Consider the following 283,758-nt stretch of genomic DNA (forward strand, 5'->3'; position numbering starts at 1 on the left):
GACATGCTTGAAACCCAGCAAAGTCATAAATCACCTATGGCTGTTCACTGAAATTGCAAGCACAACTCAGTAAGTTATTCTATACATTTTGATTCTTTAACTCAGCTATCCAATGTGCCCAAAGGTACCTGACCTCTAAAGTTGCCTGAAAATATAGAGCTGTCTTTCCGAATAGATTTTTTTTTTCTGAAATAGCTCAGTGGCTATTAGTTTTGATATAGGCAGTGAAGAAAAATAACATTGTGCTGTTAAATCCTGCTATCCTAGCATAACCTAGTCTGGGGCTAAAGATATAGTAACATGTTAAATACTTAAAGGAAACAGCCTTAGCATAGTAAGGATGCCAGCAAAAGATGTACTCCTGGGCATCTGCATTCTGTATGTCTGTGTAAGTAGGCATTCCTTACCTTAGAACACTAGTCAAACACAGTGAAAAACTGATAGCTTTAAATAAAGTTTGTGTACAATTTACTTTATAAATATTTTATGAGAAGTCATGATGTCGGGACCTAGTAGTATTGATAAGGTAAAACGCCTGACATTTTGCTCAACCAGGTTTATAAGAGAAACAATAAAATGAGAGTCAAAAGCTTCCTGGAAGATAATTTTATCTAATGTGTTATAATAACCTTTCCATTTCTTCTGATAATATTTGGATATGATGAATGTAGAGAATGATCTATGTGACCCTTAGCACAAAAGGATATAACTCATAAACAGCAACATTTAAATAGGATAAGAGGAAAAGATGCATCAGAAACATTCCGTACAGACATTCATGCTCAAGAAAATCTGAACAACATGTGTAGAGTGAAAATTGTTTATTATGTCAAGCTGTGTCATCAAAGCAATAAAATTGGAATTAAGGTATGAAAGAGCATTTGACCCTCAGTTGCCTGCTAGGTAGAGATGTTGTTTCTATATTCTCTCTCTCAATCTATCTCTCTCTCTCTCTCTCTCTCTCTCTCTCTCTCTCTCTCTCTCTCTCTCTCTCTCTCTCTGCTGTAACTTGTTAAGGATATGGTAAAATAACAGCATATCTCCAACAGGTTATTCAGGACAGTGATTCTCAATGGAAGGAGGCCACACCCTGTTATACTTTCACCAATTAGAATCTTTCTTCCTAAGGCATCCTCTCAGCTCAGAAAAATGTTGATGGCCTCTGTAATCAAGATAGGGCTGTAAGTAGAACATTGGTGATTAGAAAAACAGACAATGTATCATCAGTGTCCCTCTCCAACTCTTCTGCTCCCTGAAAAAATGAAAAATTAAAACCACAGGGCATTTTGTTAAAAGCCCTCAAACTTCATGATAAATAATCTGTATGCTATGTTAATTTAAAAATATTACTCATTTAAATGCATCCAAGCAAAATCAATAACAGAATAATTTATTAATCATGGACAAATGCTTTCATTTTTAGAGAAGCGAAGAAGAAATTATACCTAGCTTTTATCTTGGGTGCTCACTAACTTTAGATAATGAACCTGGAATAGTGAAATAAAATGATTATAATATGGTAGATTATGCAAAGCCAAGCTGCTTACTAGTTTGATTAGTAAATATATATATTCTTCTATCTTCCTTTCCCCCAATCCACCTTTCCTACCCATGCCTCTTTTATTACCTCATTCTACCATTCTCTTATTAAAGACACTCTCTTATCTGCAATTGAAAAAAATGTACCACTTACTCATCATTAGAACTGATAATAGTTTCTCTAGACGTACAACAAAGCTGACCCCAAATAAAACTCATCAAATATTAGCACTGGATCATTGTGGTAATATGAAGCTTCTTCATTCTTTTATTCATGAGTAAAGATTAAAGATCTGAGAGGAGAATAACACAGACTACAACACATAGAAAATAAAAGTGTTGGATTTTCAATGTACACATATCTTCCTCAATGACTACTTGGAAAGAAGTAATCATTCAACGAAATGCATTGATTACTACTTATCTGGCTTTCTTCTTTTTTTTTTCACATAAGGAAGCATTTATTGGAGGTTTAACACGAATCATACAAATAAAAATGTGTATAAACACAAATCCACATTGAGTCATAACACAGATAGCAAAGGACAAAGTGAAAACAAAGAAACTAATTGGCAGCTATATACAGTTGGAGACAATAGTGTCATGCACACTAGAAAGTCTTTTACAAAATAATCATCTTAGGTCAACAGAAGATCAAGCAGTCTTCAATGTCATCCTGTAAGATGGTTTCTTTACACCTCCTGCTTTCTCCCAGGTCCTCCTCAGTAGGGCTGGTAATTGTTCTGGTGATTGCCACCCCCTTGGGATGCCTTGCCATAAGTGCTCTGTTTACCGCTGTAGTCTGCATATCCCTGTCCATATCTATAGTTCCCATAGTTATACCCAGTATAATCATATCCACTTTAGCCACTATAGTTTTGATCACCACCATAGGCACTATTATAATTTCCATATCCTTGATCATAATAGTTATTAAATCCTTGGTTCCAGTTGGCCCTGACCTCTTCCACGCCCCCTAGCTCCACCTCATCCACCAGCTACTCCATCCACCTCGTCAACCTTTTTGTTGTTGCTGCTGCTGCCTGTACACCTCTTTGGGCTGTGCAACTTTGATTTCGCACTTTCCAAACCCTATTTGATGGTATCTGCTTTCTAACAATTTCTTTACTGGTTCTTCATCTGTGTATGTGATAAAACAGAATCCTCTTCTTCCATTTGTTTTTGTATCCATGGGAAGCTCAATGTTCTCTCTCTCTCCAAAGGCTTCAAAGTATTCTTTAATTTGTTCTTCTGAAGTATCTGGACTCCGTCCACCCACAAAAACCTTTTTAGGGGGTTCTTTTCCCTTTAAAGCTTTGGCCCTTTTGCGGTCTATCAATTTGCCATCCAGTTTGTGTTCTTTCAGTTCCAAAACCTTATCCACACTAGCAGCATCTTTGAAAAGCACAAATCCAAATTCTCTTGATCTTCCAGTGACTGGATCTGTTTTAATTGTGCAGTCTACAACTTCCCCAAATCGAGACAAATACTGTCAGCTCTTTCTTGCCTGTATCCCAGCTCAAGCCTCCAATAAACATTTTGCTGTCATCCTGCTGGTTCTTGCTCGCGTTGATCTGGGATCCCTCTGCGAACTCCTCTATGTTGCTGTACTTGTTCATGTCCTCCATGGTGACAGAGCCGTGGGCAGCGGGTGCTGGCGCAGCCCGGGTCCTGGCGCAGCCCGGGTCCTGGCGCAGCCCGGGTCCTGGCGCAGCCCGGGTCCTGGCGCAGCCCGGGTCCTGGCGCAGCCCGGGTCCTGGCGGCGGCGGCAGAGGCGTTGGCAGCGGAGGTGGCGGAGCATTGTGTGGACCTGGATTTAAAATGGCGGCGGAAGAGAAGAGATTCTGGCTTTCTTCCTGGCACTGGGTTATCACTTCTGTCTTTTCCTATATTTAAGACAGTGTTTTTTCAATGTTTAGAACTATAGATAAGACTATATTCTCAATAAGTGTAATCACATCAAAACTTCCATGGTCATATATTAAATATTCTATGAAAAATGTCTAGCCCTGTCTCTAATTTGGCTATGTGTGGTTCAGGGTAATGTACTGGATGTGGTTAGCATCTGTAAAGAGGAACACCTTTGTTTTTCATGAATTACTTTTTCTACTTTCTTCTGAAAAACTTAATAATCAAATTACAGATAATAATTGCTCTTGCCACTTAGTTCATTATGAAGGTTTTAGAGTAGAAAAAAAAGTGGCTTAACATTAGCTGTAGTCAGTATTTGTCTTTTCTTTTTTAATGTATGTATGTATTTATTTATTTATTCTTTGTGACTTTCACATTGTGCATCTTGATCGCATTTATCTCTCTGTCCCACCACATCTGCCCTCTGCCCTTGCAACTTCTCTCGCAAAATAAAATAAAATAAAATTTAAGAGAGAAAAATCCCATCATGGAAGCTGTTGTGTGACACAGTGAGTCACACAGTATACCTTTAGTCGATATATCTTTGGTTTCTGCTACACCGTGGATACTGGGCCCTCACTGGGACTCCCTTTGCCTATGCTGTTGTTTTCCTGTGTCCTGGTGATCCTGCAGCTTTGGATGTGCAGGATCTGCCCCTTTACATGTTCCAGCCAATCGTAGATGGGGTGGATGTTGGGGTGGGGCAACTCCTAGTTCTGGGCCTGGATAGGTGTAGGGTTAGTCAGGCGGCCAGCTTTCCCCCAACCTCACCACCAGGGGAAGCTCTCCAGCACTGCCCTGGTTAGTTCCCCCTATGCAGCAAGGAGCAAGGTGTGCGGCTGGTTCTCCCTGCTTTCCTGCCCTAAGGGCCAGCTCACTCACACCTACACCTCCAGGGCCACCTCTACTGTGTTGCCCATACTCGCGTTCTTGGGGTCTGCTCACTGGTGCGTCTATCTACAGGGTCAGCTCTCCTGTGCTGCCCAGGCAAGGTGCTGGACCAACTTTCCTGAGTACTGCAGCTGGTAAGGGGGAGGGTCAGCTCCTCTGTCTGCTGCAGGTATTCAGAGGAAAGGAGAGGGAGAAATCCCTCGCCCATACTACCACAAGAAAGACGAGTCATGGGGCCAGTTCTCCCATGCTCACATCCTCAGGGCCCATTCTCTCAAGTGCTGCAGCTGGTGAGGGGGTGAGTCAGCTCCCCTGCTTGCCACAGGTGGAAGCGGTGAGGGGGAGAAGGGATCTTTCCCTCATCCCCGCCACCACATGTCAGATGAGAGGGGGTAGGACCCACTCTCCTACTCTTGTGCCCTCACGGCCAGCTCACCTAAACCCCTGAGAAGAGTCAGCTCTGTAGTGTAGGACCCGGTCTCCTAGAGCCTGCAGCCAGTTAGGGGTAGGTAGAACCAGTTCTTCCGAGTGTTGCAGCCAGTGAGAGGCGGGGCCAACTTTGTACAGACCTATCCTCTCTGCCTTTGGTGGTGTCAGGAGCTGTGGATATCAACACAGACCGGCCGCAGCAGCCCCACAGACCGAGACATGGACCTTGGCAGCAGCCAAGGACGAATAATCACCATGGCCTCTAGTGACAATCAAGCCACCTACCTCAGTCTGCTCCTCACCACTCACCTCTTCAGATCCTCCTCTGTCCACAGGACATGAACTATTTTCTCTCCCATACCACACCATGCATTTGCTCACCATAATGTTACCAATCACCTGGCACCACAAGACACCAGGAGGGCCGTTTCTCCTCAGCCACCATGCACGTGCATGGGGGCCTCCTTGTCTCTAGTCAGTATTTTCAAAGAGTAGGTTTATATAGCTTTCTATTAAGTCTTTGCTCCCCTTTGAAAACGGCTATTCACTAGCTATGTGAAACATGGAGCTAAAAAATTTCATGAGAACTTTTTGTTTTATTTTTTATTTTATTTTTATTTTACAAGAGGATGTAATTAAGTTAAAGGGAAATTTGTTAACCTGCATTTCTGTTAGAACTTTATCAATTTACAATGGGCTCTATGTTTTGAAGCAATCCTTAAAGTTTCTTTGCTTAAAGTCACTGGATTCTTTTCAAATGAATTTGGCAATGAGATAATGAGGGCAGAAGCGCTATCCTTGAGGAGGTTCACTAACAATTGACAAGGGTTAATTACCATATTTCTAGACTACAGGATCACAATCAATAGTAAGAGATTGCATATTTATCACTGGCTTGAGGATAAAAAGGCACAGGTTAAATGAACAGAGGTTGGTGACGGGGAAGGGCTGATGAATGAGGATGTTCTCCCCACATTCCAATTAGCCCCACCCTGATAGGAACCAGCATGTCAAAATCAGGTTAGGACAGGTAGTTAAAAGATAACAACCACACAATGGACTCTAATTTTCTCTTTTCTGTATTAACTAGATCAGAATCTGTAGTGAGATACTAGTTTCTGTGTTTTAAGAAAACTTTGCAGAACCTCTTTACCAAGGTTTGGATCTCATCTTTCTACATTCATTTACAGGAAAAATTTGCACCTTCTAGTCAGAATATTTTAAAATACACAGATGCTGCAAATAAAATCTCTCATGTCTGTCCAGCAGAAACATAAGGCCAGTGAAATACTCTAATTTGTCAATACACATGTAAATGTAGCTGAGGAAAAATTTGGCAGAGAAGCAAACATATCCTCACGTTAAAAAAAAAAAATACAACACAGTGAAACATGAACACAATCAAGTGAGCCAAATCAGAAGCCATCTACAGATGAGGAGGGTGTGGTGGTGACTATGCCTGCATAGTAACTGCTCAGGTGATATTCTAAACTGTTAGGAAAAAAAAAAAAAAACACATACAAAGCTTTTAGATGATAAGCTATGTACGAAAATCCCATTAACTTACCCAATACTTATTAAGCACTTATCATATTTTATGAATTAAGATAAATACCAGGTTATAAAGATGAGACTATGTGTAGCCCTTGCTTCTAAGTGGCTGACAGCCATTTCTTTACTCCATAAGTTTAAATAACTATAGATTGTGTTGTTCGTTGAAAATCAATAGAACATCCTTCATCTCTGTTTTGCTATGCTCTTCACTTTACATCATCATGAAAGAATAAAATCCATGCATTTCTCTTAAAAGTGTCTCATTGACCCATCTTTTCAGTCCTCAAATGTTATTGAAGGCCTGTCTATGCCGTATTCTGTACCAGGAACTAGAGTCAAAGCAAAGAAAAGTCAATTTAGATTTTTCTTAGAACTTTAATACTTATTCACTCCACCAAATATAGGCTCCCAAAATCTCCCATCTGTCCAAATCACTCTGTTTTCCCTGCTGTTGAAGTTGGACCTGCTTATCTCAAGACTATGTAAATTCTACTCATCTCCAAAAACTTTATTTGGCTTTGAGTCTATTTCTTTACTTATCTAATATGACACATTATGTACATTAATGTGTCTGTAAAATATGTCTCCCCTCTTGAGTGACACACATATATGTACACATATTCAAACCAAAGTGATAGTAAAGATATTCACACTGAGAAAATCTGAGATGTTTGAATTGCTGTGATAAGTCATTCACATATCACACACACACACACACACACACACACACACACACACACACACGGGAACTGTGTGTATAAACACGTGCTGTTAATGTTTTGATACTTAACTGCACTGTGTAGGGCTCCCAGTATGATACTTGCTCCTTCTGTTTAGAAGACCTTGGCACAGACCTTTGACTGCTGGACATACTTATTTCATAACAGGAGTTTTCCCTTCATCCTGTTGTGTTCTGTTTACTATGCCCTAAACTGAGCAGAAGACATTCACCTTCAAGACTGCTAGATGCATCCAGTTCAAATCTACGCTGCCAGCCTCTGTTGTAATGAGGCTAAACTCACAGCAAGGAGACTTTCTAGGACTTCTGACAAATTCACATTTTCAGAATTTGTTTCATTCCAAGTCTTCTTTGAAGACTTTCCTCTGTTCATGTCCTAGGCATTGTGCTACTTCATCCTAGTTATCATGTTATGGTTTTGTTTTTCTTACTTCTTTCATTTTGAAATTATAAGATAATTATATCACCTCTTCTTCCTCCCCCAAACCCAGTCCTTTATACCCTTACTTTCTCTCTTTCAAATTCATGGCACATTTTTTCATTATTTGTTATTACATGCCTGTACATCTTTGTATATACTGCATGTGTACTTTAAAATATAACCTGTTTATATTGTTCCTTTATATAAGCTTAGGAGTCACACTGAATCTCTCTACTTTGTAGTTGAGGAAATTTGAACACAGAGAGGCTGAATCTTTGATCATGGTCAGGGATCCAAATCCAAACACTAAGACTGGAGTGGTGGGCAAGATTATCTAGGGCTGCAGCAGCAGATAAGGCAAATTTAGAAGGAATGGACAGTAGAAAAGATTAAGACTGGAGCAGTAGGAGAGGTTACATAAACCTGGAGCAGTGAATCAGAAATAAACCCCAACCAAAAGATATCTGTTACCAATCATCACAATGACTGAAAGGCTGCCATCTTTAAGTCATTCTTGGTGATCCTAAACCTATCTTTTATGACTCAGTTTTTTTTTTTCCATTTCAGAATCTTATATTTATATATCCCTATGAGGAGTAGTATGTTATATTTGCCAATTATATGTTATTGAACAATCAGAAATATCTCCAGAGAGACAGTTCCTTGTGAAAACTCTGTCTTGCATTTCATTTAATCAAATTTTACAGAGCATTAATTGTAAAATGCAGCATTTGTTTTGTGTAGCATTAAAATGTCAATCAAACATAGCCACTACACTGATATTTTTTAATTGTGTTTCCTTAAAGTTGTACCTCCATTAAAAAGATATGAAATGTGTTTCCTGTATTTAAAAAGTAGACCTTTTGAACATAATAAAGTAATATATGGGGAACTTACACCAGCACTAAAGACAATATTTACCTGCTTTATCTTTTATCAAAAATTATTAAAAATTTCTTGGTGATTTAACCCCCAATTGTTTGATAAAATTATAATGTAAATATCCATATTATTATAAATTGGCTGAGCTTCAACCCTTATGTGTAAGGAAGCATAGTTGCCACAGTTAGCATAGATTACAAAAAATGCTAATTTCATATATCCTATTATTACTTGAACTTCTACAATGTAAAGGCAAAAGAGAGACAGAATAGCCTGTGCTTCTTGAAACTTTAATTCATGGAAGTAGAGAACTGTATTTGAGTTTAAATGAAAACTTGAATCACATCTGCATCCCTTCTCATAAAGAGCTGCTGAGAGCCTTCTCTATTCAGCCCATATGTAACTTCCATTGTTGTTCTTCTTCCCACAAAAGGCGCCTCATTGCCAATGTAACTGAGAGCATTGTCCAAGTCCCCTCACTTTCTAAGAAAGATTTCACCACCACTTCGTTAATAGAAAACAGCTATCTTTCTTTAAATAGCATCTACTATCCTTAATAATTATGCAAATGTTAAAGCATATCAAAGTAGAAATAATTTTGAACTCAACTGGAGTTGAATTGGGATTGACTCTTTGAGATGACCTTTGGTCATAAATTAAAAGAAATAAATGAAGCCGTCTAAATGTATAGAATTTAATCAGTAGTCAGTATGGGTTTCTCATGAAATCATAATTTGTAAAATGGAAATTGTGTTTATTTCTTTAAGTAGTCCCTTAAAGCGATGGATTGGAGTGTTAGCAGAGACTAGGAATCATAGGTTGTGATGTAAAAGAAAAGAAATCTGCTTCAGTCCTATAGAGTAAGTAGCAGCAACATTCCCAAGTGGGACAAAAGCTACTTTTCAAAGAATAGCATCTATTTCAAAGAGGCCCTGGGTAGTGACTGGCTTGTAAGACTTGTGCATTTTCTACTTCCCTTTTCATCTTCCCGTGATGCTCTTTACATTTCCTTCCTAAACTAGCCTCCAAGTCTACTATACTATACTATACTAATAGAGTTGTTGCTCTATTAGTCGTCAGCTACAAGATCTTCCAATTATTTGTAATCTCAATTCTTACATAAAATCAGTTATATAAAAGATAAATAATAATGATTTCTAAATATTTATTACAACTTTAGAAAAATATCATATGGTTTTCTTACATTGTCAACAACAGGAATTTGCCTTCTTGTACTTACCACAGCAGTGTTTGAATCACTGCTTTGTAGAACTCTGGACAAGTTTTACTACCAGTTTAAAATAAATTGAAATGATAAATGGTTTCTATCTGCTTGATGGTCCCTGGGTTAGTTTTTTAAGCTACTATTTTGACTCTTCTCAGAAATAAGTTTTTTTAGATGAGTTATACATGCTCTGATAAAAATTTCTTTGAGCTGCATATGAGTTAAGGATCCCAAGTCCTCCACTTCTCTCCATCAAAATGTATCGGAAAATAGTTTCTCTCATTTGAATACTTGTTATTACTTCTTGCTTTGGTTTTTGAGTGCTTCATACACATTTTTAAATGAATAGTCACATTTAAATTTCCACATTTGATATACTATTTCTATACTCCATGGTTTTCTATGTAAAATATGGGTGAGAGATGAGACTAATCTTTTTATTATTGATAAATGTTTGCAACTAATGATATCACAGCATGTCAAATAAATCATAAATTTTAAATTATTTGGGCTTTACATTTATTTATTTATTTGTTTGTTTGTTTGTTTACTGTGTGTTTGTATATGTGTGCATGCCACAGTGTGGATATAGAGGTCAGAAGACAATTTATGATAGGTAGTTCTACCCTTCCACCATCTAGGTTCTGAAGATCAAACTGTGGTTGTCAAGCTAGGCAGGAAATACATTTAGCCACCAAGGATCTTAGTGGTACAGAGGAGTTTTAATTAGTGGGAATTTAGTTACAGGAAATTTTGTAAAGAAGCTACACTTGCACTTTTGTTTCAGTTTTGGCATTCCAAAACATAAGAGTTTATTTAATGAATAATTGTAATAAAAAAAAGCCTTAATAAGAGCACAAAACACCCTAAATTTATTTTTCTATTAATCAAATTTATTTGGGGGAATTGCTACAATTATTTCTGTGTGACTAACTTTCTCAATGCATCGTGTCCACTTTCAGGAAAAATAGTGTAGATATTCTCTGTACTAGTTTCTTCCAAGAATCTCTCAGGGGGAAGCTGTGTTTTCCATACATCTGCTCTCCTTTCTCCATCTTGATATTCTCAGTATTAAAATGCTAATGTGTCATAAAATATATAATAAACCATTGTCAGAGGCAAGCCAGTTGTTTCTATGCCTGAAGTGATTACAGTTCAATTAGTTTGAAATTAATGCCTAATTACATTAACAGATCTTATTAAACACACTTATCATAACACCTTCTGGTTCAATGAATTGCTATAAAACAGAATCTTTATTTTAAGACAGTTCCACCCAGAGAAGCCAACAATACCTCATTTCAATGGCATATTATACTTTTTTAAAAACAACAAATACATTTAATGTGGTCTGATATCCAATTACACAATTCTGTTGTAAGCCTGAGTTACGTGTGTGCTCGTCTTACACACCATCTACACACCTGCTCCCAAAACTGTACTTCAGATAGAAAAGTTAACAACCCTATAGAGGAATTACAGAACAAAAACTTTAGAACCCTTTGCCTTGGTTCAATCATCAGCTTAACAAGAGGCTGTCAGCTTCCTATTGTCCATGTTAGGTGGCTTGTTGGTTTCTCCTCAAGCAACTGTGTTAGCTAAAACCAGATCCTTTCATATGTAATAACACTTTCCCCTAAGAAATAACAATTTTCAACCTAACACTCCTCAGAACCCACATGTCCTCACAGTATGAAGATTTCAGACTCAATTTAAGACTAAAATTGATGTTTTTATAATTACAAAATTAGCAACTTTCAGCCATAATAAAGAATTTCACAAAACATGTCAGGCATTTTATTGGGGATTAAAGACCTAAAATGGGTAAATGTTGTTTCTGACAAGAAATAGCTTACAAAGAAAATAGCAGGGGAGGAAAACGACAACTAACAGTGATTTGCTACTCTGGCCGTAGTAAAGACGCATGTGACGTGGCTGGAAGGATGGAAGGAGAGACTCAAAGGAATTTTAAGTCTGATTTCACTTTCTTCTGACTCTGCTTACCTTTTAAATATGTGACATTTAATCTTAGTATTTTAAAACTGATTTTTTTTTTTTTGGTGTGGTTGCTGCATGGCATTTCATCAGGCTATTGAATCCATTATATACAACATATTGATCTTCAGTATTCCCCTATCTAATAAATTCATCATTACATTAAAGGAGAAGATAAAAATTGATTTATAACTGTTCTTTGGGGTATTTTAATATACGTATTGACGAGTTTGAGGGCATTTTGCTCCCTGCTGTTCATCTATCAATAGTATTTTTTAGGTCCACAAATTTAAATCAGTCTGCAAATCATATGACTTAATCTTCTGGAATTCACACATACATGTATTTAACTGTATCTGTCCCAGAATAGAGATGCTTGAGTCCAAATGAAGCAGGGCACTGGAATAAAAATAGAAGTTGAACAGACTCTGATAATATTGTTTCTATTAAGTGTGCAATAAAACAACTCATATATAACCCCTTATTTAACCTGACTTCTTATCTCACTAGATTCAACTATTTCTAGCTACTAGGCATTCATTTTTGTAATATACAAATAAAAATATTGCAATAAAACTGTTATGAAATTGCAAAAACTAATATTGAGTTTTGTAATATATATATACCATTTAACAATATTCCCAAAGTTTGAAAATTGTCCAAGAGCTCACAATAGCTTAAGTAAGATTTTAAAATCTACTTTGTGAAATTTCATAGTAGCATGTTTCCTAATCCAGAATATAACATTTTCACTATTTCACACTATCTATTGCATATGTAGACACACAGTCATGCTTATACATTTACTATATGAAACATATATGAAGAATGACTAATTATCATTATAATTAATCATAAAACATGTAATAAAAATATTGGCTTAGAATTGACACTTGGCTCTGCCAGTTGCTGTGTGACGTTGAGCAAATGGTGTCAATATTCTGAGCCCCTTCTCCCTTCTGTAAAGTAGTAACATGTGGACAAAGTACATGCACAGCTAAAGAGTTGCTATTCTCAATTTTACTTTCAGAAATCCTTTTTAGGTATTGATATTGTTTCTATTTTAGATAATGCTAGGTGACCTCAGATTTCAGGTTTAAGATTTGGTAGATTTATTTTTCCATTCATTTAAAACAGCTAATTAATTTAACAACATTATTCCCCTTTTAAATCACAGCAATTTCTTAAAGATAGCTATTAGGTTAGTCCTAGATTACAGGGTACTCTGTGAAGCAGTTGGCATTGAAAAGTTGTAATTATCTCCTTAACCTCAGGCTCAACTAAAGACTGCCTTGCAACAAGATTGCCTGAAGTCAGATATTTGAGATGTGGAGTTTTAAAGTAACAGCAGACACAAATGAGTATGCATGGTCTGGGATATCTTGGAATTAATGTCTGGTAAATAATCCACACATACAAGGAAAAACGTATCAGGAAGCAAAGCAAGTCTGATCTCAAAAGAGGAAGATCTACAGCAAAGATTTAAGACCTCTAGTGGAGGACCTAAAGTGGCTACTGTAGTCTAGTATTCAAATGATGAAATCCAGTTAGAACAGCATCCAGAGAGTCCAATGTTATTTCAGTCTGTATATTTATAGAGGCTACTTCGTTTCCCATCAAAAGAAAATTGATTTGTTTCTGGAAGAAAAAAAAAGCCTCATTTAAACATGTTGCAAATGTTTCCTAAAGGTCAATGGCCTTCCTCAAATGATTCTAAAGTATGATAAAAACAGGATAATGGGAAGAAAACCTTGGGCAGTTTACTCCTACACTGCAGCCATCACAGGGCTACTTTATAATGGCTGTGCTTTTATATTGAGGAAATTGATAAGATGTATAACTTTACCAGAAAACAAATCTCTTAAGACAATCAATGACAAATTCTGTAAAATGAAAAGCATAGTAAATTAAGTTGTAACTTTATAATCTAATTTTAATAAAGTATTTGACATCATAGAACAGAAGATTGTCAAGCAGGAAATGAATCAGTAGAGAAATGAACACATAAATACAAAGAAGTAAAGAAAATTTAAAATAAATAGAACAAAAATTAAAATTAGAAATATCAAGAGTGGTACAAGAAAACTCACAGAATTAACTAACCTGTGCTCATACTGGTTCACAGAGACTGAACCGAGTCCTCTTGTAGGACCCCTAACAGTGGAAAAAGGGGCTGTCTCCAGCTCTTTTAGAGCTGCCTTTGGGACCCTACTTCTCATACTGGGTTGCCTTTCCCAGCTTAATATATGGGGGAAAGGGTGCTTTGTATTACTGCAACTTGATATGTCATGTTTTGTTGATACACATGGGAGACCAGAAGTGGAGGAGTAGATTGGGATGGGGAGGGACCGAGAGGAAAGGAGGAAGGGGAAATTGTGGCCTGGATGTAAATTAAGTAAATAAATAAAGTTATTAAAAATAATAATAAAAGAAATACCAAGTGTGCATAAAGTCGGAGTCCAGAAATGAACAATAAAAAAAGGATATTTTAAGTGATATTGGGCTGAAAATATATTCTCCATGATAAATAGGAATCTAACCATCAGCACTAAACCTACAAAGAAAGACACCAAAAAATACTTCTATAATCAAGTAGGAAAGCTGAAAAAAATCCGTCTAGGAGAATATGTTAAGCACTTGCTGAAAAGCAGCAGAGAGAACAGAAAGCAAGGGGTCAGAAACATGTTTCCTTCAAAGGAGTGGCGATGACCAAAGCCGACAACTCACGCAACCTGAAGAAGCTGGAGGGAATTGAAATGACAGCTTCAAAGTACTGAAGGAAAAAAAAGCTGTGACTCTGAACTTCTATAACCACTGAAAATCTCCTTTAAATCATGGTTAAATTGAGAAAATTTGCAATAAACCTCTGAGTAGAAGCCTTTAAGATCAACTGTGCCAAAGGATATAACAGAATACTTCAGAAAATAGAAGTGTAATCATACAAAAGTATGGACAAGGGTAGGAATGTGAGAATGAAAAGACTCTACATGCCTATGGACTCTTCTGATTAAAAATGTTCTGTGGAATTTTGAGTGCATGTATGGCTGTGTATGCATGTGTGCATATCTATTTGCGTAAGTGTATTATATATATATATATATGTATGCCTCTACATACATAAGATTAAAAAGTTCCAATAACAGTGCAAAACTCATAGTTTAGACACATAGACCTAATTTGTCTAAATGTATTATATTGTCCAGGAAATGGTAAAAAACATTAATAAATTCTACTGATACCTAGACATATCACTAAATTAATAATAAATACATGTATAAAATTCAAATCCAATGGAAGAATTAATACACAAAATTATGTTTATTTCAAAAATATGAAGGAAAAATAATAAAATCAAATGGTATATGTGTGTGCATATATATACATATATGTGCTTATTTATGTTCAGACAGATACCTTTTGTAAAGAAGTGACTGATGTTATTGTAGAGACTGATAGGCCCCAAGACTTGCAATCAAGAAGCTGGGGATGAGATAGAACAACAATCTGGTTCCAGTCTGCAAGCTGAAGACTATGGAGACAGAAAGAACTGATGGCTTTAGTTCTGATCTGTGATGGTTAACATTGCTTGTCAACTGGTCTGGTGTGAGAAATGCCTAGTGCATAACTACTATGCACTTCTGATACTATGTCGATGTTCCCAGAGACAGTGACACATGGGTCAGAACTGAGTGGGAAAGATTCACTCTGAATATGCATAATGCTGTCTCATAAATAGTCTGGAGACACAGACACAAAGAATAGCAGAAGAAAGGGAAGTCTTCCATGCTAGCACATGGAGTTTTCTTGACAAGAAGAGGGTTTTTTCTGTTGTTATTGTTGTTGTTGTTGAAACATCTCCAGGAAACATCAAACTCAGATTCTCAGCATTTGAATACAAATTTACATTCATCTCTCTTGTCTTTAAGGGCTTCAGCCTAAAACAAGGGCAACGTCATCTTTTGCTTTTGTTATGATGCATTCATCCCTTTAGATTGAGTAACTGCTGCTTTCCCCAGATCTCTGGCTAGCAGCCATTGTTGAACATCCCAGTCTCTGGCCATATGACCCAACCTAATAAATCACCTCTTATAATTGCACACAATTGCTTTTTTAAAAACATATGAAAAGTAAATGGGATTAATTTTATGAAAGTCATTATGGTTTTTTTCCATCCTTTAATGGAGGAGGAAGAGCCTTCTGGATGTAACACTTAACCTTTGTTGTTAACTTGATCACACATATTTAGAATCAACTAAGATGCAAGCTTCTAGGCACACCTATTAGGGATGTTCTTAATTAGGTTAATTGAAGTAGGAACACTTACCTTAAATATGTAAGGTACAATTCACTTTCCAGTGGTGGCCTACATATAAGGACATCCAAGAGATAAGCTTCTATTTTTACGGGCTCATCTTCACCCATCTGGAGAATTTATCTTCCTTGGCCTATATTTGCTTCACCAGCATCAGAATCCTACTTCTTCAGTCTTCTAACAAAGATAGAATGCCAGTGGCTCTCCAAGAATCCACCAGGTCTTACACACAAGACTGAGGGTAGTGCTAAGGCATACAGTCCCATAGATAGAGCCCTTGCTAGTTCTAAGACTCTCCAGTGTGCAGATAGCTACTGGACTACCCATGTAAGCCAATCTACTAAATCCCATTTGATATATCTTCATTTTGGTGGCTCTGTTCCTCTAGAAAACTGATTGTTACACTGGGTTAAATGACTGAAACACCAGAAATAATACTCTCAGAAATGAATCCAGAATATAGTTTCATCATATAATAGGGCATTACATATGTCAGAAATTTAACACATGAATTATTAGAATGATATTAAATTGAATTTAAGGATATGATAAAGTTAAATTTGTATGGTAATTTTGAAAATTAGTGAAGAAAAATCTTACAAATTAAAAGTATAGACAAATACCAACTCTACTGTTAAGTCTTAACACAAACCTTACTATTAAAAAATAAAATCAAACAAGTGGAAAATGTTACGTTTTTGAAACACAGTCATAACTAAAATTGAACATTGACAGTGACAATGATGCAATACGTAACGCATATCTTCACTACTTAGAATTTTCAATAATATGCTATTTGATGGGCCAAAAATCCCATTCTATGTATTTAAGTTGATACATAAAATACATGATAAATTTTGCACTGTTGCTAGAACTATGCAGGAATAAACCAAATTTAGATTTTTATTAGTATACCTCTGACCACTCATAAACTTGAGGAATAAAAAAAGAATGGAAATTAGTAAATATTTTGAACATAAAATATGAAGACTGTGATAAACATGTACTAAAAGATATTATATAACCTGACATGTAATTACTAGAAGAAAAATTGGATGTTTGAGTATTATTAGCTTATACCAAGAACTGATAAATGGGTAACAGAAGCACATATATTGTTATCAAATTCTATTGATTCTTAAATACATTTCTGCCATTTATAATAACATAAAGAAATCTTAATCCATTATGCTGGCTTAAGTAAAACAAAAAACAAATATCACATACTCTCACTTATGTAAGAACTCTATAAAAAGTGTAAATAAGAATCATAGCCTAGTGTGTAGGAAAAGAAATGGAAACTGTGTATAAAAGTCAAAGTGACAAAAATTGCAGATCAAGAGATTAACTTCTGGTATTTTATTATACCACACAGAGTCTGTATAGCTAATGTAAACTTCAAATGGTTTTAAAAGGTGAGGTTTTAGTTAATTTACCTAATTTTTAATAGAGGAAATCATATGCAACTGTGTTCTTTAGTCTATACTAATAAAATGATGGGTCTCTAAAATGATGGCAGGATAGGGGAAACAAGGGAATCCATGGTTGAGAAGGAGCCAATGATCCCAGCAGTGTGCTTTGTCACCTCTCCTTCATGAGCAGATGCCATGGGCATTGCTTTGGGGTGAAAGCATAATGTACACAAATGCATTTTAACTGTTTTCTCTGATTTAAAAATAAAGTTCCTACAAAATTATACAATTTATGTCTGCAAAGTTTAAAATGTACAGAAACTAGAGTTTTTATTAAATTTCAACTCTCAAAGTTTCAAAGTATTTGTTAAACTAAATGATTCCATAATTTAAAGCTTCTTTGAGAACAAACAGATGCATAGGAAACCAAGCACTGATGACCATTGACATTTTGTATGTTCAACATCCCACTGGATGTTCTAGAAATGTAATAAAGCAGTAAAAAATATTTGGTCGATCACTTACAGTGTTTTGTGATCTGCGTGTATACAATTATGTGATTTGCAAACAACGAAAAAAATTTTAGGGGATATTCCACTGACTTCTAAACACATGTGAGGATTATTTCTAATCCCATTGATTTCAAAGGCCTTCAGTAGAAATACACAGAAAACAGTTTTGCACTTCCGGATGGTAGGTATGGCACAATTGAGGAAAAAGTTCTGAAAGTTAGAGACACCAAGCAGATATTGCAGTGGTGCAAATAAGCAGCAGACTGACTGCTATTGTTAGGTGCCACATACAGCCAGTGCTTGTAGTAAAGAAGGCAGAAATGATTTTAATGAAAGCAAGATAAGAGAGATTCTACCCAGTAGCTTTTCTTTTTATATATAGTAGAAATACTTTATTCAAAGGGAAAGAATAGGCTAGACTAAACTGTGAGAAGGCAGAATGTCACTTGAGTGAAGATATTCAAGGACCAGCCTATAAGTTTTTTAAAACAAGGATTATAGTAATAATACGCACTGCATATTGCTATAGGATGTATGTATGTATGTACATGTGGGTGGGTGGGTGGATGGATGGATGGATGGATGGACAGACAGATGGGTAGTATCTTAGATTTCTGTTGCTTGATAAATACACCATGACAGAATTAATTTGGGGAAGAAAGGGTTTATTTCTTAATCACCAAACTATGTATCAAAACAAAAAAAAGCCTAGAAAAAGAAGGCCAAGAAAACAGGAATAGTTGATAATTATAGTCTTCCATCACTTGTGCACAGGTCTATAAAAAGTAACATAACAGAAAAAAAATGCAAAACACCTATGAGTCTCAGACACAGAAACCCAGGTTGGCTGCATCAAAAAAAACCATAATTATTATTATTATTATTATTTGGAGAGATGCCTCATTGTTTATGAACACTGTTCTACCTTTCAGGACATTGAGGATTTGAATCTCAGTTGCTGGGGATGCTGTGAATGTGTTGCTCTGATAGATTGATAAATAAAACACTGATTGGCCAGTAGCCAGGAAGGAAGTATAGTACAGGCAGAACAAGCAGAGAGGAGAACTCTGGGAAGAGGAAGGCTGAGTTAGGATTCCCCAGCCAGACATAGAGGAAGCAAGATGTAAAAGTACCAGTAAGCCACAAGCCATGTGGCAACTTATAGATGAATAGAAATGGGTTGATTTAAGATATAAGAACTAGATAGCAAGAAGCCTGCCATGGCCATACAGTTTATGAGTAATATAAGTCTCTGTGTGTTTACTTGGGTCTGAGTGGCAACGGCCCAAGCAGGATTGGAGAAAACTCCAACTACACCCAGTATCCATGTCAGCTGACCCACAGATCCCTCAACTCACAGAACCCAAAAACTCCCGCTGGCCTCCATTGGTACCAACACACAAATGTGAACATTTAATCACACTGGCACACATACACATAAATGCATAAATATCAAAAAGCAAAATTTGATCAGAAGACACAATAGCAACTCTGGCTCTCCTTTGATGGATTTTTCATTTCCTGAGTTTGGCCTTCTGAATACTTTGAAATTAAAATCCTAGGACTGACATATTACCTTTTAATTTTTCTTTATTCACCAAAACTGATTATATTTTAAAAACAGAATCAGTAAACAGTTTAGCTCATATTTGTCACATTATTCATTTATTCCAACTTCACTCTAAGGATTCACACTGCCAGCATTGAATTATAATCTGCAAATTTTAAGTCTTTGTAGGTGCATGTCCTCTGTTGCAAAAAAAGAATCAAATACTTCCTTTGGGGAATACAAGGTGAATGTAAAAACAACCATGGATTAGCTGTTCTGTTTTCCTTCTAACATTTTTTCCTCTGCCAAACCAATTAAGTAAACAAGCTGTAGCTTCAATTCTGAAACTAAAAAGAAAAAAGGCATTCACAGTCGCCCAAGTGTGTTTTTCTCCTATATACATAGGAGATGCTCCAAGGATTTAATTAGAACAAGACTTCAACATTTGTGCCATAAATAGGATAGATTAGTTAATGTCTGAATGCTTGATCTAAACACGGGAGCAAACTCGGGGATGGAGCAAGACATCATGAATCCTGTGCAGCATTGATGAGACAGAGATTGTCCTAGGAATTCTATAATATTCACTTAGCTGGCAGCTCCTGGACTCATCAGGCCAACATGCTGTCACTGCTGTTAGAATGTTGAAGTGCCTCAGAAAAATACTATGAAAATGGACTGATGTGCTAAAGAATAACAGAATTAATAGCAGCTTATACTAGTAAGTGTACAGTTCACTATAAGAACCCATGAATATGGGCATCATGCTTCAAGGTACATGCTGCTGGCAACTCGAAACAGCTGTTTTCACTTTAGTGTCCACTGAAGCTTCAAAGCAAGCTGACACAAGTCCCAAAAGGGGATTTGATGGACAATTTTGGAAAATTATGTACAATGGGATATTTATTATCCAATAGTCATGCAGGTGGTCACAGTTAAACTAAATGGATGACAGAAGAGAACTATTTTATTCATAAGTCATAAACATGAGAAAGGGACTGGGGTAATTGACTAAAGGTATAAAGAAAGGTGGAGGTGGGAGACAGTAATCAGAATAATTGTATACTTATGAAATTATCAAAGAAAAGACTTAATAGATGACAAAAGAATAAGGGCAGAGATCAACTGACAAAGAAAATGTTAGACTAAAACTTGGTGGGCATGCTATGCAAAAGGGAAATATCTTCATAGGTTCTCTCCTCATACAAAGTCATAAAATAGAACAATATTTATTCTCTAGGAAATATAAACTCCTTCATAATGTTCTTACAGCATTACAATTATTTCAGCTCGAACAAATCCTCTTTCTCATAGAATGTTTTCATGAGTCTTTCAAACACTAGAAGTACATGAGAGAACTCTCTCTAAAGTGTAGGTTTTAGGCAGGCTCATTAAGAGATCTAAATGCTTAATGTCTTTAATATGTGTTTCCACAGTATTCTCCATTTCTCCTCCATACTGCTGTATTAAATCCATTTGTCTTTTTATTCCCAGATCTTATAAACTCTATGAAATGGAATATCTGGTTTTGATGTTCATTATGATGCCCCCAGGCCTTGGTGAACACCAAGAAGTCCATAAGCATATGGAAAGTAAAGATCGATAAACTCAAAGAGATGGTATACACAACAGTGAAGTTCTAACTCAGGAGAGCTTTAGAATATTGATAGCATTGAAAAGAAGCCTATCAAAGCACCAGAAACCAGGGAGGAATAGCATATGTAAATTAAGCATACAATAAAACATGGGAACCATGTCGTTACCTTGTGCTATAGGGCCTGGCAGACCTGTATGGGATCGGATGCCAGTTATATTTAAGGGATGCTTTCTATTCCTGATTATATCTTATAACTAAATAAATAACAAAATTAATTCTGATTCATCAGGGACAAATTCTGCAGTCTTAATATGTAAGAGCACTCTTTCAGCACACTGAGAGTTAGTAACTATGCTGAGAAGTTCTGAAAAATCCATTAATACCATAAGAATAGCATACAGTTGTGATTTTTTAAACGAATTATAAGGACTTTGAACCACTTTACTTAAATTTTCTTTCTACTTGATAAATAACAGTAACCACAAATAAACCCACAAGCAGGATGAAAAATGGGCCAGTTATCTTGTTCTGATTATTATAATATACTTAGTGAAGTCATTTATTCTGAGGGGAAAAAAAAGTTACAAAACAGAAACACAAACCTAAGGAGAAAGATGGAGATGGCAGAGAAAACAGCTGAGATAGAAAAGAAGTAGAGTGAAATAAACAAAAGGCAGAAGTGAAAAAATTGACAAAGAGAGGAACAGAAGCTGCTGAAAATTCAGTAAGTTAAATAAGAATAAAAACTAACTATTGACGCAGAGAAGTGGAGTTGGAACTATAGTTGTCAAGAATTGGAGAGACAGTAAAAAGCAAAGAGTGCGGTCGAGGCAAGTTAATGCATGCATCACTGGAGTCTCCAACTGAGGGAATGAAAAGAACGCAAGACAAAAACTGAATTACTTAAATATAAATATGTCACCGCAGAAAAAATGCTTCACTAAGTCAATCTACTGGAAAATTACCATGCAAACTAAGGATAGTCACCCGAACTAGGAAACGTTAACCTATACCCTCATCAAGTGAACATATTTTAACAAAGCACAGACAGCTAGACAAATCTAGAAAAAAGCAGACTTCAAACATTTTAGCAAATAATACTGATGTTTAAAACATAATGAAAAAAAAAAAAAAAAAAAAAGTCCAAAACACAGTTTGCTATTCATGGAAGTTTACCCACTGGTTAATCTGCAATGATTCTAAAAATGCTTTCTGCATAAACTTCCATGAATATCGATTGACATAATTACTGGAAAAACTATGAAAATAAAGTAGCGGTGAATTGGAATCAGCTCATTGTATAAGTTAGATTAAATGAACGCAGGACATAAAGTGGTTTGGGTCACATAATTCCTGTTTTTGTTGCTTTTTCTTTCCTCTCCCATCTTTCAGTTATCATCTGGCAAAAGTTTTACTTTCGCTGAACTAAAATCATGTAAAACACTCATATTTATTTTTCATCCTAAGATTTACTGCATAACTCACAGCATTAATTGGAATTTTTTATAATCCATTAATTATCATTAAGGGTTTTTTAACAGCAAAAAAAATAATAATCTTCTAGTGAGTATTACAGCCTTCAAGTTCATCTGGGGATGTTGTTCTTTTAAATTTTACTTATATTTTCTTAATACAGTAGTCTCTAGACACAACCACCACCTCCATGCTATTATTACTATGCCTTACCTTATACTCTATTCCCAATCTTGACGACTCTGTTCATTCCAGGTATTTTCTTCTGGCTTTGTCCTGCTCCTACATTAGTATGTAAATGTTGTTCTTATGTGTGTCTAATACACCGCTAAATATTTATTGTTTATTTTCAATACATTTACATTTTAATCTTATCACTTCAGTTGTCTGTACACTCCAGATTTCTGTCAAAATTACTGGTCTGTTTTGTCCTCTTTAGCAGCAACTGGCAGCTTTCCTCAAGAACTCCAACTCTTTTTTTCATCTGAATTGCACAGATCAGTCTCTGCATTTTATAATTCTGAATGAAGATATAGTTACTACATTCCATACACCACATTTGTAAATTTAACTGTCTAAATCTTGTTATTTAGGTTGTAAAATGATGTCAGCTTTCTCCAGAGCTGATCTGCCTTTTGTTTTTTATAAACCTTTATAAACGCAGGATTACCTTTATATGGACTCAGAATTTGAGATATTCCAAAGCTGACCCATATCAAGTTCACAAGCACCCTCGGGTTACAGTATTCAGGATCCTCAAATCTGTAGATATTTTTTATTCGTCAGAGCCCATCTCACTTTAATAACGATCCCACATCAATTTAGAGCAGAATTAGTTTCTTTTCTGACTCATTTTGAAGGTAATCATTATGAGACACAATATAACTGCAAAGGTGAAGAAATTTCAAGCTGCAGGGGAGGCAACAAAATATTAACATACTGTGCTATGTTGTTAAAAGGGCCAATTTTGATGGTTGGTGAAAGTTAAAAGCAGGACAAGGATATTAACTGGGACTCAAAACCAGAAAAGGTGAAATTCCACTGTATTCTTTTATTTAAAGAATTTCTTCTATTATTTTACATACCAACCACAAAGGCCAGTCTCATCCATCCTCCTGCTCCCTCCAAGCACCACCCCAACGCACTCCCATCCCTTCCTCCAAAAGGGTAAGACGTCTCCCACAGGGAGTTCCAAAAGCCTGGTACATTCAGTTGAGGCAAGATCAAGCCCCTCCCTCCCTGAATCAAGGGGGAGCAAGGCTTCTGACCATAGGTAATGGGCTCTCAGAAAGCTAGCTCATGCACCAGGGATAGATCCTGAACCCAATACCAGGGCCCCCTTAAACAGACCAAGTTACACAACTATCTCCCATATACAGTGGGTGTAGTCCAGTCCCACGCAAGATCCACAGCTATTGGTCTGAAGTTAGTGAGTTCCTACAAGCTTGGTTCAGATGTCTCTGTCTACTTCCCCATCATGCTCTTGATCCCTCTTGCTCATATAATCCCTGTTCTCTCTCTTTGACTGAACTCCTGGAGCTCAGCCTGATGTTTGGCTATGGATCTCTGCATCTGCTTCCATCAGTTACTGGATGAAGGTTTTATGATGACAGGGTATTCACCAATCTGATTAGCAGGGTAGGCCAGTCAGGATCCCTCTCCACTATTGCTATTAGTCTAATCTGCGGTTGTCCTTGTGAATTCCTGGGAATTTCCCTAGCATCAGTTTTCTTCCTAACACCATAATATCTCCCTCTATGAAGACATCTCTTTCATTGCTCTCCCATTCCATCCCTCCCCTAGGTCTGTAGATGTAATTCTGAATGGTTTTATTAAATAAGAAACACAGAGCCAAATGCAGAGTTAAAAGCCCAAGTGGTCAGCACAGCAGCCAAGAGCTAAGACCAAGACCGCCTTCCATTCAAAATTACATCTACACAGGTCAACCCTCTGTAGCAACGCCCTCGTTACTTACTACCTGTTCTCCATGTCTGAGTAAGGAGCTGAGGATTAAAAAGAGAGACAAGACAGTAGCTCATTCGTCTCAGTGGAATGCCCTTTATTGAAGGAGGGAGGAGGCCTTAAATACAGACTTACAGCATAGTGAGAGAACCTGGGAGGGCAAAAGTTCGCCACAGATGTTTTACATTCTAGCATTACACCAATATGCAGGATACGCAAACAAGGAACCTTTGGTGAGCTGTTTAGTAAGAATGAAACCAGCAGGAAATTAGCATAGGGAGGACATCTGATCAAGGTCAGCAAGCAAGCCAACAGCTCCCCAAAAATGGGGATCAGGGCCCAACAAACCATGCAGTTCTCTCATGTTTTCATCTCCCATCCCCTTTCCTCTATTGTCCCACTCATTCCCAATTTACTCATTGACATGTCCTCTGTTTCCCCTCTCCAAGGTGATCCATGAATTCCTCTGCGTGTACTCCTTGTTTCCTGGCTTTTCTGGAGCTATGGGTTGTAGTGCGATTATCCTTTGCTTTACTTCTAGTATCCACTTATGAGTGAGTACATAACGTGTTTGTCTTTCTGAGTCTGGATTACCTCACTCAGGATGATATTTTCTAGTTCTATTCATTTGTCTGCAAATTTATGATGTCATTGTTTTTTGCTGCTGAGTAGTACTCCATCTTGTATAGATACCACATTTTCTTTATCCATTCTTCAGTTGAGTGACATCTAGGTTGTTTCTAGGTTCTGGCTATTACAAATAATGCTGCTATGAACATAGTTGAGCAAGTGCCTTGTGGCATGATTGAGCATTCCATGGGTATATGCCCAAGAGTGTTATCACTGTGTATTGAGGTAGATTGATTTCTAATTTTCTGAGAAGCTGCCATACTGATTCCCAAAGTGGCTGTACAAGTTTGCACTCCCAACAACAGTGAAGGAATGTTCCCCTTGCTCCAAATCCTCTCCAACATAATCAATGTTTTTTTTATCTTTGCCACTCTGACAGGTGTAAGGATTATTTTGATTCGCATTTCCCTGAGGACTAAGGATGTTGAGCAATTCCTTAAATGTCTTTTAGCCATTTGAGAGTCTTCTGTTGAGAATTCTCTGTTTATATCTGTAGCCCATTTTTTAATTGGATTGTTTGGTATTTTGATGTCTAGTTTCTTGACTTCTTTATATATTTGGGGGATCAGTCCTCTGTCAGATGTGAGGTTGGTGAAGATCTTGTCCCATTCTGTAGGCTGTTGTTTTGTCTTATTTACCATGTCCATTGCCTTATAGAAACTTCTCAGTTTCAGGAGGTCCCATTTATTAGTTGTCATTCTCAATGTCTATGCTACTGGTGTTATATTTAGGAAGTGGTCTCCTGAGCCAATGTATTCTAGGCTACTTCCCACTTTCTCTTCTATCAGGTTCAAGGTAATTGGATTAATGTTGAATTCTTTGATCCACTTGGACTTGAGTTTTGTGCATGGCAACAGATATGAATCTATTTGTAATCTTCTACATTTTGATATCCAGTTATGCCAGCACCATTTGTTGAAGATGCTTTCTTTTTTCCTTTGTACAGTTTTGGCTTCTTTGTTAAAAATCAGATGTTCATAGGTGTGCAGAATAATATAAGCATCTTTAATTCGATTCCATTGGTCCATATGTCAGTTTTTATGCCAATACCAGGCTGTTTTTATTACTATAGCTCTATGGTAGAGTTTGAAATTAGGGATGGTGATGCCTCTGGAAGTTGCTTTATTGTACAGGATTGTTTTAGCTATCCTGGACTTTTTGTTTTTCTATATGAAGTTGAATATTGTTCTTTTGAGGTCTGGGAAGAATGATGTTGGGATTTTGATGGGGATTGCAATTTAAGCTTTAGTAATATTTCTTTTACATATGTGGATGCACTTGTATTTGGGGCATAAATGTTCAGGATTGGGACTTCATCCTGATGAATTTTTCATGTGGTGAATATTTAATGTTCTTACTGATCTCTTTTGATTAATTTTAGTTTGAAGTCTATTTTGTTAGATATGAGGGTATCTACCCAACCTTGCTTGTTAAGTCCATTTGACTCTCAATCCTTTATTCTGAGATAGTGTCTGTCTTTGAAGTTGAGGTGTGTTTCTTGTATGCAGTAGAAGCATGGATCCTATTTTTCTATCCATTCTGTTAGTGTTTTTCTTTTCATAGGCAAATTGATTTTATTGATATTAAAGGATATTAATGACCAATGATTTTTAATACCTGTTCTTTTTTGGTGGTAGTGTGTGTTTCCCCTTCTTTGGAATTGGTTGGCGTGGGAGTATCTGTTGCCTGAATTTTTGTGGGTGCATTTAACTTCCTTAGGTTGGATTTTTTCTTCTAGTTCTTTCTGTAGAGCTGGATTTGTGAATAGGTATTGTTTAAATCTGGTTTTGGCATGGAATATATTGTTTATTCAGTCTATGATGATTGAGAATTTTACGGGGTATAGTAGTTTGGGATAGCATTCATGGTCTCTTAGTTTCTTCATAATGTCTGTCCAGGACTGGCTTTCAGAGTCTCCACTGAGAAGTCAGGTGTTACACTGATGGGTCTGCCTTTATATGTTACTTTGTCTTTTTCCTTTGCAGCTCTTAATATTCTTTCTTTATTCTGTATGTTTTGTGGTTTGATTATTATCTGGCAAGGGGACTATTTTTGGAATCTAGTCTAATTGGTGTTCTTTACACTTCTTGTGTATTCATAGGCATTTCCTATTTAGGTTGGAAAAGTTTTCTTCTATGATTTTGTCGAGTATATTTTCTGTCACTTTGAGCTGACATTCTTCTTCTTTTTTATCTCCTATTATTCTTAGGTTTGGTCTTTTCATAGTGTCCTATATTTCTGGGATATTTTGTGTTATGGCTTTGTTGACTTTAATGTTTTCCTTGACTGACAAATCTAATTCTTCTATTGTATCTATAATGCCAAAGATTCTCTCTTCCATTTCTTGCATTCTGTTGGTTATGCTTGCATCTGCAGTTCCTGTTCATTTACTCAGATTTATTATTTCCATCATTCTCTTGCTTTGTATCTTCCTATTGCTTTGTATTTCAATTTTCAAGTCTTGAACTGTTTCCTTCACCTGTTTTATTGCTTTTTCTTGGTTTCCTTGACTTTATTTAAGGGATTTATTGATTCCTTCCCATTTTTCATTTGTCTTTTCCTTGATTTCTTTTAAAGAATTTTGCATTTCTTCTTTAAATGTATCTATCATCTTCATAAAGTCATTTTTAAGGTTGCTTTCTTCTGCTTCTTCTGCATTGGGATGTTCAGGTCTTGCTGTAGTAGAACCACTAGTTTCAGGTGGAGCCATGTTGCTCTTTATATTGTTGAATATATTATTGCACTGGAGTCTACATATCTCTTCCACCAAATGGTGTAAACAGTATCTGTGTCTCAGGGAGCATCTGTTGGTCCAGTTGTCACTCTTGGCCCAATCTGAGTGACAGAATCTGTGTATAAGGCAGCAGCTGTGGTCTCTGGAGAAGGGTGGGTTTGAGGGATAGAGAGGGGCTTGTAGATTACAGAATCCAATTGAAGTGGTAGTTGTCAGGCCTGCCTACAGGACACTTGCCTGCTGGCCAGCAAACTGGGGCTGCAATGAGTAGATGTATGCAGGCATAGGTTGTGCCCCTGTGATAAGGCCTAAAGACTAGGGTGATGGGGTCTTTTTAAAAGAAAACTATTTGGGAAGAAAAGTATTGAGCAGCCTTACCCAGAAGATGTGAACACTCTGAGTTACAGTGAAAATTGGCCTGGCTAGATATGCCCATTTGTTCAAGAGTGGCATGAATGTTGTAGGGGGTAATCATCCATTATCTAGATGGATTTAAAGTCTGATCCACAGAGAAAATATACTTATGGGTGTTAACTGTGCTAAAAATCCAAGATTGAACAAGTCATGTGCCCGAGGGGTGGACCTACTACTTTGTTCTGATAAATGGACATGATATCAAACTGCCTCCTACATTCGTATCTTTATATACACACACTAGGGCATCGCCCAACCCTCAGCACAGATCCATCTTTTGGGGATAGATGATACAACCAGTCAATATACAAAGAAAAGAGATTGTGGATTGCATAGGTCTCTACAGAATATCTATATTGTATTCCTCTTCCCAAAGCTCAGAGATCATTGCAGAAGAGAGGGCAGAAATAGTCTAAGAGTCAGAGGGAGTTCATCTGCAGCAAAACAGTATTTATGCAATATAATAGTGCCTGCACACACATGAAGTCACAGAGGGTAAGCTTTCTTTAGGCATGTGGTCACCAAAGAGTTTCCCACACACCAGTGGATGGACCTACATCTATGCAAATACAGGAAGAATTAAGTGGACTTAGTGTTTGTTTGTTTATTTTTATGTTTTTGTTTTTTAAGAGAAGGAGAAGTCACATGAAGTTTGAAAAGAAAAATGATGGAGGTATTTAGAAGAATTAGAGAAGAGGAAATGGGGATTATGCCTGATGAAAACACATTATGTGCATGTGTACATTTCTTTTATTATTGATTAAATTTTTCCCTCCTCTCCTCCTGTTTCCTTCCCCTGCCTTCTCTATCTCCATTCCCACCATCCATTCCTCCTCTGTTCCTGTTCACAAAGAGACAGGCCTCCCATGAGTGTCAACAAAAGCATGGCATATCAAGTTCAGATAGAACTAAGATCCTGCCTTTGTATTAAGGCTGGTCAAGGCAATGTAGTATGGGGAACATGTTCCCAAAAGCCAGCTTAAAAGCCAGGAACAGGATTCACTGCTAGGAGTCCCACAAGTAGACCAAGCAACACAATTGTCACCCACAGGTAGAGGGCCTTGGTCAGTCCCATGCAAGTTCATTAGCTGTCCATCCAGAGTATGTGAGCTTCTATGAGCCCAGGTAAGCTGTCTCTGTGGGCTTCCTTGTGATGACCTTGATACCCCCTAGCTCATACAATCTTTCCTTTCTCTCTTCAACGGGGTTCCTGGAGCTCAGTCCAGTGCTTAGCTGTGGATCTCGGCATCTTCTGCCATCAGTTACTAGATGAAGACTCTCTGATGTCAATTAAGGTAGTCACCAATCTGATTACAGGAGAAGGCCAGTTCAGGAACCCTCTCCACTACTGCTAAGAGTCTTAGCTGGGGTCATATTTGTTGATTTCTGGGAGGTTCCCTGGCACCAGGTTTCTCCCTAACCCTGAAATGCTGCTGCCATCAAGACATCTCTTTTATTACTCTCCTGCTTTGTCCTGTCCCCAACCTATCCAACCAAACATGTTCCCATATACCCTCCCATTACCCACTCCAGTTTATCCTGGCAATCTCTTCTATTGACACTTCCCAGAGAAATGTATATGTCCCTCTTTGGGCTTTCCTTGTTACCTAGCCTCTTTGGGGCTGTGTATTGTAGCCTGGTTATCTTTTTCTTTACAGTTAATATACACTTATAAGTGAGTACATACCATGTTTGTCTTTCTGGGTCTGGATTATCTATACTTTTTTTAAAAGGCTGAAGAATGTATTCATAGTCACAAATATCACTAATAAACCCAAAAGTCAATTATGGAAAAATATTTATAATTCTCCCACATGAATAAAAACTCTTTTAGACAGAGTAAATTGTAAAAAAAAAAATGAGTAAAATATAAAATCTGGACAAGGTTTATGAAAAGGAAGTGCAAAGAAGTTTTTATATATTTGGACTCATTAAAATCACTTAAATGGATAAAAAAGAATGGAGCCTATATTAGGTGTCAATTCATAGAACCACACTGTTAAATGCTGAGGACATTGTACACTTAATTTTGAAAGCTATATTTCTGATTGTAATACATAATGGTGCAATTTATGAAGGAAAATTTGATAATTATCAGAAAGACAGTTATGATTCAACCATCTAAGATAAATATATCATTTCTAACATATACTTGCATTGGCAGAATGGTACACACATATACAAGCTTATTCACTGCAGTCTGTTGTAAAATAACAAAAGTTGCCATTTATTATCTCAAAGTGCGCATTAATAGGAGGCAAATAATTATGAGATCTGAGGTCATTGTTTCTACTTTTGTAGATAAATCCTGAGCTTAGCAATTCTTATTTTAATATATATTAATATTATAAAGTTATAATCACTAAAAATGCACACTAAATCACTAAAAATTATAAACAGCATAAATTAACAAAAATCTTACCCCAAAAGCATTTGAATACTCTTGATACTAAGGAAAATATAATAAATATGTTATTTTTCTAAAATAATTAAATTGTTTTCTTGGTTTTAGTATAATAACTTTACTACTAAGAGAAAACTTTGTCACTAAATAAAGACACTTCACACATCTGGTTTCCATATATTTGTCATTTAGTGGGGATGCTGCAGGCAGGTGCTGCTTCTGTATAATACACTCTCATGACTAACATACTGCTTTCCTGAAAAGGAGAGTGAGTGTCATATACAAAGAAAAACATCAACTACAAAACACACAGAGATGAAAATCCCCCAACTAATTGCACATGAATTAATGGAGAGCAAGTTTTACTCTCGTTATCTATTTCCTTTGTGTACAGTTATGAAAGTCATACTAGTTATGATTACTAAGCCCCATTCAATGATGTGCCAGTTCTGTCACTAGGCACTTCATTGGCCAAAGTTTATTGAAGTCTCACAAAACCTTGTGGTACCTCAGCCTCACTTTAAAGACAATGGATTCAGATCTTAAGAAATGACTAGTAATCACCCATGTCTAGATAGTTGGTAACTCTACAACTGCAACTGAACTATGGGTTGTCTGTAGCTGAAATTTTCCTGTGTCCACTGGGCTCTTGCAGCCACTCAGACCCAAGTAAACATACAGAGACTTATATTACTTATAAACTGTATGGCCATGGCAGGTTTCTTGCTATCTAGTTCTTATATCTTAAATTAACCCATTTCTATTCATCTATAAGTTGCCACATGGCTTGTGGCTTACCAGTACTTTTACATCTTGCTTCCTCTGTGTCTTGCTGGTGACTCCTGACTTAGCCTTCCTGTTCCCAGAATTCTCTTCTCTGATTGTCCCAACCATACTATACTTCCTGCCTGGCTACTGGCCAATCAGATTTTTATTTGTCAACCAAATCAGAGCAACACATTCACAACATACAGAACGATATCCACAGCAGTGGTTACAGTCTAAATTCTACAACCATTACTACAGCCTATCAAGTGGTGTCTCATGTCTTTACAGCAAGCATTTTATTCATGAGCCATTGCCTTAGTCCCTAGAAAGCATGGTGACATTAAGGTGTATATTACCTTTTTTTATTTTTAGGGGGAGGTATTGCTTGTATTGTTTCTATATCCCACTCAAACATATTAGTTGGATGAAAGTCTCTGTGATGCCTAAGTAATAAAAACAAATGGCATCTGTAAGTTGTCAACCAACAGAACAAAAGTTGCTCATGAATTGATAACTTTAATTAACTAGGTTCTATTCAAAGGGATGAAGATAAATCAGGTCCTTATCTCTCATATACCACTGCATGCATCTTCCTACAAGAAAAAGGACATTTCCTTGCACCTGATCTTTCTTGCTTTGGCAGAACTAGTAAGCAAAATTACTTATTGAGCAATATTCCCAAGTAGTAGTTATTTTATTTTATTAAGTTATTTTTGTCTCAACTGTTAGTATAGCTAGCTAATTTAAATATACTCTAAATTGTGACTATCTGGTGAAAGAAGTTTCATAAAATATTAATGAAGGGCTTGTGAAAATAACTCAACAGGTAAGGGCATTGAAAAATTCACTTCTAGCCACAGGACCTCAGTGATGGAAGCAGAGAATAAGCTCCAACACATTGTACTCTGACTTCCACTTGTATATTTTAATGTGAACAGAGAGAGAGAGAGAGAGAGAGAGAGAGAGAGAGAGAGAGAGAGAGAGATGGAGGGAGAGAGAGAGAAATAGAGAGTTTAGATAATAAAAAGTATCTATTATATATAATGTCTTCTTTGCCTTTGCTTTTATTCTCCTCTATTTTAGTTTTGGTTGTGAGCCTAGCCTTTAAAGGCTGAGTCATCCCTCCAGCACATTCTCCTTTATTTTAAATCCTATAGCAGATGCAGTAAGTTGCATTTTTAGTTATTTTGCTGAAGTGACATTGATTTTAGGAAAGATTTCAGTAAATATCTGTCATGGATCTTTATTTTTCCCATGAATATTTTATATAGCATTTCTCTGCCAATATTATATAAGGTTATGGGTTAACTATGTTACTAAGAGCTGACTAAATTCATTTTGGTATAGCCTAAAAAATAAATAAAATCATAATTTTGTAGATAACCATAAAATACCCCTATGATGCACAAGCATGTATTGAGTTCAGGTATACGAATGTACCCAGATGGAAGTTAAAGCGGTGAGGATATATTTGTGTGGTATTAAATTTTTCACACCACCTCTAAACTCCTGTGTGTCATTAAGAACAAACAGGAGTAGGAACAGAAGGTTCATGTTCATGTAACACAGCTATCATGAGATTAAAAATCTATACTTTCATTTTCCAGTGGTTGTCAACCTTCCTAAATGCTGAGACCCTGTAATATCATCCTCATGTTGTGGTGACCCCTAACCATAAAATTATTTTGTTGTTAATTCATAACTGATTTTTCTACTTATGAATTGTATCTGATACACAAGATATTTTGTATGCAACCCCAATGGCAGTAACAATATATAGGTTGAGAACTGCTTGGCAAAGCAGGACAGAGTTAAGTTTCATCACAAATGCAGCTATCTGCAGTGAAGAGGGACAGGACAGGACTTTGAGGATTCTCATTACAGGAACATCACATGGGTCCTTACAAAACTCACAGCAGATATTACATTCATTCAAATGTTCTGTTTAAAATGGTTGGTTTAAAGGAAAATAATGTTTAGTATTTTCATTTAAATTACTTGATAAAGGTATATATTTATATGTAATTAGACTACAAGTTGTGTCAGAAACCCCAGAGAAAAGAATTTTGTAAGAAGCAGATCTACACTCAGTCCATCTTGGACAAAAAGTGTTATGACAATTACACTTTGTAAGCTTGATATGATGAAGCTGAACTGTACATAACCAATCAAGTTATACAAGAAGCATACAAGTGTCTACTGTGTGGTGAGTGGAGACAGAGAGTGGCAATCAAAGCTACGGAGTTTTGATGATTAGTCTTAATTAAGATATATACCATCTTCTGATTCCTTAAGTTTTAGAAATTCACTGCGAAGCTTAGCTCGGCTGTGCTAATTAGCAATGACTTGGAATTCAGAAAAACAGGCTGTTAGAATATATTGAATGATCAGGTTGTGGGGGGAGGGGAGAGTACAGGAAGAGACTACTAGAAATGTGGAGGGGGTCCAGGAAAAACTTGACACAAGTGTGTCTCTGAGGGATCTACAAGGATGATCCCAGCAAAGACTCCTAGAAATTAGTAGATCCATAGCCTAAACTGTCCATCTCCAGTGACCAGATAGGTGCCTAGTCCAATTGTCATCAGGGAGACTTCACCCAACGAGTGATGGAAACAGATGCAGACCGACAGCCAAACATTAATTGGAGTTCAGGAAATTCTGCAGAAGATGGGGAGAAAGGATTGTAGGAGCCAGTGGAGCCAATGACACCAAAAGAAAACTCACAGAACCCACTAACTGGGGCTCATAGAGGCTCACAGAGTCTGAACCGACAACCAGGGAGCCTGCATGGGACTGACCTAGACACTGCATATATGTAACAGTTGTGTAACTTGGTCCTGTTATGCAATGGGGACAGGCTGTCTCTGACTCCTTTACTGTCTTTTGGGACCCTGCTCACCATACTGGATCACCTTGCCTAGTCTTAATACACAGGGAGGTGCTTAGTCTTACTGCAATTTGATATGCCATGTTTTGTTGATACTCATGGGAGACCTGCCTTTTCCTAAACAAAAATGGAGGTGGAGTGGATTGGGAGGTGAGTACAGAGGGGTGTTGGGGAGAGGGACTAGGAGGAGGGAACAGAGGGAGAATTGCCACAGAGATGTACAATTTTATATATATAAATATATATATATATAATTGTACACAATACACAATATATAGTATATATAATATATATGAGTGTGTTAAAAATGACTTCACAGGAGGACCTAGGGTAGAGATGGCTTCTGATATAAGACTCTAAATAAGTGGTTCTCAACCTTCTTAGTGCTGTGACCTTTTAGTACAGTTTCTCATTTTGTGGTGACCCCCAACCATAAAATTATTTCAGTGCTACTTTATTATATTATGTTACTATTATGAATTGTAATGTATGTATCTGATATGCAGGAGATCTGATATGTAATCCCAAAAAGCTGATCTAAATCATAATAGCTTGATCTTTCATCTATGCAAAGTTCTGAAAACACCCTGATCCCTGGGAGGCCTAAGAACACTAAGAACCAGCAATAGCTTTATGTTCTGTTGCTGTTCTGCTCTTTGGGGTAGAAATCACTTTAATTGGAAGTTCTCTCTTAGATTAGGCTAAGTGGTGGCTGAGGTTTCCTTCCATTGTGTCAATCTTCCTCTATGAAATGATCCAGATTAAGTCTAATACACTCCCCCATACCTGTTTATATTTGTTTCTTTTCCAGAAATTTCATTGTTGCTTCTGTTGGTCCTGGATAACCAGTTGTATTACAGACCCTACCCTGGTCAGTCTCCTGGCAGAAATCCAGTCGCTGTAAAATTTAGACTCTAGTGCCTCCAGGTGCAGCCCACACAATCTGTCAAGGAGAAGTTGTTTCCTCCTGATTTCTTCCTGTGCATGATTCAGTTGCTACTTAACTTTGGATTACCATTTTGGCAGTGACTGAGTGTTTTGGACTGATTTTAACTTTTAATCAATTAAAACACTTATTTTTCCTAATAAGGAATTATTATTGACCCAGGCTTCTCTATGTCTTTTCAAATCATCAATTTGCTTTAAGTTTAAGCTTAGGGCTGGAGAGACAGCTCAGTGGTTAAGAACACTGACTGTTCTTTCAGGGGACCTAGGTTCAATTCCCAGCACCCACAGGATTCAATTCCCAGCTCACAAATGTCTGTAACTCCCAGATCCAGCTCCCTCACACAGACAGACATACAGGCAAACCATCAATAAAATAAAAATAATTTTAAAAAAGCTTAGGCTTAAATTTTTGTACTTATTAAAAGTGGCACAGGAAACCTAGGTACATTGTCTCTGCTATACCAGCTGAAACCTGTCAAATGTTGAAATTAGAAATTTTGATGAAGTTCATTCTGTACTATTAAACACTAACTTGTCCTAAACAATGTATGTGAGTCAAGCATCACTTTCATTATGCAGTCAAATCTTTGCTGATATTATCCACAAACATATCAACCAGAATTTCCAAAAGAAATGTTTTTTTTATTTTTAAAATGTTGTAGAATGCAGCTTTCCATTTTAATGTTAATATTGCACTTTAAATATATACAAACACATTAACTACTTACAATAAAAACAAGTATTCCATTAATTACAGAGTTATTTTACATGAGTTAGCATTCCAATAACATTGCAAAGCTTTTTGAGATTTCAGAAAAAGTCAGTTGTACCAGCCATCATGTGCCTGTGCAAGTGAATTCCCAAAAAATCAGACTGTCTTGTTAAAAATGAGCTCTGTGATTATATGGTCTCTTCTGGTCTCCTTAGTCATCTTTCCTCCCAAATGCTTCCCTTTTATCAAACTTTGTATTTTTAATTTATCATACTTATGATTTTAAGGTAAACTTTCCCATCCTTAATCTAAATAACAGTATTATGTAATCACGTTTGGGAAAGATTTCCAGGAGTGAACCCTGCCCCACTACAAACAAAACAAAACAAAAAACCCTTTCTTTTAGTCTTATGGATTTGAAAAGATTAATGGTCCACTTCTTGCAGCAATTACATGGAGATATTTGGCAAAACAAAGGCTTTTAAAAGGATCAAATTAAGATTTTCTTTGCTCTGAATTCCACAAACTCCCCTTTTTCCATTTATCCAAAACAAATCACCTCTATTACAGCAATGGCTGCTTTGAAAACAGGACAGCATGGCTGAGGAATGGGTGAAAGGGTAGAAAGGCTATTTCAGGTCTGTCTCTCAAGTTACTATTGCCTCTTGAAACACAGTTTATGGACTTTTCCATATTGAATTATATTATGATCAATAACTTAATTTAGCATTCATCCCTCGAACATTTGATCAGTATAAATTATCATATATGATAGTCATGGACTAACAGTACCACAGGAGGTAAATATTCACAAGTGTCTACAGAGGATTTGAAATTAATCAAGGTGGTCACATAGGCATTACCATTTTTGCAGTCTTGTTCAGGGCATGTGTTGCAAATTTGCAAATATGTAAACAAGGACACCTTTATTTGTGGTGAGACTAATGAATGTTTCATGCATTTTTGGGAGGAATAAGTTCCAAAGACAGAACATGCACTCTGATTTTAATGTTTGCATACAGAACACACTAGTAATTATTTAAGGTTTTATTTTAATTAATGAGAAGTAAAAAGACAAGCCTGAAATGAGTGAGGCTGACAATACTACTGAAATTAACAGTAGTGCAACCACCAAAAATGTTTTTGAAAATCTCAGTGAGTACTGTTTTTATTTTAAAATTATCTTTATAGAAATATTTTAACTAAATAAAAGTTTTATGACAACTAATTTCTATTAGTTGTCACAATTAATTACTTTTCTAGTTATAGATATGAAAGATAGAAACAGTTCAAAAATAGAAAAAGTAAATTGCTAAAACATTCATTTCTAATATGTGTCTGTGAATTTCTATATCTGGTACTACAGAATTCACAGACATTGTATCTATTTGACATCTTGCCTTAGAGACAATGGATAATGGCATTAGACTAGGAGATTCTAATTCCCCGTGTTGGCTCCATTTCTATGTTAGGTGTGTCAATTCATTTATTCAACAGAAACCTTCTGCCACATACAATGAACATCATCAGGTAAAGTGATAGTTTAAAACAAAATAAGGAAGTAGACAACGATCTTGATAAAATAAAATATACACATTCCAGTCATTTAACCACTCTATTCAAGTCATTTAATTGTTAGTCTCATGACTATCTAAATTTAAAACAAACTATACTGGATTACAATCATTCTAATATTCTGTCAAAGATTTCTGGGTCTTTATCAATAAACCATGTGCATTCCAGTCATGCTTCCACAGAGTTAGAAGTATGGTTTGTCCTTCTTACTTACTAAAATTTGCTTTCTTTGAAGACAAGGTAATATTGCATGCTGTATATTCCCAAACCAACTTCAGTCTAAGCATGTGTTAGGTAGAGTAAAATTATTTATTAAGTTAAAGGAAAATATTTCCTATAAGATAATTTTATGATAATATTCTCTAAAGTTCTGGAAGTCAGATTATAGTTGAGGATCCTTGTAGCACTATATGACTTCAGTGTTGCAAAAATGTTTTCGACATTTTACAAAATTAATCATATTTCTGCTTCATGAAGTCAAGGGGAAAATGTAGTTATAATTTCTGTATGTCAGGTATATAACTCTTACTAAACTCAGTGGCCACACAACATACAGAAGAAGGCATAAAACTATGAAGAGCTGAGGAAAAGAGTCCCAGCAATAAAAGACAGGGAACTGAGCAGAGGTGGGGGTGAGCGGTGGAGGGTGGGAGTTTCTACTGGGCAAAGAACTGCCCTTGCCTCGACTGCTGATAGTATGAATGCTGTTCTTTCTGGATGACTGGAATACAAGAAAAAGCAACTACTGAACTCTGCCAAGTCAGGGTAAGATAGTCTTTCAAAGTTCCTGCTTTTGAAAGTGGTCTGTCAGATTCTCTATGCCCGTAGCCAATTTGAATGCACCAGTGATGCTGAGAAACTTTAGGTGACTGCCTAGGCTGCCAGCTGTCTCTGTGTATTCTCACAAGACTCCCAAAATTTGCTTGCATTCATTTCCTATTTTCTCAGGTATTATTATATTCCTTCTCAGGTCTTTGAAGGGATTGAAGACTAACAGTTACAGTTACAATCTTCTCATATCTTAGCAAGAACATAGTAAGTATTAGATTTAGGTTCTTCAGGATAGTACAACTTTTGGAATGATCTCAGTAACATGCCATTTACTTATGCTCTAGACTTCTCCGGATTTTAGTATATATCTCTTGTTTGATGTTGCTTTTGTTGGTTGTAGTTCCATTTGTTTATGTCATGACCCTTTATTTCTCCTTTATAATTATTCCTATGTATATAGTTTTGTGTTAAGTTAGAAGTTTCTTCCTTAGACAAAAGGGAAAGATGCAGGGCTGGTTGTCTGGGCCTCCCTCTGAAGCATCGCCCCTAGTAAGGCAGCAGGTAGCTGCTAGGTACCTACCCTAATGGGGGTGCTTCAGTGTGAGGCATAGACAAACCATCCCTACATTTCCCCTAAGAGATAGCATATATGTGTGTCCCAGGTCTTAAGGGGTCCCCATCTGGCCACACCCCAGGGGAGCAGGTACCTAGCAACTACCTGCTGCCTTACTAGGGTTGGTGCTTCAGGGTAAGGCACAGATAACCACTCCTACAGGGTTCAGTTAAAATAACTAAAATTCATTGTATAAACTGTCAATAGATTTTAAAAAATTTAAAAGGGAAGAAGTCTGAAAGAAAAATCCTCCTTTATTTCAGGAGTGAGTTACAAGCAGGCATTGCATTAGGTAACAAAAAATGAAAAGGAGGAGTATGAAATGGACATTAAAATTTCCTATTCTAGAATACATTTAGTCATCTGTGTTCACAATGTCTACTCAAACTTCATTCAAATACTCATAAAAACAGAAGACAGAATGATATCTTAAATAGTATCAGTTACTAAGACCAATATATATCAACAGAAAATGAATGGAAACTGGTATGTTTCCAAGGTTTCAGTTATGTTGTATCTTACTTTTGCTTCTCAAAATAGATCCTATGTACAGTAACAGTATAGACTTCAAGATTGAGGGGTGAAAATACTGTTAAGTCTACCATCTACATACACCTATAACAGAGAAGCAATCTCCAAAAGGAACTTAAGGAAATACTAACAAATAATTTTGAAGGTTCTTGGTCCCATTGTATTTAACAATGTTATAAATAAACCAATGTATGCAACATTTGCCTAAGCTTCATATGTACATTGTTGTGTGCCATTGGGACTCAGTGTATCTACTATACCTACTTCTATCACCAAAGGCTCCCCCAGCAAAGACAGAAAGTAGATAAATTGTTTCTTGACTCTACTATGCTTAACATAGGTCTGTGCTGATGTTCATATTATTATCTTATATATAAAATCTCTTATGCTGAGAACCTTTGTGGCATTTCTACCAAAATTTTCCTGGAAATAATCATAGATCTCTATGCAAATTTGGAGGGGAATTTATAGGAAATAACTTGCTACTATCACAATATCTCCTTTATGCAAGAAACTGCCTGTTTATTTCATTTGCTATTTCATTTAGCTAACTAAATTTGCTGACTACCACTAGGTATTCTGAGTTACAAAAGCTCAGATGCTTTAAAGCTGCTTCTTTCAAATGGTCTACCAGTACTCTGCCTCTGTGGGTCAAGGCCTTTCTGTAGACTCTGTACTCTTGGGGTATTGAAATTCTCACAGAAATCAGAGTATTTTTCATGGGAGTTACTCTAATGGGAACAATTCATTCCCATTTGTTGATCCTCTTCTGAAGTTTTATGGCCACTATAAATGTATGATTTTGCTGGTTGATATTTTTATTTCCATCTGCAAATAAGAACAGGGGAATAGGTTATTTATGCCTCAGATAAAATCACAAAACCATTTCTGAAAAACAGTCAGCATGCTGCTTGCTCTTTACTTCTCTTGTGAGTGTAGTCTAGTGTTCTTCACTTAAAAATTTAATTCTCTACCTTTCTGTTGGGATATTGGGTTTCAGAGGTAGCCACACCTGCTCTAACATAAAGATTATTCTGCCTCCACTCCATGACTGCTTGAATTATAAGCATGAGCTACCATGCCTTTCTATGGCCTTCTTTCTCTTTAAAACTGTATTTAAAAAGCAATTTATTGACAACCTGCTAAAATTCTGGTTTGGTTTTAATCATAATATTAATATGTTACTTAATAGGCTCAACATGAAATTTACAGGAAATGAATAATAAAACTTGTGTCCGTGTCAATGGCCTGAGGAAGTTTGTGGTACAAAGAAATATGGAATGAAATCAAATATTTTTTTTCACTGTAAAAATTTAGATCCTTATGAGATGTCTAAATTTAAAGATACAATAGATATATGATCTGAATTTATGATATACTCAGAGGTAAGAATACAAATTAGGGAGTAAACCAAGTGTGGATGCCTTTGAGAGCCACAGGACTGGATGAACCTGTTTATAGAGGGAATATAGAAAGGAACCTACTGAAGTTTTCTTCCCAAGACACATCAACATTCAGAACTTAGAAACGAACAAACCTGAGGAAAAGGATGGGCAGCACACTCTGACGAGAGGAGTAGCTGGTAAATACCTGTCTCCTGATACTGAGAGTAGACATGGGATGAGGACAGGATTGACAATGTTCAAGAATGATTGAAGTTTGTTAAAGTGAAATGGAAAATGGGGATATGATGACAGCAAAGCCAGTTCTCTCCCTACCCATTCCTGTTGGTCTGTCTGTCTTTTTCTTTTAATTTTTTTTCTTTTATGGTCTGAACTATTTTTTAACTTTTATTACTTCTTTTAATGCAATATATTTTATCATGTTTTCCCTTCTCCCAACTCCTCCCAGATCATCCCCACCTTGCTATCCACTCATAGCTATGTGCTCTCTCTCAAAAAAACATAAAAATACAAAACAATTCAGCAAAAAAATGAATAAGACAAAACTAACAAAATGAAACAAAAAGATACACACACACACACACACACACACACACACACACACACACACCAAACAAACAAATACCAACAACAGAAACATGAAGTTCCTGTTGTGTTGGTCAACTACTCCTGGGTTTACAGCATATCCTGAAATGTTTTCTTATGGACTCAGAGACACCATAGTGGAAAAAACTGATGTTCTCTTTGCCGGCTAGTAGCAATAGCAAATAGATTCTTGTTTAGGGGAGGGATTCTGTGTTCTCCCTCTCAGAGCTGAGACCCCCATCTGGCTTGATCTTTGTAGACTCTGTGTGCTGTCACAGTCTCTAAGAGTTCATGTGAAAATCAGTCCTGTTGTGTCTGGAAGACACTGTTTCCTTGGATTCATCCATTTCCTCTGGCTCTTAAAATCTTTCTTCCTCCTCATCAGCATTACTCCCCAATCCCTGAGGGACAAAGTTTGATAGCAATATCCCATTTAGGGCTAAGTGTTCCAAAGTCTCTCGTTCTCTGCACAGTGTCCAGTTGTGGGTCTCTAGGTTTATTTCCATCTACTACAAAAAGAAGTTTCCTTATTAAGACTTGACAGGAAATGACACTAAAAAACATACTGGAAATTAATGAAAATAGGAGAGAATTAAGAGAAATAAAACTGAGTGGGCTACAGTAGCACAAGCATGTCATTCCAGAATTTGGGAAGTAGTGCTAGGAGTATAAGGAATTCAGGGTCATCTTTGACTACATATTGAATTCAAGACCAACCTGGGTTATAAGAAATTCTGCCTCAAAAAGAAAAGAAAAAGAATAGATCGTTTCCAACTTGTAAATGGTCAGGTTGTTTTAGAGATGATATGGGCTGATAGCCTAAGCCTTTAGATTAAAAAATGGAAAATTGGTTAATGACATAAAAAGCTTCTCTGAGTTATATAATGGTCTTCTCAAAGTAGAATATGTTTAAGTTTTATAACATAACACATAAAAATATTTAAAACATCTTCATATATTATCACTTTCTGTACCACATTCGTAAATCTTTGTAGCCAGCAAAACAGTAAATTATTTCTTGTTAGCATTTGCCAATTTCTATGATATTAATGTTCACACTGTTGTAAATTTCTACATACCAATATAAGTAGCAATATATTGAGTGATATTTTTATGGTATAGATATAATAAGGGAAATAATGTAATATGCAATAAAATGTCTATCAGAAGTGATGTCAGTTATAAGCGATGCCTTTTAAACTTTACTTTTGCTCTTAACACCTTGATGTGTGGGTTAATATAAGAGCATAATTAATCGCATTTTAAATATATTCTGGGTTTAATAATCAGGTCATAAAATTCCTGAAATACAGCTTTTTGTAAAACAGTATAAGTAGCTCATTTACATTATTGTGCAAGGGGATACAGCGTGTAGTATTTCACATGCAGTGTTAAGAATATTTGCTATCAAATTTAATGCAATAGAAAGCATTGCGTGCTTCACAGTTGACAATAAAGATGGAGGAATTAAGCCCAGGAAAATATAGTTCATTTTAGTCACTTTGTTTGGTCATTTACTATTTTAACAAGACAGGAGAATTCAGAATCATGATTTGATGACAATTGGAAAAGGCTATGTTGGAACAAGCCACACGTGGTTGGAACAAGCCACATGTGGTTGGAACCGAGTATGTTTTAAAAATCCCTTCCAGCTTAGTTATTCTGTGACTCTCTATGTCTACACCAACTGCTAGGACTATGAAAATATAGGATCTACACAGCTGACACTCCATTAGAGAGATTCCAAGGACAAATGGTGATCCAAACAGTAAATTTTAGTAAAGAACATGCTGATCTCAGCTTCATTAGTTGTTTTGCAAGATGCATAATTTTCTGATAATGTGGTGCAATTTCTTAAAAATATAAAAACATGGGGCTGGTGAGGTGGCTCAGTGGTTAAGAGCACTGGCTGCTCTTCCAGAGGTCCTGAGTTCAATTCCCAGCAACCATATGGTGGATCACAACCATCTATAATGAGATCTGGTGCCCCTTCTGGCCTGCAGGCAAACATGCAGACAGAACACTGTATACATAATAAATAAATAAATCTTTTTTTTAAAAGGAAGCACATGAAAGATAAGTTGACACCCCTGGTTTGCAAGTGCTAATCTACATGAAAAGCACATATGTCAAACATGATAGAAATTGTTTTATGTGAGGCTAATGAAAACACTTATTCTTGGAAAGCACGGAGACTGTGATGATATTTATGGTCTATTCAAATCCTAACAGACACAGTTAAAAGGGAGATAGTGAGAGATGGAATTACTTTCCAATAAGAAGATAACCTGGCTGAAATTGGAATTTTGCTAAATCCTCAGTAAAAATGAAACCAAACTTTAGAATCAGAAGATATTTCTACACCTGTGATAGTAGCAGAGTAGTTGTTTTCATTGTAGCTCCCAAAGTGGCTTGATGAGTAAGAGCCAAAATGTCTTTTTGATTGGGAGGCCAAGTGATAAATTGCTCTGCCAGTAAGTTCTCCCTCTCCAAACCCGTAAAAAACCCTTCTCTGCACTCTCAGTGACAGCTGGTTGACAAGTCTAGATAATCAAACTAGTATTCCTTGCATTGGATGTTCAGAGTGCTGTGCAAAGTGCTGAAGTAACTTGAGAGTGTTCTTTGCAATGGAACACTATGATGTGGCCAACTACAAAATACAGCTGTGGGACTCAGACATGGTTCTCTTTTTATTTCTTATAATTAAGGAGTATTTCTTATAATTATGAATGAATAGTAATCTTGAAGATATAGAGTTACAAAAACATTTTTCATAATTAATCTAAATATTGAAAAACTTTATTCACTGTATCTGTTTTCATAGTCGGCTTTGACCCAAACAAAGAAAGGACAGCATAGTAAATAATGTTCTTGGTAAAACATTATTTCTGGTTAAGAGGTCATCAATAAGTTAGCACCATTCTGTTTTGACTAACACAGACATCCAGTGTAATGTCCTAACACAGAGGAGCTCAAGCTCTAACTAGAAGCACAAAATCAAAAGCAGATTAAACTGATTTTTGCAATTATTAATTCATCATCAAAGTATCCACATTCTGGGAAGTTTTTTATATAATTACCTTTAATGTGATACACTTAATTATAAAACATTTTGCTGTTACAAATGCCTTCAATATGCTATGCATAGAGTCATGTTTCCTATATACAATGTACATGTACAAAATAGAGAGCATGACAAATTCTCATGCATACTCTAGGCAATTATTCTGTGTTACCCACAGTCTATTCTACAGTATCTCTTTACTTGGTAGTAGATTTCAATAGATTAGTTCTCTTCAGAAGTCAGGGAGGTTCAATGGCCACATCAGATTCCTTTACAGAACGTCAGTACATATGAATATTCAATGGGCACAAAAAAGCTCAAAGTTAACGGCCCTTCAATGAGATAATTTCAAGGGTGAGAAAAGAATTATGGGGAAAATGACACACATTTTATTGGAAGGAAGTTGCTGGTAAGAGATGGAATTAGCAGAAAAGCTTTCTGAACTGTGCTTCCTTGTGTTGGAGCAGAGCAATCAACTGAAGTAAAGGCTGCTATCAGCAGTGTGAAGCTACAGTACAGGAAAACAAAATAAAGAGTTGCTGTTGAGAAGAATCTCAAATGGCTGAGAGACATTTAAGGAATTGCTCAACATCCTTAGTCATCAGGGAAATGCAAATCAAAACAACTCTGAGATACCATCTTACACCTGTCAGAATGGCTAAGATCAAAAACTCTGAAGACAGCATATGTTGGAGAGGATGTGGAGCAAGGGGAACACTTCTACACTGTTGGTGGGAATGCAAACTTGAACAGCCACTCTGGAGATCAGTATGGCAGTTTCTCACAAAACTGAGAATAAGTCTTCCTCAAGATTCAGCTATACCACTCTTAGGCATATACCCAAGGAATGCTCAGTCCTTACCACAAGGACACATGTTCAACTATGTTCATATCAGCATTATTAGTAATTACCAGAACCTGGAAAAAAACCTAGATGCCTATCAATTGAAGAATGGATAAAAAATAAAATGTGCCATATATACACGATGGAATACTACTCAGCAGTAAAAAAACAATGATATAATGAAATTTTCAGGCAAATGGATGGAACTAGAAAATATCATCCTGAGTGAAGTAACCAATACTCAGAAGGACAAACATAGTATGTACTCACTCATAATTGGATACAAGTTGTGAGGAAAGGGATGGCCAGACTCCAACCCACAGCTCCAGAGAGGATAGCTAACAGGGAAAAACTCTAGGAAGGATGGCCCAGTGAATGAGATCTACATGAGTTGCCTGGGAGTTGGGGGATGGCTGAGGGTGAGGAGTAGGGGATGAGAACATAGGGAAATGGGAGGGTCAAGCTGAAACAGGGACAGAGTGGGAGGACAGGGAAGGAGATACCATGGTAGATGGGAATACCATGGGAAGAGGAAGAGGCAGGGTAACAAAGAGGCTCTCAGGAATCCACAAGGATGACCCCACCTTGGAATGCTGGCAGTGGCCTAGAGGGTGCCTGGACTAGTCTACTCTGGTGACCAGTCTAGTGAATACCCTAACCATCATCACAGAGCCTTTGTCTAGTGACTGATGGAAGCAGGTGCAGAGATCCATGGCCAGGCACCAGGCTGAGCTCCAGAATCCAATTGATGAGAGAGTTGAGGGATTCTGCAGGTGGAAGACATCAAGATCATGATGGGAAGATGTGTAGAGATGACCAGCCACACTAGTGGAGGCCCATGAACTGTAGACTAGTGGCTGTGATGCCCCCAGGGGACTGGACTAGGATATTGAAGGCAGTTGTTTGGCTTGAACTGTTTGTGGGGCACCCCAGCAGGGGGATCAGGATCTGTCCCTGGAACATAGGCAGGCTTTTGGGAGAGGGGTGACTGTAGTGTGATGCCTTGAGCAGCCTTGGTGGCAGTGGGGAAGGGATTGGACCTGCCTACGCTCAGTGTGCCAGGCTCTGCTGACTCCCCATGGGAGATCTTAACTTGGAGTATGTGGGGATGTGGGGTGGCTAGGGAGGGAATACTGGAGGGTGGGATGAGGGAGGAGGGGGGGATCTGTGGGTGGGATGTAGAATGAGTAAAATATTTCTTAATAAAGAAAAATGAAAAAAGATGAAATATTTAAAATGTAAGAGTTATTAAAATCCAAGTTATGTTCTTCTAAATCACTAAATTGTGCATAATTGTTAATATCAAGTATTTCATTGTGCCTGTTAATAAGCAAAAGATTATTTAATATGAACTGCATTCAGGGTTTTAAAAAATGTCCAAAAATAGTGACTATGATACAGAAAATGAAGTCAAAATACCTTATCATATATGTCTTTTTTCAATAATTATTTATTTAAATTTATACATGTGCATTGTGTGAAGGTGTCAGGTCCCTGAAACTGGAGTTACAGACAGTCATGTGCTGTCATGTGGGTGCTGGGAATTGAACCCCGGTCCTCTGGAAGAGCAGTCAGTGCCCTTCACCACTGAGCCATCTCTCCAGCCCCCATATATGTCTTTGAAAGTATCATATAATAACTCCATACCATCTAACTACAAATTTTCATGTGTAAAGATTTTCATGAAGATATAAATATGTGTACCAACAAATTAATATATAATTATTTCCCTAATATTGACAAGAAAATAAAGATATTTTGTAACATCAGTAGTAGACAAAGGGATATTAAATAAGTAATATTAATTCCACAAAATTAGTCACTCTGAAATGTAAAAAACATTTACATAATACTATATAGGAAGGTATGCTTTTTCACAGAAAACTTCTAACACCAAAAGTTTTGTGTCTAAGGTGATTTAGGTATGTTTTGGATACATATACTTCATACTATTTATATTTTTCACTCATATATAAATTATTCAGAAAAAACATATGTTATATTCACAAATAAAGAGAGAAAGTGGAGGGGGGAAGTACTACAAAATGACGTGTTTTGGGAGATATTTATTTCTGACATTTGTTCTTTTTATGCCTTCTCTCTGGAATATTTCATATTGTATGGGCTTATTTATTATTGTCTTTTAGTAATAATTATATAATTTATTAAAATTGACACTAACAGAAACAGGAAAGGTATTTATTGGGATATATTGGTGTTTGATTGAGCTTCTAAAGGATCCTGGAATGAACCCAAGATATATTCTGGTTCTGGAATGAATATCTTATTCTAACTTGAGGAATCTTTAGAGTCAGGTCTAAGTATTTTCAAGGCTATAAATGATGTGTTTTACGCACAGTAGAACAGCTCATTAAATAAAGTAGGTACTTCTTTGATAGATTCCTTAGAAGAGGTAGCCTCTCAATCATGGCAATGTTTTAAACTCCACAGTGAGGGAATTTGGTCTTCAGTAACATACAGAGAAGTTCACAAATGAGTATGTGAATTGAAGTAGCCAATGGATCTGGGGAGTCTTCAGTAGGTGCTCATCTACATATTTGGGTTATAACCTGCCTTCCCTAGCATAGCAGCATTTTCTGGTTGGAATTCATAGTTAGACCATAAGCTTCTAATTATTTAGTCAAGAGAACAGTGACTATAGAGTCTAAGATTTGATCCAGTATTTTTGTCCTCAGGCTAAGTATATACCTGGTCTTAAATGTGTTCCTTCAACTTTGTGACTGTCTCTTGTCTTTGACATTTCCTGGCCAAACTGATACCAAAGAAAGAACTAAGGAGGATTATGCACGGAAGGACAGATTTCTCCCTGAGTCACTGTCAACTTAAGATTCCATCTTTCTGAAAGATGCAGACTGGTTTAGTGGACAAAGCCACTAAAATCAGAGATCAGGCGTTGTGGAATATTATTTTAAAGTGTGTTGCATTTTTTTCTACTGCTTTTGTTAACAATGCAAAGATTGTTACATTTATTTGATTAAATAAAATTAACCTGCAAGGAGGAGGCTGAATAAGTAAATAGCTGACAGGAAGTGGTAGGGAGGAACCACTGGTAGCTAGGATTCTCAAGTGGGGGCTGAGCAGAAGGACTGGGAAGATGCCAATAAAGGGAGAAGGTTAGCTACTTGCTATTCAGCCTCTCTGAGCAAGCAGAATTCCACCTCAGCCTTTAAATTGTGAGTTCTTTAGAGGAATTGAGATTTAGATAAAGCTTTCCTTAATAGCTTTGAAAGAGTCAGTGCCAGAGGGAAAGGAATCCCTCTGGGCTTTGGCCTCTGCAGTTGAACTGCTGCTGGTAGCTGCAAGTTGCAGTCAGTTGCAGTCACTGATTGGGATAACAGTTGCTTAAAGGGAAGCCACTGTAAGTAATAATAATAAAAAAAAAGAAAGGAAACAAACAAACAAACAACAACAAAAAAAAAACCAGTCAACATTCAGAAGACTGTTCTCTCTGTCAGTGGCTACAGCATGGTCTAAACATGCAGCTCAGTTAAAAAGGATGCTAGCCTTACAGCAGGGAAGCGTTGCTCCATCTCTGCCTTGCTTATAGCACAGGGCCTGTGGTCTTTGTGCTAGGGAGGTAGACTCAGGAAACCAGGAGTATGTAAAGTGTGCTGGTTTGAATAGGACCCCCGCTCCAGGCTCATAGCATTCAGTGCTTGGTCACCAGGGAGGTGGACTATTAGGAGGTGTGAATTGTTAGAGGAAGTGCATCACTGGATGTGGGCTTTGAGGTTACAGAAAGGCCCCAAGCCAGGCCCAGTGTCTCCTTTCTTTCTGCTGTAGTGGGTCCACTGGGAGAACTGTTAGCTCCTTCTCCAGCACCATGTCTGCCTGTGTGCCACCATGCTTCCTGCCGTAACAATAATGGATGAAGCCTGTAAGCCAGTCCCACAGTCCCAATTAAATGTTTTCCTTTATCAGCATTGCTGTGGTCTTGGTGCCTCTTCACAGAAATAGAAACCCTAACTAAGATATAAATAAAGCTAATCCTCAGCTGTGTCAATATATAATTACAGTATATAATTGATATAGTCCATAAATGTGTACTATTTTGTTTCATCCTAGCTAAAAATGATTCCCTCTTGCAAAAAAGATGTTTCTGTATTATAGATACACTAAATTTTTGTCATTACAATCCTTTCAAGTAATGGAAATAATGTCTAAATAGAGCTTTATGGTATGATTAAGGTTTAGAAACAGTGAACTGAATATGACATTGTTTAAAAAAAAAAACTATTCAGACCAGTTTAAAACATATTTTGTTGAATGTGGCTAATTTTTATATTCATAATATATTTTATAACTTTATTATTTAATTTGCAATCCAACTGTCATAACACAAAACTAACTATGGGAAAATCCTTATTAGCAAGCTAATATAATTATTTTGACATTTGATGAGGCTGTAAAATGTTTGAATATCATATCACACAAGGGATTACAGGTGTGTGCCACCCTGCCTGGATTGTTTACAAATCTTCAGTTGGTGAAAATAAATGGTCAAGTAAGCCTATCCACAAGAACACTAAAATTAAAAAATATATTTGAGCACCCAAATTCAGTAAAGGTTTTTTTTTTTTTTAATGTAAGTAAATAATATTGGAGAGAAGGAGGGAGAATAAGAGAAAAGGGGGGGGTGTTTAACATTTTTCTTTTACAAACAGTTCAGTGTCACTTTTATCTAAAATAAATAAGGGGTGCAACATAGAACATTTCGCTTTGATAGAATTAAGATCCTAAAAAAAAGAAGAAGAAAAATATGCAAAGGGTTTTCACCAGAGTGAAGAAGTTGGATTGATGAATTACATTCATAGTGAATCTCTTTAGTTAGGATTCTGAGGCATGAATCCTGATGTAAGAACTCTAAACTGCAGAGAAAACAGAGAAATTGCTTCTCTGATATATATAACTTCCTGAGTTTCAGTGGTGATGCTCATCTCTGTGGACTACATCATCTACATCAACATCATCTTCCCAACAAATAAAAAAATTCCTCCAGGGAAGTTCAGCAACCACTCAAGAGAATAAGAAAGATGTGGAGTCAAGTCATGTGGCCTCTCTGAAAACTATGTAGCAAAAAAAATGAGAAATAGATGCCTCAACTCTAAATGTTTCCTCTGTTGCTCCATGCACCAAACCATTTCCTCTCAGGTTGTGAGGGCTTGACCGATTCTTCTTCACAACACTGAAACCAATTGAGGAAACACTGATTCTATTTCAAGCCTGGATGGGCGTGGACTGATGGCTGGTTTGATGAAAGAGGTCATATGATGACTCTTTATAAGAAAACATTTGACAAGCTGTCAAAACTCTTTCGGAAAAAGAAGTGGTGGATAGAATTGCTCTGAGGAATATGTGTCAATTCAGTTATCTAATTCCTACATCATATTTTGATGCCAGTTGAGTGATCTCTGTGGATCTTATGCTAGAAATTAGGTTAAAGGGAGACAGATTGATTATGAAGCATTCAGTTAATGAAATAGTAGTGACATTCATGCCAGAATTTTTAAATGTTTTATTATTTGAGAATTTAATGCAGTGCATTTTTATCTCATTCCCCCAACTCCTCCCTTTAACTCCTTCCAGAATGTTAAAATAACTAAGCTTTTTTTTTTTTTTTTAAATCAAGACTTGCACAGATTATTGATGATACACAAGTACAAATAGCTTGGCCAAATAACTCAGTGTAAACACTGTATTTCAAAGGTTTATATGAAAATGTTAAAAGAATCTGAAGGTAAAAGATGTCAAGAAATAGCCAAGAAAGGATAATTCCTGGAAAGCAAACAAAGCCCTATAATTTGTCATCTGAGTAGTGAGACAAAGAAACTGTCCTGTTGAGGACACGCTGATTATAACATGCCTTTTTGAAAAGCTCAGTTTTTATGCATTATATTTTTGTTGATATTTTTAATAATTTACTATTCCATGGAGAATACTATTCAAATAATTTAGCTGTGGCATTCTAGGCCATCTGCAATCTTGACCTTGTGTGCCTCTCTGCTGTTACTATTTTGAGAGTCCTCAACTTCACTGGGGTTTCAGCACCAGAGCAGTTAGCCACCATGCTCTAACATAAATTAAGGGAGGTAAACGGGTGTGCTCACACTGTGTCTTGAATGGAACACTGCGTTACCCAGCTGACAGCCAATGTGTACTTAACTTACCCACAACCAGGGCATATTTCATGTAACAAATTACACTTTCAAGTACCTTGTGGACTTTTTTCTGACTATTGTCAGTCTGTGCCTTCCTGACCATCACTCTAACATGTGTTCTCCCAGCATCCCAGAAGAGATATGGTATGAGGAAGTTAAACTGTATCCACCATAGCTGCCAGTGCAAGATACAAATAATATAATTTATTACTACTACACTTCAGTCACAGGGGACCACATCCTGACCTCTAAATCTACCACTCAGGAGCCTTCATGGTAACACTCTGTGCCTGACTTCTCTTCCTCCCATACCTGCCCAAACTCTGCCTAATTTGTAAGGCTTGGCTCCCATATTCATGGCTCATTTCTTGCCAAAAAAACTCCTAGTTACTTCATAATTGTGCTTTCATGTGTACTTTGAATCTATAATTGACCCATCACATCCTGCTTGATCATATGTACTTGCATCAATTATCTATGTCCTAGAATACAGACAATATGTTAGTCTTTTTAATTCCAGTTATTTATAAAAAGGCTTGTGTAATTTTAATAAATGAATTGTAATCAAATTAGGAAGTCATGGATACTATGTCATTTGATATGTATTACTAAAAAGGCTTTAGAAGATCATTCTATCTTACTAGTTGGGAAAACATACCTTATGATTTTCAGCCATATATCTGCTCTGCTATTTTAGCAAGTAATGAACTATTTTCCTATAGCAGAAATATATTTCTAAAAATTTTCTACTCCTGCTGTATATTTATCTTCTTATAGTTAGCTACAACATTATGTATTTATTCCTTATAACATTGCACATTGTTTTCTCATTGGGATTATAACAGTATCTGACTAAACTCTGAATGTTGAAAATTACAGTTGGAAACATGAGATATTGAAATAGCCAACATATTTTTTCAGGTGTTGCACCAAAATGAAAAATATTTCTTTGCTGTTCAATAACTATAGGGTGTTCCACAATAACCTTCCAAATTTCCCTGTGTAGTTTAAAGGAAAAAATATCCTTGTGTTTGCTGATTTAAAAGAAAAGTATTATGTTGGAGTTATAGTTCAACATGAGCTCAGGTCTCTCCAGAGCCTCTCAGCAGTTAACATCTTCTAACCAAGTCTTTTAATGTTAATATTTAATGCAGATGCTGCCTTAAATGACCAATATAAGAAATTCTTCTGCCAGAAAACTGTGCCTGCACCCTGCTTGGGAAATCCCACAATAGTGAGCTGTTTGTTTTTAGATTTTAATACCTATAGGCATCCAGGCAAAAGTTACTGAGCACTGAAACTCCTCTGTGAGAAACAGAAATAACAGAAGCTGAGGTACAGGGGATCCTGCAGCTTCCGCTTCATTATTATCCCTTTCCTCATTCCATTGTTCATTACTTCTCTGTTTTAATGTGACTGGGCCTTTGATCATTCAATCCCCAACATTTGATTCATTAGTGCTTTAAACAACCCACCTCCTCCGGCTGTCTTGACGTCTTCATCTCACCTAGTGGATGATTATTTACATGAAATCTCTAGACTTCCTGCTGTGCTCTGTCTCTGATCTGTCTACCTGGCCTGGGCATGTGGTTTTTGAATCCCCCATTCCTTATTATAGATCTTCAGGAGATTCCTCTACCCACACCTGAAAAGGAAATCAAAAATAGTATTTTTCACCTTTGCCACTTTTCTCTAAAACCAGTTGCTACCCAACTTTTTTAAGCAGTCTATTTAGTCTGTCTTTCTGTCTTCTTTCTTTCTTTACTTCTCTTTCTTTTTTTACTCTAGAGAATGGATAATGGAGAAGAATGGCATGTTGGTATTCCAAGGCAGAATATATCACCATAACTGGAGGACCCCCAAGATGAATGTTTATCTCTCATGGTTCTGGAGGGTAGAAGTATCAAGCCCAAGTGCTGACGTATTTGGCTCAATCCAGAGACATGAAGGAGACACTATGTACTGGCTTCTGTCCTAGTGCCTGTAGTTTTTCACTCTAGACACCTTACTGCGCCTGCCACTATCATTCCAGGGTGTTTCCCTGAGTGTCTCTGTTTTCATGGCTCTTCTCTTTTCTCATAAAAGTAGCAGTTACGTTATGTTAAGGGTCCTCTTGGTGCTTCAAAGTGTTCTGTGGAAAATGAGTATGTCTGTGAATTACTGGTGGAAAAGTGAATTCTATGTGAGTCTTTGAAGAACAGTTAGGCAGCTATTGGAGAGTGAAACATCTGAATTCTTTATAGAAGACCGTGTTTTAAGAATTTTTTTTTAATTAAGGAGCCAACAGATGAGGATTTAGAGATAAGTTGGAACACTGTTAATGTAAAGGAAAGAAGAAAAGAGAAGGGGGAGAAGGAGGAGGAGAAGAAAAAGAAAACAAGCTGAATACCACCTTAAATAGAGGGATGACAAGATTCAATTGATATTGATAGAATTTATTTGACATGCTATTGGTTAAGTCCATTTTCTTTTGTTTAAACAAAATCTTGGATAAAGAATCAAGATTTATTTATTCTTTAGGGCTTCACGATGACCATGGTGCTAGGTTTTACTAAGGTCTGTTGAGGGTTTCTTTAAGTATGGAAGAGACCACATGGTATGATTCAGGGATTAAAAGTTGCCCTTTTCACCCAGGCAGGAGGATCAGGATCTGTCCCTGGTCTATGGACAGGCTTCTAGAATCCGGTGCCTGTAGTGTGGCACCTTGCACAGCCTTGGTGCAGTGGGAAGGGGCTTGGACCTACCTAGGCTCAGTGTGTTGGGCTCTGCTGACTCCCCATGGGAGATCTTGATTTTGGGGGGTATGGGGTGGCTTGGAAGGGAGGGGAGATGGGAGGAGGGAGGAGGAGGGATCTGTGGGTGGTATGTAGAGTGAGTAGAAAATTTCTTAATAAAGAAAAATGATTTGATACTGCCTTCCAAAAAAAAAAAAGGGTTGCCCTTTTGTAGTGACTGGCTCTCCTGAAACTAATTCAGTCCATGAGGCCAGCAGTAAGGGTTTTGGAGTGATTTCTGAATGACTTAGTCAACTCCTACTAGAATTCAACTTTTGAAAGAAGTGCCTCTTCTTAACACCACCACATCAAAGGCCAACACACCAGCACAGGAACCTTGAGGGGACAAGCCACATTCATATCACTGTGGCTAGGCATTAACTTTAAAGAGGAACATCTAAAACAGATATGGAATTCTCTATGGGCTGCCAGTGTCAGACACTGGGACTGCCATTTCCATTTTGTCTGTCCTGTTGTCTTGGGCCTTGCTTTTCTTTCTACTGAGATATAAAGCCCTATTACTGCTGTATTTATCTTTAAGTCTAGACTAAAGGTAACAACCTTAGACAATAAAGGCAGGAGAGATGTCTTCATTGAGCCAGTCATCTAGGCACATGTATATAAACAAAGAGCAATCAAGAATTGTTCAAAAAGAGAGGAAAATTAGGAGATTTTTGTTGTTCTTCTTAGATCAGTATTGTGGTCATCTTACTAGTCGTATATGCTCATGATTTTGGCTAATATCTCTATCCAAATGCACTTACAAACTTAGGACAAATTCATATGAAAATAGGGAAAATTGGATAGTATTTTCAAATATGAATCCAGTTTTACACAGATACACACATAATTTTTTAAGCTTTTGGGAATAAAGGGTCACTTAAGAGAATAAATTTATGTTTCCTTAAATATATTTAATTGCTCAGTACTGAATATTTCTGTTCTGTTTTTGTTTTTTCCCTTCTCCAAGAGCACTAATTTTCTACATTTAGTTGGCTATTAAATTACTATGTACAGTTAAAAAAAGTTTATATTTGTAAAAAAATCATGTATTTGAATTGTCTTTTTTATTTACAAAATAAAATATTACCAAAACACATTAAAATCAAACAAAATAAGCTTCCTTACTTGTTAAGTAAATCATCACTAAAATGAGTAAATGTTTTGCTAGAATTTTTCAGTAAACTGGTATTATTTTGACTACATATATGGACTGAGTTTTGCATTGTTCAAGGTAAAGAGTTCTACACATAAAAATAGTCATAACTATGACAAATTATTGATAAAAATTACTAGCACAGTCAGTTGTGTAGAGATGAAATTAACTGAATTAAGGGTGACATGATAGTCTACAGTACTGAACTAATTCATGTAACACTAACTGAACTGGGGACCAAACCAAAAGATCCCATTTCAATCAGAAAATTTGCAAGACTTTAAGGTAAGTGAAGCACATAGCAATCCCCAAATGAATTTCTCACCCAATTCACAAACTAAGATGCCAACAATAAGGGTTAAAACAAATGAATAAGAAAGTGAAATAAAAAGAGGACATTACTACTTCTAAGGTATGGAGAAGATTTTATTGTACATATAAGGAAGAAAATATATTGTAGATGTTGATAAGTATCTTGAATCCCTGCTTACGGGTTTCTCCTCTGATACAATAAGCCAAATCTGTCTGAATTACTAAGACCAGGTTTAATCGGAGTGAAGCACTTCTGGGTGATCGCAGGGGTAGGAAGGAAGAGAAATTACATGGCAAGGTCTGTGGACCTGAGCTTAAATAACTTGTAGGCACAGTCTTGAGCAGCTCCAGAGGAGGAGCATCCTGGGGAGGAGCAGCTGCTTGGTAGGCTTTCTGAGGGGGGGGGGGCAGGGAGACTGAGGAAGAGATTCCAATGGAACAGATAAAAGACAGAGTTCAGGCTGAACATGGCTGACAGACTAAATTGAACTGTGAGAGGAGAAAGGGAGAGGGAGAGCAAAAGAGGAGCTGCTGACCAAGAGAGGCAGGCCAGGCAAAAATGGCTGAGTTACATAGGAATCAGGCTTGTGGCAGGGAAGCAGAAGCCCAGCTGCTGGGAGGAAGAAGTTTAATGCAGGTGTCAGGGTGAGAAGTGCTGGAAGAAGCCACAGGTACTGAGCAAGACTTACTTGCCCTGTGTTTGAGAACTACATCCCAGCCTTATGTTGATAACAGGAGAAGTAATCTCTTCTATAACTACTTCCTGATGAAATGAGGCAACAGTTGCCTGGGCTCAGGAAGGCTGTAATGATATTCAAAGGACTAGAAGAGAGAGGAATAAAGGCTGTTTGGCTTGACTCCCTGATTCTGTGGGACCACCTTGGGCTAGGGAAATGAAGGCCACATTGAAGTAGTCTGGAATGCTGGATTACCTGGGACTACTTGCTTTGGAGTCCTCTAGGATAGAGATTCTGAAGGAATACCTGGGTCTGGTGCATGGTAGGCAGCATTGGAGCAGTCTGCAGTTGACTTGAAACCTGCTGGGACAAATAGGCTAGGAGATAAGGTAAGTTAAGGAGTTTAGGGGAAAATTTTTATCTTGGGTATACATTTGAAGCTTTTAGGTTATGGTCCTGGTAGTTTTGGTAGAGCCCTAAGACCAGGCAGAGAGAGGAGAGACAGAGAGACAGAGAGACAGAGAGACAGAGACAGAGAGAGAGACAGAGAGAGAGATCTGATCCCCAGGAACAGGAAGATAGAGAAATTTAGAATTATTGGATGTGTGAGAAGTGAATCCAAGTTGAGTCTATGAAGCTTACATGAATTCTTTTATGTTCACAAAAAGATAAAAGTTTTAGATACATTAGCATTACTACTGTTTGTAATCTGTATTGAAAACCACACTGCAGAAATAGCAGTAGACTCGTGTCTTTTTGTCATAAGAAAAATTCATAGCAAATCTTGGGGACCCCAAAAAGGATTTTGAGTAAAACACATTAATATTTTTACTCTGTCCAGAAGGTTGGACATCTAGGTTGGGCAGAGATGTCTTCAGCACAGTGAGCGCCACCTTTTGTCTACACCTTGTAGACAACAAAAGGAAATTTAAATTTTTGTGTTTGTGACTATGATACTAGCTACAGTGCTTTACCATGGCTAGATTAATACCTTAATAGAACACCACTGATTAATGTTAAAACTCTGAACTTTCAAAGTCTTCGTATAAGAATAGCTAGAGAGGGGAAGAAGTCTGAAACATTTCCAATTTTTCACATTCTTTAAATCACTTTCTTATACTTTTATGATTTGAATTTATATACCTTAAATCACTTTCTTAGACCCTCACAACTTACATAAACTTCAAACCTTTTCTTTCTTTCTAATCATTTACCACAAGACAGAGATGCTTGATTGCTGAGAAAAGTCATTGTAGAACAAGTTCCTTTAAATAAAGGAGTAGGAAAAAGTTACTTTGAAACCTCTTTTTCGAGTTTATCTTTATCAGCCTGAAATCTCTCAGCCAGGTAAACTGTGTCTGCCTTTCTCAGCAGGAATCCTGGCCACTCTAGAAACAAAAAAACTAAGAAGGCATGGGCAGTTTTGAGTAAGATGTTTATGTTTGTTGCTGTTAAACAGACAAAGGTACAGTTAGCCTGGCCATCCAAGCCATCAGAGATCTGAGAAGGATAAATTATAGGAAGAAATATATTCCAAATACCTATGTATCAATTCAAATGACATAGATGTACTGCCACCTGGGGAGTTAACCAAGGCTCCCATAGTCTTGATGGCTTCATTGAAGTCAGAGGTAGTCAGTCAGTGTTTAGCTGTCACACAGGAAAGCATTGGCCTTCACCTGCCATAGCTAGAAAGTCTCAGATATTTTCCTGTGGATAAGGAATTTAGGAAAATTGACCTGCATTGGCCAGGCAAAATAGGGCAAATAACCCCAAAGTGTCCACATTTGGGTTGGACCTTTGTGTAAAGCAAGTTATGAGACAGTTTTTCCCAGTGGTTAGTGTTACCACAATCCAAGTGGAGTTGTCTGTGCCCCATTATCTTCTTTGGAGACCTTAGGGTCACCTCTAGGATCTGGCATTTCTGTGTATCACAGGAAACTTTCTCCTTCAATGCCATATCAATTAACTATACATGATTTAAACAAACTTTACTTGTTTTTAGTTATTTGCTTTAGGCTTAACTGTCTAGCATATACTAAAGGCTCAGTAGAGCTTGCCATTGTAAATGAATTACATTTGAACTTTGCATATCTACAAGCATGGATCTAAGAACATTAAGGAATTTGATCCTTTATGAGGTAGCAGACCATTAACTTACATGTCTTAATTATCTTTAACAATTTATTACAAGTTAGTAGCTTTTATAAAATTAAGATGTTATTGCCTTATCTGTTAAATTTGAATGTTAAAATTTTGAGTTGAAGATTTAATTGAAGATCTTTTAGCATCAAAATGATACTTTAAACCATAAATACAGTCCATGAAGAGACTGGGAAATTTTTCCTTATATAGTATACCATTATAGAATATCACAAAAACAAAGTTTTATCCAAATACCTAAACCTTAACAAAGTGAGCAAAGACAAAGAGGCTAGATATCTGTCTTTAAGTCAGTTACTGTTAACTTGAGTACATCCTAGGAATTTATAAAATTTATTTATCAAATATATATTATTTATCAAACACATGTTGTTTCTTATCTAAAATTTCAAGAAGCCTGGTATTGAACACAGTTGGTAAAGACATAAGTAGTCAACAAACATCTTTAAGTCAGCTGTTGTTTATTTAAGTAGACCTTTATAATCTTAAACCTTGAATATATTTAATCATAAAAATGCATTCCAATCCAAGATATTTTGGCAACCTGTTTTTGCTATCTCCTTAATCTAGAAAGGAGATTCAGTGATAAGCAGAGGGCTCAGAGGTAGGAAGTTTTATAAGTGTTTCTCTGGTTGCTTTGTATCAGGTGGTCATCTTAACCATGATGGTGGTAAAGTCACATGGCATGTACACCTTAACCTTAGTAAAGATGGCTGTCAGTCATACAGTTACTTCCATCCTAATGAGGTCATCAGCCAAGATGGAAGCAAGTCACACAGTGGCTGTTTTAAAACATCTGTTTTCCTAGTAGTTCTATTTTTTAAAAAGAGTTGAGTCTTAATTACATGTATCCTAAACAAGAGTAGAATCACATATAATATGCTGTAGCGAGTTAAGATTACCTATGTAATCCTCCCCTTCCTCTGGATCCACTCCATATTTTAATTAGTTCTTTTTTTCCCTGTATGTTATCCTAGAATGTACAGCTTTGTCCTGGGGATACTTTTCTCTTATTCCCTGATCTCTTTACCCTATATTGGAGGAAGAACGGGAATCAAGATCAGAAGAGACAATAAAAAGGGTTGCAGAAGAGAAATTATTAAACACAAAGCCTGGTGGGGCTAAGGGAAAAGTATGGAGTCAGGCATTGGATCTAAAGGATAAAATATTAAAGAACTGGAATATGGTTGATGTAAAAAATTAGTATTTTCTTCTCACAATTGTTAACAAGAACAGCAAGGGCAGATTGGTGACTACTTAGATAAAATTTTGGAAAATGTTATGGAAAGAATCAGGAAAGTTGGAACTTTACTTTGGAGAGTATTGGTATTAAGTTTTCTTTGAAGATCTGGTAGAATTCTGCACTGAAACCATCTGATCCTGGGCTTTTTTTGGTTGGGGGACTTTTAATGGCTGATTCTATTTACTTTGGAATTACCTTGTCCAGCCTCACCCCATCTGACTAACTCTCATTCAGTCCTTCAAGCCTCTCAGGGGATTGGCTCATGTCATATGCCTATTTCTTTGTTAACAATTGTTTCCCATTTGTAACAAGTAAATTGTATATATTTGTGTGCATATTCATTGTCTTTATTTCATAATATAATGAATGCTACATGATGTTTAGAGCCTTTATTTGTTGTTGACAGCTCACAGGCAATGCCAAACAGTGCCAAGCAGAAAGCAGATGCTTGAGAATTTGGATTTATGAGTTAATAAATATAGAAACTCATAATTGAACTATGTTTTTACTTATACTTTTATAAATTCTTTCCCATTATAATGATAACATCATCTGTATAGAATTATATTGTATGCAACTGTCATGAATATGTTTGCTTTCTTTTAGCTTTAAAAGTCTGTGAACCTCTTGAAGGCAGAGTCTTGTGTTACTCCTCTTTGAAACTACAGAGCACTTAGCGGATAACTTTGTCAGTGGGTGAACACTTTTAATAGTGTCCCAGAAATATTTATCATTGTGATCAAAGGGAAATTTTACATTTGATATGTTATTAAATATGAAAAATATGCCTTAAATTCAGAGAGATAAGAGGTTTGGTCATTTGCTCAGGGAATAGAATTATGCTATAAATTTGTAATTTAGGAACGTGCCATCTTAACTTGTGATTTCCATTGTCTATTCTAACTACTCCTTGGGTTAGAAACATAGCTTGTCCACACAAGCAAATTCAAGGCCCTGAAACATTTCTGACATGTTCATTCAAGAAAGGGTAATTGACTTCATAACTCTATATTTTTCAACTTAGATTATGGTTGTGTGTCTGAAAAATGATGTAATTTTTCTCTATATATGAAAATGTAAATATCAAAGATTTATCCCCAATAAATATGAACTTAAGTGAAAATTCATTTCTTTTATATAAGATTTTCACTTAAGAAGATGTTGTATACTGAATCAAATTAGAATAAATACTTAATGTCTAAAACATAAGCTTTTTAAAAATAAGAATATAAGACTTTGATGGGGAAAGTTAATTTTCTATTATTTTTTCACTTTTTTGCATTCAAAGGCATTTGCTTCTCATGTCTTAAAGGAGGATGATATGGGACAACCAACTTGCCCAGTTTCCTTGGTACTGAGAGTTTCCTAGATTTTCACTGCTAAAACTAGGCAGTTTAGGAGGTTATTGCCTCTCTTCCTGTCGACTTAAATAATATACTTGTTGGAAAAGTTTCTCAGATATTATAAGAAGGCACCTCTAAGGTAATTAAAGAACAGAAATTCAAGTTAGGAAGCTAACTCATTTTTGCTTGAAAAGTTGACATTTTTATGTTTTATTTTCACTCTGGATGATGATGATTATGTAATTATAATAGTTGTAAGGGCACATGCCACTTACAGACACATAAAAACAACTCTCCCGTGAGGTTTCTCTGTAACTCAAAATACAATCCAGCACAGCCGCAAAGAGGGAGGGAGAAAGGAGTAGAGCAGGATGATCACCGGAAGGCTTCCTCAGAGAAACGTGGTCTAAGCTTTTAAGGGAGAGATCAGGGAATAAAAAGGAGTTTACTCAAGTAAGTCTAATCTGCTGCTAAACCTTTTGAGAACTATACATGCATTAATAATAGGAAGTTAATTTCTGTACCTTTCTCTTTTTATATCTTCCTAGTGTTTTTAACGTGTCATTATACAAAGACCCTTTTTAACCTTAACAATGCTTTTCGCCTTAAACTGTTTTCCTGAGAATTATAAACCTATTCCAGCTTCTTGTATGCAGTCACTGCCATGACCACTGTTTTCTTTCCAGTTTCCAATGTATCACACCTCTCTGTGTTAAACTTTTAAAATAGCCTATAGCAGGAAAGGGAAGCAAGCCTGGTGTTGCTAAACAAGCACTTACCACTGAGCTAAATCCTCAAATTATTAAGTTCACTCCATCTTGTTCTTTTATTTCTTTCATCTATCTTGTTATTATTAATTGTTACTATTCTCATAATCTTTTCTATCTTCACTTGTATAGCATGAAGTGCTAAACAGTCTTATTAATAAAAAACCCAGAGCCAGATATTGGGGTGAAAGCTGAGAGATCAGAGGAATAAAACAAGCCAGCCTCATGTTCTTAACGCTAGGAAATCCTCAGTCCAAGAGAGAGCTACTTCCTGTGTATGCATGCCTATATAGCTTTCTGTGCCCTGCCATCTTACTTCCTCTCTCTGCCCAGCTCCATCACTTGTTCTCTTATGCAGCTCTATCATTTCCTGTCTGTCTGTACAGACCTACAGACCTCTAAAGTTAACTAATGCTGGGAATAAAAGCATGTGCCACCATGCCTGGCTCTCTTGCCAGTGTGGTCTTGAACTCATAGAGATTCGAATGAATCTCTGTCTCCTGAATGCTAGCATTAAAGGCATGTGCTACCACTGCCTGACCTCTATGTTTAGTATAGTGGCTGGCTTTTTCCTCTGATCTCCAGGCCAACTTTATTTGTTGGAGCACAAATGAAATATCACCACACACGTGGACATCTTTTTTTTCCATTTTCCTTCTCTGAGTTGTTGAAGGTGTACATTATTTTGTCTGTTATCCACTGACTCATCTTACACCTCTAAACTGAGGAGGTCTTGTGGTACATATTGTTGTCACACTATTTCTCCAGGTAAAATTCCATAAATAACTTAATTTTATAGATACATATTGTTTTGTAACTCCACAAGCTCAGTCACTAATTTTATAGTAGTCTTAACTTACATTTCTTAACATATTTACCAATACCCATTTTCTCATCCATTTATGATTCCTGCCCTGACATTCAGAACACAAACTGCTTCCTGAACTAAATCATTAAGGAGATGTGATGGATGCTCTCTAAGTCATCTTTAAGAATACAACAAACCGAGCCAGGTGTGGTGGTGCACACCTTTAATCTCAGCACTGGGGGAGGAGGGGCAGGCAGATGTCTGAATTCAAGGTTAGCCTGGTCTACAGAAACATTTCTGGGACAGCCTGAGGAAAGGCTCTCTTACTCAACAAACCAACAAAACAAACAAACAAATAAAAAAACAAAAACAAAAACCCTGTCAGGCCTAAAAGGAGTTTCTGTATCACTCTTCCTATCCGTGCAGAAGAGAGGACTGCAAGAGCTAGAGGTGGATGACTCCAAAGAAATGGTGTCTTCCAGACACAACAGGCCTAATGGACCTCACAGAGACTGAGAGCAGCCACAAGAACTGAACAGGTTCCAACCAGATAAAATCTCAGCATGGAGAAGAGGAAATGGACACAAAGTCCCACCCCTAACCAAGAAGCTATTTGTGATTTACAACTATTGGGAAAGGGAGAAACCAGTTTTCTTCAAAGGAATGGCACTGGGTATTTAATGGCAGCTCAAGTATACACAGGAGTCGCTGGCAAAGACAAAATGGATTCTATGGGTTTTGGTGGGTTTATGTTTTTTGCTTGTTTGTTTGTTTTATTTTTATTTATTTATTTGGTTTTTTGAGACAGGGTTTCTCTGTGTAGCTTTGCGCTTTTCCTGGAACTTGATTGGTAGCCCAGGCTGGCCTCGAACTTACAGAGATCCGCCTGACTCTGCCTCGCCAGTGCTGGGATTACAGGCGTGCGCCACCACCGCCCGGCTGTTTGTTTTATTTTTATGTGAGAGGAAAAGTACGAAATTGAGTGGGCAACGAGGGGTGGCTCTTGGAGGAAAAATTATATCTTGTATGAAAATTTAAAAAATGTCAATATTTAAAGTATACCTGTCCCTGCTCATCTAGAAGAGCTGCTTTTGGCAGGATGTCAGACTCCAGATCATCTCTCAGCACTTTAAGGATATTAATTATTTTATGACTTTTCTTGCTACTTGAGTTCTTTTTTTTTTTTTGTAAAGAATCCATTCTTTTGTCTGTAGATATTCCATTTTTTTCAAGGCCCACAATGGGGGAAAGATGCTTCTTAAGTTTCTATGTTAACTCATCTTTGTCACAATTCTCATTTAATCTGCTATTATGCTGTATGCTGCTGTCACAGTGCTTTTTGGATGAGACTGATGCTTAAAGGTTTGGACTTTGAAAAGGCAGAACATGCTCTCCAGTGTGGGTAAACCTCATCTGACCAGCCAAAGAGAACAAAGATTGACTTTAAAACCTCAACCTTTCCCTGGGTCTATAGCCTGCCAACCTATCTCCTCCCTGGGTCTATAGCCTGCCAAACTATCTCCTCCCTGGGTCTATAGCCTGCCGACCTATCTCCTCCCTGGGTCTATAGCCTGCCGACCTATCTCCTCCCTGGGTCTATAGCCTGCCGACCTATCCTGCAAGATCTGGACTTAGTAAAGCTCCACAGTTATGAGTGACTCCCTTAAAATGAACTTCTCCCCTCCTCACTTACCATATCCTCTCCTGTTTTATCCCTTCCCCTCTCCTTCTCTCTGCGCTGTCCCCTCTTCCTAATCCTCTCTCCTGCTTCTTCCATCTTCCTTCCTCCTCTCCCTTCCTCTCATCTCCGGTCCCATCCTACTCTCTTTTCTCCCATCTCTTCTTCTATTCCTCTCCTCACCACATATAGTATGTAGTGCACAGCACATTGTATGTAGTCAGGTCCATCTCTTGAGGATTTCTGAGTGATAAACTGTCATAATTAAACTGTAAGAGTTTATTCCTGAACTTCCATTGCTTTTCTGCATACTTGCATGCCTATACATACAGCTACAGGAATCATTTCAATGTTTATATTTTTATCTTAATGCTCACATGAAAACAACTCACACATACAAATAGTTTAAGATTGGACCTAAAACTCATATGTGACAAATATAGTTTTAAACTATCTTGAGAATTTCTGTTTCTGATCAAAGATGTGGGTCTGTGTTATGTCACTGGAAGCCTTTTTCAATCCCTTTATCATCAAAGGTTAGAATAACTGTCTTTATTATAAGTCTATGTTTCAACTACTCCAGAATGTGAAAAGCTTTTGTCTCTACCTAGGAATTAAAACTCAGCACTGTGGATAAACAGCACCAACTTGTGTTCTTAGTTACTATTTCTCTATTTGAAATTTTGAAATACTAAAATTTTATTGATTTGTCATAATGTGTGTGTGTGTGTGTGTGTGTGTGTATGTGTGTGTGTGTGTGTGTGTGTGTGTGTGTGTGTGATTTTAGTTACAATTTATTCATTGTATCTAAGCATTTTGTAGAATAGATATTTGGGCCTGATTTTACTTTTATCATATCTGTTTTAGTAGTTTGTTTGCTTTCTATATCATCCACTATTTAAGAACTCTCTTTGAATTGTTTGATGCCAAATAACAACACTATAAAATAAGCATAGGAGTTTTCATTGAAGTTACAAAAGATCCAGTCTTTCAGTTAGATATTGATAAATAAAAAATACTATAGTGATATTTTATTTGTACTGAAATGTGATTTTATTTGTATATTAATAAAGTTGCCTTGGGGTCAGAGCAAGCCATAGCAGAAGCCGGGCAGTGGTGGCACATGCCTTTAATCCCAGCACTTAGGAGGCAGAGCTAGGCAGGATCTCTGTGTGTTCAAGGACACAGCCTGCATGGCAACACATTCCTTTAATCTCAGTACCAACTATAGAAGACCTGGAGGTCTGTACAGACAGGCAGTGACAAGGAGGTCATGTGGTTGGGTTTACAACCAGTGAGAAAGCAGAACAGAAAGTCTATAAAAAAGAAAAAATGCACAGAAGTAGGTCTCTTGCGGTGAGGAAAGACAGAGCAGCAGTGAAGGGTAAGGTTTTCAGCTCTCAGTTATTGCTCTGACCTTTTGGCTTTTAACTCTGCAATTGGCTCTGGGTTTATTATTTAACAAGATGGTTACATCTACAAAATACCATTCTCTCTGAAATAACAGGAAACAGAGGACCCCACTGCATTTATATCAAAACTCTTCTATTGAGGAAGCTAACCTATGGTTTCCAGAATGCAGTGAAAAGTTCTTTTTTGTGCCAGTCTATGTGGATTTTGAGAATAATGACTTAATTTTTCTCAGCATCAAGAATTAAAAGTTAGTTCCTAAGTAATTATTAAGTATTGTTAAGGAAAACAGTAAATTCAATCACAACATCAAATCTAAGTAGGAAGTATGGCCATTGTTATATTTTTACAGGGATTCATTTGTGCTGTAATTTACCTGGCAGACATTTTCATATGTGCAGGTCTGTTTATAAAAACACTTTGGAGATCAGACTGAGGTAGTTGATGCAAATAGAAAATGAAGATACTTGAGATTCCATTTTCATTTAAATATAACTTCATTTTTTTAAGACTACTAATTTTACATTCACTGAGATCTTGGTCTTCTCACCATTGATTTTTCTGTCTTCCCAGTCTGAGATCCTGGTTTCCAATAGCAAAGGGGGAGCCTCTCTGCTTTCAGTGATGTTCCTCTTGCTATCTACATTACACCTTAGCTTCTTTTGAATGTCTCTGAAGGCAGAAAGCTTCAAGCAACATGATATACAGAGCAGAGTGTGCTTCTTTCATTATTTCATAAAGTGTTAATTTCAGTATATTGAAGTGCTTTCAACTTTATTCCAGAGGAAAAATATGCTAATACATTACAGACATTTAATTAAATCACTTTTCATTTCTTGGTGATCCTATGCCCTATTTAACTACTAGTACAAAGACAACAAATTCACCAACAAATTGAAATGAATAAAAAAATCAAATTTCTGAACATAAACACCAAAAGTGTTAGATGACACTGTCAAAGAGTTTATCAAAACTAATAATATTAGATTTTTCCATTAGCTAAGACAACTATTGTAATTTTAATCAAAATGTATTCTTGTACAAAGTTATACACTGAAAAACAATGACTAGACTTGGTTGTAAAGAGCTCTCCAGACTTAGATTTTGTGAATTCAGATCTCAGCTCTGCTATTTGTCATCTGAGTCTAATTTGTTCCAAATCTCATGACTACACTGCACCTCAGTTTAGTCTTCTACAAATGAGAATAGGAAAATACTATCTTTAATGGTTGTGATGAATGTTAACTGGGTTAGTATTTCTATTTATAACAACACCTGGAGTGTACAAGGAATCTTTGCTCTAATAATGTAATATTATATCATGCCTAGATTAATACAAATTTTTAATTTTGTGATTTCTGACACATTTTTGGATGTTGGATTTCTCTTAACAGCAACAAATGGAAGTCCGTATGACCCACAGAACAAATAAAAGGCATACATATCAAATTTGTTAAGAACTCAGAATTAACTGCTTGTTGGTGGCACACAGCTTTGATTCCAACACTCAGGAGGCAGAAGCAGGTAGATCTCTGTGTGTTTGAGGCCAGCCTGATCTGCAGAATGAATTCCAGGACAGCCAGGGCTGTTACACAGAGAAACCCTGTCGGAAAAAAACAAAGCAATAATAACAAAAAAAAAAAAAAAAATGAACTCAGCATTAAAAGCATAGCTAGCTGTTCATATAGCACAATGACATTCAAAATGGCCTGAAAAAAAGAATGCACTAAAACTAACTAGATAAAACCAAAGAAGAAAAAATGAAGCTACTTACTTATATTCACTAAATTGTCAAATCTATAATAAACACAAATAATTATTTAGTTTTTAAGGTCAGAATATTTACATGAAATGTCTTATTGTTAATAAGCCTGTGCCAAATTAACTTTGCATATCATTTCCAGTAAAACAAAAGAACTATATTTATTTCAAAAATATTTTTCTTGGTTTATGTCTGTGAATGTAATTTTTTTGTTTTATCTCTTCCATTCTTTATATGGCCCCCAGATACGTGTACCATGCACATACTTTGGCAAATTTCCATATCTACTACTGACACCATTAGGTTAGACAGCTTTGCTTTTTGTAGTGTGGATGCCTAAGTTACTGCACCTTCCAAGGGGTTTCAACTTTTTCCCCACTCTTCTTATAATATTTCTCCCAGAAGTCCCTGGGTATCTCTGGCATGAACACTGATATGTAGAGGCTATACTTCACCCTAGAAAAGTCTCCCAAATGAACATGTGAAAAAAGCTCAACCACCAGGTTGTCATTAATAGGAGGCAGTAGAAAACTTGGAATGTGTGGCCCAATAGGATATCCTAAGTCCATTAGAAATGCACTCTCCCAGGGAATAGTGGCACTACAGTTTCTTTCTCATTCTATTTTTTTAATCCTTAGTCATAAATTTAACGACTATTTTGCTGTACTCTGCCTACCATACCATATCAACAGAGTCAACAGTTATGAACTGACCTCCAAAAGCAGGAACCAAAATAGACCTTTTCTTAGTATAAGTCAATTGTCTCAGCTATGTGTTATAGTAACACAGAGATGACTCACATAAAAAGACCATTTTTATTTTCAAGCACTCTACTTTGATACCATGGGAAAATCTATAACCAAAATGTTCACGTACTCCACATTCCAATAATTTGATGGTCATATTTATTTAAGCATTTCATAAATTGTATTACTTTTTTGCATCATGTTTTTCCCCCACCAGCCATGCTTTTCAATGGGAAAAGTTCCCTCCTGCCCCAGTTTTGTTTGTTTCTTTTATTTTGTGGTTGTTTGGTCTTCTTACTTTGTTGAATTTTTTTTAGAGTTTGGTGTGGAAAAGATGAATAAAGTGCTTTTGGTTGACATAAAGAAGACTATGATTAACTAACTGCCTTGCTGCAAAAATAAGATACATACAATTTTGTTTTCTTCATTCCCCATGGCTTTGCAACCCCATATAGACAAAGAACCAGGAAGGCTGACGGCACAGCCTACACTCTTGGTCATGAATGAGGTCAAACACACCAGATATTATAACTTCTCGGCATGGTATCAACACTCTGAGGGTAGACAGTTAATCGACCCCTCTAGCAAATCTCAAGGTTTTCAGTGACTAAACCATCTTAGCCTTTAGTTTCAAAGTGGTTCAGTGTTTAGTCATTAGCGTTTTTTTTTTCTTTTTTGTGTCAAGTGAATCAACTCGTTTATTGAGGTTACTTACAACAGCATGGATGAAGTGTTACTTACAGACACATGGATGATCAAAGCGAGACACTTCACTGCCAAGTCCACCCTTGAATGCACAAAGCTTCATAGAGGCTGTTTCCAAAGAAACGCTCCCTTCTGATCCACTGCAAAATCTTATTGCTATTTTATCTTTCATAAATGTTTAAAGTCTAGGATCATTAATTTTAATTAAGAGAGCATAAAATTCCTTTCCTTTTCAATTTAAAAACTGATCTTTCTATGAAGAATTTTGTTGTTGTAGTTGTTTTTGTTGTTTTAGAGACAGGTTTTCTCTGTGTAGCTTTGGAGCCTGTCCTGGAATCCCTCTGTAGACCAGGCTGACCTTGAACTCACAGAGACCCACCTGCCTCTGCCTCTCAAGTGCTGGGATTAGAGGCATGGATCACCACCACCTGGGGTTCTATGAAGAATTTTTAAAGAATATTTTGATGTAACTGGAAGTTTTCCTGTGTCCTGTAGCTGCTCAGTCCCAAATAAATACACAAAGGCTTATATTAATTACTGTTTGGTCTATGGCTCAGGCTTATTGCTAACTAGCTCTTTTATCTTAAATTAACCCATTTCTATTAATCTAAATATTGCCACATGTCTCGTGGCTTTACCTGTGTTCCATTACATCTCGCTCCCCTCACCCCCAAGCAACTGCAGAGTCTTCCTTGGCTCTGCCTTTCTTTTCCCTGTGTCTTTGCTTGGGTTTCCCACCTGGCTATAATCTGTCTTGCCATAGGCCAAAGCAGGTTCTTTTTTAACCAATGGTCCAACATATATTCACAGCATACAGAAAGACCATCCCACAGCATTCCCCTGTCCTCCACATTATCCACAGTTACTCATACTTTATGTTGAATTCTATTTATCAATTTATAATCAAACAATAATATATTTCCATAAAAATTTCCATTTAATTGACACTTTAGATTCATTGGTGTGAATTGTTGTTATTAATTTATACTTAATACTCTGATGCTCTAATAGGGCATTGCTTCTTTCTTCCTTCTCATCTTCCTCCTCCTCCTTCTTCTTGGTGTGATGTTTGTGATTCATTCCTAAGATGTTTATTATATTCCTTTGAAATTTATTGATGTCTAAAGCATCAAAATTGGTTTCTTGTCAAATTGATGACTTCTGTTAGTAAAGTAAAGTCAAAATTTTGTGAGGGTGCTCTTCTAGTATTTTTGTTTGATGATTTTTACTTACTGGGATATGGATACAGGTTTTGACAACAGAGTTGCCCTCAGGAGAACATGGAAGAAAAATGATGGACAATTTTGCCAATTGCTTTTGCTTGATTATTCCTGGCTTCAACAATCTAAGCACAAGCTCTCACCACTTTGCTCTGAGGGAAATGCTGCTGATGCTCAGGGCAGGAAACGACTCTGCCCAACTCTTCTCTGTGTATTCACACTAGTATCTCTGGGAGCTCTCCAACAGTTTGTATGTGTTGGCTACACGTTTCAAAGCACCCATTGGTACCAATCTACATCTGTCACACAATCCTCTTCAGCGTGTCTTTTGCACCGTAGTTCATATATTAACAGTTAATGTATTTTGTAATTAATAGAATTTCTCAAATTATACAGTTAATTGATAGAAATGTAATAGCTTCCTAGTTCCCCTTTGAATTTATTATTTGTGTATGTGTATATCTACTTTAAAGATAATTTGTGTAGAAGAGGGCTCGGGATAGTCTATAACTTGGATTTAAAACTTGTCTTTATTCTATGACATATATTAAACATTTTCTAAGTAAGTAACATAGTGTCTACATGGATTTACCTATTTCAATAATTCAAAGGCTTATTTGTTTTAGTGATTTATTTGTGAGGGATTTTTTTTTTTAAACTGGGAGAATGCCTTATCTAGTTTTTTTTTTAATGAATAAAGCAGATCTTGAGGCTATGATGGGAGAGATGTTTTGCTTATAACATTAAAATGCAATATCTGTGGTTTAAAAAAAGACAAAGTACAACATTACATTTTTGTTATCTTATGAACTTAGATAAAATATTTTTTTTTTACTGCTGACTTGATCCAACTTTCAAGGCATACCTAATGCCAATACTTCTCATTTTATTCCATAATATAGAAAGTGATGGAATACTACCAAATTCATTATATAAAGCTGGAATTAGCCTGCTACCCAAAATGGAAAAAGATACAACAAAAAAGAAAACTATAGAACAACTCTCCTGATGAACACAGATGCAGAACTTTGCAACAATGTACTTGCAAATCAAATTCGGGAACAGTGTCAAAGGATCAAAATTATAATCCCAGAGATGCAAGGTTTGATTGACATGTACAAGTCAGTAAGTGTAATACATTATATAAATAAATATAGGACAAACTCTCATGATCACCTAGATAGATGCAGAAAAAGAATTTAACGAAGTTCAACAAGCCTTCATGATTAAAGCCCTAGAGTCATTAGAGTTCATGAATCAATGAGCGTGCCTCACAAAAATAAAGGCTATCGCTAACATTATACTAAACTGAGACAAACTGAGCATTTACTTTAAAATCAGAAATGAGATAAGGATGCCCAGTTTTACCTTTCTTATTCAATGACATGGTCAAAGTTACTAACTCCTTCTTACTACTTTTTATCTTGATCACTACTTGGGTAGAAATTTATTTTAACCAAGAACCCCAGACAGACAGAACTGAACTTCTATTTGAACTTACAATATCTCTGTGTCCATCAAGTCCAAGGTAACAAGATCTTCCATCTGTTCATTTCATACATGCATGTTTACTTACATTAACTGGAAAAGCTTGGGTCATGTTATTGTTTCTCAACATCAGAGTGACTGACTGTTAATCATTCAGGCTAGTAGCAAACAAGTTCCTGCAACCTTAACCCTGGGTAGAGGGATTGTGTAGACAAATTTCTAAGCAGTCTTATTAAATGAGAAACACAAAGCCAAATGCAGGGGTGAAAGCCACAGAGATCAGAGAAATAGGAATAGCCACCAGCTAACTTTAGATCACCATACTGCAGTAGCTTCCCAAGAGAACCAGCTTCTTCCTGTCTAACCTGCACCTTGATTGCCTTGCTGTTCTGCCTTCTCATTGGCTCTTAACCCAACCACCTCACTTCCTCCTCACTGCCTGACTGTAAAGACCTCCATGTCTCTATGGTTGGTACTGGGAATAAAGGTGTATGTCACTATGCTTGACTGTGTCCTTGAACACACAGAGCCTCTGCCTTCCATGTGATTGGAATAAGGGTGTGTGCTACCACCGCTTGACTTGTGTTTATGGCTATCTATCTATATCTCCTGATCTCCAGTCAAACTTTATTTATTAACATACAAATAAAATATCACCACAGGATTGCCCACCAAAATATTTATTAAATAAACTAATATTTACTAAGTACTAATATAGTAAAAATAGTTCTAGGTGATAAGTATAAATAAAATCTCTGCCATAATGAGCTAATTTCTAGTCATGCTTTGTTTGCAGTACAAATAAATAGAACACCAGCAATATTCTCTAATCAATACTATGCAGAGATTACATAATTTTAGTCTATACACAGCCTTTGGTGTTGTATGCAAGTGAAAAATAAAAAAAACCTTTTTTTAACCAAGGAGATTTTATAGATTTTTCTTTTGCAATATTATGTAGGTACCTACTTGCTCTGAAACAAATTCAAAATACTAAGTGGAAAAGAGTAATTCATATGCAAAAATACTCTGATCAGGTGATTGCAGCAATGACTTTAAGTAGGAGGAAGTGAGCTAAGGCAGAGGAGACAATTTCAGGTAATGTGTCCATAATATTTCAAAAATAAAATCATAGCGAGTACTATTTAGCAAAGAAATTGAGAAATTTCAGGTAATGTGTCTATAATATTTCAAAAATAAAAGCATAGTGGGTATTATATAGCAAAGAATTGAGACTTCAATGTAAGTATGAGAACTAGTAAGATGCCATGTTATTTTATTTTCTTGGTATAACTGAAAAGTATTTTTAAACATTGCAAGGGAAAGTGACATCTGATGATTAGATTTTAAAAGAATCACTCTGCTCCTTAGTGGAGAATTAAATGAAAATGGTTAAGTATGGCTGTAGGGAAGGCATTTTAGGATGCTGTTGCTTTAGTCCCCATGAAGGACAAATGGGTTAGTGACTGTGGTAAATTTTTATTCCAAGATAGGAAGATGGATTCTGAAGATCAATATAACATTACTTATGGATATGTTAAATGAGGAGCAAAGAGTTAAAAGACTCTAAGGTACTTCACCTCTGTTTCCACCAGTGTAGGTTGGCAAACAAATAGCAAAGGCAGAATCACTTATAATTCTTCATAATTCTGGGAACTGGGGAGTCTGAGACCCAGGCATTGGCATATCTGATGTTTGATGAGGGTCTCCTTCCTGATACACACATGACTGTCTTTTTCTTATATTCTCATATGACACAGAGAGGAATCATTCTTGTGTTTGTAACAAGAACTCCATCATCACTATGAAGGCTGCACCTCATGACCCAGTTGCCCCCCCCCACCCCCTAGCTTCCTTTTCAATTACAACACACCAGGGCTTCATCATGTGACTAGGGGATACCATTCAGTACACAGTAGCCTAAGTCATGACCTGGGGATGGTACCATTGATTGAGATAGTGAGCATTCAAATGGAGAAATATTAGAGTTTATTAATTAAATCAGTATTTGTATTTTGGATCATTATGGTTGGATAATTTCCAATTAGAAATATCTAATTTGCAGCTGACATTGGAAGGCTGGCTTTATGAAAAATACAAGTTGAGAATGCATACATCTAAAACTCGATATACAAAGATAGGAAGGAAACTAGAGAAGGTAGGGTTCACCAAAGGAACAGCAAGGCATTGCTAGAGTGTAGATATAGATGTGCAGGGAGTATTCACTAGCCACATTGTATTTTATTGTGTTCTCCTACATTCTATCAACTAAATGTGCAGATTAGTGTGGTTAAATATCTTGTGTTTTCTTAGTTCCTTCGCATTTGCTCCAAATAAGACTGCATTTTGTTTTTATCAATAGAAAATAAAGAAAAAAAACTAAAAATAAGAAAATATGGTAGTGTCCATCACTAGAAATTTTGAGGGAAGCATGGTTTGGTGAAAGTTGACTTAAGAGCTGACCATTGCCTTCAAATTGCAAGGGGTTGGATTTCACTTTTAATTTTTATCTTGTTTATCATCCACTCAAACATGGAACTGACTTTTTCTTAAATGTGGTTTCCTTTGATGACATGATAGTAGCCAGAGTAAATGGTGTGTACATTTTCTTTTTTGATGCCAGTAAGAGAGGATACTGACTTCACATTATATCTGTATACAGATGGAAATTTTTGACATATATGCCATAAGAATGACAGAAAATAATGCCTTGCATCAATGAACGATTTGGATCACAGGCTCATTCTTCAATCTAAGTGAAGCAAAGAGGAAGGACAGATGGTTTGATATGAAGACTAGCTAGCAGGAATGAAAAGGAAAGGATGACTTCTGATATAGGAAAACTTCCTATTACTAGATGACTGTTGCTAGTATGAGGAAGTATAATGTGGATGGTAACAGTGTAGAGGGCCAGACACAAGTGACAAGCCAAGGAAATACATTTTGTTTTTAAAATCTCCCTTTAGTATAATATACTCACCTCCAAACTTGTCATATTTACATCATTTTAATGGAAATAAATAGTAATATAAAATTATCAATTATTTGGTTTTTCTCCACATACTGTATTCCTTTGTGTCAAATTCTGACATATTTTATGTGGAATGTCTTTTAACAGACTGAAGTTTCTTTAATGTGATTATATTGCAATCACCTCTATTGTCCTCTAATGATGGGGAAAGACATTTTGAACTTATTATTTTTTCAGTTGATATAAACATAGGGGATCAATAAAATTTCCATATATCTAATTAATGCAATGCACACAATCCCATTATTTTTGTCAGTGCACAGTCTTTAATGAACAGGTTGAGAGAGAAAAAGATTAACATTTGCTGTTTGATATTGTGATTGTTGCATGAAAGTGAAAAAAATGAATAAGATACTTTCATTTTCATCAAGGAAATTTCAGTATTTTTCCAACTTCCTATGAAAATGTATGAGCATAAGGAAAAGATGTATATTCAATTTAAACTAATAGGGGAAAGTTTTGACAATGGCACAAAATGCTATTCTGTGTTAAAAATGCATTTTGAACCTAACACAAATGGTCCCCAATTATTCAAAACAATCATGATAAACTTTTAAAGCATACAAACTCTTAAACAGCTTTCCATTATTCAAAATTATTCATTATAAAGTTTCTAAAATTATGCAAATTTTTGATCACTCAAAATGCAGGGAAGAAAGTGAAAATTTTTAGGTTAGCAAATTGCTACCTGCTACTGCGTGCTTTGACTTTTAGAACAAGATCATCATTTCAACACTACTTTTTTAGTCTAAAATTAAATAGCAAAGTGACTATCTATGCAGCATTTTCAAGGCACCTTTTAGTGACAAAGGATTTAAGACATGCCAATGAAAGGGACTCATAGATCAGAGCATAAATATTAGTCCCACAATATTAAGAAGTTTAAAGATTCCTCTGAATACCCTGCCATCTATGTCTGTTAATTTTCAGCCATATTTTCCCATATCTGTTTTTTGTGCGCCCTTTTCCTATGGGTGATACATGTATCAAGATGTGAACAACGTGTGTCAATGATGTTCCTCAAAACTCCTTACTATCTAACTATTTGCAATATCAATAATGCTAAGACTTTTTTATTCAGAGTATAATTAGGGGCAACGCAAGCATCAAAGTAGAGTACTTCCTGAGAGTCATGGAAACCATCTGGCCTGGCTGGGCCAACTTCACTTTTCCTCCCTACTATATTTGTTCTGCATCTCTGGACAGAGCCGAAGACAACATGTTTGGTACACACTGGTGCTACTGGGGGGGTCTTTGTTTTTTTACTATAAGTCAGTTTATCTAAGGAAGCTTTTCTGGTTGAACAATTAAAAAAAAAAAAACTATTTCCCCAAACAATTTTGATTACATTTTGTACATTTCAGTATTGTTGGTTTTATTTTACTCTTTGCTTTCTGGGGGCCACCACCTAGCTCCCAAATCATTACACAGAGACTTATTCTTAGTAATAAATGCCCAGCCTTAGCTTGGCTTATTTCTAGCCAGCTCTTTGTAAATTATCCTTTCTACCTTTTGCTTCTGGGCTTTTATCTTTCTCTATTTCTGAATGTCTTTTCTTTCTTTCTTATTATGTGTCTGGCTGTGTGGCTGGGTGACTGGCCCCAGCATCTTCAGGTCATTCTTCCCTCTTCTCTTTTTCTCTATTTATCCTCTGTGCCTGGCACCCCACCTATTTCTCTCTCCTGCCCAGCTATTGGCCATTTAGCTCTTTATAAGACCAACTGGGTGTTTTACACAGGCAAAGTAACATAGTTTTACAGAGTTAAATGAATGCAAAATAAAATAATGCAATACATCTTTGTATCATTAAACAAATATTCCACAGCATAAACAAATGTAACATATCTTTAACTAATATTCCACAACATCTCAGTATATATCTTTTATGTAATTTAACCTAAGTTACCCTCATTGATATCGATTTCCCCATTTCTGTACCTTTTGAAGACATAGTCAGGTAAGTGCTAAGTGGCATGTTCTAAGAACAGAAAAATTCCAATTCCTCTGCTAGACAATGAACAATTTGGTCCTTTTTGCTAAATTTATGCTGTGATCCACAAATTTTGATCCTCTTGAGTGCTCACTTTGAAATTTTTATTTTCTGTTTCTAGCTATTCATGTTCCCCTTAATGTTTGTCAATTTCTCAGCATTCCTCTAGGAAAGGTTTTTCACTCAATTTGTTTTCATCTTTCTATTCAAAGTCACTACCCTACCAGCGGCAGTGAAGTGGCTGCTGGGAAGTGAGGCACATTGCCTGAAGAAAAGGAAGTCCCAGACCAGCTCAATGGCTTATCAGGTAAAGGTGGCTGCTACACAAGACTGGAAAGGTAACCTGATCAGATGCCCAGAACACAAGGAAATGTGGATGGAGATGACTAATTCCTGAGACCCCCACCCTCATGCTCAGACTTCATGGACACAAGCACAAAAAAAAAAAAAAAAATTAAATAATTCTCTTAGGCTAGAAGAAATGATGGAATAGGGGAAAACACTCAACGCCAAAGATTATTGAACTTATTCAATTAAGCAAGGGACCAGTGCACACATGTAGTCTGGCTACTGGTAGTCAGGAGTACTGCTTAAGTTCAGCAGTCCACAGTTAATTTACCCTGGGCAAGACAGTAACATCTTGTGAAAAGAAATGACATAAATATAGGAATAGAAAAGAGACATACTAATTTAAAATTTAACAAGTCTCATTCATATTAACCTAGGTTTTAAACTCTTAAATCATTGCTAATATATGACCTTAATCACTTTAATCAAAGCCCTTTCTCATTTTTCCATACTTTACAAAATATGTCCTTCAATCATTTATGGGTCATATTAGTTTTTCATATAATTCATGAGAAATACATGTAAACACACACACACACACACACACACACACACACACACTGTAAAATATAATTTTGGTGTTTATAAAGTTAGGTTTTCTATTTCTTTTTTTCTTTGGCATATGTAGGCAATTTGTTTCTTGTAGACATATATAAATACTCCTGTGTTTATACAAAGTTGGTGTCTTCTCATCAATTCCACTGATGGTTTAAAAGATTGGTAAATAGGAAATGATAAGATGTGTGGTCTGCCAGACTTGTGGACTAATTGTAAATAAAATGATTGCTATATGAGGCATAGTTAACCATCAAGTATTTGTTGCCTACCAAATAAACAAAACAGCCTGCCATACCTGCCACACTGGAACTTACATTGTATTGTAAAACAGAATGAAATTGGTCAATTTTACTCTATGTTGAAGCTTATTAGAGTATTGGAGATAAAGAATACAATAGCAAAAATATGTGTGTTTAATTTTTAATAGTCAGTTTGACTCCTTTATAATTATATTTTTGGAAATACTTGAAGCTAGGTAGGAAAATGTATCCATGTACTTTTAAGCATCACATAATCAAAACTGTTAATTTATCTGAAGTGAGTGAATGTGATATCAAACAAGAAGTGTTATAAGAGGTATATGGTCATATATTATCTTTTAGACTATTTAAGGCTTGGGCTTTTACTCTTAGTCTTTATAATATATAGAGCCAGCATGAATGATGTGAAGGGAGGATGTGGCAAATAAGGAGGAAGGGTAATCTTCTAGAATGTTCTTGCAGAAACATCCAATCCAGAAAGCATGGTAGCTTGGATCAAAGAGGTTTTGCTGGAGATATGCAGCCATATGATTTTGTACACCTTGTAGGGGCATTCCAGGAGAATGGGAACAAGATTCCAAAACATCAAGAGCAACAAAGAGGAGAAGCCCAGTGGCAGGAAAGATGAAATGGAACTCTTATCACATAGTTTTCCTCTGAGGAAAAGGGCAGGAAAGAGAAAAGCCTGCTGTTATATAAACTTGGAAAAACCATATCTTCAAGTGACCCATGAAAAGTCAGGCAGCTCCCCACTCCTCTTGGCTTTTTCTCTTTTAGATCCAGACCAAAGGCCAGGTCTGATGCTCTTCCAAGAGCACATATATTTCCTTTAAATAAGCTATTGTATGTAACTATTCACACATTTCTGCACAATGTTTTGTAAAGAGGCAACTTAAGAATTTTCCCTCCAAGCAAATCTGTGTTTAAACAATGGTGGGAGGTCAGTAGAGATCTGATTATTCATCACACCCCTTTTGTGTTCTTAATATTAAGCCACACAGATAATTGTAGCTCTCATCCCTATTCAAAGGAGCTTCATTTTACATCACACCGTTACTATTACAGAGATCCACATTTGGTCTAAATGGAGAAAATGAACTACCTGGTAGTACAACCCCAAGTAGTACATCTGCAAGTAACACCCTAATTTAAGGCTCAGGAAATATCACAGGTAGGCAGTAGGAGAGATTATAAAAGGCAGAGAACCAACAGGCCTGCTGTGAGACAGGGTCTTTTACTCTTCTAGACATGACAGAGAAGCTGTACCCAAGAAATCTCAACAATATTGTTGCCTCAATCACTGAACAGTGACAATACCAGTTGACAAGCCAACTAGGATGAGGAAAATTTCACTATAGTTATAGTAATTAAATCATAATAGATGTTCAAGAATCATCATACATTTGAGTGGTAGTTTGTAGGGAAATGAGAAAAGTCAGACTTGGAGAGGAAAGGGTAGGAATGATGTAAATAGAGTACTCATGCATGAAGTTCTCAATATATATATAAAATTTAAGTCAATGAAAAAACAACATCGAGTATTCATCACATTCTTTCTGTTAGAAAATGAATAAAGATGGACCGTACCAACAACAAAAACAAACAAACAAACAAACAAAAGACTAATGGGTTCTTATGGATTTCATACACTTCTAACATGACCAAACTGAATAGTCACCTCTTTATGAAGAACAACGTTAAAGACTGTAAAAGCCCAGTAAACATTTTACTGTGTGTGAGAGAGACAGAAAGTTGTGTGTGTGAATGTGTGTGTGTGTGTGTGTGTGTGTGTGTGTGTGTGCATCTGATTCATGTTTTCACTTTCCCTGTAATTTAATTTTCTTTGATGTGTAAAAGCTCCTGTGGATGATGACAATAGTATCCTCCTACATGTCCTTGAGATTTGTATGTAAATGATACTCATATCTCATTATAAAAAAACTAATCAACAGGACTTCACTAGTTCATGTTTAGCTGAGGAAATAGAATGGCTGCCTTGTCAGACAAGATGCTGTGAATCAGTCAGCTGGGGGGGGGGGGGCGCACACAATGTACTTAGAAATCTCAAATGGATGGTGATACTTCTGGACCTTAATCCTTCAGTGGTCTCTGGCTCAACCTGATAGACTCAGAGGCTCCTATCTGTGGGTGGTGAAAAATAGAGCCTGTTCATTAAAAAAATTAATTATTGAAAATAGATTAAAAAACAAAAATAGACTATTTTCTCATACAATATATCTTGATTATGGTTTCTCCTCCCCATATTCCTCCCAGTTCCTGCCTACCTCACCTCCACTCTGTATCCACTCCTTTCCTGTCTTTCATTAAAAAAGAACAGGCTTCTAGGGAATAAGAACCAAACATGAAAAAATAAAATAAGATTTTTAAAAACCCAAGACATTGAGGCTGGACAAGGCAACCCAGCCAGGAAAAGAGCCCCAAGAGCAGGCACAAGAAACAGAGATACATTCACACCCTCAAGAGTCTCATAAAAACACTAAACTGAAAGCTATAGTATATATGCAGAAGACCTGGTGCAGACCCGTGCAGACTGTTCTTGTTGCTTCAGTATCTGTGAGTCTAAATGAACTTTGCTCACTTGATTTACAGGGCCTTGTTCTCCTGGTATCTGCTACCCCCTTGGGCTGACACTGTTTGTGCAACCTCTTCCATAGGACAGGAAGAAGGGCAACATCAGTAGAGAGGGGGGAACCGCAAGAGCTCCGAATAGAGACAAATAATACAAGTAACGAATGACTACTGAGAAGGGAGAAATTATCTTCCCCAGGAAGAACCCTCCTAATCAGTTTTCTCATATCAATTGTTCAGACCTGAAACCATATACATACAATACTAAACAGTCTTTCATCTTTATTACTTACAATAATTACATTGACTCCTTATATTCATGTATTAGCTGATAAATAAAATTCCCATTCCAATTCTGATTTTCATTGTTAATCTATTTTAACTATTTCTTAAAGAAAAAAATGAATTTAAAAAAGAATCTAAGTTCACACAACTTAAGCTAATCCTTGGCAAACAGGATGAGTTTAGTAACTTTGAAAACAAAACCATGGTGTGCTCAGATTCATTAACAAATAAATAACTTCAACAAGTAAATAAACTTCAACTGTAGAAGAATGTATTTAAATACTGAGGGAAACATGGATATATGCTGGAAGAATACATGCCATTTTACTGTGGTGGAAGTGAGTGTCACTAGCAGGGTAGAGGCTTTGTCTGATACCTGATACAAATTAGATGGGGAATTAACTCTGAAGCAAACGCAAGGCTGGAGTTAGGAGCATTTCTTCTGGTTTCCCACATTAGGACCAAAGTACACAGGATCCAAAACCCATACAGTGAGCGAAACTTAGAGGACAAATGAGGATAAATAGTATTTCACAAGTGAGTGAAGAGAATGACAGTATGGACCTTTAGAGAACGTCCATTATGTTCCTCTAATGGACAGTCCTTGAACTTGAGTTGTTGTTTCTAGTTCATCTATGTTTTATGAACAAGGGGGTGGGGAGTCAAAAGGTTCCTCAATTTACTTGCAAATAATATGTCCCCAAACTGCTGTGAAACAAATAACATTGTTATTCTTGTGTACTTACATCCTTACAAAAGCTGCATTTGCATACTTAACATAGAAGGATGAATAAATACATTCTTACAAAAGTTGCATTTGAATGCTTAACATAGAAGGATGAATAACATAGAAGCCTGGAAGGCTTCTAGTGAACAGAATGGAATCTGGAATCAATGCCTGGTTTGGAATAGGGGTCCTATTGGCTACAGGATTTAGGAATTTTATTTAGGGTTGTGAGCCTAGCCTTAAAACAGTTGAGCCATCTCGCCAGTCCAGGATTTTTTTTTTTTTTTTTTTTGAGCTGAGGTTCGAACCCGGGGCCTAGCGCATGCCAAGCGCTCTACCACTGAGCTAAATTACCAACACTAGGATTTAGGAATCTTAAAAGCCGGTCTCGCTCCCCCTGGAGGCTGCAGTTGGCACCTTTGAGTGCTCCGGAAATCCGCGAGAGGCGCGAAAAGGGGAGCGGCGACACGTTTAGGTGGTTGTGACCGACGGGGCGTGGCCACCGCGCTCCGCCTTCTCGCCTTGTTTACCGGGGGAGACCTCCGAAGCTGCAGGGCCGTCCTAGTGGAGTACGCATGCGTGGACCCAGCGGCGGGCGCGCGCGTGACGTCACGTGCGCGTCGGTCCAGACGCCTCCCAGTTTTCCGCGCGTCTTGCTGGTGAGTGAGCTTGGGAAGCTTTGGAGGTGGTGGTGGGTAGGAGGCGGGTCCAGCCCTGGATAACGGGGACTGTTTAGTTCAACATTTGGTGCAGTTTTGCAGAAACTCCATTCCGAATTGCTAGTGTGAACCGAACACGACCCGGGAGGAGACGTGCATAGATCTGAGAAGCAGCCCTCGTGCAGCTCAGTGGTTAGGGGACGGTGAGTCCATACACATTGAAGTGCCAAAGGAATTAAAAAAACAAACAAACAAACAAACAAACAAAAACCCATACTTAATTTCCCCCCCCCCCCCCCCCCCCCCCCCCCCCCCCGTGTCTGGAAATTTTAAAGTAATGGTGATGAAGTAGTGAAACTAAAATCTTAAAACTGGGTCTTAGAAATACTTTAAATACAAAAGCTAAGTGGAAAATAATTACAGTTCAGCTCCTTAGAAGCATGCTATTTGTTGGTAATTGCAATAATGTTACAAAGTATGTTCTCTTAATGCCTTCATCCCAACACTGAAAACTAGCTTATTAAAGGAAAAAATAAAGAAATTAAAAGCACATTATCAGCTATACTCTTGATAAAACGGTATTTTGTGTTATCAGCAAGTTGTCAGCTTCCCTAGTTGAATTTTCATTGTGAAACAGAACTGTGAATGTCACTTGAATTAATAAAATCAAAGGGGTCCCAAGAGGAAGTTTAGCCACTGAATGAATTACACAAAGTAGGTTTCAGAACTCTATAGTCAGATTGTGATCATAGCAATGTGCATATCCAACTAAGAAGGTTGTTAACTCAGGACATATTTTCCTCCTAAAAGGAATGTTCATATTTTATATTCAGCATCTTTGTGAGAGATTGGCTTTTATGTTTACAATTACATTGGAGATGAGATATTTCAATGTAATTCATAATTTTCCTGCATTCACTTAACAAACATTTATTGTTTTGAGAGATACTAGAATGTTTCTGAGGTACAAAGATAAATATATCTAGTCACCATACTAAAGGTGATCTCTAATTTTAATTGATAATTAGTGTAGCATTATGATATGTAAACGAGAGATAACTTTGGTTTGATGTATTAGAGTGGGAAAGTTGAACTGGAACTTTCAAGGTGACAGTGTATTTTATTTAACCTGCCTTTTGAGTAAGAGCAGTCATGTGTATGCTGAGGAATTTGGATGCTAACAGTAAAAATTGTTAGTTTTATACTACTTGTTAACAGGAGAAAGACATGGCCACTCTGATTCCTGTACAAAGAATGTATGGTATATAGAAAGCTTGAGGGAGGAAATCCAGTTAGTCAATGACAGGATTGTAGGTAAGAGTTGCTAATGAATGGTAGAAGGGATAGGAAAAAATAGTAACCTATTGCTAATAAACCACAAAACTTAATATTGTTTCCTGTTGTGTGGCATTTTATATGTTAATTCATTTAATCATTACAAAGACTTGTGGCATTGATACTTTTGTACCTTACCTGTATAGATGAAGATACTGCATTTCAGAAAGGTTAAGTCATTTTCCTGAGATCAGATAGCTAACAAATGGTAGACTTGACATTTAAATCTAGATAGTTTGTGTCAGACTTGGTGAGATAAATTCCAGAACAATTAGGCTAGAGGGACAATGAGTTCAGGAAGCTTAACTGTTTTAAATTCCCATCCATGCTGGACAAGAGTAGAGGAGACATACATTTAAGCCCTGAATTCAAGTTTGGATATTGGAGAAGTCTGTGGTGTTGGGCCATCTTGACCTTCCTCGAATTGTAGGGTTGGACCTTACTCCTGTGTTCTCTTTCCAGATAGGAGTTGAAGGTGTTTTTGATTGTGTTTTTGTTTTCCAGTCACAATGGGTTTTCCCCAAATTCAGAGGCTTGTTACTCAAGCCCTCAACTTGTTAGGTCTTTTTTTCTGAATTAAAGGTAAAGGAAAAAGAGTTACAAGGTTTCTGCCTTTCCTCCAGTAACTGCTTCTGCTGTTTTCTGCCTCTTGGTCTTAACCTTTCAAATCTGTGAAGAAAAGCTTGTAAGTGACTAAATCCCCTTGGTTAGCAGCTCCTAAGTGCACTGTACATTTGTAAAGCACATTTCTTTGGCCTTAACAGTCCATTAAAAATGTCTGATAAATTTTCTCACAGGCATTAGACAGTATCTGACTTTTGCTTTGGATAAGCAACTGTAGCATGAATCTTAAAAGGTCTTATTAATAAAAACAAATTGGAGCCAGGTATTGGGGTGAACTCTGAAAGATCAGAGAAGCAGAACAAGCCACAGCTACGTCACCTTGCCAATTCCTGAGTTGATCTTGTTTTCTCAGACTGGAAGTTTCTGAGTCCTCATCCAAATGGATCTCAGCTGAACTGCTTCTCAAAACCCTGCAAGCTTAACCAGCTTAGTTCCTGGTTTTCATGCCTTATATACCTTTCTGCTTTCTGCCATTACTTTCTGGGATTAAAGGCTCACTTCCTGGGATTAAAGGCGTGAGTCACCATGCCTGGCTGTTTCCAGTGTGGCTTTAAACTCACAGAGATCCAGAGGGATCTCTGCCATTGGAATGCTTGAATTAAAGGCATGTGTGCCACCATTTTCTGGCCTCTATATATCTAGTGGCTGTTTTGTTCTCTGACCCCAGATAAGTTTATTAGGGTGCACAATATTTTGGAGAACACAATGTCACCACAAGGAAGTGCATGCCTCTTTTCTGTCACTGAAGATTCTCTTTCCTCAGCTGTCTGGTGGGTTATTGCCCTATACGTCCTCTTTGGTGAGTCAAAGATGGGTTGAAATTTGCAGGTTGTCCAGTTATTTGTTGTTAATTATTCTTTCTAGCATTTTACCTCTGAGTAAAGCTTTGCATCTTTACTTCTGAATCATTACACATTATCTATACCCTTAGTGAATGCCTGTAGTTTCACAGTGACTTATGAATAAAGTTGATGTGGTTTCTGTCTCATCAATCAGCTTGGAACTTTGCTAGTTACATGTAGATCTAAAATATTAATATGATAGGTAGGTATTATAGGATCTACTTCAGACATTTTTCAACAAATAAAATAGATATTCACGTTGATGTTTACCAAGAGTCCATGATATATATATAGTTAAAAATAAGAGCCAAAAGAAATTTTGAAAACTCTGGTGAGTAAACTCTTATTTTTTTTAATCCATAAATAACTTATTTAAATAACTTATTGAGTAAATAACTTATTTAAAGTTGACAGAATGGTTAATTTCTGAACTGGAACAAAACTCAATTATACTTGTGTCTCAGGGTATTGATTTGACCAGACTATCCTAGTTGATGAGTTTATCATTTATATTTGGAATTTTTTCATCAAATTGTCATTGCCTTCTAAAAGTAAGCTTTATTTATTTTATTTTTTGTTAAGAGATAGTATTAGAGGATAAAACAAAGCTTGGAACAATTGATTTACTTCATCATTCTTTGTATCTAAGCTAAAAGGGTTGTTTAACAAATTGAATTATGAATATTTATTTTAGGTCCTTTGATTTTTCTCAGGTAAATTATAATATTCATGTGACCACAATATATTGACTTCCTGAAATGATGGTCTAGATGAGCATCAGAGAAAGACTTTCTAAAGAGTAATGAAGCTTATTTAGGAATGGAATAGCATTACAACCTAAAAAGCATATCATAGTGAACTGTGAGGACATAGTGAGGACTGTGGCAGTGCAAGGTTTGCAAGGCAAATGAGTGTGCTTGCTGAAGATACTTTGGGCCATATCCTTGGCGGTAGATATTAGTAGCAAAGGTTCCATCAGTCTAGGCTTGCACATTGTGTGTGTGTGTGTGTGTTTGTGTGTGTGTGTGTGTGTGTGTGTGTGTGTGTGTGTGTGTGTGTGGAGATATAATTGTAAACGGTCTTATTAAAAAAGAAATGCAGAGCCAAATAAAGAGTTAAAAGCCCAAGAGGTCAGAGCACTAGTGAATAGCCTTTAGCTTACCAGTCGCTGCCATCCTTCCCCTGAGGAGACCGTCTTTTTATTGCCTTTCTGTTCTGCCTTCTGATTGGTTCTAAACCCAACCACATGACTTCCTCATCACTGTCTGTCTATATAGGCCTCCAGGTCTCTATGGTTGGTACTTGGATTAAAGGTGTGTGTCACCTTGCAGGCTGTGTCCTTGAACACACAGACTTTGCCTGCCATGTGATCTGATTAAGGGTATGTGCTACCACTGCCAGACTTCTGCTAAATGGCTTGCTATTAGATCTGACCCCCAGGCAACTTTGTTTATTAACATACAAATAAAATCACAAAATATCTCTGTGTGTGTGTGTGTGTGTGTGTGTTAGCAGAGACCTTGTGATTAGTAACTCTCAGGTAGTCATATGAGGGAAACTTCTTCAGAATCTACAAGTGTCTTTGTGTCTTTCACTAGTGTTGTTACAACTCTTTAAATTTTACTGCTTTAAATCTATTCTAATTGCTTATACATTGTTAAATACTGTCTTTTTTGCTGACTGCTTTTCTTGCCCTTTCGGGGAAAGCTCAGTCGTTTTTTCTTAATGTTTTGTGAAAGTAAAGCAGCTGTTCTGAAGGTTAGACTTTACGGTATGCAATGTTCGTTTCTCCTTACCATTTGACTTACACTCTGGAAATAGGTCACTTTATATATTTACGGTTCACACGGACACGGATGGACACACACACACACACACACACACACACACACGTGATCTTTAGTAGGTGATACATTTACAATAATGTGCACAGGCAGTGTCTCCCGTTGCAAAGGGTTGTTGTAGCACCCTCCTCCTACCTCTCCTTCCTTTACTTTCACATGTGATCTGTTTTCTCTCTCAACCAGACTATCACGATAGCTAACCGTTTGTACTTTTTAGGATGACCTAATTTAGTAACTTTCTTTAAGTTTGCCTTCAACATACTACTTTACAAAGAAAACACACACTTGTAATTAGTGTCTAACCCATGAAAAATGTTTGGGTGACTTCCACACCATCATCAGCTTACTATATTTTTCATATTTTAAATATGTTGTTTAAAGGTATATAATTTAACAGCTTATGACGGACAACTAAGAGTGTGAGGAACCTCGTGATGTGATCATGACTGCCTTCCAAAGGCCCAGCAAATGTCAGTGTGCTCATAAGATTCTTAGTGATTAAAAAAGAAATGCCTATAAAACCCTTAACCAAGTAGTAATCAAGGCAAACCTGCAGCCTGTGAATAGGATTAGACTGGGTAGGATTAATCCCAAGCAGAGATGTAAAAAAACAAAAACAAAAAAAAACCAAAAAAAAAACAAACCAAAAACCCCCCAAAATGTAAAGACAAAAATTTGAATCATTGCAATGTTGTTGGGGGGCCCACCACCCAGATCCCACATAAATCACACACAGAGGCTTATTTTTAATTATAAGTGCCCAGACTTAGCTTGGCTTGTTTCTTTCCAGCATTTCTTAACCTAAATTATCCCTCTGGGCTTTTTGCCTCTGGGCTTTTACCTTTCTCTATTTTTATACCTTTCTTTCTTACTCTGTTGCTGGTTGTGTAGCTGAGTAGCTGGCCCCTCATATCTTCCTTTTCCTTTTGCTCTTAGATCTCTCCTCTCCCCAGAATTCTCCTTCTGTTTATTCTCTCTGGCTGCCTATCCTTTCTCCTGCCTCGCTATTGGCCATTCAGCTCTTTATTAGACCATCAGGTATTTTAGACAAGCAAAGTAACACAGCTTTACAGAGTTAAACAAATGTAACATAAACAAAAGTAACACACCTTAAAATAATATTCTCCAACTTTGCAATATACTACCTCAATTGAATGAAGGGGAAACATATTAAATTATTATGTCAGTTGATGCAAAAATGTATTTGACAAATCCCAGCACTTTTCATGATAGTAGAATCCAGAAAGTTAGAAGAGTACTTTCTTGTTATGATAAAGAACATTTATTAAAAAAAAAAAAAAAAAAAAAAAAAAAAGGTAGCCAACTATGTGTTCAGGAATATAGAGTTCAAAGGACAGCATGTTGAGTTGGTCCTCCCCTTCCATGTGAGTTCTGCAATCAGACTCAGCTTGTCAGGCTTGTCATCGGCTTATTCAACTGATTGAACCACTTTGCCAGCCTTTATTATGAAAAATTTTAGACATAGAACTAGTGAGAGTTATTTAACGAATATGCATACATTGGTCACCTAACTTCAGCATCATAGAGTTTTCTAGTGGAAGGGAAGTGATAGAAAGACTGTATATTATTTGTGTAGACTTTAGAGGCTGGATAGCCTTAAAAATGGCCATCTGAATTCTGGAAAGGCTGAGAACCCTGTTCAGCCAATCAGTCTGATGCCTCTTCAGTCTCAATCTGGTGCTGAAAGGCTGCAGTATTTCTGGAGAGCCTCTGGACACTCAAGAATCTGGGGTCTGGTGTCAGTAGGGATAGCAGCAGCAGTGGGATGGCTGCACTCACCAACAGGAAGGAAAGGTAGGCAGGAAAGCTGCTCGCTTTTTCCTTAGACCTCTGGGGATTAGTATATGACTCTTGGCTGGAATGTACCACCCCTCTGGTGGAAGAACTTCTCCTGACTCCCTCCTGGAAAGCCCTCAAAGATCTCCCCAGAGGCCTGTTACTTAGCAGATTCCAGATCTATCAAGGTCAACAATCACAGTTATCGGCTACTTTATTTCGTCTTTTGAGTAGTCAACTCTTTTGACTGTTGTGTATTTATTTTGAGGCAAATTTATGAACTATGTAACTTAAGCCATATTTCAGGATATAGAAGAATAGTCTCCAAAAATTATACATGCAGACTAGAGAGATTGCTCAGAAGTTTAAAGCACTGACTGCTCTTCCAGAGGTCCTGAGTTCAATTCCCAGCAACCGCGTGGTGGCTCACAACCATCTGGAATAAGATCTGGTGCCCTCTTCTGGCCTGCAGTCATACATGCTGTATACATAATAAATAAATAAAATCTTAAAAACAAAAGATGTAGACCAAAAATTATACATGCATGTGTACATGTTTATGCCAAAAGATCATTAGGCTATCAAAATATCCACTCAATTTTTAAAAGATGTACTTATTTATATGAGTGACTGCATTAGCATCACATGCCTGATGTACCAAGTGAAGAGGCCAGTAGAGGACACTGGATCCCATGAGAACTGGAGTTTCAGATGGTTGTGAGCTGTCTGATGTGGGTGCTGAGAACGGAACTGAACTGGTGTCCTTATAAGATCAGCACACTGCACTCTCTGTCCTGCTCTTTCTCATCTGTACTTTAACAGTAATATTGAAACTAATGTCTGCACTGGTATATGGCTCTTCCTAATTTTGGGGGTATATACACATACACAATTCCATTATTACAATATAAATAATTTAACGGTAGCTTTTGTGTATGATCACATTTCAAGTGAGACCTTCCCTGTGGTTATTTAGTGAATTCTTTTTCAATTTGTTTTCTTCTACCAGAGTGGCATCTCAAATAGGAAACTCACCGTGGAGGGTTTGTAGTAATTGAAGGACCATCCTATATGATAGAAACTAAAGCTAGCATTCGTGGCACTGGCAGAGGATGGATGATTATCCTGCCGTTTGTGTGTTTCCTAGGTTCTGAATTTTCTAAAATGCTGAATATCTTCTTTCCCTATTTGAGTTAAGGAAATATTTGAGTCAAAATCATCTGTACCTTGGTATTATATATTCCCTATAAATTTTGTTATTTTTGTTTCTTTGTGTATAATATTTATATTTGAAAATGTTTTTAGTGAAGTAGTAAATGTGAATTTCTGGGAATTTGTATGTATGGGTGTGAGAAAGGGTGCTGTGTGTGTGTACATTAGAATTAAAACTGACATCTGTTAGATTAGACAATAATCTAGTAAATCTTTGACTAAAATCTTACTTCCATTTACATTGGACTAAAATCCTATTTTCATTTAAATTATCATGTATTGCTCCGAGGTCAGTTTAAAACAAAATATTTTTCACTTTTTGTGAAAATTGCTTATTTGAGATTGTTTATTTTGTTCCTTAAGTGCCCAGCATATGCTAGAAAGACAACAGCTTCAGTGAGAAAGAAACTTTTCATGGATTTAATTGTAAAGAACTGTGGCTCCTTGGCTTTGTCTAGTCATGCTGTTGTTTTAATGGGACAAAGTCAGTGAGTAAAATAATATTTCTATAAGTCTGGGGGTGAAATGCTTAGTCTGAACCGTTTCAATTGTTTGCTGTGGAGGCTGAAAAATTCTCATTGAATTGAATGTGCCAAGACAAAATGACCATGGATGGAGTAAGGGAAATAAAAGTGAAAACAGTGTTCATGAGCCATACAAACGCCACACATAAAGCCCAGAGTTTGAGGTTTGAATACCTTCTTCCCCCTCTTCACAATCACTAAGTTACTAATTCCTACCCCACTAAAACCGTCCATAGCACAGTGGTGTCTCTTCTGAGATAGAGAACATAAAGTTGCCCTGCACTTGAGTGCAGTGTTGGATGGTCAGTTTCTACCTCTGTGGTTAGCTAATATTGACTGATGAAGTTGCTCTTGGGAGATTGGAGAGGGTTGATTCCCTCTTTTAGTACATTTCATTTGATCTTACATCTTTAACATTTTTTAAAGATTTTTAATTACGGGTGTGTGAGTAGGGTTATGTACACTTGAGTGTAGGTGCCTGTGGAGGCCAGAGCAGTGTGTTGGGTTCCCTGGAACTTGAGGTATTGGCGGTTGTGAGTGCCTGACATGGGTCATGGGGAACCAAATATAGAGAATTGGAGTATTGTTAAATGCATAGTTAACTATATTTGAAAACCTGTGGTCACATTGGAAGTCACATACGCACGTACAAATAAGTCTCTGTTTTGTTTTCAGGTTTTTGGTAAATCTCTAAAGAGGATTTTCCACAGAAACAATGTCTTTGGTAAGGTGATGTTTAATATACAGTGATGCATACACATTTACACAGCTGCTTCCTATTTTCATTTACTTTATAATTTGATTTTAAATTAGCCTATTTTGTAGTCAGATTTTACATTAGTGCCAATCCAATGGAAAACCAGTATCTTCACTTTTTTTATATGATGGGGTTATATTATAGTTTTGTATTTATCCAACAATATTTGATTTTTTTGCCTGTATTACCTACTAATATATCTGCATAAGCTGTGTACACATAAGAAAACTGGAAGGAAACCAGCCCTTACTTTATGAAGACATGTAATTTTTATTAGTTTAAACCACACGCAAATTAATTTCTTTTGTTCTTTTGTCAGCTTGTATTAAAACAGTTTCTCGTGTGCTGCATTGTGATTTAACAAATTGTATAAATCAAAAAATTTTTATATTTACACATTTTTTAACCATTTTTTATTTTATAAAATTTTGGTGTCTAAAGGAAGGTTCCATTTTTATAGATTGGATACTTAAAGCTGAATGAAACTGGAAGGAGGTGGTACATTGATAAAGTTTAATATGATTTGTATATTCTACCTATATTTATTTATTATTTCTTTCTGTTTCTGTGTATGGAGTTTATGTACACCACTTGTAAGCAGGTGCCCACAGATGCCAGAAGGCATTTGGTCACCTGGCACTAACGTTTCAGATGTTTGAGAACCACTCAGTGTGGGTGCTGGAAACCAAACCTCAGTCCTCTGCAAGAGCAGTAAGCAGTCTTTAATGACTGTGTGTACACCGGGAAAGTACTTGTATATGCCAGCAGTTGATGGTCAGATGTCTTCTATCACTGTTTATCATATATTCTGAAGCAGAATATCTCACTGAAACCCAGAGTTTGCTAACTGTAGTCTAGCTAATCAGCTTGTTCCTGGGTCCTCTGTCTCTGCCTTCAAAGTGTTGTGATTACAGGTGGACCACCATCCCCACCCCACCCCCAGTGTTTACCTGCGTGTTCCAGTCTTCACATATGTGTGGCCAGTGCATTATCACTTACTGAGCCATCTCCCCAGCCCTACTAGATACATTTTCATCTTTCTGGCATAATTGTCTTGATTATTATCCACAGCTGTAAATGATATTTCATTTAACCCATTCTTAGGGATGGGTTTCTTTTGTTTGAGGAGAGGTTTTTGTGTTGCTGTTTGTTTCTTTGGAGTTTTTGATTGGTTCTAGGGATTAAACCCCAAAAGTTCTCAATGACAGTCAACACTGTCTCTCTCTGAGGTACATCCTCAGTCCCTAGTACTCACATTCTCTTGCCCCATTGTGTGATAAGCTTTGTCTTAAACTATGAAGACATAATAGAGGCCTTTTATGTCTTTGTGAAACAGAGAGGTGACTGTGTGCTGAAGGGTTTTTGTAGATGTCATCAAATTATCTTTAGGGTATTATATCCTGTAGCTTTTTAGTGACTGTTTTAATATCTTAGGGTAAGTGGCTTTCTAGATCTGTGTTGTCTAATGTCGCAGCAGCTGGACATGAGAGGCTATCAAATGGAAAATAAAACATGTGTGGCTAGGTGTTGGCACATGCTATAGTCCCAGCATGACAGAACGCCATGAAACAGGATCTCACAAGGAGACTGTCTCAAGTCAAACAGGGAAAACTCATTTCATAGCCACACTGGTTATATTTCAATCTTCTATTTGCCATTGTGTTGGCTACAGCAGTCCCCTTATCACACAAGGTCCTATTGCACGGAAGTATTCTAATCCTTTTAGGAATATTCATCGAACAGTAAAGCGCCCCAGTAGGCATTGTCATAAAAAGAAACACGAGATTGTGTTACTAGCTTAGGGCATGGTAGGATGCTTTAAATACTATATTCCTATTGGCATAGATATTAGACACCTTTGCCCCACCTTTCAGACTCTTTTTGGATCCCTGATATAATGTTATATCCAAGCGCTTGTAATGTTGTTAATTTAGTAGATTTCATGTTTCCATGTTACCATTTATCAGTGATACACATTTATTTGTCACTCCTCTTATCTAACCCTATTAGCTCTGCCCTAATAACAACATTTGTCTCAAGTTAAGAATGATTTGTATGCCCACTGCCCCCTGTACTCTTGACTTAGGGCATCATCCTTTACTGTCAGCAAGGGAAACCAATTGCTACTCAGGTTGGGTTTATTTGTAGTGTTATATAAATTTATTTATGATGTTCACAGATAATTTTCGTTCAATAGTATATTAATCCGACTTAGAATAGCTATGGAGAAAAATCAGTTAACTTATTTATATTTAAAAGAATAGCTATATAAATTCATAGTAATTACTTTTCAGGGGAAGGCAAATTAATAATTAAAAAGGTTTTTTGTTTTTGTTTTTTCTCACTTTCTATTTTGAATCAGTAGGCTGTTACTGTTTAGTCTCCCCAAGCTGTGCTGGTTTTCCCGTTCTTCTCAGTATCGGGTATACTTGTTAAGGCAGGGTACTGAGTCCAGTTATTTTGATGACTTGATTTGACAGCCCAAATCTCCTTTTTATTCCTTTTGCTGAGCATTATTCTATCATAATTAATGATCTACACTCTTCTTGTATATTAAAGACTGATTACATTGCAAAGCCTCTTCTCTGTCTGTGCCAAAGAATCAGCTTTCTTTCTTTCCTTCTTTCTTTTTTTTTTTTTTTGCCAGAGCTGAGGACCGAACCCAGGGCCTTGTGCTTGCTAGGCAATCGCTCTTCCACTGAGCTAAATCCCCAACCCCTAGAATCAGCTTTCTTAAAAAGAAAAAATAATTCTCCTCTATTTGATATTTTAAATACTTATTTTCAGAGTGGCATGTTAATTTTATTTTTCAATGGGCAGGAGTAAATGGACTACTGAATTTTACATGTTAATTTAGTGATGCTGTTAGCATGAGATACAGCCTTACACAAATATCTCTTTTCCCTTGTTATTGTTCTGAATTGCATTATTCAATTGATTTCTGAATCAAAGCTCATTTTTTTCAGCTTAAGTAATAAAATCTTTAAATTGTATAGATGTGTGTGGAGGGGAGGTGATTTTGATTGTGTGAGAAGTTTTGAAGTGATAATTAGTTTAAAAACCAGTTCTAAAGTTTCATTTTTTGGAATTTTCTCTGCCAAGTTGTAGTATAAATTTCATTTTCGAGTTTTATTTCTTTGTCATATAGGGAAGAAGTAACTGGATGATTTAATGCTAAAGAACCCTTAGAGCTAGGTACACTTGGGAGTATTCAAGACAGAAACATTGTCCGGACCTCCCAAGGTCAGAGTCCTTTGTTGACAGCACAGCACTCTAGTGGCCAGATGCCTCTCTGCACTCACTCATCTCCCTCGCTAAGAGTCCCTTAGAGCTCTAACACTGATGTTGCACACACTTCACACTTTCTATATTGCTTCAGTTATACACCAACTTTTGATATTTTAATGGATTTTTGCACTTTCCTTATTGAAGAAGTATAATTAAAATTTAAGTTGATTATACTTTCATAGGTTTATGCATTAATTTATCTACTTATGAATAAAATTATTTCAAGAACACTAGTTGGTTTCTATAGTAACCTTTGAAAGTAGTGCTTTTCTTTTCTTTTTTTTTTTTTTTTTTTAACTTTCCCCCTTGCATATTGAAGTCTGTCTCTTTAGGATAAATCTTTTAAAATGAAATGATATGTACTTGGCAATTTACAGATATTACCATAATAGTCTAAAATGTAGATAATTAGTGAAATAATTGCTGTCTTTTCTTTCTTTAGGTTCCAGTAGCTCCCTATATATATACACCCTTGAATCTACTTAAAGAAGGTACAATTGTCCATGTCTATGGTGTTGTGAAATTCTTTAAGCCTCCATATCTCAGCAAAGGAACAGGTAGGTATCAATGTATGTGGTGTTTTATGAACAAGAACTGCATTATTGTTCTCAGGAACATGACTCAGAACAAGCACAATCCTGATTTTTAATTCTCAAACAATACTGAATAATATTCTTTGGCTGTTTAATTTTTGAAGTGAATTAATCTAATGTGGTCTTTAGATTCCAAGATCTTATTTACTACAATATGAATACAGTTTTAATGGATGCTAAATAATATGAAAATATGAATTGGTTTGCAGCTGTAGCAGACACAAAGAAACACACAAACTATATGACCTGATGGCTCAGGCTTCTCACTAGCTAGCTCTTACATCTTAAATTAACCTATTTCTATAAATCTATACTTTGTGTCTTGTGGCTTACTGGTACTTTACATCTTGCTTTTCCTGGTGGCAGTTAGCAGCATCTCCTCAGCTCTGTCTTTCTCTTACCTCTCTCTCTAGTTAGAATGTCCCACCTAACCTTATTCTGACTTTCCATTGGCCAAACAGCTTTATTTACCAACCAATCAGAACAGCACATATTCACAGCATACAGAACAACATGCCTATCATTTGTTGAGGAAGATGAACATGTTAGCAGATACTGAACATCACAGTCTTGTAACAGCACATCAGTCACCCTCAAGTCTGGCATAAAAATGAAAGACAAACAGAAAAAAGCTAGCCATAATTATGTTAATAGATACACACTATAGAATATGCCAAGTGTGATCTGACAAAAGTATGCTGGGAGGAGAAGTAAAAGTAGAGAATTTTTAAATAATTGAAGTTAAATACTTGTAAGTGTAGACTGGATTGCTGTATTTTAAAGTATATTACATGAGCCCCATCTTAACCACAAAGAAAATACCTGTGAGAAAGATACCCACAATATAGTAATAATAATAATAATAATGATGATGATAATAATAATAATAATAATAATAATAATAATAATATAATAAAAACTTATCATTATAAAAGCTCAGTGTAGCTGGGTGGTTGTGGCACACGCCTTTAATCTCAGCACTCTGGAGGCAGAGGCAGGCAGATCTTTGTGAGTTTGAGGCCAGCCTGGTCTACAGAGTGAGATCCAGGAAAGGTGCAAAGCTACACAGAGAAACCTCTTGAAAAAAACCAAAAACAAAAAACCAAAAAGGCTCAGTGTAGACTATATAGAAGAAATTATCAGAACTTTAAAAACAACATATTTGTGACTCTCACTGCTAACATAATACCAGCCAGTGAAAAGGATAAAGCTTGCCCTCAGGAATTAAAAAATTGCAGTTTGGCCTGTTTTTGCTGCTGTGTTCAACATTGGAACAAATTGCTGTGTTGGAAGTAGTAGCCAAAGCAGTTGTAGGAAGGAAGTCAAAGAAATGGCCAATTGGGAAATATGAAATAAAGTTATGTTTGTAGAGAACAGTAAGTAATAAATTAAATACTACACAAAACAATTCCTTTAAGAAATAATAAATGAGTTTAGTAAAACTACATGATCAAATTTAACATTATATAAGAATATCAGTGATGAAAAGAGAACTTGATATAGCATCGATTGTGTAAAGTACTTAGGAATATGCTTAAGCAAGGAAGGTACATCTTGTATACTAAACAGTACAGAATATTGCTGGAATCAAAGATGGCACAGAGAGATACAGTGATGTCTTTTGTCCAAAGTTTACAATCTTCAAAGCAATGAAAAATTATTGCAGTAATAAAAAAATTTGTCTTTTTTTTTTTTTTTTAATAGGAAGAGAAAATACGTTAAAATATTTAGAGGGCCCCAAATGGTGAGAAACAGTCCCCAGGAAGGAAAATCTAAAAGTTTATGATGCTCTCATTTCCTAAGCATATTTCAAATCTACGGTCATTAAAACAGTATAGTCCTAGCAGGAATACATCTGTATTTCTATGGGATCAAATTGAAATATCAGAAGTGAAAATTCATGTGTATGTTCACCTAGTCATTGGCCAAGAATACACAGTGCAGAAAGGATGGTCTCTTCCAATAGTGCTGGGAAAACTGGATGTCCATGTTCAAAGGAAAACAAAAAGCAAATTATTTAAATACATGACATGATGACATGAAACTGAAGTTGTCAGAGTAAATTCATTAAAACTTCTTTACCTGTTTATTAGACATGATATCTTTTATATGACACCAAGTAAATCCACCACACACAAAAAGAAGTCATGTGGCGAAGGACCAAGGTATAGACTTCTCAGCTGAAGAACTGGCCAGTACAAAGAAAGACAACCTGTAGAATGGGAGAGACTACTTATCTAAATCTTTAGGTATTTATCTCAAATATTTAGGGAACTCTTACATTTCAAAAGGAAGAAATAAAATAAAAATAAACTTACTTAGAAGTTAGGTCAATGAGTTGGATAGACAGTTCTTCAAAGAGAGAGAGAGAGAGCAGTTAGGACATGACAAAACATGGTGATAGGCATGAGGGAAAGAAGTCTACCATCTATAGTCACCACCTTACACTTAAGGAGACCATTATTACCAAAAAGCCAAAACAAATGGTGTGGCTATGAAGAAAGTGGACTGTTATACCCTGTTATACTGTTGTGCAGCACTCAAGAGAATAAATTTTCTCAAAAGTGGAAATGCCTTATGATCCCACAGTCACTTGTAGATATTTAGCTAAATAAATTGAAGCCAGGATTACAAAGAAGTGATTCTCATGGTTCACTGCAGTGTTACTCACAAGTTGTAGAATCAGCCAGAATGCCCATCAAGGGATGAATAGATGAAGAAAACCACATATCTTTCCAGTAGAGTATTGTTGAATTTATGAAGAAGGAAATCCTGATATCCATGGCAATGTGAGAAACCCTTAAACCCAGTATATCAACTGAAGTATGTCAGTAAGTATTGGTGAAATTATTTAGGCCAATCCATGTAGTTAAAAGGGAGGTTTATTAACTTACAAATGAAGGGATATGTTGCAGGGCCTGGCCAAGGTATGGCGCAGTCCGGCGGTGTTCTCTGGAGAACTCTGCTCCGTCTACCTCCAGCATCCAGGGTCCCAGAACCAAGAGAGACCTTTCCTCTCACTCCTGGGTCTTCAGCTTCCTCCCTCAGCCCCGCCTTGTGGGCGTGACCATTACCAAAGCCTCAATGGGGGTTGGAACTTACAGGCCAAGGCTGGGATGGCTACCCACTACAAGTGAGAGACCAGATGCCATGTAATACTTCCTGTAGCCGTATATATATAGTCATGCACAGGAACGGAAAGCAAAGTAGCTATTACTGGCTGGGGAATAAAGTGAGTAGGAAATGGATATTTGCTGTTTAGTGACTGTAAATTTTCAGTTATGCAAGGTTAAAAAAAAGAAAAGGTTGTAGGGATCTATTTTGCTGAATTGTGCTTGTATATTATATTGTGCAGTACACTAAAATTTTGTTCAATTGGTAGGCCTTATATTGTATCCTTTTTTCCTATCACCCAAAAAAGAATATTTGGTGAAATTAAAAGATTGAAATGTAAAACTACGTCAGTTTTCATCTCTACATTTTTATAGTTTTCCAAGAAAATTAAGAAAGTACGATCCATAAATTGTATGATAATGTAATTCTTTAAACAGATTTGTAAAAAGGCATATCAGAAACCATTAATTTAGTTTTTTTCACAAGACAATAAAAACAGACTACACTTTACCTTAGTTTAATTCATTTCAAGTAAATTGAACACTTGTTAGTTTATTTCACCTATTCTAAAACACTGTAATTTATTAAGGTCACTGTATTAAGTATTGTTAAGTACAAAGAATAATATAAAAGTATCCTTTTTATTTTTAATGGGAACTCATACTTTAGACATCTTAAAAACATGAAACAATGTATAGATAAATAAAAAATATTGTTTGCATACTGCATTCTAGAAACTGTGGTCATGTTGGTAACACAAATGTCCTCATTGAGTTGATGATGCAAAATGTATTAAAAAACATAAATATTTGCATTTTTACAAGTTTTACATTTGTGTTATAGAGCAATTAGTTGAGAGTAAGCTCATAAGTGAGCTGAATGCGAGAAATCTCATTTTCATATTTTACTAATGTATAATATGATAGTTTACTCTGTAAACCACAATGAAGACTGTTGGATCTGGAGATAATTCTGAAGTTGACCAAACTAAAACCATAACATAAAGGAATAATTTATGAAAAAAGTCCTTATAACATTGTTTGTTTTAAAGATCAATGAAACAGATTAAATTTGATCTAGATATAAATTTCCTAAGCATTTTCAATTCAACTTGACCCTCCCTGAGCCTGTATCTCTCCTCCATCATCATGCCCTTCGGTGCCTTCACATTTGTGGGAATGACTTCTCTCCATCTTTTGCCTGAATATCGTGTTGTAGTGAACCTCTTGCTTGCTATCAGTTCTTTTCCCTAAGTCTGGCCTGCCATGCTTATCTATATAATTTGTTAGAAGATCACATTTTAAAACCTTACAATTGGTGTGTTAATTCTTGTCATGGAAAGTTTTTAAATAAAGTGATCAGAAAATACATAATTTTCAGAAGCAATTAAAAATGGCAATGTAAAGTTAAAGTTTCATTTAAAAACACTGATGACAGTATATAATTAGTTACTAGGTAGTATAATCATGCTTTCTTCTGATCATAGTATTAAATCATGAATAAAAAGGAATGCCATGGGGAAATACAATTATTTAGTATGTATGCATATGCCTCATATTTCCATCAGATATGTGTAGTTGAATCCAGAGCCTTAGTAAAAAATTTATAGCTAGTAATGAACCATCTGTTATTATGGAGATACTAATTTATGTGTTTCTTCTGAGATAACCAAATTAAAATGAATGCCATCAATTTTATCTGAAAAGTCATTGAAACTTTAAAACCTATCTTTCAGACATAGCATGATGTCTTCAGCAAGACAGGCAGTGAAGTTTTAAAACTATCCATCCTGTAGTTTTAGTTACAGTTACATTTATATTTCTGTTGACAGAAGTCATCCTTCAACAGAATTAAGTGCAGCAATGGAAGTCAGACAAATCACACTGATGTTTATGTTCAAAAGAGGGTCAACTTAGTAACTATTACCGCAGAAAAGCACTAGAATAAGTGTGTATGTACAGTCCATAGCTGTGTCCTTCACATAAAGCAGCGATGGCACAGTACAGAGCTATAATGTCACTAACATGTAGATCAGTGATTCTCAGGCTGTGAGTCACCACCCTTTAGGGGTCAGAAAACCCTCTCACAGTCATCAAATATCAAATATCCTGCATATCAGAAACAGATTATGATTCATAACAGCAAAATTAACTATGAAGTAGCAAGGAAATAAAGGTTGGGGTTCACTACAACATTAGAAATTGTATTAAAAGGTTATAGCATTTGGGGGATTTAGAACCACTGCATATATAACAAGGTAGGGGGAATTACTTTATGTAGCTCAGATTTTGAATTTATATAATGTTATGTATCACTAGCCAGAACATCTTGTTAGATTTACCTTTAAAATGTTAAATTTGTTATAGAGGTGGCAGGTGTGATTTGGCATCTTCACTACTTGATTAAAAGATTGCATCCTCAATATTGAAAATTATATATGACCTATAGTATGGTATCATTTCTGATCACATTCTTTATCTGGTAGCAAATGCATTGTTTCTCAAGCTTTATATTAAGACATAGAAGAGATACAGCTTTTATTCCTTCAGAAGTCGATCAGTTCTGTTAGTAAAAGGGTATACAGTATTAAAAATACTAACTTCATAATTGTAATATAATACCTTTAGAATCCTTGTATGTGCATATGTGTGTTGTTCAAGTGTGTTCCCTTTTCATCTGTGTGTGAGTGCATAAATGTGGAGACCAGTGCACAACTTCTGGTTCTTCAGGAAATGTCCACCCAATCTGTTTCATTTTGTTTTGAGACAGTGTCTCTCACTGACCTGGAACTTATAAAATGAGGGCATCTGACCACCAAGCCCTAGGGATCTTTGTGTCTCAGTCCTCTTAGCGCAGGGATTATAAATGCCACCACACCTGGTTTTTGGTTGGTTTTGTTCTGGGTGTGGATTCTGGAAATCAAACTTGAATTCTCATGCTTACTTACCAGGGACTTTACTGACTGAGCTATCTCCCTTAGCCCTCTATTTGGATTTTTAAGATGTGATTCTATGATTAACATGACTCATGGGTATGTCACATATGACATGTTTGAGATAGGAAGGAATTGGGAGACTCTTATAGCAGTGATTTCCTCAATAGCTCTATGGTTTTGTTTTTTTGTTTTTGTTTTTTGTTTGTTTGTTTGTTTTTTCGAGACAGGGTTTCTCTATATAGCTTTGTACCTTTCCAGGAACTCACTCTGTAGCCCAGGCTGGCCTCAAACTCACAAAGATCCACCTGGCTCTGCCTCCCGAGTGCTGGGATTAAAGGCATGTGCCACCACTGCCTGGCTGGTTCTGCTTTTTTAATGCAGATCTTAAAGTTGAAAGGTTGTGCATCCTTATAATGGTGCAGTTCCTATGTGAGAGCTTTCCTTTTCTCAGTGACTGGAATGAATTGCTATGGTGTTGGACACTTGACTGTCTGACTTTCAGTAATGGAAGCCGTCAAAGCCATAACTGCTCATCACTTATTAAGGATGTGGAATGTTGCCCTAACTTTGTCCATGCCAGCTTACATCATTTATAAATATTCCACCTGTTTCTACCGGGAGAATGGAGGTGTAGTAGGAAAATGTTGACCCTTTGTATTACTTATTCTTATGTATGTGGAAGATTCTTGATAAAAAGCTTGAGGTTTTCATCTGGATTTTGATGCATATATGACACTTTGCCTTCCACATTTTCCTTTAGCTAATTATTAGCTTATTAATTTAGAAAATAAACTCTGCTTTATTTTATAGTGGGAATAATTGTGTACATCATAAAATTAGTTTTTACATAATGTTTGTTTTGTTTTGTTGGATTTTTGTTTGTTTTTGTCAGAGTCTTACTGTGTAGCCCTGGCTGACCTGGAACTAGCTAAGTAGGCCACTGGTATCAAAAATCACAAAAGTTCACCTGCTTCTACCTCCTCAGGCCTTCACCTCCACCACCTCATCTATCTAAGGAATGCTGGCACTAAACGTGGGTGGCACCAAGCCCAGCCTTAACGTTCTTTCTAAAAACCTATGCCACATTCTTTTTGCTCATTCATATTCAAAGAATATGTGTGCATGCATGTGTGTGTGTGTGTGTGTGTGTGTGTGTGTGTGTGTGTGTGTGTGTTCCAGTACTCATAGGCTCTCAGTTTTCAAGATAGACCTAGCTGTCTTGAAGTAGCTGAGCAGGGCATAGCTGTGTACTATAACTAAAGAAATGAACTCAGTGCTCTGGAGGCAGGAAGAAAAGATGAATATTAATAGAGAAAAGGTTTTAAAAATCTATTTGGGTTGAACTTTCAGGTATAAGTAAGAACTTGATACATGAGGAAGAATAGGCCAACATTTTAGATTTGGAAATAGCAATAATTATCAGACTTCTGTAATAAAAAGTGAAATTTTTAATTTCAAAATTCAACCACTGAAGAAATTGACCTGCATATAATTTTAAACCATGAAATATTAACAACATATCAAAACAGTGTTGTCATAATGTAGTAATTTTTCTTTGAGGATCGTTATAAAAACCTAAGGTACTTTTATAGAATATGTATTTTGAACATGGTAAACTGACCTTTTTAGATTGTATGGGTTGCCTATGTCACAAGCTGTTATACATGATTGAGGCATCATAGTTGACAGTCTTTCTTTAAATGACAGTTTGGTAGTTTTCTATAATATCAGTGAATACTTTCCTATTACTTCTGAGATTAAAGTACTTTCACAAGAACTATTGTCAGGTGAACAGTTGCCTTGTGTCCATCCGTATTCATTCTGCTACCGCAGCATAATCCTCCTTTGCCTACCCTGTGTCACTGCTTAAAAAGTAAGGCAGTTTTTCCTCCTTATTTTTTTTATTAGCATATCATTATTTCTGGTGGGATCTTATATATTAGTGGATTATCTCTTCAATTACATATGTGAAAGATGCTTTTCTTAGCTATTGTATACATTTTAGTTTTTTTCTGCTGATAGTGCCCGAGATGCTATAGTTAATGGATCTCTCAGCAGTTTTTTGTTGTTTCATTGATGTTGTTTGGTTTTGAAAGTTTAACCAAGTTTTTAAAAGAATATAGACTTTCCATTAGATTCATACACACACACACATACACACACACACGCACGCACGCATGCACGCACACATGTGCACACATACACATACAGAGAGCTTTTATTGCAGTGAATAATGTGAAGTGAATTAACGTTTTGTTGATAATTGACTTGTTTCAAAATCATTTGTTAGATGATACAATGTTTAGAAGATTTATAAATGGTGATTTGATTAAGAAGAATGATTTATTTCTAGTAGGTGAAGGAATACAGTATAGTGTCATTCCTGTGCCTGGCCCTAGCAATCCAGTGAGGCACATTGTCTTTCTGTGGGTTCTAGACTCTGCATATAGATTCAGTGATAATCTAGGGTGACCTTTAGCTCCTGGCTTTGACTTAGGAGAATAACGATTCTGAGGTCAGTCCGTATTATAGAATGTACCAGTGTTGTGTGTGTGTATGTAGCAGGGTGCATATGCCACAGCACATGTGCAATAGACAAAGGGCAGCTTACTGGAGTTGGTTTCCTTCTACCTTGTGGGTTCTGTGAATCAAACTTACCTTATCAGGCCTGGCAGCATAAGCCATCTCACTGCCAGCTCTCTTTTTTTTACTTTTTATTTTTGCTAAATATCCACTGTCTGGTTAATTTAACAATTGTTATTGTTTGCTACATTCAAGGATTTTGTACTTAAAAGAAACATTACTGGTCTTAGTGTTGTTGTCTACAGGTTTGATAGGTGTGTCATTAATAGCAGGAATCTTAAAAGTTCTTAATAAAATCAAACCGGAGGCCAGTTATTGGGGTAAATGCTGGAAGATCAGAGAAGCAGAACAAGCCATAGCCAACTTTACCTCGCCAGTTCCTCAGCTGATTCTGTTTTTTCAGACTGGAAGCTTCTGAGTCCTCATCCAGAATGAATCTCAGCTGAACTACTGCTAGAAGCCTAAAAGCTTAACCAGCCAAATGCTTCTAGCTCCTGGTTTTCACACCTTATATACCTTTCTGCTTTCTGCCCTCACTTCCTGGGATTAGAGGCTTGCTTTCTGGTATTAAAGGTGTGAGTCATCATGCTTGGCTGTATCCTTGAACAGATAGATTTCTGCCTCTGGAATGCTAGGATTAAAGGCGTGTGCTACCACTGCCTATCCTCTATGTTTAATATTGTGTCTGTCCTGTCTCTGACCCCAGATAAGTTTATTAGGGTGCACAATATTTTGCGGAACACTACACCACCATAGTCATCTATGCTCTTTGGTTGTCTGTTGAATAGTATAATGATAATAATACAACTACTTCATTAATAACCTTCATCTTGAGACAAATTTGTTACTATGTCATAATGCTTAGGACCGTGAGGTATTTACACATCTCTTGTACTTTCCATATCCTCTTGCATTATAATTAAAACATGAAGGGAGATTGTATGACTGCATAGCAGAATAATTAAAGAAAATGTTCTTCTTTATACATTGTATAGTACGTTTGCTAGTAAAGGAGGAAGATTTCCACATATAATGGGTTCTTTAGCTGGTACTTTTCCTTCAAAACTTTTATTTGAAATTTTCCATAATAAGCTTGTATATTGATGGCTGAATGCTGCTGAAATACTTATGGCATTAAAAAAAGTGTTATAGATAAAAAGGAAATGAAAGTGCATTTGCAGAGGAATATTTCATGGATTATATAAATTATGTATGTATGCTTCTCTGATTAAAGACCTTCTTAGGTAAGCTACCATCTTTCCCTTACAATAAAACTCCAAGGCAATTTACACTTAGTCATGCTGAGGAAATTGAATGAATTGCTCAAGATTGCAGAATAAAGAGCTTAATTCATCATTTGTTATCTTTTCAGATTTATGTCAAGTTATGTAAAATATTACCAAAGTGTAAAACTAGTTAAATACCTTCTCATCATTTTGAATCTGAAGTATTCCTGAAGTATTTAAGCGTATACATATGTGTAGTATATCCATGCATACTTGGGCTGTGTACTGCTTAAGTAAACGATACTAATGTGAAGTTCTTTCTGCTCTCTTCATGTTTCCTTCTGATGCCAGGTGCCAAGGCATCAGACTATTAAATTACCTTTAATTCTATGCTTACAATTGGGAAAGCTGAAAAAATAACAATAGGACCAATAAATATGTTTATTATTCTAGTTAATTTGTTTTGTTGTTTGGTAAGTCACTTCCTTGAAGTAATTATCAAAGCCTGTGAAGGCAGGCTCCTTGCTGGTCTTATCTGGTACATTTAGTCTTGAGTTGAAAGTGAGATATTAGATCATTCCTGCCCTTCATTAACTTTTTGCTCCACCAGGATTGTCTTATTTTGTGTTGTTGACATTTTAATTTACTTTTTGGATAAGGTTAAATGGTTATTTTCTACTTCCAGTTCTTCTAGAAACTTCCTTTATATTCATAGTGAATTTTCTTTTCAGTGAAGTTAGCAGCTAACTAAAAGCAGCTAATTGAGATACCAATGAAAACTGAATGACATTCCTTTGTCATCTTTTAGTCTGTTCTTTCAGAGTTGTATGCCAGTTCTCTGTGTCTTGGCAGATTATTTTTAGTAGTAAATTTATCTTCCTAAGATAGTGTCTTACTTTGAGTTTCTATTGCTGGGGCAAAACACTATGATCAAGCAACCTGGGTAGGAAAGAGTTTATTTAATATATATGTAGTTGGAGAGCTTCTCTCCAGGTTCCACCAAGCCCCAGCAGTCCCACAACCCACGTATAAAATAATCATACAGACACTTATATTATTTAAACTGCTTGGCCATTAGCTCAGGCCTACCATTGTCTAGCTCTTACTCTTATATTTAGCCCATTTCTGTTAGTCAATATTTTGCCACTTGGCTTGTGGCTTACCGGTGTCTTTACATGTTGCTTCTCATGGCAGCGGCTGGCAGTGTCTCCTCCCAGCCTTCCTGTTTCCAGCCTTCTCCTACCCTATCCTTCCTGCCTGGCTACTAGCCAATCAGCACTTTATTTATACAGTGATATCCACAGCACTTCCCCTTTTCTTTTTTGTTAAAAAAGGAGGGTTAACTTTTACATAGTAAAATTACAGGTAACAAAACAATTATCAAGCAAGAATTACAGTTACAATATTAAAGAAGATATCCTATCTATCTTATATTTGTGAGTCTAAAGTTTTATATCTAACTTATCTTGTATCATAACTGAGGAAATTATAACTATCTAGTCTTCAACCACATCAAAGACCTCAGAAGGATATAATATTACCTGGGAACCAGGAGAAGGATGCAAGCAACTTTTGGGAGTCTTGCAGGGTAGACAGAGACAGCTGGCAGCCTGGACAGTCACCTAATGTTCCTTTGTAAAGTTGGGGCATTTGTCTTCAGCCCCAAGGGCTACAGTCTCTCGGTCACTTCTCTCAGTGTCCTGTAGAATGTCTGGCAGTTTCCTCTGCAAAGCAGGAACCTGAAGGACCATTTTATCAAGCAAAGTTTAGTGGTCACCTTTCTATGGGTCCTGCATGTCCAGTCGATCAAGCAGTCCAGGCAAGAACAGTTTCTTGCCCAAATGGCTATTTTTGCCAAGGTGAAGATAAGATATGAAGTGTCTTCAATACCTATCCTCCTCTACGAAGTAAATCGGTGTTGTCAGGAGCAGACATGTCTCATTGTCCAGAAAGTCTAAATTTTAAAAATATTTTAAATGCCATATTCTGTAGGTCTTTGAAGTATTTGAAGATTACCTATCTAGCTGAATTATCTCTGTGTATACCAAGAAGACTTAACTAACATGGCTACGAGTATGATTATCATAGATGACTAATTATTAATCTATTTTTAATTATCCATTATAATTTTAAATGAGCTGTACAAACATAATACCTTAAACAAGAGTAGAAATATACACACAGTATAACAAAATTAACTTTAAGTTTGTATTGATAGACTAAAATCTATACCAATGTAAAACATTTTAAATGAGTTGTTGCTCTTTAGAAGTAAGTTCATTAATCTACCCTTTCATCCTATCATATCTATATCATATCCCCTTTTTATCTTTAGAAAGAGATTGTATTTATAATCAACCTGTTTTAAATAAAATAGTGGTTTTTCTCTGTCCCACACCAGAAGGCTCTTCTGATTTGGGACATAAGAAGCTCTTAACCTTTTCTTTTAACAATGTGCTTGGGTTTAGAGAAAGAGTGAGCCAATTCCATCTCCAAAGCCAGCTGGGAATTTGGGCATAGCTTTGTTTACTACTTCCTGCTGGAGGGGGGTGCTATATCTTATGGGGACACAAAGAAAATTTTAGGATTATGGAGTACTCCATGAGGGTAAACCTCTGAGCCAGTTGTCTTGAAACCATTCTGGATGTCGGGTCATCTCGGCCACTGTATCATCGGAGACCTTTCAGGTGGTCTTGGCTGATCAAACCTGATGTATCTTAATCTGGAACAAATCCATAGCCTCTTGCTTTCTGTGGAAACAAAAGCAGAGACTCTTTTCCAAAGCAGCATATCCTTATATCCAAATTTTGAAATCAAGGTACCTTTAAAATTTACATATTTGTTTAACTCAACAGCTTTTACGATCAAATCTTTTTTTTGCAGTTAAAATTCCCAAAGACAACATAAACCAGATTCTCTGTGTAATATCCATCTTTGTAAGACTGAAACGCCTCTGTGGCTGCTGGCTCCAACCACCTCAGCTTCCCAACATGGCGGTGGTACAGTTTACTGCCAGCTCTGGGTCTGGAGCCATGTGTACCATCAACTATCAGAAGCAATTCTATCAAAGCAGTGCATAGCCCAGAAACCTTTTTTTTTTTTAAAAAAACTAGGAAAGGCTAAATCCAACATGCATCAGAGTAAAGTGATGCTTCTAGATTCCTCATTCCCGCCACACTGCAGGTCAGACGCACACGCCAGGAATCAGCCATAGTAGCTCAAACTGGCAGGCTGCCGCTATCTTGAGATAGACAACTAGGAAGCTGTTTTTAGCTCCGTTTTAGAATCTTTCTTCTCAGGTTTTAGGTGGAAACTCTTGCCAACACGTTGGGCGCCATTTGTAGTTGGAGAGCTTCTCTCCAGGTTCCACCAAGCCCCAGCAGTCCCACAACCCACGTATAAAATAATCATACAGACACTTACATTATTTAAACTGCTTGGCCATTAGCTCAGGCCTACCATTGTCTAGCTCTTACTCTTATACATATAGTTCCATAGCACTGTTCATCATCAAAGGCAGTCAGGACAGGAACTCAAACAGGGCAGGCAACTCATGTAGCAGGGCCATGGAAGAGTGCTTCTTACTGGCTTGCTCAGCCTGCTTTCTTATAGAACCCAAGACTACCAATCCAAGGATGGAACCGCCCACAATGGGCTGTTCTGTCCCTCATGAATCACTAATTAAGAAATGCCCTGCAGGCTTTCATAGAGCCTAATCTTATGGAGGCATTTTCCTTTTTCTCTTTTATCACATGATTTTTTTTATCTTTTATTGATTCTTTGTGGATTTCACATCATGCATGTCCATCCCACTTACCTCCGCACCTCCTTGCATCTGCCCTCTGCCCTTACAAGCTTGCCCTGAAAACAAAATTTAAAAGAAATATCAAACCAAAAAAGAGAAAATAATCACATTGTGAAAGCTGTAGTGTGGCCCATTGAGACATACGGTTTAACCTTCAGTCCATTAATCTTGAATTGCAAGTGTTCATTGCCATAAGTCATTGGTCTGGCTGGAAGTATCTTGCTTCTGCCACACTATCACTAATGGGCTCTCTGGGGACTCCTCTTGGATGTCCTATTGTTGTCCTGTGTCATGAAGATCCTGCAGCTTTGGATCTGTAGATTCTTCACATTCCTCAACAGTTCATAATTCATAGATGAGTTGGATGTTGCATGGGCTAATACATAGCCCTGGTTCTGAGCCTGTGTGTAGGTAGAGTTTCTCTGTCCTAGTCAGCTATATACTGCCAGCCAGCTTCCAAATAACCACATAGAGACTTACTGTTAATTATAAATGCTTGGCCAATAGCTTAGGCTTATTAACAACTAGCTCTTACAACTTAAATTAACCCATATTTCTCACCTATGCTCTACCACATGGCAGTACCTTTTTCAGGATGATATGTTCATCTCTTACTTCCTTTGAGTCTGGCTGGCAACTCTCATAACCCGCCCTTCCCAGCCTCTTCTCAGTTTGGCTTTTCATGCCAAACCTATTCCTGCCTAGGTATTGGCCACTCAGCTCTTCTATTAAGCAGATCAGAAGGCATCTTGGCAACACACATCTTCACAGTGTACAAAACGATTATTCCGTAACACCTGGGTAACAGCTGAGCTGGTCAGCCTACTAGCTTTCTTTTATCACCAATAGCTGGAGGAGCTCTCCAGTCCTGCTTTAACTAGCTCACCCAATCCAGCCTGCATGAAGGAACAGGACCAGTTCTCCTCTCAGATCTTCAGAGCTGGTTGTGGTGGAGGCATTTTCTTAATTGAGGTTCCCTTCTCTCAGATGACTTTAGCTTGTGTCAAGTTGACATAAAACTATCTAGCACAGACCTATTATAAGATCATATGTAGGTTTACAAGAAAAGTGTGTCATGAGAAGCAGTAGTTGCTATTTTTGCTGCCACTCCTTGCTTTCACTTAGGTAATACATTTTAATTATTAATTTTCATTTTATGTGTACAGGGATCTGCTGTATGCAGTCATCACCCTGAAAAATATTCACTGCATTCTCTTAGACCATAAGTACATCATGTATGCATGTGTAGCTTATTTTAGTAACACACCAGGCATCTTCACACAACTGAGGTATTCAAATAAGAAACTTCTTTACCATCCTCTCATGTATAAAACCTGGTAATGAGTACTTTGTCATCTTTAACTGATCAAATCAATTGATCAGTGTTCCTGTTCTTCTGTGTAGAAGAATCGGACTTGTACAGCTTCATCTTTTCATAAGTCACATAGCTTAATTAACATTGTGTAAGCTGCTGAATATGAAAGCAGTATTTATGACAACTAAGTTGAATCCTCTGCAAAGGTAATACGCAAGCAATAGGCCATGTCTTTTCCACAGACCACCATGCTAACACCTTCTTCCTCTTGACACTCATCACTTCTAAAAAGTCCTGGAGAAGTAGCCTTGCACTTATTAACCTACATCTTCTTTGTATTTCCTGTAGAATTTTACTTTTTTTCAGATGCCTCGTGAGACACCCCCTTGTTGATTCTGACCCTTTGTTGTTATATTAGCTTTTGAATCATTGCTATCGCAGTGTTTAGTAACAGTTTCATAAGAATAAATTGAGTCTGTGATGATATTCTTTATTCTAAATTTATAGGTGAAACTTCATATTCTTCTGCAGTGAATTTACTGTATTTCCTATTTCCTGTCAGATTCATGAAATAGTAAATACTATAACACCATTGAGATACAGCATAATTTATCTAGTTGAAAAAGGTTTGAAGCCTCCTTCTTGAATTTTCTTTCTGTAGGATTATTATGTTCTTAAAAGCATGCTTCATGGAGACATGAGCTGAGTAGGCTAAGAGCTTCTCAGCTTTATCACCTACAGGGTACTATGGCTTGGACACCTTACCTAGCCTGCATGAGAAATTGGATTTCCTTGTTTCAAAGTTGGAAGCAATACTCTCTGCTACATGCAGTTATATAGGATTCAAGAGATTCTATGATTATATATGTATCTATATATTGCTTAGCTTGCTGCCTTGTACATAATGAGTCCTTGATAATGTTAACTAGTAAGTAATATAGGTTTTGCTCAGGTGGAGCCCTGGTTATAAGATGCATTGCTTAACATAAATAATGTTTTTATATCTGAGAAGTAGCAAATGCTCAACTTCTATACTTTGGAATATTATCAACTGTGTATTTTATATTTTACTAGTTTTTATTTAGTTCTCTAAATCTATTTACTAGTGTCTAGTTTGCCCTGATAATTATTTTGCTCTAGACAAACTAGGTTTTCAGTGGTCAAAATCTAACCCAGTACCTTTCTGCTCTCTGATTTTCAAACCTCGACTGGCCTCAAGTTTGTAAACAAGCAACCTTGTTTTTGTCACTTCTCCACAAGTGTGAGTGCTTAATTAATTCCTGTTTCAGGTTCTGTCCATGTGTGCCAAACTCAAATGTCAGCTCCCATTATTTTGGAAAATGTCACACACATCATTAGTTTTGTCTTTCGCCGCAGTGAGTCATTGCCTGTGCAGAGTGTAAATGCGGCACAGGGGTGAGTACTGATGTAAAGTAGCCCTGCAGTGAGCACTGGAACCCTGGTTATTCCATGAAAAGAAACTGGCATTTTAGAGCTTTAGTCCATTATAGCCATAGCAAGAAGTATGACTGTATCCAGACAGACATGGTGCTCTAGAGGTAGCTGAGGTTCTACATCCAGATCAGCAGGCAGCAGGAAGAGAGAGCTACTTAGCAAAGCACAGCTCTGTGACATACTTCCTTCATCAAGCCCACACCTGCTGTGGATATCGCTCTGTGTAAATAAAGTTCTGATTGGCCAGTGGCCAGGCAGGAAGTATAGGCGGGACAAGAGAGAAGAGAATTCTGGGAAGTAGGAGGTTGGAGAGAGACTGCCAGCCGCCACCATGACAAGCAACATGTAAGGACACTGGTAAGCCACAAGCCACGTGGCAAAGTATAGATTAATAGAAATGGGTTAATTTAAGATAGAAGAAGTAGATAACAAGAAACCTGCCACGGCCATACAGTTTGTAAGCAATATAAGTTTCTGTGTGTTTACTTGGTTGGGTCTGAGCGACTGTGGGACTGGTGGGTAAGAGAGATTTGTCCTAACTGGGCCAGGCAGGAAAACTCTAACTACACACACCTCCTAATCTCTCAAGTACTACCATTCCTAATGACCAAGCATTCAAATATCTGAGCATATGGAAGCCATTCCTACTCAAACTGCTATAATACATATAGAAAGGGACACAGTCAAAATGTCTTTATTTGTACATGATATTATTATAAAGGTAAGTAACCCTAAAAATTCCACCAGGAAACTGTTAGAGCTAATAAACATATTCAGCAAAATGGCATGAAAGTCAGGAGCCTTCTTATACACAATTGACAGATAGAGAAGGAAAGAAAAAAAAATCAGGCAGGGCAACAATACATTTCATTTTACCTTCAATAAACAAAAACAAAAGAAAGAAAAGAAATCTTGATGTAATTAACCAAGCAAGTCAAAAACATTGAAGAAAGAAATTGAAGATGCCAGGAGATAGAAAGCTTTCTTGATGCTTAGGACTTGGTAGGATTATAATAGTAACTGGCTATCCCACCAAGAAATCTACAGAGTTAATGCAATTCCCATCAAAGTTCCAGAACAATTCATATCATTTGAAAGATCAATTTTCCCCTTCATAATGAAACACCCAGGGAAAGACCCAGGATAAGTAAAACTAAAACAATTCTGGACAATAAAAAATGTGCTAGAGCACAACCTGATTTCAAGTTGTGCTATGGAGTTACAGTAATAAAAAACAGAGAAAAAACAAAACAACAACAAAACCCAGCATTACATGAAAACAAAAGTGTTGATGGATGGACTTAGATTGAAGACCCAGACATAAACCCAAACACACATGGACACCTGAGTTTTGATAAGCTAGAAATACACACTGGATAAAAAGATAAGATCTTCAATAAATGGTACTGGTCAAATTGGATGCCTGCATGTAGAAGAATGCAAATAGATTCATATTTATCACCCTGAACAAAATCTAGGTACACTGAATTTGGTAGAAGGGAAAGGGGAAAATAATTGGCACAGGAAAAGACTGTGAACAGAACACTGATAGCACATATACTAAGACCAACAATTAATAAATGGGACGTCATGAAACTGAAAAGCTATCAGTGTCAAAGGACACTGCCATTTAGACAAATCAACAGACTACAGTATAGGAAAAAATGTTTACGAACTGTACATCTAATGGAGGACTACCTCATATATAAAATATATAAAGAATTGTAAAACCTTAACATCAAGAAAACAGCCAAATTTAAAAAAAGAGTACAGACCTCAACAGAAATTCCAAAAGAATACAAATGGCTAAGAAACACTTAACAAAATGTTCAGCATCCATAGTCATCAGGAAAACGCAAATCAAAACCACCTTGAGATTTCATCTTACACCAATCAGAATGGTCGAGGTAAAACAAACAAAATCATCAGCTCATGCTGATGAGGATATGGAGTAAGGGGAATACTCATCCAATATTTGTGAGAGTGCAAACATGTACAACTACTATGGGAATCAATATGATGATTCCTCATGAAACTGGATATAGATCTGCTGGAGGGTCCAGATATACCACTCTTGGGGGGTATACCTAGAGAACTCTACATTCTGCTACAGAGAAACTTGGTCATCCATGTTCATTGTTGCTCTGTTTGTAATAGCCAGAAATTGGAAACAGGCTACATGCCCGTGAATGGATAATAAAAATGTGGTACATTTACACAATGGTACATTGTTCAGCTGTTAAATAAAATGAAACCATGAAATTCACAGGATGGAGCTAGAAAAAATCATCTCAGTGACTTAACCCAGACTCCCAAAGACAAATATGGCATATTTTCACTTAAAGTGGCTATTAGCCATTAAGCCTTTAACAAGCAAGCTACAGTCCAAATAACCACAAAAGTTAGGTATAAAGCAAGGTACTAGAGGTGAGGATTTGATCTCCCTAGGAAGTGAACTAGAATAGATAGTTATGGATGAACAAGGTGGGATCAAACTGGGTGGGGTTGATGCAAGTGGGGCTGAGGGGGTAAATACTGGAAGAGACAACTAAAACTAAGGGCAATTTGAGGGAGTGAATAGAAACTTCATACAATAGAAGCCTCTTAAAATATATAAATATGAAGGTATGTAGCAGGAATCTTAAATGTTCTTATTAATAAAAGCAAACCTGAGGCCAGTTATTGGGGTAAAAGCTGGATGATCAGAGAAACAGAATAAGTCATAGGTACCTCACCTCACCAGTTCCTCAGCTGATCTTGTTTCCTTAGACTGCAAGTGTCTGAGTCCTCATCCAAATGAATCTCAGCTGAACTGTGCTGCGCAAAGCCTAAAAGCTTAACCAGCCAAATGCTTCTAGTTTCTGGTCTTCACGCCTTATATATCTTATTACTTTCTGCCATTACTCCCTGGGACTAAAGGCTTGTGTCACCATGCCTGGCTTTTTCTAATGTGGCATTGAACTCAGAGATCCAGGGTTATTTCTGCCTCTGGAATGTTAGGATTAAAGGCGTGTGCTACCACTGCCTATCCTCATGTTTAATATTATGGCCATCCAGTTCTCTGACCCCAGATAAGTTTATTAGCCTGCACAATATTTTGGGAAACACAATACCACCACAAAGGTGATCCATATGGAGTTACCAAATGTTTTAGTTATGTCTGGTTCTATTGCTGTGAAGAGACCAACGATCACAACTCTTATAAAGGAAAACATTTCATTGGGGCTGGCTTACAGATGAGAGGTTTAGTCCGTTATCATCATGGTGAGAAGCAAGGCAGCATGCAGGCAGATAAGGGGTTGGAGAGATAGTTGAGAGTTGTTAGTGTGACAGTTTCTTATCTACAGTATCTACTACAATTTTAAATATCAACAATATTAAAGTTGTGTTTTTCTGTAAGCACCAATATTATTAGTATTTCCAAATCAAAATGCCATTATTCTTCCTGACCTATTTATTGGTATATAATTTTATATATAACTTTATACAAATTATGTATTTGTATTATATGTTTTCTTTGACAGGCTGGGTTTGTAAACTCATCATGCATCTGTACAGTACAGTTCTGACTTTTCATATTTTCTGCATTTATATTTTTGGTTTCTCTCTGTCTCATAACACTGAGGATTAAACCCATGGCCTTGCTTATGTTAGGCAAACCTTATTATTCTCAACAATATTTATTTTACAAATTTTACTTTATCTGAGTGTATTCATCTCTTTTGTGAGTTTTAAACTGAAACACAAAAGTTATTTCTTCTCCAAAAAAAATAATGTAGAATCTTCTGTTTTGTTTCCCTATATGTCTTTAAGGTTAATTTTTATGGAACATGTCTTTAGATTAATTTAATTTGGCAGTGGTATTGAAAGCCAAAACATGCCTGTATCTCATTTTTTTTCTTAGAAAACTTAATAATATAGAAGAGTAAAATTTGTTTGGTATTTTTAAATAAGCATATTCTTATTTTATCAAATGCTTTAAAATACTTTAATTTTTTGTTAAATATTTTTTGTTTCCCAGATTATTGCTCAGTAGTAACAATTGTGGACCAGACAAATGTCAAGTTAACGTGCATGCTGTTTAGTGGAAATTATGAAGCCCTTCCAATCATTTATAAAGTTGGAGACATTGTTCGCTTTCACAGGCTGAAGGTATAATTCATACTTTCTACAATCTGCATTTATTAGACAAGAAGTCTGTATTGTTCACTAATCATAGTTAGTACTAATTATATGGCTGCCTTGTTAAAAAGTGACATTAAGCATTTCAAGAGATAAGAAATGTAAATAGTATCAGGCTTCAATTAGTAGCTAGACACCTCTTCATTTAAATAAATTCCCTGTCCCCTTTCCCTAGATGGAAGCCTTGATTTCAACTGGTTTCAGTTTGTCCTGTCTCTTCCAAATATTGTTAATATTGTCAAGTTTGCATATAGCATTTGGAAGGGATAGGATATATCCTTGTAACTTCTTTTTAATTAATTTTATTTAAGACTGGGTTCTTACTGTGTTGCGTAGCTGAGTTTTTCTGTGTCCCACCTGGCCCACAGTCGTGACCAATCTTTCCCACTCACTCCCTCAAGTAAACACACAGAGGATTATATTAATTAAAACTGCTCGGCCATTAGCTCAGACTTTCTACTGACTAGCTCTTAGACCTAAACTCAGCCCATTTCTGTTAATCTATATGTCACCACATTTTTCATGGCTTTACCTGTGTGCCATTATGTGCTGCTCCCTGGACAATGGGCTGGTGTCTCCCTCTTCCCAGAATTCTCCTTGTTTGTTTATCCTGCCTATACCTTCCTGCCTGGCTACTGGTCAATCAGCATTTTATTTATCAATCAATCAGAGCAACACATTCACGGCATACAGAGCGATATCACCCATCATTGTTGCTCTGACTAGCTTCAGACTACTAAAGAATTGAGTTATATATTCTTGGTAAATTGAGAAAGGAAAGACTGAAACTTATCTCAGCTAAAAGAACTTAACCAATATCTGAACGTTTAAGGCCCACTCCATGAGATGAATCCCATCCCTGAGACTAGATAGGCTAGGATCAAAGAGAAAGCCAAATACCAATGTTTTGCTATACTCATAGATTTTGCTCAGCCATCATCAGTGTCTTTCTCAGCCATCACCAGAGAAGCTTTCTCTTGCAGTAGACAGAAACAAATACAGAGACCTTGGCACACTCAGTCCTAAAGGGGATGCCTCCATGAAATCCCTCACTCAGGGCTCAGGGGACTCTGGAAGAGGAAGATGGAAGAACATACACAGCCATAGCAAGAATGTTATAGAGAGTGAATGTGTACTCTTACTACCAGACAAATACAAGCTAAGTAAATATCAAGAAGCAAGTATGTGCTACCTAAAAAATGCACTTTAAATGTGAAAACAAAAGCAAATTGGAAAACTATAAGACAGAAATTTTATAGGCAGTAAGAAAGTGAGACAATTATTTTACTATCAGACTTAAAGTGTTACTAGAGATTTTAAAGGGGAGGAACATTTCACATGAACAAATCAGTTCATGAAGACAATATGAAGACTAGATATTTGATAGGTGTACATTTGTAGATGAGCCCACAGACTTACACAGTAAAAGTCCTCACAGCGTAGTTTAGTACAGTCAGTCATAAAGATACTTTACCCTCCAGTGTATTCATTACTTTACACATTCATGTGTTCAGGATTTGACTAAACCATGTAGATAACTGTCTCATAATCTTTCCCCTTGTGAAAATGATGAGTAATAAAAACTCATAAATATAGAAGTGCAAGTTTGATAGAATTTGGATACTATTACTTTTTTAAAGTATAAATTTCTTTTAGTGTTTTAAATTTTACATAATATGTATCTTACCATAGCATCAGTTGAATTGATTACATTGTTTTTAAACTACCTCGATAATCAATAATAATTCCTCTGTTATTTATACCAGAAAACTTTGTCATTTCCAGTTCTTTTGGTTCCTGAATGTTTTATCCTTAAGTATCTTAGTCACAGTTCTATTCTTGTGAAGAGATACAATGATCAAGGCAACTTTTATAAGAAAAAGCACTTGATTCGGGGCTGGCTTACAGTTTCAGAGGTGTGGTCTATTTTCATGAGCTTAACAGCAAGCATAGCAGGCATGGTGCTGGGAAGGAGCTGAGAGAGAGACACTGGGCCTGGCATGGGATTTGGAGACCTCAGAGCCCACACCCAGTGACATACTTCCCCCAATAAGGCCACACCTCCTAATCCTTATAATCCTATCAGGTCTATTCCCCGGTTACCAAGCATTCAGATATACGAGCCTGTGGGGCCATTCTTACCCCAACCACCACAGTGAGCTGTTTTCTTTGTTTCTACTCCATCTCGCTTTCTTAGATTCAAGTCTATAAGAATGAGCTTCAGGGAATCAACAGCTCTGGTTTTGCATCTCTGACATTTGAAGGAACTTTAGGGACTCCTGTCACCGCACGCACTTCAAGCAAACTGTTCAACTTCACTGCTGAGGACCAAAAAATGGTAGAAGCCTTGCGGGTTTGGGCATCCACACACATCTGCGCTTCTTCAACTCTGGTGCAGCTGTGTGATGTTCAACCCATGCAGTATTATGACCTGACTTGTCAGCTCCTGGGCAAAGCAGAAGTGGATGGAACGGCTTTTCTTCTAAAGGTATTATTTAAATATTTGAAACCATGATTTAGTGTCTTGTAACTGTCAATAAGGAGCCTGCAGCAGCAGTCTGATCCAGTGTTTGTAGACTCCATTTTATACTGAGTTAAATTTCACCCACTGTTTTTGAAACACCCTCCCCACCACCACCACCACACACACACACTTTTTACTTACTTATACTCCTACATATTTCTGTGCTTTCCCTCCAGAGAAAAACAGTATTTACCAGGTATGACTTTCAGAAACAGTGTGACATTTATTTATTTTAATAATATTCAGAATTCTGTCTTTAGTGACACTTCTGTGTGGATATTTCTGCTGCTTTGTGAAAGTCAATTATGTTGTCACACTTTCACTTTCTGGGGATATTGCTATGACATTCTGTACCCATGTCTCTCACTGTCTGGCTCATGAGAGTAGGCGTAAGTAACTTTGAAATGTTTGTTGTTATTTTTGTTTTGTTTTTAAGTCACCTAGAAAAAAATACAGTCACATAAACACTATGTAATCTCATTTACTTCTACCCCACGAATAACCTGAGGAAGGTAGTTAGTTATTTAATCATTTTCCTTGCTTGACCATATTATAGAGGATTTTTTAGCAGTACTGCTTTAGCAAAGATCCTGTGCTTAAGTTTCTCTTGTCTATTTGGAATAATCAGACAAGAAATAGAATGCCGTGGTGCTTTGTTAAGACAAGGCTTAGTGTTACTGTTACTGTTGGCACATTTTAAAGGAACAATGAAAATTAGAAATCACTGGATAAAATACCAAGGTTTTGGAGTTGAAAGTAGCAACTTTATGTCAACATAGAGCTTAGAAAGTAAATATTTATTTTAAGGAAAGTTAAGTAAGTAAAGTAAAGCCAAGCTAAACCAAAGAAATATAAAATCATTGAGGGTTAGACAGTAACTTATGTTCCGTGGCCAATGTGACATCCTTAACACATGACTACTTGTCAACTTTTGAACGTTACCAGGAACAAAGTTGCTGGCTCTTTGCAGATAGCATCTGCTAACTGTTAAGATGCTAGAAAAAACTGCAGAGTCAAACTACTTTCTCTCTCTTAAGAACCCATGTAGGCCTATAGCCTAGTTTTCTAGATACCCCATTTCCAGATAAGTCAGCCTTGGAGAAAGGGTTTATTTATTGTCTTTTAAAATTTTTTTCTCCTTTTTTTATTTATTATATTTGTGTTTTAATTTTACACATCAGCCATGGGTTCCCTGTCCTTCCCCCTCCTGCCCCAAACCCCACCTTCCCCATTCCCATCTCCTCCAGGGCCAAGACTCCCCTGGGATTCAGTTCAACCTGGTGGATTCAGTACAGGCAGGTCCAGTCCCCTCCTAGGCTGAGCAAAGTGTCCCTGTGTAAGCCCAAGGTTACAAACAGCCAGCTCATGCACTGAGAATTATGTAAATGTGTACTGTGAAATGTGATCATATCCACTTCCTGTTACCCCTTCATCTTCCCCTCACTTATCCCCACAGAGCATCCCACTCCCACCTTCCTGTCCTTCCTTTACTCACTAAGCCCGTTTAGTGCTGCCCTATGTGCTTGATCGGGAGTCCATTCACTGGGGCATGGCCACCCTCTCAGTGGCCACACTCCTAAAGAAACATGATTCTTCCACCTCTAGAAGTTACTCACTGCCAGCAGCTCCTCTGTTAGGTGTGAAGCCTGGGCAGCACCTCCCACTTCAGGCCTGGACCCTAGCAGGGCTGAATAAGGTCAAGGAACTTATTTGAAAATTCAGCACTGAGAATTAAAAATAAGAAAATGAATAAGGCTTTTTGAGGACAGCTTGATAGATAGATTAAAAGTTCTTGAAAATCATTTAACAATTTATTTTTGAATTTCCTTTATTGAAATAATTTTAAATGTATGAAAAAGTATACTTGAAATAATACTTTATTTCCAGGTCAAAACCTGGAAGAAAAAAAAAGCGATTATTTGATTGCAGGAATGCTTTGTTTGTGATAGAATGTTGTATGACTATATAGTGAAATTGTACACTTTAACTTGTTGAAATAAACTCTAATTATAGTCTGCTTATTAATATGTCTTCATTTAGATACTAAAAATGTTCTTACAGTAGCAAAGATATTTCGGGAAGTATATATGGTACTTCAAAGGAATAAAATTATGATTGATTTTTTCTGATGTTGATTTTCTCATGTATCAGAAGTAACTTTTAATTAAACATTAAAAACAGGAAAATAGACATTAGTCTTTCTTAGTGACACCTATTAGTATGCAAAGTATTTTTTCCTTTTTCAACTTGAGCACAATGTAATCTTAGCCCCTTTTTCATATTCATGATATATCCATCTCAGTAGCAATGTGTTCTAGTATCATTTCTGTGGCTTTGAGAAAACACTTTGACCAAAATCTACTTAGGAAAGAGAAGGGTTATTTGGCTTATACCTCTAGATCATAGTACAGATAGAAGTCAGTATAGGCACTCACGTAAGAACTTTCAAGTGTCTACAGCCACATTATTTCTAAATGTAGAACTCATACACAGTCAAGGAAGTATGGCAGAAGTCAGAAAGGACGCTACATGTTTGCTAGCTTATAGACCACCTCATACACAGTTAATTTTTTTACTTGGTTCAAGAGTACGTGCCTGAGAATGATGTTGCTCTCAGTGGGCTGGGCCCTCCTGCATCAATCAACAGTCAAAAACAAATCCCCCATATGCTGCAGGCCTCAAGAATATGAAACAGAGACTCAGCTGTATATGATAAAGCTACACCTTGAAGGATCAAGGAATCCTTCTAGAGGAGTGAAATATCAAGGAATATGTGATATTACTTGGCTTTTAATGTATCAGCTGTCTCCTGCTATCAATTTCTTGTGTGCTCATATTCCTAGGCCATAATGGCAAACAGTATAAGCTTCTCAGAACTACTGCTGATCTGAACTAGGTAACACCCCTACATAGACAACACCTATTTCCTTGGCCTAGGAGACAGGTGGATGTGTAAATGTGATAGCTTTGTTTCTTGTGCAAATGAAGCTCAGATCCTCCTTCCCCTCACAAGTCAAAAGGCATTCCAGAGCAGGAATGACTCAGGAGAAAAAAAAAAAAAAAGGCTTTTTGTATACCAGGTGAAGGAGGATTGAGGGAGAATTGTAGTCTGGGCAGTCTCATGGCCAGAGAAGAAAGTACAAGACAGAGTTTTTGCAGATGGTAGGGGTCAGGTTAGGTGAGGAGAGTAGGAAAGGAAGGAATGTACATGGATGGAGGAACTGAGGGCAAAATGAGATCAATTACAAAAGAGCTTAGCTTGGGCTGTGAGAGGACAGGAAGTGAAGGGACAGAAGAGCTAAGCATGAGGGCAGAAAAGCTATGTAGAGAGAGAACTGACTCAGAAGAATAGTGTATGGACTAAAGAGTTTCGGGTACTTAGTTTCACTTATTATTGTCAAAGATTAGATATTCACCTGGTTGTAGACTCTTCCCAGACTCTGGGAGAAGGTTGTCAAGGGGCTGGATTCCCCCCATAGTCCGCTATACCAACAGGCATGCACACAGGCCAGTCTGAACTAGGCAGCTCCTCAATTGACTCCTTCCTCTCAGATGACTCTAGGCTATGCCAGCACCATTTACCATTTAAACCATAATTAAATAAATCTTTTCTTAAGAATGCATTTATTTTTTAATTACATATGTATGTGCATGTAAGTGCATGGGAAGTCCAGAAAAGTGTCTTAGTTCCTTCCCCTAAAGGTGGAATTACAGGAAGCTGTAAGATACTTGACATGGTTGCTGGGAACCAAACTCATTCCTTTTTCAAGAGGGTATACATTGTCAATTGCTGAGCCATCTCTCCAGCCCTCCACTTTTCCCTGTTACTCTATTCATACAATGTAGATGCTGAGAAATAACTTTTTTTTGGGGGGGGGGGACACTGAGGATTGAACCCAGGGCCTTGCACTTGCTAGGCAAGCGCTCGACCACTGAGCTAAATCCCCAACCTTGAGAAATACTTTTTTTTTTTTTTTTTAAAGATTTATTTATGTACTATGTATACAGCATGTATGACTGCAGGCCAGAAGAGGGCACCAGATCTCATTACAGATGGTTGTGAGCCACCATGTGGTTGTTGGGTATTGAACTCAGGACCTCTGGAAGAGCAGTCACTGCTCTTAACCACTGTGCCATCTCTCCAGCCCCGAGAAATACTTTTAAGTTTAACTCTCCTTAAGCTTTTTCTAGTTTCTTGGTACTCAGTTTGAAACAGGCATAATCTCATTGGTTTAATGTTTGGATTTTGTCTCATATCTTTGTTTTTTGTAGTAACCAGAAGTTATATATACCCAGAGATGAGGAGTGTAGATGGGGAGATAAAGAGAAGGAAAGGTAGGTGGGGAAAAACAGGTGCTATTTGAACACAGAATAGAAAAAAAGTAAGTCTACAGCTCCTTAATATTTTATTTGGTATCATATAGTGACGTTTTATTTTTATATCTTTCTCCATTTTTCTGCATATCACCAGTAGTTCACATTTAGCCTTTTTGCATTCCCAGAATGGTACACATCACATTTAAAAATATTAAAGATACTCAGCAGCATACATCAATTCATTTTTAGGCCTGCTTCAGTGTTATTGTATAAAGCTCATTAAGCCTCTTTTCTGTTTACGGCAGGTATGGGACGGGACAAGGACGGTGTTTCCCTCTTGGAGAGTCTCCATTCAAGATCTTCCTTTTGAAGGTGATTTAAGTCACATTCTACGGCTACAGAGTCTGGTGGTAGACGTTCTGGTCTATGATAACCATGTTCAAGTGGCAAAATCCCTGAAGGTGATGTTGAGTAAAAGATGCTATTTGTTATTTTGTCTTTATATTCTTTCTAGTTTTGTACTTTTTGCACATATATTGTTTGTAGGTGGTATTTTGGGTCTAGAAATTTACCAGATTTGTTTTTAAGTTTTAAGTTATAAAATGTGTGTCTAAATTACATTTAAACCTCTGAATGTATTTTGCATATACATACATTTAAAATTACTTTTTATTTGAGAATATAATTACATCACTAACCTCTTTCCCTTTCCTCCCTCCCTGCACAGCCTCCCATGTACTCCTTATCCTTTGATTTCTTTCAAATTGCATTGCCTCTTCTCTCTCTCTCTCTCTCTCTCTCTCTCTCTCTCTCTCTCTCATTCTCTTTCTTAAATACGTAAACAGTATCTGTTCAATTCTTATAATTTTAGGCCTGGCCATTTGGTATTAGATAACCAGTTGGTGTGTTCTTCCCTTGGGAAGACTATTTTTCCTGTTCTCAGCATGGTGCCTTCTGCCTCTGGAGGACGACAGCAATAGCCAGTGTTTTAGATGTTTCTCAAACAACCCTGACCAACAACTCAAAAGAGGACTTCTCATGTGTTGGGAGTGTTTTAATCTATGGCTACATGCATATGTTTTTCTAGAAATAGTAAAGAAAATTTGTGATGTGAGAAATGTTATTTTTAAACAAACAAAAATGTAAAAAATTATTAGCAACTTTTAAAAAAGAAATTTCAAATTTAATGAGGGATAAAAATAATAATATAGTTTTAACCACCAGAAAGCCATCACTAAAGCAATATTTACCTTCACCACAGTAATAATGGCAAATTATTTTATTTAAATAGGTGGCATTTGGACAACATGCATATGTAAAACTACTACTGTTGGTTTTTATTTGAAAAATCCACTTAGAAGTAACTTAGAAGGCTAGAAACAGTGGAAATGTGTGACAGCATGTATGATACAAAATATTTGCCTTTGATAAAGTTTTCAAGTCATTATACAAAACAAAATTTCATGTTCAATAAATGAAGATCTTTAGGTAGTATATGTTCTTTAGAATCTCCGTGTATTCTTTTTTTTTTTTTTTTTTCCAAAAATAGATCTTGAGTTATTGGTTTATGCTGGAGCAGAATCTGAGAATCCGGAAGCAGATTCTGGAGCAGCTGCTCTGGCTCCTACTCATGCTATTCTACAGCTTATATTCCATGAGCCACCATGCCACATTCCAAAGGGCCAGAAAGAAGTCTCTATTCCTCGTGGTTGTGTGAAAGCATAAGATGAGGTCCAGAATCACCATAGGTCATGGTCTCTCCAAAGAGCATTAGGCACCTGCCTCACAGGGGAAGTCGTTCTCTGGAATGGACACCAGACTGAGGTTCTAGCCTGGTTCCAGCACTCTGACTTATTATCTTGAAACTCTGAATTGTTGTGGTAGAGTGTAGACTTAACTTTCTGCATACTGCTTTGAGAAAGTATTATACCACCTCTAGTGTGCATAGTAATTTGGGTGTGTTTGTGTGTATTGTATTGACCTTGCTTACTGTCTAGGGCAATTTGGCAGTTCTTATGAAATTTAGACTTACAAATGGTAGAGAATAGTTTATCTTCAATTTTATCCACATTTTTTTGAAAGTTTCCTATAGCTGATACTGTTATCATGAATAGCAGTACCCAGAGTAACATTTGTGAGGAAGTATTTTGGATAGTATCTCAAGAGAGAAGCGCTGGCCTCATTCCATTTTATACGAGAAAGAGACATTCAGAAATTAAATCCACACTGTCTGTTTCTGGGTCTAATAAATGTTGGAAAGAAATGGTCTTTGCTGTAGATTATTTCAGTCTATTTATAAGTAGAGGAAATACAGGAATGAAACGGCGTATGTGCAGTTTAGTGCTGCTCCCTTTTATTATACAAATATCTTGGAGCAGAAACATTTCCACTTTCAAATTGTGTTACCTGACTTAGATCAATAAACTGTGTGAAGGAGAGGGCCGGGGTAGTGACAATACTTTCTTATACTCTATAAATGTGTGTGTGTACATTTAGGCACCTGTACTTGGCAAAAAAAAAAATACTTTTAAAGATAGATTTTTGGAATTTTCTCTGTAGATGCTGTCTACACTAATTGATTTGCTTTGTAAACAAAAATAATGATAAGTCCAAATTTGAAAGAACTTTCATAATGCACAGGAAGGACTCTTTAGTGAGGAGAGAGGATATACACTTATTTGTATATTTGAATTCCTGTCTCTTTCCCTGTGCTAATGTCCTAACTAGGAATGTTCTCCCCACCTATCCTGCTTCTGTTCCCTGAATCCTAAATAACACATTCCAAAAGAGCTCAGGGCAATGAGGATTAAAGAATATCGGCTGGTTAGGGTGTCCATGAATGCTATCTGTGAATGGGTTTTCAGCAATTTTTTTTTGGACATAAAAAGTATGTTTATTGCCTTGTCTATTGTATTTTCATTAATGTATGCACACATTCTGCAAGCAGATACCCAGTATTCCTTAGAAATAATGGTTCCTCTATGGGAAAACACATAATTCCTGTTTGTTACTTTTTTTTTTAATTTTTGCTTTATTCTTTGGCTGAGAGTGCATATCCTTTTTCCTTCCAAATGTTGGTAATTTGCATTTCTCTTTTTTCTTTTTTTTTTCTTTATTATTATGTGTTTTAAATTTTATACATCAGCCATGGGTTCCCCTGTCCTCCCCCCTCCCGCCCTTAACCCCACCTTCCCCCCAGCCCCTCCCCCCCATTCCCATGTCCTCCAGGATCAAGGCACCCCTGGGGATTCGTTTAAACCTGGTAGATTCAGTACAGGCAGGTCCTGTCACCTCCTTTCAGACTGAGCAAAGTGTCCCTGTGTAAGCCCAAGGTTTCAAACAGCCAGCTCATGCACTAAGGACAGATCCTGGAAAACAGGACCCTAGGAAAGACCCAAGGATCACCCAGTGACAGAGAAATGGATGAGATCTACATGAACAACCTGGATGACAGTGGGAGTAATGAAGGGCAAGATTTGAGGGAAAGAAAGCTTAGGGGAGCAGGATTTCCCAGCTGGGTCAAGAACAGAAAGGGAGAACAAGGAATAACAGACCATGATAAATGAAGACCACATGAGAACAGGAATAGGTGGAGTGCTGGAGAGGTCCCCAGAAATCCACAATTATACATCCCCTGTAGACTGCTGGCAATGGTGGAGAGAAAGCCTGATCTGACCTAGTCCGGTGATCAGATGGCTAAACACCCTAACTGTCGTGCTGGAACTCTCGTCCAATAACTGATGGAAGTGGATGCAGAGATCCTCAGCCAGGCCCCAGGTGGAGCTCCAGGTGTCCAACTGTCCAGAAAGAGAAGGGTCTGCAAGAGCGTGAATTGTTGAATCCAAGATTGCAAAGCACAGGGACAAATAGCCAAACGAATGGAAGCACATGAATTATGAACCAAAGGCTGTGGAGCCCCCAGCTGGATCAGGCCCTCTGGATAAGTGAGACAGTTGAATAGCTTGATCTGCTTGGGAGGCTCCCAGGCTGTGGGACCAGGACCTGTCCTTAGTGCATGAGCTGGCTGTTTTCAGCAATGTTAATGTTGCCGGATCCTCTGTATTGTCCACTAGAGGGTGACATTAGCACACATAATTAAGAAAACCTGACATGTCATTTCTCTGAGACATCATAGCATTATTATATATTATTTGCAGAGCAATAAGAAGATGCAAAGAATTCTCTTTGAGTGCGATATAACTTTACATTACTTACTATTCCTTAATACCATCTTTATTTTCTGACAACCTCTGAAGCATTGACAGTAGGAAATCTTAAGTCACATGTCATTGCTGCAAATATCTTCCTCTCGGCACTTCAAGACAGATGTTCAGATTTGCATTTTCATAGTAGCATGCATGGGAAAATTGCACAATTTGTTGTGTAGAATCAGGAAAAAATGTTTTTCAATAATGACAATAGTTAATGAAATTATAAGGCATAATATCAACTTCCATAAATAATATACTTTATCCTGCTGTAATTCTAAAAGAGTACAAAGCTACATAGTCATATCACACTTTGGCATTTAGTGACCCAGTAGCTGTAGTTAGATGTAGGGGAGAATAAAAACACTGCAGATGTTTTGTTGTTGTTGTTGTTAACTGGAGAATACTTTTTTCTGGAGGCATAGTGACTTCTTTCTAGCCATATATTTTTAATGGTTATCTATTGATTAGACATTCATAACAGATTAAAATACACCTTTTTTAATTATAATGTCTTATAGCTTTGGAATCTTATTGCATTACTAACAAGACTAAACAATTATATATATAATATTAGAGCATCAGGCACATTTCATATTTACTCAAGCTTTACAAAATACAATGCTGCCTCCAGAAGGCATTTTTTGATAATAACAATTTGTCATCTTTACTCTGTGATCTGCTCAGAGGGAGAAATAAGCTTTCTGCTGGCCTGTACATTTTATTTACTAGTGCAGTATAGTGAAGGAAACACACAGTAAGTACCATGCATTCATCATTTACACTTTCTCCTGAAGATTGACCACATTTATTTCAGATTCCTCTGCAATGAAGCTATGCATGGGACTTCCTCAAGTCCCGACTGTTCTCAGTCTCTTGCATTTCACGTTCTCTTTCTCTGGCACATAGCTGTGCTCACTACTCCTTAGGGTATATATTATACTTTTGTCTTGCCCCACATCCTGCTTTTCAGAACAGTCTTGACCTTTTTCTTCCATACATTATTTTCGGAATAAGTTTTCAGATGTCATAAATGACAGACACTGAAGTTTCTAGCTGAAATTAAAATGTAAAAGAAATTCAGCTTCAGATAGCTAAGCTTTTGTCTACTGATGGAGGTCTTTTTTCTCTTTCTGCTTTCTTTCCAAGCCTTTGACACTTACAGACATCTGCTATACTGTGTATAATCAGAAAGTAATAAACATTACAACAAGCGTACAACAGCAAACATTTTAGTACTTATTACTTCTAGCATCTCACTTTGGAAAGGGTCTATTTCCCTTGTGTTTTCACATGTCTTCCCTGGACCTCTGTATTCCCTTCCCCACCTCTGATGTAAAAGCAGGTAAAGGCAGCTGGAAGAGAATAGGCTGGGTACCTCCATCTGCCTGTCCTCCTCAGAAAACCTGCAAGGACCAGGAAGAATTACCCTTGGAAGTGAAGTAGTAGTGCTGGGAATGTGGCTGTTCTCCCTGACTTCCTCCCCACTCTTCCTGCTCCTCAGAGCTAAAGATTAACAAGGAGCTTCCAGAGTGGAAGCTTAGTTTGCTTGTCTCTCTGTCTCTCCCTCTTTCCCTCTCTCCTTCACTGCCTCCATCTCTTCACCATTCCTACCCTGTCTCCCTCTCTGCTTCCCTCCCTACCCCCATCTCTACACCCTCCTACCCTCTCTCCCTCTCTCCCCGCCATCTCTACACCATCCCCCCACCCCACCACCCCTGTCTCCCTCCCTGCCTCTTTCCCTGCCTACACCTTCACTTCCCTCTCTTTCTCCCTCCTTCCCTCCCACCCCTATCTCTACACTCTCACTACCCCCTGTCTTCCTCCCTCCCTCTGCCCATCTCTACAATCTCCCTACCCCTTCTCTTCCTTCCTGCCTCCATCCCAACCTGTGGTGATGTTGTGTTCCCCAATATATTGTGCACCCTAATAAACTTATCTGGGGTCAGAGAACAGAACAGCCACTAGATATAGAGGCCAGAAAATGGTAGCACTCACACCTTTAATCCTAGCATTCCAAAGGCAGAGTTCCATCTGAATCTCTGTGAGTTCAAAGCCACACTGGAAACAGCCAGGCATGGTGGTGACACATGCCTTTAATCCTAGGAAGTGATGGCAGGAAGCAGAAAGGTATATGAGGAGTGAGAACTAGGAACTAGAGCCTGGTTAAGCTTTTAGGCTTTTAGTAGTAAGTAGTTCAGCTGAGTTTCATTTTGGATGAGGATTCAGAGGCTTCCAGTTTGAAGAAACAGGATCAGCTGAGAAGTTGGCAAGGTGAGGTTAGCTGTGGCTTGTTCTGTTTCTCTGATCTCTCAGCATTCACCCCAATACCTGGCTCCAGGTTTGTTTTTATTAAAAGCTTTTAAGATTCATGCTACTCCTACCCCCATCTCTACACCCTCCCTACCTTCTCTCTCCCACACCACCCTCATCTCTACCTATCCCGCTCCCTCCCTTTGGTGCTTTTCTAATATATTATGTTACCACAATTATACTGAATTTTTAGGGAAAAGGAGAAAGGTAGCTTCTGACTCATCCAACACTCAGGGGTGTCCTTTATATTCAGTTAAATTAAACAGCCTTGCTTATTTTGTTTCATCCCATTTTGCTTATAAGTCTACATATAAATACATGCAGTTCATATTATGTAGCATGTTCCTTTGGGTAGATGTCAGTGTTTTTATTTTATTAAAATGGAGTTGCTTGGGCAGGGTTTGAATGTGTGGGCACAAACTGTCTTCCCTCATAGCTGGTACTAGAGGCTCATACAACAGCACTTGGCACTGAATGTTAGTGTCTTTGAATACTCTACTATGCTTTCTCATTTGTAATCTTCATCCAAAAAAAAAAAAAGACTTAAATTCTCTAATTAAAGATGTTTTAGGCTAAATTTAAAAAATTGCTGAGATTGACTATAGAATAGTGTGTTCAAAATTCTGGTTCAATTCTATATTTGAATTCACAGAATGTATTTCACCAGATTGTGATAAAAGTACAAATGCTATATTAGAACTTTTTTCCATGGAATTTGTGGGATAAGGGAAAACCGATGGTAGCACATATGTATAATACCAGCAATCAGAGGGCAAAGGCAGGAGCATTTCTGTGGCTAGCAAGAAAATTAGCCTGTAAAATACATCTGGCCATTATGTTATTTTGCTTAAACTAGATGATTAATTTTTTCTAATGTCTCATAGTGAGGGGATTTTAGGTCTCATTTTTAATATTTTAGACTAGTTCAAACAAGTTCTTTTCAGAATATTATCAATTACAGTTTCATTTAGTCTTGGATTCCTTCACTTATTTTATTGATGGACCTCTGAAATGGCCTGCTTATGTTGCATAATGTACCCAGGGGTATGTGCATAGGCATGCTTCTGTACATGTGTGTCAAATGTGATATGGAATCCATGCAGCTGATATCAGGCACAGTGCTGTGCTGCTTCCAATATCTTCTGTGGTTGGACAGTATCCTTGGTTGTGTCCTTGGTTACTGCCTCATATTGACTGTGAAATTTTTAAATATCAGAAAATGTTTTAATCCCTTGTTTCTGAATAATATTCTTACTATTCTTTTAGGTCGGATGCTTTCTTAGAATCTATAGCCTCCATACCAAGCTTCAGTCTGTTAATTCAGAGACCAACAGTTTACCTTTAAGGTTGGAGTTTCATCTCCATGGAGGGACCAGTTATGGTCGGGGAATAAGGGTTTTGCCAGAAACTAGCTCTTGTGTGGATCAGCTGAAAAAGTGAGTATTTTATATCCCTCCTCAGAAAACATAAATGAAGTATTCATTAGATTATTTTGCAAGGTAACATTGTTCCTGGGGCTGTACGAGGCCTTCGTCTTTTTCCTGTTTCTCCTCTTTGCCTTGCTGGAAGTCACACCCAGACTCTTGCAGCAGCTGTGCAGACTGTACCACTGGAATGCATTCCTGTCTCTCTCTACATTGTTTTTTAGACTATGTAAGCCAATTGAAACAAGTGAGTTTACATGGTCCTTCTAAAGAGCTTCTGATTAAATACATCACAGATTGTGTGTGGCAGTATGTCACATTTCTAAAACATTTTAAAGGATATTTTAAAGATTTTTAGAAAATAACATGTTATCAATTCTGCTTGCTTCTTCCTTTGGTGTTTTGAGTTGGAAACATTAGAAAAGAAACATTTTCAACATATCCTAGAGGAAGAAATACATATATACACCATCCTATATAAACTGAAATAAAATTACTATCATCCACAGTTTAATTTACTTTAATTGCCTTTGACATTAACTTTATATTTCCCTAGTTCTATATTTTAATACACAGTATGTCAGAACAGTATTTCACTTTTCTAATATTTTAATTAAAATTTTTGTTTACATATATTTTGATCATATTCTTTTCCCTTTCCTTACTCCCAGATCCTCCCCCACATCCCTACCCACTTACCTTCATGTCCTCGCTCTTTCTCAAGAATAAAGGGAAACATTTCAAAACAAATAAACTAAAAAAGAAAATCAGTAAGACAAACAAAACAAACAGAAACAAAACATAGAGGCCATTTTGTATTGGTCTGTTATGAGTATGGGGCCTGTCCTAGGGTGGGTGATATACCCAGTGTCACTCTTGGAAAAACAGATTTTCCCTTTCTCGGGGGTTATTAGTTGCAAATAACTTTTTGGTTAGTGGTGGAACTTCTCAGTGCTGGGATTTTGTCTGGTTGAACCTGTGTAGGTCTTGTATATATTGTTTCTGTGTCTGTGAGCCCATGTGTGTGTCAGTCCTTTTGTGTCTGGAAGATTCCATTTCTTTGGAATCATCACCTCCTCTGGCTTTTGCACACTATATGACTCCTCTTGCATTGATCCCTGAGACTTGAGAGAAACAGTTTGAGAAAGATATCCCATTTAGTGATGAGTATCTTAAAGACTCTGCACTTTGTCTGTGAATCACTTTGTTAACTACCATCCACTGTAAGAAGATGATGCTTTTACATATGTGGGTATTTGGAGCATAAATGTTCAGAATTGAAACTTCATCTTGGTGGATCTTTCCTTCGATGAGTATGTAATGCCCTTCATCATCTCTTTTGATTGATTTTAATTTGAAGTCTATTTTGATGGATATTAGGATGGCTACACCAGCTTGCTTCTTAAGACCATTTGATTGGAAAGTCTTTTCCCAAACTTTTATTCTTAGGAGGCGTCTATCTTTGAATTTGAGGTGTGTTTCTTGTATGCAGCAGAAAGATGGGTCCTGTTTTCATATCCAATCTGTTAGTCTGTGTCTTTTTATAGGTGAATTAAGTCCATTGATATTAAGGGATATTAATGACCAATGATTGTTCGTTCCTGTTATTATTTTTATTTTTTGGTGGTAGTGTGTGTGTACTTCTCTTCTTTGGGGTTTACTGCTCTGGTGTTATCTATTGCCTGTGTTTTCATGGGTGTATCTGACTTCCTTAGGTTGGCATTTTCCTTCTAGTGCTTTCTGTAGGGCTGGGTTTGTGGATAAGTATTGTTTAAATCTGGTTTTGTCTTGGAAGGTCTTGTTCACTCCATCTATGATGATTGAAAGTTTTGCTGTATATTAGTGTATATTAGTATATTAGTGTAGGCTGGCATCCATGGTCTCTTAGTGTCTGCATTATATCTGTCCAGGTCCTTCTGGCTTTCAAAGTCCCCATTGAGAAATCAGGTGTTATTCTGATGGGTTTGCCTTTATAAGTCACTTGGCCTTTTTCCTTTGCTGCCCTTAATAATCTTTCTTTATTCTGTACGTTTAGTTGTTTAATTATTATGTGGCGAGGGTACTCTTTTGGGGGTCTAGTCTGTTTGGTGTTCTATAGGCTTCTTGTATCTTCATAGGCATTTCGTTCTTTAAATTGGGAAAGTTTTCTTCTATGATCTTGTTAAATATATTTTCTGTGCCTTTGAGTTGGTATTCTTCTCCTTCTTCTATCCCTATTATTTGTAGGTTTGGTCTTTTCATGGTGTCCCAAATTTCTTGGACATTTTGGGTCATGACTTTGTTGGTTTTAGTGTTTTCTTTGACTGATGAATCTATTTCTTCTAACATATCTTCAACACCAGAGATCCTCTCTGCCATCTCTTGCATTCTGTTGGTTATACTTGCATCTGAAGTTCCTGTTTGTTTACTCAGATTTTCTATTTCCAACATTCCTTCTGCTAGTGTCTTCTTCATTTTTTCTATTTCCCTCTTCAGGTCTTGGACTGTTTCCCTTGTCTGTTTCGTTGCTTTTTCATGATTTTCTTCAGGGACTTATTGTTTTCTTCTGTTTTATTTGTACTTTCCTCTAACTTTTTATAGTGTTCATCCCATGTTTTGTTTGTCTGTTCCTCCACTTCATTTTTTATTTCTTCTGTATAAGGCTCTAGCCTCTTCATGATGTTACTTATAAGGTTGTTTTCTTCTGTTCCTTCCATTCTGTGATGTACATGTCTACCTGTTGGAGAAGGGCTAGGTTCTGGTGATGCTGCATTGCTCTTTATTTTGTTGTATGTACTTCTGCTTTGATGTCTGCCCATCTCCTTGTGAATTCGTTCTTGGTCTTATCAGTGCACTTGGTCCAGACAGAGCTGACAGATTTAGGGAGCCTCTTTCTGGTCCAGATGGAAGCTCTGGGCCAGATGGGAGCTCTGGTCCAGATGAGAGTGCTGGCTGGATGGGAGCTGGGGGCTGGTCTCTGAGTCTCAGGAAGTCCCTGGGGTCTCCTTATCTTGTCCAGATGGGAGCTCCTCTTGTCCAGATGGGAGTTCGAGGGCATCTGGTAGCTGGGGGCTCTCTGGTCCAGATGGGAGTTCTGGGGCAGGATGGAAGTTGGGGCCTGGTTTCTAAGTCTCCGGAAGTGGCTGGGTTCTTTCTGGTCCAGGTGGGAGTTCTGGAGCGGATGAGGGCTGGGGGCTGATCTCTGAGTCTCAGAAAGTTGCTGGGGTCTTGGGCAGATGGGTGTGGCGGCAGGGTGTAGAGATTGCAGGGTCTGCCTGCAGTCTTGGAAAAGGGGAGCCCTCCTGCAGAGCCAGCTGAATGGCTGGAAACTGGGGCCAAGTTAGGCAGGTCTTCCAGAGATGGCTGGTGCCCAGGGCTGGGACCTAGAGGGAGGGCCTCTCTGACTATAACCCCAGGCACTCACCTCTGGTCCAGATGGGAGTTGCGGGGCAGGATGGAAGCTGGGGGTTGGTTTCTAAGTTTCAGGAAGTGGCTGGGGTCTCTGGCAGATGGGTGTGGGGGCAGGGCGTGGAGGTTGTAGGGTCCACTGGAGGGTCTTGGAGAGGGCAAACCTTCCCAGTGGGGATGGGGGTGTCCTGCCCTATGGCCAGAACCTGGGGCCCAGTTGGGCAGGTCTTCCCTGGAATGGCTGTGGTTTTGCTAGTAAAGAGCTGTTGTGGGTCACAGCGAAGTGGAGGGTCTGGATCTGTGATAGAGGGCTGTTCTGCTGGTTGGTCACAAAGGAATGGAGATGCATAGAAGGAAAGGCTGAGAGAAGTGACTGAGAAGAATTAGAGAGACCCTGGATCTGCATCAGGATATTGAGTTTCAAGGGAGTGGCTGTGACCTGGGAAGAGGGAATCAGACAAGCAGGCTGCAGCAGGACTGAGGGTAAGTGTGGAGAGACTAGAATGGAACACAGGAGGAAGAATGGAGGCCCCTGCCTGAGTCCCAGGTTAATATGGCAGCAGTGGGTCCCTGTAAGAACGAGGTTCTTCGGGTCACAAAATCGAGTCACACAGCAGTGAATGTGGGTTGGCTTCAATGGGAGGCTAAAAGGGACTGTCAGGTAGAGCTAGGGAGACCCTGTGTCCACATCTAGAGTCTTAGTCTCAGGAGACTGAGCTTATTGTTCTAATCTTGAGTGACATTGTGACTGATAACATTAACCCTTACATCCCCAGGTTTTTTGTTTGTTTTAGTAGTATTTCATTGACTGACTGTTCTATTCACATCTTTCTGACCTCCTCGGCTATGTGAGGGCTTTGGAGCCCTCAGATAATCTGATGAAAGCTCCAGATCATTGACTGGAATCATACCAAATTTTATAATTCAATGAACTCCTAGATTTTGTGAGTAAAGATAAAACTTACTCTGTTGACTTTGTTACACAGTTTGGTTTTCTGTTCTTTAATTTTAGAGATTTTAAATGTGCAGAATTGGCAATCAATCAGCCCTTAAATGGTATCTGTCAATCAGAGAATGAAGACAGCTTTTCACTTTCAAGTAAGGATAATTTATAACATTGACATTTTTCTTTCTTACAGTTTTAGAAGCACAGTTGTCTTTTTCAATGTTCTCTTCTCTTTGTCTTTTTTTTCCATTTGTATACCTAAATGGTATGTATGTGTATGTGTATTAATAACCTTAACATTTAACTGTCCTGTGTACAACAAGCTTGGTTCACACTTAAATTTATAATCACATTTTCAAATTAGAGTGACAGTGTTTATTTGATTTATGATGTATATGTACTGTTTTGTATTCATTGAAAAAATCTATATGAATTTCCTAAGCAACCATTTGCTTGTCAGTTGCTAGAAGGAACAAAAGGTATTGATGCTTCTTTATGTTAACTAGCCCAAGTTGTTTTGTTTCTATGTGTATTGGGTGTCTGGTGTATAAACATGCGTCATCCAAATCAAAGATATTCTTATTGTTGAACTGAATGGAATTGCTTTTGTACATACTGTGTTCTGAGAGTCCTCTGTGCTGGAACGTGTGTCAGTAGCTCGTTTCTTATGCTGAGAGAAGTGCCGATAAGGAGACTTGCAGTAGAAGCACTGTTTTCTCTTCATGTGGAGACTTTGGTATCTTCCAGAACATCCAGTAACTATGTTATTACTGGAGGCTTCCTTTGTATCACTTATTTGTGTATTTCAAATTATGTACTTTCTTATTAATAATTTCTAGTGGCTGCAAAGCCATTTCTTGAAAAGAAAAAAATACTGTAGTCTCTGTGAATGACTTTCCTTCCTTTGTCAACAATCAAATCAAAATGTGGGTTAATTTCCAAGCTTCCCTTGTTTTCTTGGTTTGTTAGTCTTTCTATAAATAACGAAGTTTCTTGATTGCTAGGCCTTGAAGTCAAGTAGTATAAAGCCACTAAAGTTCCTCCCAGTGAAGATCTTATTCAGTATTCTAAATTCTCTGTATTTCTCCTCAAAGAAATGAGAAAAATTACCTTTTAGTTTTTGTGATTAAGCCTGTTGTTTTTGTTAAGAGTATCTGAATCTGCAAATAAATTTGAGGAAAATAGACATTTCAACTTTTTTGTAGGCTTTCCTCGGTTTTCTGGACAGTGTTCTAGATTTTAAATTTTACATTAAGTTTCTAATGAACATGGTAATGAGCTATGTAATTGTGTGATCTCCTCTTATCTTCTTGTAGACTCCGGATCAGGCTCAGTATCACTGTTTGAGGTAGAGCGATGTCAACAAGTCTCTGCTACAAGTAAGACCACTCTCAGTACAGTTTCCAGCATGCAGATGCCTTTGCACTGTCATTGACAGTATATCTTCATTGTAATGGAGTTTTAAATGGACTTATTAAAAAAGAAACACAAAGCCAAATACAGAGTTAAAAGCCCAAAAGATCAGAGAGCACTGGCGAAGCCATTAGCTTACCAGTCTCTGCCATCCTTCCCCTCAGACAGAGACCTTCTCCCTGTGTTCTGTCTTTTTATTGCCTTTCTGTTCTGCCTTCTGATTGGCTCTAAACCCAACCACATGATTTCCTCGTCACTGCCTGTCTATACAGACCTCCAGGTCTCTATGATTCATACTGGGATTAAAGGTTAGGGTCACCGCTTTGCTGTGTCCTTGACCACACAGAGACTCTGCCTGCCATGTGATCTGATTAAGGGTGTGTGCTACCACTGCCAGACTTCTGCTAAATGGCTTGCTTTTAGCTCTGATCCCTAGGCAACTTTATTTATTAACATACAAATAAAATCCCATTTCAGCACAAATAAAATATCACCATACCTCATGAGGCATTCAGTGTTTGTGTTCAACATTGATTCCCTAGCTTCATCCTATAGTACTATAAAATTGAACCCATGCAATAGCCCTATATGGAATATGCATTTTAAGTTACATATCAATACAATTTATAAATTTTATTACATTGTGTTTAGTTTAATGATATAAATTATACTCTGACATTAATTCAATAAAATTGTACGATGTATTTAACTTTACACACTTAGGAAACTACACTATGCTCCCCTCCCCCCCCCCTTTTTTTTTTTTTTTTTTTTTGAGACAGGGTCTCTGTGTAGCTTTGCGCCTTTCCTGGAACTCACTCTGTAGACCAGGCTGGCCTCAAACTCACAGAGATCCACCTGGCTCTGCCTCCCGAGTGCTGGGATTAAGGCATACACCACCACTGCCCAGCCCCAAATTTTAATATCAACGGTGATAGTGTACATTTAGCACATACACTCCTGTTACTTTAACTAACTTGAAAAAAACAAAACAAAACAAAAAAACAAACCTGTGAGCAGAAGTAAGTTGTTTTTATTTTTTGGTCATTTCTCTTTGGGGGGCCTGCCACTCAGCTCCCAAATAAATCACACACAGAGGCTTGGTCTTAATTATAAACACCTGTGGACTTCGCTTACTTGTTTCTTGCCAGCTTTTCTTACATTATCCCGTCTACCTCCTGCCTCTGGGCTTTCCCCTTCTCTTGCTTCTGTAAATCTTACTCTTACTCCATGGCTTGCTGTGTAGCTGGGTGGCTGGACCCTGGAGTCTTCCTTCTTCTCTGGCTACTTCTTCCTTCACTCCTCCATCGCTCTTCTTCTTCCTCTCCCAGATTTCTCCTTCTATATATTCTCTGCCTGCCAGCCCTGCCTATTTCTCTCTCCTGCCTTGCTATTGGTCATTCAGTTCTTCATTAGACCATCAGGTGTTTTAGACAGGAACAGTATCACAGCTTCACAGAGTTAAACAAATGCAACAAACAGAAGTGGCACACCTTAAAATAATATTCTACAACAGAAGTACATTAAATAATTCGTTAAGTAGTTCATTAAATGTATAATGCTGTAAAATAGGAGTTTCTCTTCTTGGAAGAAGGAGTGTAAGTATGGGATGGGAGACTAAAGACTTATGTATTAGTGGAACTGAAGATGCCCGGTACTCAGACTTTAGATGCCTGTATGGATACCATTACAGATACTGCCATACAGAGGCAATGACCGCTGGAAGCAATAAGCATATGTAATGCACAGACATTGTTGACCTATAAAAATATTCCTGGTAGTTTTAGAAAGAAAAAAAAAGGCACATTCCAAAATTAAGACAGGGAAATTAGGGATAAATTAAGAACATCTTGAATTGCTAGAAAATAAAGACATTCTCAATGAATTGAAAATATCAAATCTGGGACAGTGTGATCATCAAAATAAAGGTTGATGGGTTAGAATTCATTGAGTAAAACTGGAGTGTATGAACTTGGGTTGCTAATAAAAATGATTGATTAGAAAACTCTTAAAAGGTAGAATGACACCTAATAAATGAAAAAAAAGTTTTTAAAAATTACCATTTTGCAAACATGATGCTAATTATTGGTTTAATTGTGAACCAGTCTGTGTTAAACTGTTGGATTCTAAGTTACCTCCTTACTAATTACAATAGTAGGAAATTGGTTCAGAGTAGAGAGATGCTGAGCATTCTTTACTCAGCTGCACAATTTCCCTCTTCTGGAGGGCCAGGTTGTCTCTCAGACCACTTCATAGGATGCGTTGAGAACCAGTGTCACATATGCAGTCTCTGTGCCAGAAGTGCACGATCTGAATCTGAGTGTGAGGAAATACCACCCATACCTAAAATGATGCTTGCTCAGCAGAGTTTCTCAAGTCAGTGTCATGAAGCAAACACAGATAGACTGGAGATCATTTGAAGTTGGAATGTGAATGCTTGAAAGACAAATATTCTGCATTGTTAGGGTTTGAGCAGAAAGGTAAAGACAGTTAAAGAGATTTGAGTATCTATCTGATAATCCCATAATAGTGTTAAAACCATGTTAATTGTCTTTGAAACAGACACTAGTTATGTCAATGAGACAAATTGTTCTCATGAAATAATTGTTAGGAGAAAACAGGACATAATTTCTGGAAGCTGTTGCCAATAATTCAGTAAAAAAAAAAATTAAAAGGGGGGGGGAGAGAGAGAGAGAGAGAGAGAGAGAGAGAGAGAGAGAGAGAGAGAGAGAAGAGGACGAGGAGGAGGAGGAGGAGGAGGAGGAGGAGGAGGAGAGAAAGGTAGATCCAAAGAACAGTATTTTGCAATTGATACATCTTTTTAAAGCATATCTAGGATGTCTTTATGTTATTCTCACAATTTTTCTTTAGGTTTGAGAGTAACAGAGTTGAAATATTTTCAAACGTCCCCTCACAATGTGAAGTGAGACAAGTGTTGTACTTTAATATAATCAGGACTACACACAGCACACGTGTTTCATTACGAAGCTTAGCTACTTACTCCGTGAAGGAAAATGTGTTCCTTGAGAGTTTGGTTGCATTAAATCTATGTACAAAGGTAATCCTCCTGATGGTTTGGGGTTTCTAGGGCTTGTGCATCAGTTCCCTTTTCTAAATATATCCTAGAATGTCTAAGGAGCCAAGGAAGAGCTGTTTAATGTGAACTCATTCCAGCTATCCCAAACCTCCCATTTTTCTGTTTCCCAGGCATTTCCTCCTACTGTTCTTTTCTTTTGTAACTCTAATTGCTTCCTTTCTTCTACCCCCCCCCTTCCTTCTCTCCCATTTCCCTTTTCTACTTAGAAAATGAATTCCTTTTCTTTCACACACTGTGCATGACTGTGATAATTGGGTTCCCCTAATAACCATTTCCATTCTCACATTCTGGCTCTTAAATGAAGGGAGTTCAATAAGGTCTTAAATTTGAGATACCCAGGATAAAAGCCTAGGTGGCAGATCATTTTTGGCGAATAATATGTTTGGTTAATATCTGTTTGGTGAAATCTAGTTAGAATGTAAGCTGTTGCCTAGTCAGTTGTCTCCAAGGCTGGCAGTGAACTCTTTCACATTTTATACAGGTAAAATTTTTTTTTTCTTGTTGAAATAAACCTTCCTGTTTTCCATAAATTAGAAGTTTCCTGGAAATGCCTATTAGTTCCATATAAAAATGCATACTGTTTAACAGTATAAAGGTGTGAAATCACATAGTGTATAGTTAAGTTACACCTGGTCCCAGTTACTCAGCATTTGTTTTGTAAGTTTGCTGGGTACCTGCTCTGTACCTAGCACAGAGTCCATGGACCTTAGGTGCATATCTAGAAATTCTAACTGTAGCTGAGATTGATGTTATAGTGTATCTTTGCTTCAGGGAGACTCATACCAAACACAGCTAAGACACCCATTCATTATTTACTCTGATTTAATGTAAAATTGTTTACAGTACTTACAGATCACCAGTACTTAAAGAAAACACCAGTGTGTGCCATTTTGAAGCAAAAGGCTCCTCAACAGTATCGAATCCGTGCAAAACTAAGATCGTATATGCCCAGAAGACTTTTACAGGCTGTTAAACTTCTTTGTCCTCAATGTCACTCGTTGTAAGTATTTCCCAAAATTTAAAAAAAGTTATCATGCCATATTTTTATGATTCATGTATATGTATGCCTGTGTGTGTGTGTGTGTGTGTGTGTGTGTGTAAAATGGGTAAATTATGATTTAATTGGTAGTGTTTTAAAGAATGCTGATGACTTTAAGGGAAAGTACTGAATTCCTACAACAAAATCCTTTTGAGTCATTCTTGGTAATAATAACTAAAAATAGATGCTATATTCAGACTTGAAATTCAGCTTTTAGTAGGTTTGATACACACAACTGAAAAGTTTCTGACATGCTTAATAATGGTAAAGTAGTAAGTGCAGTGTCTTCATTGCAAATGCCAGTTATGTGAATATATAAATACATAGGACTTTTCGTAATCTTATTAATATGTATTGGAATTAAAAAAAAAATAAAACAGAAAGAAAAGGACATGACTGCTCCTAGGTATGGTGGAGGAGAAAGTTTATTTTAGGTATGTGGGAAAGCATAGCCAGAGGCAGGGAGGGACATCTGTGACAGTCCAAAGTGGGCACGACCAGACTGAGCTGGGCCATGGGAGAGAGAAAGGAGAAGGGAGAGAGGGAACCAGTGCAGCAGCCAGCAGGCCTAAGGTCCACAAAGGGCAAGGGACCCAACTATCTGAATTAAATAGAGAAAACCACTGGGGGAAGGGCAGCCCTGGGCTGGAGAATTCAGGGTAGAGGGCTAGAAGGTGAGTCACAGTGGCAGGGAGGCTCTGAGGGATGATAGGAGAAGCTGGCTGCTAGGTCTAGCCTTGATACTAAATGGACACTTCAGCCGTTTGACCCAGGTTAGAAACTTAACAGTATTCATCTCAAAACATGTTTAGATAATGAGTTTTATCTGCTATTAGCGTTTTCATTATAATGTACCATCTTCCTCGAAATAGAGAAAATGACATTTTGGAAAGTATAGGGAGTGCATAAACATGTACATTGGGATAGCATTCATGAGCCTGGAACTCTAGTGCACTGTCACATATAAAACACATGTACATGTCCACATAATTTGTATTTGCATATTATTTGCTAATATCTCTGTAGAATTTTATATAATTGTTCACAAAAGCTGAGATCACTATAATGTTTGTGAAGAAATTTGATCCTTTAATCTCATTTCATAAAACTCAAGGAGTCTGTTTTCTACCTACATGATCTTGAACTAAAGCATCTTAGAGAACACAAGATGGCCTGACCTCACACACAGCTGAGGACAGAGTCAGGACAAGGACCTGACCTTTGGATTCCGAGCCATGTCATGTCTACTCTGAGAACTTATGTGACTTGTATGACTTATTATTAAAGGGTACCCTGTGGTGGTGGGATTAACTGGGATGAAGACAGAGCTAATGATAGAGGACAACAGACTGTCACTGGGAATAACTGTAACCTCAGACTCTAAACCAAGTATAGTCCAAGGAAATAGGTCAGTGGGTAAAGATGCCTGCTACCCAGACTGATGACCTGAGTGCCCACATGGTAGAAACTTGTCCTCTGATTTCAACACACGCACCATGGCATGTGTTTGTCAACACAGATACAGTCCATCTCTGTTTAAGATAAGGATTTACGTAGCCATACAATGTTAAATACCTATTGAATAAAATGCATTAAATCTATGAGCTGTCTTCTGAATTTAAGGAAGCTTAGCTGATTTAGTCTTCATATAACATAGTTTTTTAAATTTGTTCTTATTTTATGTGTAGGAGTGTTGTACCTCGTGTGTATGTGCATCATGTGTGTGCCTGGTGCCCACAGAATTCAGGACTGGAGTTGTGGGTGGTTGTGCGACTCCATGTGGGTGCTGGGAAATAGACCTGGGTAGATGCAAGAGTAGCAAGTGCTTTTAACCACTGAACACCCCCTAAGGTATTTTTTTTTACTTGAAAAATGCATTAAATTGGAAGTTTGAGGAAACTCCATATATTGTTTTCTGTTACTTCATTATCAATGATATTAGGCAAGAAGTTCCATATGAGGACAGCTTGGATAAAATTTTGCAAGATGCTGCAACTAAAGCTCCCAATAGCAAGCTGCAAGATACGTCATTGTATGACTCAAAAGTCTGGTCCACTGAAGGCCAAGGAGGACGGCAGGTCGCTGTTCACTTTGTGAAAAATGATGACATTCTTCCTATTTCAAGTGAATGTCTAATTTTGGTAGAAGGTGAGAAGCTTGTTGTTAGGTTTTTAGAATGTTGTTTTGCACATTAATTACTGTTAACAATATCGTATGGGCACCTAGTGAAATACTGTTAATTTAAATTTCCCAAACCTGTACATCAGCTAGATTCAAATATGTATGAGCAAACACATTCACCTGAATTGCATTTTCAAATGCTGAATAACATTTGCATTTATCTATCTTGTTGGATTCCTGTCTCTAATCTTGTTGGCACTGAGCAGATCTAGCTGAATAATAATGGAATAGAAAGGCAGATTGCTCATGTGCAGCTGATACAGTCTTGGCCTCTGGATGTCACTGTTGTTTCATAAAAGTGGGATGAAAGTCCTCTACTAATACCTAAATCAATGAAAAGAACCCTGATAATGACAACTTTAAAAGAATGGAACTGTACTATTTTTATTTCCTGGGTTTTTTTTTAATCTAATTTTTATATAATAATGTTTTATCCTGCCAAGTTTGTTTTCTTCTAAATTTATAACTCGTCATTCTTTGTAGAAATTGCTAGATCTCATGTGTTACGTATATCCCATGCCTTTCTCTGATTATATTCATGTTGTTGAAGACTTTATTTCTTTAAAGGAGGAAGGCTCTGTGAAGTCTCGAAACTGTCAAGCAAGTTTCACAGTGTTATTCCTGTGAGGTCCGGCCCTGAGGACCTGGAGCTGCTAGACCTTTCGGCACCGTTCCTCCTCCAAGGAAAAATGCATCACTATGGGTAAGCGTTCAGCTCAAGAACTGGGGTTTACAGCTATGTCTTCATTGTTTATTCCCAGGGCTACTGTATTTTCAGTAGGTACTTAATATAGTGAGAAACAGTTCCTGAGCTACGGTTGTGGTAGAATTGTACAGATGAAGCACAGGTTCTGTAAACTGTTTTTTGGATTTTGAGTTTTGATCTTTCCTGAGAGTGGGTTGTGGCACAATACTCATGTGCTAGGGAGAGATCGCAAATTGAAGCTTTCAGTGGGCAGCAGGATAATTAGGGTTAGCAACAGTGTGCTGAGCACTGTATTCATTAGGTTAGATGTGTTGAGGCAACCCCATTGTGAGTTCAAGAGTATCCATACTAGATTATTCTTGTATGATTCTATTCTAGAATACGCAGGTATTCACACTGTGTGTGCATGGTAATGTACAGTGGGTGTAAGAATTTTAATACTTTCTTCCTTGGTCATAGGCTAAGCTTGTTTCTTTCACAGAATCTAGATGCTAACTGAAGGGACAGTTTAGAGTTGCAAATCTAGTGAATTCCACAACTGCTGAGCCAGTACTTTGTAGAGTTGGAGGTCTATAGATTCTGGCCTGAATTGAGGATGAAGTAAATGCCTATACTTCTGATGAAACAGTCACCCTGAAAATGCTCCACCTTGAGAAGCCTTGTTCTGCAGCCATGATAGATCCTGTTGTCTCATCTTCCCTGTCCTCCTCCCAGTGTGTAGCATTTGCTACTTGTAATTACTAATGAAACTAAACTTTGACTTTTGTTATAAATTTACTTTCTGCTCTTACCATACCTACCTGATTGTGGTCCTTAGAGTGACCAATGGGCTTTGCCCTTGGTTTTGTTTAAGACACAATGGATGAAAACGTTCAGCAATGAAGTAAAATGAATTAGTAGCCATTTTTGCTCTGAAGCACCCAGTGTCTTCATATCTTTAAATCTTCTGCAATATTTATATACCACTTAATTGAAATATCCAAGCCCATTGTATTCTGTGCTCCTGTGAATCCGTTCATAATTCCGACTTTATTTCTGACATGATCGTCCTTTGCTTTTTCCTTCCTGCTTTCCATCTTGTCTTCCTAGTACAGTGTTCATTGTCAGTCTGAGTCAGTAAAGCAACAAGTAGCCATTAACTTGCTTTATCATTGTCTAATATTAGTGAATAATTTTCATTCCATTACCTTTTTATTATTGCTGTTAATGAAAAAATACTTTCATATTTGATGATTAAATGATAAACCAGAAAACATTCACCCCTGTCTTCCCAAATTTATAAATGAAATTGACTGTTGAATTTACTTTTAAGCATATTTTCTTACTATATTTTATAAACATTTGATCATGCCTAATAAAATTGAATTACTCATACTTAACTACTTAACATACATTAATATATAAAGAACAAATTATACTAAACAATGTCCAATTTTATATTTCAGACAGTAACTCTCAGGCATTATAAACTATACATCTCTGAATATGCACTTATTAAGAATATTTATTTACCTAAAATCTTAATTATTCTCTCTGTTCATTCAGAATAATTTTTTATTGTGTTTTTAAGGCTGTGGCCATCAGATATTGCTAATAGAGCCATAAATTCAAAGAGTTCTTCTCTTCTGTGTCTTTTCATTTTGCCAAGGAAATTCACGACCAAATTAATTCCTGATTTTCAACTTATTCTGAAGCCCATTGTCTTAGTTATTGTTTTGTTACTGTAAAGAGACACCATGATCAAGCAGCTTTAAAAGAAACCCTTGAACTTGGGGCTTGCTTATAGTTTAGAGGGTGAGTCCATGACCTCCACAGTGGGAGCATGGGAGCGTGACAGTAGGCATGACATTGAAGCAGTAGCTGAGGGCTTGCTTACATCTTACCTGCAAGGTGGTGTTAGAAGGAGCAAAATTGGACCTGCTATGGACTTAAGAGATTTCAAAGCCCACCCCCAGTGACACACGTCTTTCCACAAGACCACACCTCCTAATCCTTCCTAAACAGTCCACCAAATGGTATCCAAATACTCACATATATGAGGCTGTTGGGCCTTTCTCATTCAGGCCACCACACCTATCATATCTTTTATTGCTTTTGTGTCGAAAGTTAATCATAAATCTCTTTTGAAACAAGCACATTACAGTATATATAGGCAGTTTTATGCCCTTCTGTTTAATAACTGACTTTCAAAAACTGTCCCTACTTAACAGTATGTAATAATTAAGTGGTTTAATTATAGTTAAGTATTTACTGTTTTTTTCACTTATTCATTTCAGATGTAAACAATGTTCAAGAATGAAATCTATACAAAACCTAAATTCCCTTCTTAATAAAGGACTATGGATTCCTTCCGCTGTGGCAAAAGGTTAGCTCAAATTCAGTCGTCTCTGTCATTTTACCAATTTCTTCTCTATTAATTTATGGATATTTTTACAGAACTAGCCTAGCTTTTCTAAATTGAAATATGTTTATAATAATTGTATTGAAAAATGAGTATTAAATATTTAAAATGTGTCTTAGGTAGGGTTTTATTGTTGTGAAGAGACACCATGACCATGGCAACCCTTATAAAGCAAAACCTTGAATTAAGGTGGCTTACAGTTTAGAGGTTAAGTCCATTATCATCATGGCAGGGAGCATGGCAGGAGGCAAGCATGGTACTGACTATATCTTGATCCGAAGGGAACAGGAGGTGCACTGTCTCACTGGGATTAGCTTGAGCATAGGAGACTTTAAAGCCCACCCCCACAGTGACACACTTTCTCCAACAAAGCCACACCTCCTAATAGTGCCATTCCTTTAGGGGGACCATAACTCTTACCTTAGCATTGGAAAAGGTATTGAGATGCCTGTTGCTTTCCTCACAAGTCTGTAGCCGGGACAAAGGAGTCTTAATCTCTTACACATATAACTGTCACCTAGCCTTTGTTTACAGCTTCCAGGAGCAGGGCACAGCTTGCATTGTAAAGCATGGACTTAAAACTGTTCTACTAATTTTTAGATAGTCCTTAATATTGAAGCCAAGTCTGCTATGTACAACTCTCATGAACCACGTTTTTTCTGTCTACTGGCGTTATTAAGTGGGTATGTCCGTTTCTTCTTCTGTAAAAGGAACTTGGTTGTTTGACAGTGTCTACTGTGCCGGCATTGCATCTGTATTTCCAGCTGGTACTCTCCCTTCCTTTGTCACTTGCCCTCATTTCTTCTTCCTTGGTCTCTCTCAGTAAGCATTCCACGTTGCCAGTCTTTTCTCAGTTTACCCTTCACAGACATTGACAGCTGTTAAAGTTTGGGCAACCAGAATAGGGTAAAAAAGACTGTTTTTATGAAACTAATCACCCAGCCTTTTTCTACTAGATAGATATTTTGTTATGTAAACATTGTGTGTGTGTGTGTGTGTGTGTGTGTGTGTGTGTGTGTGTACCTGTATGTGTGTCTTTTGTTTTGTGTTTTTTTTTCTTTTTTTTCTTCTTAAATCTAGCTTTGTGATTTGACTATGTAATACCTTGCAGTCCAGTGAGATCCCGTGTTACTTTGGGCTGAGTAGTGCCATCTTGTATTGCACGGCATAGTTTTTAAGTTCACCCTTCTTGGTCTTAGTTCATGTAACCCCTTGAGATCTTTTAAAGCCTTTTTTTTTTTCTTCCTTCCTTTTTTCTTTCTTTCGTTCATTCGTTCATTCATTTGTTTGTTATTTATTTATTTTGGGGTGGTGATCGAGACCACGTTTCTCTTTGTGATAGTTCTGGCTGTCCTGGAACTCAACTGTAGACCAGGCAGGCCTTGAATTCACAGAGATCCCCCTGCCTCTGTCTCTGAATTCTTGGATTAAAGGCGTGTGCCACCACTGCCTAGCTTCTGTTCCTGTCTTACTGCTCTTGAATACTAAAATTTTGTGTGTGCCCAATTTATTCTTCTGACTTTGCCTGCTTAATTAATATTAATATTAATTACTGGGATATGGGCTACATGGATGGAAGGTAATAGAACAGTGCATACATTTATGCAATGTCTTCAACTTCTGAAAAAAGGATTTACCTTAATGGTGAATTCTCAGTGATTTGGTATATCTTATTTATTCATTTTCATCCTAGCCAATTATAGAATCTGAGTTTTTTTTTTTGAACCAAATAACATCTCTTAAGAAAATAAAGGATCCTCTATACTCATAATACAAAGAGCGATAAACTTTTAACAATACTGAACTGTATCTTGCTTTTTAGAACATTCTGTAATTTTAGTTTTACTTTTCTTATGATTAGCATGTAATATGTTGTATTTTATTAATTGCTTTTTGCACTTTTTATCAAATATTAGGATTAATTTGCTTACATCATGAGTCTTGCCATGTATAAATACAGTGATCTGTTGCATGACTTTAATAAATTGATACTGGAGAAGGAAGTTCCTATATACATGTTTTCTTTCTGTTTTAAATAGTCCTAGTAAATGTCATTTGCAGCTACATGCTGGAATAAAACACTTTCAACATTACCTTATAACAATATCTAACTGTCTTGTATAATGTGCTCCTTTCCCTTCCCAGTTCTGGGCATTGTGCCTCTACAGTATGTGTTTGTTATGACTTTCACTCTGGATGATGGAACAGGAGTATTGGACGCTTACCTCAAGGATTCTGTAAGTAATAGAACTAGTAAAGATGTTTAAACATTTATATTTAAATTTTTTAATATATTCATACTTCCTGGTTTTACTTCAGTGTAACTTACTGAGAACTTTTGAAGCCTAAAACTCAGTTCCTCTGTATTTTGCTCTTTAAAGGATTTAAAATAACTTAAAGTATATAAGTAGAATATAGCCATATAAATCTAATATTATATGTCTTTTGCTTTTGATTTTTTATTACAAATCATGTATTTTAAAACTGTAAAGTTGGGGAATCAAAATCAGAGGAGTAATTCTCCCTGCCATGCAGAAATTCCATAGCTAGATGAAAAAGTAGATATCCAGCCACACTCTTGTCATCTTCCTGCTTAGTAAGCTGTGTGGTTTCATCTTAAAGGAAATGAAGTTACTTGATAAACAACTATTGCTGTGTAAGCTGTAGAGAAGCCCAGAAGAATGCTGTCATTTCTGACACTAATAGTGTCCATTGACTCGTCCTTGAGGCCTCCCTTAGCTTTGGTCATTTGCAGTCTCCTTCCCTCTCAGCAGAGACTGTTGCTTTCCCTGCACTGTGCGTTGTAGTGTGAATGGAGTCTTGAAGCTTAACCTAGGCCCTGATGTGACTTCTTCACGTATATCGTCTCTCATAACTGACTGCCCATTTGCCTGATGGCTCTCTTCCTGAAGTCAGGCTAATGCTGCATGTCCTAAACTCTTCAACCTCAGTTGATCTTGTTAGATGTTCCAGAGTAACCCACAGTTCCAGTAGGCACAGTCAAGACACTAGCTCTCATAGACATGAAATTGTAAAAACTGAGAGGAAGACCAGCCATTTGTTGGGGTAAAAGGTTTGTGTTTGGGGGAGGGGTTGTTTTTATTTTTACTTACATAAACTGTAAGACAATCCAAGTTGAGGTTAAGAGATTTTTTTTTCTTCTGGTTTCCACAGTTCACCCAACCACTTACTAAATGAACATTTACTGGGAAGCTGCTGTGTGCCTTGTGTGTTGAAGACAGAATAGCTAGCAAAGCAAGAAAAATCTCTGCTGGAACTTAGAGTAGAACAGGAAGAAATCAAATGTTTTCTTAATGTTACCTCCTTTCATACCTAATAGATTTACTTTCCAGGGTGTAAAAGTATCCTCAGCCTTGCTGCCTGATCTTACTGTGTATGTGTGTACATCTCAAAGCTGTTTTACAATTCCAGCAGTGAATTGGGTTTTAGCTTAGACCAGTATTCCAGTTTATGGATTCCACAGCCTTAATAGACTGATGTATATAATATGTCACTTTAGATGTATGTCAGATAATATGTCAAAGTAGATATGAAATTGTGTGCTTGAAGCTTTGTCTTTTTTTTTTAATTTTGTACCTTTGTTTTTATTGTATGGATGCTTTGCCTGCATGTATGTCTGTTCACCTTGTGTGTCTGGTCCCTATGGAAATCAGAAGGGACATCAGATCCCCTGGAATAGGAATGCTGCTGTGAGCTCTTTGTATGTGCTGTGACTCTGACCTGGGTCCTCTGCAAGAGCAGACAGTGTTTTTAATCCCTGAGCCATCTTTCCAGCCCCACGTTGAAGCTTTTTCAAATGATGAATATTTCTTCTATTTATCATCATTTTTAGGAGAACTTTTTCAAGATTCCAGCATCGGAAGTCCTCACTGATGATGACCTTCAGAGAAGTCTGGAAACAATCATGAATATGATGTGTCCTCCAGGAATAAAACTTGGTAGGCAATATTCAAAAGATGCCTCCCTTTTCTTTCTTTGGGAAAAACATCTGGAGTGTTTCTAATCTGTAGATTATAAAAGTAAGCAAACCATGAATCCATGTGAATTACTAGATTGTGAATGGTAACTGTTTCCATCTTTTGATGAGATAGTGGCTGAGACAAATATAAATCAAGGAATTTTAAAATGTTTACAAATACACTTTTAAAGCACAACAGTTTTGGTCCCAGCACATTTGACTCTGAGTTTACACATACAGGATACAGACATTAAGTCTGTAATTAAACCAAAAAGATGCAATTTCCACAAGAAACATGTCCTAAAAATAAAACTGCATTTGTCTTGGTGGACTCATTGATGGGTTTTCTTTTCAGTGTTAATGGACTTCAGAAGTTTCAGTTTTTACTTTTCAGAGTTTATGAACTCTGGTTGTTTCTGCACCAACACTGGCTTGTCAATGTGCCCCTGCCCAGAAGCTATACCAGTTATATAGCTGGCACCATGTTCTTCTGTGGGCAGTGATTTTTTTCTCTTGGAACCTGCAGATTAAGAAGTGTATTTTTCCAGTAATTGTTCTCAGTGCCAAACCTTCCCATTGCTGCTTATCTGTTGCTGATCTGACCGTTAGAGATGTTCCTGGTGAGGGTGTGTTCTGCCAGCCAGTCTGTGCTGTAGCATCAGTTCCCAAGAGACAGGGATGCTTGCTCATCTGGAGAAAAGTTTAATTTGGATACGTTTGCTTTCAGTTTTAATTTGTGTTGGGTATTGGAATGACCATGGGTAGATTTCCAAAACAAAAAGTCTCTGGGCCTGGTGACTTTTGATATACAAAGCCAAGTTATTTTTTAAAATACTTTGCAATGTACAGTTCCACCAGCAACGCGCAGAAGTGCCTTGCTTTATGCTGGCTGGCTTGAGGGTTGTACCAGATGCCGTTCAAACCATCCTGAGCCTTCTGTTGCTGTTAGAAATGAGTCTGACCTGCTCTCAAAGTGTGGAGATGGTATCAGTGCTGCCAGTATGACGGGGTTCTGTAGGTGCTTCCTGCAGAGCAGGTCCCATGTGATGCTTAGCTTAGGCTGATCTCAAGTTCAGGTTCCATCTCTTTCCAGTTCATTTAAGCAAAAGCCAGGGAGGCCTGTAAACAGTCAACATGGGAAGAGGGATAAATGTGCCAAGGTGATCGACTAGATCTGCTGGCAGGTGTCCTATAGACCCAATCACTTTCATCTGTGGTTGGGAAAAAAATTCAGCTAGGTCAGCATTACCAGTGATGTGCTTGCTTTAATGGTTAAATGATGTTTCCTGTGGTCTGTAGATGCATACCCATGGCTGGAGTGCCTCATCAAGTCCTACACAGTCACCGTCGGAACAGAGCAGCGAATTTGTTACCAGATTTTTGACACTGCAGTTGCAGAAGACATCGTCTAGTGCTGCCATTCAGTGCAGTTTGTGTGGGATTTTATAATTTTAGAAAAAGTTACAACTCTGTGAGATTATCAGAAGACACTTTGCTGTTGTCAAAGTGTTGTGCTCATTTTCACTAAGTTTAGTTCTTTTGTACAGAAAAACATTTTATTGTTATTTATGCCTTCTTATGAACATGTTAAAAATGGTGGTTGCTCAGCGTGTCCAGGGAAGTACAATATGAGGCTCTATCTCTGAGGACCAGGCTTTGTTGGCTCCTGTTTATAAAACACTGGTGGCTACATTTCATTTGTCTACAGAAGAATCCCCTTATCGACCCGACCCTGCTGAAAGAAGTCTTGGGCCTCTACGTACGAATATATGGTTAGCTGAGTTCCGATTGAACAAGTGCTTCTCTGAGTGAGTCTCACTATGCCAAAAGGACTGTTCCTTTAAGTAGACCTGGCAGGATTTTGTTTTGTTTTGTTTAGGTGCTGATGTTGCTTATAGGATAAATGTTTCTCTTTAAAACAAATAGTATATCTGACTTCCCACTTCTCTCCGTAAACTGGAAGTTATCCCATTCCATACCAGCTAATAAACTGTTGAAATTTATGATTTTTCTGGGTCATATGTATTTTATCTTTTCAGTAGTCTTGTATAAAATATTTCTATATTGCCAATATTGAGTTCTTAACTCAATTAAATGGTTGTCTTTTTATCCAACAGCATTTATCAATTTATGGGATGTTTTTCTGGAAAAAAATTTTACAGTATAGTCTAATTACATTTTCCCCTCTTTAACTTCTCCCAGATACTCCCCACACCCAACTCTATGAACTTTCTTTTTCTTTCTTTGGAAAACAGATAAACAAAACAAAGAAGCCATAATTTAAAAAAAGAAAAGAAAAACACAAGAAACATACATACTACACACACCCATAGACACACACAAAATATCCTTAAAATACAAAATCAGAAACCATAATATATAATCAAAAGGCCAATATGACCAAAGAGGCGGGGATGGGGCTCCAAATAAAGCAATATGAGACAAAAAAAAAATCTATAAAATACCTTTGAAGTTTTTTTTTTTTTTGTATTGCCCACTTACTTCTGGTCACAGGGCCTGTCCTTAAGTGTGTGGTTAATATAACTAATGAGTGTATTGGAGAAAACTAATTTTTCCTTGGCAAATTGAAGCTAGCTTCTTGGTTACTAGTGGGGGCCTGTGTCCAGCTCCTCCAAACGCTGGGACTCTTTCTGACTTGAATTTATATAGGCCTTGTATATGCTGTCACAGTCTCTGAGTTCATGTGTATGTCAGTCCTGAGTGTCTACAAGATCTTGTTTCCTTAGTGTCTTCCATCCCCCCGGCTTTTACAGTTTTTCCACCTCTTCTTCAGCATAGTTCTCTGAGCCTTGAGGGGAGAGGTTTGATGAAAAAAATTCTATTTAGGAAACCCATGCCTGACACTGCCTGGAGGCCAGAACCAGAGATTGGAGAGCTCAGAGACCTAGGGTAGAACCAAATATGACAGGCAAAAAGGAACAAAAGAAGTGATTCCTAACAATAGTCTATTGTACTCATAGATAAGTGCCTTGTCCAGTCATCGTCAGAGAGGTTTTCAATGCTGAGAACTGTTACCGAGACCCAGAGCCAGACATGTACAGAGAGAGTCTAAATTAGATTCTCCATCCAGTCTCTCCTCACTACTCCAGGAACCCTGTAGAAGTGGGTGGAAAGATTGTAGGAGTCCGGATGGAGGGCACCAGCAGAATATTGCTCGCTGAATCAGCTAAGCAGGGATCATGGGCGCACAGAGACTGGAGTAGCAAGCATGGGCCTGCATGGGTCTACACCAGATCCTCCTTATATATGTTATGGCTGTTAGCTTGGTGTCTTTGTGAGACTCCTAACAGTGGGAGTGGGTGTGTTTTTGACTCTTTGGCCTGCTCTTGGGACTCTTCCTCATATTGGATTGCCTTGCCCATCCTCAGTATGAGGGCTTTTGCCTTGTCTTACAATTGTTGTCCCTTAGAGGCCTGCTCTTTCCTGAGGGGAAATGGAAGGAAAGTGGATCTGGGGGAGAGGAGAAGTGCAGAGGGGTGGATGAGCTGGGAGGAGTGGAGGGAGGCAAAACTGTGGTCAGGATGTATTGTTTGGGAGAAAATTCTATTTTCAAGAAAGATGAATTTGGTTTAGGACTAAGTGTTCCAAAATACCTCCCTCTACGCATACTGTACAGGTGTGGGTCTGTGTTAGTTCCTGTGTACTGCAAGAGGAAGCTTCTCTGATGATGACTGAGTGAGGCACAGATCTATATGGTCTGATGGTATTCTAGATTGTCAACCTGACTACATCTGGAACTAAAACCCTGAAGTAGAGGGTACACTTATGAAGGGTTTTTGCTTAATTTATGAAGTGGGAAGATGCACTTCTAATCTGGATCTTTGAGGTAGGAAGACACACCTTTAATCCAGATCTGGACCATGCCTTTTGCTGGATGCCTGTACAGGGACATGGAAGAAGGAAGCTTTTGTTCTTTGCCTGTTTGTGCTTGCCTTGCCGGCAAGTCCTTTCCTTCGCTGGCATTGGAGCCTACTGTTTTAGTATGGCAGAATATACTGGAGACCCAGCTGAGACATCCAGCCTTGTGAACTGAACAACTTCTGGATTCTTGGACTCTCCAGTCACAGCCAGCCATTGTTGGATTATCTGGCCTACAGCCTATAAGTCACTCTGATATAGCATCTGGTTCTTGGCCAACTGAGAAGTTTCAGGCATATATAGGTTCTGTCTCACGGAATAGGCCTTAAATTCAATTAAATTGTTTGGTTTTCCCACAATGTTTGTGCTATTATTACACCAGGGTATCATGAAACAGGTCACAGTTGTAGATCATGGGGTTATAGCTGGTTTGGTGTTTTCCTTCCTCATCTAGTAGCAGAGTTCATTCCATTATAACTCAGTGCTAGTCAGTAAAGATGAAGGCTCTATTTTTGCATCAGCTTGACTTTCCCATGTTCAATGAGATATATGTGTTATCGGTTACTCTAGGGGCTTACCATCATTTTGTGGAGAACAACCAATAGTCTTGGCAATAACCTGAGGTGTCTGGAGGTTTCCATGGGTCACCTTTGACCAACAAATCATTAGATATAACCCATTTCTGGCACTGTAGCTTTCATTTGATGATGAGAGATGTCAAATTAGGGCATTATTTCCCCCATTATTTGATTACTCCACTTAGATTTCTATGATATATGTATATATTCTATGAAGCTTCTACTGCAGTAGGTTTCCTCATAACCCCTCACATGGCCCTTAGTATTAGATATCCCTTCCAGTATGCCCTCCCTTACCTCATACTTCCTTCCCCCTCCCTATTTTATCCTCCCATATCAATCTTCCCACTGTCTCTCCATAGCTATGTATTCCCCTTCCCTGGGAGACTCCCCTCCCCCAGTCACTTACTCTATACCTAACCTGTGGTTATGTAGATTATAGCATGCCTATCAAATGCCTCAAGCTAACATCCACATATAAACAAATACATAACCATATTTCTGTTTGGGGGTCTGAGTTACCTCAGCCAGGATGATTTTTTTTTTATAGCTTCATTGACTTACTGGCAAATTTTGTGATTTTGATTTTTTTAATGGCTGAATAATATTCCATTGTGTAAATGTGCCACATTTTTATTATCCATCTATCTGTTAATGGACAGCTAGGCTCTTTGTAATTTCTGATTATTATGAATAGACTAGCAATGAATATGGATGAGCAAGTGTCTCTGTAGTAGTATGAAGCATTCTTTGGGTATATGCCCCAGAGTGGTATAGCTGGATCTTGAGATAGGTATATTCCTGGATACCAGAAGAGCCACACACTGATTTTTTACAGTGGCTGTGCAAGTTTGCAGTCCCACCAGCAAAGGGTGAGTGTCCCCCTTATACCACATCCTAGCCAACAACATTTGTTTTATTGATCTTGGCTATCTGACTGATGTAAGATGAAATCTCAAAGTACTTTTGATTTTCGTTTCCCTGATAACTTGGGTTGTTGAACATTTAAGTTTCTGGCCATTTGTATTTTACCTTTTGAGAAGTTTGTTTAGTTCTGTACACTTGCGGGGGTGGGTAGTGGGGGGCAACAGTATTTGTTTTCTTGTTGTTCAGTTTTGTTTTTAGTTCTTTGTACATTTTAGATATTAACCCTCTATTGGTTGTGCAATTGGTAAAGGCCTTTTCCCATTCTGTAACCTGATGCTTTATCCAAATGTTGATATTCCTTGCCTTTACAGAAGCTTTTCTGTTTCTTGAGGACCAATTTGTTAATATTTTGTCTTAGTGCCTGTGCTAATGGTGTTTTGAGTAGAAAAATCTTTTCTTGTGTGAATGTGCTCAAGCCTATTCCCCACTTTCTCTTCTGTCAGATTTAGTATATCTGGCTTATGTTTAGGTCTTATGTTGGTTTTCTTTGCGTTCTTCTACATGCCGTCGGTTTGACCAGCACCGTTTGTTGAAGAGGCCATCCTTTTCTCAGTTTATTGTTTGGATTATTTATCAAAAATCGATTGTCTCCATAGGTTTCTGGACTCAAGTCTGGGTCTTCAATTTACATTGGTCAACATTTCAGTTTTATGACAATACCATACTGTTTTTATTACTATAGTTCTGTAGTACAACTTAAAATCTGGGATGGTGATACCTTCGACAGTTCTTTTATTATTCAAAACTATTTTAGTTCTGTGTTTTTGGGTTTTTTTGTTGTTGTTGTTGTTTGTGTGTGTGTGTGTGTGTGTGTGTGTGTGTGTGTGTGTGTGTGTGTTTTCCATATGAAGGTAAAAGTTGTCCTTTCAAATTCTGTGAAGACTTTCATTGGAATTTTGGGGGGATTGCATTGAATGTAGATTGCTTTTGGTAGGGTGGCTATTTTTATTATCCTGCCAGTCTATGGGCTTAGGAGATCTTTGAACCCTCAGATTCTTAAGGGTTTGTCTCACCCTCAGAAGAAGATGTACTCCCACCCTCACCCCTGAAATATTGCCTTTTCTGCCTTTAACTGGGGAAACTAATCCTTCATTATCTGCTAAACCAACAGTGCCCTTCCCTGAAGGATAATCAAGGCAAGGCACTATTGATGTCCCTCCATGCCCACCAATAGTTGCTTCTACACCTATAATAGTTGCTCCTAGAAGGGAGTTAGAAAGTATATTCCACCAGGAAGTGCACTACACTGCTAAAGGACTTAATGAGTTTGCTAATTCATTCTAGCAGAAGTCTGGGGAATATGTGTGAGAATGATTTTAATGCTGTGAGATAATAGCGGAGGGAACATAAAACTGGATCAAGCTGAATTTATTGTTATGGACCCACTGAATGGAGATTCTGTATTTAATATGGAAGATTGCACAATTTTAAAAGGTGTCAAATGTTTGTTTGGATGGTTGACTGAAGCATTTGCCAAAAGATGGCCTACTGAAAAGGAGTTTGAGATGTCTGATATCCTTTGGCTTAGTTTTAATGAAGGGACTTTAGGGTTGCAGGAAATTGCAATGCTAGAGTATATACTGTTTGTAAAACCTGACTCTCTACAATGGGAAGGCCCGTTCAACAACCCTATAAGTTGCAAAATGGGGAGGGGGCACCACCACATTTGAAGAGTTTTGTTGTTCCTTGTGCCAGACCTCAAGGTTGAAGACACCGATACTCACTCAGTTAGATGAATTGAAAAATTGGTTTATTGAGCCCCAAAATAGCAGGGGTCTGGTGGCGCATTGAATCATCAAAGGCAGTGTGATCATAGTTATCAGAATTGGCAACATAGACAAAACATTGTCCATGATGATCTGACCCATATTGAATAGCACAGGCAAAGTGATTTTTACGGGGAGAAGACTCGTGACATTTGTGAACCACCATAGCATGGTAAGATACCTGTAAAGTTGCATTAGTGGTACTCACTTATCATTGGTAACCAACAGCTCCTCTAATTGGACTTACAGCCCCCTAAATAGAAGGAAAATCATGCCTGGTGCTAGGAACCTAACCACATTCATGGTGCTGATAAGATCATGTATCTTACACAAAAGAATCTCTTTCTGCCACTTTACTAGACCAGTGTATTTCCTAACTACATTCTAAATCTTATCCTCATAGCCATAGTTAATAGAATGAAGATATACCATTGAGAGCTTTAAACAGAGTATAAGTGAAATTACTACCAAATTAGCTATTATCCCAGAGGAGATCACTTTAGTTTGTTATACAGTTTTCCAAATTCTTTCCCTAAGAACATGTGTGTAATCTTTTGAAATAGAGTTATGTTGCAAATACAGTACTCTAATTTTTCTTTTGTCACCTTCTATGGTAGACTTATTTCTCATGTCTATGTTCAGAGAGGAAGAAGCCCATTGCTTATAATTTCCCAACCCAAGTCCCTTTAGTTGGTAATTTTGTGATTATTTTACTTTGATGCCTGTTGTGGTTTCTCCCAAATGTCTTATTTCTTGTTACTTAATTTGGAATTTTTATAAGAGCATGTCTGTGGTGATATTGTTTCCCAAAATATTGTGTACCCTGATAAACTTATCTGGGGTCAGAACAGAACAGCCACTAGATATAGATGTCAGAAAATGGTGGCACACACTCCTTTAATCCTAGCATTCCAGAGGCATAGATCCATCTGGATCTCTGTGAGTTCAAGGCCACACTGGAAAGAGCCAGGCATGGTAACAAGAGCCTTTAATCCCAGGAAATGATGGCAGAAAGCAGAACGGTATATAAGGTGTGAGGACGAGTAACTAAAGCTGGTTAAGCTTTTAGGTTTTTGAGCAGCAGTTTAGCTGAGTTCCATTTGGATGAGGACTCAGAAGCTTCCAGTCTGAGGAAACAGGATCAGCTGAGGAATTGGTGAGAGGTGAGGTGGCTGTGGCTTGTTCTGTTTCTCTGATCTTCCAGCGTTCACCCCAATACCTTGCTCCAGGTTTATTTTCATTAATAAGACCTTTTAAAATTCATGCTACACACGTCCTTGTTTCTGTGTTGTTAACCCTATAACTTTGTAGCTAATCATGTTCTTTAATTATTATTATTTTAATCTGTCTTTTGTTTCCCCTACAAATAAATCCAGAGATCCTGACCTGATTTTGTCATATCCTTTACATATCCTTTACTGAGAGTCTACAGGGTTTTAGGTGATGAGTACTTTGGAGAGTCACTGAAAACTGAATAGAACTGCTGTGGCACTGTTCTCTGAAGATACTTTTCATGCTTTGACAGACTCACAGGGACAGAGAACTAATGGAGGGAAGGACACCTTCTGTATGCTACTCACTAGGAATTTCAAGCTTGATTAAGACTGAGGACTCACCCCCAAAGACCTAGAATATCATTTGGGGGAAAATAAAGGATATGTTCCCCCTGCTGTTACAGCCTTGGGATCTCTAGATTGTTTATAATCTAGCCTCATCCATCAGAAAAATATGGATTTCAGCAACTAGTCAAATCTAGTTGGAACAATCTGTCTTTTGCCTCTGTGTCCTGGGAACTTAGGAGCACTCGTATATAACGTTATGTCTATACTGAGGTCAGGAAGTTGTTCAGGAATGCTGTGTATTATTTTTCCCTGTAGTATTATGATTAGAACTCTTAGGAAATTTGAGATGAGTTAAAGTTTCAAAGTGGAGCTCTTCTTACAAAGAGATAAATGTCCCTTCCAGTTAAATGTGCATTTGATGGTTGCAAAGTCTCCAGCCTCCATTACCATTACAGAGGTAAGGATAAAGTATCTCAAACTGTCGGCTCTTTAGACAGTCGGAGACTGTACTGCTTTTAGACTGTGGCAGCATTTTAATGAAAGGCTGCTTGTGTTTTGTTCTTGAAATGTGGATCACAAAGTCACACGTGGAGAAAAGAAGAGACAAAATGTGTGTAGAAGTATTTGTATAGAGAACTTTATTCTGTCTTGATTTGTTACACATGCTGTATGGTTGTTTACTTGACAATCACCAGAGAAAGCTGTTTGTATCATGTGTGGCTTTCTTACATTTCATCTGCTTGTTAACATCATTTTCAAATTTTTGGCTCATGTATCTGTTAAAAACCTTAACCTCCCTATCATCTAGTGGCAAAAATGTTTCTTTAAATATTGTTGCAGTTTCTACAGGCATCTAAATTTGTAATTTTTTTTGTTTGTTTTATAAAAGCTTGTCTTTTCTATGAAATCAAATGAATTCCCAGAGGAAAATCAATAGGTTTTACATAGACTCTATTTTCAGCTGATTTTTAACTTCCATTTAGAAGGCAAATTTAAAACTTAGTGTTTTGCTAATGTTAGCTGCTTCATAAGTAATTTTCTGTCCCAAGCTTCTGTGACAGTTAATAAAGGTATGCACGTGTAGCTGATACCAGTCTCTTGTAGCACTGTGGGGAAGATGAAACTTTGGTTGGTTTTTATGAGGCTCTCACACCCAAGCTTTTCTCACAAGTACTAGGATTATAGGCATTTACCACCTCAAGCTCCAAGGTAAGATCTTTTAAAATCAAAATTATTAACCATTGGAGTCAAGTGAAAACAGTTCACTCTAGATAGACCTTAATTTTTTAAAGGAAGTCTCAATGTGCTTAACCCTTATTAGATAAGTTTCTACAAAGGTAAATTTGTCCTCAAATGTTGAAATCACTGGTACATATTTCTACACAATGACCAAAGCATAAAGGAGGTTAAGATAAAGAATACAATGTGCAAAATAGGTATTTGAAGGTCAGCTTATAAGTTTATATTCAGTTATTACTCGCACAGGATGTACCTGAAAATGACTTGACACAGTTTGTGAGAAAAAACAAGTGGAAGCACGCCTTTAGAAAAGAGCAAGAATGAGTCCAGGCATGGTGCCACAGTCCTGGAATCCCAGAACTTGGGAAGTGCGGGCAGGACCAGCAGTTCAAGGGCAGTCCAAGGTACACAACAAGCTCAAGGTGTCTCTGCTACTGGGTCTGAACGTTTCAAAAATAAAGAAAGGAACTCAGGCAAGAAAATATGTACTGTATGTAGTATATAAAGACGACTGGGCAAACTACACAACCAATGCTAAGGAATGCTAATAGGGTTCAACAAAATTTATACAGGAAGAGTGCACATGAGGAGGTTATATTGCTCTTACTGAATAAAATTTGTAGTTATATATATGTATTATTAGGTTATGCAAATTTTATTTTAGTCACACTAGTGATGTAGATTATCCAAATCTACAAGTAGCAGAATGTTTTGTTTTAACAAGAGTAGTTGAAGTGCAGAAACTTAATAAGAATAGTAGAAAGTACTTTTGAAGATGGAACAAGGTCTGCATATTTTATTACCATTACAAGCATTAATAAGTTACTGTGTCAAAATCATGGAAGTTTTTAAAACTGGAAGAGTTATTCTCTACTGATAGGAATGACCTTGAAGAGACAGGCTCTTTTTTCCTCCCTGAGTCTAGATGCTGGCATGCTTTGCATGCCATGCTTCATGTCAGGAAGAACATGAATTTAAATAAATTATTGTCATTTGGAATATGCATTATAGTTTTTACCTCCATGAAGATGTTTCTTTGGTTAGAAGTTTAACAGGCTTCACATAGATGCCAACTGGGAATTTGCTGGGAGAGGAATTAATCTACAACAAACCTACTAAGTTCCAAATTCACAACCATTAGGTCTAGCCACTCTATTTTTTTCTTTATATTTGACGTTCAATCCATTAGGAAAATGTTGAAGCAGTATTCTTTCATTTGGCACTTACCCTTCCCTTACTCCTGTGCTGCTCATGCTCCACTGATGTCTTCTCTTGCCTGGACTGTACACAGAGCCTTTTTCTGGTCTTCCTGCTGCCACCATTTCCTCCCAGGACTCCCTCTGCAGCCAAGATGAGTTGTTAAAATGCAAAGCAGTTGTCTGTGTTTTCTAGTCTCATATAGTGACACTGTAGTGGCCTTTACCAACCAATGTGCTCCTTTTCCCTTTCTGTGCCTCTGGTATCTTCTGTTGTCACGATTCTCTTTTCTGATCCAAACACTGCCCTTTGTTTCTTCAGCACACAGGCAAACAAAATCTCCACCAAGGACTTGGTAATTAATTTTCTAGGGTTTACTTCCCTGTAGGTGTAAGTTTTCCTGTGTTCTGCCCAGTCCTGCATCTGGTCCATCCCAAGTAAACATACAGAGGCTTATATTAATTAGAAACTGTATGGCCTGTGGCTCAGGCTTCTTGCTTGCTAGCTCTTATAGCTTAACTCAACTAATTCCTATTCATCTATGTATGGCTGTGTGTTGCCATGTGGCCACGGCATTACCAGTCTGCTGGTGTCTTGTTGCCCCTTGGTGAGCTGGCATCTCTCCTGAGTCCACTCTTCTTTGTCTCAGTGTTCACTTTTAATGTACCGCATAACTGTATTCTGCCTCACCATTGGCCAAACCACTTTATCTATCAGTGAATGAGAGCAACACATATTCACAGCATACAGTAAGACATCCCACAGCAGACAGTAAGACATCCCACAGCAAACAGTAAGACATCCCACAGCACTCCCCAACATCTTTGGCACTGAAGTAACTGTCACACTATTCTGATGATAGAACATTCACCCTATCCTTTCACATTTACTCATCCTGCACCTTATTTTTCTCCTTTGCACTTACCATTGACTTATTTACCTGTTTATTTTGTTTTCCTTTCCCAACAGAAAATGGGCACCTTAGAAGCCAGGACTGAGCTCTGTTTATTACTCAGGACCCAAAGTTTAGAAATTGTTGATATGTAATAGGTGGTCTCTGATGTCCCTAATATGAAAGGATCCTACCACATTAGAGAGTCCTGTCCTCAAATCAGAGCACTAGCATGTGTTAGCACTGCCAGTGATTTTAAACCAGTAGTTACCTGAAAGCCAGAAATTAGCATTCAAATCTGAACCCTATGCCATTATGATACAGAGTGAACAAGGAGTCTTTGCAGCTGATGCCCAGTAATTGGTGTTGTTAGCTGTGTTCTCTGGTAAAATATTCAGACTCAGTTTTACAAGTTATGTGAAGGCTTTTACTGCTTGACTCAGAAAGCATTTGAGTAGAACCAGCTCTCCCTAGTATTTGCAACATAGTGGTACTTAACTCTGGCTTCCTGATATACTTAGCTTTAAGTGGCAGATTCTGAGGTGCGGTCATAAATTCTGGCTCAGGGCTGCATGGATTCAACATGTGGCCACATGGCTGAAGCCAGCTGGAAGTCTTTTGAAACCTGGAAATTGAAATAATGCTCACATCAAAATGTTAGGGAGAGTGGAGGACTAAATGAAACAATGCACTGAAGTGCTCAGAATTGAGTACAGAGAACTCTCACACAGGCTTCAGTGGTGTTACACTTAGTGCTGCTCTCTTAGAAAGACTTCATTTTATTCTACTCTTACTTTTCTGATGTCTCAACAGCCTTCTAAGCCCTTCTACAGTGGTGACATATGGAAAAAACTGTACACTCACTTGGTTTGAGGACAGTTAGAGCCATAATATTGTAAACAATGCAATGGAGGAATCACTGAACTAATTGACATTACTTGAATAATTTCCTTTTTATTTCAAACCCTATTTTCTTAATACTTCATTCCTATCATGAAAAAGATAAATACAACAGAAAGACAAACCTCAAATAGCAGAAATCACTATGTGTTTGTTGGGCTGATATTTAACGGAGGGACTAATTTGCCTTAAGTCACCCCTGACGAGGGATCTGAGAATGGAGCAGAAGCATTGAGAATGAACACTTTCTCTCTCTCTCTGTGTGTGTGTGTGTGTGTGTGTGTGTGTGTGTGTGTGTATGTATGTGTGTGTGTGTGTGTGGGTGGTCTGTGTGTCTGTGTGTGTGTGTGATTAAAGGTCAACTGTGGGGAGTGAGTGGAATATGAAGTGTCTCCCATCCCCGAAAACAGCTGCTGTTAGTGGCCTGTGGAAGGGCTTCCAGAAAGTTACTGATAAGGAGTCTGCTCAAGCCAGTAGATTAATTTATTGCTGAATCCATCATTGAATGTATTAGGAGGTGGCAGAAACTGAGTAGTGTGGCCAGATTGGACAAATATGTTCTCTGGAATCATGCACTTGAAAGGTATTTCTTTTCCCCATTTCTTGGCTTCCTGAACACCAGGATCTAACACGAGCATTTTCACTCTGCCATACCCTTGTGGCATGATTCCATCTTGTCATGCATCTGAACATTATGTGGACTCATGAGCTGAAAACTGAGACCCTATGCTAAATTAAATCCTGCCTCCCTGATGTTTGCTTAGGAATCCCATGAAGCTCACCAAAAGCTAGTTAACATGGTGCCTTTCCATTCAATGAGCAGATTTCATTGAGTTCTTACCTGTGTTCAGAGCTGGGGGAACTCAGGAGATAGCAGTCAGTAAGCCATCAGTGCCTTCAAAAAATAATAGCAGAATGAATCAGGCTGCTGCTGGTAGTGTTGAACTTGTTTATAGGATTTTGGTGTCTTTCATGGTTTGGGATATGTAAGTGTCTTAGCTAGGGTTTCTATTGCTGTGACAAAACACCATGATCAAAAGCAAGTTGGGGGGAGGGTTTATTGCCTTGCACTTCAACTTTGCTGTTTATCATTGAAGGAAATCAGCACAGGAACTCAAACAGGGCAGGGTCCTGGAGGCATGAGCTGATGCAGAGGCTCTGGAGGGAGGGCTGCTTACTGGCTTGCTTCTGATGGCTTGCTCAGCTTGCTTTCTTAAAGAACCCAGGACCACCAGCCCAGGGATGGCACCATCCACAAGGGGCTGGGCCCTCCCCCATTGATCACTAATCGAGAAAATGCTTTACAGCTAGATCTCATGGAGGTCATTCCTTAACTGAACCTCCTTCCTCTGTGATGACGCTAGCTTGTGTCAAGTTGACACATGAAACTAGTCAGTACATTAAGCTAGTGTAATTTTGTAGTAATATGTTACTTATTTTAGTGACTGAATGAATGAGAAATCATCCCACCAGAATTTGTGTGTTTTCCTATTTTGTTTTGTTAGTTTAGTTTAGTTTAGTTTTCAGACAGAATCTCACTCATAGCCCTAGCTGCCCTGGAACTGTGTAGCCTAGACTGCCCTGGATCTATATAGCCCAGGCTGTCCTGGAACTATGTAGTCCAGGCTGCCCTGGAACTATATGTAGCCCAGGGTGTCCTGGAACTATGCAACCCAGGCTGCCATGGAACTGTGTAGCCCAGGCTTTCTTGGCACTGACAGTAGCCTTGCCTTAGCCTTCCAGTGCTAAGACTATAAGCATGAGCGAGCACACCTAGTTCAGTGTTTTTCTTCTCAAGCAAGGCTGTATACATCAGTGTCATTACAGCAGCACTTTGGTCATCGTCACATGTCACTGGGCTCTAGAATATGTGGGAGAACAATAAAGAGTGCACTAATTTATGGTATCCCCATTCTTCAGTTAAGAAAGGCATCAGTTAATGTTCCCAAGGAGCATCTAAAACAAATGCAGAACTCCATTTCATCTGTTGTGGTACTAGAGCTGCTGTTACTCAGAATTTGTGCAAAACATCTGACGTAACACATAGTCAAGACAGCAGAATGCCATGTCTGAGTCATCGTTTTACCCATATAGAAATTCTGTTAGAGTCTATCTCTATACTATGGGAAATGTCCATTTATAATTGTCACTGGCAAAAACACTGGGTTCCACTGACTGTCTGGGTAATATACCATCAGAAAAGGCCATTGATTATTTTAAGATACCATATAAACAAGCTTTCTACATTTCTCATCAGCTTCTCATGAGGCAGAACTCATTATTTCTCATTTTCATTATGATAAGTTTAGCTTTTAAGACTATAAGCAAATAGAAGTTCAGGCTAACACTAAGAAACTTGACAGAAGATTCATGCTGCCTTTTCCTAGATATGAAAGAGGTAATGATTTTAATCGTCCAATTTGGCTGTGTCTTTAATAGACACAAATGACATACAGAGAAATTTTCACACTTGAAATAACCAAAGAAATTCTAACTTCTGCTGGCAATAGGCCTTTGAAGACTCATAATTAATTGATGTGTGTCATTGACTTCCCTTCAGTGATTTTGGATTGGATGGGAAATAATCTAAATGATACATATTTTCTGTGATACTCAGTATTTTTCTATTTCATTCACTTTGAGAAAATGTGATTTGTTTGGACCTGTTTATACTTCTGTCAAATTCATTTGAAATAACTTTTCAAAAGGAAAAGGAGAACAGCTTATGAATACTAAAGAAATGGCCCATGTGTATTGACAAAGATGTGCTGTAGACTTCCCCAGGAATCAGGGAGACTGTCAGAATGCTGGTTTTGTTGTAAAATCACTGTCCCTATCTTTATAAAGAGCAATAACTTTTGATCTGAAATAAATATGGGTAGTAGGGCCATCAAAACGAAGCTCTATAAGATGAATATTGTAATGCTAAAAAAATTCAAATGTCCGCACATACTTTTCTTTTCAAAGAGGGCATGTCATCACACACCTGTACTCTTAGCACTCTGAGGCAGAGACAGGAGGATCAAGGGTTCAAAGCCAGTTTTGGCTATGTAGATTAGTTGAAGTCAATCTAACCTAAGTAAGACTCTATCTCAAAAAAGAAAAAGAAATTAAAAACCAGAGAATTTGGGTGTATTTAGGATTCTTTGATCCCACAGCTTGTACTTTCAGAGAAGTTGTATAAAACAGTGAATTTTACTGTCAGCCACACGGTTTAGGACAGGCTATATACCTGGTGCTTCCAGTGGGGTCACTGTAAAGAGCCTGCTCCCAGGCCTGTGGACCAATGTCACCACAGAGATTGAAGTACAACTCCAATCTATTCTCAAAGTGAAGCCGGCAGCTCTTCTCAGGGTAGTCTAGACTAATGTTTCCTCCTTCAGTTTCAGCGTGGTCTGACCACAGTCACAGTCCAGATGATTGGCAAGGACCCCAGTGATCTGGCTGCAGAGGCTCCTGGAGCCTACCTCCTGTTACTTCCCCTGCAGGCATGCTGGTCCTTTTGTTTCAGTAACCTGATGCCTAATGCCTTTCTTGAGGCTTCTGATTTGTTTTCCTTAAGCTAAAATCCTCTTCAAGTAACTCCCCCAATGGCTTCCTCACTGCTGTGTATGTGTGCATGCGTGCTGTGTATGTGTGCGTGCGTGCGTGCGTGCGTGCGTGCGTGCGTGCCTGTGTGTGTGTGCGTGTGTGTGCGTGTGTGTGTGTGTGTGTGTGTGTGTGTGTGTGTGTGTGTGTGTGTGTGTGTTTCCAGGGCTCTCCCACTGAGCTATGTTCCTACCCTTACTTCTGGCACTCTCTATATTACCTCTTCCACAGAACTTTTCACTAACAACATTGACTTACATATTTATATTTTCTGTGTCCTGTTTTCCACTAGAATTTCAACGAACTAAAGACAGGGAATTTTGTCTGTCTTCACTGTTGCCCTGAGGAGTTTTGTCAGCACATGGAAGTTGCTCAGCAATGACATGTTTTGTAAAAATAGGAGGGCAGTTCTGCTACCATTGATAGGGGTTAAATTCTGTTAACCTCCCTCCCCCCACAAAGAAGTTATAAAATCTGAACAGTGTAGTGAAGATACTGTAAAATACTTGGAAATAGAACTCCAGCCCGGGTATTGAGAAGCTGCGCTCTTCCTCCTTTTTCATCCTAGTTTGAATACTCACAAGGTGGCAAGACTAAAGTGCAATGCTGTGGCAGTTTTTGAGTTGAAAAGCCAAGGGGCAGAAGTAAGGGATGTCTACATGGCTCCGAATTTACCCTCAGAAGAAAAGAATTACAGAGATGGAGGATCACAGAGTAAATATCAGCTTTCTTCAAAACCCTGGAGAATCCAAGCCTTTCAGTTGAATGCAAGAGCTTATATATTTGAGGGGCTCAGTAGAGATTTTGGCTACTGCCTGTAGTTGGAGAGCTTCTCTCCAGGTGCCACCAAGCCCCCACGGTCCCACAACCCACATATAAAACAATCATTCAGACGCTTATATTACTTATAAACTGTACGGGCCATGTCAGGCTTCTTGTTATCTACTTCTTCTATCTTAAATCAACCCACTTCTATTAATCTATAACTTGCCACATGGCTTGTGGGTTACCTGTACCTTACATCTCGCTTGTCACGGCGGCAGCTGGCAGCTTTCTCTCTCCCAGCCTTCCACTTCCCACAATTCTCCTCTTTGTTTGTTCCACCTATACTTCCTGCCTGGCTACTGGCCAATCAGTGTTTTATTGTAACCAATCAGAACAACACATTTGACACACTTGAACATCCCACAGCAACTGCACATGTTAGAGAAGACTAGCATTTGGAGTATGAACTGTAACAAGTCAGGATGCTTGATGAATATCTCCTTTTTCTGTGGGAAATGGGTGAAGTCTTGAGTGAATATTCATTGATGACATAACATTAGCCATGTCAAAGACCCCAATGCCTCGGACACCTGGAAAGGGCAAAGTCTTCCTCAGATCAGTCTCAGAGGAATAGCAAGGCCTTTAACTGATCCAAATACTAATGTTGACAAACTGTTGACCTTTATCTAAAACCAGAAACTATTGACCACAGATTCCCCTCCCAGATTACTGCGACCTGACGCGGTTCCTCTTCAGAGACCTCCTACCAATATTCCCACCCTACTGCTTTCTTCTCCTGGTTCCTGCTATGTATAATAAATGTGCTGAGTTTATGGGTTGTTGGTGGTGCATCTCGATCAGAACACACTGTCTACCTGATCCCGGCTTTTCTATATGTGTGTCTGTTATTTTTTTCACTCCCTGTCAACCCAGTTAAGCCAGTCCCTAAGCCATTCTCACGGTAATTTTCCACTTAAATATTACTACCTCTTATTAAAAACTATATCACAGTGTTTAGTTTCTGGGATTTATCTTAATTTATAAACAATCTAAAAATACCCATGTGTAGATGTATCCGGCTTGTTAAATAAGAAACACAGAACCGATTGCAGAGTTAAATACCACGAGGTTAGAGCAAGAGCAGAAAACCTTACCCTTCACTGCTTCTGCAGTTCTTCCTCTCCGCAAGAGACCTACTTCTCTGCGTCCTGTCTATTTAAAAACTTTCTGTTCTCCTCTCTCATTGGTTGTAAATCCAGCCACATGACCTCCTCGTCATGTGTTTGTACAGACCTCCAGGTCTTCTATGGTTGGTATTGAGATTAAAGGCATGTGTCTGCCATGCTGGCTGTGTCCTTGAACACACAGAGATCCCCCTAGCTCTGCCTCCCAAGTGCTGGGATTAAAGGCATGCCCCACTACTGCTCGGCTTCTGCTCTGGCTTGCTCTGACCTCAAGGCAACTTTATTGACATACAAATAAAATCACATTTCAGTACAAATAAAATATCACTATATTTCCCCTTTTCTATTTTAATAAAAAGAAAAAAAGGAAAAAGTTATAACTAATATAAGAAAAACTATATACAAAAGTACAATAACTATATATACCATATATACAAACAATAAATATCTAAACAATGTCTAGTCCATTTGTATTTGACAAATTCAGAGAAGATAATTCCATTATCTATCCTATTTTGGTAAGTCCAGAATGTACCTGATTCACTTTTTATCCTAACTTATATAGCTAGCAGAACTGTCTTATAACGTCTTTCAAATTTATACACTTACAGCTCTTAGTGAGTTTTTCTGAAATCCTTAACAAAGATAATTATAACTATAACTAACTGATCTTCAACTCCCTCAGAGACCCAAGAAGGAAATAATGCTACCTAAAAAAAATAAAAACAAGAAGTGCATGCAAGCAGCTTCCAAAAAAAAATGTGAGTTGACAGAAACAGCCAGCTGCCTGGACAGTCACCTGAGGTTTCTCCGCAGTGTTGGGGCATCATCTTTAGCCTACAGGCTTAGCGTATCTGACAGACTCTTTTGTGAACTAGGATGTATACAAGGTCAACAGTTTGACCTCACATTTGGTGAGAGCAGTCCATGTACCAGAAACACCTGAATTCCATTAGTGTCATGTCATGATTCAGGATTTTAAATTCTGGAAATTATTGATTTTTTTTTTTCAATTCAGCTGTCCGTTTTTCTTGGCTGTGTATATGTGGCTTCATCTTGACATCTTGTTCTTCTCCACATCCCTCTATTAAACGCCAGTCTACTATTGAGAGGGGTGAGCTTAGTTATTCTTCAAGAATAACTGTTTCATCTGCTGTTCCATTGCACATCAGAAGCCATTGGCCCACTCCCTGTTCAGCTGCCTTCAAATAAAAGGGCACGGTACCTTTTACAGATTGCAAAGGTCACTCACTTCAGGGATGGTGCCATATTGTCCTGGCTTCAGAAGATGCCTTTTGTTAAAGCCACAACCACACTTGTTTTGGCAAGAATTGGTAGTCCTTGGATTCATGTCCTGTCTGTCCTGTTTGTCAGCAGTTGATTCGAGGATACTTTGTTGTACAGTGGCTAACTTTTGCCACAATGAAAGTTAGCTCCATATGCAGTTTCTTCAATGCCCATATTTTCTCTGAAGTAGATTGGTACTGCCAGGAGCCGTCATGTCTCATAGTCATAGCAAAAAAGAAAAATTCTTAAGTTATTAAAACATTTTAAATGCCATATTCTATAGATCTCTGAAGGGTTTGAAGATGACCTGTCTATCTAAAATATATCTGTTTGATCTTGAAAACACACCTAATATGACTACAAGTTCAATTGTAATGTCTAACTACTAATTTTCATTTCTATATATCCTAATAGTTGGTAATACTAACATTCAAGGATTAGCAAATTGCATTACATTGTTAAATGAACGGTATAAATACAATATCTCGAACAAGATTAGAAATACGTGTATGGTATATTCTAACAATCTCAATCTCAATAATAATAATTTGTATACATTATAAAACAATCCAATTGAATGTAAAGTATTTAAAACTAGTAATTGTCTTTTTCTTTTTCTTTTTTTTTTTTTAACAAGCACCTTTTGCCTAGCCCTTTTCCTAACCCTTAACAACAACTTGTAACCAACCCTCCTAAACAATGAAAACTATCCCAGACCCAATACCCATAAAAAGACCAAAAAACCACCCACCCCACACCACCCCTTTGGGAATGTGGGCGTCGAATTCTTAAAATTGCTTCCTGTTGGGTATGGGCGAAGTTATCTTTATTCTGAAAAGAAAAATTTTGGGTTAATTGACAAATTCTAGGAAAGATAACTATATTCTTTGTTATCCATAATGCCAAAGTTCAGGGTTTATCTCAAGTCCTTATTCAAGTAGTCTTTGAAACTGGATCATCTCAGCTAGCCATCTCAGAATTGCTCTAAGCACTTTGTAGTCCAAAGCTGATCTGTAGATGATGTTTGTCAGCTTAGTGATATTATTTTTTACGTGGAATTGTCATTGTGGGGCCCCATCTTCTTCCTGGAGATTTCAGTTGAAGTTAGGCCTGGCCGTGATTTCCTGCAGAAAACTGAAATGAGACTCGAACACAAAGACATGTATAGGCAGCTAATCGAAGCCTTTTTTTTAGAATTAATTAGTACTCTATATGACCATTATTATCTTAACAAAGTTTAAAATATATATATATATATCTTGTAAATTTTGATATAAAATTCATACTTTAAGAAAAGTTTAAAGAATCAGAATAGAATCAAAGAATTGAGATTAGTAATAGAATAGTCCCTTAATTAATTTGGTTTTTTTCCTGTCCCATGTCAGAAGATGGCTCTTTCTTTTGGTATGATACAGGGAGTTTTTATTTTCTTTTTAACAACATGCTTGAGTTTAAAGGAGGAGAGAGCCATTCTCCAACTCCAAAATCAGCTTGAAGCTTTAATTGAACTGGGACTACAAGAAGACTAAGAGTATTAATTTTTTAGAGAAGAGCAGAAACAAACATTTAGGAAGATTTATGAAATTTTGTAGATGATATACCAATAGGCCATTTTACTCTTTTTTTCTGGGACAGATGATTTGTCCTTTTTTTTTTTAGTTGTCTAATTTGTCCAGTGTTCTTCAGATACCTTAGCCTTTATTCTCCTAAAAGACAAAAAATAAACCCCTTCCCCAAGGCTAATTTTGGGGAGGTTCCCTTTTGGCAAGTTACATCTGATTAAATGAAAAGGCATGTATTAATGGTATAAGTGAGTTTAAACTGGATGGTCATGTTGGTTGATGAACTATCACCTCTTCTAATTAAGAGGTCTCTCTTGTTCAAATCGAACCTTTATCAGTTTTGATGGTACCTACAGCTTATCTTCTCCTGCAGAAATAAAAGCAAAACCTCATTCCCAACGTAACACATACCCTGGTTTCCATTCTGAGGTCAGCACATCCTTGAAGTATATAGGCTGATTTAATTCTGTTGTTTTTTTTATTAACCAATGTCTCTCTGTAGCTGTTGTACCTTTCTCATTAGCATCGAGAAAATTCAAAGTTAATAGAGCATTGTGCAGTCTATTTCTGGGGTTTTTTGTTACCCCTTTTTGTTTATTTATCATGTCCTTTAGAGTTCTGTTGGATCTTTCTATAAATGCTTGGCATGTAGGATTATGTGGTATACCTGTAATATGCTTTATATTATAATAAGCAAAAAACTGTTTTATTTTAATAGAGACATATGCTGGAGCATTGTCAGTTTTAATTTGTGCAGGTATACCCATGGTGGCCATAACTTCTAGCAAATGAGTGATTACAGAATCAGCTTTTTTAGAACTCAAAGCAGTTGCCCATTGAAATCCTGAATAAGTATCGATAGTATGGTGTACATATTTCAGTTTTCCAAATTTTGCAAAGTGAAACACATCCATCTGCCAGATTTCATTCCTCTGAGTACCCTTTGGGTTACATCCTGCTGGTAATGGTGTCTGATTGTAGAAGGAACAAGTAAGACATTTCTTTACAATTTTCTTGGCTTGTTGCCAGGTTATGGAAAAATCCTTTTTTAAACCTTTACTATTGACATGATGTTTCTTATGAAATTCTGAGGCCCCCAGAACATTTCCTATCAATAATTTATCAATCTCATCATTACCTTGTGCTAGAGGGCCTGGCAGACCAGTATGGGATCGGATGTGAGTTATATATAAAGGATGACTCCTTTCCCTGATTGTATCTTGTAATTGAATAAATAGTGAAGTTAATTCTGAAGCATCAGTAGTTAGAGTTTTCCTGCCTGGCCCAGTCAGGACAAATCTCTCTTACCCGCCAGTCCCATAGTCGCTCAGACCCAACCAAGAAAGCACACAGAAACTTATATTGCTTATAAACTGTATGGCCATGGCAGGCTGCTTGTTATCTACTTCTTCTATCTTAAATTAACCCATTTCTGTTAGTCTATACTTTGCCACATGGCTTGTGGCTTACCAGTGTCTTTACATGTTGCTTCTCATGGCGGTGGCTGGCGGTGTCTCTCTCCAGTCTTCTGCTTCCCAGAATTCTCTTCTCTCTTGTCCCGCCTATACTTCCTGCCTGGCCACTGGCCAATCAGAACTTTATTTACACAGAGCAATATCCACAGCACTTCCCCTTTTCTTTTTTTTTTTTTTTTTTTTAAGGAAGGTTTTAACTTTTACATAGTACAATTACATATAACAAAACAATTATCAAGCAAGAATTACAGGTACAATATTAAAGAAGATATCCTATCTATCTTATATTTGTGAGTCTAAGTTTTATATCTAACTTATCTTTTATCATAACTGAGGAAATTATAACTATCTAGTCTTCAACCACATCAAAGACCTCAGAAGGATATAATATTACCTGAGAACCAGGAGAAGGATGTAAGCATTTTTCAGGAATCTTGCAAGAGTAGACAGAGACAGCTGGCAGCCTGGACAGTCACCTAATGATCCTTTGTAAAGTTGGGGCATTTCTCTTCAGCCCACAGGGCTAGTCTCTCGGTCACTTCTCTCAGTGTCCTGTAGAATGTCTGGCAGTTTCCTCTGTGAAGCAGGAACCTGAAGGACCATTTTGTCAAGCAAAGCTCAGTGGTAACCTTTCTATAGGTCCTGCATGTCCAGTTGATCGAGCAGTCCAGGCAAGAACAGTTTCTTGCCCAAATGGCTATTTTTGCCAAGGTGAAGATAAACTCCATATGAAGTGTCTTCAATGCCCATCCTCCTCTCTGAATTAAATCGGTGCTGCCAGGAGCAGACATGTCTCACTGTCCAGAAAGTCTAAATTTTAAAAATATTTTAAATGCCATATTCTGTAGACCTTTGAAGTGTTTGAGGATTACCTGTCTATCTGAAATATCTCTCTGTATATCTAGAAGACTTAATTAACATGGCTACGAGTATGATTATCATAGATGACTAATTATTAATCTATTTTTAATTATCCATTTCAATTTAAAATGAGCTGTACAAACATAATACCTTAAACAAGAGTAGAAATATACACACAGTATAACAAAATTAACTTTAAGTTTGTATCAATAGACTAAAGTCTATACCAATGTAAAACATTTTAAATGAGTTGTTGCTCTTTAGAAATAAGTTCATTAATCTACCCTTTCATCCTATCATATCTATATCATATCCCCTTTTTATCTTTAGAAAGAGATTGCATTTATAATCAACCTGTTTTAAATAAAATAGTGGTTTTTCTCTGTCCCACACCAGAGGGCTCTTCTGATTTGGGATACAAGAATCTCTTAACCTTTTCTTTTAGCAATATGTCTGGGTTTAGAGAAAGAGTGAGCCAATTCCATCTCCAAAGCCAGCTGGGAATTTGGGAGTAGTTTCTCTTACTACTTTCTGCTAGAGGGGGGCGCTGTATCTTATGAGAACACAAAGAAAATTTTAGGATTATGGAGTAGTCCATTAGGGTGAACCTCTGAGCCAGTTGCCTTGAAACCATTCTGGATGTCGGATCATCTGGGCCATGGTGTCATTGGAGACCTTTCAGGGGGTCTTGGCTGATCAAACCTGATGTATCTTAATCTGGAACAAATCCACAGCCTCTGGCTTTCTGTGGAAACAAAAGCAGAGACTTTTTTCCAAAGCAACATATCCTTATATCCAAATTTTGAAGTCAAGGTACCTTTAAAATTTACATATTTGTTTAACTCAACAGTTTTTATGATCAAATCTTTTTTTGTAGTTAAAAATCCCAAAGACAAGACAAACCAGATTTTCTGTGTAATATCCATCTTTGTAAGATTGAAACACCGCTGTGGCTGCTGGCTCTGCCCACCTCGACTTCCCAACATGGCAGTGGTACAGTTTACCGCCAGCTCTGGGTCTGGAGCCATGTGTACCATCAACTATCAGAAGCAGTTCTATCGAAGCAGCGCATAGCCTAGAAATCTTTTTTTTAAAACTGGCAAAGGCTAAATCCATCATGCGGCAGAGCAAAGTGCTGCTTGTAGACTCCTCATTCCTGCCACAGGGCAGGTCAGACACACAAGCCAGAAACCCGCCACTGTAGTTCAAACCGGCAGGCTGCCGCTAACTTGAGAGAGACAACTAGCAAGCTGTTTTTAGCTCCATTTTAGAATCTTTCTTCTCAGGTTTTAGGTGGAAATTCTTGCCAACACGTTGGGCGCCATTTGTAGTTGGAGTTAGAGTTTTCCTGCCTGGCCCACAGTCAGGACAAATCTCTCTTACCCGCCAGTCCCACAGTCGCTCAGACCCAACCAAGAAAGCACACAGAAACTTATATTGCTTATAAACTGTATGGCCGTGGCAGGCTGCTTGTTATCTACCTTTTCTATCTTAAATTAACCCATTTCTGTTAATCTATACTTTGCCACATGGCTTGTGGCTTACCAGTGTCTTTACATGTTGCTTTTTCTGGTGGCGGCTGGCGGTGTCTCCCCCAGCCTTCTATTTCCCAGAATTCTCTTCTCTCTTGTCCTGCCTGTACTTCCTGCCTGGCCAATCAGAACTTTATTTACAAAGAGCGATATCCACAGCACCCAAGCTTTAACAGTGTATAAAAAACAAAACCACAAATTAAAGAAGAGCAATTAATAATTTGATAATCATTTAGGGATACATCAATAATAGTAAGAGAACAATAACAGAATCCAACATCTCCCCAAAAGTATGTTCTACTATTTGTAAACAATAATAATTTTTAAATATACAGAATAAAGCTTTGGGTCAAGAAAGGAAGCAGTGCAGTCGAAACCAATCAACACATTCAAAGATGAATAGATTTTCAAAACACTATTATAATTCTGTTTAAGGACCAAAATGGGCATATTAAAAAACATGTTGAGAATATTAGCATAAAATGTAGGCTTTAAATTAGAAAATAGTGTAAATTCTTCTTTAAATTTATATATATATATATTTACATCCCTACTGTAGTTTTCCTTACCCCCTCTCTTCCCAGTCCCTCCCCTACTTCTGCTCTGCCCCTACCCAGTCCTCTCCTTTCTATTCAGAAAAGGGCAGATCAACAAAACATGGCATAACAAATTGTACTAAGACTAACCACCTCTCATTATATTAGAGGTTGGGCAAGGCAATCAAGCAAAAGAGTCAGAGACAGCCTCTGTTCCCACTGTTAGGATTCCTACAAGAAGACCAAGCTATACAACAGTCAAATATATGCAGAGGGCCAGACAGTCCCATACAGATTCACTGGTTGTTGGTTTAGTCTCTGTGAGCCCCTACAAACCCAGATTAGTTGCAGTGGTTTTTCTTGTGATGTCCTTGTCCCCTCTGACTCCTGCAGTCCTTTTTCTCTTCGGCAGGATTCCCTGAGCTCAGCCTAATGTTTGGCTCTGGATCTCTGCAACTATTTCTATCAGTTGCTGGATGAAGCTTCTCTAATGACAGTTGAGCTAGGTACTAATCTATGAATAAAGCAGAATATCATTAGGAATCATTACACTGACTTTATTTTATTTTTGCCAGCAGTGTTTGTTTCTATCCTGGGACTCTGGGCCATTCAGCCTCTAAGTCCTGGTGATCTAGGCTGTGTCAGGGATGGGCTTACTTATGTGAAATGGGTCTGACCCTGGACCAGTCATTGTTTGGCTACTCCTACAGTCTCTGTGCCACCCTTACCCCAGCACATCCCATAGGGAGGACAGACTGTAGGTCGAAGGTTATGTGGCTGAGTTGTTATCCTGATCCCTTCACTGGAAGTCTTCTGTGGTCACAGGTAATGGTCAGGTCAGGTTATGTATCCACTGTTGCTAGGAGTCTTAGCTGGGATCTTCCTTATAGATGCCTGGGAGTGTTCCTTGCACCAGGTTTCTACCTGACCCCAAAATGCCTCCCATTTTCTATTCATCTTTTTCAGTATTCTCCCCCTTCATCCACTGCCTAACATGCTTCTCCATGTTCCCATTCACATCTGGCCCAAGTCTACCCACAAAATCTCTTCTATTTCCAGAGTATCCCCTCCGTGAGCCTCTCTGGGTCTGTGGATTATAGAATGGTTATTCTTTACTTTACTGCTAATATCCACTTATCGTTGAGTATATACCATGTTTGTCTTTCTGGATTTCACTCACTCAGGATGATTTTTTTTTTCAGTTCCATCCATCCATTGGCCTTCAAATTTCATGACGTCATTATTTTTAAAAGCTGAGTAATAATACTCCATTGTGTAAATGCACCACATTTCCTTTATTATACATTCTTTGGTTGAGGGAAATGTAGGTTGCTTCCAGGTTCTGGCTATTATGAATAAAGCTGCTGTGAATATAGTTGAGCAAGTATCCTTGTGAAATGATTGGGCATCATTGGGTATATACCCAAGAGTGATATAGCTGGGTCTTGGGGTAGATTGATTCCCAGTTTTGTAAGAAACTGCCATATTGATTTCCAAAGTGACTGTACAAGTTTGCACTACCACCAGCAATGAAGGAGTGTTCCTCTTGCCCAATATCTTCTCCAGCATGAGCCGTCACTTGTGTTTTTTATCTTAACCATTTTGACAGGTGTAAGACGGAATCTTATAGTCATTTTGATTTGCATTCCCCTGATTGCTAAGGATGTTGACATTTCTTTAGGTGTTTCTCAACCTTTTGAGATTCATCTGTTGAGAATTCTCTGTTTAGATCTAAGCCCTATTTTTTAATTGGATTATATGGCTTTTTATGTCTATTTTCTTGTGTTCATATATATATATATATATATATATATATATATATATATATATATATATATATATATATATATATATTTTCGAGATCAGCTTTCTGTCAAATGTGGGGTTGGTGAAGATCTTTTCCTATTCTGTAGGCTGCTGTTTTGTCCTATTGGCAATGTCTTTTGCCTTACAGAAGCTTTCGGTTTAATGAGGTCTCATTTTTGTCAGTCTTAGTGCCTGTGCTATTGGTGTTCCATTCAGGAAGTTGTCTCCTGTGTCATGACATTCAAGGATATTCCCCACTTTCTCTTCTATCCGGTCAGTGTATCTGGATTCATGTTGAAGTCTCTGATCCACTTGGACTTAAGTTTTGTGCAGGGTAATAGATAAGAATTAATCATTTGCATTCCTCTACATGGGGACATCCAGTTATATCAGCACCAATTATTGAAGATGCTTTCTTTTTTCCATTGTAAAATTTGGCTTTTTCGTCAAAAATAGGGTGTCCACAGGTGTGTGGATTTACGTCTGGGTCTTCACTTCCATTCCATTGATCCACCTGTCTGTTTTTATGCCAATACCATGTGATTTTTATTACTATAGTTCTGTATTAGAGATTGAAATCAAGAATGGTGATACCAGAAGTTCTTTTATTGTACAGGATTGTTTTAGCTATCCTGGGTTTTTTTTTTTTCCCCATATGAAGTTGGGCATTGCTCTTTTAAGGTCTGTAAGGAATTGTGTTGGTATTTTCATAGAGATTGCATTGGATTTGTTGATTGCTTTCAGTAAGATGACCATTTTTACTGCGGTAATCCTATAAGTCCATGAACATGGGAGATAGTTCCATTTTCTGATATCTTCTCAAATTTCTTTCTTCAAAGATTTAAAGTTCTTGTCAAGCAGGTCTTTCACTTGCTTGGTTAGATTTACATTAAGATGTTCTATATTATTTGTGAGTTTTGTGAAGGATGTTGTTTACCTGAATTCTTTCTCTGCCTGCTTATTGTTTGTGTATAAGAGGGCTACTGATTTTTTATTCAGCCATTTCACTAAAGGTGTTTATCAGCTGTAGGAGTGAGATCCCTGGTAGAATTTTGGGGGTTGCTAATATATTCTAGCACATCATCTTCAAATAATGATACTTTGACTTCCTCCTTTCCAATTTGTATCTTCTTGATTTCCTTTAGTAGTCATATTGCTTTAGCTAGAAATTCAAGTATCGAATAGATATGGAGAGAGTGGACAACCCTGTTTTATTCCCGATTTTAGTGGAATTTATTTGTGTTTCTCTCCATTTAACTTGATGTTGGCTGTTAGCTTGCTGGAAGACTTTTATCATGAAGTGATGTTGTTGGATTTTTGTCAAAGACTTTTACAGCATCTAATGAGATGATCATGTGTTTTTCTTTTAGTTTGTTTATATGGTGGCTTACATTGACAAATTTTTGTATGTCAAATCACTCTTGCATCTCTGAGATAAAGCCTACTTGATCACAGTGGATGATCTTTTTTATTTATTCTTGGATTTGGTTTGTCAGTATTTTATTTTATTGAGTATTTTTACATCAGTGTTCATGAGGAAAATTAGTCTATAATTCTTTTTCTTTGTTGAGTCTTTGTGTGGTTTGGGTTGACTGTAGCTTCATAAAAAGAAATTTGCAATGTTCCTTCTCTTTCTATTTTGTGAAATAATTTGAGGAGTATTGGTATTATCTCTTTTTAAAAGTCTGGTAGAATTTTGTGCTAAAACTATCTGGCCCTAGGCTTTTGTTGTTGTTGATGGGAGACTTTTAATGACTGTTTCTATTTCCTTAGGGATTATAGGTCTACTTAAATTGTTTATCTGATCTTTCTTTAACTTTTGTAAGTGATATCTATCAAAAAAAATTGTCTATTTCTTTTACATTTTCCAATTTGTAGAGTATGGGTTTTTGAAGATGACCTAATAATTCTCCCGACTTCCTCAGTGTCTATTGTTAATGCTCCCCCTTTTCATTTCTGATTTTATTAATTTGGATATTCTTTCTGTGTCCTTTGGTTAACTTGGATAAGGGTTTGACTATCTTGTTTTTCTAAAACAACCAACTTTTTGTTTCATTGATTCTTTGTACTGTTCTCTGTGTCTCTGTTTTATTGATTTTAGCTCTGTTTGATTATTTCCTGAAATCTACTCTTCTTGGGTTTGTTTACTTCTTTTTATTCTAGAGTTTTGGTGTGCTGACAACTTGCTAGTATAAAATCTCTCCAAAGTGCTATGAACTTTCTTCTTAGCAGTTTTCATTTTGTCCCATGGGTTTGGGTATGTTGTATATTCATTTTTATTGAATTCTAAGAAGTCTTAAATTTAATTTTTTATTTCTTCCTTGACCCATTGGTAATTCAGTAAAAAAGTTGTTTAGTTTCCATGAGTTGGTAGGCTTTCTGTTGTTTCTATTATCCAAATTTAATTAATGGTGTTCTAATAGGATGTAGGGAATTATTTCACTTGTTTTGTGATGGAGTATGTGGTCAATTTTGGAGAATTTTCCATGAGTTGCTGAGAAGAAGGGGTACTCTTTTGTATTTGGGTGAAATGTCCTGTAGATACCTATGAGATCCATTTGTTTCATAAGTCTGTTAGCCCCAGTATTTCTCTGTTTAGGTTTTGTCTGGATGATATGTCCATTGGGGAGAGTGGGGTATTGAAGTCCCCCACTATCAATGTGTGAGAGTCAATGTGTGACTTATGCTTTAGTAGTATTTCCTTAAAAAAAAAAAAAAAAAAAAAAAAAAAAAAAAAGTTGTCCTTGTGTTTAGGGCATAGATGTTGAGATTTAAGATGTCGTTTTCAGTGGATTTTTCCTTTGATGGGCATTAAGTGTCCTTCCCCATCTTTTGTTAGATATTATAATAGCTATACCAGCTTGATTCTTATATACAGTAGAAGGATGGATCTTGTTTTTTCATCCATTCTGTTAATGTTTTATTGATGAATTGAATCCATTGATTTGAGAGATATCAATGACAAATTTTTTGTTTGTTTGATTTTTTGTTTTGGGGTTTGTTTTTTATCGTTTTCTTTTTTTTCTTTTTCTTTTTCGAGACAGGGTTTCTCTGTGTAGCTTTGCGCCTTTCCTGGAACTCACTTGGTAGCTCAGGCTGGCCTCAAACTCACAGAGATCCGCCTGCCTCTGCCTCCCGAGTGCTGGGATTACAGGTGTGCGCTACCACCGCCCGATAACAATTTTTTTTTTAAATTTCCTGTCATTTTGTTGTAGTTGTTTGCAGTCGGAAGGTTTCTCTAGTTCTGCCGGCCTTGCAGTCAGGAGGAATCTCTCCACCTGTGTCCCTCAGCCAATAAAATAATCACTTAGAGGCTTAATATTATTGTATGGTTTACAGCAGGCCTCTTGCTAGCTAGCTCATATAACTAAACTCAGCCCATTTCTATTAATCTATAAGTTGTCACATGTTACATGGCTTTACCTGTATGCCATTACATGCTGCTCCCTAGATGGCAGGATGGCATCTCTCCCCTCTGCCTTTCATCCTGTCTCTCTCTTCAATTTCCCACCTAGCTATAACCAGACTTGCCATAGGGCAAATGGCTTTATTTATCAACTAATCAGAGCAACACATATTCACAGCATTTAGAAAGACATCCCACAGAAGTTGTTGTTGGTGGTATTATGTGCATGTGTGTTTTTCTTTGGATTATGCTGGTGTACAATTATTGCCTGTGTTTTTTGTGGGTATAGTTAACCATGGGTTGGAGTTATCCTTCTAATACCTTCTGTAGGGCTGAATTTGTGGTATATATTATTTAAATTTAACTGTATCATGGAATATTTAATTTTCTCCATCTATGGTGATTGAAAGTTTTGCTGGGTGTAGCAGTCTGGGCTCACAATTGTGGTCTTTGAGAGTCTACAAAACATCTGTCCTGGCCCTTCTGGCTTTTAGTAGAGTCTCCCTTAGGCATAATTCTAATGGGTCTGTCTTTACATGTTATTTTATCCCTTTTCTCTTGCAGCTTTTAATATTCTTTCTTTGTTCTGTGTGTTTAGTATTTTATTATGCAACGAGAAGTCTTTCTAATCTAGTCCAAGCTATTTGGTATTTTGTAGGCTTTTGTACCTTTATAGGCATCTCCTTCTTTAGGTTATGAAAAATTTCTTCTGTGATTTTGCTAAACATATTTTCTATGCCTTTGAGTTGGAATTTTTCTTCTTCTGTTCCTATAATTCTTTGTGTTTGGTCTTTTTATAGTGTCCCAAATTTTCTGGATATTTTGTGTTAGGAGTTTTTTAGATTTAACATTTTCTTTGATCCATACATCTGTTTCTTCTATCATGTCTTTAACACCTGAGATTCCCTCTTCCATTTCTTATGTTCTGTTAGTGAAGCTTGCATCTGCACTTCCTGTTCACTTACCTAGATTTTCCATTTCCAGAATCCCTCAGTTAGTGTTTTCTTTATTGCTTCTATTTTTGTTTTTAGGTCTGGAACTGTTTTATTCATTTCCTTCAACTGTTTGTTTTTTTTTTGTTGTTGTTGTTGTTGTTTTGTTTTATTGGCATTGTTTAGGTGATTTATTGATTTCCTCCAGTTGTTTTGATTGTCTTTTCCTTGATTTCTTTAAAGGATTTATTCATTTCCTCTTTAAGAACCTCTATCATCATAATAAAATTGGTTTTATGGTTGTTTTCTCATGCTTCTTCTGTGTCGGAATAGTCAGAGTTTGCTCTAGTGGGATGGCTGACCTCTGGTGGTGACATATTGCCCTGTCTGTTGTTTGTGTTCTTACACAATTTGGATTTGGAGTGATTATACATCTAGGTGCTAATTTCTGGGTTTGCCCTTGTTGGATGGGTACTTTCTTCCTTGATTTCTGTTTCTTCTCAGGTCTCCTGGCTGTCATCACCCGTGGTTGAGTAGGGGGTCTCTGCCCACATTTGGGGCTGGACTTCTAATGGCCTGGATGGCCTCTAGTCCAGCAGGGGTTTGTTGCTCAAATTTATGGCTGTGTGTGTGGTCTCTGATATGGCTGGGGATCTTCTGTGGTTCAGAAACCTGGCTTGGCTTTTGGTGAGGTAGGAGGTTTCTGCCTTGTTTCCTGGAAGTTGGCCTAGTCTCTGGGGTTCAGTATACTGGCCTGGCCTCTGATGGGGTGGAAGGCTCCCACAGAGGTGTGAGCCAGGATGAGGTGACAGGAGAGGAGGGGCATTTGGGGTTAAGCTGGGTGGATGCAGGTAGGGCAGGAAGGGGAGGTGGCTTACTATGTTTTCTAAGAACTGGCCTGGCTTCTGATGGTATGGAAGGCTTCCGCCAGATATATGGGCCAAGATATGGTAATATAGTGTAAATTCTTGAGCTGGAAATTAAACAGTGTCATGTGATGAATTTATCAGTATATTGGAAATGATGAAGACATAGTTAAACCAGGGTTAGGGGTATAGATCAGTGGTAGAAAACTTGCCAACCATTTGCAAGGTCTGTGGTTTGTTGCCCAGAACCACAAAACCAGAGAAGATAAAAGGAATGGAGAGGAGGCAAGGGAAAGAAGGGGAAAAGGGGAAGAGTACAAGAGGTGGGCATGGGGAAGGAAATGGAGAAAATATTGAATGTGAGATATAGCAGTGCGATTTGAAGATGAAAATGATTAAAGATAAGGTACAGGCATTCATAGATATGAGGGCTGATACCAGGCTGTCTGATACAGATATTATGTGGTCTCTCAGCTGACAAAGAATGAGAAAATAGAAAAAAAATACTGAAAATAAATGGAATTTCTCAAATTTCTTGAAAAGCAAGCTCATGTTTAAAAATGTGAGAGGAAATTCAGCTAAATGAATACACAGGAAACCATAAGTGTATACATTATAAAACATTATGACTAAGGAAAGAAAATCTTGAAAGCCAGAGAGTGTTGTGTGTGACTTGGGAATGAAGGTGATAGAATATTATGTACAAGGAAATGGTGTTTCAAAGATGATTGATTTCTCACTAAATACACCAAAGGCAAGGAGAGCCAACACAGTAAATTCCTTATCATGCTGAAAGAAAATCCTTTCCACTAGAATTTTGTCTACAGAAAGAATACATTTTTACAAAGAAAGACAAGACAGACTTCTCAGATGATAACAGCTGATAATCTGCTGCTAGCCGACCAGAAGCGCAAAGGAATCCAAAGGGGTTTTCTATGATGAAAATCCTCCAAACTTGAAAACTCAGATCTACAGGGAGGCATCAAGACCAAAAGAAAAGATAAATACACAGGTGCATGTGAAAGAATGTCTTCTTGTGTGTGTATGTGTTGTATGCATGTGTGTGCGTATAAGATGTGCCTTGTATATACATGTGTGTAAGGTGTGGGCTTCCACATGTGTGCATAGAAGTCACTGAAAGTGCTGGGTGTTCTCTTCTATCACACTTCACTTTAATCCCTGTGAGAAAGGCTTTGATTGAATCTAGCTAATCTGGTAGTTATAAAGCCCAGCCATCCTCCTGTCTCTACCTCAGACAATGCTGGAGTTAAAGGTGAGCACAATTACATCTAGGTTTTTATGTGAGTTCTAGAGATTTGAACTTGTTTCTCAAGCTTTTGTGAGTTGCCACAGTGCCTGGGTGGGTTTTTGGTAATGTAGCTGTCTTTGAATCACCCATGCTTCAGTAAGGAAGCTCAGTGAACCATTGATTCACTGTATTAGACGTAGGTGAATCAATTCTGTCCTTGGTGCTCTAGTGGGGTAAATTTCCTAACTAATAGGAAAAGTCTAACAGCAGTGTATAATCCCAAGCCCTGGGGTGCTGAGATGGTTATAATGAGTTCAAGGTCAGCCTGAGCTATGCTGTAAGCCCTTATCTCAAAGCAATAACAACAAGAATACAAAGAAAAATGAGCAAAAAAATTGCCTAGTGGATCAGAATATTGGGAGTTGGACTCAGCAACTTATATTTTGTATCACATATTCCTCTAATTGTTACTATCCCCAGGTCTGAAGCTACCAGCATAGATATGCCTTACCAACTCTCCTTCATTGTGAAAGTACAAAGCCTTCATGAGTATACTTTCTTCAAATAGCCACATCTGTCTGCCAAGGCAGCAGAACCTCTTTCCCTTCAGCTGCAAGGAGCTGGATTTAGTGTAATGGTCTTCAAGGATGGTGTTACCAAAATGTCATCAGTTATGAAAACCTAGTGTTTTTCTTTGATTCTTACATGTCTCTTGCTAACTTTTATGTTCCCCTAATTTGCCTGCAATTTTTAGGCATTGGATGGAGACAGAATTATCATCATCTGACACTTCCTCTTTTATGAAGAGACCCGCAGAGGAATGAATAGCACTGCTCTCAGTCAACTTACACATTGGTGGCACGAGGAAATTTGGTAGTGAGGTTTTATGGAGAACAAGTCTGTGGCACAGACTACATTTATATAAAGCCAATGCTCTGTTGAAGGCAGAGAGTCTGTCTGAAAATGTTAGAAGACTAACAGAACCTATAGTGCAGTCTCAGGCCAAGTCATTTGGGATTTGAAAGAAGCCAGTTTCCTCTCTGAAAGTCACCTTCCATTACATTGAGACAAAAGAAGGAAGCTCTTCAAAGAGAAGCTGATGTGAAATCAGGAAATTAATTTTCAATACAGAGAGTAGAGATTACTTGTGCATAGCTTTTTTAAAGTATATAATTTGTACCTTTCAAATATTTAATTAAAGTATTATACATAAAAATTCTATATGAATTTTATAAATACTTTTCTAATAACTTTCTAGGATGGCAAATAAGGCTCCAACATGAATAAATACTTTAGTTTCATAATGAGTATCCTAATTGGAAACTATGCATATTTAATTTATCCACATCTAAGTCTTTTTCATTAATTTTAAACATTTAGTTTATTGAATAGTGGCTATGGTTCAGGCTCAGAACAGATACTACTCCAGTCTTTGCATATCTTAGTCTAGTGAGGTGCTTAGGACTACAGTGGCAGCTGTGAGATACTGAATAGCACAGTGATGTGCAAGTCCAAGCATCTTGTAACCAGACCTAGAGGTTAGGGAAAGCTTTCTGAGAGATGTTATTGCAAAATCAGTACAAAGGATGCTAAGGATTGGGGAAGTGATGGGGGAAGGTGGAGAACAAGTCTCTTCTGAGAGGAGGAGCTGACAGGTGCAGAAGTCAGAGATGAGAGAAGATATGCCATGCTGAATAAATGCAGAGTGACCCACTCAACCTGAAATGTGGGAGTAATGTAGGGTACAAAGATTAAGAAAGAAGTCTGTGAGGGAAGCAGATGCATTTATTTCATGGGAAATCTTTAAGGTTAGAAGTCAGTTGTTTTCAAAGTAGGAATGGTTTGGTCAGATACTACATTACTGAATGATCACTCTCATTGCTGTGCAGAGAATGAATTGAAAAGTAAGTTTGAAAACATAGGGTGAGAAAAAGCAGAATATTGATATTGTTAAAGTATTCCATGTAATGGAAACATTGGTTAAACTGGGGTGGTATCAATGGAGATGGAGAGAAGGGTGACCACTGATGTAATTAAGAGGTAGAATCCAAGATTCTCACAGCAAGGTAGGATCTAAACTCAGTTATGAATGTATGAGCATCAAAAAGAGTTCATAGATGTGGACTCTAGAGAACTCAGATGCCTGAATAATTGTATAGAAATTACAGTGTTAGAAACCTGGAAGAGTAAGGTTTTGCTCACAAAGATCAGGACTTTGGAGCTGGGGTTTCAGAGGTGAAGTGTCAGAGCACACAAAGCCCAGAATGTGACCTGGGGAGTAGATGACTGACCCTGAGTGGACTACAGGGAGGAATGACGGAAAGCCAAGCTAGCAAGGGGGAGAGCTATGCCAGACTCCCACGGGGTTCTGTTTTGTGAGTCAGACACTGAAGGCTTCAGTAAGTGCCAGGGACACCAGGAAGACAGTTGACAACAGGGGTAAAAGTAAGAAGCTAGTATAGACTAAATTGTATCATTAAGTGCCCTTGCCCTCTTTTCTCACAAGCAGGAGAAAAGGAGTTTCTTTCATGAATGTTTTCTTGTAGCTTTTCAAACCTGCTGGGTGGGAATGGATAAGCTTGATGGCCATTCTTATTTTCTAGTCCCATCTTTGACCTTTGCTGATTCATCAGGACATTATCCCTTAGAACTCCAGTTATATGATCCCTTTGCCCTCTCGTCTTTCTGGGTCCTTCCCTAATGGTTTCTTTGATTCTAATATTCATAATTACTTGAATATATGTGCTAACATGTATGTATACACATATAAATATGTGTATTTGTGTGTGCCTGTGGGTGTGCACAATGGTATAAAGTAAAGGTTATTCTACTTATTTAATATTTGAGTTCCAATATTTGGCTCTTAAAAATGATGATTACTTGAATATGCAGAGATATAGTTTATGCTAAGAGATCCACTGTCAAGCCCAGGGGTATTTATGGTATTACAGTAGACATACACCAACACTTGAAGATTGAGAACTTGAGAAATCACAAGGTCACAAAGAAAAGCAGCATGGAGGATGATTACTTGCTACTCTGTTTTGATGTCTGCTGTGTGTGAAGTCCTGGATTTATTATTTTCTGTTTTTCATTTATTGAAAATAGATTTTTTCATAGATTATATTCTGATTACAATTTCCCCTCCTTCAACACTTCCAAGATCCTCCCCACCTGCCCTCCCATCCAAGTCTACCCCCTTCCTGTTTCTCATTTTAAAATAAACAGGAGGCATATAAATAATAATAATAGTAATAATAATAATAATAATAATAGTAGTAGTAATAATAATAATAATAACAATAAAATAAGATAAGCAAAAACAAACCAGACAAACAAACAGGACAAAACAAACAGAAGAAAAAGAGACAAAGAAAACAAGAAACACATGTTGACATAGATACACACACATTCCCAAGTCCTGGATTTTTAAGATGTCCCTGAAGCCAGAATAAAATTTTATGTCTGCAGGCATCACTATTTCCACTAACAACAGCATAAGGGACTTGCAGGAACAATGTTCATGAAGACCTCCTATTCCAAAGAAAATGGTACAAAGGGAAGCAAGAAGTGTTCATTTTCTACCTGAGAATCATGGAAACTATGGTCAGTCTACTCATTGCCTTCAATCACCTGTGAACAGTTTTATTATACTCTTATTTATTTCTGTGTGCATGAAGAAAGGTAGGGATGGGGTCAGGAGTGTGAACGTGCCATGGCATGTCCGTGGATGTCAAAGGACAGCTCTCAGGACTCTGTTCTCACCTTCCACCTTGTGTGTCTGTATTAGTGGTTTTTCTATTGCTGTGATAAAGCACCATGACCAAGGTGACTTACAGAAGAAAGCTGACATTGTGTCTATGGTTTCAGAGGTTTAGGGATCGTGATGGTGAAGACAGCCCACAGCAGACAGGGAACCTGGAACTGGAAGCTGAGAGCTAAACATCCCAAACCAATGGAAAACAGAAAGCTTTAACTGGGAATGGTGAGTGGTTTTTGAAACCTCAAAGCTGGGCCCCATTAACATACTTCCTCCAGCAAAATCACACCCCCTAAGACTCCTCAAGCAGCACCAACAACTGGGACCAAGTATTCAAATGCTTCACAGATGTGTGGACATCTCACTCAAACCACCTTAGCGTCTCTGTAATCAAACTCAGCTCACTAGCTTGGGTGGGCCTTTAACCACTTAAATGTGTCACTGCCCCTTTATCTGTAAAATTTCTATTGTGTTTTGAGAAACTATCATTTATGGTTTTGGGAAGACACTGAGAACCCTGGGACTAGATACGAATGTGCCTTACCAGTTCTGAAAAGCCTTTAGCTATCATCTCTTCAACGTCTCTGCTGTTCTTCCCAAATTCTGAAGGCCCAGGTCCTCATTTTGTTCTTCCAAGGTCTTATCTATGCTTCCACACGACTAATAACTTTTTTCTCTCTGGGCCTAATAAATTTCTTCAAGATATGTACATGTCTTTATAACCCTGTCATTACACACTGGATTTTGCTTTTTTGAAAATAATTTTTGAGAATTTCATTTATGAGTTCTGTTTTTGAATAATTCCCACATCTTCCTCTCCTTGCTGCAACTCTCTTCCCATGTTCTCCCTATGACCTCTCAAATTCATGACCTTCTCTTTATTCTCTCTCTCTCTCTTACACACACACACACACACACACACACACACACACACACAAATCACGTCACACACAAATAAAGCTCCCATTTAGTGTTGATCATTTTGTATATTTGTTTAAGACTGAGCACTTGGAGTTAGATAAACGATCAGGGATTTAATATCCCTGGAAAAGACTAATTCTCCCTCTCTCAGCAGCCCTTAATTGCCTATAGCTCTTTGCCTAGAGGTGAGTCCCTGGGAACTTTCCCCAATCCTTGTCGGCAAGTCAATCTGGTTTTTATTAACTTTAATATTTTGCTTTCTTTTAACTAAAGCCAAGACTACTTAAACTTCAAATCACCACCCCCATTTTTTTTTCACACGATAGTGATAATTTGAATGAAAGATCCATGGAAAAGCTTGCTAATGGTCAGAAGCATACAGGGGGACACCAACTTCCAGACAGACAAATTTCTTTGAACTCCTTACTTAACTCTAGTGAGAAGATTTCTTTCTACCTTGTCTTTGAAGATTTGATACTCTGGGTCCCATGCTGCAATCAGGCATTAGATATTTTAGTCATTATTTTAATCAAAGCTAATTTAGTCACTTAACTACTTGTGTTTTTAATTTTATTTCAATTTTAAATTCCATATTCCTGTCTTTCATGCTAGATAGGCTAGGCATTTCAGAATAGTTTTGGTAGTAAACAGGCCTTGTTGTTGTTTTAAGAAGAGAACCATTGAGGATTTCTATCTTGAGAAACTTTGTTTTCATCATGGAATTCAACTTTGAGTCAGCAAATGCATTAGGACTCCCTGTGAGAGCTGGTTTCAGTTTCTGGAAGCAGTGGGAGTGAGGAGTGTCACCTAGAATACTGAAGTCATACAGGATGAGGCAAAACCTAGTCTTCGATAACCTTGGGTGTATGACCAGGGACTAAGGCAACAGTGATCAAAGAGAAGGCTGCCTTGATGTCTTAGTTAGGGGTTTTATTGCTTGTATAAGTACCATAACACTAAACAGTTTGGGGAGGAAAAAGACTATTTTGCTTACACTTTTACATCATAGCTCAGTGTCCAAGGAAGTTAGGGTAGGAGCTCATGGCAGAAACTTGGAGGCAGAAGCAGTTGCCGAGGCCATAGAAGAGTGCTACCTATGAGCTTGCTTACTCATGGCTTGCTCTACATGCTTTGTTATCACCCAGGATCAACTGTACAAGAGTAGTACCACCCACAGTAAGTTGGGCCACCCCACATCAAACTTCAGTCAAGAAAATGCCCCAGAGACTTGCCTACAGGCCACTCCTGTGAAATAATTTTCTCAATTTAAGACCCCTTCTTCCCAGGTAACCCTGGTTTATGTTCAGTTGGCATAAATCTAGCAAGTACACCCTGTGCTAATGAAGCATGGTGTGTACCTCTGAGTGAGACAACATTTTATACTACAATGAAGAAAAAGTTGCTATCATTGGCAATAGATTAGTTGTTCTGCTCCAAAATGCAAAACTAAAGAGAATGGGTACAGAGAGAAGTCAGATAATAAATAGGTGACCAGGATTCTGTCAGGGGAAATGTGTGCCACAGTCCAGTGTGGTGATGATAGTTTATGACAACTCATCTTTTATTTTTTTTATGCAGAAGTAGATGAAAGGAGTCCAAAGGCTCTAAACATGAAATTATAAATGTCTACAGCTGCTAATTATCTTGATTTGATCATTACATTTTGCATAAGTGAACTAAATTATCATGGTTTATACTATAGACATGTACAGTTATTATGCATTGTTCAAAAAAAGAAAATGAAATTGGAATGGCAAATAATATTGGGGACAAAAAATGGCAAATGTCAGATAATATAGTTAGAAAGAGAATCTGGAAGACAACAAACAATGCAGATGCATAAAACACCAAGAGATTACATGCAGGAGGAAAAAAACCAACAAATCAAAATATGATATAGAAGCAAGGAACCGAAAATGAGGAAGGAAGCAAGCTCACGGGAGAGATGAGCTAGGAACCTAAGAAGGAAGGAGGCACACACAGTACAATCAGGTATGTCTTTTTCTCTTGTTTATCTGGGAGGCTGGACATGCAGGACTCTGAGGAAATGATTTCCAGTCCTTGGGCACATGCTAATTACTGCCCACAGGGAGCCTCTATGTTTCTTTCTTATGAACGTAAACAAGATACAAAGATAGCAAGAGCAATGTTCCCGTGATCCAGGAAATCAACCTTCATTACCAATGTTTGCTTGTAATAGTTTAGGTTTTTAAAATGGCATTTGACTTTCCCCTGAAACATTTTTAAGACGATTTAAAAAACAAGATATCTTGAATGGAATGTAATTTTAATAAATAGCCAAAGACCAGTTTTCCTACTTTTCTTTAGACTCAGTCAGAGGTACTGAGAACCCACTACACTGAGATCCTTGAACAAGAAATTCAGACAACTTTCAGTTAAATTTATAATGCAAGAAGACAGAAATCTCAGAGTGCTTGTGCGACAGCAGTGAAGTTCCCAGTGCACAGTCGGAGTCGAGCACTGACAAAGTGCACACTCAGGAGCATCTTGGTATGTATGTGCTCTGTGTTTGCCAGTGTATAAAAGGTAGTTGAGATGATTTTTCACAAGTCTTTCTTAGTTTTGAAAGAAGCATATTTCGATTCTTGAAGATACATGAAGATGGACCTCCAAAAGTCACTTAGACTTATGTTGATAACATCAACATCAGTCTAATTTCTTTCATGTAGATTTCCAGTGAGTTACTCAACATCTATCCTACCAAAATTGCATGAAAAGGAAGAACCCTTTCACCAATACAGTTATATAAGGACTAGTGACAGTATTTTCCAGAAGCACTGAAATTCCTACTGCATCTCAAGCAGACAGAAGAAAACTGAAGGAAGGGCAGACATGACCTGGCACCTCATACCAAGCATATCTGGGGAGGACTGCTGTTGTTGTACTTTGTATCATCAGCGTTTCCCAAATGCCAGTGTGTTACAGCCATGATCCCATGATTACACAATTGAGAGACTGTGTTGGTCTGGGCATTACACAAATATTGAGGATGAGGCCATCAAAGTTAGATGAGTAGAAGCAACTTTATTCCATCATCGTAGGATATAAAATCTTCTAAGCAGTTACAGCCACAGGCAGGTGTCTGGCTCTGTGACCCCAAGAAGGGGCCATAAGCATTTTTTATAGCAAAAGACTGTGGGACCTTGGTCACCTTCTTCTGTTCCCTAGATCATGATGTTAACAATTTCCACTCTGCCATACATTCCTGCCAGGATGTGACTTAACACCACAGACTCAAATCAACAGAACAAGTTGGTTACAGATTGGAACCACTGGAAGCCCAAATTCACTTTTTGTGTTCATTATCCTAGGTGTTTTCTTATACCAATGAAACACTATTCTTAAAGAAATCTTTGGTGATGTGTACATGAATAATCTTGGATCTTATCTGGGACCAAAGCCATAGTAAGTATTTTCATATGGCATATTTAATTATGTGGGACATAACTGTAAATCAGACAGAAACATTAAGATCATTTATCTGAAGGAACATGAAGATCTTGGTTTACAATTAAGTGCTTACATTAATACAGTACTATAAATGTAACAATAAATGAGATATACTCATATTTGATTGTATGTATACATATATGCACCTGTGTGTGGACACAACTTCATCCTAATTAATTTCTGGCTACAATAAAAGAAAATGCACTTCCAAAGAAAACATGTTCATTCCCTCACTTTCTTTAACCATCTTCTCTTTAGGCTGGCTGAATAAATGAACAAACTAATTTATCCCTTTCTTCTTCTTTTGGATCACAAAGATTGAGACAGGGATGTTACAATGTCTAGCAGGCCCTATTAATATGGCTGCTTTATATGGTGAAATGAACAGAAACAGAAGAGGTCATTATCAAATACACAAAAGTATCTTCTAATTTACAAGCAAAACACAAATATTAGCCTATTAAAATGAGTGCACTGAACAGTGGGGAAATTTACAAAATATTTTCTATTAAATTCAACAAATATGTAAGATATTATAACCAGCAGCATCATAAAGAATATTTCTAGTTTAGCAAGGAAACGACATCTTTTCAGAGTAATCTAAATATCTATCTGTATTTTCTCCTTTCCCATCTAAGCTTAAATATGTGGCAGCCAGCAATCACAAGATGTTGCTTCTAGTTCAGGCTCTTCTGTCAGCTAAATGTTACCTGAAATGCGCTTGCCATTCTAATTTATAAAAATGAGAGAAAGTATTCTATGAAACGTTTGGATCAGTTAATGTGAAGCTTACACAGAGTGTCGTGTATAAAAATGTCTACTTTGTGGAAGAGTCTAACCACATTTTAGTTTCTTTTCTTTCATTTCCCTCTGATTTTTTCTCTGTACATTCTCTTCTCTTTGTCTATTTTCATTTTTCCCTTCTTCATTTCTGTAACATGCATGCTGTATTTTCTCATTGCAATTCCATTCTCTACTTCACACCACAGCAGCTCACTGAAGCCCTATCACTTGTTAAATATTCTCTACCCAGATCATTTTTCTTTCCTCCTTCTCTTTCTTCTTTTGTCTTATGAGACAGGAGCTCACGTATAGCTATGGTCGGCCTTCATGTTGTAGAACTGGTTCCACCTCAGAGACCTTGTTTTTGCACACCCAGTTTCAGGTTACCCCCTCCCTTTTGAGTTTTCATTATTTGTAATATCAAGGTAGTGTTTGTCCTTAAGGAAGTCATTATTGTGGAGAGGGAGTGCTTGTGGGTGCTACCTGTAAAGTACAACATCACACTCATAAACCATTAATCTACCAAGAAAATGGCAACGAAGTGTGAAGAAAGCAAGTGTGAAAAGAAAGTGAATGATTCCCTCTGAAAAAGGTTTCACATAGTGTTCCTTCCCATGGGGCCTGGAGCCCCACCTGGTTTACAAACAGGGCTCTGTACTTTCAGGCACTCTGAGGTTGACCAGGTTCATTCTCTTAACCTCAGTTGGTCACATTTTCTAGAAATACTGAGATTTAAAGAGGATAATGGATGTGAGACAATTAGCATAATGCCTAATTGGGCTTCTGAGGTGATGCTAATTCACATTGCTTTCAGGATCTCCCAAAGGAGTGATGGGATTAAAAAGCCCAACTGATGGATACAACTGAAAATTCCTTCCATTACTCATATACTTACCTTTAATCTCAGGCTTCTTTACAACTCTTTTTCTCCCTTAGGAACCTTGTGAAGTTCCTAACAAAAGTGATATGAACTTCCCTTTTGGCATTCAGAAACTGTATAGTACATTATAACATATTTATGAAGAGAAAATAATTCAGGATGGTCATTTAAGCTGACTCATTTTAATTCTGAATACATGTCTAAAATCTTTAGTTATTAAAATGAATAACATACCAGCATCTTGTGAACAGAGGTGACAGCTGAGGTTTGGAGTACAAGAGTGAGGACTGAATTCATGTTGCACCTGTTATCAACAAGGAAAATGTGTTAATCTGGTAACTATTAATTAAATTTTTATTTCAGTGTTTCTGCAAGCAAGACAGCTTTTCTCTGTAGTATGTATTTTTTCATTGCAAGACTAATGCCTTAAATTTTGATATTTAGTATTCTTACATATGTCAAAATATATTCTAAATGATATAGAAACATATGATTTACATGCTGATTAACTGTCACAATTTTCTCTTAATGAACTCATAACTAAAAGTGCACATAAATTACAGCTGCACAGATTTCTACACATACCCAAAGTTAATGTAAAATAATAATTTTTATTTTCTGAAAAAAATCTTAGCCAGTGTGCAAGTTACACATTTTGTTTAAACGTGCAATTTATAATGGATGTTCAATTGTTAATTTATTTATACACAGATCTTGGATTGTCAGATGAAGACTGTAAATACAGAAAATTCCAGCCAATATGAAGTGCCAACTCAGTGTCATCAAATCAAACACTTTGGAAGCCTGAAGCTAGAAACCGCACTGTGGCATTACCAACACTGAGGCAGGTGAGGGAGCTCTTTCTCACAGGATTCTGAACTCATCTAGAAATAAATTGAAAGTGAGACAGCAGGCATCAGCCCACAAACTCTCTCAGCAACTCTGCAAACGTGTGTTCAGAGACCTCCAGAAACTTAACTGGCTCTGTCACAGCTGCTGGTGTCCAAGCCCATTCCAATCCCCTGCAAAGTTTCAGAGGCTCCAAAAAGTTCTGGAGGAATGTTATAATTACAGTGTCCTCTCAGAACTATGCAAGAGTGGATTTCAGCTCTGAAAACCATCCAAGGAAATGCTTAGTCTGTATGTACAAGTGTGCCTAGTGGTCCCCATGCTGATCTGGAAATTCAACACCCTCTCATTAGAATCCCAGGGCAACTAAAGCTCCAGAATTGCAGCCTTCATTTCCAAGAAGCAGCTCCTACTGTACAAGGGAGTTTAACTTTGGAGTCTGGACTCTTTCATTCACATATTTAAAAAAAAAAGTTCTTAATACAGCTGGCAAGATGGCTCAGCAGATAAATACCACTTTCTGCCAAGGCTGATGACCCAAGTTTAATCCTCAGGGTACACATAATAGAAGGGCAGAATGAACACCAGCAAGCTGTCCTCTGACAGCCACACTCACAGATGGCACAAGGGCACTTACCCCTCCCCCAGCACATAAAGTAAAGCTCATAGTCATTGGAAATTTGAAACTTTGAAATATCTCATTAAAGAGTAAAGTTGCATGTGTATTAATAGGGACTTACAGAATCTTCCTACCTTCTTTTATTCTGTTTTAATTTGTACTAATTGCCCCTAGTCTCTCTTCTTTATCAAAAACATTGTTGATATCATAGACACACTTATTTATTTTGGTTAACAATGAGAGTCAACACTGCCCACTCACCAGCATTATCTAGCTACAATGTGACTGTATTAGCAACATGAGTACCTTTGTCAAAGAATTGTCTTTCTTAACTATATTCTGATGAGTTAGTATTGTGTGTGATACTATAAAGCCTTTGAGGTGGTCATTGTTGATGTCACTGTCCCTAATCCCCAAGTAAAAGTGAAGTGAGAATCCACAGTAGTATGGTCAATAATTTATTAAGTGATAAAATGAAAATAACACTCACGAATAGAGAATGAAGGTGCACAGCTGCCTCACCCTCCAGGGAAGCATAGGGAAAGCTCCATACCAGCTCACTGGTATGTGGAAACCTTCCACATTCCAGAGAGAGAGCACGATCCTCCTCCTCAGGTCACATACCCAGACAAGACCACGCCCTAGGCCTAGTCAGCCCAATACCATTGGCTGAATGGATTGAATTCCCACAACATAGAAGCATTATGTGATTCTGTTTAGTAAACCTATGGCATTTCTTAGTTTCTGCAATGAGCTGAGATTTTTTTTAAAAAGTCAATAGTGACTTATGATAGAATGAACTACACAGTTCATGTTGAATTTAGCTTCAGATGTAAGTAAGAACAACTTCTGTAAACAGATTATCACACTGAAATGAGGACGTCACTCTGTGGTTTCTAGCATTTGTGAAACAACCAGGAAAGAGTTTCATAGTCTGTTTTGGTTTTTTTGTTTTGTTTTTATTTTTGTTGTTGTTGATGAGTTTTGTGTTTTTAAGAAAAAGAAAAGTGGAATCCAAATGACATTTTACTGGCACATTGCAGTTTTTCTGTTCTTCCACTAAAATCTTCAGTTAGGGAAGCCGTTTTAGAGAAAAGAGACTGAAGAGATCTGGACCCTGCTTCCATCACTCATGTCTATAGCAATGCACTGTTCCTTCCTATGTGACTCTTGGGCTAGAGTTGCCAAAGGCACAGGATCAGGCATAGCAGATGTGTGCAAAGACACTGGAGAACTCAGTAGTATTCAAACTTAATAATGTTCAATAGGAAAAAAAGTGAAAGTGTATGTAACAATAGTTGTATCAATATGGAAAACATCAGCTGATAGGTAATGATTATATACATATACAGGGTCACAAAAGACAATGTAGAAAACAGGGAATGAATGTTATGGAAGATAAAAACAATTTATGAATGGTGGATAGTAATAATTCTCTTTTCATTTTCTTCATGGTAAAATTGCTTCCAAGTTGGGGATTTAGCTCAGTGGTACAGTGCTCTCCTAGCAAGCACAAGGTCCTGGGTTCGATCCTCAGCTCAGAAAAAAAAGAAAAAGAAAAAAAAATTAAATTAAATGCAATACACACATATGTATGTATATCTGTTCCGTGGAACATACTTTTGTTCATTTATAAATTAAATGAAGAACATTTGTAACAAGTCATAGAGTCAGATAATTTCCCCAGCTGAAATATATATTTTATTGAGCATTTTACCCAGCATTTAAAAAGATCACACCATGCAGATTTGTCTACGGCTAGAGCAGCCCCAATGAATAGTGTACTTACAGTCTGATTCCAGGGACGCAGCTTTGCCGCCTCCCCCCCTGCCTCCTCTTCTGCCTTCCTTCCTCCATCTTCCATCTTTCTGCAAGCCACCCTGTTTTTTCATACCTGGATATTTCTTGATCCATTTATCTATTATATGTATATGCTTTTTTTATTTTCTCTCAGCCTTCCATATTTTATTTTTTATTTTCTGATTTCTCTTTCTTCCTCCTTCACTGGAAGGAGTATGTGTGTGTGTGTGTGTGTGTGTGTGTGTGTGTGTGTGTGTGTGTACACACACGCTCGCGTGCTCCTACTCTCATTCTAAAAGTGGGTATTTTTAATTGCATATATGACTAAAACAAAATCAAACCAAAGTGGGAATAAGAGTGATGTGTAGATGGATGTGCTGCTGTATGTGACTACATGTCACACCTTTGTTTCATTCCTCTAATAGCTGCCTAGGGCAGTGCAGTAGCCTAAGACAATGCCAGCTATCTGCTGTTTGCCCATCCAGATTCACTTTCCACTCTTCTATGGTGTATGCACTCTATCCATGGACAGGTGACAGACACACCTGTTACCTTCCTTGTGATGAGGCCTCATTAGCATGCATGTGTTTAAATCCATTGAATTGTTCCCATCAAACAGCATCCTTTAAATATGTGAGGTTTGTATATCAGATAAATCTTCATCATGCTACTGAGGAAAAGCAAACAGCACAGTAGAAAGCTTGTGTCTTTAGGTTTAGGCTTTAGCAGGTGGAGCCAAGGAAAGATATAGGAGGAAGACTGTTCCTCTGTGAAAATGGGTCTCCTTTTACCTCCTGAATCCTGGTATCCTCTGTTTCCTTCATCTGTATCTTGGGTTCCCATTTGGTCACTTGACTTTCCCAGACACCTTACTGTCTACTTACATCTGTGATGAACTAACTTTCCTCCAATCATCATAGTTTGAGTATATGTTTTCTATTAGAGTCTTAGTGTACACAGCAATATTAATTTCACTCATTCATTCATTTGTTTCACAAACAGCCCTTCAATATAAGCAGCAGGAATGAAACCAGAATGAAGCATATGTAGAGTGGCCATAAACGATCATACCCTTTGATCTCAAAGAGATTAAAATTTAGAGTACAACAGTCTACCTTGGTGGGTGAGCAGTTGAATGATGTTCATTTTTAAAAATGATATGTTTGATCTAATCTAGCTCAGTATAAATGTCACCCCAAGCATTGTGCATGATTGCCTTTTCTTCTTAATCTACTTTGTAACAGACATTTTGTTGAACACATGGGAGTAGCAGGTGCAGATATTTTCAGATAAGAACGTAGTAATTAGCTCCTAATAAGTTCCACCTGGCTAGAGGCACCAGCCAGTTCTCTAGCAACTTTTTCCAAGCAGATTAGTCCAAAAGTGTGGGCCTTCTCATTGGAGGTGTCTATTTTTGTCTTCATTTTTTGCAAGGATTTTGTGTTTCAAAGTGTGCATATCTAGCAAATTTCCATCATCATAGAAAATAAGTCCACACAAATTTTCTTAAAACTTAAGGAACATTACAAAATGTATTCACATCAAATATTTAACTGATCCTAGCTACAACCATCATAGGTTCCCTCATCACCCTCAGGATAGTTGCTGAGTGGAAAAATGTGAAACTAGATTGTTGGTGAGAAAGGATAGTGACTCTCCTCCAGTTGGGGGGAAAAACACCCTATAGCCCAGCCATTCTACTTCTGGTTACACATCCCAAAATACTGAAAGCAACACAACAAGGCAATATTTACAATGCCATAGCCATAGGACCACTATTAAGAACAGCCAAGAGGTAGAAGTAGCCCATATGTCTATGGACAGATGAAAAGCTAAAACATAATATGGCGTACAAACACAATGGAGTGTTATCATCCTGAAAAAGAAACATGCATATTGCATGCTAAAACATGGCTGAGCCTTGAGGACATGCTTAATGAATAAAGACAGTTGCAAAAACACATATACTGTATGCATGACTACCCATCATAGTCTAATTCATAGAAAAAATAAGTAGAATGGCAGTTTCTACAGATAAAGGGGTGAAGAGGGTTGGTTTTAATATGTATATGCAATTATGCAAGCAGAATAACGGGAATGTACTTAAACACTTGACTTAAACTTGTACTTTAATAGGGTAAAACAATAAATTTTATTATATATATCTTAAAACAATTAAAATGTGCAGTGTATGAATAACATACATACATTTCCAGTTTTGTATAACTGGCAACATTAACTAAGAATTCTTAATTTTGAAATACTTAATAATTAATGTCATGGTTGGAAAAGAAGATATGACAGAAATTGTGTCTGACATTGGTGCCTTTGTTTCTCACTGATAGTCAGAAGAAAAATTATCATAAGAGACAAGAAACTGTAATTTCAAAGTTTCCCTAGGTAGAATGGAAAGTTTCTGCATCTTTTATAACCTGTTGAGTATAACTCATTTTAGTTTTAAGGCATTCGAGAAGTTTAGCTTCTTAAAACAAAAACAAAAACAAAAAACAAAAAAAAAACATGCTAAGGCAGAAAGAGCCAAAGGGGCCTGAGAACCAAGGAAACCAGGCCTTCTGAGCACAGCAGGGCTGATGCACACATGAACCCATCAACTGTGGCAGCATGCACAGGGTCTCTATTGGTGTGCTGCACATGCGGCCCCAGTGCTGAGAGGAGAAGTGTGTCCAGTTCCACATCACTAACCCAGACACCATCTTCAACTGATAACCACTTGCAAATTAAAACTTAGCTTTCTCCGAGGGAGTTGAACTGAGAAAAGAAACCACTCTTGAAGGTAGGCCATATTCCCACCACTAGATGACCAACATGAAACAAACGCAAAGGCATCTTTGGAGGCTCCTTGTCTCAGAACGTTGTGTCAGGACATATTTTTGGTAACCTTATAGGTCCTTTATATAACTATTTCACTGTATACTATATATGACATAATAGAATATATATTATATGTATATTTTCTGTGTATTCAAATGTGTGTCTCTGCATCTATATGTGTTTCTTATGCTTTTTCTCTGGCTGTTTTTCTTGTTTGTTTGTTTTTTCCTATCATGATTTTTTGGTTTTGCTTCATTTTCCTGTATTATTATTCTTTAGATGCCTGTTTGATTGCTAAGGAGAAACAAAAATGGTGTGGATCCAGAAGAGAGAGCAGGTGGGGAAGAACTGGCAATGGAAGGGGTGGGGAGACCATAATCAGAATGTATTGTGTGAAAAAATATATATTCAATAAAAGAAAAAAAAGATACTTAGCTTTAGAGAATTTTTTTATAATTCTTACCTGTCATCAAAATAGTACGGTTTATTTTTCTTTTTTTATTAATTTTTTATTCATTTTACATACCAACCACAGATCCCTCTCTCATCCCTCCCCTTGCTCCCCCTCACCTCCCCAAGTGCCTGCTCCCACCCCCGACCCACTCCTCATCTCCTCCTCCAAAAGTGTGAGTTTTCCCATGGGGGGACAGGAAAGCCTGGTACCTTCAGTTGAGGCAGGGCCCAGCCCCTCCCCCCTGCATCATGTGTGAGCAAGGTGTTCGACCATAGGTAATGGGATCCAAGAAGCCAGCTCATGCACCAGGGATGGATCCTGATCACACTGCTAGAGGCCCCTCAAACAGACCCAGCTACACAACTGTCTCCCCTATGCAGAGTGTCTAGTCTGATCCCATGAAGGTTCCACAGCTGTTGGTCTAAAGTTTGTGAGTTCCTATGAGCTTGGTTCAGTTGTCTCTGTAGATTTCCCATCATGATCTTGACTCCCCTTGTTCATATAGTCCCTCTTCCCTCTCTTCTACTGGAGTCCCAGAGCTTAGCCTAGTTCTTGGGTTACTGGATGAAGGCTTTATGATGACACTTAGGGTATTCATCATTGATTACCAGGGTAGGTCAATTCAGGCACCCTCACCACTATTGCTAGTAGTCTACTCTAGGGTCATCCTTGTGGATTCCTGGGAAATTCCCTAGCACCAGGTTTCTCCCCTACCCCATGATGTCTCCCTTTATCAAGATATCAGAGAATTTTTCTTATGATTGCAATCTTAAGCATTTTGTTGATGCCAGGGCAAATATCACAGCTTACATTCAGCATTATCTGGATATATAGCACTGCCTTTGAAGCCTGTCAGTCTCCTTGTATTCCTGCTGTGTGAACAGGTTAAAAGATCACTGTTTTGTCCTTGGCCCCTCTGACTTCTACAACTCAGAATCAACTGACCAGGGCTCATAGAGGCTCACAGAGACTGAACCAATAATCAGGGAACCAGTATGTGTCTGACCTAGGTCCTTGCATATATGTTACAGTTGTGTAACTGGGTGTTCTGGTGGGACTCCTAGTGGTGGGGGCAGGGGATGTCTCTGACACTTGCCTGCTTTGGGGACCCCTTTCCTCCTACTGGTTTATCTTGTTCAGTCTTAATATGAGGGGAGGTCCCTACTCTTATTGCAACATGATATACCATGGTAGTTGATATTCCTGAGGGGGCCTACCCCTTTCTGAAGGGAAATAGAGGAGGAGTGGATCTTGGGAAGAGGGGATGTGGGGGAGGAGAGAAGTGAGGGGAAACAGAAGTCAGGGTGTAGTATATGAGAGAAGAATAAAAGAAATGACTCTTTTGGATGGAAAAACATCAAACTTCATTTGCTGCTACCACAGACCTCATTCACAATCAAATATTCATAATATTAAAATTTTCCTATCAAAGGTAAAATAGATAAAGCATCAGGAACAGAGATTTACTTGAGGAAATAGGAACTATTGATTCTAAGCTTCAAGTTGTCCAAGTTAAAAGGGGGAAGTGGGTTGTATTTCCTTGGCTGATAGTAGAAAGAGGCAAACAATTTGCGCCATCATTAATTAGCAGGTGTTGATTATTCTGCCATTCTTTACATGTCCCATGTATCTTTGGCTCTCTTCTCTCACATGAGTCTCAACTGAGAACATTTGCCTCGTTTTCCTGGTTCATTCTTTGTGTTCATATGTTCTTGTACATTTCTCTCTCTTTTCCTACCCTAATCTAATTCCTCCATCTGTTGTACCCCCTTACCAACCACAACTTTTTAGTTTCTACGTGTGCCACATGTGACCTTGTCAGCTCTGTGTCTTAATTAGGGTTTCTACTGTTGCGAAGAGACACCACAACCATGGCAACTCGTTGTTGTTGTTTGTTTTTTGGTTTTTTTTGAGCTGAGGATCAAACCCAGGGCCTTTTGCTTGCTAGGCAAGCACTCTATTTTATTGCAGTGGCTTACGTATACAGAGGTTTAGTTCATTATCATGGTGTGACATAGTAGCATGCAGGTAGACGTGGTGCCAGGGAAGTAGCCAAGTGTCTTGCTTCTTGACTTACAGGCAACAGGAAGTGATCTGAGACACTGGGCGGTATCTTAAGCATATAAGAGACCTCAAAGCCCTCCTCCATATGACACACTTCCTCCAATAAGATCACACATAATCCAACAGGCCACACCTCTTGAGTGCCATTCCTTTTGGGGGCCATTTTCTTTCAAACCACCACACACTCTTTCAAACCTTGACAATAAGATATCTCATCACCCTTATTTTAAAGGCAAGGAGTCTGTGACCAATCTATAGAAGGCCCCTAATAAATGCTTTTCACTAGTCATTTGCAGAGAAATGTTCTGCCTCTAGAGACTTCTGAAAGTACTTTGCTCATTTTTGTGTTTTGCTTTTTTAGTGATGCTTCATCTACCTGCTCTACATAAATGAGAAGAAGCCAAGAACCAGAATGCTGTTACTCCATTCCACAGTTTATCATCCCCTAGAATAGTGCCTGCAGCTAGCACAGATGCCAGCATGTATTGGATAAATGAGTGCCTGAATCAAGTCGTGAATAAAATCCAATAAAAACTATAGTGCATGACCCTTGACTTTCCTACCCTATGCTTTTTCTACTCCATTTTGATGGACTGCATGCTACTGAATAGTATATGCTATGAAGCACAGTCGAAAAAGGTAATGCTAATAATGACTTGGGATTTCCTGAACTCCCAAACCCAGAAAACAGAATTCAAAGGTTATTTAAATAGAGAAAGATATTTATTTTTATGGATTATCTCAAAACATAATTAGACTTCCACATTCACAGTCTGCAGGATAGACTAACAGAATATGGAGCCAAAGAATAAACTGGTGTCACAGCTGAAGGCCAGCATGCAAGATTGAGAAGACTTAGACTTTTGCTAGAGTCAGACTTTTGTTTCAGTCAGCCTTCAACTCAATGAAGTGGCCCACTTGCATTATGGAGGGCATATAGATTAACTCAAGTGCACAGGCTTAAATGTAAGTTTCACTTGGAAATACCATCACAAAATACTTCTTGTAGTATCTTCCCATGAAACTGAACATCACAGTTTCACTTTAGTGAAATAACTTACATCAGAAGGCATTTTGAAATGTAAAGATGTGGCTGTCACAGCTCTTTGTTTGCCATTAGTCTTAGTGAGGTGAGTAAATAGACTACTATAACCACTGAGCTTATTCACAGGCATGCTGTATATGCATAATACCACATTGATATTTTCATGTATAAATGAAAAGACCACCCCAGCCTTGACACTCAGTGCCACAATTGCACATTTGTGGGTATAATATTTTTCTTAATCAGGCTCCATTCTCTCTTTCAAGGTTGGATTTTCCAGAACATGGAGGAGTTTAACAGAATCTCTTTAATTTCTATGAGAAGAAGCCAAGAACCAGAATGCATAATTGTAATGTTCAGAGCCTCAGTTTCTTTATTTCTGAAACTAGTGTAGTAGTATTCCAGGCTGTCACAATGGGATGGTGATGTGATTGACAGGGTGAAATGAAACTTCAAGGGTAAGTGGTGTCAGAATTCAGAGTCAGAAAAAAAGAGAACAATTACACAAAGCAGGAGGTAATACAGTGAATTTAGGAGGCAGCTCTGACCTTGCGTACTGTGGAATGATATAACCTAAAGAGAGTAAGGATGTAATCAGGCGGGGGAAGCTTCCTCTACTATCATTAAAGGACACACACACACATGCACACACACATGCGCACAGCACACACACACGCACCACTAACCTGGCTGGCTGGTCTGGAGATTCTGGCTTCATGCCTGACTCCTCACAGGTGCAAATAGCTAACACAAAATAAAATTATCACCTTCTTGAGTATTTACATGGAATGGGATGAAGCGAGGTTCTATCATGTAGTATCAGGCTTCAAACTTAGTGAGCATGCATCCTACAGGCAATGTTCACAAAAATACAACATGGAAATTCCTTGAACATAACTGACATTGTTTATATTTCTGTACGTATATTACTGGATTGCCTTTACTGGAATATTCTACAAAACAGATTCTCATTGCTATAATAGTACATCATTATTACTCTGTATATCATTAATATTATTCAATGTACTCTGCACGGTGTGTTTAGAGTCTTCATATTCCCAATCTTTTGCACATTCACTATATTCAACATTATAAAGGAATACTATTCACTTTTGCATGTAACTAATGTTTGCAGTTACAGAATATTTTACTCACTATACACTCAGAAGCAATACTAACAGCCTTAAATTTGATCGTTTGCATATTTGATTTGGTTTTAGAACAAGATTTCTCTGTTCTTTTCATGTTAAGAATATCAAATCATACCATTTCTGAACAACAATCCTACATGTTATCCATACATTAAGCAACATTGGTACACACATTAAAAGATGCAAAACTTTTAGCTGAATTTTTATGCATACATGTCTTTAATACTTCCTTATATATGATGCCACATTTTTGCTTTCCACACTATATGTAAAAGAGCTTTATATCTGTTTCCCCAACCTCAACAAAACTGGAGAGCTTATCACTGTGCATTGGAGTGGTAGAAATCTGATAAATATTTGTAAAATGGATGAATGAAAATGAACCATGTGTAAAATCATGTAATGTCAGCCATTTAGTTATACTACTGGATCATCAGAAGAAATATAGATGACTTAATTTATCTCTGTGGAATTTTTAAATCAAAAGATTCCAGTGGATGTTCTTTCCCATCTTGATTTCTCAAGGCACTTACTAATTCACCAAATGCCTTCAATGAAAATGTTAGCATTTTCTTTGACATTGTGCCTTTTCTTACTGCCCTTGGGGAGAAGAATGGCCAGCCTGACGCTCTCTGACAGATCTACCATGGCATGTCTACTCTGATAGAAAATTCTTCTCCCCAGAGGCTTTGCTTCTCCTGCAGAGAAAGCTCATGAGCAAATGCTGTCATCAGCAGCCGTGCATTGGTGAAGATACACAGTGGGAGAAGATCCCAGGCTTTGTTTCAACTCAGGGATTTTAGCAGAAACCCAAGAAGACTATTCAGAATATCGTCTCTCAACAAAAACAATTACCTTTCCCCTACATCCGGAGGCTGCCCTTGTCATTTTGATTTTCTTATTTATTCTTGACTCTCTATTGAAGAGCAACTGATTTTTCTCTTGTATTTTCAAGGATGCGTTTATGTGATAGGGATATTTAAAGCTATGTTATGGGATTTCATATCTTTTTACACAGCCTGTTTCTTACCCCTTGGTTTAAAATGATTAAAAGGAACTTTTCCTGTAACCAGGACAATAGGCAGATCAAGCTTCTTTATATAACCATTTTTGTTTTGCTTTTTATATATACAGAAGCACTACTACATAAAAATACTCAACATTTTTAATGACTGAGTCTAATACTATATATTGCACGTTCATCACAAACCACACAGGAAACAGTAATATTTGAGTTTTTAAATGTACAAAACAATAAACTGTGACAATAAAGCTATTTTCTGCCTCAGAATCCCAAAATTTAGATAATGTAATTATTTGACCATGTAGTTAATTCTCCATGAACATGACAAGAATTAGAACAGTAAGATTATTGAACATGTGTGAATGGCACACCCAGGAAAATGGTTTTGAGGATGTTTTAATTTGTGGATATTTGTGCCCTTTTGGTAATTAAAGGATTTAGAAAGGAAGTTTTGAAGATGAAATATAAGAATCAGTAAGCTAGGTAACATGAAATGATAGCTATGATGCCATCAGTGTAAATAGCTGTCTTAGGAACTCTTATCTATTTTGCTTAGAACTTGTAACAGTTACTTAACTGGAGGGCAAATGTTTTAAAAGTGGTTAATATATACCTTGAACATATTTTGAAATTAAAATATATAAATGCTTATTCATTAATCTTTGAATAGGTAGCCAAGAACATGGGTTCTACTGCTGAATCAAGCACCTCAATCTTTTTCTTTCTTCTTTGTGTGTGCATGATGTATTAGTGTATTAGTGCACATATGTGAGTTTGTATGTGTATACACATATATGTTTGTGTCCACACGTGTGTGCATGTGTGTATGCACATGCATGTGTGTGTGTGTGTATGTGTGTGTGTGCCAGAAATTAAAGTCTTTCTTTATAGATCTACACCTCATTTACTTTTTGAGGCACGATCTCTCACTGAACCTGTAGCAAATTGATTTGGCATTGTGAGCTAGCTAGCCAGCTCCAGTTTTCCTTCTGTTTCTGCCCCTCCAGCACTAGAAGATCACAGGAGCCCCCTGGGCTCACCTATTTACATGGAACTGGGTCTCCAAACTCAGATCCTCATGCTTATGCAAAAAATATTTTACTGCTTAACCCTTCTACTCAGTCCCCTTTGCTATTTTCTTATACAAGCGATAACCATAACACACTGTTTACATTTCCAGTTTGAATCTCACTAGAGTAAGAACTTAACACTAATGAAGGAACGTGGAGACGTGTCTGAACTTCTTACAATATTTTGTCATCATCTCACATATAATTGAAAACATTTTGAATTGACTTTATAAAATGTTCAAAGCAAATAACTCTCAGTCATATCTCATTTCTTTATATAATGCTTACTTACATTACTATAGTGACAGGTACAACTGGATTTCACAGATAAGGAAACAGATTTTCAGGCAAAACAAGCCAGTGCTAAAAAGACAAATACGGCATGTTTCCTTTTATATATGAAATCTAGATTTAACAACAACAGAAAAGGCATGAGAGTAGGTTATTTAAAAAGAGGGAAGGGACAAAGAAGATATGAAAGGGAATGTGAGGGAGTAGTAGAAGGATGAGTAGAACTAAGGTACTTTAGTACCTATACATTCTTATGAAAATATCATAATAGCACCCATTATTTAGTAATATTTAGTGAGAATGAATGGGAACAAAGTGGAATGGGAATAAGATGACTGACCTTAGGAAGCAACAAAGTTCCAGTAGATAGTATCAACAAAAATGTCCCAGTCTATTGCTGAGTAGCTCACCACTGATGTTGCAGACCATGTTATATGGGTGGAATAATGAGCAATGGGGAGTCCTGGTTTAGAAATGTAGAATATAAACATGATAGAATGAAAGGGAAGATTAATGAACCTACTTTTAAAAAACAACTTGTTTAAAAATGGTTTACATTGCTATGGATTTTAACTTATTGATACAAATTTAGAGTTGATTTTGTATTACTATATATATTTCTACTCTCATTTAAGGTATTATGTTTATGTAACTTATTTAAATTGTAAAGGATAATTAAGAAATACAGATAAATAACTAGTCTTCTATGATAGTCAAACTCATAGTCATGTTAAGTTTTCTAGGTATACATAGATATAATTCAATTAGGTAGGTAATCTTCAAATACTTCAAAGACCTACAGAATATGGAATTTAAGATGTTTTAAAAACGTAGACTTTCTGGACAATGAGACATGTCTGCTCCTGGCAGCACCAATTTACTTAAAAAAGAAAGATGGGCATTGAAGACACTCCATATGGAGTTTATCTTCTTCTTGGTAAAAATAGCCATTTGGGCAAGAAATTGCTCTTGCCTGGACTACTTAACAAAACATTGTGTCGACTGGATATGCAGGACCCATGGGAAAGTGATTACTGAACTTTGCAAGTTGAGATGGTCCTTCAGGTTCCTGCTTCACAGAGGAAACTGTCAAACATTCTACAGGACGCAGAGAGAAATGACAAGAGACTCTAGCCACATAGGCTGAAAAATGGATGCCCCAACATTGCAGAAGAACTTTGGGTAACTGTCCAGACAGGCAGCTAGCTGTCTCTGTCATTCTAGATTTTTGGAAGTTGCTTATAATGCCCTTCCTATTTAATTAGGTAATATTATATCCTTCTGGGGTCTTTGATGTAGTTAAAAACTAGGTAGTTACAATTATGGTTTTCTTTGTTTATGATAAGAGGTAAGGTAGATAGGAAACCCTAGACTCACAAATATAGGAAAGATAGAATATTTTCTTTAATTTTGCCAAATACAAATAGACTACATATTATAACTGTAATTCTTACTTGATAACTGTTTGTTATATGTAGTTTTACTATATTAAAGTTAAACCCTTCCTTTTTGATTAGACAGAAAAGGGGATGTGCTGTGGGATGTTCTATATGTGGCCAATGTGTTGTTCTGATTGGTTGATAAATAAAAAGATGATTAGCCAATATCCAGGCAGGAAGTATAGTCAGGATAAAGAGATAAAGAGAATTCTGGGAAGAGGAAGGCTGAGTCAGGAGATGCTAGCCCACCATTCAGGGAGCAGCATGTAATGACACAGGTAAAGCCACAGAACACATGACAACATATAGATGAACAGAAATAGGCTGAGTTTAAATGTAAGAGCTAGTCAGTAGTTAGCCTGAGCTAATGGCCAAGCAATTCTAATTAATATAAGCCTCTGTGTTTACTTGAGTCTGAGCTGCTGCAAGACTGGTGAGTGAGAGAGATTTGTCCTAACTGCCAGCCGGCCAAGACACAGAAAAACTTCCAGCTATAGAGTCCACCAATTGCTTAATTCTGACTATGCAATTTTCTTTAAAACATTTATGTATTTTTGGTTTCAGCAATAGTATATTTATTATAGATATATAAAAGTATACACACAATGTACTACTTAGAAAATTACTACAAAAAAATTAAACATTTGTACAATATTTCTAAGTATGTAGTCTTTTAGGGGGATGGAGAAATGTTCATCACTTAAGAACACTTCCTATTCTTGCAGAGGACCAAAGTTTGGTCCCCAGCATCAAAACCTGGTAGTTCACAACCACCTGTAAATTTAGTACTGAGTGATCCAACACCTTCTTCTGAACTCTACAGATGCCTGCATTCAGGTGATCTATCTATCTATCTATCTATCTATCTATCTATCTATCATCTATGTATCTATCTATCTATCTATCTATCTATCTATCTCATTTTGTCTCTCTCTCTCTGTCTCTGTCTCTCTCTCTCTCACACACACTCATATTCACATAATTATAAAATAAAATAATAACAAAAGAACAGTTTGGTTTTCATAGTCTTTTATGAATGGATCAGTACAACACAATTATTTAAGCACAGTTCATGTTAGTATCTAATAATGTATACATCATATAAAATAGGACAGTATACATTTATGAGGAGACATTTTTTATAACTCTTAAGTGTCTGAATCAATATAAAATCTATAGGTAGATGTCTGGGCCATAAAGTCTCAGGGTCCTAGCACTCCAGGCAGTGTCAGGAGTGAACTCACTCTCAAGGCATGGGTCTGAGCCTGGATCAGTCATTGGCTAGCCACTTCCATAACCTCTGTGTCACCCTTACCCCAGAACATCCCATAGGCAGGACAGACTGTAGGTCAAAGTTTATGTGGCTGGGTTGTTTTCCCAGTCTCTCCACCGGAAAGTCTTGCCTGGTCACAGGAGATGGCCACTTATGCTGTGTATCTTCTATATGTATCTACTGTTGCTAGGAGTCTTAGCTGGAGTCATCCTTGTAGAGTTCTGGGGTGGGGTTCCTTTGCACCAGGTTTCTATCTGATCCCAAAATTCACCCCCTTTCTTGTCATCTTTTTTAGTACTCTTCCCCTCCATTCACTCTCAATGTGATTCCTCATGTTTCCATCCCTACCCACCCCTGATCCACCCATGAGATATCTTCTATTTCCAATTTCCAGGGAGGTCTAAGCATGCTCCCTAGCCTCTCTGGGTCTGTGCATTGTAGCATGATTATCCCTTATTTTCCAGCTAATATCCATTTGTAAGTGAGTACATATCACATTTGTCTTTCTGGGTCTGTGTTACTTCATTTGGGATAATTTTTTTCTCCTTCCATCCATTTGTCTTCAAATTTCATGATGTCATTGTTGAGTAATACCCCATTGAGTAAATGTAACACATTTTTTTATCCATTTTTCCATTGAGGGACATCTAGGTTGTTTTCAGGTTCTAACTATTATGAATAAAGCTGCTAAGAACATAGCTGAGCAAGGGCCTTTGTGATATGATTAAGCATGCTTTGGGTATATGCCTAAGAGTGGTATAGCTGGATCTTGAGGTAGATAAATTCCCAGTTTTCTGAGAAAACACCATATTGATTTCCAAAGTAGCTATACAAGTTTGCACTCCAATCTGCAATGGAGGAATGTTCTCCTTGTTCCACATCCTCCCCAGCATAAGCTGTCAATTGTGTTTTTGATCTTAGACATTCTGATGGGTGTAAGATGGAAGGTCTAGGATAGAACCAAATGCTATTGGAGAAAAACAATGTCAACATAATGATGCCTTGGGATATCCTGCTATACACAAAGGTTGATGCCTAGCCCAATTGTCATCAGAGAGGCTTCATTTAGTAACTGATGGAAACAGACACAAAGACAGAGACCCACAGCCAAACATTAGGCTGAGTTTGGAGAATGCTATTACTAAAGAGAGGGAAGAAGGATTGTAGGAGCCAGAGGGGTCAAGGAGATCACAAAAATCTCTGCAGAATCAACTAACTTGGGCTCATAGGAGCACACAGAATCTGAACTGACCTCCAGGGAGCCTACACAGGACCAACATAGGTCCTCTGCGTACATGTGAAACTTGTAAAACTTGGTCTCTTTGTGGGACTCCTAACAGTGGGAGCAGGGGCTGTCTTTCATTCTCTTATTGGGTTGCCTTGTTCAACCTTAATACAATAGGAGGTGCTTAGTCTTACTGTGACTTGATATGTTTGTTTATATCCATGGGAGGCCTGACCTTTCTGAATAGAAAAGGAGAAGGAGTAGATGGTAAGGGGACAGAGTGGAAGTTGGGGAGGGAATGGGAGAAGAGGAGGGATGGGAGAGTGTAATTGGGATGTAAAATAAATAAATATAATTAATAAAAATGTATCCATAGGTAGATATATAGATGTTGTTCTTTTGAATAAATGCACAAAAGATAAATTATAATAAATAATATGTGAAAAACACATAAATCATGTAGGTATTTAAATAATTATTTACCATCACATAGTTAATTGCTCTTTCAACAGTTTCCAAATGAGGATATATCAGTGTGAAAAGATTAGAGAGACTCTGAAGTTTAACTCTACAGTCTAACTCACAATATAACTCAAGACAGAAAACTCACAACTGTTACTGAAGTCTGCCCTGTGTTGTCTAGTACTTACTGGTACTATATTAGGGAATACTCAGTTAGACCTAAGTAGTGGTTTGAGGCTATAGTTTTTTTCAGAAATTTTCTTCAGAATGAAAACATCAAATTTCATATATTTAGTGTTAAATATGTAATATAACATAAATATATTTTCTGGGCAATAGTCTCAGATTGTGGTAATTTCTTTATAAACCACTACAAAATAGCAAGGACCTGCCTTGGAATAAAACAAACAAACAAAAAACCAAAAAACTGGATGAATTACAAAACTTGCTAGAAATAAAAAGGTAATATTTTTTGTCTTTCTTGTCTCCAAAATTCTGGGTATAATTTAGAAAATAATAAACTTCTTTGGTACAGGAAGACAAGCTGCACATGACCTCACTCATCTGTGTCACCTAAAATTGCAAATCTCATGGACATTAAGGGTAGGATGGTGATGACAGATGGGGAAGAGCTGGTCAGTAAGTTCTTAATTATGCATGTGTAAGGAGTAATCTTGGAAACCAGAAGAGGGCGTCTGATCCCCTGGAGCTGGAGTTACTGTCCCCTATGATCCACTGACAGATGGGTGCTGAAATTCAAGTCTGGGGAAAAGTAGTATTGGGCTCTTAACCCCTGAGCCATCTCCCCAGCAACCAGTCAGTGAGTTCTAATTCATCACTGAAAGGAGGTAAGAAGTCTAGTGTGCCAGGTCACAATAAGGCAATAGAGATGATAATGTCCGGAACATTAAGGGGGGACCCTAAATCAGAGGACTTCCAGCAAGATCTCAAAAGATAAGTGTTTATCTAAATTTGAATTCTATACATTGTGTACATGCATTGAAATATATTGAAGCTCTTAAGTCTGAACAGGGTTTAGTTGGGCATAGTGGTACCTGTTTTATTCCTAGTTCTTGGGAGGTTGAGACAGGAGCATCAAGCATTCAAGTCTTGGGTCACATAGCATATTCTCTGCCAATCTGGGCTATAGTTTGAGACCTGCCAAAACAAAAGAGTAGATAAGAACTTCTATTAAGTTGATAAAATAGTTTGAAAAATGAACAGTCTTGGTTTGGCTTGCCTTCTGATATCAGCACAGAATCTCTCAGAAATGGGCTATGTGAGGATGTTCTGGTTCACAGGCTCTGGTCATTGCTTCATTCCTCTTCAACTCAAGCTGAGAGAGGAGACATGCTTTCTGTACCTGCCTCCAATCCTCTGTTCCAGACTCAGATAAACAAAGCCCAGGTCACAGGTTTTCTCCTGTTGTATGTGCCTCCTGGAAAATGGGGCAAATATAACTTCCCTTGCTAGGACAGCTACACAGAAGGCATCACCTCTAACTGGGCTCTGATGATTCACATGGTCCGGGTGAAAAGGGATTATGATGTCTTTTTACTCTTCTTCCTTGAGTCTACGGATGCAATCTGTTTATGTACCAATCCCTGTACGGGGAGCGGACACAACATATTCTTGCTTGTTGACAAAATATCAAGAGGAAAAAACCTTTTATTCAGTCGGGTGGTGGTGGCACACACCTTTAATCCCAGCACTCAGAAGGAGGCAGAGGCAGAGCGATCTCTGTGAATTTGGGGCCAGCCTGGTCTACAAAGCAATTACAGGACAGCCATAGATGTTACACAGAGAAACGAGAGGGGTGGGGGAGAGAGAGGGAGAATGAAAAGAAAGAAAAAAGAAAACAAGCAAACAAAAACAACCCCCCCCCCCCACAAAAACAAAAACAAAAACAAAAAACAACATTTTTATCCAGATTTAACAATCCAGGATCAAGAAACAGTACTTTATACAAACTCCACTGTTATTTAAGGCCACAGCTGCTGTATACCTGCTGCATACATCACTGTATGTATTTCGCATGCGTTACCTTTTCCTTTTTCTATCATCAGGACAGCATTTAGAGTGAAGGAAGTGGGTGTGCCTTTTCTTGCTCAGGGCTCCTTCTCCTCCCGATATCTCTTTATGTGAATGTGTTTCTCTGCATAGCACAGTTGTGACAGAGCCATACAAGCCGCATGCAGCTTCACCTTGCACATGTCTGACTAAACAAGAAACATCCAGGGATGCGTTGAGCCCATTCCTGGAATGTTAGACCTAAATAATTAGGTCATTCTCTTTCTTTTATGACTACCTTTCTCAAACCTTAAATAAAGAAGTATTGGCAGGTGTATTTTGTGCCACACAGGATGTACAAAGGAATGCAGGAAGAAAGAACTGCACTGTATCAGGAAGCAGAGACAAAGGATGGTTTGCGGCCCAAACATTTTCCTATATCCCTGCTGTGCTCTCCTGCTGCAGGGAACTCTGTGGGAACTCCTTGGGGGAACTGCTCAGGGTTGAAAATTGGCATCTTGTGAGTTCATTCCCAAAGGCCCTTTAAGACTCTCTGCCGCCTCCGTCTCTATTCCAAACCCCACTGTACTCTTGCCACGTTATTAGCTTTATCCTGTCATCTGTGTATCCAATTGCTTTCTCTCTTTCTTCCTTCTCATTGCCATCTGCACTTAGATTTCCCGGTTTAAATTTCTCTTCTTCACGGACATCAGTATGTGCTGGTCTCCAGTCTTTGTAAGACAATTCTGTTTTCTTCACAGCATTCCTTATCCTACTCTGCAGCTAATTTTTCAAATGGTATCCTCTAAGGAAGGGCCCTTGCTTTATGAGTTCTGTTTTTCAGGAGATCCCAGAGGATTCTGGCCACAATGGCTTTGTTCACTACTCACTGACAATGTGGATCCTATATAGCACTGTACTGAGTACTTCGCTGTACTGAGTACCTCATTGTATTGAGGTAGACAAGACAGTAAATATTGTTAAATTAACAGATCCATGTCAGTGGATCATCAGATTTAGCCCAACTGGGTGTCTAATTTAAACAATGACCTTAAGTAGTGTCCTAACTAACAACTCTACTGAAATTAAACTGTTAACTTTTCTTAGAGGATAATAATTCTCTTACAAGATTCCTAACAATGCTAGGTTCCATGTGCTTCATCTTTTGTTCCCCCAGGTTTTTCTGGATCAATCCTTTTTCCCTCAATGTCAATATCAGACTTTATAAAAACAATTTTACTTGTAAAAGGACTTGACTGTATATGAAATTACATGGGCTTCTCCTTCCACTTCAATATATAGCACCTTCTGCAGGAAGTCTCCATGAGTTCTGATGACTTTACTCTCAACACCTTGGTGGTTTTGTAGTGGTTTCTTCCTTTCTTCCCCTTTGTTGGGCTGGCACTGTTAACGATTAAGACGTTAACCCAATAGACTTGGCTCTCAGTTTCCTTATCTTAGAAATGAATGGGCTATACTCTGTTATTATTTTTTAATTTCTTTTAGCAGTTAAATTCATTTCTCAAATAAAGCTCCTTTATGTTAACATTGGTGGACATTTTATGATAAAATCTCTCTCTCTCTCTCTCTCTCTCTCTCTCTCTCTCTCTCTCTCTCTCTCTTCCTCTCCCTCTCTCTTCCATTGAGCTCACAAGGACTTTGGAATGTGGGAGAGGAAAATGCTCTCCACTGCACTTCACAGAAAGGCCATTCTCTGGATACCCTGAAGTCACCAGGACCATTTTTTTTAAAGGATTAAATTTCAGTCACATGTCACAGGTGTATAATCTGACACAGAAGGAGAAGGACATTTCTTTGCTACAGGAAATTCTTCTCAGGAAGGTTACTGAGTTCCTGAAGGGGGACACATGACAAGAGAATCCTGAGAACCATTTTAAAAGCCTTTGTACAGAGAAATCTAAAAATAAAAAAAAAAGTTGCCTTAAGTATCTACATGAAACTGAAAACAGCTATCTTAACTATCTTAATCCAATCACATTTGGCCAAACTTGAAAATTTTAAATTTATTATTCAAAATTTCTATGATCAGTCAATTTGTTGTCATGATACTATCCAGTTGTTTTCTTTCCATATCTTGAGTGCATTAAAATGTAGTATAAAGCAGATCTACCCACCATGAGAACTTGCCACGAATGCCCGCCCCTCTTTGGATATTGACTCCAACAGAGAACATATCCTGGGTTGAAAGCCTAGTAAACTTGCGATTGAATCAGGAGGATTATATTGAATGTATTTTTCTTTTCTTGATCTATCTTTAGAATAGGGTTTTACAACTCTCACAAGCAAACCTCATTCTAGTACCATTTATATCTCAACTACGAATCAAGAAAATAATTGCTAGAATTGCATTGAATTGATTTCTTTGCCATAGCTAAAATTTAATAGGTTGCCAAGAGATCCAAATCACTGGTGTATTCACATTTCAATTCTGTGCCAGGTTACCTCACTCTTTGGCTTTTCACATACAAATGCATGCCGGTCCTAACTAACTCAGTATATAAAGATTACATTCCAGTCAGATTGCTGAAGATTCAAATTAGCCAGGCATTTGTTTTCCACAATGACTTTCGCATCTGCTGTTTGGCTTACATTGCCTTTGAACTTAAATACTGTCAGCTCACTTAAGCAAAATGCTTTGTAGAGACAGGGCAACAGAATAAGAAAATGATTTGTTTTGAAAAGACTTAACAATCATATTGACAGAACTTATACTTGGATCCACATAGGAAGAAAGAAGTAAAATGTATTTGATAATGCAATTCTTCTGGATAATTCTTGCAAAATCCTGTTTATAATGATATTCACAAGGACTAAAACTAAAGTAATGTAATTGCTAGAGACAATCCGTCGCTTGTGCAACCATGACGGAATGAAGCCTGAGAAGCTCTGGGCTTGTTTAGATGATGATTGGTTCAAGGCTGAGTAAGTATCAAATTGTCTGTTTCTCTTTGAATTTTCAGTGAGAAAAGAGGCTGTGTCTCTTGAGCATTTGCATCTATAACAAAAGTTGGGAACATTTGATCATATATGTATTAATTCATCTTCAATTTTGCTTCTTTTTGCATTCTTGGCTTTTCACATAATGTACTACCATGGGACAAATCCATTTTATATAGTCCAGGAGCTATGTTTTTTCTGCCTTAAAAGATAATTTTCATTTAAAAATGTTTTATTTTCTTTTATTTTCCTTTGGAGACAGGGTCTTATGTACCTCATTATGCCCCAAATACAAATACTTTAATTTTGATTTTTAAAATATAGGTATAATTATATTGATGTTATAGCTCTAACAAAACTATTTTACTATTAATTCTAATTAAGCTTTCATATGTGAAAAATAATAATGGATAGAATAATAGATGGGTGAATGAAGCCTTCCAAAGTAATAATTATAACTAAGGACAGAAAGAATTTAAATCACAAATAGTCAAAATCAAAATAGAACAGTTGAATCTCAGATAATGATCTATTGGTAACATGTTAAAAGTCCTCTTGTGGATGTAGTGTCTTATTAATTATTTGAGGCAAAAGGGGAGAAAAATTATTTGAAAAGTGAGTGGGCCACTGCATAGATTATCTTCTGTTCTTCAATGTTGTATCTTAAAACTTGAAATAGCAATTTACTTTAATATGTTTTATTTCAGCACACCAAATTCTAAATGGAGTGTCATAGATTGTTTAGAAATACCAGGGATATGTAATAATTTACATGTACTCTTTTTTTAATGAAAATCAATACTATGTAATACAAAGTTTGTGGAATGCTTGACATGGAAAATACCCATGACCAGAAGACGGTCCTTTATGTAAAGATAAATGACCTCAGCTTTAATTCAGACCCTGAGTAGTTAACTTCTTTTCTGATATTTACTTCTGAAGTAGAAACTACAGAAATAGATGAGCTGTGACTATTCCTATTTTTAAAATTATAGCAACAGCTGAGAGAAGCTTTGGGAAAGCATTTGAAAGGCATTTGTTTTACTTCTTTTTTGAAAGCATTCTAAACTTTCTTAGAAAATAAACCCATTGATTCAAACTTTTATGTGTCACACACATTACCCATTAAGGCTTATATATTCTTAATGGTTTTTAAATTTTACTAAGAATTACAACTAGCTGGACTATCAATGACATTGAATTTTTACACTTTCTACCATTCTTTCATATCCATTTAATCAACAAAATAAATTGTGTGAGCAGATCTGAAAGCAGCTGTTTGTATCCTTGTATTTCAGAAGAAAAAATTATATTTTTCTGAAAAGTTAAATAATGGATATTGTGCCTGGATTCAATAGAGCTTCTGTGTTTTTTTTCACGGTCACCATAAAACTTAAGGAGGTAGGGTATGGCATCCATCCAAACAGGAAGGCATCCTTGTTGAGGTGGAGGGGGGGATGCTTAGGGAAAGGGAGGCAGCACACAGATGCACACAAGCAGCCCTCCAGTGCTTTCATAAGCCACAGAAGCTTAAGCTGTCTGCTTAGGAGCTGTGTTCTGACACTTTAACGATGCCGGCTGGAGCTTCCAGGAAGGGGTTTTCTCCCTATAGTCCAGCCTCTATTCCTTTCCGAGTGCTATGAAAGCTAGTGGCACATTTAAGCAATCCAGAGGAAGAAGAATCAAAAATTTGTTTACATACATAACCCAAACTTTAAGGCTCATTTGAGAGTAAAAACAGTACTACAGAGCTAATTTTGGTAGACATTTCCCCCCCTATTCTACAATTAACCCTGTTCTTACTTTGGAATTTTTTTTTTTTTTTTTTTTTTTTTTTAGAAAACAAAATACTTTAATTGCTATAGAAGATTTTCACATCACATCCCTCTTATCTATTTTTGAAGAGACTAATAATCCAAAGAGGGTGTGTTCTTTCTATCTACCTATTTATAACATGCATAATTCAGTTGGTGTCACAGTACAGCAAATCTGTTAAATTCTGATCCCTTTCTCTTAGATTCATGGTTATGGGTCTGTCAGGTTGATATGTCACACATGTTTACTTTGGTTTTATTACATACACTCTAATGAAAATGTCCATTCCTATCTTGGTTGCCATTTACATTATTTCCATGGGGTTCCGGTTGTTGTTGTTGCTCATAGAAATAAGTGGGAGGAATCTTTGTAAGATAGACAAGGTCCCCACATGTGTTTATTCTCCATCTTGTAGTTTGGACTCATAGGATATAAACCTGTAATATTTTAAGGTATTGACAATTAGTTTCTGCTTCAACAGCAGCATGTGAGTTCTCATTTCTTTCCAGCCTCTCAAACGGGATTGTCTTCGTTTTTCACCTTTTTTTTGACAGTTTAAAAGAAGTATATTTTTATCTGTATTTCTATTCACAGTTATCCAACAAGCTCATGTTGAACACTTTCTCCACTGTGACTTGCCATTGGGACTTACCTTTTGTGAAATTCTCATTTTATTTCTTGACCATCCTTTTTCTCAGTCGAGGTCTTTTCCCCCTGATCACTATTGCTTGTTGGGGCTATTGGCTATGAGTCTTCCTATCTGAGCCTCAACACAAGAATAAAATTATGAAGAGCTTCATAGGGTGTCATCTTTTAAAGAAAATGCAGAAATGTAGACGACAATGTCACAGCATTCCTGGGCCACGCTATGACACTTGCTCCTCTTAGTCCCAAGGCGAACTTCAAAAATTATATATTAAAACCCTTTTCCACTCAATGTAGGACCTGTAAGGACCTCCTTTCACAGTCTTTTTAGAAGACTTATCAACACTATATTGGTCACTTTTCTCAATGCTGTGACAACATACATGAGGAAAACATCTAACAGAGTTGCAGTCTATCTTGACTCACAGTTTAGAGGGGAGACAGTTTATCATGGCAGGGAGTGAGGTCCCAGGCACATTGTGTCTGCAGTCAGAAGGCAGAGAATGAGGAACCTTGATGCTCAGCTGGGTTCTTTCTCTTTATCCAGTCCCAAACAGCAACCCATAAAATGGTACTGCCTATGTTCAGGGTTAGTCTCTCCTCACTTAAACCTTTCTGGAAATATGCTCACACAGAGTTTCTACTGGATTTCTCATGGCAGCTGTGATCTTGCACCACAGAAGTGCTTCTGCCTCAAAAGACCAACTAAAGCCAGGCTTTCCTTTACTTGGTCCTCATCATGAGGTCTGCCTAATACTCCCAAACACATGGAACTCCAACCTCTGGCTTAATAGATGGTAGCCTTACCTATTCAGAAATGGGGAAACCCTGAGGTAGTCATATTTATCATTATATTCTTTTATTCTATTGAGTTTAACAAAGCTAGTTTTACTCTGATGTGGTAATAACATTGTCTTAACTATCCTCCTTTAAGCCTTAATTCCTTACTTTTGTGTTTAAGTCTTTAATCTGAAAAGGGTTTTATAGGTGGCACAGGAAGGAAAAGGAGATTGTCAACTTTTCCTGACACCATTCGTTGACTTCTTCAAAGATTCCTACTGTTTGTTATCCTAGTGCTCATCAAATTTCCTGTAAGCGTGCTTCTGTGTTTACACTGTTCCCCTAGGTTATTGACCATCTTGTGATGAGTAATGCTACCTTTAACACTGACGCTTTACAATAGTCTTGCCGTCTAGGAAGGGACACCTAGATCCTATGCATCTACTGAGTGTTGCCCTTTTCTAGCTACAGCTCTATTTCCCTAGTCTTCCTTTCTCCATAGCATGGCGTCCAACATAAAACACAATGCATGGTACTTATTTATCATGTCTCTACCAAAAGAATACAAATTCAATAAGAAAATAAGTTTATTTTGTTCACTGATCTGCTCTAATTAACTTATCCAGGATATTTTGCTCACGACTTAACAATGTTGAGATAATTAATAAATGGACTGATGAATGTAATGGATCCTATAGGTTCTAATTTGGAATTTGTTTTTCACTGCCTGGTGTTGACTAATTATAACGTTACTGTGGCTTCAGATGAGAACTTGATACATTTCAGACATTTTGCACAAATGTCATTCAGTCCTTAGACTATGTTAATGCCCAGAACTTCCTCATGAGTACTTATTGATAAGTGATTTGGTCTCTTTTATGTGATGGCTTTACTGTTTCTGCAGTTTTTATTTCCTTTGGGCTATTTTGTGGAGTTTGTATTTTTTCTGTAAAATTCATCCTTTTGTTTATATTTTCAGATTGATTTGTTCATTAGTGTAGTGTCACTGTTTTGTAAATAAATGCAAGGGTAAAATGCAAAAGTGGGTTCCAGAAGTCAGAGGTAGGAATGGGGGTAGGGAGAGCAGCGTATTTGTGTTCCTTATCCCAGTTCTCATTCTTTAAGCCTCGTGGCCTGATTTTATCTTCTCATTTCTCTTCATTCTCTTGACCTTTTCTCTTCTTGGGTCGCGTTGTAACTTTATAACCTATGACACTCTTTCCATCTCCAGATATTTAACTGAATGTCATTGTAGAGTCCCGTTTGCCATGGGATATATTCGCAAAAGCAAGTGCTTAGGATGCAAAGAATTTGTGACTCTTTACCACAATTACCATATTTTCTCTTGTATCCTTAGATAGTCCTTCTGTCCTTGTCTTTGTCTCCATTCCACAATGTTTATCCCTCCCCCTTTAATTTTTTTCGGATATTTGTCTGTTTTATTAGCTATACCATGATGGCTATACAGGGTTGTGGGTATATAAAGGTTGGAAAGGCCTGACCAGCGTGCTGGGAGTTTGGTCTCCCTCTGCTGTCAGTTGTCAATTCTCAGCTCATCAAGGACGCTGCTTTCCTTCTGCTCCAATGATTTGCCCTAACTCCCACCTCCGGGCAGGATGCTTTCAAAGTCAATGTTAAAGACAACGGGGCACCTGGAGCCTGCTCACGTTACACCCCTCTTTCTCACCTCGTGAATAAAACCTATGAACTCTCTTTCTCTTCTGCCTCTGCTCTAGGGAATCTAAGGCTGTGAATGTGTCACTATTCCCTGGGGTAGTCTGAGGCCTGAGCATGCGCACCGGCTGCTACCAATTGTTGCAGATCGCAGGAGTCTCGCCCTTTCTACGTTCTCCAGGGATCCCCACCCGCACCCCGGGTCCTGAGATCCTCCCCTCTCCTAGGTGGCAACTGGTTAGGTCGGGCTGGTTGGAATACCTAGGGAAATAACCCATGGAGTTCATGTCCTAGCCTCTAGCGGCGCAGGCTCGGCGTCGCCGCCCTTGTTCCCTGGTGGCTCCCGGCTTCCGAGTGAAAGCCGCTGCGAACGGCTTGAATGAAACGTGTGTGGGTTTAGTGTGTGGTAAAACCACCAGGGGATCCCGTCTCTCCACAAACCAGAAGCTCTGTTAGAAGGAGGACGAGAGGGAGGAGGCCGGAGCGAAGCGCGCGCAGTGGCTGAGCGGCTGGGAGAGGCCGGGCCACCTCCCTTGGCGACCACGCACCGCTCCGCCCGCCTGCGGCGGTTCCAGGCACCACGCTCTCCGCCGAGGCTGCGATGGTGGTGGCAGGGACAAGCTCCTGCACCCCACAGCACTGTGCACAAACCAGCAGCGCCCTCTCCTCCCTCACCCTCCACCCCACGCCTTCTCCGCCCGTGCACTACGCACAGCCGTCGGCGCCATCCCCTTGTCAACTTTGAGCTGAAGGAGCAGCAACTTTGACAGCCGCCGCGGGTTTCGAATCTGCCTTCTCCTTGGCAACAGTAGCCTAGAAAGTGGCAGGAGTTAGACCAGGCAAGAGTTTCCTCTGATCATCAGCGGTTGCCTCTGTTTGCAACGGGTTCCCTGTCATCCGGGAGTGGGATTGTGACAGACAGTCCCCTGGTGGAGGGGACTTGTTTTTCTTTTTCTCTAGAGACCTCCACTAGCTACTGGATAAAGCTGTACCAAAAGGATGTAAATAGCAGAGCAACTGTTACCAAGAAGGCAGCCACCACCCAAAGGAAGGGAGGAACGCGTGGCTTCTTCCAGGCTGCGCCCAGTCGCAACATTAGGCAACAATCAGGTGGTGTTCGCAACTTCTCAAGGTCAGCCGGGTGGATCGGCTATTTCCCTCGGAACCTTTGGATGCACAGAGCTTGGATTCGATTTGACTGCGAAATGCACAGGACGCCAAAGGTGGAAGGATTGTAGGGGGTGTGTTGGTCACCACCACCCCCAGCTCTGTTCTCTGCTCTCCCAGAAATCTTCAGCTCCCCTCCACTACCCAGTGGTGAGTATGTGACATGTGTCTAACTCTCTGCACCAAGTTTGGCAGCAGGTGTTGGTGCTAAGCGAGAGCGGGGCTCCTAGCTGAGCCCTCACCGAGCCATGCCGGCCCGGGGGGCGCCTCTCTCGCGTACATCGCGGCTGCTGCTCCTCCTGCTACTGAAGGTTTCGGTCTCTGCTGCCCTGAGCTTTGTCCCCGAGGCCAGGAATGGAACTTGTGTTGGGGAGAGCTGTTCCCCACTGATCCAAAGCCGCAGCAAGGATGCCCGGGGACCAGGAAATTCTGCGAGAGACTTTCTGCGAGTTCGTGTGCCCAGGGACAAACTGGAAGCAGAGGTGAGAGGGGCCACCTCCTGGGACCTCCCACCGGCCAGCGGCGTCAAGACAGGTGTGAGTGAAGAGGCGGCAGGTGCGGCAGCTGCTGGGCCCTTGGGTTCTCCAACCAAGCCACCTGATGCCTGGAGGTGGAAAGGTGGCCATGGTAAAGAGCCATTCGGAAATCCTACGGACCTCCAACTCTTCCTTCAGACTTCGGAGAGGGAAGAGATGAGTCCCAGGGGCGCTGGCATTCCCCGGAGCAACCAGGAGCAGAGTATGAAAACGGAATCTGAACCCAGAGATCTTTTTTACTGGCCACGGAGAACTGGACCACTCCAGGGTTCTCACCAAAAGCCTCCAGTGGGGCACGAAGGGAGGACCATTGCTCCCCCAGGCAGGGCACTACCGCAAAACGGGTCTGTAGATGACTGGGTCCCTGACCAAGGGGGTCCACGCCGTGGAAACAGCACAAGCAGGCGCATGAGACTGAAGAACCCTTTCTACCCCCTGACCCAGGAGTCCTATGGAGCCTATGCAGTCATGTGCTTATCTGTGGTGATCTTTGGGACTGGCATCATTGGGAACTTGGCAGTGATGTGCATCGTGTGTCACAATTACTACATGAGGAGCATCTCCAATTCTCTCTTGGCGAATCTGGCCTTCTGGGACTTTCTCATCATCTTCTTCTGCCTACCCCTGGTCATCTTCCATGAGCTGACCAAGAAGTGGCTTTTGGAAGATTTCTCTTGCAAGATCGTGCCCTATATTGAGGTAATACCTTCTAGCTACTGCCTGTATCTGTTCCCGGAATTACAGTAAAAGAACAGCGGCTGGATGTACCCACCTGGTGGGACCCCTTGCTTCTTTCTCTGAATATCTTCTCTTTGTCTCAGTCACTTATACATGTATGTATATGAAAGAAAGCAGCTTGGCTAAGACACCTTCGAACTCCTCTGCCCCTGGCCCGTGGGGAACAAAAGGTCCTATATATAACATGTACAACCATGCTCTGGATATGGCGATATTTCTAACAGCACCCATCAAAGAGCCCGGGGTTAAGTAGGGGCCCTCCCCTCCCACCCGTGGTTGTCCTTATTGGATCCCACTAAAGGGGGCGGGGGTCCCTTAGCATTTCTTTACTAAAGTGTTTCATTGTGGCTCCTCCGACTTCCCATCCCCCAGGGAGACTACTGAGCCTTTTCTAAACTACCAAAGCTGGAGTTATATTTTATATATAAAAGGAAATCAATCTTTCTTTTCTCAGTTGGCCTCGTGATATATTAGGAATCTCCCAAATTAGTTTAAGTTGGCTAAGCTGCCTATCCTATTTCATTTAAGTTCTTATGCCTTCCTTGTTTCTCTGTGGATCCTTCTTTACTGTTAAAAACGGTTCATTCTTCTTAATGAATTTAAACAAAAATTAGACATTAGCCCCATCCCTGGTAATCTAACATTTACAGAGTATATAACACAAATTTGCTACTACTATGACTGTGAAGATTAGGCTATTTATAAGGGGTTTACTTTTAAGATAAAAACATTTCTGAAGAAAACAGCTTCCAAACTTTGGAAATGAAAGTTATTTGAGTAAGGAAACGTTTTACAGCTTCATGTTAAAACTATTGTACCAGTCATTGCTCTGGTAGTGGGAATTTGCTCTGTAAATTGGCCTCTCTTTAAACACCAGCTCTTGGAACCTACCCAAGTATTTGGCTGCCAGTTGTGGTTTTAGCCAGCTGGGCCTTGATTTTCTCCATTCAGTCTGCTCATTTCATTTATGGAAACACAAGAAGGGAAACTGTAAATATTCCAGAGCCTCTGATCTGTCTGGCACCAGGGCCAGTTGACACTATGTTCAACATTGTCTAAGGCTTAAAACTCCAGGGTAAGTAAACAGAAAACAGTGCCTGCTTAGAAGGTCTAAAGCCAGAGATAGTCAATAAGACCCTCTGTTATTCTGTCTGGGCTCAGATGTAGGACCATCCATGGCTGTGAAATCAGCTGTTGCTACTTAAGGGGATCCAGGGCCTCTTTTGTTGCCCACCATGGAACCACTTTGAAACGCTGTCATTTATTGAGGAGACGGTTCACTTTATAATTTGAGAAGGCATAGGTAAATTATATAAAAGAATATGTGTCCATTTACAATTTTCTTTTCAAAGTAAATTTTCGTTTTGGCTTTCTCTGATTCTTGTTTTTAATAATGCAAAAGACTTAGGCAAGAAGGAGAGTTAAGAAATAAAGTGTCAAGTTCAATAGGAGAGGCACTCTGCAAGCAGGAACTGGGTTGGCTTGCCTTAGTGGGAACTGAAGGGGTTGGGCTTTCTACATTGGCCATAAAAGCAATAAAGAAGGTAGAGAAAAAGGCAAGGGAAAGAAACAAATGGCCAAAGTTACTGAAGGAAAACTACAAGTGAAAAGTGAAATTGTATCAAACAGAAGAAAGACTATAAAAACTTAGGTTAGTTTAATAAGACCTAACTTTTCTAAGTAATGGTGTTTCTTTTTCATTTAAATTTCTTTCTCACTAATTCTGAAGTTGGTATTTTGCTTTGAGTTTTCTGAAATTGGGTCTTATGTAATGGAAGCTGGTTTCAGACTTACTGTGTAGCTGAGGATGTTCTTGAACTCCTGATCACCCTGCTTCCACTTCAGGAGTATGGGGGTTACAGGTATGCTTTACCTTATCTAGTCTGAGAGGTTACAAACATATAGTAACACCTTATTCTATTTTTTCCACTTCATTACCTCATTAAGACTTTTGTGGGGGGGGGGGGAAGAAAAGGCAGGCAGTGTTGTCGAATGCCTTTAATCCCAGCACTCGGGAAGCAGAGACAGGCGGATCTCTGTGAGTTCAAGGCCATCCTGCACTACAGAGTGAGTTCCAGGAAAGGCTCAAAAGCTACACAGAGAAACCCAGGTTCCAAAAAAACCATATACAAAAAAAGGCTTTTGTGAAAGCCTCTTTTCTTGTTAGGAAAAAATCTTCCCTTTCTGTAGTTTTGCTTAGATTTTGCTATTTTTATAGCCTAAACTCTTTTCCATTATTGATACTTGATTTTATTTTTCTAGAGAAATAAATACTTGCTAGAAAATATTTACTTAAAAATAATGGTTTCTATTACACATTTTTGGATTACATACTTTTACTATTACAGTATACATGGCAATCAACATATCACTACATTTCATTCCTTTGAAATAATTTTATAATACTTTAGCATGTTCTATAAAATAATTATTGAACCATGGTGTCAGCTTCATAATTTCCATTTTCTAAATTCAGAACTCAAATACAGCATTTTTACTATTTTCAAAGAAGGAAAAAGGATTTAGTCACTCTCCCAAGTCAGATTGCTGAATGTATAGACCCTGAGATGGAGCTTTTATGTGTATGGTTTGGGGTCAGGGAGGGGATGAAGTTTGTTGGGGGCATGATCAGCTTCCACATTTGTTTGGCATTGAAGTGGAACTGGGCAGAGGGAGAATTTGAAGTTTGTTTGTGAAGTTGCCACAAAGACCTCAGCTGACACCAGGGGCCTTTCTAGTGTTAGGGTGGCAATGAAGAGAAGTACTGAATTGAGTAAGAAGGCCTTTGTAGTCTGTAATGAACCTGTCATTGGACAGAAACTGCTTTCAGCAATGGGGCATAACCTTGAGTTCAATGAATCTCTTTGGTACAGAGCAGCTCCAGAGAGGGCTGCAGTCCATGGCTATTAGACACCTATACTACATTATCCAGAGGAAGCAATGCTTCATCCCGGAAGGAAGAGTCAGGAGCAACCTGGGTAGAGGGCCACAATATCCACTACACTGGCTTTACACTTTCCAAATTAAATCAGATACAGCACTCTTGGTTCTATCTTCATTTTAATGATGAAGGAAGGGATTTAGCAAATGTACCTAGGCAGAGGTATCCAGACCCACAGACTCAACAGTCTGGGTTGCTGTTTCCTGGTTAGAAAATCATTTACAAAGCATAGTTGTATCTAAAGATTTTATTTCTACTTCTTTGCATCTTCAGAAAAATATCCCTGTATTAATTAGATAAGGAAATGTAATAAGGCCAGTTAATATCATTCAGTATGTAAACTCCATAGCTTTAGCTATTTATAAGTTTTCATCCTGTTTCTGCAAAAAATTCCATGGTTTCTAGCTGATTTATTTTTTAATTAATTAATTAATTAATTAATTAATTAATTTTTGAGCTGAGGACTGAACCCAGGGCCTTGCGTTTGGTAGGCTACCACTGAGCTAAATCCCCAACCTATTTTTTTTTAAAAAAATATAATAACCATGGCTCTGGGCTTAAAACTAATAAAAATGAAGGGCAATAGAATGGTAGGAAAATGGAGGTGGGAAAGAAGGTGGGGAAGAACTTGGGTGGATTTGGGAGCTACTGTCATCAACACATCAGTTTCAGTTGACCTGTCACATGGACACCAGGGAAAACAGTACTCAGAAAAATAGATAGAGTGTCTTCGTATGGTGGAGGCTTGGGTTTGGGTTGTAGAAGGAGAATGGTGTGAGAGTTTCCTACCATCCTAGCTACTCAAAGATGGAACATGTGATTAAAGCCAAATGATTCAGACACTGAATATGGCAAGCAGAACAGCTCTTTGCTCATTAGTTGATGGATGGAAGCCAGTCAGAGCCAGTGTGTCAGATGATCCCAGACCATTGCCAAACAATTATTTCTGTTTAGATGTTACTTATGGGTTTCAAATGATGTAAGTTCCCCTGTAGTTTAAAGGACCCACACTTTCACGGAAGGGCAAAAGTCTTCCAGTAAGTCCCAGATCATCACAGATTTTACTATTTTATTTTTCTGGAATTCCAGATTCATGTATAGAGATAAAAGGTGACTCAAGGGAACACATCTCACCAGAAATTCTGGTCAGAAATGATTTGTGATAAATCTAGAACATTTTCTCATGGAGAGAGATGGCATTTCCAATGGCTCTGGAAATATTAGTTTTAAACTATGTAAAACAAATGATTCCTTCATTGCTTTAGCTTGTACTCAACACCAATAAGTGAAGAAAGGAGGGGTAATTGGATGCTGAAGTTGGCATGGCCAATGAGTGTGCAATTCCACACAGAATTTCCTAAACCCCACATTCAAGTAATAGCACATTTATCACAGCAGATGCTAAACTTCCTTTAATGGCGGATTAGCTATTAGGTATTCTGATGGACTTTTAAGTGGAAACATGCAGTTTTATGAGCAATTTGAAAGTTGCTAATAATATTCTCTGGGAAAATGGACTCAATCTGTGAGAATGGTACTTAACAAATATTTTATGACTTCCCATTAATCCTGTTGTAATCCTTTTCTACATTTCCAGGCATGGGAAAATATTTAGCTGGAGATTCCAGCAGGAAAGATAATCAATTTCCCCAGATTGTGCTTTCCTTTGCACCTCTATCCTGGAATAGTATATGGTGAAGCTAACTGAATTTAGAGTTTAATAAATAAAGAATATAGTAGTCAAATTTCAGCTTCAAATAACTGACAAGATTGTTGTGAAAATGAGACCTTTTTGGAAGCTCATCGTTGGCACATGCACAGGAAATGTATTTTTCTTTGTTTCTCTCCTAGGATTATTTTCTGACATTAAGCTCTTAAGGTTTGTGTATAAAGCAATAGCACCTGATGACTAAGAGCAGTCTGAATAATTCATCAGTGTCTATGAGCCTTTTCCATATATGCCGTCAGGCTTCCATTGATCCACTGCATATTCATCCATTACACATTTATTAGGCTTCTCTTCAGTGAAAGGCAATGTGTCAGGAGAGATGGGAGGAGGAAAAAGTATACAACTTTCTAAAGACAAACATCACAGGTAAGCTATGGTTATTAAAGTTTTGAAAGAATGATATAATGTTTTAAAGCATAACTAATATGTATTTTAAGGAAGCATTGGGGAAGTTCTGGAATGGTCTCAGATAGACCATTCTACAATCATAATGAATTATGACCCAAAAGGGAGAAATTCAGTTGAAAACTCTGCTCCCTATAAAGTTCTTTTAAATTACATTATCACTACTAACTTAAATTCTTCCACTGCTTAGATCCATGTTGAAAAGTCATAATTATGAAAATCTTCCAATTCTTGTTTTCATAATGTCATTAACTTTCTTGATACATAAAATGAAAAAAAAATGACAAAATAAGACAGAGGAAAAAAAGGGACTAGAAATTTCTTTTAAAATAAAAAAAAATTATATAGATGCCAAAAGAGCTCTAACTATCAGTTCTGTTCATTTGTACAAACATTAACTAATTGAAATTGTATTTAGTAATGCAATAATACATTAAATTGGGTCATTTTTGATAATATCAAAACCATGCAATTGCATTCAATAGGATCTTAGAGAAAGTAAGACTGAAGACTGACAAAGGAGATACTTTGCACACTATTATAAAACTGGAAAAAGGAAGCAGAAAAATGGAGTTATAAAAGAACTGGGTTAATTTGTGGAGTGCCCACTCTGAGACTTTGAGTTCCTGAGAGGTTCCAAGGTATTCTGAATCTGTCAGCACAGTGTCTTTTAACAAAGAAAAGGAACCAACTATGACCACAAAACAAAAGTAAAAACAAAGAAAAAACCTTTTGATCTTCTGAATATAACCAAGGGTGGAGCTGTTTATGCTAATGTGTGGACCTTGATGGTGTTACAACCATATTTAATTCTGTTACTTTGGAAGCACATCTCCTGCATCAGAGTTGTAGATTATGGAAGGCAAGAGATGGACATGCATCTACACACCAAGGTTTGTCTCTGATATTGTAGTCATGTTCCCATTCTTCAAGGGTACTTCCTCATTTTATTTTTCAAGAACTTACCTGCCAAAATCCTATAATTAACTCAACCTTGTTGCCAAGACTTTCTTTTAAGTATCCTCATTAAAATATTATTCTTTGTGCCAGAAAAGATGATGTCATATGAAATTTCATGGTAGAGAATGAAATTATTACAGCTTCAAACTCTGGGGTATTTCTCTTTGCATAGTGACTATTGATTTTTGAGATCATTTCCACAAAAGACAAGCTATAATCTTAGTACCAACCTTACTATAAAGAGCTGATACTTTCTGCTTGTGAGTTTATGATTGTTTTCAATATTATTTTTTCTATATACTTGGATGGTCCTTGCCTAGGATGCCTTACTTTCATTAGGTCTATGACTCTTTTAACAGCTGCTACTTTGTTGCAAAAATAGCCTTGTCATAGGCCCCACCTTCCTGTCCTCTTACCTATTCTGTTTTATGTCTTGTCCTTTGTTCAAATATCTTTCTTACAGGACAGACAATCTGATAATTTACTTCAAGATGCCAGCATTGTAAATATTTGCCTTTTTAAAAAGAGGATGGAATAAAGAAAGGCTATTTTTTTTTCCTTGTGTAGCTTTGTGCCTTTTCTGGAACTAGCTTTATAGACCAGGCTGTCTTTGAACTCATAGAGATCTGCCTGGCTCTGCCTCCTGAGTGCTGGGATTAAAGGCATGCGCCACCAAGATTACCAATATTAGAATTTTAGTTAAAAGCTAAGAAATTTCGTGTTAAATGCTTTTTTTTTTCAGTATCATTAAAAATGGCAGAAATACTCAACTGCAAGTAATTCTGTTTTTAGTTTATGTTCACTATCATGCAAATAGATTTAAGTAACGAGAAGAGAAAGGAGTTGAAAATCTGTTGTTTATCCTTGGACACACACCCAGCTGCGATTCCAGGTCCCATTAAGTTGGGAGGAAAGCCTCATAATGGTAGCAAGAATTGTAAACTGCACTGGGAGCTTGGGAAAATGACATTTTGAAACAGTTCTCTAATTATTGGTAATAAATGTGGGATAGAAAAATTACCTTTTAAGTAGTTCATTCGAAATGGTATCTTATATCTTAAGACAAATGGTGTCAATATTGCTCCATTTTTTAAATTAATGAAAAATTGACAGATATTTAGCTGAGTAATGTTAGATAAGACTAATTTAACTTACTTTTTAATATAGAAGGAATATGTGTGCTATCGAAGTTGGAGTTGAAAGGAAACCTTAATTCAAGCTAGAAGTTGAATCAAAAAATATGGGATCAAAACAACTTTTGAAGTAATGTGTTGGTTTTAAAATAGTCTTATTTGATTTTTAGATAAAGTGGATTTTGTTCAGAACATTTGTTCAGAACCACAGCAAAATATGCAAGAGGAGGCTAACATGGCAGTCAGCAGTTGATGTCTTATGTCTACTTCTCTCATTGACATTGGAAATCACATATATGTAAAAAGGATAGGTGTGAAAGACTAACTTTGGTTTGTGCTCAATGTTGAAGTCTTAAATTAAGTATTGAAAGGGCAAGAAGCCTTCTCTTTCTGGACTTATGGTTGTGAAGAACCCTTTGATTTTGGACCTGTATGCAAACATAAGGAGCAAGGCTTATTTGTCTATTGGTAACTTTTGGTTTTAGAAACACTAATCAAAGCATGTTCCTGCCAGAGTTATCATCTGTACTCACTCTAACATGAAGACCTTTTTGATAAAGGTCATCTTATTTTCAGCAGTCTGATCAACAACAGTTCTATTGAATGTGCTCTCCCATGGTATGCAGTATCCTTTTCCTGGTGAAGTTGCCCTGAAGTGTTGCAAGGATGAAGATTATGGAAAATGCAAGAAAAAGCCAAAAGCATGCAAGTTCTAGCCATTTAGACCTTGAAAGGAAAGTACCCTGTGCTCATCCTGCCCCTTCCTGACTGGGTGTTATTCCTATAACCACTGACTTATAATAGATTGCCATTCATGGCCAAAATGAATGGGTTTTCTCAACAGTAATGCCCTTGTTCTCTAGGGTTACTTGTAAACAAAAGACGCTATATAAATAGATGCATTGAACATTTTAGATATGAAAGCAAAGTTAGAATACAGTTTTCATGACCTTGGTTAGAAATTTCCCTATTTAGTTATTTAAGCATGTAGATTCAATTTCACATGAATGAAACTGCTTAGAACTATACCGATCTTTCTCTGCAGTGGTATCAGATTCTAATAGAAGATTTAGTAAGAGATGACTTTTATTTCATAAGGATTTCTTTACTTTATGTGCTTTCTTGCATGTTTCACAACTTGCTCTCCATCTTGATAGTTCCTTCACTCTTTATTCATATTGAACTTTGGTAAAAAATGACCAATAGCTTACATAGGATCTCCACAGAACACCATTTTTTCAAAAGATTGACATGCTCTTTTATGTTTCGTTTTCATTTTATGGGTGTGAGAACCTGCATGTATTTATGCACATCTCTAGTACCTGAAGAAGCCAAATGTGGGTATCAGATTCCCTCGAAATGGAATTACAGATGGTTGTGACCTGCCATGTGTATGCTAAGAACTGAACTCAGGTTTTCTCCAAGAGCAGAAAGTGCTCTTAACCACTGAGTTAACTCTCCAGCCCCCTATGTTCTTTTGACATGGTTTTTCTAAAGATTAATTTTGTAATTAAACTGTACAATAAAATAGGTTTCAACAGGGCATCTTCCTATGTATATGTCTATATACTTTATTCTCACTCATTGTCTCCTGCTTCAGCCAGTTCCCTTTCTTCCCCTAGTGAATACCAACCTCCACTTCTTTTTGTTGTTTTGTTTTATTTGTTTGTTTGTTTTTCGAGACAGAGTTTCTCTATGTAGTTTTGGTGCCTTTTCTGGAACTCACTCTGTAGCCCAGGCTGGCCTCAAACTCACAGAAATCTGCCTGTCTCTGCCTCCCAAGTGCTGGGATTAAAGGCATGTGCCTGGCTGAATACCAACCTATGCTTTCTTATCACATTCATTCTATTATTCTGTTTCCCAACTCCCTTAAGATGACTTCCTCCCATCTTATGACCCTTTTCTAACTTCATAACCTATAGACATACATAACACACACACATGCTTGTATATACTCACATATAGAATTTTAAATCTATGTTCTGCATATGAGAGAAAGCATGTGGTGTTTGGTTTTTCAAATATAACTTATTTTGCTTAACATTATCATTTCTGATTCCATTTATTTTTGTTTGGCGTTTTCTTTATGGTTGCATAAAACTTCATTGTGTACAACATTTTTTAGTCTATTCTTTCTCTGATAAAAGTCTAGACTGGTCATTTCCTGGCTATTACTAAAATGCAAAACTAAACATATATATTCGGATATCTATGTGGGAGCTGACTTGGATTTTATGACTGTATGTCAAAGAGTACCATAGCTGGACTTTATAGTATTTTTTTCAGTTTGTATTTTTGAGGAATCTTCATACTGATTTCCTGGCTTTACATGTGTAAGTTCTTGCCAGCACTGAATGAAGTTCCCTTTCCACTCACACTCTTGCCACATTTGTTGTCTCCCCGCCTCTTTTCCCTCTGACTGGGGTACAAGGAATCTCAAGGAAGTTTTCATTTGCATTTCACCAATGGCTAAGCATGGCACACCTTTTAAAAATATCTATTGATTGTTATTTCTTCAAGAACTATCAATTCAGTCCATTAGCTCATCTATTGCTTGAATAATTTTTCAGTGTTTAGTATTTTCAATTCTTTATATACCTTGAATATTAACCCTTGTCTGATGTACATTTGGTAAAACACCTTTCCCTATTTTGTAGACTGTATTTTTTCTCCTGTTTTCTTTTTAACCTCTGTAGAGGATGCTTTTAACTTCATGAAACTTCATCTGTAAACTCTGAGGATTGTTCCTATGTTTTTGAAGTCCTCTCATAGGTGTTAGGGAAGCTCTCTGCAAGGTTTAACATTCGCTGAACTATATTCTTGAGCAATACAGACAATGCATCCTGTTATATCTTGAATTATAAAGTGTGCCTTCTACTGTTAGCACTGTGATTACTGTTTCAACTTGTTCTGTTGTATATATATTTAAAATAGGAAACCATTGACCTTCAGAATCAACTTGTGATTGAAAGAGAAATCCTTTTTCCTTTTTATGCAAGAGCATTTCATGATGAGTCTTTCCTTAAAGACATTGTATCCATACCTTGTTGATGTAACTAACTCCTCAGTGGTGTAACATGGCTGTCTTAAATTGGTTGTCAACAAGGCTGACCAGAAATTTGGGACTCATGGTATCATAAACATAAATTCCCCCAGAAAAACAGGACATTTAATAGTTGGAGCCTATCTATGAGTTTCATAATCATTCAATTGAGTTTCTTTAGTTAAGTCTTGCCAGTGATAAGGGATTTCCCAAAGAACATTGCAGTTTCTAGGCAGGGGACTATATTTGTGTTGTTTCGTTATGAAGTATCTGTATTGATTTGGTTAGCTTCTATAATGAAATTTAGATGCAAGCTCTATAAGCCATTCCTTAAGTGAAGCCAGTGGCATTATAGCTTAAAAATTCTCTATATTGCTTATGCTTCTTTTATTTCTTTCCTCTAGTATGACTTCCCAGAGTCCACAGTTGACACTACCCTTCTTCTTATCAAAGAGGGTCAAGGGGAAGATGATAACTCGTCTCTCCTGGTATTAGATCTGAATTGAACTATTTGGGTCATTAGTGCATACGAATTCTACCCTAACTACAATTAGGAATAAAACTTTTCATATGAATTCAAATTGGAGTCCAGTTTGGGTTAGTAAAACATTTAAAATATAAAATACCATGTAACTTTTCTAATGAGTGACTTCAATCTGGAGTATTCCTCCTCAAGCACTTAATAAATCTTCAAATTGGCAAATGTTATGAAAGCACCAGCTTCATCTCTAAAATATACCAGCATGTAAGAGAAAAGTCGAGTAACCATTCAGACATTAAATGGTCCTGTTAATGATGAAAGTGCAGATGAAGTGATGACCTCTGTTCTGAGCTATTATTTTCCTAAAGAAGAGAAAATCTTTTCAACTTTATGAGGGTCACTGTACATGCCAGGACCAACAAAAAGCATATTGAGAGCTAAATTCTGGGTGGTAATCAGGGTCTTTTGACTTCATCCTTTCAGCTTACCAAATTGAATGAAAGCTTTAAGGTAAAATTCATGACTCTCTCGATTGTTAGCATGTAATTTGAAAAGGCCAATTCCAATTTAATGGCTTAAGTTTCACATTGGTGTTATTTTCCAAGACGTAGACCATTACCTTTGAAAATGTATAATATAGAAAGTTTTATCATTCTGTCAGCTTAGAAAGCCACTTGGACATCTGTAGCCATTTCCTTAAGGGATATTTGGAACTTACTCTTCTCTTCCCATCCCCTTGAGTTCACACCTCAAGTGGATTCTAAAAAACATGGATCTATCCCAGAGTAAGGGTAGTCAAAGGAAACATGCTATAAATTGTGTAAAGTCAAGTCTATCCATCCAGTAGAGCCATTCCATACACAAGCCTACTTGCAGGATAGATAGCAGCAGGTAGGAGGTAACAAAGAAATTAAACTGTTGGTTTGAAGCCACTTGATGACAAAATATATGTCTTGTTTACTTTGATTTTTGCCAGGAAGCATGATATAACATGTATTGTTTTATAGGTATGTGTGTATACTTACATTTGTATCTATGCATGTGTGTGTGTGTGTGTGTGTGTGTGTGTGTGTGTGTGTGTGTGCCTGTGTGTGTGGACAAGTACTCATTTTTATAGTATTGAACTAATAAAACATTAACATATCTTTGCTACTAAAAATAGAATTCAATAAATCCACAATGATGCTGAAATTTTGACAGTCACATTGTATGTTTAATTAAGGAGAGTTACCCTTAAGCCCATACTTTGGTACTGTATCTACAGCATCCCTGTGTCAATTCTCAGACTTGAACTATTGCTGCATCCCTGTCGCTTGGAGCCATGTTGCAGATGGCTACAGCTCTCTGAAGCCTCCCTACACTGGATGATGACAGTGTAGGAGCTGAAGGAGCTTTATTGTTGCTCCTCTGGGATACAGAGAACAGCAGGACATTGTTGTTTGAAAGAAAGATCTTTGAGATTTTTATTTTGATTCTGTTTCCTTTTCTGAATTTTGCTACCAATCCTGTAATGACTTGTTTCCCCAGTATTTAAAACTCTCTTCTTCTAGCTTTCCTCTACCCTCAAAAAATAGTCTTATATATTGAAAATGTTTATCACTTCTGCTTTTGTTGCTGTTAATTATTTCCCCCCCCCCCCCATTCCATTTAATTTATAAGAGACTACATATCACTCATTCCATCTCAGGGTGTTGCACCAAAGAACTATCTATCTCAGCCAACACCTGACAGCTTTCCTTCCAAGAGCATGCTTCACAGTGGTTTTAGCCATCAGATATGGTCATTACATGCAGAAGATCCAGAGTTCATAATACAGTTTTATAATTGCATATAATTGTACCATTCAGCTTCATAGAATTTTTAATAAGCACTAGGTAAACAAGTGTATTTAAAATTGAGATAGTGATCTTTTCATGTTATCTTAACATTTAGGCACTTTTAATTACATGGGTAGATTTTATATATGAGTATGCAGAAACTGGGCCAGTGCTCCTTATTCTGATGATTTTTATCAATTTGTCTCTGAGATAAACAGCTAAATCTTTACATGTGCTGAAGCCTCCTATAAATAGTCTGGGGAGTTACTTAGCAGAGCCTTTTCACATTTCTTTTTCTCTCACATCATAAAATTTAGTGCATGAGTGAATTTTCAGAAAATATCTGAAGTAATAAGGCTGCATGTGGTGACAGCAGGGGAGCACCGGGGTCTAAAACTGACATTTGGGTTGCAGTTGCTGTTGGCAACTACATTTCAAGGGCTATCAGCATTTGGGATAGCACAGCTTTCCCCACTGTCTCCTTCAATAACTCTTCTTGATGCTCTTGTGACCTTTCTGGGTTCAAGGTATTTCTGCTGGGTCTCAGCTGTAGAGTATGCTATCAGAGAGAAGAATGATTGTAAACAAGAACTTGATAGAGGCACTATGGATTTTGTACATGAAAACTAGAATGATCTCTCAAGACAACTACAGAAGAAGATGGATGCATTGGGATTCTAACCTGATACTGAAGCTTTGAGAATATGTTGGACTATCTTCCAGTCAATTTACAGTAAAAGAATTAAGGAGCAAAGAGTTGGAGCACACATAAATTTTGCTTAAAATTTGTCCTGATATTTGTTGTGAGGTGAACTGTATGGCGCCTTGGAACCATTTTGCGTTTTTTTTTTTTTTTTTCTCTAGACAAGGAGCATGTTCTCATTAAGAGGCAGCTTCTACAGTCTCTGTAGCTGGCAGTCTACCACTCCCATTTATTACTCATCTTCCCATAATGCATTTGCTCTTACTTCTTATGAAATGCTCTGTAACTGACTCAGAGTTAGACACTAGCACTTGGAATATGTGGTTGAGAGTTTAGAACTCTCTAAACTAGTAATTAGAATAAGGGAAAGAATGTGCTATCCATGGTACATTGTGTGTTCTTTGCAAGTAATGAAAGAGATCCAGTAGGTGTGCTGAGCCTCTAAGAGACTGCATCTTCTCGGTCTCTGGTCTCTGTATGACTGAGAATCCTTTTATCACAAGCACTATTCATCATTTTAAAAAGATTTTTCAGCATAAAGAAAACCCAGGGGCTGCATATTTGTGCATGGAGTCTGATTATTAGCAACAGTGATGACAGGGAACCATGCATTAAAAAGTCTCCATAGAGAGACAACATGGAGACTCTTGGGAGGATTGGCTGATACCTGAGCATCCAAGGGTTTATTCATTTTACATTATTAAAGGAAACAAATCAAAACACATCAAAACCTTAAATACAAATACAAAATTTAAAAAATCTGTAAAGTACTGTAATTGCCACATGATATTGTTTGATGGAGGACTTTAGATAATAATAATCCCTCTTAAAATTCCTTCCATGTGTGGTTACTGACATAAAAAAAATGCCAAACTAGAAAACAATAATGGAATGTGGACCTCAGTTGCAGAATTGTTTATCATTTGAAGCAGAAATGAGAAGCAAATATACATCAAGAGGAATGACTCATCATTGTAAAAGTTAATTTTAATCTTTTTTATTTATTTCTAAATTGTTTGAGAAACTTATACATGAGCATCTACATTGCTCTTGACTCTCTGCCTCCCTCCAATCCTTCCTATATTAGAAAGTTAATATTTATGAGGTGGCTTTTCATTTTCCCTACTATGAAAGATGGATGTTTCTGATATGGATATTTGGGAGAATTTTGCAAAGAACTTTAAGAATTATGGCCCTAAGCTCAATCGGAAGCTCTTTATCTGGCTTGCTTAGAGCTCTGTTGTAATTTTTTTCTTGCCTTTTGCTTTTCATGCAGTTAAAATGTTATTATGTCCCATTTTAAGATTATTCTCACCATTAATAATAAGAGTAGTCATGACATAGGTGATGACAATATTTTATATATTTTATATTGAAGCTTAGGGAAGCTGTGACATGTATGGGGAGAAGAAAGCATATTGGGTAGAACATACAAAGCATGTCGGCATAGCTCTGGGGACATCAGCAGCTTGAATGTGGCAGATAAACAACAAATGTCAGAGTATTATAATGGTTTTGCCATCATGATCCCATTGGGTTCTAAAAAACTCATGCTAACATTATACTTTTAATTTCCTTGCTCTTGTTTTTTTTTTTTTTTTTTTTTTTTTTTTTTTTTTTTTTTTTTTTGAGACAGGGTTTCTCTGTGTAGTTTTAGTACCTGTCCTGAAGCTTGCTCTATAGACCAGGCTGACATTGAACTCACAGAGGTCTGCCTGGGTCTGTCTCCTGAGTGCTGGGATTAAAGGCATGTGACACTACTTCCCAGCTTATAACTATATTTTAAAACATTCTCATCAACAGGCATGGGAAAAATTGCACTTAACTCTTTTTCTGGGGCAAAGCCCAAAGCATTTCATCTATCTGAAGACTTTCTTTCTAAAGCATCATTAACTTTTAAAAATTTATTGTTCTTGTTTAAATGTATAAGAAGTTGCCACATTCATTAAACTCTAAATTGTTTACATTTCCCAACAAGTATCTAGGTAAATTTTGTTTCAGGTGATGATAGTGTTGAACTTGTGACTTGGGATTACTCTATCACTCTTGAGTGACTGTGAAATTGAGGAACAGCTGCTTGTTCCCATCTAAATCTTTAGTATCAAGCACAGTGCTTGACTATATGTTGGTATCAACAAATATGTACATGCATTGGTTGTGTATTTCCATGCTTCACTAGAATATGTGTGATACATAAGGAATATTTTAGAGACAAGTGACAGCCTGGGTCTTTGTTCTTTTTGCATTGCTGTGACCAAAACTTTTTGACAGAAATGATTAGGAAAGGACTTATGGTTTCATAGGTTTATCCTTAGTTGTTTGGGCAAAATATCACAGTGGATGCTTAAGCAGAGCATCATTGTTGTGGGGAGCCAATGTGGAGGCTTGGGGAGAGCATCCTTATTTCACCTCTTGACAGATTGAATCAAAGAAAGAAATGTTAAGGAAGCATCTAGATGAGATAAAGCTCTAAGGACTTTCCCTCCAGTGACTTGCCCTCCCCCAAGAAGGTCCTTCCTCTCACCTTTCACCACCTGCCAACAAAGCCATCACATTATGAGCCCATCTAGGGTTCAATGCATCATTAAGTTAGAGTCCTCTGAACTGTCTGAATACAGACACAACCATATGTGTGCTTCCTGGGTCATGTTGGGTATTTCTTACCCATCCAAGTTGGCACTCAAAATTAATTGTCACATTATATTAAAATTGGGAACATGTATTCCTGGAAAAGCCTTGATGTGAATGACAGGAATATGTTTCTGATTAAGCTTCAACTATTGACTTACTTGGATATCTGACCATAAGCACACAAGAGCAGTGAATTTTGGATGTGATATCCTATCTGTCAAATGCTTTCCTAATATGAGTATTTCCTGTGGTTAGACCAAGACACCTTTTTTGGCTTTTTTATGTGTTTTCTTGTGGTTATTTTATGTGTATTTTTGCCTCATTTAAGCATTTCATATTTCTTTACATTTAATGGATGTCTGCATTTGAGTATACTTTTTCATGACTAATGTAATTTTTTTTTATTCTGTGCACATGAACCCAAAGAGGTAGTTGTATTTTGTATATTGTGATTTTGATTTTGTTAAAACATATTTCCTTTATGTGATTTCTCTGAGCCATTCGAGAGAGGTTTTATACTTGTCTCTATCAGGAATCTTTAATGATTTTAAATTCCATTTTTAATTTTTCCATCCAACACAGTTAGTGCAAATTCTAGCCTTCGTGTCATGTAAGTTGAACTCTTGGTTTCAATTTGACAACCTCACACCACCAGCAACAACAATTTACCCTGATTCCCATGATGCCCATGTAATCATGTAGTTAAGTTTCTCCAATGTCTGTAGTTTCCCCAGCTTTACACCCTTAAAGGTGTCAATATTGGAGGAATTCCAAACTCATAAAACTCATTGCTACAATCCTTACCTACTTTTAAAAAGAAAATTATATTGCATTTATTTATTTATTTATTTGCTTATTTATCTAGTGTGTGTACACATGTGTGCTGCAGAGTGCATATGAGCAGAAGTCAGAGTACCTCTTGTAAATGTTAGGTCTCTCCTCACAGAAAGTGGGATCTGGGGATTAATCTGAGGTCATCAGGCTTGATGGCAAGCAAATACTATGCCATCTTCTCAGCACCCTTACTTTCATTGGTCCTAAGTTTATCTTCTACCTGTGTGCATCTGGACAACTAGCACCCAGCACCAAAATTGTCTGGAAACCCCATGGAGAAAGGAGGTGTTAGTAACTGACTTGAAATTTATTTCCTCAATGATTTTGGTCACTTGGGAATTTCTCTTTCTTGTTTTCCAGGAGTTTATGCCTTAGAAAAGATCAGAAAAGGATCTTTTATTTTGTGTTTAGAAAACATTGGTGGACTATATCTAGTCAAGGAGCTTGTGATAAACAGTCAACTCAGAAATACTGTCTGTGTGAGGCAATCCTGAGTCCACCTGGGAAAACATGACCATCCTTTGAAGTAATAAAAAAAACGAGACATAAGCAAGTCTCTGTTATTTATCTAGATGTCCTGATGGCTGGCATTTTCACAGGGACTGCAATTTTTCCAGCCTCCAGAGGTTCTTATCTGTGGCAGAAAAATCACACAGGACTTGCTGACCTTTATAGACTATAGAGAGCTCCCAGCTCTCCTACTACAGCTTCTTGGTGTGTGTGTGTGCGTGTGTGTGTGTGTGTGTGTGTGTGTGTGTCCAGAAATACTACACTTTTTCTTTTTATTATGCTCAAATAATTTATCTAAGCGATTGGTCCAGTTTCTCCCTTCCCTTCCCAGTCTTCTTGTTCTTCCCCTGCTTTCAGCTCCCCAACTCCAGTTCTCTGTCTGCCCTGCCCTGTTCCTCCTTCTCCTCCGTTGTCCTTCCTTCTCTTCCTCCCTCTCCTCCTCTCCCATGCTTTCTTCTACTTTGCCCTCCCCCTCACTGCCCCTGCTGTCCTTTCCCTCCTCATTTTTTTTTTTTTTTAACTTTATCTTCCAGTGCTATGATCTCTCAGAACCTGCGCCTTCTGTCTCCCCCACAGGTGGCTTCTCTGGGCGTCACTACTTTCACCTTATGTGCACTGTGCATAGATCGCTTCCGGGCTGCCACCAACGTCCAGATGTACTATGAAATGATCGAAAACTGTTCTTCTACCACTGCCAAACTTGCAGTTATCTGGGTTGGCGCTTTGCTGTTGGCGCTTCCAGAAGTTGTCCTCCGCCAGCTGAGCAAGGAGGATTTGGGCTTTAGTGGCCAGGCTCCTGCAGAACGGTGTGTCATAAAGATCTCTCCTGATTTGCCGGATACCATCTATGTTCTGGCCCTCACGTATGATGGCGCGAGGCTCTGGTGGTATTTTGGCTGCTACTTTTGTCTGCCCACACTTTTCACTATCACCTGCTCTCTAGTGACTGCGCGGAAGATCCGCAAAGCAGAGAAGGCCAGTACCCGTGGGAACAAGCGGCAGATCCATCTGGAGAGCCAAATGAACTGCACGGTGGTGGCCCTGACCATTTTATATGGGTTTTGCATCATCCCTGAGAATATCTGCAACATCGTCACGGCCTACATGGCCACGGGCGTTTCACAGCAGACCATGGACCTCCTCAACATCATCAGCCAGTTCCTCTTGTTCTTCAAGTCCTGTGTCACCCCTGTGCTCCTTTTCTGCCTCTGCAGACCCTTCAGCAGGGCCTTCATGGAGTGCTGCTGCTGCTGCTGTGAGGAGTGCATCCAGAAGTCTTCCACAGTGACCAGTGATGACAATGACAATGAGTATACCACGGAGTTGGAGCTGTCGCCCTTCAGCACGATCCGCAGGGAGATGTCCACCTTTGCTTCCGTGGGGACCCACTGCTGAAGCACCCGGCTTGGTTAGCTCGGAGTTCTTCAATTTTCATATCCTGTGAAAATTTTTACTCTGTATTTTTTTTCCTTACAGGGGAACGATGCAAACATTTTGAAAAGCAAGTAGAGGGAGACCTATTAACTACTCTAGAACTGATTTTGCAAATTAATATTTGTGCTCTGGGAAAAAATATTTCTATTTAGTTATGTAAGAAGAAGGTGGCCAACAGTCTCATCATTTTTCCTGCTATGGTGCTAATATTTTATTTAAAAGTTACTGCACCTTAACAATATTAATTGTTGGATTTCTTTCTTTCTTTCTTTAAAAACGTAATCATTGTATATCGAAGGTGGGCTTGTGATTTTGTTATTTTGTGTTTGAGTTGTGATTGAAAGTACATTGTATCTGAGATGATTTGTACTTCCAGCCATGCAAAGTAGCACCAAATAAACTCCCCATCCTTCTTTAACATGACTGTCAATCTACTTTTAACCAAGACTCAATAAATCTTTTAATTGCCTTAAACACACAGTTACTAGTCCGATGCACAATTTGAAACTGGCCTTATTGTTTTATAATTATATCTTCCTTTAAGGCAGGTAATCATTATGTTATAAAGATGTTTTCCAAATAATACTATTGATATGCATAACTCATAAGACTATATTGTACATTAAAATGAAACTGTATTTTTTTAACATTCACACATAGCTGTAAAATCACCTCTGAATATTTTTAAAAAATACGAAAGACAGAAGAGTAGGTGGAGAACTCTTTTTCCTTCTATAGATCTATTTTTAATCCACCTTTGAACTGGCACATGGAGGGACAGGTTCTCCCCTGAGGAATTATGGGCAGATCAAGAATGGGAAACAGTGTGCTTGTCATCTGATTTCCACTGAACAATAGCCTCTGAAGTTCTGTGGCTCATATGTGAAGTACTCTGAATTCTAATACTCCATCTTAACTCTTTTATTTTTTAATTTTTTTGAGAATTTCATAGAGTACTTTATTTAAACTATTTCCAACCCTTCCTTCCCCTTCCAGCTCTTCCCATTTGACTCCCTCAAATTTAAACTTTATAAAAATGAACCTAACTAAATCTCTGTGATTTGAGTTTTTTATGTGGAATGAAAGTAAGCCAAATATATATATATATATATACACTACAGTATACAAACATTCAAATACTTCCTTTAATGGATGTTCAATAAATTCCCCCATCCCCAAACCTGCCCATTCAGTTTATTGAGTCACACGGTGCTTGGCATATAGGTCACATATCTAGATGAGATGGCAGACTCTGGCCTGGAAACAAAGTAATTTTTTTTTAAACTCCAAGAGAAGATGGGTTATTGAATGCCAGTGCCTTCAGCAAAACAAAAGGGTTAGGAGCCCAATTGTCTGGAAAGTGTTCTTCTGCTCAGTTTCTGTGCTTTTCAGCATGACAGAATCAGTGCCCATCTACTAGAAGGTAACTTGATGTTATTGAAGCCACTGATATGCAGTAGTAGATTTGACAAAAGCCATCATTTTTCTCTTATCTTCTCCTTTCCCCAGTTCAATTCTCCAGATGAGATTATTTCCCACACTGTCCATGGAATTAAGGGAGGATTAAAACAAGGGATAATTGTCTTCTGACAACTGTGGAAGGTCTTTGGGAAATTTCTCAAGGAGACATCTGATGACATCTGGGCTTTGGTTGGAGAGCAGGTTGACAACTGATTCCACAGTACCTCTCTCAACACAGGTGGCTTCAGAACCAAGAACCCCATTTCATAAAAGCCTCTATACTACTGCATGTGGTACTTTTGAGTACAACTCATTCTCAGACTGGTCAAAAAACCAAGGAGAGGTGGATGTGTCTAAAGAACCAAGAGAAAATATGAATGAGTACAATAAGAACTTAGGGCTTATGGGTGGTGGACACAATGGGTAAAGTTCTATAACCATTAACAGGAAAGATGGAAGTCAGAGTTGAATGAAACAATAAAGCTTTTATGTGATAATTGATGGGCATGCCTGCATGAGGAGTTGATGGAAGATTTGGTGAGTAGACAGTCCAAGTGGAGAGAGGTGATTTTAAAAAGACTAGAATAAGAAATCACTAGGTGTGACTGAGGTATGAATAAATGGTCTAGCTTAACTACTGCACTGCTCATATACAGAAACTGCTTTGATCTGGATTTGGTTTAAAGTTCTTTCTTAAAGCTTCATGGACTAGAAGCTGGTCCTAGTATAGGAACTGGTAGAGCAATTAGGAGGTAAGGTTTAGGGGTAAGTGAGCAGACCACAAAGGCAATACTGTCATGACTAATTGTGTTCATGAAAGTTCTAGTTCCCACAAGCCCAGATTAGCAATGATAAGTATAAATGTATTTTTACAAAGAAAATGCACATGACACATTTGTTTTCTTCTGCTCAGAGTTTTTTCCCTTTTTCCCTTCTCTGCCATGTCTTGAGGCAGCATGGGGGCCTCATTAGAGACCAGACAGATGCACAAGTGAGCCTGATCTTGGACTTTTACCTTCTAAAACTGCAATTGAATAAATCTCTTTATAAGTATTGGACCCCTGGCATTTTATTTTAACAAGAAAGAAGACCTGTGAGAAATCATGATGAATATTCACTGAAGCAGTCTACTAAGAATGAATGCTGTTGTGATGGATAAATGTCAGAACTCTACAATAGGAAGATATTTGTAAACAAGTAGACAGGCAGGGAAGGTTTGGATATGAAAAATTAACTGGACAGTTATAACATGTTATTGAACTATAATGTAGTCAGTGGAACTAAAATTTACTTTTTCTTTTATGTTTGTCTTTTGATGAACAATAGTTGATACATAGACCTTTTATGGCTTTCTGCCCTTGCCACTTTATTATTAAAACTAAGCTGTCCTAAATAGAATTTGATTTGTTTGTTTTATCATAGACATATTTTCAACTGAAAGAAATTTCTAGAACATACATTTTGTTGCTAACTCTATTCATTAAGAGAAAAAGAAACTTCACTCAAAATTTAGTCTAACAAAATCATCAGAACTCTAGGAATGTCATTGAGTTATTTAAGTAGAGATTTTTGTGGTTTGATAATAGTTAATATAAATGATATCAAATATATCTATATTTACAACTAGATATCACAGTAAAATAATGTAAGTTTCTTTGATGATTTATAATTCTGAAGCCTTAAAATTCATGACTTTACTCCTGAATACTTTAGCCATTTATGTAACTTTGTACTTCATACAAGGATAGGCAATAGAAATTATTTGATTTCCTTTAACCTTTGTATTTTTGCATTAAAAATTAAATTGAATGTGATATGTGCAGTGTAGATTGTATAGCAAATGATGACCATGGGAAGGTGAAAGTGTTCCTCTCTCTGAGAGTCAGAGGCCAGATGGCAAAGAGACATTCATTTTTCTACTTCTTAAAAGCAAGTTGTTTGCTTAATCTAATTTTATTTGTGTTATTCTAGCAAAATTATGGTGCTTCTTTTTAAATATATCCCAACTAATTTGTCATTACTTGCCCCTTTTTCATAAAAGTAGAACTAAAATAAAATGTCCGGTTCTCTACAAATTATGGTGAAATTAGTTTTAGCCTATTACAAAAGAATGTGAATGGCATTAAGTAAAGATCACTTATTAAACAGGTGTCAGTGAGGATTGTGATACGTTACACACTCTGTGAGATGCATGTGATGAGGGCTGTCACCAAATCTACTCTTGGTAGAAAAGATACCTTTTGGAGCTGGAGAGAAGGTCCTGAGTTCAATTCCCAGCAACCACATGGTGGCTCACAACCACCTGTAATGAGATCTGTTGCCCTCTTCTGGCCTGTAGGGACACATGCAGGCAGAATACTGTATACATAACAATAAAATAAAGAAATAAATCTTTAAAAAAAGAAAGAAAAGATACCTATTAAACACAAATGAATAAACTGACAAATTACATGTTGGATTGAAAAAGTACCACAAAGGAAGGGAGATTACATCAGAGTTGAATATGAATATATTATTTTCAAAGGTGACAATGCAGTTAAGTCCAGAAGCAAAAGGAACTGCAGTACAAAGACTCTGAGGCGAGACTGTACTGAACAGGTTTTAGGGATGTGAAGTGTCCAGTGTCATTGGAGAAGACCAAGGTATGGGGAGAAAAATAGTAGCTGAAATGAGAGAGCTGAAAGGGCATTCTGAGCTATTTTAATGGACTTTCCTTTTTATTCCAAATGAAAGACCTTTGTATATAATGACCCAATCTTCCCCCAAATAATGTTTTATTTAATTTTAATATTAAGATGTAATTTGAGGGGTTGGGGATTTAGCTCAGTGGTAGAGTGCTCGTCTAGCAAGTACAAGGCCCTGGGTTCGATCCCCAGCTCAAAAAAAAAAAAAAAGATTTAATTTGCACAAAATAAATTCATGTCATTTAATATGTATCCCTAAGCAGATGTGGTTATATAACCACTGTCACCAATATACAACAACTATCATTCCTGAAAATTCCCTGTATTTCTTATAGCCAGTCTTATTCTACCTCAGTCAACTATTTCCTATTTTAAATTTTTTGCCTTCTCAAAAGGGCCATATAGGTAGATGGTATTAGGCAGTATGTGTCTTCAGTCCAGCTTTTTGCCTTGCACAATATATTGCATACTGATTCATGTTGTTGATGTCAGTAGTACATCTTTCTATTGGTAAGAATTATTGCATTTAATATATATATATATATAAACTATGTGTTTCTATATTTCATTCCTAATTGAGTTATGTATTAGTCAGCTTCCCATGGCTGTAGCAAACACACTGAAAACACTTAAAAAGAGGCAATGCTTATTTCAGCTTGGACGTTCTAGTTCATGGTTGGCCCTGTTCTCCCTTGACCAATAGCACAGACTGTTATGTATCCATAGGGGACTTTCCACATCTGATCCATGATAAGAAGCCTTTGTGCCATTTCAAAATTTGATTATGAAATAATCAAATATCCATGGGTAAATTGTTAATGTGAAAATGAGTCTTACACATCTGGTAAATAAGAAGCAAGCATTTGGAGTGCCAGAACATGTATGCATTTTAACTTTGAAAAAGGTGGCTCTGTTATCTGGCAACCCCATGAGCACTGTGTGAGAGCTCTGCTTTCTCCACATTGTCAGCAGCATTCAGCATGGATGACTCTTTAAGTTTTGCTAATCTAGTATGTGTATGGTATCTAATCTTGGTGGTTGCAGCTGTCTAGCCAACTTTTTTTTTTTAAGTTAAGTAACGTAAAAGTTGAAGGACTAGACCAATAAATTCATGTTTAGTGTTGTTTCGCTAAAACCACACTTCTATTTACCCAAAGTTTGTTTTACTGGTTTCTCATTTGAAAAACAAACAAAAAACAAAACAAAACAAAACCAGCAGACATTATTGATTCCTTACTTACAGACAAGTCAGCATGTTGTCTCTAGGAACAAGATTTCTTTTCTGAGTTACCATCATTATCAGAGTGTGTAAATTTAACATTTGAACATTATTATCTACAATACACTAGCACAGTAATATGCTAATATCATATCTACTGCCATTATCCGCTAATATGCAAATACCTAGTAAAGCTCTTGGTGTGAATTTCCTATATGCAAGAACTGTCCCCTCATCTCACCATTCTGTCTTTATTTTTAATGTGAGGTCACTACACTTTCAACTGAGAGGTTCCTTCAAAAGGAAATTCCAAGAAAATGATCTGGCTGCATGTGTTTTTCTTGCTACTTCCTGTTGTCTGTCTTCAGGACTGGTTTACACTTTGTTCAGATCACTTCTTTCTCTAGCTTTGGTATCACAGTTATGCTGTTCTTATGCAATGACCTGAGAAATGATTCATTCCTTCTGAAATAACTTACAAAGAATTAGTATTTATTCCTTCCACTAAATTCAGAAGAAGTCTTGATTGGGGTGTTTAAGTCTTCATATTACTGATTAAATTTTATTAGTTCTTGTAGTTATATTCAGGTTTTATAAATCTGCTGCAGTCAGTTTTAGTAACTGTGTCTTTACAGGAATGTTTTTCCTTTTTATCTACATTATCTTGCTTGTTAGACTAAAGTTATCAATAACATTCCATAATATAATATTAATTATGTGTGTCAACTTGATTGGATAAAGAGGTACCAGACATCCAGATAGCCCAGCTAAGTTGGGCATCTGTGTGTGAATATGAATCCAGAAAATAAATCACAAATTAATCAATATTTGTACTTAAACACCAGTATCTGAAAAATACTACAAAATCATTAATGTAAGGTTATTCTTTAAGAAGATGAAAATTATGAGCAAAATAAACACAAAAAGGCTAATAAATATAATAAAGAGTATAAAAGATCAATGAATTCTAAAACATGAAGATTACAGAAAATAATGAAATCAATGCTGCTTATTTGAAAGCTTAATATATTAGCAAACTTTTAAGCAGACTAAGAAGAATAAAAAATGATAGAAATTATTAAAATCAGGATTAAAAGTAGAAACACCAGCAGATCCCACAAAAATAAAACAGCAGAAAGGGGACAGTCCAGGGTTAGGGTTAGGGTTAGGGTTAGGGTTAGGGTTAGGGTTAGGGTTAGGGTTAGGGAAAAAGCTAATTTAGATAGATATTAAAAGCTAATGGGTAAAGTGACAGATAGGAAGATAGATAATGAGAGATATGGAGAAAGGAGTTGATTACAAAAATTGGATCACACCGTCATTGAATCTGGAGAAGACCATATTTTGCCATCCAGGAGCTAAAGAGCCAGAGACTCTGGCAGCAAAAACCTGTTGTCTGACAGTTCTTGAAAGCAGAAGTCCAAAGGTTAGGTGCAAGCAGGACTGTACCCACTAATAATCCTTTAGAAAACCTTACTTCATCTTTTCCAGGTTCTGCTATAGCCCCCAAACCTTGGCTTATGGCACCTTAACTGCAATCACTGCCCTTAGCTTTATAAGACCACCTTCTTCCTGTGTATCTTCTCTGCTTGTGAAGAAGCTCAGACAAGTTGGATCAAAAGTCCTTATTGTTCCAGTATGATTTCATTTAACTAGTTGTATCTGTAACACTTGTTTTAAACAAAATTACACCCTTATCCCCTGGGGATCTCAATGGTAGTATATCTTTTTGAGAGGTGGAACTCAGTATTCTAAACAGAAGATGGAATCATATACACTAGCAGTGCAATGGCCACATCTCTACATTCTTGAAGTTTCCCACGCGGAGTGAATTAAACTGCTGATTTTCTTTTCCCATTTCTCCAAATCAGAGATTGCAGATTGTGAGATTTTTTTTTTCAGTTCTGTATTGCATGAGCTAATTCCCACAATAATCCCCACTTACATATCTATATCTACATCTATCTACATGTGTGCACATGTGTATGTGCACAAACTCATCCTATTCATTCTGTGAATAAGGTCAGACACTCAGAGTTTGGATTTTAGATACAATATACATATGGATATAGTACTACATCAGACAGTATGTATAAATACAAAATAATGTTTGTATTTTAAACATGCTGTAATAAACGAGAATTTTTAATAGTGTTTCTGTATTATTTCTACATTTCAGTTTATGAGACATGCCTTTTATTAGTGAAGTTCTTATATATATGTTGTTTGTTCCCATAAATATTAGGCTATGTTATTTGTTTCTGAGTCTCATAAAATAGATAATTTATCCTAATATGTTACTATCACTTTGTGCTTTATCCAGTTTCTTTAATGAGATTAGAACTGTCATCATAATATTGATGATAGTATTAATCATGATGCCCATATCACCATGTTGAGATGATTATATTCTAATCCTCTACTTCAAATCTTCGAGTTTTTTTGCACAGGAAGTTCCTTTTTATAACCAGTGGATATTCAACATTCATAAAGTTTCTGATTTCCCGATTTTCTTCTGCACTTGCTTTGTGATAGTTGTTAGCTGGAGATTGATATATGGGAACATGCTCCCTGGGAAGAAAATTTAAGGTCTGTTACTTAAAATCATAAAGTACTCTTGCTTCTCAGCATTAACTCTGAACCACTGGATCAGATTCTGTTTATATCTGTAATGTGCTAAACATCCAGGAATGTATTTTGGGAACCTAATTTTCCCCTACATAACATTTAAAATATTTATCCAAGTTTTTTATAATTCCATAGAACTTCCATGTTCATCTGAGTATTTTATAATTATGTAAACATGCTCTCTTTCTTCATAGTACTAAAAACGAACTTGTATTAAGTTTAAATGTATTAATGCATGCAAAGAGTGGTATATTTTATAGAATAAATCCTTATTGAAATCTAGCCATTATTATATTCCACAGTTAATATTACTGATCATATTTCCTAAGGGTGATATGAACTTTGAAAAAACTCATTTATTATTTTTCCACCTCAAGTTGCTTAGTGTTATCTCAGCTGTTACCAACCAAAACACTTTCTTATGTTTGAAGCAACCTAAATTAAGAATGAGTCTGATCCCACAGAGGATTTCTTTAGGATATTAAAACATAGTCCTATGTTCATGTAGATTAGTCCATGTTCTAATACTCATGAACAGGCAGTTATTTAGCTTTATGTATTTGGCATTCTCAATAATCTTCACGTGAGAGACCCTGCTGTATAATATTGTCACTGTATAATACCTTGTCTAAGTTGGAAATGTGTGTAGTGACCCCCTCTTCCCATTCTCCCACTCACACCTTGTCTAACTGGCTGTCAAAAACACTTAGAGGAAAACTTGCTTCCATTGAAGACATTTATAGTCTTTCTTTTCAGAAACCCATGGCCATCTCTGATTTTTTTAAATTATTTATTTTACTTTTGATATCATAATATAGTTACATCATTTCTCCCTTTCCTCCTATCAAACCTTCACATCTATGCCTCCTTGCTCTCTTTCAAATTCACAACCTATTTTTCATTAATTATTTGTTATATGAATTTATATATGTATACATACATTTATATGTAGTATAGGTATACACAAAAATATATAGATATATATTCCTGAATATAACTTGCTCAATTTGTATAGTTTACTTGTCTATATTTTTCCAGGGCTGACCATTTGGTATGGAATAACCAATTGTTGTGTTCTTCCCGGAGGAAGATGATCTCTCCCTCTCTCAGCATTCCCTAGTTACCTATAGTTGCTTGTGTAGGGTGGAGGCCCCTTGGGCTTTCCTCTATCCATTTAATCATGTCTGTTGTTATTGTACTCGTTCAACTCATGTATAGGCAGTCATGTTGGCCAGTCTTTTAAAATTTAAAATCACGCAGCTTAAGGTCCATAAAATACGATGGAATTATAGTGTATTGATTTAAAGAGAAGTACTATTAATATTTTATTTATGTATGCATAGTTGATTATCTGTAGCATGAACTGATTCATTAAAAGCCACACAATTTGACCTTAGGTGAATAATGGCTTAACATGAAGGTGATGAGAATAGAATGTTATTTTGTGGATTTAAACTCTTTTCACTTAAGCAGTAAACTATTTAGAAAAAACTTGATTCAATAAATATTTATTCAATAAAAGATAAACAAGTCTATAAACTGGAAGAACATGCAGAAAACACAGCTTACTACAAATACAGTTGACAGACCATTACTGTGAATTGAGATTGTCTTGTAACAATGATAAGACCACAAAAATGGGTTGTTCCATGTTAAAGGATGCATACATCTATGACTTACACATGACACATGCACATGTTCTAGACAAACTGACATCTTGGTGCTCTCATTGAATCATGACTAGTCTCTTTCCACAGTCATTAAGTCCTGGGATTCTAAGTGTGATTTTAGACTGTATTTTCCTTCCTTCTTCATTCACTCTACTCAGTCAAACACCTAACTTCTTCTAAATTGCAGGGAGAAAAATATGAATAATTAGACAGAAAGTGTCCCTCTTTTAATTAACAGCCTAACCTGCAGATAGTAAGCACTCTTTATTCAATCAACTATTTAGTGAACACATGATTGCTGTGGAGAGAAAAGTGCCCTGGGAGTACATAACTGAGGATCCTGATCTAATTACCATGTTGGAGAAGTTTCCTGGAGGAAGTTCTAGGAAATCTAGGGAGGTGGAAAGGGAGAGATCACAAGGATGGGAAAGTATTACATTAAAACCCTGGAGGGAGACTCAAGAGAGCACTGTCAGACATTGGAGAAGCCAGGAAGGAGCTGTAGCAGGAGACTAAAGTTTCCACAGAGCCAAGCATTGTTCATTTGTCATGGGCTTCTCTTATCCACAGGCAATATACCATCTACTTACTATTGTTATGTTGGCCTCTCTAGTTCACAGGAGACCACCCATCACTGTTAGAAAATAGATTACTTATATATCCAAATATTTCAGCCTCACAACACCCAGTCCTAACTTTTCAATAAATTAAGCTTTCTACAGTTTACCCAAACATTGTAATCCTTAGAATAAAAATTCATGGAAGAGACTGTAGTGGTTTAAAAAGAAAGTAATTATTATTTAATATCCTAGTCAAAAGATCATTGGTTCTTTGAGTCCTGGGGTTAAACTGATCTTCCATTGCATTCTATAGATTTGTAGAGAGAGAATGAGAAGTTTTTGAGGCTGAAATGCAAAGAATTCTAAGACTGATTATTTTTTAAGTGCAGTTTAATTAATCTCACAGTATAATTCTCTTGACCTAGTAATATTTACATCAATCACATGGCCATCAAATGACATTTCCATTTCCTTTTGGTCTCATGGTTGTGAGTTTTGAGCTGTGTTCATATCATTTATATTAGTACAAAAAGGGATTTAGAGCTTTAGTTTGACATGATTCTTTTCCTCTAATAAAATATTTTACAATAGTGGCAATTTTGAACTTGAATAAAAATTGAAAATTAGACCATCTTAGTTAGGGTTTCTATTGTTGTGAGGAGACACCATCACCATGGCACCTCTTATAAGGAAAATATTTAATTGGGGTGGCTTGCTTACAGTTCAGAGGTCCAGTCCATTATCATCATGGTAGGGAGCATGGCAGCACACAGGGCAATGTGGTGCTGGTGCTGAGAGCCCTACATCCTAAAGGCAACAGGAAGTTAAATAACATGCTGGATGATATCCTGAGCATGTGAAACCTCAAAGCCTGCCACCACAGTGACACACTTCCTCCAACAAGGCCATACCCATGCCAACAAAGCCATATTTCCTAATAGTGCCATTCCCTATGAGATTATGGGGCCCAGTTATGTTCAAACGACCACCCAGACTCAGAGTAAATTTTGAAATTTAGGGAAACAGTTTTTCTTTCCAGAGAGAAACAACATACACTCACACTGAAAACATATATACATTTATATATGCACACATCCATACATAAACATTCATGCACCTACAGGCAGGCACAGGCACACCCATACCCATATGCGTGCATGCATATCACATACACACACACACACACACATACAAAAAACACACACTCACACATACACATACTTGTACATGTACACAAAGCCCAAAAAGGCATGGTTATGATGACCAGAGTGAGTAAAGATATCAATGCACATTAAGGAAAGCTTCAAGTGCTTATAAAATGATGCAGTCATGCTTTCATTCCTTCCTCCACTAGTGACTTTTATTTCTGAGTAACTTATTGTTCCCAGTCTTTTTTCCCAAGAAGAATGGCTGTTATCACAACTGCTTTGAAGGTGGTTTATAGTGATTGGAATCTTAAAATGCATTAGTAACGGGAAGTTACTCTGGAATATACAATTGTTTGGTTTAGTCATTCTGAAAACTCATCTTTTCTTTTTTTTTTTTTGGTTGTTTGAAGACTTTTTATAGCTTGTTTGGATCACACTGACATTTCAATTTTAAAATCTAAGTAGTCTTAGGAACAGTGTGTGAAGAGGGATGAATTTATTTATTTTTTTATTTTGGTAACTTACCAGCCCATAGATAGGAATAACATTGTGAATCACATTTAAGTTCCCAAGTTATGCTGCTCACATATCCTTTCATGATGGAAATGTGCCCTTGTTTCTAGAAGATAGTGTGATATGAACAGAATTTGGTGTAGTAAGCTTTAGTCTTGAATCACTGTCTTGGAGAGGAGACATTTTGCTTTTGTTTGTGTTTTGCTTACATATTTGACTTTACCCTAGTGAGCATCATTCTCTCCTGACATATTCAGATTTGAATTCCAAATTTATTGAACAAACCCTACATTGATAGGTTGGCATTATTCTGTGGAAACAATGTGGTGATTGTTAGAGAAGTGTGGCTTCCAAGTCCACCCAGGGTAAAAGGCCCTTTGTTGCCTCTGGGGGTTGGATTATTTTTCTTTGTCTTACTGATTTTGAGATTGTTGGACAGAAGTTTTACTTTTTCTGCTTTCACATTGGCAAAAGATTAAAACATCTCAGCAAAGTTCTTCAAAAGGCTTCATTGACTCTTAAAAAACTTGGTTTCTGAATTAACTTTTATCTCCTGAAAAAGCTCTGGCTAGGACAAGCCAGGCATTTACAGAGCCTTTGCCACTGTTACACTGGGCCTGATCACTGGTCCCCGAGTTTTCCAAGGGTAGATGCTGTAATGCCAGTTGATGTGTGATTGTTTAAACCTCCCCCAGGATTTCAGCTGAAGAGTCTTTGTCTAAGGCAGGCCTAGGAACTCCAGCTGCATCTGTCTGGAGAATTGAGACCCTTTGTGTAAATGGTCAGCCCTGCTCTGATATTTGATCAGCTCCTAATTATATCCCAACCTACTTCCACTAGTAAAATATGGGTATGATGTTGAGCTTTGTAATCCAGGTCAGAAAATGTAGAGATATTTGGAGGTTTCCGCAGATCCTGCCACCTGGCATGATAGGGCTAATGGAAAGCAGATCTGTGTATTCAATCAACAGCACATAAGGACTGATCCATACCAAGCAGCCAGAGCCATGAAGTTGTTTCCAGCACTTGTTCTAATTCCCTGGTGACTACATGAACCAACTAGCTTTCCTGCTTTGATTGATTAGTTAGGAAATTTGCAAATTCTGTTTAATTCCTAGGGCTGAACTGGTTTTATTCACTGTAATTTGAGAGCAGAAGAGGGAGGGAGGAAGAAGGTAGAGAGAAGCGAGAGAGACTTCTAAAGTGTAAGGAAGCACATGTAAAGCTAGAAAGATAGTAACCCACCTTCCAAACACACACACACAGTGCTATACATACTGCAAAGCTAACTAAGCAAGTCACACCACGTACTGACATTCAAACAGCAAACACATTTAAATCTCCACTGTCTTTTTTTATTTTAAATCATCAACCCAAATCTGTCCAGATTCAATCTGTGAAGGTGTTGTCTTCAGGAATGGGACATTGCTGTCAGTTAGTGGAGAGCCTTCATACACACGTGCCAGTGTCTTTGGTATAGGAAGGTACAGTATAGGCTACCAAAGAAGAAATATAAACACCAAACCAGCATGAATCCTTTGGTCTACAGTGGTGTACTTCCTGCAAGTCATATTAGGGCAATGGTGGCACAAATCTTTGGGGAGTAACCAACCAATAACTGATTTGACTTCAGGGACCACTCCATGAGATAGAACCTATATCTGATACAGGTGACCAAGAACCTAGGAGACTAGATAGGCCTGGGACCTCAGGTAAAACCAAATAATACTGTTCTAAACAATGAAAAAAATGTAGTGATAAAATAACTCATAATAATATTCAGGTATACACATAGAGCAGTATTCGGCCATCATCAGAGAAAGCATCCTCTCACAGTAGATAGGAATATAGAGAACCCACAGCCAAACACTGCACAAAGAGTGAGAGACCCTGGAACACTCATCCCTAAATGGGATGTTTCCACCAAACCTCTCCTTTCTGAGCTAAGGAAACACCAAGAAAGAGGAGGCAAAGAGTGAAAGAACCAGAGGGGATGGAGGACACCAAGATAACAAGTCCTCTAAATCAACATAAGTAAAGCTCATATGAACTCACAGAAACTGAGGCAGCATGTACAGGGCCGGCAAGAGTCTGTGCCAAGCCCTCTGTGTATATATAATGGCTTCCAGTTTAGTGTTTTTATGGGATTCGAGTATGCAAATGAGTGTGTCTCTATTTGTTGTGCCTTCTCTTGGGCTCTTTTTCTTCTGTTGGTTTGTCTTGTCCAACTTGATAATTATTGTTTTATCTTATTATAATAGTTTTTCTATGTTTAATAAAAACTGAATGAATGAAATCCTAGTCATTAGAGTAAAGGTTAACAACTGAACTACCATTTATATCTGCTGGGAGAGGGGAAAAAATCAGTTTTCTCCAAGGGAGTGACACTGAGTATATCAACCACTCCAGGGCAGACCTCACATTCAGTAGCTGATCAGCATATAATGGACAAATTAGGGGTGTGTGTGTGTGTGTGTGTGTGTGTGTGTGTGTGTTATTTATTTGGTTATAGTTTGGTGGTTTTTTTTTTCCTTTTTGGGTTGTGTTTTACTTTGTTTTCTTGATTTTGGGGAGTTTGTTGTTGTACTGGGTGTTTGCTTATTTTTTTTTTCTTTTCCTTTCTTCGTTGAGAAAACTTAAAGTTGGGTGGGTTGGGTTTGAGAGGAGAGGATTTGGAAGGACTTGGGGGAGGAGAAGAATATTTTGATACATTTAAATTAAAAAAATTGTTTTTCAATTTTAAAAAAGTGTTTTTACATTTTAAAAAGAAAAGAAAACCAAAAAATTTAAATAAATATATTTGGTCATTTCTGTAAAAACAAACAAACAAATAGATCACCAGCTCAGAAAGTTGCAATTTGTTCTCATTTCATAAAGGACTAGGGACAATGTTTATCAGATGTACTTGGCCGAGAGTCCCCTGCTGTTTCTTGTGACTTTCTCGCTGTTGTAACCTGTTAATGCACCCAACTCCTCAGAACTTAGACACAAGTGACAAACCGCTGTCATGTGGCAACACGCAGAGCCTCTGTTTTCTCTGACAGCCATGTTTCCAGGATTCATTGCTCAGCTGTGGAGTAGGGTCAGATCAAGCAGATTCAAAACTGCTGCAGAGTAGTGTGGCTTGTGGAATAGGCAGAAGAGTCTGGAAGCCTGAGCACTGTTTACACTTTCATCATATGTTTTAGAAACTGAAATATGTAATAAGTCATCAGCCTTCAACTGTTTGAAACCCGTGAACAGCTTCTGAGTTTCAAATGCTAGCTCTCAATCTTTTAATTTATTTATTATAACTTCATACAAAAATTTCCATAGAAATGCTGAAATTTGTGAGCTTCATTTAAGCAACTGAAGATTCTTCCCCCCCCCTTTTTTTTTCTTTAAAGAGAAAAACCGTAATGTTGAAGAGGTGTCATCAGAGAAAGGGGATCCAGACAACTGGCCTTGCAAAACCCCAGCTCTGTTTCTTAGCTTAGGACTCTTTCAATATAGATTAAAAGATGTGCAATTTGAGTGGGTAATCTCACTGATTGAGATGCTGTAGGTATTTCAATCATGCATATATTTTGTGTATCTAAGCCTTTACTCTTATCCCCATCTAAGGTGTTGGATCCTGATATGATAAAACTCTGGGGATTTACATGGCTGTGTGGCTACTGGGAACTGGAAGACACAATCCTCTGGGCTGGGAGGGTGCCCTGGCTAGTGCTTTCTTCATAACTGAAACACCATATCCCACCAATTCTGGGTTCTTTCATTTGGATAGGAATAGACAAACTGCAAGAATTTACTTCTACTTATCTGCTTTAATTTTACTAATTAAATTCAATGCTATTTCTACATATATTTTACCTCCACGTGTTCAGGAGGGATTTGCTGACTTTGATTTGGGTTGCTATTAACTTCAATGAAAATAACACTCATCCTTTCTCTGATTTATTCTGGAAGAAACTCAGTCACCTTATAGTCTGCTTGTATCCACTACATCTTAAGAGTTAAACACATTAAGGGAACAAGTATTTCATGCCATTTATTGCATGTCAAAATAAGTATAGAAATTATAGAAATGGGTTTTTGAAACATACACATATCTAGAGAACTCTTGAAAGATCTCCGTGGGTTGAGGATAATAGGACACATTGGAACAGGTTGCTGTGTTATTTGTCTGAGTTCATGATTCTAAATTATTTTCTCTAGGTAATAAAAGCACTGTACTGTCACAAACATTTGATCATTTTGTGTCTTCACTTCACTTTTCTTCTACTGACTCATTTCTTGTCTTATTCTAGGCATTTAGCAAGTAGCCTCTAAGCAGCAAACATTATCCACAGAGGTCCTGTGACAAAGCACAGCCTCTACAAACTGAAAAATATATTTTAAAGGAGAAACTGTAAAACAAGGGGAAAGTTAACCTTTGTTTTCCAAAAAGGAAGAGGAGAGCACTTTTGTGGGAAAGCTGTGAGTTGAATGGACTCTAGAATCCTGAATTCATGCTATGTTCTTGCTTCTTTTGATATAAATGTATTATCCCACATATTTTAGGCTGCCTGCTCAGATCATATGCCTCTAGTGAGACTGCCTTGGAATCTTCATTGATGGCTTCCTCTATTTCTGAAATGTGCCTCATTTATTCTTATCCTATCTTTCTTTCCAGAATAATTTGCTTTACGTTGGATAGTCTTATCTTTTCTAGAGTACTGAGAGGCACTGCTTAAAGGATTGATTTTTCCCTCAATTTCTGTCCGTGGTTATTGGTTTCTTAATACATCATGATGGGTAGAGCCTTTCATTTTGTGACAGCCAACAAGTCAAGAGAGAAGCAGGGAAGAGACATCCAGCACATGATATACCCCGAAGACATGTCCCTATTTACCTACTTCTTCCAGTAAGTACATACCTTCAAGACATTTATCACCTCTTAATAATGTCCTCATAGTATATATCTTGATCTACATGTATAGCTGTATATCATTAGATGCCATTTTATTGCCAGGTTTGTTTAGTATTAGGTTTTCTGATAGTCCTGTACTCTATGCAGTCTCATGTTCTTGGCCCCTTTAGCATGTCAGGTATGGGTTCCATCTCAGGCAATGAGCCTTAAATCCAATCAATAAGTGCTTGGTTATTTCCATAATCTTTATGCTGCTATCACACCAGTATTCTTTCAAGAAGGTCGTTTTTGTTGGTCATAGTTTTTGTAACTGGGTGATACCGATGCTTTCTTTTCTCCCCTAATAGTGTACTGAGTATCTGCTAGTACCATGAACACTACTCAATAGGGATGATACTTCTAGTTAGGGACCAGCTCAACTTCTCTGTGTTTGATGACAAAAGCATTATCTTAAGTAGTAAGGCTTTGCCATGAGACAGAGAGCAACCAATTAGCTGTAGCCTGTGATGTTTTGGAAGTTCCACGGTACCCCTTTGACCAATGACTCAACAAGATGTAACCCATTCCTAGCACTGGAGACTTTATTAGTGGATTAAGGTGTCTAGTGGAGGTATCACCTCCCCTGTTAATTGGTGACTCCACTTAGATTCCTTTCATATATGCATGTATTTTATTCAGCTTCTACAGTAGTAGATTTCCATAGGTTTTTCAAATGGCCTTTAGAGCACTTAGTCCTAAATGGGATGTCTTCATCATACTCATCCCCTCAAGTTTCAGCAATCTCTCCTGAAGAGGAAGAAGTTATAAGAGTCAGGAGTAATAGATTACTCTAAGGAAACAGTGTCTTTCAGATACAGTAGGCCTGATGTAGATATGAACTCATGGAAACTGTGATAGCACCCACAGTTTCTGCACAGGTTCAAGCTAGATCAGTTCCCAGCTCTGAGAGGGAAAAGTGGACATAGTGTACAATCCCTAACCACGAATATATCTACAACTGATACCTGCTGGCAAATAAAAAAAAAAGAACTCTCTCTAATAGAATGTCACTGCATCTATCAAGCACACTCCATGGCAACATTCCATGCCTAGGAGAAGCTGGCCAACAGAAAAGAAAACTCAATGCTATTATTGTGAGCTTTTTGGATTATTTTGCTCTGTTTTGGCATTTTTTTACCTTATTGGTCTTTTGCCTATTTGTTTTGATTTTTTTTGTGTTTTTTTTGCTCTCTCTCTCTCTCTTTCTCTCTCTCTCTCTCTCTGTATGTGTTTGTGTGTGTGTATGAAGTGTGTATGTATGTGTTTGTTTTGTTCCTTTGTTAATTTTGTTTTCATTTGTTCATTTGTTTTGAAAGAGAGAGAACATAAAGTTTGGAAAGTATCTAGGAGGAGTTGACAGAGGGAAAAACCTGTTCAAAATATATTATATTTAAAAATTTTAATTAAAATTATAAACCCTTTATACATAAATTCATCGATCAGATTATGTTTTCAGGATCCATCATCACTACTCAATGACTGAAGCAACCAGCTGGTGATCAAGTTTTAACCCAGGATCATTGGGGGGGGGGTCATTTCATATCTAAATCATAACATTTGATTCCTTAACTTTTTATTGTCTGGTTTACTTCACCTAAAATAATTTCCTCTAGATTTATTCATGTGGGTACATATGACAGTTAATCATATAAAAATATGTTTTTTTAATTGAAATAGAATTATATCACTTTCCCCACTCCATTTTCTCCCTGTGGGCTCTCCCTGGGATCCTCCTTCCAACCTCTCCCATCCCTTCCCTACTCAAGTTCATAGCTTTTTATTCTTTGATTATTATATAAATATATATGTGTAAGTATGTAAGTACAATACTATATGTCTATGTATACAAATATATCAATGCAACCTGATGAGTCCAATTTCATTGTCTCTGTGTATCACAATTAGACTCAATACAGTGACCAATGGAGCCCAGCCCCAAAAGATATAACTATATCACATCTCCTGCATCTATGGCTCAGGGAACATCATGGAAGAGGAGGCTAAAAGAATGTATGGGCCGGAATACTCATAAGTCTACAATTATTCTTAAATCTTGATTTTCAACTTGACAATAGTTAGAATCACAATGGAAACACATTTCTATATTTATTTATGAAAGTATTTCTCAAAGGTCTTACATGAGGAGAGAAAACCCACCTCAGATGCTGTTTGCACCATTCCATGGCCTGGAGACATATACTGAAGGAAAAAGAGAAAGCAGCCTGAGCATCAACCATTATCTTTCTCTGTTTCCTGACTGAGGACTCGATGTTAGCAGCCACTTCAGTTCCTGCAGCTGTGATTCTTTTTCCTGTCATGGTGGGTTGTGTCCCCTTGGTTTTGTGCGCTAAAATAAAAATTTCCTCTCTTAAGCTCTTTTGTGTCCTTTTGTCAGGTATTTGATGACAGCAACTAAAACAGTATCTGCTACACCATGGACAACAGAATAGCAGTCCCGTTGCGGGTGGGGAGCACACGATTTCATTGTGAGCATGTATCATGCTTTTTTCCCCCCATCTATCTGTAGATAGGCACTTTTGTTTCCTGTCTACTTTGAATACTATTGCCATAAACATGGAGTGCAATGCTTCTTGAAACATGTAGAAGAAAAATTTGTCCAACTACCTAGCTACAGGCTATGGAAGTCCTCATCTTAGAAGAAACTTATCCAGCACAAACATGCCAGGACTGAGTTGGGGAAATCTGGAACCAATCAAATCCTTGTTTTGAGCTTCATACCTGCTGATAACACATCTGAAGGCAGGACACCTGAACTCAGATCATCATACATACATGTTGTTTATTCTAGTTTCAAAAGTTTTGTAAATACCAGGACCTAACATGATCCAGAATATTACTGGAGGAGGCAAGAAATCTATTGACATCCTTTTATGTGATCTCTGCATTTTCTTACTGGTGATTCTCAGAACCTCAACTATTACACAACCTGTAATTGTTTATGTCAGTTTTCAGTTTACTATTGTTATTATTATTCCCCATTTTTTGTACTTCAATATTTCAAAAGAGTTGTTTTTTATTTTATTGTTGAAGAAAACAAATTTAATGTGATAATAAATTATGACTAATGATCATTGCTTACAGAAACTGACTTTTGCTTAGAAAGAACTGTGACAAAAAATGTAAATACAACTGCAGTCTTTACCACCTTCTATTTTACTATTCTTACTTTCCAATTTTATTTGAAATTTCCAAATCTTTATAAATCTGAACATTCAGAAATATCCATAAGAGATTAATATGTGTAATTTAGTTCTGCATATCTTAGAAACAAATTTACTTTCAACAGAAGGAAAATTAAAAGTATAAAGAATAATGAATTTTCAGATATACAAATGAGAAGTTTATACCTAAATGTAGAGAAAGATGATAAAATAATGTCAGTAGTATTTGCATGGTCTCCTTGCAAGTCCAGGGACTCTCTTCTTTCCTCACCTCAGAAAACAGTAGACGCTCCAGAGAAAACATCACCAACTTCAAAGGAGAAACAGGTGTACATCAAATAAATACTAAAAAGCCTAGAACACATTGCTAAGCACAACAGTGATGTTTTCCTCATTAATAAATTCAAGTTGAACATGCAGATGAAATAGGTGAATATCGCTTTATGGATCTAGTGATGTCAATATACTTTTTTGCTGTTTTAGGTAACTAAGAGATTGGGGTTTGTTTCCCTTTGCAGAGTGAATTTCATAAAACTAGGTCAGTGTTGTATTGAAATGGAGAAATGACAGACTACATTTACAGGCTGAAAATTTTCTCATCTTATTTTTCCAGAGATAAAATCTTCTATACTGTAAAATGCTGATGATCCACAAGTTCATAGAAGGATAAGAGAACAAAGTGTTACTTAAGAGTAAGAAGTGTGATTATTGATGCCACAGGTCATTGGTATTCCACTGTTTCTTACCATACCATAGGAGAATGGAACTATACTCAAATATTTAAGAATAGATGTGAGCATTTTTAATGTCATTAATAATAAAAGTATAAAATTATCTCCAACAAATTTCATAAGCACCCTAGTAATATATTTACCTTCAACCTATTTAGATTTTGTAATGTTTTGTGTTATTATGCCTAATGTTTCTTCACTAAAAACTCCCAGTGGTTTTCTATTGTCCATAATTTTAAGGTTCACATTGAAACAGTTTTATTGAATATAAAATAATATTTGCTTTTGTGTGTAAGTTAAAAATTAGAACATTTTCAAAATTCTGCTGGAAGAAATCTTACCATTTCATTCAAACAAGCTCTTCAGAGATTTGTCATATATTTTCTGTCTAAGAAATAAGCAGCATAAAGGTATGATAATTTAAAATGAATACATGAATATGAGTATTGCAACAGTAAAAAAATGCTTGAGTCTATTGTCCAAAAAGATACAGTTGTAGCATTCTTACAGAAGAACATATGCCATGGTTAATGAAACACTGGAGAAAAGTAAGTGGTTGGCAAGAAAATAAGCCTTGCTATATTTTCAATATTGATTATGTAGCCAATGGTCACAAAAGGAATTTTTTAGTCATCTCTCTTGTTTTTGTGATAAAATACTCCAACAAAAGCAATTTAAAGGAGAAATGGTTTATTTTGCTCACAGTTCATAGGCATAGTCTATCATGGGAGAGAAGCTGTGAGAACAGGAGCTCGAGGCAGCTTGTGAGATTGCATCCATAGTGAGGACACAGAAAAATGAATGCTTTTGCTCAGCCATCTTCCTCTTTTTTATTCAGTTCATGTCTTAAGCTCAGGGAATGGTGGCACCCACTTTTAGAGTAAGTCTTCCTTAGATCATTTGATCTAATTAAGATAGTCCCTCCCAAGCATGGCCGGAGGCTTACCTCTTAGGGAATTATAGATTTTAAGTTGGTGATTAACATTAATGATTACAAGAAGTAAAAGCACGTTTTCCTTCTGACTTAACACATTTCTCTAAAAAGCTACAGCTACATAAGGGAAACTGCTACATAAAATTTGGTCAGGTTTGCATTATGTTAAAAGCCTCATTTCAAACCAAAACTGCTTGAAAGGGCTTCATTCCATCCCAGTGCTCTAAAATACACTTGTTGAGCAGCACATGAGACACTTAACTTTTCTGGGGATCCCAAAGTTTTGCTTGGTTCTTTATGTAACAACTGTAAGAAAAGTTCTATTCCTTCAGAATTCCATGCAGAGCTTAAACAAGCAAAGAGCTTGTTTCTAATTCTTCCCTTTCCATCATTCCCACTCTTTGTATATGCTGCTACAGTAGAGCCAGTCAGAAGTTTTGCTTCAAATTGGTATCAAAAGAGCTAAGAATAGTGATGAATCAGAACCATGTGATACTTAGGAAGGGTTAGTGTCAGTAGTAATGGTTAGGTTTATTTCTCTGTATCTATTCTTATATGGTTTGTAAGTGCTACAGGGTTCTGGAGCTTCCATTGAATGATGTCAAAGATGACAGGGTGCTGAAATCATTAGAAATGTCACCCACACATTTTGTGGTTGACAGCAAGTATAAGCAGAGGCATAGTTAGACATTTATGAATGATTTCATGTAATCTGAGCTTCTCACATTGTGGAGGCTGAGGGACTCTCTCCTAGAATATGAGAGACCAGCTGCTTATCTTCCTTATAACCTATTCTCTGAAATCAAATGGTGTAGCTTTTACCCTGTTGGCTGACGCAGTCCTGACTCAGTTATTGTGGTGCCACTGTGATAAAATATCCTCATGAAAGCAACTTAAATGGGAAAGGAATTATTTTGACTTACAATACCAGATGGATACAGTGTACCACGGTAGGGAAGACCTGGCAAGCAGACAGGAGCAGCATGGTGACAGGAGCAAGAGGCTGGCTGCTCACATTGTATCTATACTCAGGAAGCAGAAAAAGAGCAGGAAGTGGGGCAGGGCTATAACTCCTCAAGTCCCACCCCCCAGGGCCTCTTCCTCAAATGAAGCTCAGTTCCTAAGGTTCTATGAGGTTCCAAACAAGGTCTACCCAGGTACAGAGTGTTCAAATACAGGAGCCTATGGCAGACATTTCTCACCAGGTTTATAACAGGTCCTAAGCCTGCTTGACTTTAAAAATCAAGGGAATAGACTTCATCTCCTGATGGTAAGTAGTAAGGCTTGAATATCACAGTAAATGAAATATATTTTGTTGGTCATTTTGGAGAATACCATCTTTCATTTCTTATAGTAAGGTATATCCAGTCACTAAATCACTATTTAGTGTTATTATCTAGGCAAAGTAGAATAGTATGAACTGGATATTAAGTGATGGTTCTTTAAATACTCAAATCCTGTCACTTTAAAATTTTCTTCTCTGGCTGGAGGGATAGCTCAGCTTTTAAAGGCTAGGCTCACAACCAAAAATAAAATTCTCTTCTCATTATTTCCTTTTATTTCCTTTAAAACTCCCTATGTATATGTTCTTATTTACCAGTTATTGTAGAATATTGGTTAAAGATGTGTCACATTTGTTTACACTGTGGAATGTTTGTTTAATGATGCAAAGATGTGTTGCATTCTTTTATGGTGCATTTGTTTAACTTTGTGAAGCTGTGTTACTGTGCCTGTCTAAAACACTTGATTGGTCTCATAAAGAGCAGAATGGCCAATTGCAAGGCAGGAGAAAGGATGGGTAGAACTAGCAGGCAGAGAGAATAAATAGAAGGAGAAATCTGTACAGAAAAATAGATCAAGGATTAAGAAAAAGGAGGAGAGGTAGAATTCAGGGGCCAGTCACCCAGATGCACAGCAAGCCACAGAAAAATAAGTAAAAAAAAGATATACAGAAATAGAGAAAGATAAAATCCCAAGGCAAAAGATAGATGGGATAATTTAGGTTAAGAAAAGCTGGCCATAACAAACCAAGCTAAGGCTGGGCATTAATAAATAAGAATAAGACTCTATTTATTTGTGATCTGGGTGGCAGGCCCCTCAAATAAGTAAAGAGTAAATAAAAACAATCAACAAAACCCAATGTCCTGTGAATGAAAATTCCTGAAAAGAAGGTGCTTCTGGCTGTGAACCAAAATCTCCTGCAAAGAGTTTCTGTGTGTTCAGAGACAGAGAGAAAAACTAGAATTTCATTGCTACAGAGAGATTGGAATTACATCAGTTCAGGCTAATTACTTTATCTTGGGTTAGTTTTAACCTTCTGGAACAGCCATTTGTTGTTCCAATCTGCATTTGCACTAACAACTTGTGTTAATAAATAAAACTTCTTAGAAGCTATTAACTTAGCAGGACACTAACTTCTACCCACCCAAAAACTAAGATTATCATTGGATAGTAGTATCTTGAGTCTATTAAAAATGATCCCCCCATCTTGATTTATCTGCCTCTCTGGTATACCCACCAATGTATTTTAAATTTGTCTTGGTTTATAACTTTCTTTGTTCTATAAAACTATTAAAACTCTGTGAAGCTGTTTCCATGTTTTAATGTGGGATTTGGGGTACCCTATGTCTGTATTCCTGGCCACAGTCATTCAAAATAAACTCTCTCTCGAGAGAATAAACTATCTCTCATTTTCTTTAAGATGAGAGCTGTGGCCCCACAAACTTTGGGACCACTGGCAGTGAGACCAGGATTTATTCCTAGTGCATTAACTGGCTATCTGGAGCCCATTCCCTATGGAGGGATACCTTGCTCAGCCTTCACATAGAAGGGAGGGTCTTGATGCTGCCTCAATTTGATATGCTAGACTTTGTTAACTCCCCATGGAAGGCCTTGCCCTCTCTGAGGAGTGGATGGGAGGTGAGGTTGGGGAAAGGTGGGAGGTAAGCAAGAGGAGGGGAAGGGAGAGGGAACTTTGGTTGGTATGTAAAATGGAAAAAAAGAAATTTTTAAATAAAAAAAGGAAATATAAAAAATGAGTGCCACAATTCATAAAACATAAAAATAAGAACTGTGGTTTCTATATTGACAGTCCTTAAAATGATCAGAATGTAAACATAATATAAAAAAATTCAGCTAAAACTTCAGTAAACAGTCAAGCTGTGTGCCTTTCTGATCAGGTATTGCACTTTGCATGATGCAGTTTGAAGTATCTATAGTTTTAGTTACTAACACCACACTATTATCATTTTGTAGAAGAAATAAAAGTTTATCAAGAAACAAACAACAGCAAAACATTCACAAAGGAAGAACTGGGCCAGTAAGCCAAGAAAAGGACCCACACTTAATCTTAAATTGGCTACATAGATAACTGATATTTCTCTCCTTACTCTCAATGCTCAAGTTTAAATGATTAAATTTTGTATTATTTCCTTAGCCTTCTACCCTCTCCTCCACCCTCCTTACATATTTTGCCTTTCTGTTTTTCTTTCTTTGTTCTAAGTTCTAAATACTTCGTATTTACTCATATACAATTTTATAATTTTGACCATTTCATCCCATCATGAGTGAGATATCTTTGGATCCTAATTGAGCAATACAATACAGTTCAAAGTTATGAAGTTATTGACTGTAATGATTTGATATTCACAACAAGATGATGGATCAATTTACAGAGAACATAGCATCTTGACATTTGCTAAAAGTTTCAGAGAGAGTTTTGGTATTAATTAATTCATTCATCATCAGATCTAGAACTACTTCTTTGCATTTCCTCCACATGGTTTGAAATACTAGTTAAGCCTTCAGGATTAGCCACAAATTGCTGTGTGTGTACCTCCTGATCTAACTACAGAAGCTTGCCCATATTCATATATGTATCCATTTATTCGTACATATAAATGTGTATTATATCTCTCTTCTCTGATATGTCTGTGCAAGGGGGCAGGAGGTGAAGTAGACACAGTTTAGTTTAAAGGAAAGTATCAGATGCAGCATGTATGATGTATGAAATGAGCAGAGTACCTGCCGTGCTAAGTTCAGAATTTTAATAAGCATGATTTTTCTACTCTTAGTGCTATTTATATCAAATTTAGAGAAAAATTATGCTAATTCTGTGTGTTGATTTCTTTACAAAATTAGGGCACTTACATTTCATGATCAAAAAGCTTTCTCTTAGGTCACATTCTTGCAGATTTAGTTCTATGTCAATGGAAGGTGTCAAGCATCCTCTCCTATGACTGTGAATTTAGAATGAGAACATTTAAAAGAAATGCTTTTTGTCATTTGAGGGGGAAAGATGCACAATGAGTAATGATCAGTATTCAGGAAGCATTTTGCACTGTGTGGCAAAATTAGCCCAACATGTGTGATTGCTTGAGTCAAGTAACATGCAGGTTGCTGAGATCCTTCTGAAGAGTTTGACAGGGGTTGTCCGATTTGAATGAATTTTTGAGTAATAAAATAATGAAAATAAGAAAATGAAAGCAGCTATAGTTAACACTATAGCCATTTTTAATCCTGGTGTAATTTAAATGATTTGTCACATAACCTTGAAGGATCTGCATCTTAGAGTTGTTTGTGCCACCACTGCCCGGCCATTATTCTCATTTTATAACTAACAAAACAGCTTTTGGGAAATGAAGTAACTTGATTCAGGGCCAAAGTAAATAAACCTGTGATTCTTATGCCATGGGTCTGATTAGCATATTGCAAGATTTTCTCATGGATTTGCCCTGCCAAAGATTACAATTTATTTCTACAGTTGAATAAATCCATAATAGCACAGTAGATTACAGTAGCAGTGCACCTCCTGGCTAATTTATAAAACAAAATAAATGTATGGACAGGAGGGATTTGGTTTATACCTGAAAAAGAAATGATTATAGTTCTGTGATCTACATTAGGAATAAATATAAGGTTCCCTGTTCAGCATTGTGGAGATGAACCCAGACAATCTTCCATGCGCGCTCCATCCTGCCCCTAAACTCAAATTCTTGGTAGAATTTGCTTGGCCTTGTTGAGTTGTATGTTCATCCTATGGCTTATATAAGAGAAGCTGTGATTGATAGTCTCCCAGAGATTTTTAGGATGGGACTTGAGAGGTAGTGGTTGATTCTCTTAAAGGAAGTAAGAAAATCATTCCCAGGAGAAGGCAGCCAAGAGGTAGGCAGCTAAATATAACAGTTTTATATATATATATATATATATATATATATATATATATATATATATATATATATATATATATATTGCTTGATACCTGTTAAGATGGTTTGGGAAGTAGATTATGAGATGTAAGATGGATAGAACACTGTACTGAAGAGACAGAGTTTTTGGTATTGCTATTTCCTTTTCTTAGGAAAGCGCAAGTGTCAACCCTAGACACTTCAAACGTGGAGCTTGAAAAATGACAATACCATTATTTCGTGTCTTAACCCCAAGAAAGGTTGATGAATATGCTTCTGTAAATTGGGTTGTGATGGAGAAAGCCAACCCTTAAGCATTGAGTCACAGACAGAACCCTCACTGTCTCTGTTTTTTTCTTGAACCTTTGTCTACACTCTTCTGTTTGGGAAGCTGGCTAATGTAGACAGAAAGTATCAGTTTAGAATGAGTTGTTCTTAGGAGACACTTGGACTGGATAGTGGTAGGTCCCTGGAGGATTCTCCAAAGCACATAGGAGTCTACCTCAATGTCTCTGCTCAAATGAGTACCAGGAAATTAGCAGATGATGTTGGATTTACAGCCATATGAAGAGTGCCTAGGCGATCTGAAGAAGGTGCTGCCTACCACATCCCAGTCAGTATAACAGGAGGGGAAAGGGAACCCAGTGCCAGATCTTTGAATTTTCAATGGTTTTTACGTGAAATTAGTTGGGAAGCAATTTTAAAAGTTTTTTTTTTTTTTTCAAATTACCTTCTGAAGCCAAACAAATCTTGTTTTTTTTTTTTTGAATAAAATTTGTTCCATGGCTGGTCTGTTCTTATAGAACCCAGGACCAACAATTCAGGAATGGCACCACCCACCATGGGATGGACCCTCCCCCACTGATCACTAACTGAGAAAATGCTTTAGCTGGATCTCATTGAGGTATTTCCTCAACTGAGGCTCTGGATGCTTCTATCGTGTGTCAAGTTGACACACAGTACAGTACTACATGAAATGGAAGATTGATCTTTGGATTAGGTTGGGGACTATTGCTAAAAAATGGTCAGCCACAAGTTTCCTGATTTCATTATCTGCAATTTTTAAATTGTATAAGATGGTGGTACATGGGTTTTGAAAGGGGGAAAACAAGACTGTCTCTAAAAATCTTTTCAAATATTTATCCCATAATGTAATTTGTGGCATAGGAAATAATATGATTTGTGGAACAGGAGATGATGACATCAAGATTTTTCTTCTGTTGACCAACCAACCTTCCTTTCACACTTCCTGTGTCCTTTCCTGTCTTTATCCCTTCCTTCCTTCGATTTCCCTACCTTATTCTCCTCTTTCTCTTCTCTCCTTTTTTTTTTTTTGCTCAGTCTGTCCTTCTTCTGTGCCTTACACTTCTTGGCCTTCTCTATGTAGAGTTATTCTTGGAAATATTCACCTTCTGAGCAATGGCTCTGCTGTATTCTCTCATAGAATCCGGTGCCAAAGGCTTGTGTTGTGCTTTTGCAAGGGGCAGTGTGGGAGCCTGAGCACCTTTCCTCAGACAGATGGGCATCATAAAAACATGTCATGGGGTCAAAAGTTTTACCGTGGTTTGCAATACTCCCACACCCAGTCTAGTCTAGCTAGGCAATTTATATTTACTTAATCATAAATTTTTGACTTAACATTCACTAATTGGTCTATATAAATAAGCTAAGATAAGAAAGATTAACCATCATAGAAAACTAAAAACAAATGAATAAAAACTAATCTAATACCTTAAAAGACAAAGTTTACTTATATTTTATGTCAGGGGTACTGATGTTAATTTGTATCCTAGATGTGCTTGCCAAAACACTAAACTATCGTATGGCACATGTCTTTGTTCTATACACACGTGCTTTTGAAGCAAGACACAAAAATAGCTTGAAGTCTTCAAATGGCTGTGTACTTAAGCTCATTCATCACAGCTAGCTTCCTTGTTTGTTTCTTTGCCTCATTAATTTAAAATATAGTATACTAAAATTAATTCATAAGAAACCAAATTTGAAAGAATAAAATTGTTGTCTTTCCCATCTACGTAATTCAGGGATACTTGACTTTCTTCTTTTTGTTTCTGTTTTACTGTTATTTCCAACAGCATCATGTGTATACAGCTGCTTCAGAGACATTTTATTGTGAACTAATAAACACAGAACCAATTTGAGATGGGATGATGTTTTCCTGATGGAAAGACTCTAGGTCATGTCAATCATCGTTTCATTCTCAGAAAATAATTTGAAAGATTCATCTCTGCTTCACTTTGGGGACTGTCCTTTCTTTATTTCTTTTATTTCACTAAGATTTTTATCTCTTGTTTTGTGTATATAAAAAAATAAATATGATTCCATAGAAGGTCCATTTTAAAATATAATGTCAAGGAAAATGAGATTTAGCATATCCTGTAATGCTATAGAATTTGTTTTAGTATTTTTATTAAAAAAATAAAACCTCTTCTTTGGAACTAGTATTGTAAGAAATTACTTTTTCTTAAAGGCTATGATAGGGTTCCCAGAATAGATTATGAGTTTCACTTTATTCTTGTAAAAAACATATGTTGTCAAGTAGATAGAACTGGGATCTAATTATTATATTTCCAATATTTGCTATAGATAGGATAACTGACAAGAGAAGAAAATTGGAACAAACATCTGAATTTAGATTTGGCAAACTGTGGACTGTTAGTGCACACTAACCTTCTGCTTATAAGTGAACATGCTATTTTGTTTGCATGAGACACAAAACCTTCAGATTACAGTGACCACTGACAAACTGTGTACAGCCCCAAAAGCTCAGAGATGATGAGTAGCAACTAACTAACCCTCTCCCAGCTGGAGTCTCTGAAAAAAACCAAGCTCTGGCTTTGCCAAACCAGAAAAACCTGCATCACCCCAAGCCCCACCTTTATTGGTGAAATTATTAAGGCCACTCCACGTAGTTAAAAGGGAGGTTTATTTTGTGGGGTAACTTACAAATGAAGGGATAGGTTGCAGTATGGCACAGTCTGGCAGTGTTCTCTGGAGAACTCTGCTTGGTCTACCTCCAGCGTCCAGGGTCCTAGAACCAAGAGAGGCCTCTCCTCTTGATCCTGGGTCTTCAGCGTCCTCTCTCAGCCCCGCCTTGTAGGTGTGACCATTACCAAAGCCTCAGTGGGGGTTGGATCTTCCAGGCCAAGGCTGGAATGGCTACCCACTACACACCTTACTACTTCCTGTGTCTCTTTATCTCTTTCAGATGTGCTATGATTACTTTCTGTCAACTAGTTGCTAATATAACCTTTAGATCCAAGGTTAACTTTGTTTAATTAATGTAAATGCAAACTCTGAGTTCACAGTGTGATCGAATATCATCCATCAGTAGGCACTGGGCTTCATAGTAGTTTGGATAGCATATATTGTAGCATAATCCCAAATACCGAAGGACAAACCACATTATGTCTATGACCCTCTCTGTAACATCTTAGCCTGATGTATTCATATGAACACATGTCCTCAATTACACCATTGAGGTAAGAAGATTCTGAAACATCTCAAGAATAAAGTTCAATGCTTATATTTAGAGGTGACAAAAATCTCCTCTACTTACCTTTTATTTTCCTCAAGAAGGTCACATGTTCATTCCTAACCTCAAGAAAGGCAGGAAATGCAATCATTTCATATGTCTAGGTTCTATAATAAAGAGGGCAAAGGAATTTAAGGAGCAGCTAAGAGCAAATGGACGAAAGGCCAACTAGATAGTAGTTTTCCATGTGCTTTTTTCCCCCTCTTCCTTCAACATCCTCAGGAGTGTCTTTATAACATTATATATTTAATTTCACTATTGAGAGGGACTAAATAGAAAAATACTGTCATTAAAAATACACACAGGCAGGCAAATTTAGAGATGGACAGTTTCTTTGAAAATACCAGCTATATAGCTGAAGTTATGATCATTACACATTTTCTTTATTTTCTCATTAACATATTTCTGTTAACTTTCAATGTTTGGTAGAAAACTAGAGCCCTTTGCTGACTAGGCACTTATTGTAACAGTGCATTCACAATGGTGCTATTTTCTCTGATTGACAAGCTTCTCACTCTGGCCTGTACATGATGTGCATTCAGATCAGCTCTTTGCTTCTTCTTCAGTCCAAATGCTGAGTTGCAGAAGCCATTCTTTTAAACAGTTTCTTCTTGGTTGACTTAGTTCTTCTCTTTAGTTAGTATAAATACTAACATTACTGTTCCAGAAGTTTCATTCTAATTCACATTTTAAACTCTCTATTTGTTTCTAATTCCAATATATCTTTTCCCTGTTTCTCTGGTGAATTGATAGCTACCTCATCACATCTATTCGACCTAAGATAATTAGAGAAATTCAGCCTCCTGGTGTGCATCTAGGGAGATGTGTAATTCATAATGCCCATATACTTTTAGTGAATAAATCTTATCAAGAATGTTAGAAAACCAGATTTCTTTATCTTTGGAATTTTCCCTATGATATGCATGGGAACAATGGCCTATGTGTGCTTTGTGTTGTAAAGTCCACACTTGTCACAATCCATTCATGTATTTGTATTTCTCACCAATCTTTATTCTCTCAACATCTCTATGTTTTTAACTAACTTAATGAATAATTATTGTTTCTTTAGTCTATACATATTCTAAAACAGATCTTGGGCATTTTCACAAGTAGATTTCACTCTTTTTAAATGAAATAGCAAATGGACATACTTACAAGGGTCATTGCCTTATGTAAACTAAAGATCAACTTTGGAAATTTTACCGTATGTGCAGATCCCTATGCCTTAAACTGAGATAACCACAGAGAAAATGTTTGAGTTCTATTTGTCATTAGGATCCTCAGATGTCCATAATGATTAGCATCATAGACTCGTGTTTCTCATTTTAGAAATTGGATTTTCAACCTGAGATAAGGCCCATGTGAACTTGATTCTTGCTGTACTAGTAGGTTTTCGGCAATTCAGTATCAACTTAGGTCCTGCATTAATCTTTCTTGGAATGCTATGTGAAAAAGATTGAACCACCTCAAACTAAAAATATCTGAAGTTTGATTAATATCTTCTAGGTACTTGAAAGGGCATTGTGTAGAGCTGCTGTAAAGTCATGTCTAGAATTCATAAGTCTTTTCCCAGCCATATGAGCAGATCAATGACTGTCAGCAGTGGGCAACTGAGCATGGATTTGATGGTTTCTATTAACACAAGCTAGTATTGATGATGCCCTCTTACACCCAAATATTCATGTGACTCACAGTTGGCATCTTGCTGATGATTTATGGCGCATATGAACTGATGGGCTATGATGGATTTCACTTCTGACTATTTCTTGACTATTCTGTTTAGCATTCTTCCCTGGCCTGAGAACCACTGGCTAAAGTCATTAAATTCAATACATGCTAACTTTCAGTTCATGTGACTTACTACTCATCATTTTCAAAACACTTTCTCTAGAAATGGGGTTATAATGAAATAAATATTTTTCTTTCTACCAAAGTAAATAGTTCTTCTCTATGTATAAATTATCAAGTAACTATCTCAGATTTGGTTTGATTATGAGACATACTTTATAATTTAAACATTTATCATATAACACATATATCCAAAGATAATCATATGATGATTCTTAATTGTTTAAACAAAGATGAAAGAAAACAAAACACTTTTGAAGTTCTGATCAAATGTTCAAGAAAATTAAAAACTAAATGTCAAACAAACAAAGTGGTTGAGTAGAACTTAAAGATTTTAGTTACAGATTCTATAATTACAATATTCTGCAATATGGCTCCCTTCTTATTTATTTTTAAGTATTTATTTTTTAATTATATACATGTGTGTTCAGACGGATTTTGGCATACTATGCAGTGTTTATGGAGTCCAGAGCATGATGTCTTATTTCTTAGAGCTGGAGTTACAGGTGGCTGTGAGCTGCTGGATGTAGGTGCTGGAATGAATCTCTGACCTTTGGAAGAGTAGCTCTACTAACAACCAAGCCTTCTCTCCAGATTCTGCAATAGTTTTCTTACGATTTTTGTTCATTGATTTCAACTCACAAATATACGGTGATTAGTCTTCTCATTTCCTTAACTTCTTCTCCATCAATAATTCCCTTAATATATCCTAGTTATTAGATCTGAATTTACACCTGAGCATTCATTTCTCCTCTTTTCCCTCTCCCTTTCTTTCACCTTTTCATTCTCCTTTACTATCCATGCCTCACACTTCTCCTACCACCTTTGTATCTGTGTCTTACAATCATCTTTTTCTTCAATGCTGACCCTTCCTCATTATGCTTTTCACTGTCCACTGATAATCTTGCTTCTTATTTCATGATTAAGCATGATAAAAAGAAGACAGTTCCAAAATGAGAGTATCCTCTACTTACCTACAGGCTTCTCTCTCCTCTCCCCTCTTCATCTCATTAGAGGGACTCATTGCCGTACCACTTACTGCCCCTACTATGCATAGGATCCCTTTCTTCCTCATTTACTTAATTTGGTTATTCTGTGCTCTCATATTGATGCTTATTATCTGCTTTATTATTCTCATCAATGTAAAAAATGCTGTTATTTCAATGTGGTGGCTTCAACTTACTTGTTTCCAACTTCTATCCCTTTAAAACAAAACTTGTGATATCTTACTGTCTATAATCTACATCTAATTCTATTTTCTCTAGTCTCTTAAACTCCATATGAACAGGCCTTTGCTCCTCTCATAGTACTAAAAGCCCTCTTAAGAAGAGCATCAATGACCTCCCTATCAATTCATGAAGGATCATTATACATGAATTTGGTCACTTTGTATCACACATACTGCTGTCACCATGCTCGTGTCACCTGGATAATAAAAGACCTGAATCATTACTACAGTCTCTCACTGTGCCTCACAATTCAATACTCATTATGTCACCCCAACAGTGTTCACTACACAATGTATTTACTAAAAACAAGTAATCTTGCTACTTATTGTTGAAAATAATTTATACATACCATCCACAATCCTTTAAATTTATTAGGAACCAGTGATTACCTACATATACTTGGAATGGTAAGAGTGGTATCCCAGGCAATATAATGCAATAATGAAAAACAGTCACACATTATCCTGGCCCATTAGGCCATACAATGATTACAAACTATGGTCATTGCATCATGAAATAAACTATGGCACCTTTGAAATCTTTCAAAGTAACTTTACTGTGGTATAAATTTCAATATTATAAAAATTACATTTTAAAACCATGTAAAAATATTTTTCTATAGCTACAGACTGTTATACTTATTTTTCCTATCCCCTAAAGAAATTCTAATATTCCTTAGCAATCATTCCCCTAGCCTAATTCCCCAAACACTAATCAACTTGGTCTCTGTATTCTCCTATTCTAGATTTGATACAATTGTAAATATTCTATATACTGCCTTTATGGAAGACTGGTCTTTCTCATTAAGCATAGTGATTCCAAGATCCATGGATACTATAGTTATAATCAGTATTTCATTCCTGGATGGGTGAAAGCATCACATTTATAGAAGCCATATTTTGTTCATTCATCAGCTGATGGACATTTGGTTTATTATTCCTTGTGTGCTGTCATGAGTGACACTTGCCATAAGGAGTTTTATGTGTATGTTCTCATTGCTACCATGTATTTTCTTGGTAGAATTACTGGGTAATATAGTGACTTTTTAATATTTTGAAAATTGATAGATTTTTTTTCAAAGTTGCGTCATTTTACAGTCCTCCCTTCAGCAAATGAGAATTTCAATTCCTCTACATATTTGCAAATATTTCTTATTGCCTGGTTTTTATTTCTTCTTCTTTTGTTAGTGGTTGTATAGGGGTGGCTTTTTAAAAATAGGTTTTCTTCATTTTGCTTATGACTGATAAGTTTGTAAGAGAGGGGACAGTTTAAATATGTTTACAGTACTGTACAACCTTAGGAAATTGCAAAACGATTGAATACAAATATAAGAAGAATAAAGTTTTCTCTTTTCACCGAGGGGCTCCTTGAAGACAAGCTATTTTAGTAAATATGGCTGTAGGTAGGATTTATCTAGGATAAATATGTGGGGAGTGCTCCATCCTAGGAACATAACATCACCAAGATCTCAAGGCTCTAAGGGTTTTCACTTTCTGGGCGAACTCTCAGCTTCTTTTGCTTCTCCTGTGTCTGGTCAAAAGTGAATGATGTGGAAGGTGAAGGTTCAGAATGTCACCAGGAGCTGAAGCATGTGAAAACTTTATGACATAATTTAAAAAAAACTAGCTGCATTTCCAGGTCAAGGGAAAGACAACAAAGTTTTAAGCATGAAATGATATCATCACAAAGTGACAGCAGAAAGTCTTAAACACAAATGTCTGATTATTTAATCCTGAGTCTATCGTGTCACTTATCATCATCAGATTTTTTATAAGTCATTATTTCTTTTCCACTGATATTGCTCATTTTGAACTTTGCATCAGAATATGCTTAATTTACTTAATAATGATCTTTTGTTATGCTTATGCATGCAGCTCAGTACATTTGGTTCCCTCTTTTAAACTTGTATTTTATGTTGATGTACAAAGAACTTCACATTTTTAACACTCACAGCTTAATGACTTTGATCATATGCAAGCATCCTTAACATCATTATCAGAATAAGGTGCTAGACACACTCAACACTTCCTGATATTTCCTTGTGTCCCATTTTGCTCCCTTGAGATTTAATACCTTAATAAATCTAGAAATTGCACAGCACCATATTGTTACTGTGTTGTTCAGTAAGTCTCCATAACTTATGCATCCAGCCTTTATAAAAACTTCATAACAATTGGAAATATTCTCATTTCTGGCTCCTCACTGGCCCCTGGAGGGCATCATTCTCTCCCCTTCACCTAAGAATTTTGTTATCACAGATTACTCTAATTTAGTAGGGATCATATAGTGTGTGTCTGTGTTCATCTCCTTTCAGTGAGCCAATGTCCTCCAGGTCAACACAGGCTATTGCAATTCACTGTACTTTTTCCTTTTAAAAAATCAAATGATCTTTCATATTAAATGACTAATTCAATAAGAACAATCCCAGTTCTACACTTTGAGCTTCTTTGTTCACTCTTCCCCTCTTTATCCTTCCCTATATGTTATTTTATTATTCTGTGCACAGCACATTCAAGGTATTTTCATTTCTTAGTTTTTCTGTGCCATAATAAACATAAGTGTCAGGTCCAGAGGAAAATCCAATTCTCCAAACTCCAAAGGACAGTGCTTAAGTACAGAAATGGCAGTCTTGGCTTAGCTCAAGCTGGACTATAGAAGGATTTCTGGTGGTTAGATAAAGGCCAATTGCCCTAGAAGCTCATGAAATGGAGTCTGACAAAAGGAGTCGTTTTTACTTACTTCTGGCCGAAGGGACATGTAGCTATCTACTGACCTAGACCTGTAGACCTATCTGCATATCGAAGTCCATGCTGACCTCCAGGCTCCTACAGTCCCTGCTCACAAGTACCTGCTATATACTTTAAAACCCCACACTAGCATCCTGGGCCTTTTCACCTCCTCCACCCTGAACTCCCAGGCCTGCTCTAACCCACAGACTTTCCTCCCTGTAGTTAATCATCTTCTTTATAACCAGGATGATTTTCCACCCCTTCCCCCACCCCTCCACCACTTTCTCTCTTCTTTCTCTCAGAAATAGCCCTGACCATGTCCGGTCTGCTTCTTTTTGTCTTTGCTCTGGACTCTTCTAGATTCCTCTGGATATTTTCTCTCTTATTTACAATAAAAACCTCCACTACTATGGGGCAGCCATTTTCGGAGCTTTCATTACTATGGCCTCACATATAACAGGGATTCAGCTATTTCCTGAACATTCTGACATCAGTCCTCTTAGATATATACCCAGACTTGGGTTTTGTGGGGACTATGGTAGTGGTGCTGTTAATTATTTGAGAAAACTTTATACTGTTTTCCAGTGTATTTGCACACTTTTCCATATCACCATTAGTACACATACTGTTTCTGATTTTTCTCTATCTCCATCAACACTATTTAGCTCTTCTTTTAGTAGTTAGTAGTCATTATAATATGTCTTTGGTCTATACTTTTCTGTTTTATAAATATTATTGTGGCTATTTTCTTCACTTTTCCTATCCAAAAAGTTAGTTATTTCAAGTGAAATACGTAAATTGTAGATGGCTGCCTGTAGCCATAGGCAAGAAAATTTGACATTTTTGCATATCACTTATTTTCAGTGAATAAACTAGATGTCCTGAAGGTATCAGTGTTCACAAATATGTTTATTGAAGAAAGACACATGATAACATCTTTGATGTCTGAGTCTTTGAAAACTGATGCTAAATGTTAATGAACAGTCTCAGTTTCATATGGCTTGACCATTCAAAATATATTTATTATTATTTATTTGAGAATTTCACACAATATATTTTGATCCAATTGGTCCTCTCCTACCTCCTCCTAGATGCATCTCCCCATCTCTCCTACCCACCCAACTCTTGTCCTCAGTAACAAAACAAACAAACAAACCCAAATTGAGTCTACTTGTTATTGTCCAGTTAATCCTTGATGTGGGGTCACCTTATAATGTGGTTGACCTAGTAGGGGTCATACCATAAAAGAAAGCCAACTTTTCCCCTCCAGGCAATATTAATACAAATAGTTCCTCAGCTAGGGTGGGACTTCATGCCCACCTTCATGATGGCTTTTGTCTGCTTGAGCTTATACAGAACTTATGCATGTTTTCACAAGTTCAGTGAGGTTTTATGTATAACTGTTCTCCTGTTTCAAGAAGACACTATTATTTTCAGTTATCCACTACATCTAGCTATTAAATCTCCCTGTCCCCTTTTCCACAGTCATTTCCAAGCCTTTGGAGTAGAGGGTGTGATACAGGTATCTCTTTTTCTCAGCACTTTGATGAGACTTGTGTCTCTGTATTAATTGCTTTCTATTAAAAGAAAGGAATTCCTCTGGTGGGTTTAAAGATATGTCATTGGGAGTCAGTGTAATATAATGTCCACTTGGCAGAAAAAGATGTTGTGAAATAATAAAATGCATGAAATCATTCCACAAAGTAAGAAGTGCTGCATGGATGGCTAGCCTAAATACATTTTGACCAGGAAGCCCTGACCTTATTGAAGAACAGCAATTGCCTAAGCTGATCCAATTATCTTATCAGATGACTAGAAAATTAAACCTACAGTGTAAAGTTTAACAACTGAATTTAGATGCTTCTTATAGCACATCAGAGCAACATTGTGTGTTTTCAGCTGTTGACTAGATTGTTCATACTATATATGTTCATTAAAATGTGTTCTAGCTGGGAATAGTGGCTCAGCCCTGAAGGCTTGGCACCCAAGTAACTATGGCAGGATGAATTTGGGACCGCCATGCCTATAGAATATGTTTTAAGTTGTTCTGAGCTACAGACTAATACTCTATCTCAAAAAAAAGTACATGAATGAGATCCCAAAATAATTATACATACACACACACACACATACACACACACACACACACACACACACACACACACACACACAAACCCACAAATGTATTCTCAAGATAAGAATGTTCTATATGATGAAACATATATTTTTAGTACCAAGATATTGATTGTATTGTTTTAAAATATCTTTGTCTATGGCACAACATTATATTCAATAGTTTCAAAGCTGTGTATAAGTTCAAATCTAATACTTACTGTGACAGACCACCCGGTGAAACAGAAGGTGACAAGTGACAGTTTATCTTTAGCTGCTTCTATTTCTTTAGTCAGCATTCTCATATACAGAGTGACAACCAGGTTAGTTCAAGCTGTCCACTTTGTTAAGACATGGGACCTGGGCGTGCTGAGAGTGCAGTTTTCTAATTCTAATCCTTTCATCTTTGCCTCCTACATCAAGGAGGCACAAGTATGGACTCACAGTTTAACAACCTGGGTTTTGGAACTGACTCTGCTTTCAGTATCCTGGATCAGTTACTCCACCCTTGGGGAACTAATCATCAAATAACAAATGGGACCATGTGTCATGGCCCCTGATATGTGTAGCTCTCACCAGTCACCAAAGGAGCTTGTTGTTGCAGTAGATGGAGTTCATTACAGAAAGTCCAATTGTTCAAAATGCAGAGATCAACTTAGCTCCAATGATACATTTACAGCACAACCCCTGCACCTGTGGCCAAAAAGGAGGCAAAAAGATTCTAAAGAGCCAGAGAATCAGAATATTTTTTGAGAGACTGTGTGATTTATTTATAAAGGGCAGGGAAGCTACACCTTTAAAATCTCAACAATATGTTAGCCTAAACAAAACCTGAACAATAGCACTAGCTCACATACCACCATTAATGGGTGAAATCTTCCAAGGCTCTACACCTAGATGAAGAGCCATAGGCAATTAATGACTGCTGAGAGAGAAAAAAATTGATCTTCTCCATGGAAGAGCCCCTTAACTTGTTATCCAATACCAAGGGGTCATCCCTAAAACACACAAGATACACACAAGAAGCACTAAATCAACTCATTTGGTTGTATTTATATGTTTATGAGAATGTCTACATCTAACAACAATAATTAAAGAAAACAATAGACATGATACATGATAGTAGAAGGAGTGCTTGGAAGTGGAGGAAGAATAGTGTCTATGGTCAGGATATGCTAAGAGGGGACTGAATATGACCAAAGTATAATATACAAGTGGATGTAACATGCCATAATGAAATATTTTATTGTGTATAATTAATAATTCTAATAACAATAAAATGAGATACAAATGCAAAACACAGGAGTAGATGATCCTGAAAGATCCCTCATACACAAAGGATGCATGGCTTTCCATGCGTTCATTATGTTCTGACACATTGATCTAGGATGGATACAGCTCATAAGGACAAACAGAAAGCCACCCATTAGCATTCTCAGGGCTTGTGAAGCCTCTGCCCAACCCGGAAATTCCTGTCTTCTTAGCTGAAGGCCAATGTTGATTGGTTTTCTTTGCAATCTCTTCTTCAACATTTGTTTCACCTCCAAACCAAATTTGGTATTTTTGGGTGGTGGTGGTGGCTTTAATATAATCATAATATTTTCTCCTTCTAAGCTTGCCATGTACCCTCCTCCAAACATTCCCATATATCTCTTGCCACTCTCTTTCAAATTCACAGCCTGTTTTTCACTAATAGTCATTGCATACATATATATATAGGGATGTGTAGTGAGATGTTCAAGTATGTCAACTGTGTTGCTCTGATTGGTTAAAATAAAATGCTGATTGGCCAGTATCCAGGCAGGAAGTATAGGCTGAACAAGTAGAGAAGAGAATTCTGGGAACAGGAAGGCTGAGGCAGAGAGACACTGCCAGCTGCCACCATGACAAGGAAGATGTAAGGTACCAGTAAGCCACGAGCCGCGTGGCAAAGTATAGATTAATAGAAATGGGCTAAATATAAGAGCAAGAGCTAGACAACAGTAGGCCTGAGCTAATGGTCAAGCAGTTTAAATAATATAAGCATCTTTGTGTTTATTTTATAAGTGGGCTGTCTAACAGGGCTTGGCGGAGGCTGGAGAGTTCTCCAGCTACAAATGGCGCCCAACGGCTTGAGTTTCCACCTTAAACCTGAGAATATTTAATAATCAGTTCAAAATGAAGCTAAAAACAGCTTCCTAGTTGTCTCTCTTAAGTTGGCGGGTTCCTGGCGTATGCATTTGACCAGCCATGTGGCAGAAATGAGGTATCTGCAAGGGGCACATTATGCTGCGTGGTGAATTTAGCCTTTGCTAGTACAAAAATAAATAAATAAATAAATAGATAGGTAACAAACAAACAAACAAACAAACAAATAAATAGAGGTTTATGGGCTACATGCTGCTTTAATAGAACTGCTTCTGATAGTTGATGGTACACATGGCTCCAGACCCAGAGCTGGTGGCAAACTGTACCACCACCATGTTGAAAAGCTAAACGGTCAAAGCAATAGCTGAGAGCTGAAAACCTTACCCTTCACTGCTGCTGCTGTCTTTCCTCTTTGCAAGAGGCCTATCTCCTGTGTCCTGTCTTCATCAATAGGCCTGAGCTAATGACCAAGAAGTTTAACACTATAAGTGTCTGTGTGTTTATTTTATAAGTGTGCTGTCTAACAGGGCTTTGCGGGGGCTGGAGAGAAGGTCTCTAGCTACAGGGATATGCATATATATTCCTAAACATCAGCTCACATGTTACTTATGTGTATATTTTTACACTGGACAATCAATTGGCACCCTCATTCTTAGGGAAAACTGCCTCTCCCACTTCCAGCTGTCCTTAGTTGCCTATACTTCTTTGTGTAGTGTTGAGGCCTTGTCGGCTTTATCTTCTGCCCCTTAACTATTATGGTCATTACAGAACTTAGCTTTGTTGTCTTGTTCTTCATTTAGTGCACATTGACAAGTCAGAGTAAATTACTAAGTCTTGATATCCCCTATGTATACAACTGAATCCCCTTCCTGACCCATTAGGTTTCAATGCTTTTCCCTTTGGTATTTCATTGTTCATTTCCTCTCCCCCTCATGTTTCTGATTGTAGGAGGCTCTGTTTATCCCTTCATTCTCTCTTACTAAATATTTCTTATTTGTATCATCTAATAATCAAGACTGTGTTTCTCATTACATCTTAGCACTTTTGAGCTACTGCTTCTCTAAAGAAGATGTATTTGAATGGTGAGTAGCAAAGTTAAGGATATAAAAAGTGCCTATCTTCACTATTTCTACACCTCTATGATAATTATGGGATTATGCTGCTGAAATAATCCCAAATTGGGAGTAACAGGATTGGTGGTCAAGCTATTTTTATGTTTCCTTGGTGAATACTAATTAAACATCTCATCTGAAATATCAAGAGCAATGTATTTTTTAATTTGCAACATCATAAAATGATGTTAATTGAAAAATCTTATTACACTATTTAGAATCATTCCAAGAAATAGAATTTATTTGTTTCACCAATTCAAACTCAGCTGAGTTGTATTCCAGCAATAATTTTCAATATAAAATTTGATTCAGAAATGATTATGTCT

The 283,758-nt window shown here is 37.5% G+C and overlaps 2 protein-coding genes and 1 pseudogene across 6 annotated transcripts; 2 read left to right on the plus strand and 1 right to left on the minus strand.

The window, feature by feature from the left end:
• Positions 1-2,172: 2,172 nt before the first annotated feature.
• On the minus strand, positions 2,173-3,170 carry LOC118580533 (annotated as a pseudogene).
• A 78,940-nt stretch (positions 3,171-82,110) lies between these two features.
• Positions 82,111-202,511, plus strand: Pot1 (protection of telomeres 1). 5 transcript variants are annotated; one of them, XR_004944506.1, is made up of 22 exons: positions 82,111-82,164; positions 91,018-91,066; positions 94,830-94,944; positions 115,435-115,565; positions 117,793-118,083; positions 122,742-122,897; positions 130,224-130,393; positions 134,781-134,866; positions 136,031-136,093; positions 140,068-140,224; positions 142,206-142,411; positions 143,012-143,147; positions 145,427-145,515; positions 147,697-147,788; positions 149,405-149,510; positions 150,830-151,338; positions 187,390-187,504; positions 190,529-190,711; positions 191,533-191,626; positions 194,046-194,182; positions 199,714-199,771; positions 202,314-202,511. XR_004944506.1 is itself a non-coding variant. In XM_036181501.1 (16 exons), the coding sequence occupies exons 2-16, from the start codon at positions 91,058-91,060 to the stop codon at positions 150,940-150,942; spliced, it is 1,920 nt and encodes a 639-aa protein (XP_036037394.1). In that variant the 5' UTR covers positions 82,111-82,164; positions 91,018-91,057; the 3' UTR covers positions 150,943-151,533. The 5 variants fall into 5 exon arrangements, 1 of the variants encoding a protein (XP_036037394.1); XR_004944505.1 differs by lacking the exon at positions 199,714-199,771; XR_004944507.1 differs by lacking the exons at positions 150,830-151,338; positions 199,714-199,771.
• An 18,760-nt stretch (positions 202,512-221,271) lies between these two features.
• Gpr37 (G protein-coupled receptor 37) lies at positions 221,272-242,570 on the plus strand. Its single transcript, XM_036180939.1, has 2 exons — positions 221,272-223,216; positions 241,019-242,570. Exons 1-2 carry the CDS (start codon positions 222,230-222,232, stop codon positions 241,835-241,837), a joined length of 1,806 nt encoding a protein of 601 aa, XP_036036832.1. The 5' UTR covers positions 221,272-222,229; the 3' UTR covers positions 241,838-242,570.
• The last annotated feature ends 41,188 nt before the right edge of the window (positions 242,571-283,758 follow it).

Source organism: Onychomys torridus, chromosome 3 (genome assembly GCF_903995425.1).
Source record: "Onychomys torridus chromosome 3, mOncTor1.1, whole genome shotgun sequence".
Lineage (NCBI taxonomy): Eukaryota > Metazoa > Chordata > Mammalia > Rodentia > Cricetidae > Onychomys > Onychomys torridus.

What these genes read in the sequence shown, in the direction of transcription:
- Gpr37 (XM_036180939.1), top strand. Translation starts at nt 222,230, where the DNA reads ATGCCGGCCCGGGGGGCGCCTCTCTCGCGTACATCGCGGCTGCTGCTC. An exon ending in AGATCGTGCCCTATATTGAG is followed by an intron (nt 223,217 to 241,018) that starts GTAATACCTTCT and finishes TCTCCCCCACAG; the next exon opens with GTGGCTTCTCTGGGCGTCAC.
- Pot1 (XM_036181501.1), top strand. An exon ending in ATGTCTAATTTTGGTAGAAG is followed by an intron (nt 142,412 to 143,011) that starts GTGAGAAGCTTG and finishes ATTTCTTTAAAG; the next exon opens with GAGGAAGGCTCTGTGAAGTC. An exon ending in TCCTCCAGGAATAAAACTTG is followed by an intron (nt 149,511 to 150,829) that starts GTAGGCAATATT and finishes TGTGGTCTGTAG; the next exon opens with ATGCATACCCATGGCTGGAG.